Source organism: Macrotis lagotis, chromosome 1 (genome assembly GCF_037893015.1).
Source record: "Macrotis lagotis isolate mMagLag1 chromosome 1, bilby.v1.9.chrom.fasta, whole genome shotgun sequence".
NCBI lineage: Eukaryota > Metazoa > Chordata > Mammalia > Peramelemorphia > Peramelidae > Macrotis > Macrotis lagotis.
Genome location: NC_133658.1, coordinates 448,848,168 through 449,136,525, shown reverse-complemented (window position 1 = coordinate 449,136,525; position 288,358 = coordinate 448,848,168). Strand labels below are relative to the sequence as shown.

The 288,358-nt window shown below is 36.1% G+C and overlaps 3 protein-coding genes, 1 non-coding gene and 1 pseudogene across 5 annotated transcripts; 3 read left to right on the top strand and 2 right to left on the bottom strand.

Moving 5' to 3' along the window:
- Positions 1-22,521: 22,521 nt before the first annotated feature.
- Positions 22,522-22,733, bottom strand: LOC141519156 (large ribosomal subunit protein eL39-like). Its single transcript, XM_074231560.1, has one exon. It carries the CDS (start codon positions 22,708-22,710, stop codon positions 22,555-22,557), a length of 156 nt encoding a protein of 51 aa, XP_074087661.1. The 5' UTR covers positions 22,711-22,733; the 3' UTR covers positions 22,522-22,554.
- Positions 22,734-54,066: 31,333 nt separating this feature from the next.
- On the bottom strand, positions 54,067-61,737 carry LOC141504530 (tetraspanin-17 pseudogene; annotated as a pseudogene).
- A 3,576-nt stretch (positions 61,738-65,313) lies between these two features.
- SOS2 (SOS Ras/Rho guanine nucleotide exchange factor 2) lies at positions 65,314-183,716 on the top strand. Its single transcript, XM_074213438.1, has 23 exons — positions 65,314-65,430; positions 95,864-95,989; positions 98,915-99,046; positions 100,973-101,137; positions 112,386-112,589; positions 115,278-115,421; positions 117,711-117,821; positions 123,604-123,702; positions 126,800-126,927; positions 127,695-128,344; positions 134,868-134,949; positions 143,551-143,673; positions 146,361-146,464; positions 147,462-147,684; positions 153,425-153,544; positions 153,657-153,819; positions 155,611-155,728; positions 157,870-158,042; positions 162,841-162,957; positions 172,738-172,999; positions 177,083-177,124; positions 178,367-178,476; positions 181,985-183,716. Exons 1-23 carry the CDS (start codon positions 65,344-65,346, stop codon positions 182,486-182,488), a joined length of 3,987 nt encoding a protein of 1,328 aa, XP_074069539.1. The 5' UTR covers positions 65,314-65,343; the 3' UTR covers positions 182,489-183,716.
- A 20,473-nt stretch (positions 183,717-204,189) lies between these two features.
- VCPKMT (valosin containing protein lysine methyltransferase) lies at positions 204,190-216,167 on the top strand. Of its 2 annotated transcripts, XM_074213440.1 has the most exons (6): positions 204,190-204,485; positions 204,774-204,884; positions 205,040-205,112; positions 206,098-206,217; positions 210,278-210,381; positions 212,365-216,167. In XM_074213440.1, coding segments are annotated over exons 1-6 (678 nt in total). In that variant the 5' UTR covers positions 204,190-204,216; the 3' UTR covers positions 212,366-216,167. The 2 variants fall into 2 exon arrangements, with proteins under 2 accessions (XP_074069541.1, XP_074069540.1); XM_074213439.1 differs by lacking the exon at positions 212,365-216,167 and having other exon boundaries at positions 210,278-212,356.
- Positions 216,168-230,100: 13,933 nt separating this feature from the next.
- Positions 230,101-230,207, top strand: LOC141510352 (U6 spliceosomal RNA). The gene has a single exon (XR_012474849.1). It is a non-coding gene; the product is annotated as a U6 spliceosomal RNA (small nuclear RNA).
- Positions 230,208-288,358: the final 58,151 nt, after the last annotated feature.

Genomic DNA, 288,358 nt, shown 5'->3' with positions numbered 1-288,358 from the left:
TTGGGGGGGTGCAGGACAAATGGGGCTGGGTGACCTGCCTGGGGCCGCATAGCAGGGTGATTGTTGGATGTCTGAGGCCAGATTTGGACCCCGATACTCCTGGCTCAAGGGCCAATGCTCTGTCCTCCACCCAGCCACCCCTACTATTATTATTATTTTATTTTATTTTGGGTCTTTTTTTTTTTTTTTTTTTTTGCTTTTTGCAGGGCAGTGGGGTTCGGGTTGCTTGCATGTCACACGGCTGGGTGATTGTTGGGTGTACGGGGCCGGATGTGGGCTCGGGTGCTCATGGCTCCAGGTGCTTTGTCCATTGCGCCACCTGGCCATACCTATAATTATTACTATTTTTTTTTAATTTTAATTTTTTTCCTCTCCCCTTTACTTTATCGCTCAAGCAAGTCTATATTTATGGGGGGAGGGGGTATTTCATTTACTCTTAAACAAGAATATTTTATTAATGTAAAAAAATTATTTGTACAAAATGAGAATAAATATTAAATAAAAAAAGTAAATTAAAATTAAAAAATGATAGATGTAGTAGGATAAAGCACCGGCCCTGAAGTCAGTAGTACCTGGGTTCAAATCCGGTCTCAGACACTTAATAATTACCTAGCTGTGTGGCTTTGGGCAAGCCACTTAACCCCGTTTGCCTTGCAAAAACCTAAGAAAAAAAAAAGAATGATAGATGTATTTTTAAACAAGTAAAGGGGAGAGCAAGGAGGGAGGAGAGGATAGAGAGAGAGAAGGTGGATTTTTGTTAATTGAAAAAAAACTAAATCAAAAACAAATAAAAATTTCTGATTTGCTTAGTCAATGACACATGGATATTTTTTTTAAAAGTTCATTTTCCCTAATGATCTTATTTGTTCATATTTATAGTGTTAATCACTACTCATAGGGCCTTGTACCTGTTACAGAGTTATATAAGACTTTCAAGGTGCCTATATTCTCCTCTGAAAGAATATTCTTATATTTTGGAAGAATATATTCTTTCTCCCTACATCCTACAAATATGCCCTGTTCTCCCCTACCCTTAAAAAACCTTAGCTTAACCCTACCATGCATTCCCTCAAGCAGTCATTCTATATTTTTTCTTCCTTTTATATCCAATTTCCTTGAAAAAACATTTTGTTGTTTCCTTGTTATCTGACTTCTTGCCCTAACATGACTAAAATTGCTCTCTCCAAGGTCACCTTATTTTTTTTTTTACTACTATACACCTGACAGGATTGACCTCTCTTTTTCCAGACAATCTTTCCTCTCTAAATTTTCATGGCACTACTCTCTCCTGGGTTTCCTCCTACTTGTTTGACCAGTCCTCACATGCTTTTTCAGAATTATTCAATTCAATTGAACAAATATTTATTAAACATCTAATGGCAAGATACTTTGATTGATGCTGGCATTGCAAAAGACAAAACTGTCTCCACCCTCTATGAACTTAGATTTTCCTGGGAAGATAAAATATTTACATAAATAGGTAAAAACAAAGTATATATAAATAATTTAGAGAAAGAGAGAATGACAGATAAAAAAACAGAGACAGAGAGCATTCCTAAAACAGGAGATCAGAAAAGACCTGTGTAGGAAATGGTACTTGTGCTTTCAAGAAACCTGGATGAGGTACAGAGACTAGGCACAAAGAAAGAAAGAAAGAATGAATGAAAAATAAGATAATTTCAAATCTCATTAGGTTGTAGTTGAACTCTATAAAATGTAAATCATGAAAAGAAAGATAATTATTTGATGAAATAAAAACACACGATCCTTTACTTTTAAATTTAATAGTTGATAGAAAATAGTTTCACCCATTTTGACATATTAACTTGATTAATTACTTTCTCTTAATGAAACTTGAATAAAGAGGGACTAAAAAAAGAAATTAAAATGCTTAAAATAGGACACTTCAATAAATATTATCTTTATGTCCCCAAACTGCCAGAGTCATCCTGCAAGTGGTGATAAAACTGAGTTAGTGAAATGCAACAATGTCATTTTTATCTCCACTTACACTGATGACCAAAATCCCTGAAAGACTGTAGAATCTGAAACCACCCTCACAAGATTGCTAGTTGACTCATAGTTCCTATGATTGGTCATTTATTGACAGGCTGCTGTGAAAGGACTTCTGATGCCTTCTATTGGGTTGTTGTAGCGGGATGGAGCACTACCCATTGAGTTTTTTTTTTCTTTTTTAGGTTTTTGCAAGGCAAATGGGGTTAAGTGGCTTGCCCAAGGCCACACAGCTAGGTAATTATTAAGTGTCTGAGACTGGATTTGAACCCAGGTACTCCTGACTCCAAGGCCGGTGCTTTATCCACTACTCCACCTAGCTGCCCCACCCTCCATTGAGTTTTGCTAGGAGAAATGAACAAGTGCAAGTGGGGGTCCAACTCATTTCTTTTTTTGACTGACCCATTTCTTAAACGAAACCATTGTACCCACTTTTGAAGGGTAGATAGCCAGGCCTAAATATAGACATCCTATTCTCACTTAAGGTTTCTACTTTTAAGTAGATCTGGTTGATCTGACTACAAAATTGTAGTCTGTAGGTAGACCTGTCAAGATGATTGATCTATCAGATATCCAAATTCAAGCTTAATCTCCATTCAATCTAGGCATTGATTGAACTCCAGTCTGCCTTCAATTCAATTGTTAAATTAATGTTTGTAAAGCACTCCATAACAAGTCAATAAATGCCAATGACTTCTTAATTGCCTCCAGGATCAAACTTTTGACTTTCAAAGATCTTTATAATCTGGCCTCTTCCTACCTTTTCCATCTTCTTACACTTTACTTCTCTATATGTTCCCTGCAATCCAGTGACACTGGCCTTTCAGTTGTTCCTTGCACACAACTCTGTCTCTAGAATCTGAGTATTTTTCCTGCCTGGAATTCTCTCCCTCCTCCTTTTCACCTTTTAGTCTAGATTTTCTTCATCTCTACTAAAATTCAGCCATCTACAAGAAGTTTTTACAGTCCTCCTTAATCTTAAACCCTTTACCCTGAGACTTTGCCTAATTTATCCTGCATATAATTTGCTTGTACTTATTTTTTTTTTTTTTGCATATGAGTTCCATTGGACTGCATTTTGTCTTTATATTTTCAGCACTTTGTACATCGTCTGACCAGTGGGAGGCGCATAAATGCTAGTTAACAGACTCGTGTATATTTGAAGTTGATCTAAGTTCTAATGTTCCATATAACAATGATGCGGTACTCTGTGATGGGGGAACTACAGTCCCTTGATATAGTATTTCCTTGTCTCAAATGTGTTTTTGATTTCAAACTTCACTGCTCAGATTATATAATTCTTTCCTTAGTTTGTGGGTGAAGTATGCATAAAATGAAGGTGTCAGACTTGTGATAGGACAGCCCTGCCTGTAATGTTAAATGTGTTCACCATAAAAAACTATTTCTGCTTATCTGGACAAAGTTAGATAGAGAATGAGGTGAGCTGAGACTTAATACTCTTTAAATTTGCCTTCCTCTAAGATCATCTGGAACACCTTGTTTTTCAGCATATCATACAGAATTACTTACAGGGTTAAGAATCTTCAGATAAAATGGCCTTCATACCCTAAAGGCAAGGACTCCCCACAGGAGAATAGCCTCCATATTGAATTGGTTCTTTCAGAGAGATTCCTTATTAGTCTAGTAAGTGTTGCAGGAACTTTATATACTCCTTTTCAGGAGGGCATTTTCCCAATTAACAAATAACTGGGCTGGCATAACAGCAGGGGAATAGCTTGGATTAATTTGGTTTATTAAGCAGAATGATTCTGGGAGCAGTGATATCACTGCAATAAAATAACAAACACTCTCCTACTCCCTTTTAGCTTACTCCAAAATGTCTTGAAATAGTAGAAGGCTTTTATGGTGTTTCATGATCCAATTGGTCTAACTTGACATTCCTACAAATTGTTCCAGCTCTGGAGGATCAATTAATATTAATTACTCTTCTGTACCCAGGCCAGGTGGTATGAAATGCTTTTCACCACTTAAGTCCAAATTGACAAATATTGACAACTAGTTTGTTAGTTCAGGAATCAAGGATAGGAAGGAAAATAAGGAGGAAATAAACAATTATTAAGTGCCTGCTATATGCCAGGCCTATTATCTCCATTTTCCACTTTTATCTCCACTATTTTATCTTCCACTATTATCTCCACTTTACAAAGTAGACCCAGATTAAGTGACCATCCAATCACTTATATACTGGGTTTATATGTACCTATATCTGGTTGGTAATGGTACTCAAAGCTCAAAGTTCAAGATAAAGTTATTTCATTTTTAAGTGATATTTTATGTTGTTTTTCAAATTGCATGTTATGAAAGTTTTTCAACATTTATTCAGGTTGTGTTTCCCTGTCCACCAGGGGATTCATTCAGCTAAGGAGAGGAAAAAAAAAACATGGGTACATTCTCAGGTGGGGGTTTATTGTAAGTATCAAACAGTTCTTATAGCAGAAAACCACAAAAATTAACATACAAGATAAAAACAATGATGTAAATCTCTTTTGGACTGGATATAACCTAGGAGGATATAACTCAAGTCAAGAAGGTCTGGAACAGGGCTATCAACAAATAAGGCCATGAATAAAGCAGTTGTGTTATCAAATCAAAATTCCATGGAAAGCCTTCAGCTTGAGGGTCACCAAAGCTTAAGTCATTTAGTTATAACTGACCTCTGACCCAAACTCACTTCAGTAGCTCTCAACACTTCCTTCTTTTCTGTTTATACAACAAGCTCACAGTTGCCCAGCCTGATATTCAACCTGAGTTATAGATTCTGAATTCTATTGATTTCATATATAGTAGCTTTGGTTACAGAAAAAAAATATTTTGATTAAACTTGGAAAATAGCAAAGTAGAAATATCAAGAGAATCAATATAAGATAGAATTGTATAATACTCTGGGTTCAATGCCTGTAGACGGTAGGATGTTGAAACCATATAATTATCTTATTGGTTGTTTTTTCAGGAATCAAGTCTCGCTGGGAGGCATCTTGGATGCCTTTAGTGAACTTATACAAATCATCAATACCAAAAGATAGTTTTTAAAATGAGAGACAAACAGCAAATGATCAATATCATAATTACAACAAAGCTGAAAACATAAATAATACCATATAACCAGGTACCAATTACAGGTGGAGAAGACAACAAGTCATACAATTTCTTGCTTAAATCTATATATTTTTCCCTAACACAAATTGTTCATTACAGAAGTTTATAATACATTAATCAAATGATAAAGGTTTTCATAAAGTCTTCTTCTGAGCCTTAAATACTTTAGTGACATTTTCTAACAATTCTTGAGTATTTTTTGTTTCTATCTTTTCCTTATTCATCACTTCTTTACATATATACATGCTCAAATAATGCAATTGTAAAAATTAATATTATTCCCCTCTTTATCTCAGTAATGATCATAAATTCCTCTATATGAGATGTGATACTATTTAAGCCAGAAAAATTATATCCTACTTCTCAGCATCTCTTCTTTGATATTTCCAATAGTAACTTTGTTATATCCCAAACAATTTTTAGCTTCACCTATTAAAACAACTTCAGTCATACTTTTCTCTCCAATATATAAGTCCAATATTCAGTTCCTTTTGCAGTCCCCAAATTGTTCATGATTAATAACATAAATAATTATGCTTTCCTTTTTGCATGGTCTGTCCTTCTTTCTCCTCTTATGTTTTATTGATTTCTTTTTTTTTATCATTTATTTATTTATTGATTCTTATTTTGTACAAATAATGTTTTTTTATACATTACTAAAATATTCTTGTTTAAGAGTAAACATAATACCCCCCCAAAAAATATAGACCCTCATGAGCGATGAAGTAAAGGGGAGAGAAAAAATAAAAATAAAATAAAATAATAATAATAATAATAATAATAATAATAATAATAATAATAATAGGTATGGCCAGGTGGCGCAGTGGATAGAGCACCAGCCCTGGAGCCAGGAGCACCCGAGCCCAGATCCAGCCCCAGACACTCAACAATCACCCAGCTGTGTGACCCCCTGCAAGCCACCCCAACCCTGTTGCCCTGCAAAAAATAAAAAAAAGACCCAAAATAAAATGAAATAGTAATAATAATAATAATAATAATAATAATAATAATAATAGGGGCAGCCAGGTTGTTGAGCCAGGAGCACCTGGGTCCAAATCCAGCCTCAGACACCCAACAATCACCCAGCTGTGTGGCCCCAGGCAGGCCACCCAGCCCCATTTGCCTTGCAACCCCCCTCCCAAAATAATAATAATAAAAAATGTGCTTCAGTCTGTGTTCCAACACCACCAGCTCTGTTGCAGGTGGATCATATCCTTTATGATAAGTCCATCACAAAAGTTACTTCCATATTTTTCCACTGTTGCCTTTGCCTATCACAACTCCCTCCATTCATACTTCTCCACTACCATGTACTATATTTTCTCTCCTTTCACTCTGACTCTGCTGTAGGGTAGCTGAGTGGCACAGCAGACAGATCCCCGGCTCTGGGGCCAAGAGGCCCTGAGCCCCCATACCACCCCTTAGGCCCAGCATCTACCTGGCCCTATGGTCCTGGGCAGGCCATACAATCCCAGCCCCTTGCAAGAAGTAAAAAAGGAAAATGTGTTATATCTGACCACTCTCCCCCCATGATCCATCCTCTCCTTCATCAACCACATCCCCCCCTTCCCCCTGTCCCCCTTCTCTCCTTCTTACTCCAGATGTCTATATCCCATTGAGTATATATGCTGTTTCCTCTCCTAGCCACCTCTGATGAGAGCAAAGATTCCCTCATTCCCCCTTGCCTTCCCCCCTTCCATATCATTGCAATAGCTCATTGTAATAAAGAAAAATCTTATTATATGAAATATCTTAGCCTATTCCTCTCCTTTTTATTTCTATTACATTTCCCTTTTATCTATTGACTCCATTTTTACACCACAATATATCTTCAAATTCAGCTTTCTCCTGTGCTTCATCTATAAAAGCTCCTTCTACCTGCTCTATTAAATGAGAAGGTTCATATGAGTATCATCAGTGTCATTTTTCTTTACAGGAATACATGTAGTTCATCATCATTAAGTCCCTCATATTTCCCCCTTCTCTTCCACTCTCTATGCGTCACCTGAGTCCTGAAGATCAGACCTTCTGTTCAGCTCTGGCTATTCTAACAGGAACATTTGAAATTCCCCTGGTTCATTGAAAGTCCATCTTTTTCCCTGGAAGAAGACATTCAGCCTTGCTGGGTAGTTGATTCTCGGCTGCATTCTGAGCTCTTTTGCCTTCCAGAATATTATATTCCAAGCCCTATGAGCTTTTAATGTAGTTGCTGCTAAGTCCTGTGTGATCCTGACGACAGCTCCATGATATATGAATTGTGACCTTCTGGCTGCTTGTAATATTTTCTCTTTGACTTGGGAGTTCTGGAACTTGGCTATCATATTCTTCGGGGTTGTTGTTTTTTTTTTTTTTGGATCTCTTTCTCAGGGAGATCAGTGGATTTCTCTCCATTTCTATTTTGCCCTCTGCTTCTAGGATATCAGGGCAATTCTTTGAAAATGATGTCAAGGCTCTTTTCCTGGTCATGATTTTCAGGTTTTCCAATAATTTTTAAATTATCTTTTCTAAATCTGTTTTCCATATCAGTTGTTTTTTCAATGAGATGTTTCACATTTTCTTCTAATTTTTCATTCTTTTGATTTTGAAGTATTGTGTCCTGATTCCTCGTAAAATCAGCAACCTCCCTCAGTTCCATTCTTTGTCTGAAGGATTTGTTTTCCTCAGAGAGCTTTCTTATCTCCTTTTCCATCTGGCCAATTCTGCTTTTTAAAGCATTCTTCTCCTCAATAACTTTTTGAACTGTTTTATCCATTTGACCTATGCTGGTTTTTAACATGTTATTTTCTTCAGCATTTTTTTGGATCTCCTTGACTAAGCTGCTGACTTCTTTTTCCATGTTTTTCCTGCATCACTCTCATTTCTTTTCCTAATTTTTCTTCTATCTCCCTTACTTGATTTGCAAAGTCTTTTTTGAGCTCTGTCATAGCCTGATCCCAATTTCTGTTTTTCTTGGAGTCTTTAGATACAGGAACTTGTGCTTCCTCATCTTCAGATTGAGTATTTTGATCTTTCTTGGGATCATAGGAAAAGTATTTCTCAATGGTGTTCCTCTTTTTCTCTGCTTACTCATTTCTCCAGTCTGTGCATGGTTTTGGGGTGCTTCCTGAGCTTTTGAGTATTATTGGGATACCCCCATAAGGAACTCTGTGTGTGAGGCTCTGTCTTCCCTCTTGGTCTGTGAATGACCACAAGCACACTCCTCTGCCATGGGGCTGAGGTGGGGGGGCCCTGCTGTTCTGTGGTGGGGCCTAGACTGCAATCAGGGTCTGAATGTGGTCAGAACCCCAGAGTCCTGTTCCAGGGACAGAGGACAGAGCTTGACAGTCTCTCTCTACTCCCCTCCCTAGGCTCAGCACTCATGCCCTGGGGCTCCTGCTTACTTGCTCCACCTGCTTCTGGTTCCTGGATCTGGGCTGCCACAGCTATGCTACTGGCTGAATGCCCTGAGGGCTGGGCTTCACGTGCTGGCTCTGGCAGAGGTCCCCCTGCTGATCCCCCAAGTTGTGCCTGGTGCTCCCCAGGGTGTAAGTCAGGAAACTGCCCCCACTGCTGTGAGCCACAGCTCCCAGCGCCCTGGGGCTGCCTCCTGGAGGCTGAAGTTCCTTTGCTCTGGCGGGCCACCCCTCTGGTGGGCCACCCCCCAACCCATGGAGCTGAACCTTTCCGCTCTTTTCCAGGTTACCTTGGGTTGGAGAACTGCCTTACTGCATCCCTCTGTGGATTCTGTCTCTTGAAAATTTAGAGTCCTTAGCTTATAAGTTTTGAGTGAGAGCACCTAAGAAAGATCCTCTCTTGTTGCCATCTTGGCTCTACTCCCTCGCTTTATTGATTTCTTAAGTGTAAGTTATTCATTTTTTGTTTTACTTGATCATCTAGTCTGCATGGTCTAATGTTTCTTTCTGGCATCCAGACAGTTTCTCCATCTGTGGACAACACAAAAGCATACCCTGGACCCCAGATTAGTAAATGATCAAGTCCTTTCCAATGTCCATCTTTTGAATTCTTCCACAATACTCTATGAATACTATTAAGGGCATTTATTATGTTATCTATGGTAATTTTGTAACCAAAGTGTTTTTCACAGTTTTATTCTTAAAGTCAAATAATTAATGAATACAAAGTTTTATTTAGGCATGCCCAATATCTGCTCCCCTATATTTCCCCTTTTCTGTTTATGTGGTAATATTTTTAATGACCCATTCTTCCTCTCAACTTTAGCTTGACCCAGAAAGAATTGTTTAAATGTCATAGAAATATATCCAGGGGCATTATCTGTTTGTTTTTTTTTTATATAGATTTTGGTATCCCTGCAAAACAATAGAATAAATGATCAATCACATCTTGAGTAGCCTCTGAACTTTATGCTCTTGCCATTGTATATGAACTAAATGTATCTACAATAACATGAATAGATTTCATTTTTCCAAAAGGTGTACAATGAGTCATATCCATCTGCCATCACTCATTAGGAGTCTGGCCTCTAGGATTTTGAAAATAATTTGGAGGGATAGATAAATAACCCTTTGTGGACAGGATTTTACTATATTTCTACCTTGTTCTCTAGTGATTTTAAATTCTTTCTTTAGTAAAGGGGCACTATGTTACTTTCATATACATAGATCCAGGCAATTCAGGGTGGGAATTTATATGTTCAATAAAAAAGGATTTGTATCTATATCTAATAACTTCCAGTAATTCTCTAAAGAGTTGATATAATACTACATTAGTGCTTTGATTAATAGAGGCTGTTACTATGCATCTGAAGACATAATAATCATACTAACTATCTGTAAAGATGTCAAGGGGAATAGCATATAATTTCTTTTCTATTATTACATATATCCTTGGACCTACAGGTTTAGAATAAGGTCCATTACATTGTTCAAAAATTTCAGGGAACCCAGAGGATCATAACTTCTGACATTTTCCCTCATTATCTCTACAAAGCAATCAGTTATTAATTACAGTATTAGATATTTTTTTTTAGGTTTTTACAAGACAAATGGGGTTAAGTGGCTTGGCAAAGGCCACACAGCTAGGTAATTATTAAGTGTCTGAGGCTGGATTTGAACTCAGGTACTCCTGACTCCAGGGCCAGTGGTCTATCCACTGCACCACCTAGCCCCCCTAGGTTTAGATATTATTACAGTAAAATAGCTTATGTAGACAAAACTAGATCACATAACTCTTTCAACATCTTGCTCATCAGCAAGTTATCTAACTATGGTTTACATAATTTTCAATTTCCCAATCATTTTTTTAAGTCCCTCACATATACTCAATATTATTGGAAATAATTGCAGTTAATATATACTTTCCAATCTCTTATACACTCTTTTGAATTTACTATATTACTTCTTTAAAATCGAACATTTAACTCTTAACCTACACGAAACATAAAATCTCCAGGCTGACTTCTCATTGTCTTAAAGCAAAAATAAAACAAGTTCTCTTTAAGTTAACCTTAGACCTGGAGGGTCACACAAATTTCTTTCACATATCTGTATTATAAGCTTATTTTCCTCTTATTCCAAATACACTCCTATTTTCAAAAAGAAAAGAAGATCAGGCTTTATAATTGCTAAAAAAAATGGGGTATAGTTCATGTATTTGAAAAATTTGGGATAACCAAGGAATGACAAACAGTATAGGTGAATAATTACACATTATAGATTTACCCAATGAGAAGAAACAGCTAAAATTTACTTAGCAATTGCTTTCATATCAAACTTTTCACTTTATGGGGATAATTACTTTTCTAATCAATTCACTGCCAGATATTACAAAGGTGGCAGTTTAATGCAATTTACAGGTTATCCCAACCTCATTTAAACACATATAAGTCTATAGACTTATAGCTTTCTGTACTTTCTTCTCTTAATACATAGATTTGTAAAATCACTTTTCAAAGTTCAAAAATCTATCTTTTATTTATACAAAGTCAAACCTCTCATATTTGCTTTCTGCATGCTTAAACCTTTATACCTCACAAATGGTTTAACCCCCTCCCAATAGTCTCTATATACCTTTGCATTTTTCCTTGCGACCCCTTTTTTTAATCCGAATCTTTTCAGAACCCATTATCTAGACTGAACTTCTTACATATTCCCTTAATATACTGTTCTATTATTCTTTTCTACAAACTCTTTTATTGACCAGTCAAGAAAAAAGTAATTTTTAGGGACAATTTCAATTTCTACTAGACCCTTGTAAGTATAATTTGCCAATTCAGTAAGTAAAACTCTTAGTCAGTCAGACCAGAAAACAAGCAATAGGAAATAAGAGAAAATAGTAGAACCCCTTCTTTCCCCAAAACAATACGATTCTTGGGAAAGAGAAAAAAAGAGAAAGGAAAGGGGATTGACCAATCAGAACATAAAGATATCAAAGCAGTCTGACCAGGCAGAGACAGCTAAGAGCTTATCCTTTGCCTGTATTTTAAAAGAAACACATATAAAACACAACAAACAGAATCAGAGTGCTTTGAACCAGAGAGGCCCCAAATTCTGGGTAAAACCCCACCTTGCTCTCACACTAGAGAAAATACAGAGAACTTTCCATTTATCACAATACATTTTTCCATACAAGGGTATTAATATATTTAACACTTCTGGATTTTAACTAGTATAACTTTTGAGAAGTCAAACAGTCACTCAAAAATCTTTCAGTCTAATTGGAATATTATCTCTTCCCATTCTTCAAGTAGAGTAAACCAAATAACTTCTTTTTTAAGTGGACAAATCTTAAGTCTTTCCTGGGAGATGGTAAAATCTTCTGTTCTCAAATCCTCACTTGACCCATAGTTTTCTGTAATAACTAACGTTATCAGAATCTATATTGATAAATTCCTGAAGCAATAATGTTATGATATCATTCTGATAAAAGATTAACTATTTAGTTTCCACTTATTTCTTTTATTTATTTATTTATTTTAGGCATTATTTAGTACCCAAATTATATACTTTAGAATTAACTTGACTCTCTTGTCTTTTTGGAGTATATTTCCCCCAAATCTTTTTCAAATTAAAAATAGCATTTCTTTTTATGATTTCTTTATATAACATGTTTGGTAATAGACACTGTCTTTCCTGATTATTTTAACTCCAGATAAATTTCCTTTTTAACATTTGTTTATCCAAATCTTCATGAAGTAATTCTCTCTCTCTCTGGCTAGTCCTTATTCTAAAAATATTCTTTCTGCTAAACTTCAAGGTCTAAAGATAAGAGCCAGAATTATAAAATGGACAAGCCATGGAACTGGGGGGGGGGGGGAGGGGACATTCTGGCAGAATCACAATGAAGAAGCAGGGAAAAGAAAAATTCAACAGCATTTTATCATATTAATATTCATTTATCTGTTCACACACTGTTCTCTCATCAATGTAGATTCAAAGTACCTTCTAAGTTCAATTCTCCTTTCCTTGGGAACCATGGAGAACATCATAAACAGTTTGTAAAGACTTAACTATTTGTTTTTTAATAATTTCTAAGCCCTTTTCTTTAGTCAGTTTCTTCAAAATACTTACATCCTGCCCTGGCTTCTTTAGTACTATAAAAAGTTTGTTCCTTATTACACCCTTTGTACCTGCTTGGAAAATAAAAATAAAAAGCTGACGTCGCTTATCAGCTCATGTCAAGCTTCTTCCCTTAATCATCCTGGAATTATCACAGCCTTACCAGGAGAAGAAAACCCCTGAAAGATTATCTTGGCCTCTGAACGGCTTCAAGTCCCCTTCTCCTGCCCCATATAAGGGCACCAAATGTTGAGTTCCCCTGTCCAGCCAGGGATTCATTCAGCTCAGGAGAGAAAAAGAAACATAAGTACACTTGGGTGGGGGTACTAGAAGGACAACTAGCAGAGCTGTTTATTGTAAGTATCAAACATTTCTTACAGCAGAAAACCACAAAATTAGCATACAGGATAAAAACAATGATATAACTCTATTTTGGACAGAATGTAACCTAGCAAGATGTAACTCATCTCAAGAAGCTCTGGAACAGGGCTATCAGCAAATGAGGCCACGGATGACTCAATTGTGATGTCAAATCAGAGTTCTGTGGAACACCTTCAGCTTGAGGGTCACCAAAGCTTAGGTCATTTAGTCATTACTGACCTCTGACCCAAACTCACTGGAGTAGCTCTCAACATATCCACATACATATGCATATTTTTAAGTTACATAATTTCCTTCCACCTTCCCTTCCCACACCCCTCCCCTCAGTGATGAACAGTAAGGTGAATACTGTAGATACACATTTGTATTAAACATATTTACAGAAAAGTCATTTTCTGTATAAGGAATCAGGATTAAAGGAAAAGAAAGAAAACCTTGAGATAGGAAGGAAATACCTAAGAAAAAAATTTAAAAAGTAAATGTAGTGTTCATTCAAATTCTGAAGGGTGGTATAATTTTGTTTTTTCTTCCTCTGGATAGGGTTAACATTATCCATAGCTGGTCTCCTAAGATAGTCCTAGCTCTCTGAACTTCTGAGAGGAGGAGCACCCATCAAGGTGGATCAACTCACAATATTGTTGTTAAATTGCATAATGTTCTCTTGGTTCTGCTCCCTTTGAACAGTATCAGATCCTGTAATTCATTCCATGCTTCTCTAGAGTCTGACTATTCTTGGTTTCTTATAGAACAATGGTACTCCATAACATTCATATACATAACTTGTTCAATTTTTCCTCAATTGATGGTCATCCCCTCAATTTGCAATTCTTTGTCAATACAAAAAGAGCTGCTATGAACATTTTGGAGCATGTGGTACTTTTCTCATTTTTTATGATTTCTTCTGGATTTAGGCCTAGTATTGGAATTACTGGGTCAAAGGGTATGAACAGTTTTATTGCTCTTTGGGCATCATCCCATATTGCTCTCCAGAATGGTTAGTTTAGTTCACAACTCTACCAGCAATACACTAATGTCCCAGTCCTCCCACAACCTCTCGCTAATGTTGATCATTTTCCCTTTTTTAGTGATTTGGAGCATTTTTTCATATGATTGAGTATATATAGCTTTAATTTCTTCATTTGAAAACTGCCTGTTCATATTCTTTATCTATCAGTTGGGGAATGACTTGTAATCTTATAAATCTGATGCAATTCTCTGTGTATTTTAGAAATGTGACCTTTATCAGAACCTCGAATTGTGAAAATTATTTCCCAGCTTTCTGTTTTCTTTCTAATTTTGGCAGCATTGGTTTTATCAGGGCAAAACCTTTTTAATTTAATATAGTCAAAATCATCCATTCTGCAATTTATAATGTACTCTATTTCTTGCTTGGTCATAAATTTCTCCCCTTTCTATAGATCTGACAGAGTATTTCATGGTCTGTTAATTAACTTTATGTTTAAATCCTGTATCTATTTTGACCTTATTTTGGAACAGGGTGTGAGAAGTGGATCTATGCCTAGTTTTTGCCATTCTTTTTTTCCAGTTTTCCCAACAATTTTTGTCAAATAATGAGTTCTTATCCCAGAAGCTAATGTCTTTGGGTTTGTCAAACAGAAGATTACTATAGTATTTACTACTGTTTTTTTTTAACCTATCCTAATCCACTGATCTATTACTCTATTAACCAGTACCAAGCAATTTTGATGATTGCCACTTTATAAAATAGTTTTAGATTTGGTATAGCTAGATCACCTTCCTTTACATTGTTCTCAACAGTTCCCTCAATATTCTTGACATTTTGTTGCTCCAGATGAATTTGTTTTTATTTTTTCTAACTCAGTAAAATAATTATGTGGTAGTTTGATTGGTATGGCACTGACCTGATTTTATTTTTAGCAGAAACAATTGGTGTTTCTTTTTGCTCTCTTCCAAAAAAACTCCTATAAGACTTCTTTCTATCCAATCAATAAATAGATTTTTTTTTATCAGACTTGGAGCTGCTAGAACTTATTTGTTTAAATTGAATGACTTACTCAAGAACAACTCCATCTTGGCCATATAAATGCCTCTTGATAGACTTTTACTAGACTTGTGGTTTAGCTGGTGGATTATCCCAGGCTACATTATTTATCTGTTCCAGAAAATGCATCTCCCACTATTGGAAATAGGTTTATCTCCATCATATACATTGTCCCAATTATGTTATTACCCACCAGGAGGCAGTGTGGTGCTGGTGAAATAGCCAGTTGGGAAACCAGTTTTGAATCCCTGACTTTTTGAAACCTACCATTTGTCTAACCTCAGAAAAGTCACTGGGCCTCTGGGAAACTCAAATCTTTTATCTGTAAAATGAGGAGATTAGACTAGAAAAATGAATAAAAATTTTTTTTTACAACTTGGTTCTGTGGCAAACACTGTACTATGCACTGGGTATACAAATGAAAAATGAAACAATCTTTAAGGAGCTTACATTCTAATGGGAGGAAAACCACATATTAAAAAAAATCAGCTCAAGCTGACTTGGAAATCTAAAAGTCCCATGATATAAGTGGTGGGACAGTGTTCTTAGGATTCAATATTGGGTGAGATGAGAGTGCTTAGGGTAGAAGAGTAGGTCACAATGGCAAGGTCTGGAGGTCTTTAGAACACAATGTAAGGCAGATGACTGTCCTTCATCTCCCTGGAAGCTTTGTAGTTCCCAGTCCATGCAATTGGTATGAACAAGTTTGTTACTTTTCCCCACTGTGTTGCACCAAGAGGCCTGGGTACCCAAGACAGGGGAGGAGAGAAAGGAAGGCAAGAAGGAAGAGCACCCCTGTTGGCAGTTATTCTCACTGACATCTAAGGACTCTTCCAACTTTAAAACTGTGAACTATTAGTTCTCCTGCATTATTGGGACGGGGGGGGGGGGTCAGGGAAGAGAGCACCTTGCATTGTTTCTTCATTTGGACATGGTCTCTGAGGTCCAAACCAAAATGTATATCCTTTGGTGATTTTTAACCATACCTGAAGCAGCACTAGATTTGGGGGTTCTTGTTGGGCGGGGAGGTCCAGAATATCCATAGCCTTTTAGTCACAGAATCAGAGCTCTAGAACTGGAAGCCCCCTACCCCAAGAATTAGTACAATTCCCTTACTTTACAAATAACGATACTGAGGCATTGAAAGATTAAATGATTTGACTGTCAGAAGTAAGATTTGAACCCAAGTCCTACAACTCCAGAGGAGGATCCAGGCCATAGTCTACCATAGCCAAGTTTAAATAGATGAACCATAGGACAAGAAGTGAAGAATGATTGATCTGGGTATGGGAGTGGAAGAAAGAATCGCATTGTCTATTTATCTCTAGTGACATTAAACCAGTCCATTGGTGATTTTGCCTGAGTGGACCTTCATGTCTTGGCAAATAGGATCGGGCTAAACTCAGTACTACTCAGACTGCACTGGCAACTCCTCTTGCATATTTTTTAAACTATACCTAGGTTTGGCATACTCTTAGGGAGTGATAAATATTCCAACATCCAATTGCCCTCATATATTAGGTCATGCTATTACTAAGCATACCAAAGATGCAAACATTCAGTAGGAAAAGGGATATAATTAAAACACAAAGAAACATAAATTATCTGGAAAGTGAATCAAGTAAGAAACATTCTTAACACATACACAAAGTGTGGCAAAATCTTCACCTTTAGAGGAGTTATAATGTACTTCCTTAAATTTCCCAGCAAAGAGCTAGAACACAATTGCTTTGCAATCATAAACCTAGAGATGGAGATTTGCATATGTAAATATACATCTGTTGCTTGAGGTCTTTCCATTAGGGGAAAACTGAAGAATATTGGCAGCTTATTTCTCAGTTCTGTTTTCATCCTCATATTCTAGATATGATATTCAGAATACATTTTGATTATGACCATGATCACTGTCCTCCCAGCTTTACCCACATACTCCTATCATTCCTACAGCCTCTTAATTCTTCCACTTACACCACACACACCACTGACTGTACAGCTTTTTCTAATTCACTGTATTTTGTAGAATCTCTTCACCCAGAATGCTTTTCCTGGTGATATCACTATGCTGCAGAATCATCACTTTTTTTTTTTGTTTTGTTTTGTTTTGCAAGGCAAATGGGGTTAAGTGGCTTGCCCAAGGCCACACAGCTAGGTAATTATTAAGTGTCTGAGACCGGATTTGAGCTCAGGTACTCCTGACTCCAGGGCCGGTGCTGTATCCACTATGCCACCTAGCTGCCCCTGAATCATCACTTTTTAATAAGTAAGAAACTTTTCCCCAAAGGCCTCACTTCTGAATATTGTGTGAAATAGAACCCAATATCCTCTACATTGCCTGTGGTGCAGTAGTTCAGGTGGACAGGGAGAGATTTACCACAAGGCCATGAAGGCTAAAAGGGAGCAGGTCACAATCCACCAGGTGATTTCATCTTGACTGTGGGCCAGTAAAAGGTTGACATATTCTGTCACACAGTCCTTTGCTATTCCTGGAAGTAGAGCCAGAAATCTTCTGATTAGCAAACTTGAGTATAAGGGTGGCATTAACAGTTTTCCTGAACTCCCAAAGGAATCTTTATGAACTGTTCATTTTTTGATGTGAGATTCCTTTTCCTGTGAGACTACCTTACAGGTAGTCTTCCCCACTTGTTGGCATTCCACAAAGACTGTCAACTTCGACCATCACTAATCCAGAGAAATTAAGAAATCCAAAATTCAATCAGTTCATCTATTTACCTATATGTAAATAAGAATCTTTCTTACCATTGCCCAAAGTTAAAGATCTCCAACAGAAGGAACCTACTGCCTCTCCTAGGCTATCCAGTCCATTTTGGACAACCTCTGGTTAAGAGATTTTTTCCTCATAATAATCCTGAATCTGCTTCTTTCTGACTTCTACCAGTGGTTTCTAGATCTGCTCTGAGACCAGACAGAACAAGTATGATTCCTGACATTTCATGACACCCAAACAAATATATGAAGCCAGTGAACCTGTCCCTATTTGAGCATCCTCAACCTCAGAGTTCTCATAGGCATATTGTACAGGACCATTCTGTTACCTTCTGCATATAATGATCCAACTTTCTATATGGGGCTCAGAACTGATCACATAAGTTCATAAGCAGTCTAATGAGAGTAAGAACCCTAGACATTAAACCATTTATAAAATAGTTTTAGATTTGATAGAGCTAGGTCACCTTTCTTTACATTGTTTTCAACAGTTCCCTTAATATTCTTGACCTTTTAGGGGCAGCTGGGTGGCACAGTGGATAAAGCACTGGTCCTGGAGTCAGGAGTACCTGGGTTCAAATCTGGTCTCAAACACTTAATAATGACCTAGCTGTGTGGCCTTGGGCAAGTCACTTAACCCCATTTGCCTTGCAAAAAAACCCCCTAAAAACAAAACAAAAAAAAATATTCTTGACCTTTTGTTGCTCCAGATGAATTTTGTTACTATTTTTTCTAGTGCAGTAAAATAATTATTTGGTAGTTTGATTGGTATGGCACTGACCTGATTTTATTTTTAGCAGAAATAATTGGGGTTTCTTTTTGCTCTCTTCCAAAAACTCCTACAAGATTTCTTAGCTTTTTTTGGACTGCCATGTTTATACTTGTTAACTCATGACATGTCCACTAAAAAACTCAGATAATTTTTTCAAAGGAACTGTTATCTAATCGACTTCCCCATCCATTATTTGTGAAATTGGTTATATCTTAATTTGTGTTGTAGATAAAAATTGAACAGTACAGGGTCAATGTTAAATCCAGTAAACATACAATGTTTACAGCAGCTATCCTGTAAGTTCACATTGATCCATTAAGAAATACTTTTGGGGGGCAGCTAGGTTGCACAGTGGATAGAGCATCAGCCCTGGAATCAGGAGGACCTGACTTCAAATCCAGCCTCTGCAGTGACAGCTGCTTTTACTTTGCAAAACTTAAAAAAAAAAAAGAAATACTTTTTGGATCTGTTCATTTAATCAGTTTGAAATTTATTCAATTGAGCTCCCTATTTGATAAAACAAACTGCTTGAAAAACTGGAAAGCCATCTGGCAGAAATTAGTCTTAGACCAATATCTTATATCATATACATGTATATGCATGTGCATTTACATATATTTCATGTTCACATTTAATTTTTTGTTTTAAAGGGTGAAAATTTGATTTATGTTTCACATCTTTCATGATTTACTTATTCATGAATCAGATATTAAAAGAGATATTCATGTTGTTTTATTGTGTATACCTTTAGTAACCCAGATATATCTAAAATAGCTAAATGCAAAAAACACAAATAGTAACCTTATGATATAAAATATAATTTCACTTGGTATGTGTTGTATATTCTTTATTGAAAAGAAAGAAGTTAATGACATATTATGTTCTTCAATTTCATATCATTCCAAATATTTTAGTACTAAATAAATTTGTCCTCTTTAGATTTTTTTCATGAAATTTTTTCAGTAGGGAAACTTCTTCCTTTACATATGCAAATACCAAATTATAGTTTCATAATTTTTTAAAACTATTTCCCACAATAATTGGCATATATGTATACAAGAGAACTACTGAAACTATAGTCCTTAATGTTGGTGTCATGCTGGACACAGATTTTCCTTGGTTATTTTTTTTCTTTTTTAATGAGTTGGAAAAATTATATACCAGAGGAAATTAAGTCAACTTGAAAAAATTTCAAAAATTATCCTGTTGTTTCAATATTCAATAATTCTTCTAAGTGGTTTTTCACTTGATTTATTCTGCTGCAGCCTTCTTTCTTGATCAGGATGAATTTGTATGCTTGCTTTCAAATATACTTTGTCTTCAAATGTTTTGATACTTGTATTATCTTGTTCCACTTCACATAAATAAACATCTGTATGTCCTTTTGTGCCCTTTATATTATTGTTATCTAGTCTTCTTCAGGATTTGTCACTTCCAATCAGGTTTCTTCTAGAGCCTTGATTGCAATAATAGCCTATTCATGGAAAACCTGAATGCTATGGATGTTTTAATAAGTAATATAGGGGCAGCTAGGTGGGATAAAGCATCGGCCCTGGAGTCAGGAGTACCTGGGTTCAAATCTGGTCTCAGACAATAATTACGTAGCTGTGTGGCCTTGGGCAAGCCACTTAACCCCATTTGCCTTGCAAAAACCTAAAAAAAAAATGAGTAATATAAACTAATCTTTCATTTTCTTTGTCATTGGTCAGTTCAAATAACTGCTAAACACAGTCCTCAATTAATTCATTCAAAGTGTTAAAGTTAAATCAGGAAGTTCACCCTGATCTTCTTTAGTTGGGGTCTGCCTCTGTAGGCCACTGAGGTCAATCCTGGACCTTAGAGGGTGTTGGCTACCTGGGATGACTACAAACCCAGGAAGTTATGGAAATTTCAGGCCTATTAATTTATTAATTAAGCTTACTTATGATGCTTAAGGAAAAACAGAAATAGTTATACACATAGTCACATGAGATTTATGACTGAAGTACATGTGATAATGCTTTGTATATAACCACAACATGTTATGTGTTGTATATGACCTATATCATATACATCATTCTTTGCTGTACATGAAAGAATATGTAAATATGTTCATGTTTTTGGTTTTTTCCTATACATGTTAATATGCAATAACAATATCTTACTCCTTGGGGGCATATGTATGCATTATGCATTTCATTAAACTTATGCCTTAATATATTATAAGTGATAGTTATTATTGTCTAACAGTACTATATATGCTGTGTGTGTATATATATATATATATATATATATATATATATTCACTAATATGAATTCTATGTATTAAGCACCTGAATGTACATTGTGCTATTTAGTTGAGTTGATTTTCTTTTTGTAAGATATATGCTAATTTATGATGTTTGTGATGTATATTCATAAATGCTCATGTTCTCTTAGGTGAGTTACAGGAATGGCAAATTATTCACTAGATGGAGATTATAATAATAAATTAATACTAGGTTGGGAGTATGGGCCCATTCCAGAAAGTTTTGGAGTTGGGAAAGGATTAAAAAACAAAACCCAACCCCATAGGATTGGGTGATTTTAAACTGTGGCTAAGTTGAGCATAAAGGAGGATATTGGAAGAATGGTGCCTACACCTTTTTCTTTTCCTGCAGGCTTTTTCTATAGGCACAGAAACTTTTCCTGCAGGCTTTTTCTATAGGCACAGAAACTAAATGAATGTACATGAAAAATGGTAGGAATTGAGGATCTCAAACAGTGGCTGTTGGAATAAGCAATAAGTTGTTGAATGATGAAACTGTGTGCTGCGCAGCTCACACTGCTTTGGAGAGACTTCGTGAAGAGAACTCCATGTTCTTGTATCATACCCACACACTGGACACACTGATGCATTGCAAGATTTTCTCTACAAACAGAAAAGCTCCCTCCGGGAGTAGTCTGTAAAATTGTTTCCAGTTGTGGGTGTGCCTGCTAATGAGGTGGGTTTCTGCCCAGTCTGAGAAGAGTCATGCAGGCTAGACAAAATGCCTGTGATGGGTATATTGATGTTAAATATTTTAGTCATTTCTCAAATCCTGAATAAAGCTTTATATATGTCCATGACTTAAAAATTAAGCCAAGAATTAAGCCAAGATTGACTTTTACATCAGTAAACTAAATTTTGAAGTTCGTCTAAGGTTTTTGTTTTTTTTTTGTAGAAGCCCTTTATTAGCAGAATTGCATCTTCAGAAAATTATGAAGCCATTCACCTGGACCAGGTCTAGTTCCTAACAAAAAGGTTGGGCTTTCCCAAACATACAAATAACTGACAACTTTTAAGAAAGTTGCCAACACTTAATTGACCACCTCCCAACAAGGAACGAAGACGGCTTATTGTGTGAAATAAGCAGGGGGTCAAACAGGCTACTTCTCTGACTGGGAGTTAGAGAAATGACCACAGTCAGCTGCGCGTAATCTGGTTGAGACAGCTCCGGATTAGAAGCACTGGAGGCTTCCACTGAAGGCTTGCAAATCCTAGATCCCCACAACAACCCTGTGAGGTAGGTGCTCTCTTCTAACTCCTTAGAACACAAAACAAAACACAGAGAGGTTATTGTGAAGGCCTGTTTGAGGCAGGGCTTGAGCTTGGTTTTTCTTGACAGGAATAACTTGTTGCGGGTTGATCTCTGCCTCTTAAGCATAACCTCAAACAGACGAATGCCACACACAGATGGAGAGAACAGTAATTGAAACTATATCACAATACACAGTTTACCGAACGAATGGATGCAAGAGATGAAGACATTCAAGGGCAAGACAAGTCGAATACTTTGCTGGGGGTTTTCTTTGTGTACTTTGGCAGACAGGTTTCCAAAATGGGAGGGGCAGCAGTAGTAGTTACTTCTTATTGGGGGCAATGAGGTGATTTAAGTGATGGATGGATGGATGAATGAATGAATGAATGAATGGGTGGATGGATGGATGCAATGGTAAGGGAGGGGGACGTGGTCTTGGTGTAGAATGACTTTCATTTCCCTGGCCATTCTTTATAACCCGAGCTTGGTCCTTCTCCAGTGTCTCCTCTTTGAGTTGTACCTGATCTTATTGCCAGTTTTCATCCAAATCCACTGGGGAATGGGACGATTCTGCTTCTGTTTCTTGGCCAGGAACCTCTTGATTCTGAATGTTTTATGAGAGGACATGATGATGAGATGACAGCCAAGCTTCTACCACGATGGCTGGACAGGCGAAAAAGCTCGCCTAAGTTTTTTGACAGTGATTATTGACTAAAAATAGAGCTAATAATCTGTAATTTTTAAAAATGAGATATAAAAATGTAATCATTACATGGATCTGAATCATCAACATCTGGGAATCTACTTTAAGCCACTTTATCCCCAAATCCTTCAAATGGCCTAGAATTGAGACTCTGTATTTCCTTGTGTAATGTGGATTGAACAGAATATATGCCGATATTCCTGGTCTACTTCTGACTGACCATGACAGAATGTTGGGACTGGATTCTGGTCATGTTTGACTCAGAGCTAAAGGAATCATAATTTGAGATGTCAAAGAATCCCAAGAATGGGCAATGAAGACAGATGTGCTCAAGAGGCCCCTTTGCCTTTCTCTTTCATTCTGACTGATGTGTGTGGATGCTTTAAGCTGTTTCCTAGGGGGAGTGACAATTGCCCTTAAATCCTATTAGAACTCCAGGTGGCTTTGGGCATATGTACTGACCTATAAGCCTGAGCCTGGGTTAGGCTGCCTCTATTGTATTTTGTTTCCTGGGTAGATGAACAAGGAAAAATATCCAAATGAATGTTTCCAGGCTTGGAAATACCTATGAGTTTAGAAGGTCCCAAGAAGGCCATAGCATCAGTGTCCACATGGGAATGGTGGCATTGATGAGAACAGTTCAGGAGGGGTTTGGATTTGCATTGGAATGTTAATTTAGTGCCAAACTGAAATGTAAAATGCCTCATCATTAGTCTTACAAATCTACTTTATCTATTGATGGGACTAAATATTAGCCTCCTAACAGATTGTAACTAGTTGAAAGTTAAGTTAGTGAGTCCTACTTAGTTCATTCTGATAATTTATGTTTCTAAGTTTTCTGACTTTAGCATTTCTTTTTGTTTTTAGGAATAAAGTTTCTTTCCCATACCTGATTCATGGACCACATTTTTTACTTCCTTCTCTTAGACTTGAATCACAATCTAATTTACTATCACTAATTTTAGTTAGTAACTTAATCAGTCAATGATTGTGATAATAAAAGGCCATTTCTAATGGCTCCAGTTCAATATTAGGACTGGATAAAGGATAAGGAGGCATTGTGATGAATCCATATCATTTCAAAATAAATTGTAGAAGCTGTGGGTATTTAGCCTAGAGAAGATAAGACTTAGAGAGCTATGATAGCTTCCTTCAAGCATCTAAAAGACTATCATGTGAAAGGGGGATTGAATTTATTCTGTTTGATCCTCTAGGACAGGATCAGGAATTAAAAGAGGAAGCAGCAAAGAGACAAATATATGCCTGATGTTAAAGAAAAGTTAACAAAAACAGGAGCTATCTGTAAGTAGAATGAACTGCTTCACGAGGTACTGAGTTCTTTCTCCTTGAAGAAAAAAAGTTCATTAGTTATATATGCTGTAGTGGGAATTCTTTTTCTGGTACTGCTTAATTCTGATGATTGCTGAGAACTTTTCACCAAAAAATTCTGTGGCTATAAAGCATATGATTTAGTGAATAAAATAGTGCATTTGAAGTTGGGAAGACTACCATCAATACTCAATAGTTGTTTTTATAACGGGCAAGTCATATCTGAGCTTTAGTTTCCTCAAATATAAAATTGAAATACCTGTAACACACTTCCAAAGTTTGGGGTATGTTTTAAAATTAATTCTTTCAACTTCTTATAAGAGGCTCTTGACTACTCTCTTGCCTGTAACACTACCTTACTTCAGGTAACCCTCCACCTAGCACAGTACCTGCTATATTTTGGCCCTGAAAAAATATTTGTTGGGAGGCAGAGCCAAGATGGCAGCATGAGGGTAGGAATTCTCAGAAATTCTTTACCAAAAAAGGCTCCAAAAGCCATAAAATTATGACTCTAAATTTTAGAGGGGGTATAACCCACAGAAAGACTGAGTAAAATAATTTCCCAGTCCAAGATAGCTTGGTAGATACATGAGAAAGGCCTGTTCCACTGGCACTGGGGGTTGGAAAAAATCTGTACTGGAGCAAACTAGTGCCAGCCTTCCAAGCACAACCTGCAGGGTGTCTGGGGGTTCCTAGGTCCAAGGCGGGATAGTGGTTTCCAGACCTCTTGGCCTGGGGATCCCTGGGGATGACTTAGAGGGTGGGAGAACTCTGATACAAAAGTGAGCAAGGAGCCCAAGTCAGCATAGGCCACAGGGTAGCCACAGGAACCCATGGAGTTACTCATCACTTCTAGAGCACTCAGCCCATAGTTAGTAATGGGGTAGAGAGAGACTACAGTGGTCTCTCAGCTATTCCTGGGGCAGGACTCTGCTGCTTTATACATATTCAGATCCAGGTTGCAGGCTAGGCACCCACTACCATAGAGGAACAGGGACCCTTCTCACAGCTCCAGGGCAGAGGGGAGTACTCCCGGGCATCCATAGACCAGAGCACAGACAAGAGAATAGTCAAGAGCCTCTCATAAGAATTTGAAAGATTTAAGTTTAAAATACCCCCAAAACTTTGGAAGTATGGTAAATCAGGTCATAGGTTGAGGAAATGAGCAAACAACAGAATAAAAAGAATCTGACCATAGAAAATAACTTTGTGGGTGGACTTGGGCAAGCCACTTAACCCCATTGCCTTGAAAAATCTAAAAAACAAAACAAAACAAAAAAAGAAAATAACCTTGGTCCCATGGAGAATCAAAATACACATTCAAAAGATGATGAAGTCAATGCTTCTGTATCCAAAGACTCCAAAGACCAAAGGAATTGATCTCAGGCTATGGATGAGCTCAAAAAAAGACTTTGGAGCAAGTAAGGGAGGTAGAGGAAATATTGGGAAGAGAAATGAGAGCAATGCAAGAAAATCATGAAAACAAAGTCAGTAGCTTGGTAAAGGAATAACAAAAAAATACTGAAGAAAGGAATATCTTAAAAACTGTAAGGGACTGTTGTATGTGGTAGTACTGTAAACTTTCATCACCTGGTGTCCTCGAGCACCAAGCCTTGTTTTACTGGTTGATTGTAGAGTGCCACAGGAGTAGGAGTGGACCAGGGACTGGGGAAGATATTTAAGCACTTGTATTTGGTCTAATAAACAGAGATCTTGGAGATCTTGGAGTTCTTGGAGATCTTGGAGAACTTGTCATCCTTATCTCCCACCCCATCAATGTTTGCCTGGGTAAGGATAGGCTAGCTGGCAAGAACCTAACACTTCCTGAGCTCCTAGTCTAACTGGAACATAACAAAAAACCATTTAGGTCAAATGGAAAAAGCAGAAGGCAAATGAGAAGAATGCCTTAAAAAGCAGAATTGGGGAGCGGCTAGGTAGCGCAGTGAATAGAGCACAGGCCTTGGAGTCAGGAGTACCTGGGTTCAAATCCGACTGCAGACACTTAATAATTACCTAGCCATGTGGCCTTGGGCAAGCCACTTAACCCCATTGCCTTGAAAAATCTTAAAAAAAAAAAAAAAAAGCAGAATTGGCCAGATAGAAAAGGAGATAAAAAAAGCTCTCCGAAGAAAATAATTCCTTCAAATATAAAATGTAGCTAAAGGAAGTTGATGACTTTGTGAGAAATCAAGAAACAATTTTGTTTATGTTTTCATAACCAAATGAATGAAAAACTAGAAGAAAATGTGAAATATTTGATTGAAAAAACAACTGACCTGGAAAACTGATCCTGGGGAGATAATTTAAAAATTATTCAACTACCAAGTCATGACCAGGAAAAGAGACTAGACTTCATTTTTCAAGAAATACTCCAGTAAAATTGTCCTGAAATCCAGAAACAGAGGGTAAACTAGAAATTGAAGAAATATACCCATTACCTCCTGAAAGAGATCCCCCTCCAAAAAACACCCAGGAATATTATAGCCAAATTCCAAACGTCCCAAGTCAAAGAAGCCAGAAAGAAACAATTCAATTTCCGTGGCTCTGTAGTCAGGATTATACAGGATCTGGCAGTGTCTGTATTAAAGGCTATAGGGTTTGGAATATAACATTTTGGAAGGCAAAAGAGCTTGGATTACAACTGAGAATCAACTACCTAGCAAAACTGAACATCTTTCAGGGGAAAAAATGGACTTTCCATAAAACAAGGGACTTTCAAACTTTCCCGTTGAAATGACCAGAGCTGAATGGAAAGTTTGATCTCCAAGTACAGACTCAGGTGAAGTATAGAGAAGGTGATCAGGAAGGACTAATTATAATGATTATAATTATAATTATAATGATATTGAACTGCATGCATTCCTGCAAGGGGAGAAGATACTGATAACTCATATGAATCTTCTCATTTATAAGAGCAATTAGAAGCAGTGTGTGTATAGACAAGTAACAGGAGAGAGCTGAATATAATGATATAGTATAAAAATGGAGTTAATGGGTGATAAAGGAATGTACTGGGAGAAAGGAAAGGAGAGGTAGACTGAGCTAAGATAGAGTCAAGATGAAGCTTTTGCAGTGGAGAGGAAGGGGGGAAGGTGAGGGGGAGTGAATGAGCTTTCATTCTCATCAGAAATGTCTCAGAGAGGAAATTACACACTTGATAGGGTAGAGAAATTTACCTTGCCCTAGAGGAAAAATGAGAGGAAAGGAATGGGAGAAGGGGGGCAGAGAACAAGGGAAGAGGGGATAGGGGGAGTAAATGATAAAAGAGAGAGAAGATTGTGGGAGAGGTTTCTCAGGAGGGACAAGGGTGAAAGGAGAGAGAGAGAATAGAATAAATGGGAATGGGGAGGAACAGAATGGAGGGAAATATAGTTAACAAAATAGCAACTGAGGGGAAAATATTAAAGCAGCTTCTCTGATGGACTTATGATGAAGAATGCAACCCATCCCAGAGAAGAGCTGATGAACACAGACTGAAGTACACTTTTTTCCCCCTCTTATTTCATTTCTCTTGAGGTTTCTCTTTTTTTGGGGCGGGGGAGTGTTTTGTATACTTTCACAATAAGATTATTGTAATAATGTGAAAATAAATAAATCATTAAGATTAAAAATATATATATTTGTTGATCATACATTGTTGTCCTGAGATTCAAATGAAATTATAAATGTGGAGCACTTTGCAAATCTTAAAGTGTTCTATAATTGTCAGTGACAAAGATAAGGAGAAGAAGGAAGAAGGGAGATATATAGTAAATACTCTTTTTACACTGTTTTCCCTCCCAATTTAGAAAATATAAACCTCTTAGAAAAACTTCAAAAGGTTAGTGTATTTGATTCATGGACAGAAGTTACCATGCAGTTCATTTTGTCCAACTCACTAGTTTCTTATGTGAAGAAATTGAAAACATTCTGGTCACCCTCCTCTTTGTTGTTCCAGTTTACCAATGCCCTCCCTCAAATGTGGCATGAAAAACCATACATATGAACTCACCTAGGTAGAATATATCAAGTTTCTCTCATTCTGAATGAAGACTGTAGTCACAATAGCATTTTGGTCTACCGTTATATATTGGACTTATTGACCACTGAAACCCCTAAATGTTTTTCATCTAAGTTACTGTGCTCCCCTTTATTTATTCATTCTAATCCAATACTACCAATTAATGACAAATACTATGAACTAGATTTGACTAGTCCCATGATTCAGTGTAGGACTGGAATGAAACTAGACATGTGTAAACCATCTAAGAGTTTAAAAAAAGTTTAGTTAGTGATAACGTGTAAATGATATTTAATAAAGAAATAGTTGCCATGATGGTGTGCTGGAGTCAAAGAAGGACTTGATTTCTTATATATTGTCTTTTGCCCTTTGATCAACCAGGAAACTTTAGTCCCCTGAAACAATTAAGTCTCAGATTATGTCAATACATTTTTAGGAAAAATTAGCCTAGTCTTCATGAGAGCAGGGACTTAGTAAAAGTTAGTCTAGTCTATGTTGCTGGGATCAGAGAAGAAATTGCTTCTAGCATATCTCATACCTTGGAAAAGTCTTAAAGTCTTTCAGAGCAGTAGTATCAAACTCAAATAGAAAAGGGTGTCACTAATTCATGTCAGTATTCCAGTAGGTCATAGATTGACAGTTTTAAATTGTTTTTTAAATCTATAAATATTTTATTTGTTTTCCAATTATATACAATAGTAGTTTCTACCTATCATTTTTGTAAGGTTTTGAATTTTACAATTTTCCTTCCCCCATTCCCCCACAGAAGGTAATCTGATAATCTTTACATTGTTTCCATGCTATACATTGATCAAAATTGAATGTGTTGAGTGAAAAAAATATCCTTGAGGAAAAAGTAAAATATTAGAGATAGAAAAATTATATAGTACACAAGACAACTTTTTTTAAAAAAAATTGAAGGTAATAAACTTCGGTCTTTGTTTAAACTCTACAATTCTTTCTCTGGATACAGATGGTATTCTCATAGATACCCTAAAATTGTCCCTAATTATTGCACTGATGAAATGAGCAAGTTCATCAAGGTTCATCATCACCCCCATGTTGCTGTTAGGGTGTACAATGTTCTGCTCATCTCACTCAGCATCAGTGCATGCAAATCTTTCCAGGCTTTTCTGAAATCCCAACCCTCCTGTTTTCTAATAGAACAGTAGTGTTCCATAACATACATATACCACAATTTGTTTAGCCATTCCCCAATTTATAGACATCCCCTCAATTTCCAATGTTTGTATTTTTATTTTGTTCAGTACTTTCTAATTAAATTTTAATTTGGTTTGGGTCACACTCAAGAATACTCTGGCTTCATATTGTCCATGGATATATATTTAACACTTTTTTGGGCATGTATCTTCCATTATTACAAAACCTTAAGCAAGGGAGCAAGGAACCAGGAATAGACAGCACTAGAGAAAGCACAAGGAAACCAGAACCGTAATACAAAGCAAACTGTGGAATGATCCCAGAAAGAAGCACTAAATTAGGAAGAATGTGGAAGAGAATGAAAGTCAGACCAGAAATCTTAAACTTCACCTAGTCTCTTCAGAGGAACCAAAAACTGAATTTGCTAGGTGGTGGATGATGTTGGAATAATTCATTATGGAGCTCCCTATGATGATATAAAGTGACAATGATCAATAGGAGTAGCATCAGAAACAGAAAGCCACAGAGCAAATGATAGTTCCATCAGAATCACTAACACTCAATATGAAACTTATCCCAAGGCCAACATCAATACATAGACTTGTTTGCTCCTATCACCTCCTCAACATTCCTAAGCCCTCCATCCAGAACCTCCTTTTTTTCTAAGAGTTCCACAGGAAGAGGGTAATCCCTAATCTTTCCTTTTTAGAGTTCTCTGCTGAGGGGCTGTCCTCTTCTGCCATGGGGGTTAAGCAAAGACCCTCATCTTCATTCACTGATGCAGCATTACCACTAAGTCAGCTATGGGGGGGGGTCCCTTTTCTCCAGGTACAATTGTCATAGTAAAACAGAAATCATTCCACCTTTGTTAGAAAAAAAGGAGCTTCTGTATAATACCACAACTTTGGCCCTTTGATACCTTTCTATGAAGGAATTGTTCAGACTGTCTAGGAGGAAAAAGACTTGTCAACTGCAGAGAACTTGAGCCATTTCATCAGAATGAATGAAGTTTTCTGAGGGGCTGGGGAGCTAAATAGGTGATCCAGGGATGGAATAAATAAGGACTGGAGAGAATTGACCAGAACTAGGTCTAAAAGCAGTCTGTCTCTATTAGGTAAATCTTCCTGGAGTCTGGCTCTAGTCTGAGCTAAGAGTTGGACTAAGAGCTTTACCACACACTTAACTTATGGATAAAGGAGGTGGGGCACAACCCTGGCAGTCATGTTCTAATAAAGAAGCTGGTTTTTTAGATGGGATAAATCTCTTATTATGAAACAGGGGAAAAGGACATTTTGCTAGTTGGAATGGGCTCAGTCAGGATAGGTATTTTAATTTACATTAGGAACCCAGTTGGGAAGACTTAATTCCTTCATCCTTAGTAGGGATAAGAGGTGGTTTCATACCCACAACAATAAAACATCATGTCCTCCATATTCAGAATGATAATGGATTCCATTTTCTGACATTCTCATAATGGCATTGACCTCATTATTTACTTCACCAGAGGGCATATAATATCTTTGAGGACCGGCATACCCCATAAATAGATGAATGGAACTTAGATTGGCAAAATTTCTCCATTTGTCCTACCTACAAAAGTAGTTTTTGATTGTCTAATCCTGTTTCCTTTGGTACCCATAACACTGAGTTAGAGCCATAGTCACCACTCAGGAGGCAATATATAGATCTCATTTAACCAAGTCCCTAAGGCTCCCTCATAATCCAGCAACACATCTTTCTGTTCTGTTCTGTTCTGTTCTGTTCTGTTCTGTTCTGTTTTGTTCTGTTCTGTTCTGTTCTGTTCTGCCCACTGGGGTAACTTGCCAGGACTGTCTTCTTTCAATGTATCCTTGCTACTGGATTAATGTCTGCCAAAGTCTAATTATGCATGTCTCTCTTAAATCAGGTGGAGTTATAGGAGAACCAAGAAAAAAAGAGGACCTCATAATGGGAAACCTCTTAGTCTATCAGAAGACATAATGGTTAGGGTGGCACTCAGCCTCTGGCAGAATTACATCCTGCTTTTGAAAGATGCTAATACCAGATTGATGCATAAAAACAAAATCTTAAATTTATCATTTATTTTGAATGATAGAGGCCCTCTATATCCTATCTTTTTTGGGGGGAACATCTTTCCTCACCCAACTCATAACAGTCAACTTTGGACAAAGAGTAATGAGTAATATTGCCCTATCTCTTCAGTAGCATTTGGGGCCTAATAAAAATGAGCATCTGCTTTTCAAAAATGGTATAGTGAGGGGCTGATTTGTGGCACTGAAAACTCCAGAAGTCTAATAATTGTTGGATAGGATAGTCACTTCTAGGTTTCCACAAACAGATCTACTCAGCCTGGTTTAAATTCAGTCTCCCAAAAGCTTTGACCCTATGAGGTCATCAAGGCCTAGGGGGAAAAGATTGCCAAATGACCTATTTTAGGTCTGTCAGGGCTATAGCCTGTTATTTGCTCTATTGGAAGGAGAGAGACTTTTGGATTATTCAGTAAATGAAAGTCACCAGGATATATAGGTGGACTACATGAGCTCTCCAAAACAAAGACTCCAATTAGTTCATTAGGACTTCCTTTTTTATCAGCTGCCTATCTGTTTTGAACTGTGTCCAGTGTCACCTGGTTTCTTCCTAGCCATTGTTTTTGTTTTTTTTTTTTTACCAATTCTTTACTAAATGGACTAGATTTAGGATTTTATTAGGGTTGATTTCCCAACCATTTGCCCCCCCCCCATAGGCTACTTTATATCTTAAAATCTCTGCTTTATTTAGTCCATTTATCATTATGTTATTATTATAGGAGTTGACATCAATGCTATCTGGAATTGGGGTCTCTTTTGGATCTCTGTCCATTAGATTATGATAGTATGAGGGAGTATTTGAGTAACCTTGGAAAGGGATGTTAAAGCTATTCTGGCTTCTCAGGTGAAAGTGAACTGCTTCTTTTTAGTCTCAATCATAGAATAAAGAAAAAAAGACTTCATATTACTCACCCAGGATCTGAGTTACTTAGTCTACCACATTAAGCATGTAAAGAATGGTCTCAGCCATTGGTGTAATAATTTTGGGCTGTCATCCTTACTGGTCACAGAGTTGTGGTAAGGAGAACTGATATAGCAAAATACTTTAGTCTCTTTCATCTTCATTAGTAGGGAAGAAATAAGTTCCACCCCTTGTAAGACCCAGTATTATTTGTTTTCAGCTACATGGGAAGCTCAGACAACTCCAAAGGTTCCCATTTGACTCTACAATGAATAGCATAAGAGCTAGTGATGTCTCTTTTCTATGATCTGCTCTCCAAAAACTCCCCATGGAATCTGGAGTGCACTGATGTATTCTTTGATGATTTTCTGATAATACCAACCTGACTTCTAGAGTTTAAAATACTAAACCTATATCTTTTAGGAATTTTACTTTGCTTGCAGACCACCATTGGTGAACCAGCTGCAATGGAAATTCTTTTTAAAGTTAACTATATACAACTTTTTATCTTAATCATGTATAAAAAGGCAAACAATGATCCCCTTAAGAGAACTGTAATTGACTTTTATCTGACTTAGCAAAAGTAAATTATGTGAGTCCTTAAACTGATAGAAATCTGCTACAGGGAAGGATTCCAATTGATTCTATCAGACTCCACCCTTAGGAGCCATGGATCCAGTGACTCATCAGGCTGTTTTTTTAAACTGCTCCTACAACTTTCCCAGTTCCTTGGTGGTGAAAGTCTACCTACCCTGGATATGTCCTTCAGTGAAAGTAGTATTAACCCAAGGCTTTCTTACATTCAGGATAGATTTCTAGGTCTCCTACAGTAAAATCTCAGCACTACCTCTTTTTATTTGTGCTATTAAGTTCATCACTTGTTCCTCAGCCTTAGGATTTCTTGTCCTTCAATTTTTGCAGTTGTGTCTTCTTAACCCCATTTGGGGTTCACTTTGACAAAGATCCTACATTGGTTTAACATTTTCCTTTTCCAGCTCATTTTACAGATGAAGAAACTGAGACAAACAGGATTAAGTGACTTGCTAAGGGACACACAGCTACTAAGTGTCTGAGGCTGCATTTAAACTCAGGTCTTCCTGACTTTAGGTCTTCAGCCAGAGGTCACTGACCTTAAAAAACTCAAAATTTCTGTCTCTAGTTATTGAATATATAGAGACAATTTACTTTCACTTTCCTTATTCTAATAATCTGGTTAATGGGAATGCTTACTTCAATTGTACTATCTTTATCTGCCACACCAACCTCCTTTAGCATTCCCTGAGCCAATCCTCTTGTTTCAGTGGTACCACCTCTCTGCTCCACTGAATGGATTTTACCCATGGCAAATGCAGGATGCCTGTGGTGACATTTATTCATCTAAGGCTCTGCTTCCTTTACTTGAGAATCACTTTTTTCTTTTTTTTCCTCAGTTATATGTAAAAACATTTTTTTTAAGGTTTTTGCAAGGCAAATGGGGTTAAGTGTCTTGCCTAAGGCCACACAGCTAGGTAATTATTAAGTGTCTGAGACTGGATTTGAACCCAGGTACTCCTGACTCCAGGGCTGGTGCTTTATTCACTGTGCCACCTAGCCACCCCTGTAAAAAACATTTTTAACACATTTTTAAAAATTGAGTTCCAAATTCTCTCCTTCCATTCCTCCCTCCATTCTTCCTTCCTTGAGAAGGCAAGTAATTTGCTAAAGATTCTTCAGATGCAGCCATGCAGAACATTTCTAGATTAGCCAGATTGCTAAAAGAAAAAACAAGATCCAATAAAAATAAAGTTTAAAAAGTATACTTTGCTCTGCATTCAGATTCTATCAGTTCTTTCTCTGGAGGTGGATAGCATTTTTCATCATAAGTTCTTTGGAATTTTCTTGTATTGTTCTATTGTTCATTATAACTAACTTACTTCTCTTTGCATCAGAACATACAAATCTTCCCAAGTTTTTTAGAAAGAATTCTGTGGCTCACTTAAAATGCAGTAGTATTCTATCCCAATTATATACCACAGCTTGTTTTACTATTCCTCAGTGAATGGGTAATCCTTCAATTTCCAAATCTTTGCTATCACAACAGAGCTGCTATGAACATTTTTGAATATATAGGTCCTTTTCCTTTTCCTTTGGAATAAAGACCTGAGAATCATGATTTGATTCCAATCTAATCCTGCCAACTAATGCTAAATACTAAAGGTCATGCCTAAGGTAGATCTGCTGGTTCAGGTGCAGGACTGGAATGAACTGAGACACTTATAGACCATCTAACAAAGGAAAGTTTACTTGGTCATAATAAGAAAACAGTATTCAGCAAGGATACATCTTTAATTTGGTTTGGAGCAACAAGTATTTATTACTATTTACTAAGTGTTTGATATACATAGAAAGGCAATAGCAGTCCATATACACTCAAGGAACTCACATTCTAATGAGAGAGACAACATGTAAATAATTAGGTATGTGCACGATATATACAAAATAGAAGGAAGCTATCTCGTAATCTTAGAAGGGAAGACTAGAGGTGTAACTATGAAAGGCTTCCTAAAGAAGGTAAGGGTTTGAATCTTGAAGGAAGCCTGGGGAGCTAAAAGCATGAGGTGAATAGGGAAAGCCTGTCCAAAGTCATAATCAGAGATAGGTGGAGTTTTTGTTATGTGTGTGTAGTTCTTGTCCTTCATTCTCAAAGATAAAAAAAATGGCGTTACTATGTTAGAGTCAAATTGTGGTATGTCTGACTGTGGTTGCTCAGACCAATATGAACTCAGAATGCTCTACAACAGGTTTGCCACAAATAGTCTATGTGAACACCTGGGGTAGATTCCCTAAACTTTTACACTTCATATTTCCTTTGTGCTACTTCAGTTCTGCCTTTCTCATAGAGAGCACAGCACCCTCTCTGATGAGGGCACAGCTTTTAAATGAGAAATAAATTCCCCCCACCTTATAAATCTCAACTGGAATAGAATCTGCACCAGGTGCTTTGCCACATGAAAGGAACCTAATGACATTCAAAAAGTGTTCTTCAGTTGGAATGTCAGCTAGGGATGGACTGACTTCAACTTGAGGTAGATAGTCAACGACTGATGGTCTGTTAAGAATACTATGGAAATGTTCAGCTCATCTCTCCAGGATCATGTCCCTATCATTAATCAATGTGGCTCCATCAGCACTGAGTAATTGAGAAGTCTTTGATCCATAAATGAACTTCAGGATCTCATAGAAGCACTTTGGATTGTTACTATATTCATAAATTGGAATTTCATCTGCCTTCTTACTGAGTCAAGAATTATGCATCTCTCTAAGCTTCTCTTGTACTTTACTTTTGATGGAATTAAATGCTGCCTTCTTAGAATTGGATGAACTCTCTTGCTGGTAGACGCTGTAGAGTTCTCAGTTTTCATTTAATAGCTTCTGTATTTCCTTATCTTTTTCATCAATTGATGTCTCTGAGAATTCTGATATTTATGAGCAAATGCTGTGCTATACACCAAATCTCTGAAAGCCTCCCACTCCTTTTTTGCTCCACTGTTGCCATCTGTGTGTTGCTTCAACTTTCCCTCCAAGGTAGCAATATACTTTTCTCACTCAAAGAAGCATTAATCTCTTGATCTTAATTCTTTTGTAGTCATTTTGCTTTTGGGCCACTGCTTTGGTTGAATGTGAATATTTAGCTTGGAGAGTATGAGTCAGTAATCAATCCAGCACTCTGCACTTTCACATCTGAACTGTCTCTTCTCCTTACAATCACATAGTCCAGGGCTGTCCAAAATTCAGCCCCCTGTGGTTTACTAAATGCTTTAGTAAATGAAACTGAGCTACTGCAGAGCTCTCACTAAAATGGCAAATCAAAATATATTGTATATTGTTTCAATAAAAAACTTTTAAAAGTAAGGATGGACAGCCCTGACATAGTTTATTAGATGCCAGTATCTGCTGTGAGGATGTATCTAGGAAGGTTTATTGCATTTAGATAAACAGAAAGTGTTTGTGATGAGGTCATGAGTTTTAACCAATGGCATTGCTGTTTCCAACTCCATTCTTCCCAAGGACTCCCTGCCATGTTTGGTAGTCTGAGTCTACTCTACAATTACAGTCACCCAGAATTATAAGCTTGTTCTCATTTGGTATATTGATGATAAGGGTCTCCATAAAACATTTTTTTGACCTCATCATGGTGGGAGTATAGGCATTAAAATAATGGTGGCATCACATTTTCTTGCAAGTGGCAATCACATTGTCATTCACTCTTGTGGTAGGCATATAAGCTTGTTGACTAGAGTAGTTTTGATTACAAAACTTACCGCAGTTTCACAGCTTAACCTTCATTGTGGTCACATCAGAAAAGACATGTATCTAGGTCCAACCTCAGCTATCTGGTCTTCATTTGACAGCCTTCCACTCAGGTCTGCTATTAGATGTAATCTTGAATTCTCTTGCAACAATAACTGTAGATATTTCAGGTCTTTTGGATTTTGTGTTGTCTATGAGTATATATACATTCTATGTATTAATGCTAAGTAGACTCATCTTTGAAAAAGTTTTTATACAATTTTTTATAATTTGACACAATGGTGGGAGTCCTACCTGTTGCAGTAAAACAGGCCAGGGTGGGTAAGCAGACAATTTTTTAAAGCAACTTTTTTTTGCCCCTTCCTTACACCAGGAGGTGACAAGTATAATCCTTAAAAAGTTGCTTAGACACTCAGGGGGTTACTCAATCCTGCTGCTGCTTCCAGTGAGGAGACAACCCTATGGCCTGGGCCACCATTTTGACTCCCAGTGTATCTGCATCTGCTGCTTCATCACTTGCCTGTTACCACAGGAGACAAAAATGGTAAACGTGGATGATTTTTTTTTTTGATTCAAGTATAAATTGGATTTAAATGAGGCAGAGTTGCATGAAGTTACTGGCCTCATTCTCTCTTACAAAGTCATCACAGTCCAGTGGCAAGACAGAGTCAAGACAATTAGTGATGATTTGAGATACAGTGGATGACCTTGATGTCTTTGAGGTCTAACCAAGCTCTAAGCACTCTATAGCACCTCTTCAGCTGCCTTCATGGCTGTTGGAATAAATTGTTCTCATGTGCTCATTTCATCAGGGGAGGTCTTTACTTGCATGGGTAGACACTCCCCTAACTCTCCAATGAGTTTGAGACCTTAGTTACCTTCAACTTGATTTACCCTGTCTGCTGAAATGGTTTACCAGGGTGGGGCTGCTGTGTATGCTACCTACAGCTTCTTCAGCCACTATGGGGAGTTGGGTGGAACAAGTGGACATCAAAGGTGAAAAAGCAGCCCGGAAAAGGGTTTGGCAGCCCTCCTGCCAGAGGTAGTAGTCTTCTTTGAACACATCCCAAGTCAGAGAACTAGATGTGATGTGGAGGGGAGTAAAGTCCAGGAACATTTGAAAGATAGGGATGTGTCAGGTTACAAAGAGCTTTAAATGTCAATCGCTTTATAATTTATTCTGGAATTAACTGAGTTGTATCACAGGATTAGACCTGTGCTTTTTGCGGGGGGGGGGCAGTTTGCAAGGCAATGGGGTTCAGTGACTTGCCTAAGTCACATAGCTAGGTAAGTATTATATTTGAAGCCATATTTGAACTCAGGTCCTCCTGACTCCAGGGCTAGTGCTCTATCCACTGTGCCACCTAGCTGCCCCCTAGACTGTGGTTTTAAAAATATCACTCTGAGTTAGGTGGAGGATGGATTAGAGTGGGGAAGGGTGATGAAAGTTTGAACCAGGGTGGTGGCTACATGAGAGGAGATAAGGTGAAATGTTCCAAGATGTGAAAACAGAAACAAGATTCATCAATAGATTGAATATGTAGGGTAAATGAATGAGGAGTTGGGGAAGACATTGATATCGTAAGCTGGATGACTGGGAGGATGACAGATTGGAAAATTAAGAAGAGAAAGTTTTTGGAAAAGATGAGTTCTATTTTGAATGTGTTAAATTTGAGATGCCTATGGAGCATCTGATCTAAGATATCCAAAAGGTGTTGGGGGTCTAGACAGAGCTTAGCGGGGAGAGATCAGAGCTAGATATCTGTGAATCATCTACATATATGATAACTGAAGTTTTGGGAGAATATAGAATTACTGAGACATTATAGATAGGAAAGAAAAGGAGTTCCAAGTTAGAACCCTGGGCAACACCCATAGTTAATGATAATGTGATAATGTAATGAAGAACCAGTTGGAGATTGAAAAGGAACAACCAGAAAGAACTAGGAAAGAGCAATGTCTTGAAAAATGAGAGAGATACAGAGAAGGGCAGGGAGGAAGGGAGGCAGAAAGAGAACTTAGGAAAGGGGGCCAACCATTGTTGATTATTTCCAATACCATAGAAAGGTCAAGAAGGATGTGGACTGAGAAAAGACCATTAGATCTGGCAATTAAATGATTATTGATAACTTCAGAGAAAGTGGTTTCAGTTGAATGATAAAGTTTGAAATTAGATTAAGGAAGTTTTAGAAGAGAATAAGAGAAGACATGGAGGTACAACATGTGAATGGATTTTTCAAGGAGTTTACCTGAGAAGGCTAGGAGACATGTATGATACAAGTTAGAATGAATGTTTGGACTGTGCAGTTTTTTAAAGATGAGAAAGACATGAGTAGGTCTGTAGGCAGGAGTTAGGGAAAGAGTTAGTAGATAGGTAGAGACTGAAGGTAAGAAAGACTGGTCTGATCATGGGGACAATCTACCAGAAGAGACAGAAGGTGATGGGATCAAGTTTCATATGACCTTAGTGAGAAGCTCATAGGAACTAAACAGTTGAGAAACTGAAAAATTAAGGTATTTGTGGAGCATCAACATATATGTTGGGTGCTGTTTCTCTCCTGCATTTGCAATGATGGTATAACAATGTCAAAGAAGAAATTTCTGAATGCTTTTATATTGTTCTTAAGCTATTAGAAAGCCATTAAGTCTTCAGGATGATTTTTAATATCTTTTTAAGGAAAAACTAATTTAGCATACATGAATAAGGACTTCAGGAAAAACTAGTCCACCCTATGTCTCAAGGTCTTAGGAAAAACTTGCAAAGCCTATCAGGAACCCTAGGAAAAATTGCTCATAGTAAATGGCCCCAGTTTGCCTTATTGAGGCAACTTGACAGTGAGAGCAGACTCTTATTGTTTCAGGTCATTTGTGGTAGCTCCAGTATTTTGGAACAGGGGACTCCAGCAAGGCTGGGAAGGTAGAAATAGAAAGGTGAGAAATAATAAAATGTGAATTAGTCTCCTACATCTACCAACCCTAGGAATAGTTTTCTGTCTGAGAAGTTCCTTGGTCAGTCCCTTTCTTTTTTTTTTTAAATAGAATCCAAGGAAATCCACTTGCTTCTCTTTCCACTGCCGGCATGTTGATTCCATCCAGTTTTTTCTTTCCCCCTAACTCTTTATAGAACAGAAAACCAAGTCTGCATTCCAAACTTCATGATAGATATTTGTCATCAGTAGTTCTGTATTTTGTTCTCTCCTATCTTAACAACAGAAGAATACTTCGGGTACATCAAGAGTTAATTAGGATTTTGTTGGTTGGCTTGGTAATCTAATCACCATAGATAATAACATTATAACTAGGGGAAAAAGTGTTCCAAATTCCAAACAGTGGATTTATGAAAAATCATTTCTGGATTATAATCTATTTAGAATTTGCAAATTTCTTGTACTTTGAAAGATACCATGAGAAATATTTTTAGCTTTCTGCTCAGTGCCTTGCACAAAGTAGAAATGAATGAATGATTAGAGCTGAAAGGATACTTAGCTATCTATCATTCAGTTCAGTCATCTCATTTTATGGATGCAGGCACTGTGAGATCCAGATATTAACAATGACTTATCCAAGGTCATGCAAAAAGTCAATCTCTGGATTTATAGTCCCTTTCCATTTTCCCACAGTTATGTTTCCCTTTCGAGGTTGTCCCTGATGTTAATTTCAACTAGATTTCATCTATATTGAAATGTTAAAGGGTGAGGAGACTGGCTTAAATAGTGTGATCTGCCTCAGAAGGTATAAATTCTTTCACTTTCAAATTTTGGAACTGACCTTTTATCTCCAGTCCCACTGCCTAGGATTATATTCTTTTTTTAATTTTTTTTTAATTTTACGATTTCTCCCCAATCTCTCTTCCCTCCCCCCACCCCTCACAGAAGGCAGTTTGATAGTCTTTACATTGTTTCCATGCTATATGTTGATCAAAATTCAATGTGTTGAGAGAGAAATCATATCCTTAAGGAAAAAAAAATAAAAGATATAGCAAAATTTCATAAGATAACTTTTTTTTAAAATTAAAGGTAATAGTCTTTGGTCTTTGTTTAAACTCCACAGTTCTTTCTTTAGATACAGATGGTATTCTCCAACACAGATACCCTAACATTGTTTGTGATTATTGCATTGATAAAATGAGCAAGTCCATTAAGGTTGATCATCATCCCCATGTTGCTGCTAGGGTGTTCTTTTGGTTCTGCTCATCTTGCTTAGCATCAGTTCATGCAAATCCTTCCAGGCTTCTCTGAATTCCCATCCCTCCTGGTTTCTAATAGAACAGCAGTGTTCCATAACATACGTATACCACATATACATATATTCACTCAATTTCTAATTCTTTGCTACCACAATGAATTTTTTGTACAAGTGATGTTTTTATCTTTTTTTCATGATCTCTTCAGGGTATAGACCCAGTAGTAGTAGTAGTAGTAGTATTGCTGGATCAAAGAGTATGTACATTTTTATTGCCCTTTGGGCATAATTTCAAATTGCTCTCCAGAAAGGCTAGATGAGTTCACAGCTCCACCAACACTGTATTAGTTCAATTTTGAAGACTTTTAAATAATTTTCTCTATAGGAGTACACTGTGGAACCATTAAAGAAAGCAATTTAGAATTTCACTAAAATGAAAAAAAAGTGACTAAATGACCATACTTTTTGATCCAGATACCCAGAGAAGGTCAAAGACAGAATTATACCCCATTTACCAAAATACCCACCGCAACATGTGGTAGTAAAGAAAGGGAAACAAAATCATTGCTTATCTATTGGAGAATGACAAAAAAAACTGTGGTATGTGAATGTAATGGATTATTAACACATATAAGTAAAACACTCTCTCCAGGTATCTTCCCTAACTCTTGCTCAACTTAGACAGCCAAGTCCTCAAGATCAATATGTTTCTAAGACCTATCATTTCAGTGTTCTTCTGAGTCCCTGCTCTCCCCTGATACTATTGCCTTCTTGATACAGGCTTTCCTTACTTCCCACCAAAACTATTGCAAAGGCCTGTTGGTTGGTCTCCCTGCCATAATTCATTCTTCATTCTGGTTCATCCTTCATTCTGTTACCAAAGTGATTTTCCTAAAGCCCAGGTCTGACTATGTCAGCTCCACCACTCAATAAATTTCAATGGCTCCCTGTTTATTCCAGGATCAAATAGAAAATTCTGTTTGGCATTCAAAGCCCTTCAAAATCAAGCTTGTTGGTATATATCTATTTATATTTTGTCTCCCCCCCCAAAAAATTGTGAGCTCCTTTTTGTATTCCTTAGCATGTAATAGGGGCTTGATAAATTTTTGCTCACTGACTAAACCTAGAAAAAATGAAGCAAGTGATTAAAAATTACAAGAAAAGTAGATTAAGTTGTGAATTTCTGTACTAATACTTTGATTTTTTTTTATATTTTTAAATAAGTTCACTATGGTATTTTCAGAGTTGTTCTTATTGGTTGCATTTTTTTTTTTTATTTTTGCAAGGCAATGGGGTTAAGTCGCTTGTCCAAAGCCACACAACTAGGTGATTATTAAGTATCTGAGGCTGGATTTGAACTCAGGTACTCCTGACTCTAGGGTCAGTGCTCTATCCACTGCACTACCTAGCTGCCCCCATGGTTGCATTTTCTAATGATTTTTTTCCACCTTAAAAATATTTCAAACATTTTCTTTTCTTACTTTTTCTCCCTTCCCATTTTGGTAACTCTAGCCCTGGAATTCCCTTCCTCCTAAAATGAAAGAAAAATAAAAACCTTTGTCAAGTATGCAAACATATCCCTATATTGGCCTCCTCTAAAGATATTTACCTCATTTTATGCCTTGAATTAATCATTTATTTATTAATATTTTATTTTTGCCCTGTTACACATAAAAACAATTTTTAACATTCATTTTTTAAAACTTCTGAGTTCAAATTCTCTCCTTCCTGTTGCTGGGGCATTCTCATCATTGAGAAAGAAAGCAATTTGATAGAGGTTATAATTGTATGGTCATGCAAAACATTTCCATAATAGTCATGTTGTGAAAGAAAACATAGACTCCCCCCAAAAAAAGAAATTTCAAGAAAAATAAGGTAAAAAACTAGTATGCTTCAATCTGTATTCAGAAACCATCAGCTCTTTCTCTGGGAATGGATAGCATTCTTTGTCATAAGTCCTTCACAGTTCACAGTATTGCTGAGAAAAGCTTCGTTATTTGTAGTTGATTATCCTACTTTGCACACAGTACATTTCACTTTACATCGTCTCATGTAAATCTTTTTTTTAATAAATGGAAAATTTATTGAGCACATACAATAGGCATTTAATATGTTAAGCCCTGGTGACAGAAATGGAAAGGAGCTCATATTCTAATTGCTGCCAGAGCTGCTAGGGTGGGGAGATTGGAGAAAGACAGCTGTGGTTTGTTTTGGGCAATGAAATCACCAGTCACTCTAATTCAGAAGGATAAGAAAAGGCTTAAACTTTAATTCATAGGTTACTACAAAAATTTGATAGAGTTACTACAAAGAAACTCACTGGTTAAGTTCTTTAATAATGTACAGAAAGTGAGGTTTTAAGAAGACAATAAGTTTAACCAAAGAAGAGATAGCTACAAGCTGGGCTGGGGGAGAATAGAAAAGAAACAAGGGACAGAAGGGAAACAGCTTCAAAACAGAAGTTGGGCTTAGATCATCATGGATTTAGCTGCATAGAACTGGGACCATATAGGTCCAGTAGCATGGAGTTGGAATCACATGGATCCAGCAGAAAGGAGAAAATTTGGGGGGATCATGCTCCCCAGAACAGGATGCCCTTTAAAGGAAGGAGAGCTATCAAGATATAATCAGTAAAGAAGTGCAGAGGGGCACAGGATCACACTTCCCCAGAGCAGGCTAGCTTCACAGGAAGACAAACAAGCGGAAGGTAAGTAGTAGTGAAGAGCAAAGGGTTGGGAATCATGCTCCTTCAGAATGGGCTGGTTTCACAGAAAGACAAGAACTCATGTAAGTCTTTCCAGAGTTTTCTGAGACCATCCTTATCATCATCATTTTTTTTTTTTTTTTAGATTTTGCAAGGCAATGGGGTTAAGTGGCTTGCCTAAGGCCACAGGGCTACGTAATTATTAAGTGTCTGAGGTCGGATTTGAACCCAGGTACTCCTGACTCCAAGGCCGGTGCTCTATCCACTGTGCCACCTAGACGCCCCTTGATCATCATTTCTTATAACAGAATAGCATAATCACATACCACAATTTTTTCAATCATTTCCCAACTGATGAGCCATCTCCTCAGTTTCCAAGATGTAACCACCAGAGAAGAGCTACTATAGGTATTTTTATACATATAGGTCCTTTTCCTTTTTGTTTTTCATCTCTTTTAAATACAGACCAATACAGGTATTGCTAGGTCAAAAGTTGACATGGTTTTTGTTATCTTATTATGTAATTTTTCTATCTCTTATACTTTATTTTTTTTTTTCCTTAAGGACACGATCTCTCTCATCACATTCAACTTAGATCAATGTATACCATGGAAACAATGTAAAGACTAACAGACTGCCTTCTGTGGGAGGTGGGGGGAGGGCAGTGAGATTAGGGGAAAAATGGTAAAATTCAAATAAATAAATAAATTGTTTAAAAAAGAAAAAAGTTGACATGGTTTTTATAGCTCTTTGGGTATAATTTCAAATTACTCTAGGATGGTTGGATCAGTTAACAATCCACCAACAGTACTTTTATGTCTCATTTGACCTACAACCCCTTCAACATTTGACATTTTCCTTTTCTATTCTTATTAGCCAATAGGTATAAGGTAGTACCTCAGAATTGTTTTAATTTGCATATAGTAGGGGCAGCTTAGGTGGCATAGTGGATAGAGCACTGGCCCTGGAGTCAGGAGTACCTGGGTTCAAATCAGGTCTCAGACACTTAATAATTACCTAGCCATGTGGCCTTGGGCAAGCCATTTAACCCTGTTTGCCTTGAAAAAAAAAACTAAAAAAAATTTGCATATAGTGGTTAGAATTTTTAAAAATATGGCTATAGATAACACTGATAACTTCATATAAAAACTGTTCATTGTCTTTTGATCATTTATCAATTGGGGAATGGCTCTTATTTTTATATAGTTGACTTAGTTCTCTATGTTTGAGAAACTTGCTTCAAAATTTTATTTTTTTCTCTGAGCCAATTCTGATGAGAATAAAATTTACTCACTCTTCCTTATCTCACCTTTCTACCATTCCAGTATAAAACCTTTTTATTTTATGTGAGATAATTTACCCCATTCTACCTCCCCCTTTCCCTTTCTCTCAGAATATTACTTTCTCATACCTTAATTTTATTTTTTTTAGATACTACCCCTTCATATTCAACTTATACCTATGCCCTCTGTCTAATATAATCTTTCTAACTGCCTATGAATGAGAATATCATATGATCTATCTTTCCATATAGGATTATAAACAATTCAACATCATTAAATCCCTTATTACTTCCCTTTCCTTTTCTTGAATATCTTATTTGATGATTAAATTTTTTATTCAGCTCTGATCTTTTCATCAGGAAAGTTTAAAAATCCCTTATTTCACTAAATGTCTATCTTTTCTCTAAATGTATATAAGGAGATAGCATTTAAGGTGCAAATCTGGGAGAGGTATCAGAGAAGAGATGTAAAGGGGGCATTATGGATAGAACCTGACTACATGCTGCATGTTTCTTTTGTGGAACTGCATTACAAAATGGGAGAGGACATGAGACATGAGAGGGGACGATGGGAGCAGTGGGATAAAGAGGAATAATGTTCCAGAATATTCAGATATTACTCTGGATCATATCACTTTGTCAGGATTAATTTGGGAGCACTGGAATTTACAGTCTAAGCTGTTCCTGAAATCCTAGCATAATACAACACTCAAATATTCTAAGAAAATAGCAGGAAGACTAATTTAGACATTTCTTCCAGAAGTCTTTAGAGCCCAGTCCAAACAGAAAGTTAGAAGTCAGAAGGTAGACTGAAAGAATGAACAAAGGCAAAAAGAATTCTACCATAAGAAAAACCCAACTTTGGATTATATAGCATTTATTATGTGTCAGGCATTGTGTTAAACGTTTTACAAATACTGTCTCATTTAATACCCATGATAACCCTTTGAATTGATGCTATTATTAAATCCCCATTTTGCAGTTGAAGAAACTGAGTCAAAGAGAATTTGATTTGCCCAGGATCACATAGCCAGTAAGTGTTTGAGGTCAGATTTGAACTTAGGTCTTCCTGACTCTATCCACTGTGTTGTTTAGCAGCCTCACTTGGGTGCAAATGCAACTAGAATTCCTGAAAGAGATGAAAAAAGAATTAGAATATTTTTTAAAAAGTTTTTACTAAAAATGAGTGCAATGAAGGAAAAAAATTACAAAAGAAATTCAATTATGGAGGAAAAAATAGAAAGGGAATTAATAACTTGGCATAAGAAGTATAAAACCTTGACTGAGCAACAAACTCCTTGAAAACCAGAATGCATCAAATAGAAGACAATGACTTCAAGTGTTCTTCAGAAAAAATTATTCCATTTTCTCTTCTGTTTTCTGGTGGGTGCAATACAGTATTGCATTATTCAGATTTTTTTTTTTTGTATTTGAAGGTCTTTCTCCTGATGGCTTTCAGAACTTGTTTCTGAATTAAATTATTAAACGTAACCATTATGTGTCTTAGAGTTTGAAGCCTTGGATTTGTTTTGTTTTGTACGAAATTTGTGAATTCTTTCCTTTGGAATTTCATTTTCTAAGTTCAAATGTTTTTGGCAGTTCTCTTCTTTTATATTCTTCATTATGATATTAAAGTTTATTGGCTTGTCATGTTCTTCTGGGAGACCTATTACCAATCCTTAGGTTGTCTCTAGGCATCCATATGTTTTGCACACATGGTGAGCATATTTTCTTTGAATGTTTTTGATTATTGCTTTTCTTATCTAAATTGTCCTTCACTTCTGTGTATTTTCATTCTCAGTTTTCTGTTCACTTTTATTTCTTTAGTGAGGCTTGTTGCTGTTCATTTTTTTTTAATAAACTTTATTTATTTATAACTATAACCATTTCTTTTAGGTTTTTTTTTTTTTTTGGTAAGGCAGTGGGGTTAAGTGGCTTGCCCAAGGCCACACAGCTAGATAATTATTAAGTGTCTGAGGCCAGATTTGAACTCAGGTACTCCTGACTCCAGGGCTGTGCTCTATCTACTGCTCCACCTAGCCGCCCCAGTCACTTCTTTTTCATCAGCAATTCTTGCCTCCTGCTGAACCATCTTAGTGGACACAGGAATTCCACTGGTCATTTGCTCTTCAATCCATCTCTTCAATGCCCTCTCTAACTCAGGCCATTTTGGCTGCCTTACCTCTCATGGCCTTCTTATTCTGGGGCATTGTCAGTAGGGTTTCTTTTCCTGTAGCTAGTCTTGGATTGTTTCTCAATTAGAGAAGGACCAAAGTGACCTTCAACAGCACTATTTCTATTCACTTTTGCAAACTAGATCACTTTGAACTTTAATTCAGTATTGTACAAAAATCTTTTCTGAATTATTTCTGGACAGAATTTGACAAAATGTAATCTAATGTACCAGTAACAATTGCAGAAACAATAGGTGCAAAGAAAACAAGTATGAAAAAGCAGGAAATACAAGTAAAAAAATCTACAAGGAGCACAAAAACAAGCAGGAAAAAAGCAGGAAATGCAAATAAAAAGATCCACAACCACTGTATAAGATACTCCCAGGTTTTAGATCCCAAAATTTTTGAAAAAGGGTGCATATTATACATGGGGAAATATGGTATATTCCTGGGAATATTTATTTTAGGAGATGAATGACAGATTCCCTCAATTTGTATTTTACCCTCTGCTTTTAGGTTATCAGGGTCATTTTCCTGAAGAAGTTCTTGAAAAATGAAGTCTAGGCTCTTTTCTTGGTCATGACATTCAGATACTCCAATAATTTTTAAATTATCTCTTCTGGATCTGTTTTCCAGGTCAGTTGTTTTTCCAATGAGATATTTCACATTTTCTTCTAGTTTTTCATTCTTTTGGTTTTGTTTCATTGTTTCTTTTTTTTTTTAGGTTTTTTTTTTGCAAGACAAATGGGGTTAAGTGGCTTGCCCAAGGCCACACAGCTAGGTAATTATTAAGTGTCTGAGATCTGATTTGAACCCAGGTACTCCTGACTCCAGGGCCAGTGCTTTATCCACTACACCACCTAGCAGCCCCTGTTTCATTGTTTCTTGATTTCTCACAAAGTCATGTGCTTCCCTTAGCTTCATTTCTACATTTGAAGTAATTTTTTTTTTAGAATTTTGCAAGGCAAATGGGGTTAAGTGGCTTGCCTAAGGCCACACAGCTAAGTAATTATTAAGTGTCTGAGGCTGGATTTGAACTCAGGTACTCCTGACTCCAGGGCCGGTGCTCTATCTACTATACCACCTAGCCGCCCCTGAAGTAATTATTTTCTTCAAAGAACTTTTTAAATCTCCTTTTTGATCTGCCCAATTCTCCTTTTTAAGGTATTCTTCTCCTTACTGACCTCTTAGACTGCTTTTTCCATTTGAACTAAACTGGTTTTCAAGATAGTCTTTTCTTCAGTATTTTTTATGATTCCTTCACCAAGCTGCTGACTTGGTTTTCATGATTTTCCTGCATCGCTCTCATTTCTCTTCTCAGTTTTTCCTTTATCTCCCTTACTTGATTTTCAAAATCTTTTTGAGCTCTTTCATAGCTGAGACCAATTGCTATTTTTTTTTTTGCTATTCAATAAACATTTATTATATATTATGTGCTAGATACTAAGGACACAAAGGAAAAAAGTCTTTGCCCTCAAGGAGCTTACAATCTATTAAGAGTACAAAATATATCATAAAGTTAGAATATGATAAGCTCATAAGAAAGGCTAAACAACAATAAGAAATTCTAGGTATGTGAGACCACTTCTAGCCTGGGTTTCAGGGAATACTTCATGGAGAATTTATCATCAGAAATCTTGAAAAACAAAGGAAACAAAAATATAATCAATTCTGCTATGGCTAAAACCCCCAAACGACAAAGTCAAAATCATATTTGATTTCAGAATGTTTTAATGTCCACTAGATTTAACTCCCAATCAAATAAAATTAGATTTTTAAGGTTACCCTTGCTGGATTTGGGGATAGGGAGATAAAAGATAAGGATTTGCTGAATATTGGGAAGATGGCAAACTAATATTGGTGATTTGTATTTGGCCACTGAAGATAACTCATATCAATTAGAATAAAAATCACATTGCATTTTTTAACCCTAATACATGATGCTGTTTAGGAATAAAAGCAAATTGCTCAGAACCCAAAATAGCAGATTAGGGAGAATCATATATCCCCAACGATTTCTATTTTTCTTAGAGGCTTTGGATATAGAAGCTTTGATTTTGTTATCTTCTGAGTGTGTATTTTGATCCTCCATGGGACCAAAGTAACTGTCTATGGTCAGATTCTTTGTTTTCTGCTGTTTACTCATTTCCCCAGTCTATGACTTGATTTAAACTCTTTGTCAAAATGAGGCTCTGCTTCCAGGGTAGAGCATGTACTTTCCCAAGCTTTTGAGGGTTTTGGGTACACCCCTTCTCCCACCCCCCCATTCCTTCAAGGACTTCCTTCCTTCAAGATCTTATGAGAGGCTCTGACTGCTCTATTGGCCTGTACTATGGTCCATGAAAGACCACAACCACTCCCCTTTGCCCTGGAACTGTGAGGAGGGTCCCTGTTCCACTGTGACTGTATGGGACCCCAGACTGTGACCTGGATCTGAAAATCAGCAAAGCCACAAAGTCCTGCCCCAGAGATAGTGGAGAGATCTCTGCAGTCTCCCCTTACCTCCTTACCGTCCATGGGCTGAGCACTCTGGAAGTAGCTGCTAGGTGGTGGCTCTGCAGATTCCTGGGACTGGGAGTGTACTAAGTCCTGGGCTGGCTCATTTGGGTGTGACAGAATTTCCCGCTTACCTTCCAAATTGTTCTTGGCAATCCCTAGGCTGAGAGGTTTCTGGGCCCCCACTGTCATGGACCCAGACACCCCATAGGCTGTTCCTGGATAGCTGGAGTTGGTTTTCTCTAGCAGGGCTGGGCTGTACTATAGACATTTCCAGCCCAGGTGGATCTTCTTGTGGATCTTCCAAGTTGTCTTGGGCTGGAAAATTGTTTCATTCAGTTTTGCCACTCAAGAATTTGGTTAGAGTCATAATTTTAAGACATTTGGAATATTCTGGAAGAGAGCTTCTGGGATTTTCTGCTTTTATTCTGCCATCTTTTTTCCATCCCTCTTATTTATCTTTTTAAACACTCCAGAACAACATGTTGTAGTTCTTTATGCTCTTCAATTCCATCAAGTATTAGATCATTTTCCTTTGTTTTGCAATTCATCTATTCAAAGATATCTGAATTCACTTACTAGATCTGGAGACTCATTTTTTTTTCTGTTTCAAAAGTTTTCCCTATTGATATATCTGTCTATGTTCAAGATAAAACTGAAAGCAGTTTTCAACGGAAAGCAGTTTTCCTCTTCCTTAAATCTTTGGTAATTTCAGTTTCTTCCTTCTCCCAACCCTTCAGTCTATCACTCATTTTCTGACTCCCTCCCTTCTGACTGCAGTTTCTTTGGGGGTTGGATCTCAGAGTCTCAGTCTCCTCTGATTTGGGCAATTCAAGATTCATTAGCCCAAACTCTGACCCAACTGCCTTTTGAGTGGTTTGAATTCGTCTCAGCTGGATGCTATGCTTTTTCTACCACATTCATGGTGTTCTAGCCTGGTGACTAGTTACACTCCCTCTTTTCCTTAGTTCTCTGACCTGGTGCTGCCAATTTAGAGCTTTACAGTATTGGTGCTTCTGGGTTATAGTTCTCACAAGCTTTTGCTCATTGAGTCTCAAACAGATAAATCTCTTTGTAACTGCTTCTAGTCATTGGTAGTTTGGAAAAAAGAAATAAATAGATTTTTGTGCCTTAATATAAGGGTCAATTTTTTTTAAAGTTTTTTTTGCAAGGCAATGTGGTTAAGTGGCTTGCCCAAGGCCACACAGCTAGGTAATTATTAAGTGTCTGAGGCTGGATTTGAACTGAAGTACTCCTCACTTCAGGGCTGGTGCTCTATCCACTGCGCCACCTAGCCACCCCAGGGTCAATTTTTTTAAAGGTGATATGCACAGCTAAAAGATATGCATATTATTTTTACATTTCTATATAACAATTTCCAGGGATCAAGCCTTTTGAAGTTTTTTTTAAATATTTGTTCTGGTCTGAAATGGGTACAGTGTCCATTTTATTTAACTTTGCCTATAAGTATTGAAATGCCATGCTATCAGGTGCATATATATATATATATATATATATATATATATATATATATATATATGTATTATATATTGCTAATTCATTGCACACACTGTCCTAAACCTTAATATGTTTTTCTAATATATAATTGTTGCAGTCCCTATTTAATCCCTGTCCCAGTATTAATCAAAGGTTCTTACCCTTTTACTTTGTTTTCTTTTGAATATCTCTATCAAAATTTGTCCCTTTTACTTTTATTTCTTCTCAGGCCCAATTCTCTCCTATTTCCTTACTGAGATGAGTGTAGGTCTACACCAAACTCTTTGGGTGTTCTGTCCATCTTTGTTAAGTTCAGAAGAAACAGGAAGCTCATGTGAAACCTGCTCCTCTTTCCACTTTCTTCATGTTTGTGTAGTTATCTTTTTAATTATGTGAGATAGTATCTTCTGCTAATTTCTTCTCCCTTTTGTCCACAATGTATTTCTTTTAATCCTCCATTTTTTCCTGCTCACTAAAACATTTTTTATAATATAAGTACTTCCAGGTCCTCTGTCTTACATCTCCCTGTGATTCTTGATGGCATTAGTGTTTTATTTCTCTCCTAGCAGAATGTAAATACTTTATCCAGTATAGTTCCTTCAACATGCTCAAATGTACTCACATATTTCTCTTCATATCAAAGTTTCTATTCAGTTTTTGTATTCTCATAGGAAATATCCAAAAGCTCTTTATTTTGCTAAAGATTCATTTTTTTTCATCTGTGGTATTATACTTAATTTTGGTTGGAAAATTATTCTTGATTGTAAACCTTTATCTTTTGTATTTTAAAATATCTCTCCTCTCTAAGCTATCTTCTCCTTTAAAGGTTTGACTACCATGGTTTCTTGATTTTTTTAAAATATTCTTTTAGGATTTTTAAAATTTTTTTATTTGCAAGTCAATGGGGTTAAGTGGCTTGCCCAAGGCCACACAGCTAGGTGATTATTAAATGTCTAAGGTCGGATTTGAACTCAGATACTCCTGACTCCAGGGCCAGTGCTCTTTCCACTGTGCCTCCTAGCCGCCCCTAGTTCCTTGATATTTGAACTTTTTTTTAACAATATTTTTTCTTTTCTTAGAAGTTTTCACTTTTGATTATGATTTTCCTGGAAGTTTTTAATCTGGAACTTCTTTTAGTAGATTCTTTTTATTTTTATTTTGCCCTCTCATTCTAATAGATCTCTTCACTTTTCACTCATTATTTCTTGAAATACAGTATCTAGGAAGTTTTTTTTTATAGTCATGATATTTAGGAAGTACAATGATTCTTAGACTTTTCTTTTTTTTTTAAAACCTGTTTTCCAAGTTAGCTGCTTTTGATCAGAACTTATCTTTGATCTTACTAAATCTTTTCATTTTTCTGATCTTTTCTTCCTTCTTTCATTTTCTCCCTGCTTTCTTCTTTCTTCCTTAAAAAAAATTGAAATAGAATTTTATCAGTAGAGTTTAAAATGACAACACACATAAGCAAAAAGAAACTACCATTCTAGAAGTTTTCACTTTCCCTCTACTGGCAATGCCAAGAAGAAAACATTTGAAGAGAACATACAATCAAAAGCAATGAGAAACTTAAAGATAAGAGATTTGCTACCAAAACAAAACAAATCCCCCAAACAAAATAAACCCAGCCCCAAATCATGACATAATAAAAAAACTTTGAACAGTTTCACTGAGTCAGATTAAGTTACTGCAATTATAATGTTTTCTTTTGCTTCCATTAAGTGAACCATGAGTCCTGCTTGAGGGGGATAAAGATTTAAATAAATGCAGAAAGCATCTTTGGTTTGCTTTCTGGATTGGGGGTTAAAATTGCACAGCTGAACAACAGATTACCACTTGGTGCCAGGAAAAAGATCTTTAACATAACTTACAAAAACTTGTTCAACGGTCCTGTTATTTATTTATTTTTTTCAAATTTCTTTTGTCAGCCCTGAATACTATTCTTAAAATTTAATTAAATAAACAAAACAAAACAAAATTTATTCTGCTTCCTGCTTCTGAGAATTCGTATTGATGACTCCCAGACATTCTATTTGTTGTTCTCTCCATTTACAGACAACTGGTTCTGAATGAAATCGATTCTCTTGGGAAATAGTTGGACAACCACCTAGTTGACCATTACTTTCCTTCTAGCGTTCTCCTTTGATCACTCTGTCAACAGTATCCAGACCCCTTAGAGGTTCCTCTTAGAGACAGTCAGGCATGCTCTTACTTTAAAGTTAGGAAACAACTCATCCTCTTTTAGCCCCTGATCTTATTCTCTGTCTAGACCAGAAAGATTTCAACCAGATCTCCCTTGATGCTATCACTGCTTGAATACAAAACAATCCACTACAGTGGGTATAGACAAGAAAGGGAAGGCTATCAGGGATAGAGATTAGAGGTTAGCTGTGGCCTTTCTGGTATGTTTGATAATGGTGTTATTTTCTATAAAGTCCATTCTAATTTTCAGAAGTTTTTATCACCTAAATGAAATTATTTATTCTCCTCAGTCTTTTCTCTAGACCTTTTGTTTCTTATCTGATTTTTTTAAATTATAGAGTTCTCATTTCTACATGATAGATATTATTTAGATTTTTTTTTCTAGGCAATGGGGTTAAGTGGCTTGCCCAAGGCCACACAGCTAGGCAATTATTAAGTGTCTGAGACTGGATTTGAACCCAGGTAGTCCTGACTCCAAGGTTGGTGCTCTATTCACTGTGCCACCTAGCCACCCCAGGTAGATGGTATATAAAAAAACCTTTTTGCTTCATTTCTTCAAGAAATTCTAATTGATCTTGTGACCTATCTGTGATTTTCTTTAAGATGATGCAAGTATAGGGGATTTGAACCTGGTTCCAATCCAGTCTCAGACATTTAATAATTACCTAGCTGTGTGCCCTTGGACAAGCCACTTAACCCTATTTGCCTTGCAAAAACCTAAAAAAAAAATGATGCAAGTATATCCTGGAGTTATTTTCTTTTTCTGAGTTTGTGTCGTGGGCATTCTTGGATCCATAATATATGTTTTGAGGGTGAGGACAGTTTATTAGTTTATTAGTCTCCACGGGGGTGGAGGGGTAACAACAGAACCCCTCCCCACTCCAACTTTTCCCAGCACATGCCCTCACCCCCTCACCCCAGGGACTGCAGTCTGAGTAGCATCAGAGAATGATACTGTCCCTGTTATCAGGACTCTCAGGAACCAGTGCTCAATTTAGAAACTTTTATTCTGCCCCCCCACCCCTCATTACATGGAGCTGTTTCCATGACAATCAGACATCCAGCAGTCCTTGGCATCATCCCTGGACTTCACAGCTGTGCCCAGGGGAAGAAATAGGCAGTTGTGCCCCTTACATCGCCCCAGCATGGACACATACCCGCCCCCACTCTGTACAGTTCTCTGTAACCTAAATATAAATACCCTCCCTGCAGCCCAACCTGACTGCAATAACTCAGGGGTGCTAGAGCTATTGAGCCTAGTGCTGAGTGGAGGCTCCTCAAGGTGGGCCTGCTAAAGTAACCATTGGAGTTCATCCTCACAGTCAATTGTGACACTGGTCAGTCTGCCCACCCTTTGAGACCTGGATGCTGTTGGTTCAGAATCACCCTCTCCATCTTTACCAATTGTCACTGGCAAAATTCTGGGCCAAACAAATGCCAAAAATCTGGAGCATGGCAATGTCCATGAAGACCCCAGCCACCACAACCAGGTTCTTACAACCACTTTTCAAAATGGTCCACACAGCCTTTCGTATGGATGAAACTCTGTTCCAGTTCCAGTCTGAGCCGGACATCATAACCACATTGAGTATTGAGAACATCCTTCACAGGATCCTTGACACAGCAGGAGACGGGCTGGGGTTCCAGTCAGTGTAGTTAAAATAGATGTTGAGGTTCTAGCTGCTAGGTCCTTGGGCTCCACAGCAAGACCAATATTCCTGAGAAAAGTCAATGAGGTTTTGCAGGTTGATATCATCCCAATAGGCCTTGTCATTGTTGATGATGAAAATATTGAGCTGATCTCTAATCCAGTCCTTGAAGACAAAGGCCAGGATTCCTGTGGCCAGCTCCAGAAAGAAGATAAGGCCAACGAAGCTGAGAAAAACTTGAGTAAAAAAGATGTTCTCCCCAAGAGCCCCAATGCAGCCTACAAAGCACAGCCATGATACCTCCAACCACCATGAAGAACCAGATGGGTTCCAGGCCACTCAGGTGGGTAAATGAGGAGATGTTGGAAAGGACACCCTTCTCTTCCACCCCACTCCCCCAGTCCCACAGGCCTAAGATCAGCAGCACAGCCCCCAACAACCAGAAAACAGCGTTGAAACCGAATACGAAGTATTTTCTGCAGCAGCCAACCTCAGGAAACTGAAAATGCTGCTGCTTGGCCAGTATGGTGAGCAGCTGGGAGCTACTCGCCCTCCATAATATATATTTAAAATAACTGGTGTTTCCTTTCCTTTCCTTTATTTTTTCCTAGTCTTACTTCCTAAATTTGGACTTTGTGTCAGAAAACAGTCACTTCTGTGTTCCATGCTGTATACACAGGGATTGGCACACTGGAAGATTCTGAAACCCTGCTCTAGGTCAAAGAAAAATAGCTACTGGCTCACCCCTGGTCCAGACTTCCTGTACAGTTAAGTCCAAGCATGACCAGAGTTCTTGATGACCTTATTCCATGGTCAAAGGAACATAGGTACAGGCTCACCTTCATTATTCACATGTAAGTGGCTGGTTTACCTCCCTGTTCCATTGTGCAGCTGAAGGACCCAGGCCTGATTTGCATAATGATCCCATTTTTCAAAAGGTCAGGAATAACACAGGAATTTATGGGAAAGAAAATGCAAAGGAAAGTGGTCTAGCCATACCATATCTAAAACTATATTATAAAGCAGCAGTCATCAAAACTATTTGATATTGGCTAAGGTCAATGAAATCTACTGTTTGTTAAACTCAAAGATTCCAGCTTCTGGGATGAGAACTCAATATTTGGTAAAAACTTCTGGGAAAACTGGAAAATAGTATGGTAGACCAACATCTCATGCCCTGTACTAAGATAAGAATTGGGTACATGATTCAGACATATAGGGATGATGCCATAAGTCAATTAAGAAAACCAAGAATGGTTTATCTGTTAGATCAGTGGAAAGGGGAAACATTTATGATCAAATAAGAAATAGGGAACATTATGAAATACAAAATGGATAATTTTGATTACATTAAATTAAAAAGTTTTTGTATAAACAAAACCAATGTGGCCAAGATTAGAAGGAAAGCAGAAAGTTGCATAACAATTTTTATAATGTTTCTGATAAAGACCTAATTTCTAAAATATATGGAGAACTGAGTCAAACCTATTAAATTATAAGGCATTCTCCAATTGAAAGATGGTCAGAGGATATAAACAGGTGGTTTTCCAATGAAGAAATTAAAGATATCAGTAGTCCTGTGAAAAAATGCTCTAAATCACTATTGATAAGAGAAATGCAAATTAAAACAACTCTGAGATATCACCTTACCCCTATCACATAGACTAATATAATAGAGAAGGAAAATGATAAATGTTGGAGGGGATGTGGGACACTAAGACACTATTGGTGGAGATGTAAACTGATCCAACTATTCTGGAAAGCAATTTGAAACTATACCCAAACGACTATAAAACTGTGCACACCCTTTGATCCAGCAATACCACTACTAGGTCTATATCCTTAAAGAGATCATAAAAAAAAGAGAAAAGGATTCATATGTACAAAAATCTTTATAGCAGCTCTTTTTGTGGTGATAAAGAATTGGAAATTGATTGGATGCCCATCAGCTGAGGAATAACTGAACAAGTTGTGGTATATGAATGTAATGTATAATGAAAGTATTGGAATACTATTGAGCTATAAGAAATGATGAGAAGATGGATTTCAGAAACACCTGGAAAGGCTTTCATGAATTGTTGCTGAGTGAAATGAGCAGAGTTAGGAGAACATTGTGCACAGTAACAGTAAAACTGTGTGATGATCAACTGTGACAGACTTAGCTCTTCTCAGCAATGCAATACAAGATAATGCCAAAAGACTTAATGATGGAAAATGTCATCCACATGTGAGAAAGAACTTTGGATATCAAACCACACTATTTTCGTGTTTTAAAATTTTGTTTTTGTGTTTTTCATACTTGTGGTTTTTCCTCTTTTGTTTTGATTCTTTTTTATAATCTGCCTAATATAGAAATATGTTTAACAGGATTGTACATGGATAACCTTTATTAGATTGTTTGCTGTCTTGGGGGGGGAAAGAAAAGGAGAGAGAAAAATTTGGAATTCAAAAACTTACAAAAATGAATGTTGAAAACTGTTTTTATATGTAATTTGGAAAAAATAAAATACCATCATTAAAAAATCCAAAAAGTCTAATAATTCCAGTATGAATTAGAGTTACAGAACTGCTGCTTTACTCCCACTCAAGAAAAATAGCTTCAGATCTCAGCACTAATTTGTGTGCTGATTTTTACTGAATGGATTCTTTCCTTAGTACCTGTTTCCTTCTGAGTATTTCCTTGCATAAACCTAGGTTAAAAAAAGCAGGGTTTATGATTTGTTTCTTTAGATTCTCCTTACATTTCCCAAATATCACTTGGTCTGGTGCTCTTTAAAATTTGCTGGAATAGTTGAGCAAGTATTGCTTCCTTTCACTTTGGGAGCTTTGTTTCTACCCTTTTTATTTATTTTATTTTATTTCTTTTTAGGTTTTTGCAAGGCAAATGGGGTTAAGTGGCTAGCCCAAGGCCACACAGCTAGGTAAATTATTAAGTGTCTGAGACTGGATTTGACCCCACCGTACTCCTGACTCCAGGGCTAGTGCTTTATCCACTTCACCACCTAGCCGCCTGTTTCTACCCTTTTTAAAAGACTATTGAAAATTAGGACCAGAGATGGCATGGACATTTTTGTTTGTAACTGCTTCCAGTCTTTGTAGTTTGAGGCAAAGAGAGGATTCCTGGGGTGATGGTGGGAAGATGTCTTTGGGAGTTTGGGACATTAGATCAAATTGAAGTCCCAGTATCATAACTAATAGATTTCAGGATGATCATGTAGAGGAATCAAGTGGCCAGAGGACCTTTGATGGAGTATCAAAGAGGAAAAGTGCCAGTAGAGTTATTGAAGTGTAGCAGAGCAAGGTTGGATGCTGAGGAGGGATGATAAAGAGCAAAGAAAATGGGTTTCTGTCATTGAACAGATTTATTCTAGCCTACAGAATAGCGTTTTCCATTATCTGATTTCCACAGTTCCTTGGACTAAGGACAAGTTCTATTATCCCTCTTAGTAACTGACTCTTTGGAAGTCTTTTGTCTTAGTTCTATAATTCCTCTGTAACATGTATAGTAGGGAGTACGCACAGGTATTACTACCCGGTTTTCCTGTTCAGCTTTGTGTTTCCATTCTAATTAGATGATCAACATTATTCTTGAAGTTGATGAATCCAGGCCTAAAGATGACCTTGTGAATTTGAGAGATATGCTAGGTGCTAACTGGAAGCAAGGGAAGGTTCTTCATTTGAATACTAACATCAAAGTGAGGAGGGGAATGAGTGTTTGATTAAGGAGTTTTGGTTTTAATTTGCTCCTACAAAATGACATATTCACACCAAGAAAACTAAAAAGCATATTTAATAAAGTGATTATAAAACAGGTAGAAATAAATCAGTTTTACAGCAAAAGTAACCAATAAGTCCCAATTATAATAAAAAGAAGAGCAAAGTCCACATAAACATAAAGAGAAAACACCAAATTGGGGGAGCTTCAACATCTGAATCAACTCCCTGGCTTGGGAATCCTGGGGTACAGCCCCAGAGTCCTGATTGAGAAGGTCCCATTCAGAGCATCCTCTCCATGGGTGAGACTCTGATTAGACTAAGGTCTAATTAGATTTTTTTTTTAGTTTTTTTTTTTTTGCAAGGCAAACGGGGTTAAGTGGCTTGCCCAAGGCCACACAGCTAGGTAATTATTAAGTGTCTGAGACCGGATTTGAACCCACGTACTCCTGATTCCAAGGCCAGTGCTTTATCCACTACGCCACCTAGCCGCCACCTAGCCACCCCCTAATTAGATCTTACACAGCTTGAGAACAAAGAAGACTTCTTGCCAATTTTATGTGGAATAAGACCAAATTTTCCAGGTTGTCCAAGGAGGGAGCCACCCCTCCCTGGACCCCCCAAATTATGGTGTTTACATTCAGGATTGGTTAGTTCCTGAAGTGATAGGCAATGTTAATCAGGTACAGCCTTGAGAGTCTGACTAGGACCAGTCAAGGACGGGCAGCGGTTCTTTTAAATACTTAAGCTGTGGGGCCACAAAGCACTGGCCCTTGAGTCAGGAGTACCTGGGTTCAAATCCAGTCTCAGACATTTAATAATTACCTAGCTGTGTGGCCTTGGGCAAGCCACTTAACCCCGTTTGCCTTGCAAAAAAAAAACCCATAAAAAAATACTCAAGCTGTTTTAAATATATACGTAAGATCAATCCTGCTCATCTCCCCTTCCTATTCATCAGAGTGATTTGGGGGTCAGTAATTCTCTGTACACCAGAGTTAAATGAGGATCAGTAATTCTCTGTAGCTAAACTATAAGGCCTTACCATGGAAAATCTTATATCTTATGTATTAACCATACAATAAGTTACTTTATTGAGAGAGGAAGGAATTTCCTCACTGTATCTTACTTACCAGAAGACATGGACTTTGGGGAAGACATTTCAGAGACTCAGTGAAATGTCACAAAATGACCAATCTGAAGACCCCAAAACAGCTTTAAATTCTCAATAGGTTTGAGTTCCTGAGAGTAATTGTTACTGAATCCCATTTTAATCATTGTGCCAATGTGAATTTGTGAGTCTTTTGTGTTTAAGAAATAAATATTATCAAATATTACATATCTGAGTTACACTGTCCATTGATACCTTTTTACTTACTCATTTGGAATGAATTAGATACAAGCTATAAAGTATAACCATGGCTGGGGGACTTAACAAGTCAAACATGAGAAGTCTAGTTACTCTTTCCACATTTGTGGGTTGCAAGTAGAAGGGTCCCTTAAGAGAGGGAATATGCACAGGGCCCAAGAAGTAGTTTTTTAATATGTCATGAAAATCATGGTTAAGATGTATATACAATACCTATGTTAAGGAGAGATAATGAAAATTTAGAGAGATTTAAGAGATTTAAACTGCTGTTTTGCCAGTGTTGGTTCACTGAGAGCTTATATTAAAAAAGAGAATTTATTATTTACAATTTTGCAGAGCAAAGAGAAAATATATTCATGAAAGCAGAGGATGTTTTGTAGGACTAAAAATGGATCAGTAATCATAGTAGTGTCTCTTTGGCTACAGAGTTGGGTTTGAAAGGAAACTAAGCTTGCAGAAGGGAAGGGGGGGAAAGTGGTTTTGGAAAGACAGGACCCATGGGAGTATGACTGTTCTGTGTTCCTGCTCACCAGCCTACACACTCTTTCTTATAATTGTTATTCTATCTCTATTGCTACTCACTAACTGTTCTTCCCCCAAGAAAAAACCTTCTTTTGAACTAATTAATATAGTCAAGGAAAACAAATCAAGGCACTAGTTGTATCTGAAAATGAACTGTCTGCCAAGAAGCATGCAGTATTACCAATTAGTCTTCTGAAGTCATGATTGTAAACTTTTTTTCCCACTTATTTCATAATGTTATTGTGAGAATCAAAAGAGGAAAAGATGTAAGACATTTTATAAATTAGAAAACATTAAATAAATAAAAGTTCAAGAGTCTAGTGAAGTGCCTTTCATATAGGAGTAACTTTATCAGTGCTTGCTGAATGAATAAAATACCTTTGTTTTCTATAGGGTTCACATGATGGTTTGCCCAGATCTTTAACAGGACAGCTAGACTGAAACAAAGCAAGTACTGAGGATGACAATGAAAAATGAAAAAAAGAATGATTTAACTGTTTTATTTCCTTTGGAGTTGCTTTGGTCTAATATGGACCAGTTTCATTTTTAACTTTGAATAAATTAAATAAATCTGAAGGTGAAGGTGAAGCGGGTCTTTTGTTTCTTTTCAATGAGAGAAACATACCAACATTTACTGAGCACATGGACAGAACTTGAATTTCAATGGAAGCAGTATGTGTGCACAATGCTTAATACAGAGAAATTTGTGAGGAGAAGAAAAGCATCGGTTCAAAATTCCTTAAGCAACATTTAACATTTTATTTATTTATTTATTTAAGGTAATGGAGTTAAGAGTGACTTGCCCAAGATCACACAGCTAGGCAATTTTTAAGTCTTTGGGGTCAGAATTGAATTCAGGTCCTCCTGACTCCAGGGCCAGTGCTCTATTTACTGTTCCACCTAGCTGCCCCCCCTTAGGCAACATTTTAAAGAAATGTGGGTCATCCCCCAATATATTATAATCAGTTCATATTTTCCCAATATCATTTAACCAGCAGTCACTATCCCAATAACAATTACTCAGTTGCTATCTCTTCAGTTTCATTAAGCATCTGATCAAGTGATTTCCTCTCAATGTCAGTTAACCAATTAATATCAAATTGGCTTTTACAAAGACTTCAAAAACTTTCCTCTCATATTTTCCTCTACATATACTCATGATCCCTGAAAGAATAGGCTCAAACTTAAATTGATTACTATAAAGCACTCCTACCCAACCTCACCAAATTTACTTCTGAGTGTGGCATACTTAGTGAATAAGTAGTACTCTTGTTTTTCAGATTTGTCTGGTCTGCTGGTGGATCCAATGTTGGACTGGTTCAAGCAGGTTACATACACATCAAGACTAGACTCCTCATTGATCTTTGGTTTTGGTGGGCAGATAAACTCTGCCATAGACTTCTTTTTCTGGATCTCTTGGTCTCATGATAGCTCGGGCAGGAAGACTGGGCTGCAGTAGCAACTCCTCAACTACATTTCTTTCTCTTCACCTGAAATTCATTAGGGAGAGAATTCTTCCCTTTGAGCCTGCACACTCCCTTCTATCTCAACAATAAATTAACAGGAAATAGAGAATGTCTGCAATGCTCTCAAAAAGCCTCTCTAATATGTATGCAGGTTTAAAAGCCTCAGTACAGGTTACAAGGTAAAGCATATAGTGGGTCATTCTTCAAGGCCTGGGTCTTCACTGGCCAGTGACCCTGTTCAATTAGTATAGATAATAGAATGTTGGACTTGGGAGTCACAAGACTTGGGTCTGGTGGAAGGCCCACCCTAAGGAAAAAACAGGCCGTTGACTTATTAATGTAGAGAGCAATGAACTTGGGAACCAGGAGGCTTGGGTTAGAATCCTGATTTCACTACAGGTTGTATATGGATCACTAGATCACTAGATCATTAGATCCTTAGGAATCCTCTGGTTTACATTTTAGAGACAAAGAAGACAGAGTCTGGAACAGAGTGATTTTAACAATCACATGGTGAACCAATAATTATATAAAAAAGTAGCAAGTTTACTTCACTTTTATAAACTTCTCTACTTCAGAATAATGGGGATAATAAAAGCCATCCTATATTACTGATTTGCTGTGTGGGGTTCAAATAAGACAATACATGTGAAAGTGCTTTTTTTTAGTTTATTTTTTTGAAAGGCAAAATGTGGTTAAGTGGCTTGCCCAAGGCCACACAGCTAGCTAATTATTAAGTGTCCGAGGCCGCATTTGAACTCAGGTACTCCTGACTCCAGGGCTGTATCCACTGCACCACCTAGCCACCCCTTGCACCACCCAGCCACCCTTTGCACCACCTAGCCACCTCTTGCACCACCTAGCTGCTTTTAAAATGAACAGCATTTTATACTGTTACAAGTATATAGTGATATAGTCAGGAAACTTTATTCCCAACTTTAGCATTGTACCTATGTGAAACTCCATTTACAGTTAGTTTCCAGGAAAGGTAACAAAAGTCTTTCCCCTCAATTTAGGTGAGAATGCAATTCCCTTAGAATATTGTATTTGGAGACTTGGGTTTAATCCTACTGTGACTTAATAAATAAAAAACACTTACAAACTATGTGCTGCAACAGCTCTAGATTTCTTAAGTGAAGAAGTTTTTGTCTGGGGAGCTATTGGAATGATGTATATAGTCATATGATTGTTAATTGTCCTATCCTTTCCAGAAGCAATAGTAATACTTATTACTATCCTCCAACCAAAAGACAGAAATGAAGTAAAGAAAGCAGCAGAGGAAAGGGCAAGATAATATAAAGTAAATGAACAGCAGATCAGGTGGATTTGTATTAAAATACCAATTAGAATAGCTCAATTCCAGGGTGGTGAACCAAAATTTGGGAGATTAACTAGCTGGTAGTGAGGATTGAGTTTGTGTGGCTTCTGGTGGCAGTTCCAAATGGAGAATGAACAGCAATAGGCAAGACATTTAGAGGATATATGGTTTGCTCAGGCTGCAACTTGAACTTAGTGTGATCAGCTGGATGCTCTCTTTCTTTACTTTGGTTCCTATTCATGTATATTCACTTTGTTTTATCTTCAAAATTCATAGATCATTCTTATTGGTTTTCATGTGACTCCTGCATTTTCATTTCAAAGTTCCAAGTCAGTTCTGGTATTTTTATCAAGAATTCTTGAAAGTTCTCTATTTCATTAAACATCCCATCCGGCTTAAGCTCAGTTTTACAGGATAAATGTCCTTGGTTAGGAACCTTTATCTTTTCCCTATTGACATATCATATTTTGTTTGTTTGTTTGTTTGCAAGGCAATGGGGTTAAGTGACTTGCCCAAGCTCACACAGCTAGGTAATTAGAAAGTGTATGAGGCCACATTTGAACTCAGGCTGGTGCTCTATGCACTGTGCCCCTGGTGCATCATATTTTAAGATCCCCCCCCCCCATTTATAGTTGCAGCATCGTTTTATGAGGTCTTCACTGGTTCCTTTTTGCTTAAACTCTTTCATTTTGTCTTATTTTAGTAACTTTTCTTGGATGGGTCATTACATTTCTGGGTATTTTGAGTTTGGAGCTTCTCAGGAGGTGAAAGGTGGATTCTTGCTGTTATTCATTTTGCCTTCTGGTTGTAATATGATTTCTTGAAATATGGTTTCCAGGTTTTTTTTGAGGGAGGAGCAGGGGGTAAACATGGATTTCAGGAAGTTCATTAATTCTTTACTACCTTAATTGTTTTCCAGGTCGTTTTTGAAAGCAAGTATCTAATATTTTTCAGTTTATTTTTCTTTTCAAATTTTCACTCTTTTGACTTTGTCCTAATATTTCTGGCTCTTTTGTAGTTATTTAATTCTGAATGCTCTATTCAATTTTTCTATAAGTCTATCGTTTGGATAGTTTTCTATCTTCTGTTCAAAATTAAACTTTTTTTCTTCTAAACCTTTAATTTCTCGTTTTACAGATTAAAAAGTAGTAAAGGGTCCCGGGCAAAGCGCCTCCTCTACTTGGGAGGCTTCCAAAATTGGTTCGAGTAGGTTCATCTTCCTCTTAAGGTAAGCCTTCTGGCTTTGGGTCTCAAAGAATCAAGTTACCCCTTGCAACCTCTGAACCTGGAAGGTTTCTCTGGGCTTCAAGACGGCCCTGGGCAAGAACAGCAGCAAAAAGTCAAGATTCCTCTCCCCAAGGGAGGCTGAAGTACGTGCGCGCATTTTCGGGGCAAGCTCGCCCAGTTGGGAAGCTGGAATCCCGTAGCCGGCGGCCCGCAGGCTCGCGCGCGGCGCCGCCACCCTCCCCCTCCCCCTCCCCCTCCCCGCGGCGCGGCCGCGCGCCGCCGATGCCCGTCCCGGGCGGCGCGCGCGCACAGCCGCCCGCGCCCGCTCCCGCCTCCGCCAGCGCCACCGCCTCTTCCTTCCCAGCTGGTGCGCATGCTCGGTGCCTGGCCTCGCCGGGGCGAGGGGGAATGATGAGAACCCGGGCGAGGGACGGGGGCAGCCTGGGATCCGGAGCAGGCCAGGCCCGTCGCCGCTGCCGGAGGGCCCTCCGGGCCGGGCTCCTGGGAAGCTGAGGCGGCCGCCCGCGGACAGGGCCCGCCCGGGGAGCGTCCCGCGCCGGTCTCGAGTCCCGGCCCCCGCGTCCCGGCCGCGCTCCGCGCCCTCCTCCCGACGGACATGGATCCGGGGCCGCGCCGGGCCGCGCCGCGGGGCGCCGAGCGATGAGGGCAGGCCGGGGCCCGCCGGCTCTGCCGCCGAGTGTCCGCGGCCGCGACCGCGGCGCGTGGGGGCGCTGACGGGTGGGATGCGGGGCTGGGGCCGGGCCAGCGGCACCACCGCCGGGCAGCCGAGCCCCACAAAGGAGGGAGCGCCAGCGGAGCGCCGGGCCGCGGCCCGCGGCGGCTGAGGGCGGGGGCGCACCCCGGCCCGGCCCCACGCGCCCGCGGCCAGCGGGGCCCCTCCCAGCCCGGCCCGCGCCGGGAGCCGCCCGGACTCGGAGCGGAGCGGGGCGCCGCGGCCGCCGCCTCCCGGCCCGGCCCTGCCCTGCTGCCATGCAGCCGCCGCCGCAGCCCTACGACTTCCTAAGCGAGGAGAACCACCCGAAATGGCGGGGACTCTTCGTCCCTGCCCTGCGGAAGGTGAGTGAAGGAGGCGGGCTGGGGTGGCCGCGGCCCGGGGCCGCGCCGGCGCCTCCGGCCGGGACCACGGCCGCAGGGCCCGGGGCCGCCCTCCCGGAATCCGGGCTGCTTTCCCCGCCCCATCTCTCTAGCGACGCTGCCAGCTCCTTAGTTTTTTCCATTTCTAATCCATTGCAAAACTCTACTCGGCCAGTGGCATCCGAAGGAACTTTTCCTGAATTTAGTTTCTTGATTCTGCTAAGATTATTAAAGCTTCAGATTCCAAAATCGTGTCAGCAATCCCGGTGGATTTTCTGTCTGACAACTTCTGTTGTCCAATTCGTTATTCCCAGAAAGTCTTGAGAGTTTTTAGAACATTTCTTAAAAAAAAAAAGCTCATTTATGGGCAAAATGTTACTTTTCACGAAGTTTCCTGAAACTTTTCTCCAGGCCGTTTGCTTCTCCGGAGTATTCGCCTATTCTGTGAACCCATCCTGTTATTGTAAAACACGTATGGCTTTCCTACCGTGTCAGTGTGTCAAGTAAAACTCTCCTTACTCACTTCTCAAAGTAAATTTAGAGCGACTCTTTCCTGCTTTTTCCCTGTAGTCTCACTGTTTATAAGGGAAATCTGTGGTCATGACAGATTTCTCACACAAAATTTGTACACTGACTACTAGGTATGAGTAAAACTTGGAATCATTCTGAGGGGAAGATGAGTATAAGCAGTCTTTGAACACTAGATAACACTTTACCCATGGATGATGACAGGCTGTATCTGTGTTTCTAGGTACTGTCTTAAGAGCCTTCCAAAGATTTCATATTAATGCTTAGGTCAATTCAAGATAATGAAAAATTGAGAAATTTTATGTCTTGCAGTTAAACATTAAAGCAACTCTTATACAAAAAATTAAAACACACTTGAATTACATACACTCTTACTTGATAAATTCATAGAGTTCCAGATTTTCAATGATCTTAATTCCAGTTTAGATAGATTCCCAGTTCAAATTCTGGTCTCACTCCACTTGCTAGATTTTGCCCTTGTCCTGAACCACTCCACTCTGCCTTGGGGATCACAGTACCTTGTTTTCCCCCTTACCGCCTTTCCTTTTCCTTCCCTCTCACCTCTTTCCTCTTTCTCCCCCCCCCCCCCCTGCCCTCTCTGTCTACTCTCCTTCCCTTCCCTCTCTCCTCTGTCTCCTCCATGTCCTTCTCCTTTCCCCTTTTTCTTTTTTCCCCCTCATTCCTTTTTCCTCTCTCCCTCTCTACCCCCTATCCCATTTCCCCTCTCACTCAGCACCTATGATATCAGCAGCTTGGGGATTCCCTCAGGAGGCTGCTACAGTTCATTACTTTCAGTATTCTTGGGGGTACCGGTGGGTCACTGCTCCTTCTGAAATACTGGTTATAATTAAGAATCTAAAATCATTAATGCCCCTTCTTTTCTTCTTGGGTGTAACTGTTGTTGAAATGGCTGGGTTGCTCCATGGAGGAGTTGGATTCATTGCTCAAACGGTACAGTTTCAACTAAATGTGGTAATCTGTTGGGTTGCTTTACTACTAGTCCTTGGCTACATTGGGCTCTTCCTCTGTTGTGCCAGACTTATTTCTACTCTTTGATGGCATTAATAGTACTACCAGCTTTAGGTCCAGGTGATCCCCTCATCTAATGTGTAAGGACAGAGATCCTTAGTTTAGAATTAGCAGAAGTCTATCCAGTTCTACTTTTTTTGACTGGGTTCTAAGATTCTTCTCTATCTCCTTAGCAGCAGATAGTAAGGCAGCACAGTATCTTCTTTCCTCTTACCACCTTCTGACCCCTTGTCTTCTCCCCTCTTCTTGGCCACCTTCTAGGAAGTAGGAAAGTATCTTCACCTTTATCCAGTTCAGAAAGGTTTCTTTCTTTCAGCTTCTTCATTTGTGATTTTGCACAGCTCTGATGTTTCTTTTCAAAAATTCAATTCAGAAAACTACAGGTTGTATATGGATCACTAGATCACTAGATCTGAAATCTATTTTTTAACCCTTTTACTTTGTCCTACTCTGAAATGTATCTTCTCCAGTCATTAAATCTTGAGGGAGACCATTCCAACTTATAAGTAGTCAAATTCTCATCTCTGCTGATTGAACCGTGATCAAGCCAAGTATATTTGTCCAGTAATCATAAAACAGTTTTATGTTTCAGGATTTCCCAATTATTAACTCCAGGCTTTCATATCTATCTAAATACATATATGTCATATCTATCTAAATACATACACGTATTTTTCGCAGATGTTGATTCCATAGTTCCTCACTCTGTCATACACAAATGAGTAGCTTGAAGTGACACTTGAGAAAAGCCTTGCCTTGGGTAAAGACTGTGTTTTCTTGGTTTAATTCAAGTTAACCGGTATTTATTGTCTTTTGTGTAGGAACTATGCTGAGTGTTTTTTTCCTTACCTTGTCTTTTTCTTTTAATCATCAAAATTATCAAAATCTGAAAGAATCATCCCTTTACTTTTGTAAAGTATTATCCTTCCTGACCATTCAGCTTGGCTTCATTCATACAGATTTTGGCTCCAGTTAGGGATCTTAAAAAAAGCATCATGCCAAGTGCTTTGAAAACTCTGAAGTTAAATTGAAGTACCAAAGATAGCTTTCTTGGGAGAGGAGAAAGGTATAGAATTGTAAGGGCAAATTCTTGTTTTTTCCTTGGGTAGACCCTTAAAAAGTGGGGTGCTCTGAGAACTGCCTTTGGCATATTTTTGAGTGTGATCAAATAGTGTGATACGAGACATTTCTGTATTTGCCTGTCTTCTGTCCCCCTTTTCTCTTCTGCCAATGATACACAACTTTGCACATTCCTTTCAAGTTTTGTTTTTGCTATACTTCCCTCCTAATCCACTTTCCCCCCAAACTTCCTCATGTAATCTCCAGAGCAGATTGTGACTTTGTTTTTTTATTTGTCCAATCCACGTGGACTTCTAAATTATTAGATACCCTATTCTTTGTCAACCAATGTGTCAAAGCATTTAAAAAAGTTGATTTCTATTTCTGAATTCTTACATTAAGATTTGTAGATCCTTCAGCATGGTTTATTCAATTGGATTGTAGTCATTTTAAGGATTTTACTGGCATTATCAGGATTTATATGTGAAATGGGAACTCATAATTTTTAGCAGTTCATAAGAATGATTTTAGTTTAGTTTAAAGGCTCATATTTCAAAAGATCTGATTTTATCAGTCCGTATATTACTTTCACTGATGCAAATTGAAACTCTTAGTAAATCATTTTATTAGTTACAATATCAAAATAATTTGTTACCTAATAGCCAAGCCTCTGGTGATGAACTGCTGAGGTTAGCCTCTTGTCAGAACTTTCAGAACTCAGAATCACTTCTTTTTCATGATAAAACATAATAATAATAATAATAATATAATAATAATAATAAATAAAATAATAAATAATAATAAATACAATAGCTAGCATTTATATAGCACTCATTTGATCTTCACAACAATCCTTTAAATAGCTTTTACTATTATCCACTGAGGCAGACAGTGGTTAAATGGTTTTCCAAGGGTTACACAGTAAATATCTAAGGGAGAATTTTTAACTCATGTTAGGAACACTATACACAGCCTTATAGTAGGGCTTTAGTACAATTTAAAGTTAATACAAGTTTGAAAATATGTAATACATGAAGTTAGAGGAAATTTCTGTTAGAATGAAATTATTGCATTTTTATGATTTAAATTTAGGGATTAAAAACATGAATAGAAATGCTGCCCCCCCCCCCCCCCCCCCATCTCTCAGACTGAATTCTGTCTGAAAACACATAATTAGAATACTGGGCTGTTTGGTTCTTATCCTTTTAACCAGTCAGATGCTGTCTGAAAATAATTAGCTATATACTGCTTATAATAATGTTCACTATAAAGAATCAAATTCTCCCTTCCCAATCTTAACCCTAGAGAGAAGCAGTCACTATCTTCTACCTTTGAGTTCCTTGGTTTATTTTTCTTTTCCTTAATAAAGCAATCAAAATTATCACTGATTACCCCAACCATTTACTTTTTCTGCACTCATATGGTATTAGAGATAGTCACCAACTTTCCTGGCCTTGTCTACCATTGCAAAGTTTGCTTTTTCCGAATTGAATCTCTATCCTATTCCTCCTATCAGTTATTCTAATCAACCTCCCATACCACCTCTTTCCCTTTCTAACAAAGTACCTTGCCTTATATATTACTAGAAACTACATCTCACATCATTTTTTTTTACTCTAGCCTTTGCCTTTGTCCTTGTCAAGGGCAACTCTTCTAAGTGTGCCTTTCTTTCTCCTCCAGTAGCTTGCCTTCACAATTGTCCCTTCTCACTTCCAATCTCTCCCTATCTAATCAATCTTTCTCTATTGTATCCATTGTCTCCATTCTTAAACCTTCATCTGACCCTGCCATGTACTCCAGCTATCATTCGATTTCTCTTCTCCCTTTCCCAATCTCAGAAAATTCTATCTACAAAAATAATGTTTCTCCTTTTTTCTCACTCTAGGTGTTGACCTTGCAGTCTTATGTTTTTGTCACTTACCTGAAATTTGCTCTCTTCAAGGTTATCTGTGTTTTCTACTGGATTGCTGGATTCAGTGGTCTTTTCTCAGGACTAGTCTTTCATGACCTCTTTGCAGCTATTGACAGTATTAACCACTTCCTCATCCTAGATACTCTCTTCTCCATGTGTTTTCTTAGCACTTCTTTTTCCTGGTTCTCCTCCTGCCTGTCTGACTACTCCCCAGTCTTCTTTTTTTGGATTGTCAATCATATCCTTCTGTGTGTGGATGTACTAAAGAGTTTTGTCCTGGAATAAATATTTTTTCAACATTCCTTCTTCTGTGACCTTATCAACTCCAATAAGTTCAATTATTAACTGTGTGCATTTAATTCCCAGGTCCATATATTCATTCCTATCCTTGTCCTATTTGCCAATCCCATATCATTATCTACTGGAAATTTCCACGATAGCATATTCAAAACAGAACACAACTTTTTCCCCAAATCTCTTCTCATACTTAATTTTCTATTACTATTTAGGGTACCATTCTTCTTTTGTCATCCAGATTCTTAATCTTGAAGTAATCCTCATGTTTTTGCTCATTCCCTTATGCAATTAATTGCCAAGTTTTTTCACAGTTTCCTTTCTCTATGCTTATTTGGTAGCCACCTTAGTCTAGGATCTTTTCACCTCTTTTTTAAAATTGTTGCAATAGTCTCCTGATTGTTCTCCCTGCCCCAGGTCTTTCTTCTCTCAAATCTACATTCCTTATAGCAACTAAAATGATATTACTAAAGAATGGGTCTGACCATGCCGTTTTTAAGTGGCTCTCATGATCTGACTACAGCTTACCACGTCGGAACAATAGCAAATTACTTCCCTTCTTATATTCTCAGTGACATTGCTCTTTCTTATCCTTCGTGCAGGCTTTCTGTCCCCATGCCCACATTGGGAAAGACAGTTGTTCCTCATCTACCTCTCAAATTGAGTACTACCTCTAACACTGGGCTTATCCTTATCCTTATTCTGTGAAGTTGCTACTCCTCCTCTCAAATTACTTTATAGTTATCTTGTGAAAATATTTTGTATTGTATCCCCAGCACCTGGCATATAGTAAATGCTTATGAGATGCTTATTGAGTGAGTGATCTGAGGGAATTTAGCTAGTGAAATTCCATAAGAGCTTGAGAGCTAGCTCTTAGATGATCTTCTTCAGCCCCTCTCATTTTAAAGCATGAGGAAACCGAGAACCAGAGCCAGAGATGAGAAGTATGCTTGAAGGTAGAAGTGGCAGAGTCAGGATTTGAATTTTTATCTTTAGATCTATAATCCAACATTCTTGACTCTGTACTAGTCATTTTATCAAGTGACATTGCCCTGTTATATTATAGGCCCATGGTAGGGAGCCTGAAGATAGTCTTAAGGAAAAAAAAGGTTCTTGAGAATTTAATTTTAAAAAGTCCAGTAAAATGAACTGGTTATAAAACCAATTTATAATATGACTGTTAGTCTTAGAGAGATAAGTATTTATTGGGCAGCTAGGTGTCACAGTGGATAGAGGACTGGCCTTGGAATCAGGAGTCAAATCTGACCTCAGATACTGAATCTGAGGCAAATCACTTAACCCCACTGTCTTGCAAAAAAACAAACCCAACAAAAAAAGAAATAAATATTCATGAATAAAAACTTAGTATACAGTATTACCTTAATTTTTTTTTGCCGTCCCTAAATTCAAATTATGTGTACATATATTCAGTAAACTGCAATATTGATTATGATATGCTTTTTTAATTTGGGGAAAATAGTTTCACTAATAACCATTGTAGATATAAAAATGTGTTTAATTTTTAAAATTTTCTTTTTATTATGAATTTAACAACCACCAGTAATATGAATATTTCCTCATATACAAATCAGAAAAAAGAGTACTATATATGAAACTATAAATCTCACCACTATTGTAGCTTGTTTTTTAAAAATATATTTTAAATTTAACATATTCTAACACTGTTTTGCATGACTGCTTGTCTCTCTGAACTTACTTTTCTTCTCTTTCATATTTTTTTAAGAGAGATTAAAATTTTTTTTAAGGTAATGGGGTTAAGTGACTTGCCCAAGGTCACACAGCTAGGCAATTTGAATTTGGGTCCTCCTGACTACAGGGCTGGTGCACGATCCACTGTGCCACCTAGTTGCTCCCTCTTTCATACATTTTTTTTTTTAGTTTTTTTGCAAGGCAAATGGGGTTAAGTGGCTTGCTCAAGGCCACACAGCTAGGTAATTATTAAGTGTCTGAGACCGGATTTGAACCCAGGTACTCCTGACTCCAAGACTGGTGCTTTATCCACTACGCCACCTAGACACCCCTCTTTCATACATTTTTAAAAGTGAATCATTTTTTTCTTTTATCACTGTCACTCCTCCCCTTGAACTCTCTATTCCCAACAATTTTGACTTTCTCTCTACTCAAAGTAAAATATTTCTCTCTTAGAATAAGCATAGTCAGAGTAAAACAAATTCACATATTGACCTTGTCTGAAAATATAAGTCTCATTCTATTCTTTATCTTTCTTCAAAAAAGTGAAAATAATGATTCATGTATATTCATGTACAGGGTCATTCATTTCATTTATCATACTTTTTAAATCTTTCACAATTGTTTTCCTTTACATTGTTATAGTCATTGTAAAGATTGTTTCCTTTGTTTGCATTTCACTTCATCTCAGTTCATTCAAATCCTTTCGAATTTTTCAGAAGGGGTTCCTTTTGTCGTCATATAGGGCATTATAAACAATTGATCTCATTAAGTTTTAAGTAAATCATTACACTACTAAGAAATGGTAAACTCTGAATTTCCAAAATAGTTTTTTCAGTTTGTGGTTGAGTTTATTGTTTGTTTATTTTTAGCAATACCTGGCATTAAAATAAGTTAAAACGTAGAGAACAGTGACATTATACATGTCATGCATGGATAATTAACTTTACTGTTAATTATGTATCATTCTTTAAGAGCCAGAAATAAAAGCTTCCTTACCTCTACAATGCTACTATGTAACTATTCTATTTTCTGGGCAATAAAAAGACTAAACCATAGTTCCTGTGTGTGTGAATATGTATATCTGAAACTGTAATTCAGCACCTAACTGTGCGTACCTTTGCCAAAAATGGGTGTAATATATAGATAAATTGTTATCACTTTGGTATTTGAGAATCAAAACTAAACATAATGCAGAGTATTTTAGTCAATGTGCATGTTTCTTTCTTTCTTCTTTTTGCCAGGCAATGGGGTTAAGTGACTTGCCCAAGGCCACACAGCTAGGTAATTATTAAGTTTCTGAGGCCGGATTTGAACTCAGGTACTCTGGACTCCAGGATTGGTGCTCTATCCACTGTGCCACCTAGTCGCCCTAATGTGCATGTTTTTTGCCAAAATTAATGAGGAACTCTTGACATACATAAGTAGCTGGAAAAGAGAAAATTTAGGGGCACATGGTAACAGTCTTTTTTTTTTTTTAATTTAAGGCTGCCTTCAGTGATAATGTATTATTCCACGCTGGAAATCTTCACCATTTGTTGAGAATGTAGAAGTTTGGTTTTTTTTTTCCGTTTTAGGTTAGACTAGATGACCTCTGAGGACCCTTCCAACATTGAAATTTGGTGATCTAAGTACATTAAAGAATTTAGCAAACAATTCAATACAAAAAGAGCAGAAAAGATTAAATATGATTTAGAGAAACTAAGGAGACTTGTATAAATTGATATAGAACGAAGTGAGCAGAACTAGAAGAATAATTTTATAAGGACTGTAAAGAAATAAATAAAAGAAGGCAACTTTGACTTTTAGAACTTGATCATTGTGAGACCAGTTATGAATTATGACGAATTATCATTAGAAGAATGATGATGAATTATCTCTCTCAACTCTTATCACGTCTACAGAAGAGATATATTTTCAGACAAAGTTAATGTTCTGATTTGTTGCTTGACCATACTCATTGCTATAAGAAAGGTCTCAAAGAGATGGGACAATAAGAGGGCTTAATAAATTGTGATCATGAGATCAAAAAAGTTAGAAACTTTTAAAAAAATACTCATGAAACATTACAGTAGAAGAGAAGGAAATTCAAGAAGGGAAACAGATTAGCAGGGCATCTTATAACACTTTCTGTGAAGTTAATACTTTTAATTATTATTTGTATCTTTGTGGTTCAGTAGATAGTGAATTTGGACTCAGAAAAACTCAAGTTCAAATCCTATCTTAGACATTAACTGGGAAACATTGAGTGAATCACATAACCTATCCCAGCCAGTTATCAATTTCATTTTTCTCATCTATAAAACAGAATTAATAGCACCCACTTCACAAAAGTGAGGCTCAAATGAAATAATATATGTAAAGAGCTTTGCAAACTTTAAGGTAAATATGTTTTAATAGTTATTACTGAATTTTTGTATAATCAGTTTTTAATTCAACAAACACTTCCTACCACTTATTGAAATTGTTCTGAGGAAAAGGGCATGATTTTAACTTGTGGATTGAATCTTTCACTAAATCCTACTCTGATGCCTCATCATGATGCGGATTTGACCCTGAATTATCAAATGATCAAACAAGATAGATGTTAAATGCTTTGCAAACGTTAAAGTACTATATGAATACTATTTAAATATTATTATTATTATTTGCAAAGGCCAGGTTACTTTTGCCAACCTGGAATAGCTTTAAATATAGTCTCCATGATGACTCTCTACGTTATTGGAGGATTAGACCAGTTAAATCAGAGTGTTCATTTCCAGGATAATCAACAGGATACAAAGGTTGTGATCTCTCTTTTGCAGGGAGTTCTTAGATTAATCATAAGATCCTTAAAGTATGTAAGACTAGACTAATATTAAAGGAAAGGGATACCTCAATAATAATGAGACATTTGGAGGTTTTTTAGGCATTTTTATATGGAAAGATATAGTTTTACCTGGTAGTCTTGACTTGACCAGTTAAAATTTCTTTAAGGGAGAGGAGTAGTAAAAGGAAATGCTTACTGTTTGAAATATCTGCTTCACTTAGTATACTAATGTGCATATTGTTTTAGCTAGTAAGCATCTCCATTTAAAATAGCTTTTTTAAGAAAGCTATTAAAAAGATCCAAGGGAGAATCTTTTCAGTCCCCCAAATGATGTAAATTATTTTAATCAAATTAATGACATCTAGGTATTCATGTCAGATGGGGACTTTTGTGAGAGGGCAGTGGGTCTTGGTAAGACCCTTTCTTGGTTGCTTGCCTGCTCACTTAACTTAGATGAGTTCAGAGCCACCAGTGGTGCTTCTTGTAAGACAGAGAACCACCAAGTCTTAACTATCTGTGTGGTTTCTACTAACTAGGCCTTTTCATCTGTCCAACCTCTGCATTTAGACTATGAACATCATTATCTGGCTTACTAATTATCCTAAAGACTTTTGGACTTGACATTTGCTTCATATCTGAACTATGATCTCTTCACTATTTAGAACATGAAGAGCACAAAGAATTAAAGGAAGAGCTTACAAAGTGATTTTTTACTCATTCATTCATTCATTCACTGGGAGGTGGAGGAGACTATGTATTATCTCTATTTTTTTAAAGCAGTGGGGTTAAGTGACTTGCCCAAGGTCACACAGCTAGTTAATTATTAAGTATCTGAGGCTGGATTTAAACTCAGGTCCTTTTGAGTCCAATGCCAGTTCTCTATCTACTGTGCCACCTAGCTGCTTCTACCTCTGCTTTTGAGTGAGGAAAAAGCAATGGTGGATCCCAGGCCAAGGATGCATTTAACAGGGCCTTTTTTCTGTGCCTAATATTTTATCATTTTTTAGTCTTGGTCATTCTCAGATGAGGATCTATCATCCAGTCTAGGATCAGCATATGTTATAAATATAATTGGAAAGACATAAAACAAACGTACATTAATAGGATATCACAAAAACTTGGGGGGGTACAAAGTAAAGGAGAAAACAGAAAGATGGATTTAGGGAAAGGTGCTTAAAGGAGAAGAACCTCAGGGCAATTATTGAAGGTAGTAATGGAGATAGATTTGCAGAAAGAATTGTTAGAAAGAGGAAGGAATAACAAGAAGCAATGCAGAGAGGAAGGAAAAAAACAAGATGTTTATTGGCAACTGACCAGGCTGGTCATAGGAGGAATTGTATTGTATTAACAGGATGAGTTGGATCTTTCTTTACTTTCACCACCTTTGTTACCAACAATTTTAGCAAAATTTATCTATGTTCATTGTTTCCACTTCCTCATTCCAACCCATTTAGGCACTCCTTGAAAAACCTATACCACTCAACTAAAATTGTTCTCTTCAAAGTTATCAATAATTTCCTAATTGCTAATTCCTGACTAAAATTTAGTAGCCTTTTCAAAGTCCATTTTTTCATGTTTTTGCTCAAATTATTGATCATTCTCTATCCTTAAACCAGGATTTCTTAACTTTTGATTCATAAACTTTTTAAAATATTTTGATAACTTTATTTCATTTTAATTGATTTACTTTGTAATTTCCTGTATTTTGTTTTATGCTTTTAAAAATTTTATTTTGAGAAGACTTTGCCAGACTGCCAAAGGAGCAGTATCCATGTCAACAAAAAAAGTTAAGAACTCCTGTGTCTTAGATGCTCTCTCTCCTCTCTGGTTTTCATGATAATTATTCTCTCTTGATTCTTCTTCTACCTCTCTACTCAGGTTCCTTTCTTGGATTCTTATTAGTGTCCTATCAGCCTTGCCTAGGGTGTACCCTAGAGATTGATTCTAAACTCTCTTGGTAATCTCATCAGCTCCCATGGATTCTCTACATGCAAGTGATTCCTATATCTGTATATCCAACACCAGTCTTTCTCCTAAGCTCTTAATTATATCACTAACTGCTTTCTGGACATCTTTACTTGGCTATCACATTGGCTTCTTAAACCCAGCATTTTCAAAAAAGAGATCTCCCCCCCCCCCCTTCAAATTCACCCTTTCTCTACATGTGACAGTTTTTATCAGGACACGACCCTATACCCAGTTCACAACTTTGGAAACATCTTCAACTGATTACCCTACTTTATCCTGCCAGTTGCAAATCAGTTGCCAACTCCTGTCAATTCTACCTCAGTAACATCTCTGTCCTCCTCTCCCCACTTCTGTATCCACTCCTCTGGTTCAGGTCCTTATTGTCTTTTTTTTTAAGATTTTTTTTTTTTAGTTTGTGCAAGGCAGTGGGGGTTAAGTGGCTTGGCCAAGGCCACACAGCTAGATGATTTTTAAGTGTCTGATGCCGGATTTGAACTCAGGTCCTCCTGACTCTAGGGCTGGTGCTCTATCCACTGTGCCACCTACCCGCCCCTGTCTTTTTAAAAAATAAAGTATCTTCTTTGGAATATAACCCAGTGCAAACACTCTTAGGTTGGATTCCTTAGAGAACAGTTATAAAAAGTTCAAAGTACTTGGTAGGTTCACAATACTAAAACTGTAGCTCATACTATGCAAAATACAGCAATTTATTGAAATGACCTAATAAGAATAGTGACAGCATTTCTTTGATAAATTTGGGGTGCTCTTCTCCATAAATACACATAGAATCAATGGGAGTAGACATTTAGTGGAGGGGCATAAATATAGGGAGCACCTGTTACTAAAGAATTATTATACTTCTGTTGTTTTTTAGATTTTTCAAGGCAATGTGGTTTAAGTGGCTTGCCCAAGGCCACACAGCTAGGTAATTACTAAGTGTCTGAGGTTGGATTTGAACCTAGGTACTCCTGACTCCAAGGCCGGTGCTCTATCTGTTGCTCTATCTACTGAGCCACCTAGCCGCCCCTATACTTCTGTTGTTATAGGGCTTCCTCTCCTATCCCCTTTTCTTAGCCATGATGACCTTGTATGACTCCTCCCAGGAGCTTCATATCTTCTGGGTTAGTCATTCAGCTGGGCAGCCTGGTTCAATTCCTGGGCTGAGTGTGTGGTTTTAGTATTTGACCATACTCTCTACCACTTCTAGTTTGGGACTTAGATGAAATCTTTACTTGGGTATTGCTGTGTTCTTTTGGAAAGAACCAGAGCTACCCTAGGGCTAGCTGGAATTCACCACTCTGGGGTAAGCCAGGCTCTCTTTCTACCATCACATACTTATACTTGAAGAGACTATTGCTGATTGTGGAAAGGGCATGGGGAGGGTCTGGGGGTGGAAAGAAACTGTTATTCACAAGCCTAATTTAATTTTTTTAAAGAAAAAAATGTGTTTTCTCATCTCTCCTTTGTTATAAGGCATTCAGCATGCCTCTTATCGAATTATTGCATTACCTTTCAAGTTCATCTTTCTCCATTAGTTCTTTGTCTAATTCACCTTTTCCAGAGTTTCCAAAGTGATATTACTAAAATATAAATCTTACTTGTTATATACTTAGCTCAAGAAACTCATATTGCTTCTAGGACTCTTGTCTTTTTATCCTGTTTTTAGCTTATTTTAACAGACTATATTTTGCTTCCTTTCTCATTCCATTTAAACTTTTTCCCCTAAAAATTCCCTTCCACTGTCTTGTGTGTCTCTCTGTACAGGTTTTCCACCAAAGCTGGAAAATATTCCTTCCTTAATTTTATCCCTTGGAATCACTAACTTTTTAAAAAACTTAGTTATCATTTATAGGAAACCTTTTCTGAACCCATTACTTTCTAGGTCTCACACCATCCTGAAATTACTTTTTAATTATTCTATGTCATTTTCATATATATTTATCTACTTGTATGTTTTTGGCCAGAAGAATGGTAATATTTCAAGGACATATGTTGAAATTTAGGTGCTTTGTAAATTCTTATTGAAATGATGAGGGGCGGCTAGGTGGTGTAGTGGATAGAGCACCGGCCCTGGAATCAGGACTACCTGGGTTCAAATCCAGTCTCAGACACTTAATAATTACCTAGCTATGTGGCCTTGGGCAAGCCACTTAGCTCTGTTTGCCTTGCAAAAAAACCTTTAAAAAAAAAGAAAGAAATGATGAGAGAGGGTACTTCCACTGTTCCCTGGGTGGTTTTTTTCAGTGACCACTGTCACATCTTCTGATTTTTTTTCACCTTTATTCCCCTTTATCTTTCTGCTGTTATCAGTGCCTCCTTGAAAGTCTTCTTCCGAGGTGGCTAGGTGGCGCAGTGAATAGAGCAGTGGCCTTGGAGTCAGGAGTACCTGGGTTCAAATCTGACCTCAGACACTTAATAATTACCTAGCCGTGTGGCCTTGGGCAAGCCACTTAGAACCTATTGCCTTGAAAAAAATCTAAAAATAAAAAAAGTGTCTTCTTCCATGTTTTTTGTGATACTGTGCTGTTGTGTATCTCCTCCTCCAGTCACTTTGTCAATTCCTTTTCCCACCTCTTGTTCAGTTGTTCAAAGTTAGTCTTTGTTTCTTTTATTTTTCTCTCTGTACTTTTGAGTTCCATTGTTCTGGAGGTTTCTTTTTTCTCTTTTTTGTATTTTATTTTTTTCCAATTTCATGTAAAGATACTTTTAACATTTATTTTTTGTAAGATTTTGAGTTCTGCATTTTTTTCTCTCCTCTATTCCTCCCTCCCCATGAAGAAAGTAATCTGTTATAGGTTATTAATGTACAATTATATAAAAATATATTTTCATATTTGTCAAGTGGTGAAATAAGAATCAGAACGGGTTAGCTAGGTGGTGCAGTGGATAGAGCACCAGCCCTGGAATCAGGAGTACCTGAGTTCAAATCCAGCCTCAGACACTTAATAATTACCTAGCTATGTGGCCTTGGGCAAGCCATTTAACCCCATTGCCTTGCAAAAAAAAAAAAAAAGAATCAGAACAAAACACAACATGGAAAAAACCATGAGAAAGAAAAAAGAAAAAATCATGAGAAAGAAAAAAACCAAAAAATGTAAAAAAAAAAATGAAAATAGCATGTTTTGGTCTGCATTCAGATTCAATAGTTTTTTTCCTCAGGATCTGGTTGTCATAAGCCTTTTGGAATTGTCTTTGATCACTGTATTATTGAGAAGAGCTAAATCTGTCATGGTTGATCATATAATGTTGCCATACTATGTGCCATTCCTTCTGGTCTGGAAGTTTCATTGGCTGTCTTTATGCAAAGAACTCCCAGATGAGTGGTAAAACCCAAAGACTACAGATTGATTTAGGAAACCACAAATTAACATTATCAATGTTTTTTTTTTTTGTATTTTTATTTATTTTTTTAAACAATTTTCCTTTAGTTTTTAAACTAATGCATTGGGAATTTGACACTTTTGTTTTAGTTCCATAACTGCTGTTACTTTATCAATCTTACTTTTGCATCTGATTAATTTTATTCAAAAAGGTTCCATCTGCATACGATCCCTCACACCTCTCCTCCAAATAGCTTGCAACAAAACAGCAATAAAACTAGTCTCCCCTTATAATTTTTTTTTCTGTCTCTGTCATATCTTTGGGTCACCCTCAATGAAAGAGTCCTCTGACTTTTTTTTCCCATTACAGCATGTTGGTCTTTCCTTTGAAATGTCTCATATGGGAAGGACTCTTTCCATTTAGGCCCTTGTCCTTCTGTACCTGGATAGTTGCCCTGGAACCTAAGCTCTGGCATTACTTTTTTAATATTTATAAGCCTTTTACAGATTACTTTTTGTTAAAATAAAAATAGTCTAATTTGTAGATAGTAGAATTGTAGATTTAGAACTGGAAAAACTCAGAGGGTAGTTTAAAATTTTGAATCTTTGTTGTTGTTAAGATATTTCAGTCATGTCTGACCATGATCTCATTTAGGGTTTTCTTGGCAAAGACAATGGAGTGGTTTGCCATTTCCTTCTTCAACTCATTTTACAGATGAAAAAATGGAGGCAAACAGATCAAGTAACTTGCCACACAGCTAGTAAATGTCTGAGGTCAGCTTTGAACTCAGGAAGATGAGTCTTCTGTTTTCAGGCCTGATACTGTAGTTGCCCACCTAATTGAATTTATGGTCTAGTCTGATCCCCTTATCTCACAGAAGAAGATACTGAGGCCTGGTGAGTTCATTGAATAGCTGATCTAGGATTCTCACCCAGCCCCTCTGATTAACTTTTCTTTCTCCCCTCTAGCACACATTTGGATGCTCCAGAGTTTGTCCCAGTCAGTTCCTTTCCAATTCATTCTGCTGTCTGGTGCCCTGACTCACCTTGGTGGAGAGTGGGAGTTGGGACTAGATTACTAAGGAATAAGCAAGAGTTCCAGGGCATATAATATTTGACTTTTCTATGCTGTTAGATGATGCTGAATTTATTTACAAAGCTAAAATCTAACATAAGAACTTATAGGCCTTCAAAAGAATTAAAATGCAAGTAGAACTTTTTAGCAAAAGTTTATGGTTAGAACTCAGAAATGAAAAACCCTCTCCTGACCATCCTTTTAACTAACTCTTTGTCCTACCTCTAGGTTTTAGCATTGTAGTTCTTAAGAAGAAAGGAAGTTCAACATTTTGTTGCTATTTTAAGACCTTTTTTAAAAAATTATTTTCTTTATTTTTTATTTAATATTCTCATTTTGTACAAATAATTTTTTTACATTAATAAAATATTCTTGTTTAAGAGTAAATGAAATACCCCCTCCCCCCATAAATATAGACTTGCTTGAGCGATAAAGTAAAGGGGAGAGAAAAAAAATTACAACAAAAAAATAATAGTAATAATTGTAGGTATGACCAGGTGGCACAATGGACGGAGCATCAGAGCCCACATCCGGCCCAGTACACCCAACAATCACCTGGCCATGTGACATGTAAGCCACCCCAACCCCACTGCCCTGCAAAAACCAAAAGAAAAAAGAAAAAAGACCCCCCCAAAAATAAAATAGTAATAATAGTAGGGGTGGCTGGGTGGAGGACAGAGCATTGGCCCTTGAGCCAGGAGCACCCGGGTCCAAATCTGGCCTCAGACACCCAACGATCACCCTGCTATGCGGCCCCTGGCAAGGCCACCCAGCCCCATTTGCCCTGCACCCCCCCCCCCCGAAATAATAAAAAATGTGCTTGAGTCTTTGTTCCAACACCACTAGCTCTGATGTGGGTGGATCACATTCTTTATGATAAGTCCATGGCAAAAGTTAGTTACATATTTTTCTACCGTTGCCTTTGCCGATCGCAACTCCCTCCTTTCATATTTCTCCACTACCATGTACTATATTTTCTCTCTCCTTTCATTCTGACTCTGCTGTAGGGTATCTGAGTGGCGCAGCAGACAGATCCCTGGCTCTGGGGCCAAGAGGCCCTGAGCTCCCATACCACTCCTTAGGCCCAGCATCCACCTGCCCCTTGCAAGAAGTAAAAAAGAAAATGTGTTATATGTGATCACTCTCCCCCCATGGTCCCTCCTCTCCTCCTCACATCCCCACCCCTTCCCCTTGCTCCCCCCCCCTTCTTACTCCAGATGCCTATACCCCATTGAGTATATATATGCTGTTTCCTCTCCTAGCCACCTCTGACGAAATTGAAGATTCTGTCATTCGCCTTTGCCCCCCCCCGTCCATATCACTGCAATAGCTCATTGTAATAAAGAAAAAGTTATTATATGAAATATCTTGGCCTATTCCCCCTCTCCTTTTTCTTTCTCCCATTACATTTCCCTTTTTTCTATTGACTCCATTTTTACACCATAGTTTATCTTCAAATTCAGCTTTCTCCTGTGCTTCAACTAAAAAAGCTCCCTCTACCTGCTCTATTAATTGAGAAGGTTCATATGAGTATTATCAGTGTCATTTTTCTATGCAGGAATACATGCAGTTCATCATCATTAAGTCCCTCATATTTTCTCTTTCTCCTCCAGTCTCTATGCTTCATCCGAGTCCTGTATCTGAAGATTAAACCTTCTGTTCAGCTCTGGCCATTCCAACAAGAACATTTGAAATTCCCCTAGTTCATTGAAAGTCCATCTTTTTCCCTGGAAGAGGACATTCAGCCTTGCTGGGTAGTTGATTCTTGGCTGCATTCTAAGCTCTTTTGCCTTCCAGAATATTATATTCCAAGCCCTACGAGCTTCCAATGTAATTGCTGCTAAGTCCTGTGAGATCCTGACTGTAGCTCCATGATATTTGAACTGTGTCCTTCTGGCTGCTTGTAATATTTTCTCTTTGACTTGGGAGTTCTGGAACTTGGCTATAATATTCCTAGGGGTTGGTTTTTTGGGATCTCTTTCTCGGGGGGGGATCGGTGGATTCTCTCTATTTCTATTTTGCCCTCTGCTTCTAGAATATCAGGGCAATTTTCCTGTAGTATTTCTTTGAAAATGATGTCAAGGCTCTTTTCCTGATCATGACTTTCAGGTATTCCAATAATTTTTAAATTATCTTTCCTAAGTCTGTTTTCCATATCAGTTGTTTTTTCAATGAGATATTTCACATTTTCTTCTAATTTTTCATTTTTTTGGTTTTGAAGTATTAATTCCTGATTTCTGTTAAATTCACCAATCTCCCTGAATTCTTTTCTTTGTCTGAAGGATTTGTTCTCCTCAGAGAGTTTTCTTATCTCTTTTTCCATCTGGCCAATTTTGCTTTTTAAAGCATGCTTCTCCTCAATAACTTTTTGAACTGTTTTATCCATTTGACCTAAGCTGGTTTTTTAGCATGCTATTTTTTTTTTGGATTTCCTTGACTAGGCTGCTGACTTCATTTTCATGTTTTTCCTGCATCTCTCTCCTTTATTTTCCCAGTTTTTCTTCCAACTCCCTCATTTGATTTTCAAAGTCTTTTTTGAGCTCTGTCATAACCTGAGCCCAATTTCTGTTTTTCTTGGAGTCTTTAGATGCAGGAGCTTGTGCTTCCTCATCTTCAGACTGAGTATTTTGATGCTTCTTGGGCTTATATGCAAAATATTTCTCAATGGTGTTCCTCTTTTTTCTCTGCTTGCTCATTTTCCCAGCCTAAGCCTGTTTTTGGGGTGCTTCCTGAGCTTTTGGGACACTCCCACAAGGGTCTCAGTGTGTGAGGCTCTGTCCTCCCTCCTCGTCTGTGAATGACCATAAGCGCCCCCCCCTCTGCCACGGGGCTGAGGTGGGGGGGCCCTGCTGTTCTATGGGGGTCCTAGACTGGGATCAGGATCTGAATGTGGTCCGAGTCCCAGAGTCCTGTTCCAGGGGCAGAGGACAGAGCTCGGCAGTCTCTTTCTCTTTACTCCCCTCCCTCAGCTCAATGGGCTCATGCCCTGGGGGCTCCTGCTTACTGGCTCCACCTGCTTCTGTTCCTGGATCTGGAATGCAGTGGTCATGCTGCTCCCTGTGTGCCCTGAGGGTTGGACTCCAAGTGCTGGCTCTGGCAGAGGTCTTACTGCCCCCCTTCCCCCAATTTGTGCCTGGTGCTCAGAGCCGGGCTCCCAGCACCCTGGGGCTGCCTCCAGAGGCGGGCTGCCCCTCCAACACCGGGGAGCAGAGCCTTTCTTCTCTTTTCCAGGTTGCCTTGAATAGGAGAATTGCCTCACTGGGTCCCTCTGTGGGTTCTGTCTCTCGAAAATTTAGTTAGAGTCCTTAGCTTATGAGTTTTATGAGAGAGCACCTAAGACAGGATCCTGTTTTGTCGCCATCTTGCCTCTGCCCCCCAAGACCTTTTTTTAACATTAAGGATTATTATTGGTGGTCTCCTTACAGAAATAATTAACTTAATCTTTGTTTTATGGGTATAATGATACATAGATAAGCTTAATTGTGAACCTGTAATTGTGGTGATGAAATATACTATTTTTAATAAATAAGTTTCTTGAGAGCAAGGACTGGTATTTGCCTTTCTAAGTTCCTGTCATATAGGAGGAACTTAATAAATGTTTATTTGTGGGTTGATTGACCTTTCTTGGCTTTGAATACTAATCATGTTTTTAGATGAGGTCTCCCTTTATGGTTTTCCTTGTGGGTTATAAGTAGACTTAATTCTGGGTCAAAGAAGTGCTTTATAAGGAAATATTTCTGAGCCTTAGTCAATGACTTACCTGTTTTCATTCTTTGTGCTGAGCATTCACATCAAACTAGGTTCTAATAGAAGGAAATTCCTGGCCTCTGGCTATTTGTATTTTAAATGAATCCTTTCAGCTGTCTGAGGAAGTATCTAATTAAGAGCTTTGACAATTAAGTGTGAAGACCTGACAGTGGACATTGTAGGGGTAAATATGCCATTTGCAAAGATTTGTAATTAATTATTGAATTCTCAGGTACATATCCATTGACATAAGTTAAATCTGAAGGTATATTTAAACATTGATTCTAAATTTATAATCAGAATCACAGGATTTATTTTTAGAGTTGTAAGAATCCTCAGCAACCATCTAGTCCAATTCATAACAAGTTTCTCTGACAATAGCTCTCCAAGGAGGGAACAATTCGATAAATAGCCCTTTCCACTTATGGATGTCTCTAAATGCCTCTTTGCAATTTCCAGTCAGTGTTACTGGCATTGTCTTATGTTATAAAACAGAAAAAAAAATTAATCTTTTTTCCTTAGGATAGATATTCATAAGTCCTCTTAAATCTAATACACATGATGATGGAAATGATGATAGCATTAAGAGGGCCTATAGTTGTCAATCAAGCAATAAATCAGACATTTAGCTAGACATTGAGAATTCAAAATGAAAGTTCCTTCCCTCAAGGAGTTTCCAATCTAATGGGGAGTCCAAATGCAAACAGGAATGGACTAGCTATATACAAGTTAAACAGGAAATAATTAAAAGAAGGAAGGCACTGGAATAAAGAAGAGTTGGGGAAGACTTCCTATAAAAGATGAGATTTGAGTTGGGACTTAAAGGAGGCCAGAGTCAGAGCAGAAGGAGAGTGTTCCAGACAGGGGAACAACCAGAGAAAATGCTTAGAGTTGAAAGATAAGAGTGCCATGTTGCAGAACAGTTAGGAAATCAGTATTTCTGAATGGAAGAATATGTGTCAGACAGTAAAGGTATAAGAAGACTGCCTTAACTGTCTTGTGTAAGTGAAAGGAAACACTTTATTGCAGTTTGAAAAAATGGAGGAAAAGTTTACTGTTAAATAACCATTAAAGATTGTAAATTATTTTATTTGTTCTTTTTCTGATCAGTCTTTTAGGAAACTGTTTTAAGTGAGTTTGAACTGGTGAGGTAATGTTTATTTTACCATTTCCTTGGGAGACTGAGATTTAGAATGTTTAGAGAAGTATGGTGTGTTGTTATCTATCCTGTCATCTTGATTTTCTGCTTTAAGTGGTTTATGGGTAGAACTTTAATATTTTTCATTGATTTTTATTGTTGAAATATAGCACTTAAAAATTTAAAATTATTTAAAATCAAATTTATATTATTAATGCAATATTATTAATTAATATAATATAATTAATGTAATATTCACAGCTTTATGAATTATTTACTAAAATAATTTCTCTATTTACAAACCACAATGTTGGCAGTGGAAGGAATCTCACTGGAGCTTAGTTTGCTCATATATTAAAATGGGAGGGTTGAACTAAATTAATTTTTAGTCTCTTCCCTTCCCCAGTTTTAAATTCTGAAAGCTACTTATTTAATTACTCAACAAAGTTGATTGAAAAAGTGAGTTTTGAATAAAATGTATGTAGCTGCATAATAATGCATAATATTTCCATAGTGTCCCACCTATAGCAAGACTTAGGTGATTCTAGTGAAAATTTAAGTAGGTTTTGAATTTTGAACCAGAAGGAACTTTTAGCAGTTATCTTGTTCAGTATCCTTATTTTACAGATGATGGAACCAAGGCCTAGAAAGATTAAATGACTTATTGAAATTCATTCAGGTAAAGACTATTAAAAAGTTGAAGTATTTCATAAATTTTTGTTTAGTCCTATTGCCAAATTTCTTGGACTTGACAGGTATAAATAAACACATTCATCTGTAAAAAGTCTGTTTCGTTTTTGAGGAATTTTAAATGCTTCCATAAACTCAAAAAACTAGTAATTTAGTGCCTTTATATAGTTTTAAAGAAAGTTCATTCTAAGAATTATCAAGATATGCATAGTAAGCTTTATTTTTGTCCTATTTTCAGATTATTTTTTCTTTTTGTTAACATTTTATTTGTTTTCCAATTATGTACAATAGTAGTATCTACCTATCATTTTTGAAAGGTTTTGAATTTTACAATTCCCCCCTTTCCCTCCCCGCCCAGACTGATAGTCTTTACATTGTTTCTATGCTATACGTAGATGTAAACATGTAAACTGAATGTGTTATAAGAGTAAACATAATGCCTCCCCACCCCCCAGAAGATGAGAAACTTCAAGAATAGATAGAAAAAAATGTATTTTAGTTGTGTTCAGATTCCAATGGCTCTGTCTCTGGGGTGTTGCTTTCTATCAGAAGTCCACCAGAGAAGTTGCTTCAATATTTTGCCCACAGTTGCTATTACTGTACCTCCACTCTTATTCTTCCCCACTCTCATTTATTCTATTCTCTTTCTCCTTTCATCCTGGCCCTATCCAAAAGTGTGTTAAATCTCAATCTTCCCTCTCTTCTATCACCTATTCCCCCTTCCCTCCACCATTCCCCCTTATCCCATCCCTTTCTTCTCATTTTACTCTAGGGTAAGATAGATTTACTCACCCTATTAAGTGCATATGTTATTTCCTCTGTGAACCATCTCTGATGTGAATGAAGGCTCATTCATTTCCCCTTGCCTTGCCCCTTTCCACTCCATTGAAAAAGCTTTTTCTTGACTCTTGTGAAATTTCTTAGCTTCTTCTTCATCTCCTTTCCCTTCTTCCCAGTAATTTCCTTTATTACCCATTGACTCCATCTTTTTACTATATTATACCATTATATTCTGCTCCTTCCTATGTCCTGTCTATATATGCTCCTTCTAATAGCTCATATAAATGAGAAAGTTCATATGAATTATCAAGATCTCCTTTCCATGCAGGAATACAAACAGTTCATCATCAAGTTCCTCATAGTTAGTCTCTCTCTTCCACTCTCTCTATGGTTCACCAGAGTCCTGTACTTGGAGATCAAACTTTCTGTTCAGCTCTGATTGTTTGAAGTAGGAAAGTTTGAATGTCCCCTGTTTCATTGAAAGTCAATTTTCATTGAAAGTTCATCTTTTCCCCTGAAAGAGGCTGTTCAGTTTTGCTGGGTAGTTGATTCTCGGTTGTAAACCCAGATCTTTTGCCTTCCGGAATATCATATTCCAGTCCCGATGAGCCCTTAATGTAGATGCTGCCAGATCCTGTGTAATCCTGACTATGGAGCCTCGGTAGTTGAATTGTTTGTTTCTGGTAGCTTTAGAATTTTCTCTTTGATGTGGGAGTTTTGGAATTTGGCTATGATATTCCTGGACATTTTTCTTTTGGGATCTCTTTCAGGAGGTGACCGGTGAATTCTCTCAATTTCTATTTTATCCTCTTCTAGGATCTCTGGGCAATTTTGCTGTATTATTTCTTGAAAAAATGACGTCTAGGCTCTTCTCCTGATCATGGCTTTCAGATAGTCCAGTAATTTTTAAATTATTTCTTCTGGATCTGTTTTCAAGGTCAGTTGTTTTTCCATTGAGATATTTTACATTTTCTTCTAAATTTTTGGCTTTCTTTTTTGGAAGAGTTTTATTTCTTCCTGATATCTTGCAGAGTCTTCAGCTTCCTTTAGTTCCATTTTGCATTTGAAGAAGTTATTTTCTTCAGAGAGCTTTTTTTATCTCCTTTTCCAACTGACCAATTCTGCTTTTTAAGCCATTCTCATTTGCCTTTTTTCCCCATTAGGCCTAAACTGGTTTTTAATATATTATTTTCCTCATTATTTTTGTATATCTTTCACCAAGCTTTTGATTTCATTTTCCTGATTTTTCTGCACTGCTCTCATTTTTCCTCCATCTCCTTTAATTGCTTTTCAAAGTCTTTTTTGAGCTCATCCATAATCTGAGCCCATTTTCTATTTCTCTTGTAGGTTTTGGATATGGAAGTTTTGATTTTGTCATCATCTGAGTATGTATTTTGATCTTCCATGGGACTTAAAATGATAATCTATGGTCAGATTCTTCTTTTTCTGTTGTTTACTCATTTCCTCAGCCCAAGACTAATTGACAGCACTTCCAAGGCTTTGGGTTTTTTTTGGGGGGGGGGCACCCCACTGGGACCTTTATTCCTCCAAGGTCTCATGCTCTCTGGCCTGTGCTTTGATATATAGATGGCCCCAGTACTTCCCTTTATCCTGGAGCTATAAGGAGCCATCCAGCTATCTTAGCATGGAAGCCCAAACTGCAACCTGGAGCTGAGTGTAGGCAAACAGCAGAGTCCTACCCCTGAGGAAGAGCAGAGAAATATCTGCAGACTTCCCATTCTGTTTCTGGGGGGGCAGGCTGCTTTCTCCAGATTTTCACTGCAGATTCTGTGGTTTGTGCTCTTTACTCCACATTCATTCTTGTGTAGCAGAGTTCTCTCCCCTCCCCTTCAAGCTGTTGCTGGTGATCTGGGCTGGGCTGGGCTGGGCTGCACTGTGACTGTGGCTTTGGCCTTTTTTCCAACTTCCAGTCCTGGTGAAACACACTTTTCCCTGGAACTTCTAAGTTATCTTGGACTGGGAAAATGTATCACTCAGTCTTTCTGTGGGTTCTGCCCCTCTAAATTTTGGCTAGAGTCATATTTTTTTTTGGCTTTTTGGAGTTTGAGGGGGAAGAAGCTCCTGGGAAATTCTGCCTTTATGCCACCATCTTGGCTCTGCCCATTTTCAGATTATTTCAGTCATGGTATAGGAATGCTTAGAATTTCCCTGTTCTTCATACAGAAAGAATAGGAGTTTTCTTAAAAGGTAGTTGACTATCAAAAGAAAAATAAAATTTATTTAATCTGTCTATATTACATTAACTACTGAGCCCCAGTGATTTTCTAGTTATAACAGCATTATATTTTAGTATTTACCTAGATAATGGATTGATTCTAAGGATTAATCAGTCCAAGTACTAAATATTTGATTCTTCAAGTTTTCACTAATTTTCTCTGTGCCTAGCACTGTGTTGGTCACATTTCTTCAATGCTTAAGAAGATTTATAAATGTATGCATTCCTGCTATTGAATCAGACTTTGATTTCTCCATATCATAGTAGATAGTTAATTTTATGGTTATTATCATACCTGTTTTATAGATGAAGAAACTAAAGCTGAAAAGAGGTTGTGACTTGTCCATGGACACACTACTAAGTTGTAGAAATAGTGGAAGTAGGATCCAAATCTAGGTCTAGGCTTCCTGACTACAGGTTCAATATTTTGTTTTGTTTTTCTTTCTTTCTTTCTTTTCCAATTACATGTAATGATAGTTTTCAATATTCATTCTTTTGCAGGCTTATAAGTTTAACATATTTCCACCCTCCCTCCTTTACCACCCCTTTCCCCAGGGCTGCATATAGGTTACATCTGTAAAATCATATTTAACTTATTTCTATATTAGTCAAGCTGTGTAAGAAGAAAAATATCTAAGGGGAAAAAAATAAGGAAGAAAGAAAAAACATAAAAAACCACGATTTATATTTGTTATATATTAATATATTCATAATTTATATTATACAATATATATAACATATTACATCATACATTATAAAACATATACCATACATTAATATAATATATACAATATTATATGTACCACATAATTTATATGCCATATGTGCCATGTAATATATGTGCCGTGCAATATATTTTAGGTGCCGTGTAATATATGTGCTATATAATATAAAATTAATTAATATAGGAATATTATAACATAGTAATATGTTATACATTATAATATATTATTTAATTATATAATATATAAATATATATTACATAATATAATTATATACTATCGTTATATTTTATGTAATATTATATGATGTGTTATTATGTTAATATTATAATAACTAATATATTAATACAATTCTGAAAACTCATCAATAAATGAACCTCTCTCTACTATGATAAAACCAATAGCCAGCATTTTATGTTATGGAGAAATCATAAAGCATCCATTATGATCAGTAATGTCCATAATTGCTATTATTATTTAAAACTTCATTAAGACTTTGGAACACCCAACCCACTGTCTACATTGCTTTGGTTCATCCAAGGACTCATTCAAAAGTCTGATTAAATTAGACAGCAAACGTCTGACTGCATTTGTGTAAAATGAGAATTTTACTGTAAACTTTTACTGTAAAGCTATAAACTTCTAGGTGGAGAAAAAGAACTATGCCAGAAGTCTTGTGCATTCTTCTCATTTGAGTAATTTAATCAGGATTTGATAAATATATGCAGGCTAAATAGAGTAAATTGTTTTCAACCTTACCTTTACAATGGACCTTACAAACACCAATAAACTTGAACATTTCAGTATAAATATTAAGAAAAAGCAACAGCAAGGCCCTGTGTTTATGGTTGATGTTGACTTGGATGGAGAGAACAGGCTTCTGGCACTAATTCTTTTTCTTCACCTAGAAATTTATAGCAGTCTTCTCACTTTGCTCAAATGCAGCCAGACATTTGCTGCCTAATTAGTACCCTTTTAAATGCACTTCCAGTTCGAAGTTAGCAGCCAAGAGAGTGTTCTTCACCACAAGGTAAATTGATAGTTATAGAATAACTATATATGCTCTGAAGTGAAAAGAAGGACCCTACCTACTTCAAGCACTTGTAGAAGCAGACTTGCCAAATGATTTGGCAGCAAGTGGAACTCTTAGGACCAGATTCTGATTGAATTAGAATAATATAAAAAATTGAAAATTGTTTATTTTTTAAGAAAGGTCTAATTCCTTTTTTGGAAATCACAGTGTATTTTTGTACCTCTGCTGTGTTATTATTTCTTTAAAATAAATAAATAAAATGCCCCTTTTCCCTAACCCAATTAGAAACCTGTCATTTGCAGGATCAAAATGGAAAGAGACTGATGATAAATTAACATGTAGGCTGTGAAGCTATGAGAGCCCAAATTATTGTATTTGTGGTTGAGAATTTGAGAGCGAAAAAAATGACAGTATTCTGTGACAGATGGAATTGGGAAGGGGTAAAGAAAATTATAGATTTAGAGTGAAAGAAGAATGATGCTATCATTGATTGAAATAGAAAACAAGAATAGATGCTTGTTTGAGGAAATATGAGGAGAGTAATGAATTCTTTCTCCTGAAAAATTGGAAAATGTTTTAAAGATTTTTCATTATCTAATTTCCTTTAAGTATCATGGATCCTTTAGATGCTTTTCCTCATGTATGATTGTGAAAATCATTTCATAAGTTTTAGGTGAAGGAATTAGTTTTTCTTTTCTTTCTTTTCAGTTTTATTAAAGATTTTTATTTATTTTGAGTTTTACAATTTTTCCCCTAATTTTACTTCCCTCCCCTCACTCCCCACAGAAGGCAGTTTGTCAGTCTTTGCATTATTTCCATGGTATATACTGATCCAAATTGAGTGTGATGAGAGAGAAATCATATCCTTAAGGAAGAAACATAAGGTATAAGAGATAGCATGATCAGACAATAAGATATCAGTTTTTTTCCCCTAAATTTAAATAGTCCTTGGTCTTTGTTCAAACTCCACAGTTCTTTATCTGGATACAGATGGTATTCTCCATCGCAGACAGTCCCCAAAGTGTCCCTGATTGTGGCGCTGATGGAATGAGCAAGTCCATCAAGGTTGAACATAACCCCCATGTTGCTGTTAGGGTGTACAGTGTTTTCCTGGTTCTGCTCATCTCACTCAGCATTAGTTCATGCATGTCCCTCCAGGCTTCCCTGAATTCCCATCCCTCCAGGTTTCTAATAGAACAATAATGAGGAATCAGTTTTTCCAAGTCCCTCCAGTCCCTAGTATTTGTGTTTTCATTTGTGATTGAGGGTTTGCTCCTTGGAACAATCCAGCCCCTTTACCTTGTATCTATAACATTGCATATATTAAGCTAAAGGTAGATAGTTAATTTTTAGACATTTTTAGTTTTTTGCTTTTTTTCTGAACATGGCAGACACCAATAAACACGAACATTTTCATATTGTAATGAACAGACTAAGAGGATTGTATATGGAAATTGGCAGTCTTGAATACATGTAGCTTGTTTTTTAAAAAAGAATATACCAAGTTTATACCTTATTTAATTCTTTATTAGTCCTGATTATATGCTGAACCTGCTTTGATTCTCTTTGGAGTATTTAAAAAAATGTTTGCTTTTTCTCATTCTGTATCTCTTTTTCTCTTCATTTCTTTGTGAAGAGGTGGGGAAGCATGCGGGGTAATTTATTTTTGGTTGTAAGCTATCTTTTGGTTTTTAGGACTATTGTGTTCTAATATTTTCCTTATCTTTTTTCCTTTCATCCAAGTCATATGAATGTTGTTCAATTGTACTTCAATTCATTTTGAGTACTTGCAGTGATTTTTCCTTTGACTTGAATATTTTAGGTTTTGGCTGTGATATTCTTGGAAATATTTAATTTTGTAGATTTTTTCCAATACATAACTGGGATATTCATTATCTTTTTTTTTTCTACTTTGTCCTCTGGTAAATCTGTATTTTCACTCATAATATTTTGAAATATGGTGTCAAGGCTTTTAAAACTTGATTATTGTTTTCAGAGAGTTCAGTGATTCTTACATATTCTCTTCCTCTTTTCCAGGTGAGTTTTTTTCTTATATTTTTTCAATCAGTTATTTTCTTTTTTATTTTTACTGTTGTGTCATGGAGTTAATGAATTCTGTTTGTGTTCCCCTAATTTTCAGGGAATCTATGGTATGAGTAATGTGTCCTACCTTCTTTGCTGAATCATTCTTCTTAGTTTTTTTCCAGAGCTCTTATTTTTTAATTTCTCCATTAATTTTATCTACATGTATTTTGTACCAAGCTTTGGTGGGATTTTTGTTTATTTCCTGAGGCTATACTTATGCTTATGGTTTTACTCTCTTTATTTTGGATTTACTTCCTGCAGATCTTTTGACCCATATTTCTTTGTAATGTTTGATGTCATTTTCTGTTTACAAATTTTTAACCTCAATTCCTGATTTGGAAACTTTGTGCCTGGGCCAGGCTATTCCCTTTCCAAACTGCTTCTTGAATGAGATGATTAAACCCTATTTGGTCCTGGGCTCCTGACACTATGTTCTACCTATTCTGTTGTTTTTGTACTTAAAACACAATTTATAACTCCTAACTTTCTTTTTTCTTTTCTTTTTTTTTAAACAAGGCAGTGGGGTTAAGTGACTTGCCCAAGATCACACAGCTAGATAATTTTTAAGTTTCATATTTGTACTCAGGTCCTCCTGACTTCCGGGCTGGTACTCTATCCACTACCACCTAGTTGCTCCTGTAACTCCTAACTTTGATCTTTTATCACTTCACTTCTCTTTTTTTCATGGCTCAAACTGTTTATAATCAGTACCTCTATTTCCTTTCTTCATTATGTCTTTGAATTTTTTTTTACTTTATAAACTTTTTTCATACTCTCTTTGAAACTCTATAATCTGCCATCTGATCTGATCATTCAGTTTGTCTTCAAAGTTACCTATGATCTTTTAATTGCTAAATTTAATTTCTCCTCATCCCCAATATTTATGCTTTGCAGCCTATGTATCATTCTCTTCTACTTGTTACTCTCTTCTCTCTAAGTTTCTGTGTTACTATTCTGTCCTGTTTCTTCTTATCAATCTTCTTTGTTGGATCTTCATCCAGACCACATCAACTAGCCATGGACTTCCCAAAAGTTCTTTACTGGGACCTCTTCTTTTTCTATACTAGGCATTGGCAAACTTCTTGTAAAAACCGAAAATGAAGTCTTACTGCATTTTAAAATGTAAATTAAGTCTTCATTTAAATGAAATCTTACTGCATTTAAAAATGTAAAAAAAGAAAACATTCTTAATTCATAGGATTTGGCGCTCAGGTAGCTTGCTGACCTCTGCATTTCTTTTTTCTTGACCTTTTTTTTTTTTTTTTTGGTAAGGCAATGGGGTTAAGTAGCTTGCCCAAGGCCACACAACTAGGTAATTATTAAGTGTCTGAGGCCGGATTTGAACTCGGGTACTCCTGACTCCAGGGCCGGTGCTCTATACACTGTGCCACCTAGCCACCCCTTTTTTTCTTGATCTTATCAATTTCCATGGTATCAATTATCATTTCTGTGCAAATAATTCTTAGAATATATATTTATTCAACTCTAACTACCTCCCTGTCCTCTTGTCTCACATCACCAACCACTTATTGGACATTTTGAACTAGCTGACCTATCTTAGACATCTTAAACTCATCATGACCAACACTATTCTCTCTTCCCCTTCTCCTCCATCTCTCAACTTCTGAACTTCCCTATTACACTCAAGGCATCAAGGATACTACCATCCTCTCAGTCACCCAGACTTAGAACCCAAGTGTCATCCTCAATTATCTCTTATTCTTCCCCCTCAACATTGAATACCAAAGTCTTATTTATTTGCCTTCATAATATCTAGTGCCTCCTTGTGATTTTTACTATCTATGTAGTAGAAAAGAACTCCATTTGAGTTTCATACCACCAAATTCACTTCCCTTCAAATGAATTTAATTGATTGACATTATTACCTATTTTACAAAAAAAAAGAGAATTTTGCCAGACATAGACTGAAAATAAAGGGTGGTTTATTTCAGAAAGAGTGTTAAAAATTCCCAAATATTTAAAAGCACTTTGAATTGCATCATCTGTTTCCCTGTGATGTGTTTTCTCTCTTGCCTCTTTTCCTGCCTAGTTATCATTTTCTCAGAGCAGTTCTTCTGTTGTAAAATAATGAGCTTTTCCCAACTGATCCTCTCTATGCTAAGAAAAAAGCCTTCAAGGAAAAGTAAGAAGCAGTATATTTTCTGTCTCATTCTTTTCTCTTAATTTTTAAGCAAAGTTTTACAAATTGTATATATTTGTCCTCTTGACTTGCTGAATATCCATTTTTTTTACCAAAAAGTAATAGTTATTTTTTTATAGGTTCAGCATCAAGTTCACCCCAATCTCTCAGCAAAAGAAGATTCTTTATATTATATTGAAGAGTTGATCCTTCAACTGCTAAGTAAATTATGCATTGCACAGCCAAGGACTGTTCAAGATGTAGAGGTAAGAAAAGATAGGTCAGTTTTATTTCAGATGCTACACTGGGCTGATTCACCTTGGAAATCATAGTGGCAAAACATACTCAGATACCATTACACTCAAAAAAATTAGGCTTGTATATATACTCATTCTTCAAAAAGTACTGTAAATTAGATCAGCACTTATTTTAAAATAATTATTTTGGCTATCAATTCAAAGGAATTATCAGAAGTATTTTCTAATATCAGCTTGGCCTTAAAAAGGGAATACTTTGGACTATATTATTTGTTGCTTTTTTATTTGTTCTAAAATTTGGAGGGTGCTTTTAATGAAAAAAGACTACTTGAGTTTTTATTTTTAGGGATTCATAAAATTGAATAATTTATTTGCCAAGTCTATGCAATTAGATTTAAATATTGAATTTGTATAATTGAAAAGAGTTTGAAAAAGGCATAAAAGTTTTTACTTCATATTTTGTTTTCAAGGTATCATTTTTCAGTTTGTTAAAAGTTTAGACTAATGTTTTAAGTTATTTTTATATATCATTAAAATGTAGTTTTTCATATCATAATGTTAATTGAGCAGGCACTATATTTTTCTGTTTTATATGTCTTTCAGAGGTGTGTTTCACTAGCAGCCATCCTAAATCTACCCTTAGAAAAGTCTTAGATTATTATTCTGCCTAATTCCCTCCATCACCCCCTTTATTGAATCTCCATTATTATTATTCCCTAAAGCAAGCAAGAGAATTTTATTTTGTTCCCGTTAAAATGAGTGGAAGCTATTACATTAGAACTCTTACCATAAAATCATCTGATATGTAATTTTATATAATGTGTATACTATCTTTATCCTCTTGTATTTCCATCTTGCTTATTTATGATTATCTATGTTCAAAACTTTCTCTCTTAAAGAAGTTTTTACTCTTGTAATATTTGTCTTAAAATACTTTCCAACAGATGTTATAGTTACTATCTCCAAGAGTACTCTTGAAAAGGAAAGTTTAATATAGTCATTCTATGAGAGAGTCCTGTCATGTTAGTTATTAAAAAAACTGAGAAGAGGGGATAAATAGAAATGGTCTGAAAGAAACTAAGGAGAAGATAGCAGATAAGGAAATTTTTTTCTTGGAAAAATCATTTTAATTGTCAATTTTTAAAGAAACATAGAGCTGATTCCATGAGGAGTGAGCCTCGGATAGATGACTGATGAAATTATGTTCCTGTCATGAATGAAGAAAACAGAAGCTGATGGTTTTCTTTTTTTTTTTAATTATTTTTTCAACTATATGCAACAATAGTTTTTGTAATAATTTTTTTGCAGGGTTTTGAGTTTTACATTTTTCTTCCTCCCTGAGATCTTTCTTTATTAAACTACTGACCCCCCCTTTTTTGTTTTTGTTTTTGCAAGGCAATGGGGTTAAGTGGCTTGCCCAAGGCCACACAACTAGGTAATTATTAAGTGTCTGTTTGAACGCAGGTCCTCCTGACTCCAGGGTCAATGCTCTATCCACTGTGCCACCTAGCTGCCCCTGAAACCCTTTTCTTAAGAAAAGCAAAGACAGTATAGCATAGTGGTAGAGAGCTGACCTTTGAAACTAGACCTGGGTTTAGATTCATCTCTGAAAAGTATTGGCTATAGCAGTGCAAATCACTCTATTACTCAGTGTTCTACATAGCTTTTGGAGGTGCCATCTTGAATTGGTAGTTCCTCCCTTGTTTAGAGAATTAAATGATTCTCTGGTACATTAGTACTGTTTGGGAGCAAACATCCCTTCAAACCAGGGCCTTAAGCGCATATAGGATGTAGGGGCAGGTGGATTCAAGCTTAGAATGTGCTTGAACAAAAGGGATAACTTGAAATCATTCTTCTGGAAATTCTTTTCTACCTTTTGTGGAATCCTTAGGAAGTTTTCCTTATCTAATAGTGTAGCTTTCTGCTGTCCTCCTTGTAGACTCCTGATTTTACCTGTCATTATTTTGTCATTTAGCTCTGGCCTCTGATGCAGCATGGTCACCAGCCATTGCTATTTCTGAGACCCTGGTTAGATATTGATGAGAAGTACAACACCTTCTGATGGGGGCTTGACTGAAATTGCTCTCCTGATTTGCCCCTGGAATCCCAGAATTTGGACCGGTTTGCTACTTTTATATAAGCCCTGTAGGACTTAAACAAATTTCTTTCACTAAGCCAATAACCTTCTTGTGTAATGTCATATCCTTCATTCAGTAGCCTTCACTATTTTCAAATTGATAAAGGATTTTTTTTTTGTACCTACTTAAACCTTTGCTTGATTGATTCAGAAGGATTGTCTAGGCCTCATTCCTACCTAGTAAATGTCTCTGATTCAATCCAGAAATTTAGGACCTCTGTAATTATTAAGGTGGGAATAAAGAACATTTATTATTGAATTAATTGTCAATAAATGTATATTAAATAATTTAAGTGTTTATTTCTAGGAGATGGCTAGCTTGTAATATATAAACAGATATAATTAACTTTATAGGAAAGGAGATTTTCCTCTGTTTATCCAATAAATAATATTTGATGAACTGGAGTGGAGTCTTTGCAATCAAATGTGAGAAGCATTAAAATTTTTGTAATTAATAAAGGTATTGTCTTTAGGGTAGCCTAAAATTTGGGATTATGAAATTAACTATGGAAATGGATAACTAGAAGGCTGAGAAGTTATCTACATATTAAATTAGCATCCTCAGACCTTGATATGCCTGAGAATATAGTCCTTTTTATATTGCTGAACTCATACAAAAAACACAAACCTCTATATTCAAGAAAATCAGTTTTAGGAATGCTCAGGAAATAATGAATTAGTATTTTTTTTGCAAAAGTTAAGGGTAATGTTAAAGTTAAGTTTTGATTTGGTTTTGTGTTTATGAACATCTCTATGAAAACTTCAGAAGTACCAATAAATTTCTGTAATATGACTAGGAACGTGTTCAAAAGACTTTTCCTCATCCAATTGACAAATGGGCTATTGCTGATGCACAGTCTGCCATAGAAAAACGAAAACGAAGGACTCCTCTCTTGTTACCTGTGGATAAAATTCATCCTTTATTGAAGGTACTGAAAATTAAAAGACATGCTTTTATTAAAAATAACCTTTTATTTATATATATGTTATATGTTTATTTTAAAATCATTTCCTATAAACCAAAACATGGAACTATTAAATTGGTAAGACTATTTCCATAAATTTAGATAAAACTCTTTAGTAATATTTGGTAGAGAATTTAATAATTAATTTTTAATAAATGATCTTTCAGTCCTTTTTGTGTTAGGGTGTATGGATGTCCCCAAAGTCTTAATATAGTTTTAACCTATTAAAGCTATTGATTTTGGGGATATCCCTGTATTTGTCAAGCAGTAATAGCAATACATACTATTGAGACATTTTCTGGGAACCATAATTCCTGGTTTTGTTTAATGAAAAGTAGAATATTTGTAGAAAGAAATAAGGTGTTCAGTGGCAGAGGGCAGTTGTAGGTTGTGTGTACCACCACTGTTTGTTATGCTTCAGTTATGGTTTAGTCTATAACAATCAACAAAGTGATTGTTAAGACCTTAAGTGTTTGCCAAATTATTTATCTCTTTTCAAGATTTCTGTCTTCCATTTAGTTTTCCAGACTTCCTTAACTGATTCTTGACATTTATATCTTCTCTGTTTTATAAGTTCCTTAATAACTTGGACTAGATATTTCTTCTTTTTGCTAACTTCTCATGATACTTAATATAATCTTTTCCACATGTAGTAAATGATTCCCCCCCCTTTTTTTTTTTAAAGAATTCTCTATTGCTTCATTACCTCCTGCTTTTAGAGATAGTCCTTAATTTAAGACTTTAGTAATTCTTTAGAGCTGGTGTTGAATTATTAAGCTGTAATTAGGAATGCTCTTTTTTGTTTGATTTGGGATCTTAAAAATATCTTTTGTTTCTCATATATGGATATTTTGAAAACTTCATTAAAATATTTTTTCTAACCATGCCCATTTCATGTTAATGGAAGGAAGAAATAAAAAACTTTTACTTTTTGAAATAACTGTGGCTTCCATTACAAAAAACACCTGCTTTCAAGTCAAAGAATTACTTTCGAGAATTTTCATTGTTTGGGGGCAGCTAGGTGGCAGTGGAGTCAGGAGTACCTGAGTTCAAATACGGCCTCAGGCACTTAATAATTACCTAGCTGTGTGGCCTTGGGCAAGTCATTTAACCCCATTGCCTTGCAAAAACCTAAAAAAAAATTTTCATGGGTATCATATGAAATTATTTTATGTCACATTAGGGTTTCTCAGTCTTCAAGAACATGATTCTTTTTAAAAAGTAATTATGTGAAGGCAAAAGATTTTGCTTTGGCTGTTCATAATCTTACATCACTTGGAAAGATGTTAATGAGTATCTATAATTCTTAAGCAGGTAACACCTATTACTTAAAGCTAACATGATAAATTTATGAATTCGAAATCAGAAGCACCCAGAAAAATCCAATATAGGGCTTTTTCTGTTCAGAGTGGATTGATGGGCTAATTTACCATCAAAGGGTGTTGACATCGGAGTGGTGACTGACTTCTCTGGAACAATGGATAAATGAAAGTCTTTGTCTTGCATTGCATAAGTGTAGATATTATTCTTTCCTTGTTCATCTTATATTGTCACTTATTGTTTAGATTTTTAGAATTAATTTCAGCATACTGAAATTTAAAAACTCATATTATTTTATTTAAGACAGTGGGATCAAGTGACTTCTCCAAGGTCACACAGCTAGGTAATTATTAAGTATCTGAACCCGGGTTTGAACTCAGGTCCTCCTGATTCCAGGGCCATCTAGCTGTCCCAAAACCCATATCATTTTGACTGGTAAATTCATTAAAAAGTTCTTTTTAAGTTGAGCATTTAAATAATGATTTTAATTATTTTGTGATCTAGCAAAATGTTACTTTTTTAAATTAATAATTATTTCTTTTCTTCCTCCTATCATTTTTCCCTATACAGGAAGTTTTAGGATATAAAGTAGACTATCATGTTTCTCTTTATATTGTTGCTGTATTGGAGTATATCTCAGCTGATATTCTGAAATTGGCTGGTAATTATGTTTTTAATATCAGACATTATGAAATATCCCAGCAGGACATTAAAGTATCTATGTGTGCAGATAAGGTAAGATGAATAAACAATTCTTTAAGTTTATTTGTAGCATGTTTATTATTTCTTTTAATATATGATTATAGATTTCACATTTTGATAACAGTTCAAAATATATACCTTCCTTATAATAATCCAATGAGGAAGAAGGTATTCATGCTCTTGTCTTCATTTTACCTCTGAGAAAATTGTGGACCAGAAAGATGAATTGACTTTTACCCAGGGGTAATACAACGTTATATTTAACATTCTGGTTTCCTTTACTTTTACATAATTGATTTTGTAGTTATTCTGGAAATCTTTTTATGTCGATATTAGACTATTGCATGGATTTTGTTGGCTGCTTATATTAAGCTTCCACTCTGTCATATTAGGAAACTTTTTGCTTTTCAGGGGCTCATATAGTTTCATAGATTTTTTTCACTCCAGTGGAGAAGGAGAGGTGACAAGGAAAGAAAATAGATTTTTGTTCATTAGATAAATTTTGTTTGAAAGTATAAAAAAATTAAAGTTTACTCATAATTCTAAAATAACTTAATTCTGTTTCTTTTGTTTTATCGAGAGAATTAATAAATGAAAAGTTCTATTCACTTGTTTTAGAAAAGAAAAGAATAGGGAAAATGAAACTACTTTAAGTATAGTTATATTTTAAAAGCAGGAGAGAGAGAGAGAAATGGAAGAAGGCAAATGGAGAGGGACAGAAGCAGAGAACTAAGGGAGTTAGGGCCTGCCTTCAAGGGAGCCTTTGGAACAGAAGTGAGACCTTGGTGAAAAATACAAGTATACTGTTCTTGTTGAATCTTGCAGTTTAACACTCTTGTGGGAATCACCAAATAAATTTTATTGCCTTTTGGAAAACTAGGACCATAAGATAAAAACTTTAGAGCTGAAAGGGATTTCTGAAAGTAGTCCAACTGTCTAATCTTTTTTTAAAAACATATTTCCATATTAGTCATGTTATGAAAACAGAATCAACAAAGGGGAAAAATATAAAACATATAAAAAATTTTATAAAAATGGAAAATAGTATGCTTTGGTCTGCATTCAGACTATAAACCTTTCTCTGGATGTGGATAGTATTTTCTATCACATGTCTTTTATTTTATTTTATTTTTTTAAATTTCATTTATTTAGAGGCAGCTAGGTGGCACAGTGGAATAGAGCACCAGCCCTGGAGTCAGGAGGCCCCGAGTTCAAATCCAGCTTCATTCATTTAAGGCAGTGGGGTTAAATGACTTGCCTAAGGTCATACAGCCAGGCAGTTATTAAGTGTCTGAGTCAGGTCCTCCTGACTCTAGGGCTGGTGCTCTATCCACTGTGCCACCTAGCTGTCCCTGTCGCATGTCTTTTAGAATTGTCTTTGTATTGTACTGCTAAGAATAGTTACATCTGTCATGTGGATCATCCCAGAGTTGCTGTTAATATGTATAATGATGCTCAACTTTATTCGGCATTAGTTCTTGGAAGTCTTTCCAAGTTTTTCTGAAGTCAGCTTGCTCATAATTTCTTGTAGAACAATAGGCATCCCCTCAATTTCTAATTCTATGCCACTACAAAAAGAGCTGCTGTAAATATTTTGTTCATGTAGTTCTTTTCCCCTTTTGTATGATCTCTTTGGGATACAAATCTAGTAGTGGTATCACTGGATCAAAGGATATGCATAGTTTTATTGCCCTTTGGGCATAATGCCAAATTGTTCAGTTCATAACTTCAAGAGTGCATTCGTGTCCTAGTTTTCACATATCCCCTCCAACACCTACCATTTTCCTTTTTGTCATATTAACTAGTCTGCTAGGTGGTACCTCAGATCAATTTTCTCATTTTATAAATTTATAACAGACTCAAAAATTAAGTGATTTGTTCAAGATATCAAAAGCATGAAGTAGCATGGCCTATGTTATACATATAGAGTGGAAAGGAATCACTTTGAGACCTACCATTTTATAGATGAGGATACTGAATTTAAGGGAAGTTAAGAGACTTGCCTGTGGTCACACAAATCCTGTCAAATTAGAATTTTCTTACAATTTTTATTCCTAATTCCGCACCCTTTCCCTTTTCTTTTTATCCTTCCTTATTTTAAAGTTTGTTTTTCTTTTCAAACTTTAATTTTTAAAAATATATTTTTATTTATATTTTTTCCTATTTATATCATCTAAATTTCACAATGTAGCACTCCTTCCCCTTCAGTAAGGGTCAACAAAGAATAACATAGAGGGAAGAAAGCAGTTCAACAATCTATTGAAACAATACATTGAGAAAGTATGAAATTAGAAGAGTTCCTCATCTCTTCAAAGAGTGAAAGAGAGGTGTACTGACACCAGTGTGCTTTCCAAGATGATTATCATATCTCTTCTTTGGGGTTCAAATTTGTTCATTATAACTTTACAGCATTCAGTTTTGATTACTTTATTGTAGTTATTTCCATTACCATTATTGTAGTTATTCTGTATATTGTTTGTCTGGTTCTGCTTTCTTCAATTTATATCAGTTCATATGGTTTTTTTTGCTTTTCTATATTAATCATATTATTCTAATTAATGTTCCATAAACTATTTGGCCATTCTGTAATTGATGAGCCCCTATTTTGTTCAGTATCTATTTTTAATGACATTTTTTAAAATTAAATTTTACTTTTCCATTTGTTTTTCTTTATCTATGAGGAAACAACCTAGGTTTAAGAAATTTAATTTGAATCCTTTGGTGCAGTATACTAGTAGCCTAAAAGTTCCTTTGAAATGTAAACTTTTCTGATTTCTAATTATCTTTAAAAGTTTAGGATAGCTGCATCCTACAATACTTGAAGATTATACTTGTGTGCTCACTACTTAGACTTAGTGCATGCATGAATAGCACAAGGTTTCTATTTTATGTGTAGTTAATATTAATAAGACTTTGTTTCATAGTTGATCCAGATTCTTGTACTAATTATAATAAAGTTCTGTTCTATAGTTTCAGAAATGATACTCATTTTAAAATACATTTTTGAAGGTATTGGCTCTTGCCCTTTGTTATTGCCATTTTGATCTTTTAAAGGTGTGATTTCATTAACACCTTATTAGCAAATTTTATTTTATCTTATTTTTGTATTTTTATTTTATTTTTCCAGTTACATGCAAAACAAATTTCAACATTCATTTTTAAAACTTTGAGTTCCCAAATTTTCTCCTTTCCTCCCATCCCAATCCCTCTCATTGAGAAACACATTATTCGATATAGGTTAAAAATGTATAGTTGTGAAAAATATTACAAAAGTCATGATGTAAAAGTAAATATAACCCTACCTCCCAAAAAAGAAACCTCAAGAAATATAAAGTAAACAAAAAGTATACTACAGTCTGTATTCAGACACCATCAGCTCTGTCTTTGGTATGGATAGTATTCTTTATTGTAATTCCTTTAGAGTTCTCTTGAGTCACAGCATTGCTGAGAAAAGATAAGTCTTTCACAGCTGATCATCCTACCACATTGCTGTTACTTTGTGTGTGGTATGTTTCCTATTGTAGCTGTTCATGCAGGTTTTTTACTGAGACCATTCTGTAAATTTTTTTTTTACTATTTTATTAATTTTTTTCCAACTACATGCAATGATAGTTTTCAAGGATCATTTTTTTGCAGGGTTTTGAGTTTTACATTTTTTTCCCTCCCTTTCTTCCTCCATTCTCCTGACAGAAAGCAATCTAATATATAGGCTATGCATGTATAACTATACTAAACATAGATCCATATTAATCATGTTGTAAAAAAAAGAATCAAATACAAATGGAAGGAAAAAACTAATTAGAGAGAAAAAAGATATTATAAGGTAACTTTTAAAAATTGAAAATAGTAAACTTTGATCTGCATTTTAACTCCACAGTTCCTTCTCTGGATACGGGTGGTATTTTCCATCATAGTCTTTTAGAATCTTCTTTGATTATTATACTACTGAAATATGCTGTTCATCATTTCTTATAACAGAATAGAATTTCATCTTAATCATATATCACAATTTGTTCAGCCATTCCCCAACTAATGGGCATCCTCTCAATTTACAATTCCTTATTACCAGAAAGTGGCATTGCTAGGTCAAAGGGATAGTCCTTTGGGCAGAGTTCCAAATTACTCTACAGAATTGTTGAATCCTTTTACAACTCCTCTATCAGTGTATTGATGTCTCATTTTTCCTACATCCCCTCCTACATTTGTCATTTTCTCTTTGTGTCCTATTAACCAATCCTTTAGATATAAGAAAGTACCTCAGAATTGTTCCAACCCACATTTCTCCCTTCAATAGTGAGTTAGAGGGGTGGCTAGGTGGCACAGTAGATAGAACACTGGCCCTGGAGTCATGAGTACCTGAGTTCAAATCTGGCCTCAGACATGTAATAATCACCTAACTGTGTGGCCTTGCGCAAGCCACTTTATCCCATCATCTTGCAAAAACTAAAAATAAAATAATAATAAAATAGTGAGTTAGGATATTTTTAAACGATTTAAATAGACAACATAGATAACTAATCTGAAAACTATTTGTTTCCTTTGATCATTTATCAATTGGCGAATGGCTCTTATTTTTTATAAATTTGACTCAGTTCTCTTATGTTTGAGAAATGAGGACTTTATTAGAAAAACTTATTTCAGTAGTTTCCCTTCACAACTTGCTATTGCTAACTGCATTTCCCTCCATCCTATTCCCCCAACTCCTCTTTATTCTACCTCTCCCTTTCTCCTTTCATCCATTCCTCTTCAAAATTGTTTTGCATTTGATTTCTCCCTCTCATAGTCCTCCCTCCCTTCTATCACTTATTGCCTCTTCCCTGTCTTGCATTCCTTTCCTTTCCTTTTTTCCTCTAGGGTAAAATAGATTTCTATACACAATTGCATGTGTATGTTATTACTTCTCTGAGCAAATATCAATGAGAATAAGCCTCACTCACTCTCACCTCCCTCTTCTTCTATTTTACTGCAAAAGATTTTTCTTGCATTTTTATGTGAAATAACTTAACTCAGTCTTCCTCCTCTAACTCCCAGTACATTTGTCTCTCATTCATTTACTCCATCTTTTAAATATATTATCCCTTCATATTTAGCTCCCATTTGCTTGTATATATATGTGTATATCTATCTATATATATATATATATATATATATATATATATATGTTCCTCCTAACTGCCCTAATAAATGAGAAAGTTCATTTGCATTGTCAGTTTCATCATCAACATATAAGCATATAATGATGTTGACATCATTAAATCCTTTATGATTTACCTTTTCTGTTTACATTTTTATGCTTCTTTTGAGTCTTGTATTTGAAGATCACATTTTCTGTTCACTTCTGGTCTTTTCATCAGGAGAAGTTGAAAGTCCCTTATTTCACTGAATTTCCATCTTTTCCCCTGAAAGAGTATGTTCAGTTTTGCTGGATAGTTGTTTCTTGGTGGTAATTCAAATTCTTTTACCTTCTGGAATATCATATGTCAAGTCCTAAAAATCCCTTAATGTAGAAGCTGATAAATCTTGTGTTATTATACTTACTGTGGTTCCTTGATAAATTGAAATTTCTTTCTGTCTGTTTGCAATATTTTCTCTGACTAGAGAGCTCTGAAATTTGGCCATAATATTCCTGACAGTTTTTATTTGGGGATCTTTTTCAAGAGGTGATGGGTGGATTCTTTCTATTTTTTTCCCCTCTGCTTCTAGAATACCAGGACAGTTTTTCTTGATAATTTTTTTGAAAAATGATGACTAAGTCTTGTTTTGGCCATAGCTTTCAGGTAGTCCAATAATTTTTAAATTATCTCTCCTGGATCTGTTTTCCAGATTGATTATTTTTCCAGTGAAATATTTCTTGTTGTTTTCAATTTTTTTTGTTACTTTGGTTTTCATTTTTTGATTTCTCACAAAGACATCAACTTCCCTTTGCTCCATTCTATATTTTAAGGAATTATTTTCTTCAGTGAGCTTTTGCATTTCCTTTCCATTTGTCCAGTTCTGCTTTTTAAGTCATTGTCCTCATGAGTTTTTTTGGACCTTTTTTCCATTTGGCCAGTTTGATTTTTCAAGATGTTATTTTCTTGTGTGTTTTTTTGTATCTCTTTCACCAAACTGCTGATTCAGTTTTCTTGATTTTCCCACATTCCTCTTTCAAATTTTTCCTCTACCTCCCTTAATTGATTTTTAAAATCCTTTTTGAGCTCTTCCATGGCCTGAGACCAATTCATGTTTTTTTTTGGAGGTTTTGAATATGGAAGTTTTGACTTTGTTATCTTCTTCTGAGTGTATATTTTGATCTTCCATATATAACCATAGTAACTCTATAAAAATTGAATTTTTTTTTCTTCTGTGGCCTATTCATTTCCCCAGCCTTTGACTTGGTTTTAACTCCTTGTTTAAATAGGGCTTTGCTTCCAGAGTGGAGGGCATACTATCTGAGGCTTTTGAGAGTTTTTCAGCTGTTTTTAGAGATACTTCGAGGAATCTGAAAACTTCTATGAATGAACACAAGCCCTCCTTTCTGCTCTGGAGCTGTGGGGAGGGTCCCTGCTCTGCTATGGCAGCAAGCTCTATTGTGCTTCTGCTCCTCTTCCTGGGACTAAAGCCCCAGGACATGGGCAAACACTTGATAGCAAAAAAGACTCCTGTAATCTCCTTCTGTGACCCCCTTACTGTCCTTGGGTTGAGAGCTCCAGAAGCAGCAGTTGCTGCTTATTCAGTGGTTCCTAAGGCCTGCTGGGACTGCATCTGCACTACTGAGGCCCTCACTGGACTGTGCTTCAATCTCACTGCAGTGCAGCAGACTTTTCCTGCTAATCTTCCAAGTTGTCCTTAGCAATCCCTGGGCTGAGAGGTATGGAAGCTGCCATCACTGCCACTGATCCAGGCACCCCACAGTCTATTGCTGAGGCCAGTTTGCTCTGGTGCATTGCCCTGCACTCCTCCCTCGCTCTGGGGCAGCAATCCCTTCCTACCAATCTTCCAAGTTGTCTTGGGCTGGAAAATTGTTTTACACAGTCTTTTTGTGGTTTCTGCCACTCTAGAATTTGGTTAGAGTCATTTTTAAAGCTATGTGCAATGGTTTGGGGGAGAACTTGGGTGAATCTCTGTCTTTATTCTGCCATCTTGGCTCTGTCTCCCTCCTTTTATGTCTGTTAGCAGATTTTAAAAGTGAGTCTTATATTCATTGATATGAAAAAAATATTGACTTTGAAATCATTAAACCTTGGTTCAAATCCCACCTCTGTCATTTATTCCCTTTGTGACCTAAAATGTGGGGGAGCTATACTAAATGACTTCTGAGGTCTCTTTCAGTTCTAATTGTGTGATTCCATTTCAACACGAGTTCCAGGCTTACTCTCCCAAAACCCATTCATGGTGACTGCCTGGGTCTTAGAGCTTAGACTCTGCATCTGTGCTCAAGTTTTAGAGAACCCAAAGGGGCAGGAGCATGGCTTCTAGTACTACAATTTGTGTTAACACTGCTATTTTCAAGTCTGATTGTCAGTTGATTTCAATTAGTTAATTAGTATTTGGAAACATTTAATATGATAGTATATTTGTTGAAAAACATTCCCTAAAGCAACATACTTTCCCATCAATATATTATAGAAACCAGGGGGAATTAGTCTCAAATTTAAAGTACAAGTGGCAGAATAACTTACAGCTTGTGGAATTCCTCTTTTCTCCTTATGGGGAGACCCCTTTATGGAATCTTCAAGATATGCCCCTTAGGGATAGTGTAGCTTTTCTGCAGCACTCCTTATAGAATCTTGAATCTGCTTTTCCACAGTGTAACAAGTTTGTTTTTGGCTCTTTATACTGATATTGCTACCAGTCCTTATACTCTCCCAGGGACACTGTTAGAAGTTCAGTGAAAAGAGTCAATTGTTTACCTTTTCTTCCCCATGAGAATCCCTTCTTAGGAACTTTTCTGAAAAGTTCTACTGATAAAGCTAATTTTCTGCATTATGAATAATAATTCTGGGTTATAAACAACCTATAGGACATGACCAAAATTCCTCAAGTAGTCTAAACACTGTAAAGGGAGTTTCTCTAGTGGCTTTTAAAAACATCTGCATTAACCAAGAACTTTACCTGTGCTTTTTCTCAATTCTATGATTTATTGATTCAAGGAGATATTCAGACTTTGTTCACACGTAGCATCTAAACACTGACTCAATTAAGACCATGTTCTTGGGGCTGCTAGGTGTTGCAGTGGATAGAGCACCATAGAGCAGTGGCCCTAGAGTCAGGAGTACCTGAGTTCAAATCCAGCCTCAGGCACTTAATAATTACCTAGCTCTGTGGCTTATTTAACCCCATTGCCTTGCAAAAACCTAAAAAAAAAAAGATGTTCTCATCTGAAAAAGGCTTCAGTATGGGGTGATTGATTGATTTCAGTCTTCCCCGAAATTTTTATTATATCTAAATTAGAGGTTCTTACCTGTATCCGTGAACTTTTAAAGAAATATATTTTGGTAACTCCATTTTAGTACAATTGACTTCTTTTATAATCCTATGTATTTTAGTTTATGTATTTAAGAACATTATTTTGAGAAGGGCTTTACTAGACCTTGGTTTTTACCAGACTATCAAAGAATAGTTGGCGCAAAAAATTAAGTTGCCTTGATCTGAATCCATTTTTACTAGATAAATTGGAGGGAAAACTGAAAAATGGCTCCTTTTCTCGTTTCTACATTCCTAAATAATATAAAGCAGGGAAGAACAATTAGCAAAATGATCAATTATGTTTCTAGGCTTTTCTCAAAGGTAATTACTTATTCAGTATGAAAGCAGGTAAGTTTGGAATACATTTTAGAAAGATTTCCATAAAATAAAAGTATGACATTTTCCCTCAATCATTGTCCTTATTAATGATTTGTTGATTGTTCTTTCTTACTTTGAATTTGAACTCATATCACAAATGTTATATATACATAAATGTAAAGGAATAAGTGTGAATTTAGGCAGATCACTTGACTCTCAAGGCTTCAGATACAATGCCAATTAAAAGGAAGAGTCTCATAAAGTCTGTGGTCCTTTATCATTCTAAATTTCTGATCATGTTAAATGAAAGTCAGTGATCAAAGCTTTATTTCTTAAATTCCCCTAGTTTTGTACTTTTGAAAGCCCAGTCAAATTGGCTGATTAAAATTGATTCTGTAGTTAATTATTTTGCTACAGTTAAAAATGACTTAGATCTTTGTATCTTTTCACATATATCAAGACAAACTCTAAGTGGGTGCATGATTTAGATATAAAGGGTAATATCATAAATTATAGATGCACAGAAAAATATTTACCTGCCATGGGGAAGAATTCATGACCAAGAGCTAGAAAAAATACTTAGAGGTAAAATGAACAATTTTGATTGCATAAAATTAAAAACTTTTACCCAAATGCAAATCAAATTAGAAGAGAAACAGAATTTGGGAAAAATATTTTTTTAATAAAAATTTCATTTCTAAGATATATATATATATATCCATTTATATATACATATACATACATATATATATATATATATATATATATATATATAGAGAGAGAGAGAGAGAGAGAGAGAGAGAGAGAAATTAGTTAATTTTATTTTATTTAAAAATATACCCCCCCAATTGATAAGTGGTCAAATTATGAGTAGGCAGTTTTTAGGGGGGAAAAATCCAAGCTGTTAATAGCCATATGAAAATATGCTCTAAATCACTAATACTTAGAGAAATGCAAATGAAAACAACTCTGGTATCTCACACTTATGAAACTGGTAAAGTTGACAAAAAGGGAAATGGGGGGGAAAAAGCCAGAAGGACTATATGAAGCTAGGTATCATTAATATCTTGTTGGTGTAGCAGTGAACTGGTCGGAAAGCCGTTTGTAACTATGTTCGAAAAGCTATTAAACTTTTCATACCCTTTGCCTTAATGATCTTGCGAATGAGTCTGTAACCCGAAGAAATCAAAAGAAGAGGAAAAGAATTTATATTTGTAAATTAGTAGTAATTCTTTTCGTGGTGTCAGAGAATTGAAAATTGAGGGAGTGCCCATCAATTAGGGAATTGACTGAACAAGTTGAAAATAGTTTACAAATGTAATGGAATAACATTGTTTTGTAAGAAATGTTGAAAGAGATGGTTTCAGAGAAACTTGAGAATATTTGTCTGACCTGATACAGAATAAAGTGAACAGAACCAGGGGAACAATTTATATAATGACAATATATAAAGACAAATAACTTTTAAAGACTTAGGAACTCTTAGAGTGAGCAGCTTGGATTCTAGAGAACTCATAATGAACCCTGCCCTCAAATTTCTGTTTAGACTGAGGTATTTATTTTTTTGAACATGGTTATTGTGGTAATTTATTTTGCTTTACTATACGGGTTTATAGAGATTTATTTTTCTTGCTTTTTCAATGGGTGAGGATGAGGGAAGCAAGATGGAGGGAATCTGAACTAGAAATAAATTTAAAAAAACAAAAAAAGAGATAAATTAGTAAGTATTTAATAAATGTTGGTGTAATAGATGTTGGTTTCCCATATACTGTAAATGTCCTTATACTTTTTAGATTATCTCATTTCCTTCAAGACTTAATTCAAATCCTTCTTTTAGGAGGCGCCTCCCACCCACCCCCACTCCTTTCTTAGAGTACCTTCTATCTATTCTATGTTTGTCTTGACTACATTAAAATGAGGTCAAGGGGTGTGTTTTTGCCTTTTTTTGCTTCCCTGGTATTTAGGACAATGTCTGACACATAATAAGTGCTTAATAAATGCTTATAGTTGACATGTATGCACTTGACAGACAACAGGGAACCATAGAAGATTTTTGAGCAGAGGACTGACTTTTATTGGAAAGATTATTTTGTCAGCAGTATTTAAGAAATAGATTGAAGGAGGGGAGAGAGCATATAATTTATTGGCACAGAATAAATATTTAATAACTCTTTTTAGTTTTTGCAAGGCAAATGGGGTTCAGTGACTTGCCCAAGGCCACACGGCTAGGTAATTATTAAGTGTCTGAGGTCGGATTTGAACTCAGGTACTCCTGACTCCACTGTGCCTCCTAGCCTCCCCTTAATAACTCTTGAATTGAGAGATCAGAGACAGGGAGGGAGATTTGGAAAGAGAATATTGTAATAGTTTTGGTTTATGACCTAACGTTTAACTCTGTTTTCTCATAACAGCACCTTCTTATTGCTTATTCATGTGATGATTATGAAGAACAATTGAGTTAATTTAAACCAAATTGGTGATAGGCATTTATAAAATGCTTCCTCATATTTCTCAGGTTTTAATGGACATGTTTGATCAGGATGATATTGGTTTGGTTTTGCTGTGTGAAGATGAACCCTTTTCTTCAGGTGAACTAAATTACTATGACCTAGTCAGAACTGAAATTGCAGAAGAAAGACAATATCTACGAGAATTAAATCTGATAATAAAAGTATTTCGCGAAGCTTTTCTTTCAAACAAAAAGTTGTTTGCATCTTCTGTAAGTACCATTTTTGTGTTTGGGATATTCTGTTTCTCAAAATATGTTATAAAATTTAGAATTATTAAATATCTTCAAAATCCTTGTGTATAGAACACAATTTTTTAAAGTAGTCTTAGTTTGATTTTTTAAATAGTTGATTTGTTTCACCAGCATGTTGAAATGTCACATAAGATTAGTGAGGAAATTAAAAAGACTGAAAATTCTGATAGCTTATATTTAAAATAATCTGGGTAATTCTCTAGGAGCCTATGAGAAAAGAAAATATATATTATGTTAAAGGAATTCCTCAAATGTGAGTTGTAGGGTAAAGAATCTCATGAATTGAGATCTTTTTCTGGAAAGAATAGGTTGTAATAGACTTTGCCTCAGAATAAATGTTAAAATAGAAAGATTCATTTTTTTCCTTTATTTCCTGGCACCCATTATCTTTTTCTTTTAAAATTCTTTTTCCTTTCTTGTTTTCACTGTCATCCATTGCTTTCTTTGCTACTCTACATATTTATTGTTTCTTTCAAAATATGTATTTACTGTGTAAGAAGGGTGTGGTACTTAGATAGTTTTGGTTAAATAAACATTAAAGAGGAAAACAGATTTTTCTCAGTCTTTTTCTTAAGTTCTAAAATCAAGCAGATGTATTCTAAAGTGTTTTGGTAGACCTTATTTTTTTTCTGTAATAAATCTGCTTAGTTTAAAATTTTTTTATAACTCCCCTCCAGATCATTATTATTATGCTATTTTGTATGTCAGGTTAAAGAATATGACAAGCAAAGACAACACAAATTTAAAATATAAATTCATTTGTAAAAACTGAGGATAATGAGTGATTGTCTCATAAAACAAAGAGAAGTACTGGAGTATAAAGCCAGTTTAAAGAAAGCTTAGCAAACTAAGCAAACATCCTGCAGAAATTTAAGATGATATCGCAAGAAGAAAAATTTGGCAAAAGATGAAAGATTTTAAAACATTTTTATAACGTTCATTTTACTATCAAGGACATGGAACTATTACACTTGAATTCTATCTTTACAACCTCAGCTCTACTAATAAAGAAATGGAAATGTTTCTGAAAAAAAAACAGAAAAAAACAACTGAACTTGACTAATTACTAGAATAATTTTGTGCTGGTGGTAAGAAAATGGCAAATGCATTGAAGGATTGATTCTCACTATTTCCAAAGCAGAGGAAAGCATTAAAGGAAAGAATCTTGAATTTTGAGAATAATGTATATCAAGGTTATACAAGTAAACAGGCAACCTTTTTCAAGCTATAGACAACATTTTATTATCATACATTTGACTGAATAATGTAAAAAATTTCAAATTCCACTATTTATTGCTTTTTTTTTTATTTCATCAGTATAGAAAGTTTCCAGTTCAGAAACTGTCTCTCCACTGGGACAGATTGACCTCTGATCCACAATTTATAATCTCAGATTTCCTTGGGGTCACTGAGAGGCTAAGTGATTTGCTCTTAGTCTGTTTTGGTTTCCAAACAGTGAAAAATAAGTATCACCTATAAAGTGATATAGAGGTGCATGGTGGATATGAACAGATTGCAATACATTCATTACTAACAGTTCTCTCACAAATGAATACTAGAGAAAAAGTTGTCACCAGAAAAAAAAATGAACAAAAACAGTGATGAACTGGTTTTGTGGCAAGAGCACAGGAAAATTGATGGACAATATATATCTTCCACTGTTATTCTCTTAATGTCAAGTGAAATTGAGGAAAGTTGTCAGAACAAGAGTTACCCAGGTTATACAGCTTGCAGGAATTCTACAATATTGTAGAAATGTCCACAACTGTGAAATCACATAATTGAGTATTGGATATTATGTATTTTCAAAATTTCAAAGTACTTATAGCTGTCATTTGATATGATTTACATAGGGCTGGTAGACAAAGAACAAGAGACAAAGAAATTATGATTTCAAGTCATTGCCAGAGCTTGGACTAGAATCCAGGCCTCTGAACCAAAAATTTATTGTACTTTTTATTTATTTATACAAAATGCAATGATTGCGTGTACAATGGTATCTAGGAAAGAAAGCATATAATTTCAGTTGCTTGGGTAATGAGCTTTAATCTCTTTTTACTATTAGAGTCTATAAAGTACTTGATTTTTTTTCCTGTAGGTGATAACATTGATTTGTCATATAAAGGGATTGAAATTCTGATCAAAACTGTTCCCAATTTGCCATTTTGAAGGTCCTAATTTACCTGGATAAATTTGCTATACGTACGTTTATCTATTACCTTAGTGGTTAGGTAAATCTTATTTTGTTGTAGATGAGGCTTGAGATTGAAAATTTATTTATTCCTTATGAAAGCCAGACATCAACTCACAAATAAAATTTCTATAGTACAGCATATATTTAAGATGAACTACTTTCTCTTTTTCTAACTCTTACTGATTGACTTCAGTTTTGTGGGTTTTTTTTACCCATCTCCCCAATATACACTTTTCTTCTTTTTCATGTTTTTTTTTGTAGGATGCTTTAATACAGCCTCTTTTATGTAGAATTTCAAGGTTTATCTTGTGGGAGCTTTGTTTCTTATAAAATACTAAGATGACTTTTTAGTTGTAGATTCTTTCCCATCTTTAGCTTTTATGTGAGTATTTTTATTCATTAATTTATTGGCATATTTTTTTCTTCAGATGCTTTCATTTTTATTTTTTTAGGATATTGAAGGAATATTCAGCAACATTTTAGATATTCATGAATTGACTGTAAAACTTTTAGGCTTAATTGAGGACACAGTTGAAATGACTGATGAAAGCAGTCCTCATCCCTTAGCTGGCAGCTGTTTTGAAGATCTAGCAGAGGTAAGTTTATAAAACTATACTATATTCTTATTAAAATGTTTAAATTGCTTGTTATATTATTGTGTCAAAATGAGAAGACATTTTCTACAATAAAGATTTATTTAGTTTTCTTTCAGTCAGTAAGTTGAGATCATCATGTATTTTACTCATTGTACTTTCTGCTTGAAAATTTATTTCAGATTGCTTCAAATTAATTTTATGTGAATGGCTTTTTAAGTGAAATATGTTCTTTGCAGCTATATAAGTGTGCTAATAAAGATATTGGACTTCACTTCTGAAATCTATAAAGTATGATATACTTAATAAAAGTATAATGACATTTCTCAGGTATCTACCTTCATTCAATATTACACTGACAAAATGGATTACCTCACTTTTTAAGGGATCTGATGCTGTTAATGGTTTGCTAGCTGTCTGAAATTCTCAGTCCTATTCTTATTAGGGTATTTACTTGTCTTGAACTCCAGATTGTAGTTTTTCAGAGAAAATAATGTAAACTTAAAGTGGTCCAAATAACCATTTTAGATGATGAAACTACAAATTCATTAAAAACCATTCTTGAGGGGTAACTTAGTGGCACAGTGGATAGGGCACTAGCTCTCGAATCAGGGAAGAGCTGAGTTCAAATGTGTCCTCAGACAATTAATAATTGCCTGTGTGACCCTGGGCAAGTCACTCCTCCCCATTGCCTTAAATAAATAAAATATTTCAAAAAACCAGTCTTCAATTTTTAAAAGAATAAGGTTTACAAGGCAATGGGGTTAAGTGACTTGCCCAAGGTCACACAGCTAAATAATTATTAAGTGTCTGAGGCTAAATTTGAACTAAGGTCCTCCTGACTCCAGGGCCAGTGTTCTATCCACTGTGCCACTTAGCCATCCCCAAGATGTTTTTAGGGAATAAAACTTCGGTTATGTTCTTTTTTGATTTGAACGTGGATTGTCTTTGTAAACTATCTTATTAATGCTTATTCATATCTACTTGTCTCAATATCTTTGAAAAGTATGCCATGGATAAAGCACTAATATATTGTATAGCTTCTTACAAAATCTCTCTCTCTCTCTCTCTCTCTCTCTCTCTCTCTCTCTCTCTCTCTCTCTCTCTCTCTCTCTCTCACACACACACACACACACACACACACACACACACACTGGGAGTTAAATGACTTGACCAGGGTCACACAAATGTATGAGATCAGATTTGAACTCAGTTCTTACTGACTCCAGGACAGGTGCTTTTTCCAATGTGCCACCTTAACTGTCCCTAAAGAAAATTTGCACATAAGGTTAAAATTCAATTTGAAATACAGTGCTTTTTGCTTTGATTTGTTTTTATATCTTCAGACCAAAGATTCAAAAGTTACTTCCCTTTTGATTATGGGCTCTCCTTTTCATTTGACTCTCCATCCAAAATAGTTTTTTATATGTGTATTTGTATGTATATACATTTATGCATATATATCCAAACATTTATACATATGGTAGGTATACAGGGTACAAGTTAGAGCACCTGGCCTACAATTGGAAAGACCTCAGTTCAAATTTGGCCTCAGACTAGTTGTGTGACCCTGGGCAAGTTACTTTAACTCTGTTTGCCTCAGTTTCCTCATCCTAAAAATGAGCCACAAAAGGAAATAATAAACCACTCCAGTATCTTTGCTAAGAAAACTCCATTGGTGTCATAAAGAGTTGGGCACATCTGAACACCAACTTTTATAGACGTGTGTGTGTGTGTGTGTGTGTGTGTGTGTGTGTATGTGTGTGTGTTTATGGGTGGGTGGGTGTGTATGTATATACACATACGCATACATATAGATCATAGTTTGCTGCTTGTTGCCCCAGTATTACTGATTTATTTTGAGATGATAGGAATCAAAACAATATGAATTTCATGACGTAAAGGCACTGTATAAATTCCTTTGGAAATATACACTTACAGCTACAGGTGAATTATATTTGATATTTACCCTTACAATTTGGAGGGCAAAAAAAATCAAGTCCTAGTTGAGGAGCTCACTTTATATAGCACCTACTATATATACATATATATTTACAAATATTACAATTATTATCTCATAACAAACCTGGACTATTATCATTCTCCCCATTTTACAGATGAAGAAACTGAGATAAACAGAGGTTAAGTATCTGAGGTTGAATTTGAACTCAGGTCTTCCTGATTCTAGGCCAAGCACCCTTATCTAACAGACCAAGTAGCCTTAGGAGCAAACCAATGTTATACTGAAAATGTAAGTTAAATTTATTTTCTGAAAACTTTTTTTTTTTTAAGGAACAAGCATTTGATCCATATGAAACCTTGTCACAGGATATTCTCTCACCACAATTTCATGAGCGTTTCAATACTTTGATGGCCAAACCTGCTGTTTCTCTGCATTTTCAGGTAAATTTAAATAATAGATAAATACATCTGTCTAGTGTTCCCGTAACAAGAGCTACTCTGGATTGAAAGAATATCTGGAAGAAAGGAAAAGGCAGTCTGTTCTTGGTAGAGAAATCTTTGATAGAAGAACTCTTTTTATCTAGGTTCATCAGTCAGTCACAAACTGCTTTAAATATAGGAGAGGTACTCTAGAAATGCTTTTAAATATTTATAGAGAAACTAGAAAAGTTAAACATTTTGGGAAGGCATTCCTATTTATAATCCAACTTGTTGATTTCTTAAAGTGGGATTTGATACACTGCACTGAGGATAGAGAAAGAACACATCATTCTTCCTTGCTCAGTGACATAACTGGCCTCCCAAAATCATTTGGTAAGGTTAAAATGAATATGGTACACAGTATTCCTATTCTAGAAATAGGCACATGTAAAAGAGAAAAAAGTTCTGTAGTAGTAATCTTGATCTTTTTAAAGTGGTTTTCTTGACTTTTTAATCTGTAGAATAGTTTTTTAGCCATCTTACTTGTTACAGTCAAGTAACTTACTTGTTATGGTCAAGTAATTTTTTTTACAACATTTATTTATGTGTTTTAGTATTTTTGAAAATTGTATCACTTTAACTCAGCAAATTTATGCTTTCTTATATTCATTTTTCTTTCTGTAGCACATCTTTTTTAAAAAAAATCCTGTCACTTTATCACTTACTTGTATTGTTGTGTCGGTTGACTTCACTTTATGTAAAGTGAAAATAAATATATTTTAATTTAAATCATCAGATTTCATTCTCGTGGCAAACATGGATATTCACAAAAAATAAATTCATATAATTTATTTCAGTGAGAACTCTGCCTTCATCAGTGAATATTCATGAAAAAAGTCAGATGGACAATATATTGTCATGATTTTGACAGTTGTTAGGCAAAAAGATGGTGACAATCACAGTTTCTCTTTTGATTAGAAATTTTCAACTTTTTTATTTAGCATATTTGAAACCTTTTCTCTGATGATACTATTGATTTAGTAAAATTTAGTAACTAGAAGATATTTCTATCCAAAAAAGGAGCTGTCTTTCCCCAAAACCCATCCCTCCTCTTAAACTTCCCTATTTTTGTCTTGGACACCACCATTATTTTGGTTCCCAACCTTGGAATTATCCTGACTTTTTCACTTTCCCTAACTTCCTATAATTCTTTAGTTACCAAGTTCTTTTAACTCTACTTCCTTAACATATCTCCCTTTCACTCTACTCACATGACCACTACCCTAGTGTAGGCCTGTATCACCTACCATCCAGACCGTTACATCACCCAGACTGTTAAACTAACTTTTTATTTGTTTTCCCTGTATCTATCCTTTCCCTTCTCTAATCCTAATCTTTCATAAAACTGCCAAATTCATATTCCTAAAGCATTTTTCTTCCTTGCTCAAAAAGAATCAGTGGCACCCTATTATTTCTAGAATAAAGTACATACTCCTCTTTTAGGTAGTTAGGGTATATGATCATCTATCTCTAGCCAGTCTTTCCCATGTACTTTATGATTCAAGTCAACTGGACTACTTTGTGTTCTCCATTCATGCTGTTCCATCTTCTATGTCCTTATCTTTGTATGAGTTATTTCTCATGCTTGGGGAATAGCCCTTTTAATGCTTTCTTTCCTCATCTCTAGCTTTGGAAGCTTTTTAACATCTTTTACTGATAACTAAAGTGCTATCTTCTTCCAAAGACCTTTCCTGATTTCCTTAGTTCTTAGTAATTCCTCCCTTCTGTTAACTTTATGTTTATTTTGTATTTCCACTTTTAGTAGAGTCCTTTCTGAGGACAGGGGCCTTTTCTTCCTTTCTCCTTTCCTTCCTTCCTTCTTTTCCTTTCTCCCCCTTTTCTTCCTTCTGTGCCTCCCTTCCTTCTTCAAATACACAAAAATAGCTATGGTACACAGCTGAATTTAAGTGTAATTATAAAAGAAATACAAAATACTGTAAGACTTCCAAGGAGGAAAAGATCAAAATCCGACTACCTTTTTAATCTTATTTCATTTTATTCCCTTTTCTGTACTTTCTATTCTAGTCAAATTGAGTTACTAGCTTGTTTCTTTATATAATGTTCCATCTTCTGCTTTTGTGCCTTTGCACCTCTAGAAATCCATACCCCTTTCAGGGTTTCTTTTTTGAAGTCTTAGTTCTTTGAGGGCAAGTACTGTTTCATTTTTCTTTTTATATTCTTGTTAGGTTAATGTCTTGTGTTTATGAGGCTCTTAATGTTTATTGAATTTATTTGAATGGGAAAAGGAAAGGAAAAGTTGTATTTAAGGATTGTGGAGATAGAATCAATAGGAATCGATTAATTGAATTTAGGAGTCCAAGGTGGAGGAATTGAAGATACCTTTATAAGAAAATGATCTTTCTATCTCTCTTATAATCTCCATTAAAACTTGATGAAGAGGAGCAGCTAGGTTGCGCAGTGAATAGAGCACTGGCCTTGGAGTCAGGAGTACCTGGGTTCAAATCCGACCTCAGACACAATAATTACCTAGCTGTGTGGCCTTGGGCAAACCATTTAACCCCATTGCCTTGAAAAATCTGAAAAAAAACCCCCAAAAACCAAAAAACTTGAACAAGTTCAGTATAAATGAATGAGTGGGAGAGTTGGAATAGAAGATTTTTTTTTATCAGATATGGAAATTTGATTTCAGAATATTAAATAGTTTCTAAAATTGGTGACATCTAATCTAATAAACAGCAACACTGATAGATTATATTTGCAAAATGGACATAGAGGTTTAGTGAGTTAAAGAGCCATGAGGGTACATGATGAGCAAAGATATTGATATTTCTTAGGTTTAGAGCATAAATCATCCAATCCACTTTTTTTTTTTCTTTTGGACTTTTTCCTCTTTTTTAATTTTAGAAAGGTTTTATTTATTTGGAGTTTTACAATTTTTCCCCCAGTCTTGCTTACCTTCCCCCACCTCATTGATCTAAGTTGAATGTGATGAGAGAGAAATCATATCCTTAAGTCAGAAACATACAGTATGAGATATAGCAGAATTACATAATAAAGACAACATTTTTTAAAAATTAAAGGCAGTAGTCTTTGGTCTTTGTTCAAACTCCACAATTCTTTCTCAGGATACAGATGGCATTCTCCATCGCAGATATCCCAAAATTGTGCCTGATTGTTACCCTGTTGGTATGAGCAAGTCCATTAAGGTTGATCATCATTCCCATGTTGCTGTTAGGGTATACAGTGTTCTGGTCCTGCTCATCTCGCTCAGCATCAGTTCATGCAAATCCTTTCAGGCTTCCTTGAATTCCCATCCCTCCTGGTTTCTACAGTCCACTTTCTTGATTGTATTCTTGAAAGAATTGAGACTAAGAAATGTTAACTGACTTGCCTAGGGTCATACAGATAAAAATCTATGCTGGGGTTTGACTGAGAGACCGTGACTAAATCCAAAGCTCTTTTAGTAAGCCAGTTGTTGATATAAGTCTTTTTATAAGACTGTTAATGTTCTGGGTGAAAATTCTAAAATATATATATATACATGCAAACACACACATACATATATCTTTAAATTATATCATAACTGTGAACATTATCATGATTATTCTTTGAACAAAACCTGAATATTAAAAAAAACTAGTGATAAGTGACATTTTGATAAAAAAGAATTTTGAGCATTATAATTAGATCGGAATTATGAAATGTTATACTGTAAAATAGTTTGTATTTCTCATTCTTCTTATGTAATTTTTAAAATATAGCAATTGGAGAAGTAATTGGAGGCCCCTAACACTAGAGGAAAAGTAATACTAATAGTTAGATTTTCACTGAATGAAATACTATGTGTGAAATAAAGTAGACTTTTATGGTAAGTCCCTGTGTAATATGCAGTATATGAGAGTCCTAAGCAATATCTCTCTGTCAGAATACTATCAGAAACAAACACACAAAACTCGAGTACTTTAGCCTCCTAATGAGATGATACAATATTAATTCTTTTGGTAAACTTAAAAGCAATCAAGAACTATATTGTAAAATTAGAACATATATCCTTAATTAACTTTGAGTTGCCATCCTTATTTATTAAATAGCAGAGAAATCTTTTTCCAGAGTGTTTTCTCATTGCCAGATTCCATTTTCATATTGTCCTTCATTCTTGAAGAGGACCAAAACAACATCACTATGAGTCAAGTTATAATGTGTTCGACTGTGTTGATCAAACCACTATGAATTTGGAATTCTCTACTATAGGTTGTGCACAAATAGATTTTGTGAACATTTGGAGTAGATTCTCTAAATTTGCTCATCTTGTGTTTTTTTGTGAGTTACTACAATTGTACTTTTCTCATAGAGCACATCACCTTCTCTGATGAGGGCATACTATTCTGGGTAGTACTGTGCCAGTGTCTCCTATGTTGTACCATTATTTACAAAATTGGAAAGACCTAGAGAATGTCCTTGTATTGCTTTTTCTGATCATCGTGCATGTTTGCTATATGCGAGTTCTGCATAAAATAGTCTTTTTGGCAAATGTATGTTTGGTATTATCCAATTCTATTTTCATAGTCTTAGATCAATACTAGTATCAGTGATTATATTATATATTTAACAATTACAAATGCTATAATGTAGAACTAACCAAAATGTATCAATTTAATCTTTCATATACAATGTTACTCTTCCATATTCTGCCTCTTTCTATGGGGAAAAAAAAGTGGCTGGCTTACTCATCATTCCATGGCATTCAATTTTGTTTTTCCCCTCCATTTATATTATTTTCATTGTGTATTTTGTTTTCTTGGTTCTACTTAATTCATTTTATATCAGTTCATATAAATATTCCCAAATCTCTCTCAGTTGGCTGTTTTCTTAGAAATTTTGGTTTCATTTTGCATGCTTGTCATTTTTGTTAGAATCTTAGAAATTTTGGTGCCATCTTGCATGCTTGTCATTTTTGTTGGAAGTAACAATTTATATTTTAAAAACAAATCTAATTCAGAAGTCTCATCAGTTATCACTAAAATATGAATATTCTTTGTACATATTAAAATTGAAATGTGCCTATAAGTCAAGTACCTACTGAAATAAGCAATAGTTCATTTATATAATGCTTTATGGTTTTATAATGCACTTTCCCTTATATCTATGAGATAGGAATTGTATTTTATTATCTACTTTTTATAGAAGAGCCTGAGATTAATGGATTATCTGATTTAGTCAATATGATTATTAAGTGGTGTGACTATGACTTTAACCTAAGTCTTCTAACTTCAAGTCTAGTACCTGTGTATTACATCTTGTTTCTTCCCAAAACAAGTATTAGATTTAAAATTCTCCACTTTTGCAACTTATTTAGAGTTTTATTTTGATCCTATTATGACTTGATCTCAAAATGGCTGTAATGCAGAAAAAGATTAAGTATTATTTCACAGTTTGACTTCAGGTAACAATTTAGTGTGAAACATTTTAATAAATGTTTAATACTGCACTTTCTTTTTTTTGAGAAAATCTATTTTTCTAGCCTTCAAGATTTGATTTTAATATCCCTTATTCTTTCTTTATTATGATTAGAAAATATCAATGTAAGAAACAGTATTTTGAAGATAATAAAAATTAGTGTTTGTAGGTACAGAAGATGATTTTTTCCTCAGGAAAACAAAAATTCATTTTACTTTTTAGATCTTTGTTTTAATTTCTATTTTTTTGATAAGTTTATATTCTATTATAGTCTTGCTGTATGTTTTACACATGGAAATTCAAATAAATTCTTTTTGTCTTCCAGTCCATTGCTGATGGCTTTAAAGAAGCTGTGCAGTATGTTCTTCCACGCCTTATGCTAGTGCCAGTTTACCATTGTTCACACTACTTTGAATTATTAGAGGTAAGAATGAAAACTTAGATAAACATTTTCCTTATTTTTTAAGTTTGAAAAATAGCTTTAAATTATCATGATTATTGTTTGAACAAAAACAAATTGAAAAAAATGTCTTTAGCAAATGATTTCCAGGGAGTTCAGAGCAAATTACAAACTTCTTTTTTTTTTTTCAGTTTACATGATTTCTTTGAAGATAGGTATAGAAAAGATTATTCTGAAAATAATTTTTTTTTGAGTCTCTCCTTATTTTGCTCAGCTTGGACTCAGTGCCACAACTTATTTGCTTGGGAATTTTGGCCAGTTACAGTTAAAATGAGGACTAATTCAGTCCTCCATAAACTAATCAATGATCCCCCCACTCCTGGGGACCTACCTGACTTACCAGATTTAGTTGAAATACTCTGCAGCAGAGTAGTAAATGCTCTTTTAGAGTTGTTATGGCCAAAATTGGGGCAGCAAGATGGTGTAGTAGACTGTCTCTGTAGATATCTTAGGGGATATGCAAAGTGTTGATTTGGTTTGATTTGCCTGACACATATTGCCTTAGATCTCTTCCTCAGGGTGCCTTTAGGCTAAGTGAGCATTTAGAAGGAAAGAAAATGGTATGCAGAGAATTGAGTTTGTGTAAGATATATACAGAGTTTATTGGAGATAATCTCAAAAGGAAAACACTAGCATTAAGTGGTAGCAGGCTGACTGGGAAAAACCTCTTGTAGAAGTGAGCCAAGATTTGAAAGAGGTCAAGAAGTTAAGAAGGGATATCATTCTGGATATGAGAACAATTAAAGAGAATGTACTGGGGGTGGCTAGGTGGCACAGTGGATAGAGCACCGGCCCTGGAGTCAGGAGTACCTGAGTTCAAATCTGGCCTCATACACTTAAATAATTATCTAGCTGTGTGGCCTTGGGTAAGCCACTTAACCCCATTGCCTTGCAAAAACCTTTGAGAGAGAGAGAGAGAGAGAGAGAGAGAGAGAATGTACTGAACTGGTATATGGAGTTTTACGTATGCGGAACAACAAAGAACCAGGTACTTCTGAAATGTAGAGTACATAGAAGAAAAAAAAGTATAAGACTGGAAAGGTAAGAAGGAAGGAGATTAGAAGCCAGACAATGGATCTTAAATTAATTCTGGAGGTGATAGGGAGCTATGGAGAATAATTCAGTAGGAGGGCTTATATGAATTGATCACATCCCCTCTTTAGGAAGCTAACTTAAGCAGCTGAGGGCAGGATGGACTGGACTGAGGAGATACTTGAAACTGCAGGCCAACAGAAGACTTTTGCATAAGTTCAGGTGTGAGGGCCTCTACCTAGGTGGTGGTAGTGCCAGAGAAGAGAAAAGGGACACTTAAAAGAGATGTGGCAAAGACTTAGTCACGGATTGTTATCAGGGTGAGAGAGAATACTTAGTGCTTAGTGGTATATCTTTATAGATTTTTATGGTTACTTTTTCTTTTTATATTACCTAGATTCCCCCTTGAATCCTTCCCTATTTCTAGAGTCAATATATGCTCATATCTATGACCTCATACCCCCAGCTTTAAATGAAATAGGTGGAGATATCTTTTCATTTCTCATCTTTAGGATCAAATTTGAGCTTTATGATTTTATTGTATTCAGTTTTGATTATTTTGGTTGTTCTTTCCATTAACATTATAGGAGTTATATATATTGTTTTCTTACTCTGCTTACTTCATTTTGCTTCTTTATATTTACTACATTCATCATTTCTTTTCAAACATTCATTGCATTACTATTGTTTACCACAATTAGTCTATTCATTCCGCAATCTCAGTCTCTAGCTATTTACTAACACAATAATGCTTATTATGATGGTGCTTAATATGGATTTTATGATGTTGCTTATCAAAGATACTAGAACTGACATACAGTCATCTGCAGAAAGATGTTTCAGTTTGTTATGAAATGTAGAACTAAATAGATTTCTTGTTGGTGTACTTTGTCTCTTGATTTGATAGTTAACTAGTAGAAATGATTTACTTTTTTATTTTTTGTTTATTATTTATTATGTATTATTTATATTGTATTTTATGGCACCTTACAAGACAGATTTGTTCTTATGGAAAGTAATATGAAATCTTTCCTATAGTTAGTCTTTTCTCCTGATTAAAGATGGAATATATTATATCTGTAGTAGTTGGGTTCAATAAAGAGGATCTGTATAAAAGGTGTATTGTCATAAACATATTCGTATACATTTTTCCTCTGAAAAAGAGACTGACATTTATATTAGAAATGAGAATATAAATGACTAACTGGGACTTGAAACCCTAAATAAATAAGGAGGTAGTAAAGAGTAGCACTTAGTAGCACTTGATGATCCTAAAAGAACAGGTATATATGATTGCTGAGCCATTGTCAGTGATATTTGAAAGTTCATGGAAAAATAGAGATATCAGATTGAAGAAGAACAAATGTCCCAATTTTCCAAAAAAAAAAAAAGTCTGCAAACTACAGCTTAGTGAACCTGAGTGATTCTTAGGAAGGTTCTAATTAATCATCATCTAGAAAGGGAAACAATAATTACAAAGAGCTAGCGTGGCTTTATAAGAACAGGTCATGCCAGACTAACTTAATTTCAATTTTTTGACAAGAGTATTCAGATGAAGGCAAACAGGTTGATGAATGACCTTGATTCTGTGTCATATAAGAATCAATTAAAGGAACCAGCTATATTTAGTCTGAAGAAGAGAAACTCAGGGGAATAGCACAGTCATCTTCAGTTATTAAAATTCTATATTAACATTTCTGTAGAAGAGAGACCAGATTTGTTCCATTTGGTCCCAGAGAAAGAATTAGGAGAAGGGATCGGAAGTTGCATAACTACAAATTTAGACTTGCTAATGATTAGGTTAGAGCTGTCCCAAGGTGGAATGGTTTACCTTTGAGAAAGGATGGATTCCTCTCCTTGGAAGTCTTTAAAGTGAAGACTGAATGACTTATTGTCAGATTTGTTACTGGTTTCCTTTTTTTAAATTCCTTTAGTTTGTTGGCAGTTTTTTCTTTTCTTTTTTATGTTTTTGCTATTCTTAAGCAAAACAAAATACAAATTTTATTTTGGATTTTCCAATTTTTCTTAGCAATTGCAAGAATGCAGTGAAGAGCAAGAAGACAGAGAATGTTTGAAGCAAGCTATTACTGCTCTTCTGAATTTCCGATGTAGCATGGAACGAATTTGCAACAAGCATTCACCTAGACGGCGACCTGCGTGAGTTCAGTTTATAAAAAGCATGAGGGATGCACAAATTATACTTGGATTTAATTTCTAGATTCCTGACCAAGCTTGATTAGTAGTAATAATTTTTTGTTTCAATTCTAATACTAAACATATATCATTTCCTCAGATGGTGTTACACATATCCAGCAATTTTAAAAATCAGACTTTCATTGTTAAGAATTAAATGCATTGGGGCAGCTAGGTGTGTAGTGGATAGAGCCCTGGAGTCAGGAGGACCTGAGTTCAAATATAGCCTTAGACACTTAATAATTATCTAGTCCCATTGCCTCAAATAAATTTTTTTTAAAAAAGAATTAAATACATTGGCATGGTTTATGTTTTTAAACTGACTTTGCATATCTTTTCCAGATACTGAAAATGATTTAAATATTTCCCTTTAAATTGTACTAGGGAATCTATTATCATTGCTTTATATGACATATTTTATAGTTTGCTTCACCTGATGTGTAAAAAGCTCACTATTTTTTACATCTTCAATTATGGCATTAGATATGTAATGCATAATAGATAATTTTTCTCATTTTACAAGTAAGGAACTGAGGCATAGTGGAATTAACTTGTTGTTTACTTAAGAGTCAGTGAAATAATTGAAAGATTTTGTTTTGTAAATTGAATTAATATGAATTAATAATATGTCTCTAACTTGGTATGAATTTCTGTTATTCATTTTTGTATATGTTTTAATTATGATTTAACAGTAACTGGAAAACCTTTTTCTTAATTGTGTTTTTTTCTAGGGATCCTGTTTGTCGATTTTATAATCGTCAATTACGGAGCAAGCACCTGGCCATAAAAAAAATGAATGAAATTCAAAAAAATATTGATGGATGGGAAGGCAAAGATATTGGACAATGTTGTAATGAATTTATAATGGAAGGCCCATTGATGAGAATAGGAGCTAAGCATGAGCGTCATATTTTTCTTTTTGATGGTTTAATGATTAGCTGTAAAACTAATCATGGACAATCCCGGATTCCAGGCTATAGCAATGCAGAATACAGATTGAAAGAAAAATTTGTCATGAGGAAAATACAAATCTGTGATAAAGATGACACTTCTGAATACAAGCATGCCTTTGAGTTGATTTCCAAAGATGAAAACAGCATTATATTTGCTGCTAAGTCCACTGAAGAAAAAAATAATTGGATGGCAGCCTTAATTTCTCTTCAGTATCGTAGTACACTAGATCGAATGTTAGATTCAGTATTATTAAAAGAAGAAAATGAGCAACCCCTGAGGTTGCCAAGTCCAGAAGTTTATCGCTTTGTTGTGAAAGACTCAGAAGAAAACATTGTTTTTGAAGACAATTTGCAAAGTGGAATCCCTATCATTAAAGGAGGAACTGTGGTGAAATTAATTGAAAGGCTAACCTACCACATGTATGCAGGTATGTATCTTTAGGTGGAAGGAGGAGGGCACTGTAATTAAACTGTTTAGCTGGAGCAGCTACGTGATGCTGTGGATATAGTGCCAGACATGAAGACTCATGTTTTCTGATTTTAAATCCAACTTCAGACATTTACAAGCTGTGAGACCCTGGGCAGGTCATTTAACCCTGTTGGCCTTAGTTCCTCATCTGTAAAATGAGCTGGAGAAGAAAATGGCAAACCACTCTAGTATCTTTGCTAAGACAACCCCAAATGGGGTCATGAAGAGTTGGCTACAACTGGCAACAACAACAACAACAACAAAGGAAATATTGGATTCAGTTGTAAAGAGCTTTAAATGCCAAATAAAGGATTTTGCATCTTGTATTTAGCTATGCGAATTTAGAGAAAAAGATAAGGTTTTATTGAACAAGACAGGTCAGGCATACTTTAGATTGGAATTGGAAAGGAGAAAGACTTGAAACAAGAAGACCAATTAGGAGCTATTACAATAGTGTATAGGAAAGAGGTGACAAAGGCCTAAGCTAGGATGGGAGCCATATGAGCATAAGTTATATATCTCTCTTTTCTTGGTCAAACTCCTAGAAAAAGCCATCTTCACTCACTGCCTCCACTTCCTCTCCTCTCACTCCTTAACCCTTTATAGTGTGGCTTCTGATTCTGATTTCATCACTACTGAAATTACCCTTTAGAGAATTACCAATTATTTTTTAGTTTCCATGGTGGTCTTTTCTCAGGCTTCATTCTTCTCGATACATCTGCTCCATTTACCACTCCTGATAATTCTCTTCCTGAATACTATCTCCTATCTGGATTTTCATGACACCGTTTTTCTCCTGGGTTTCTTTCTACTTGCTCCTTGCCCCCTCACTGTGGGTATTCCCCAAGTTTTTGTTCTAGACTCCTTATTCTTCTCTTTAAATTCTTTTTTAGTTTCATTACCCTCTCTATGCCAGACTCTAGGATTTGTATATATCTAACCTCAGTCTTCCCTCTCAGCTTTATTCCCACTTCACCAACTGCCTATTGGACATTTCATACTAGGTGTTCATACTAGAGGTATTCAAACTCAGTTGATCCTTGTTTTTATCAAAACTTTCCAATTTCTGTAAAAGGAACTGCTAGACTTCTTGTTTCTCAAATAAGTTGCCAGAGTAATTTTGCTTAGGCACAGATTGTACTGTGTAATTTCCCTATTTGATAAAACCCAAATTTCCATTTGCCTCCACAATCAATATAAACATCTTTTTAGTTTGTAAAGCCCTTCAGAGACTGACCCCAACTTATCTTTCCAGCTTCACTATACACTATTCCCCTTCCCATACTCTGCAATCCAGCTAAATTGGCCTTTTCTCTATTTTCTACATGTTTCTCTTGCTGACATGTCTTAGCACTATTGTCCTCCATTTCTGTAAATGTACTAGTTCTTATCTCTGCTTCTAAGACTCTCATTTCAATATCTAGTTGATGTAGCACCTTCTATATAAATCCTTATCTAACCCCTTAAATATCTAGTGCTCTATTAGATTATGTTGTATTTAACTACTTTTTATTCTCTTTATATAAATTATTCTGTTCATTCTTAAATATATCTTTATTGTCTCTCCCATTATAATGTAAGTTTCTTGAGAGTAGGGATTGTTTCATTCATTTTGGTTTTTTTTCCCTAGTATAGTTCCTGGTTCATAATATGTGCTTTATTGAGTGATTGGAGAGAGGATACTGGTCAGAAATACTATGGAGGCAAAATTCTATGAGACTTGGAGTGAAGGTTAATATATTCTCTTTTGTACACATTGAATTTCAAATTTCAGTTTGTGTTAAAATTGTATCTTGGTACAATGGATAGAGCACCAGCACTGGATTCAGGAGGACCTGAGTTTTGATTTAGCTTCAGACAACTGGCCCATACTAGCTATTGGGGCAAATCACTTAACCCCAATTTTCGTGGGAAAAAAAAAGAAAAGAAAAGCAAGGTAATAAAAAACCAAAATATATTGATTAAAAATTATATCTTGTGTAATATAATAAAATTATATAATATATAATTTTATAATATATATAACAGACATTGTACATATTATAATATATATATTATAGCTTGACTATCCTCCTCCCTTTCTAGTCGAAGGTAGCAATAACAGGATGTGAGATTGCAAAGGGACATCTAGAAGATCAGAAGTGCATAATTTATCAATTATACCGTAAATTAACCAAGAATCACATCCTAGTAATAAATACTGAATCAAGAGTAACCATTCTAACTTTGTTGTCAAGGACCTTTTGATCCTATGATGTGTAAATCTCAGATAAGTTCTAGACATCCACAGTAAGACCAGCTGAACACCAGTTGTTACTTTTTACTTTAAGATGATGTGGATATGTTCAAAGTTTTGCTAACAACTTCTGAGATAACCTGAATATGTTAGTAGACTAATCCCAAGGTAGCACAGATGAAAGTTAATTTGTTGTATAAAAATGAGACCTATTCTTCTCCTCCTCCTTACTTCCCCCTCTTATCCCCACCCCAACATTCTTCAGTATCTTTTGGGTCCATACTGCTGAGTGCTCTTTACTCTAATCCACGGTTACGTAAGTGATACTTTATGCCTCTCCCTTTCCCCATCCTGTTCCCCATACTGCCAGCCTTTCTTCCCATTCCATGCCATCTACTTCTGTTTCTTTTTTTTTTTGCCACTTGTCTCTTTACATACTGGGCTATTTGCCCACTCTGTGATTAGAGTGTGATTACATCTCTATTTTTTGCTACTATCATGATCTTTCCTGTGATCCAAAGAAGCAGGCATACTTCATAAATTAATAATCAATTCATAGTTGATGACTAGAGACAGGAACTCAGGAGGGGTGGCCAGTACTAGATATCTATGTTGTTGAAAGAACTGGGAATATTTAGCCTAGAGAAGAAGACTTAGGTCTGACATGATAATTGTCTTGGGAATAATGGATATGTTATAAAAAGGAAAAAATATATGTTATATAAGGAAAAACTTTAACCTTAGAACTTAATGCTTTAAGGGAAGCTTCAACTAGAGGCCATCCAATAAGCCATGTTGTGTCACCATGAAATTTAACATGTATAAAGTTCTGGGCCTAAATGTTTTAGAGAAATTGAAGAGTCTACCAGCATACATCTGTGACATGACATGTACAGTTACCATCAGTTGATGGATGATCTTGCTAATACGGACACTCATAGAGAAAGAGCCTTAGTGAAGTACTAGGTAAGAGCACTGGACTTGAAACCAGGAAGACCTGAGTTCAAATCCTGCCTCAGCTCTTATTAGTTCTGTGAACCTGGACCAGTCACATAATCTTTCTCAGCTTCAGTTTCTTTATCTGTAAAATGGAGATTGTTATAACACATCTTACAGGATTATTGTGAGGATCAAATAAGATAAAATATACAGTGCTTTGCAAACTGAAAATACTGTATAAATGGAAGCTATTATTACTATTATTATAGTATTTTAAGATAATAAATTTAGAGCTAGGTGAATTTTAGAAATAGAGTACAGTCTCCTTATTTCAAAAATGAGGAAATGGTTACATAACTATTGCATGGAATTGATATTCCATAGGGTTATAGCACTTAGCTCACCTTCTAGAAGGGGAAGGTGTGGTTATTCTGATGGTTTTGGGACATCTACCATCTACCAAGTCTAAAGGGTTTCACCTTCTCACTCACAAGTCTTTTTGTTGTCTTAAGACCTAGGAAGCCTTGTCATCGTGGCCATTAGGAAGTCAAGGTAAACCTTAGCTCCCTGGCCCGTTCAAATCTTGCAGATAGCTTTCTTGCATTGTAACTCATGATGGGGGAGAAGTAAAAGCCTAACAGTGATCCTATCATATCTCTTTCTGACTCTCAAATTCAGTGCTTTCTTTCCTTCATCATGTTGCCTTTTCTTTGTAGTACATATAAGTATAAAACTCCACTGTGACTTTTGTTAGTATATATATTTCCCCATGGATAAACTACACTACTTAATTTGGGGGCCTGAAATTTGGGGAAAAAATATATTACATAAAGTTATTGAACTCAGGTTTTATTCATCATAAAAATCATACAACTCCTAATCACTGTCAAAACTCTATCCATGAGTTCATCCTCATCTGTGTTTGATGAGGAATTCCTATCTTAGGAGAGTCTCTGATTGCTCTCCTGCCTGTGCTTTGGTCTGTAGGTGATCATAAGCACTTCCTGTGCAAGTCTGGTGTGGGGATGCATGCTTAGTCCATTCTGTTTCATGAACCTGAAGCACCAGTTGTGTCCTCCTTTGAAATCTGTCACTTTTTTTTCATCAGCAATTCTTCTTGCTTCCTGCTGACCCATCTTTGTGGACACAGGAATACCACTGGCCCTTTGCTCTTCAATCTATCTCTTCACTTCCCTCTCTAACTCAGGCCATTTGGCTGACTGGCCTCTCATGGCTTTCTGCTGTGGAGTTTTCAGTTGGGTTTCTTCTTCCCAGAGCCTGTCTCGGATTATTTTCTCAGTTGGAGGAGGACCAAACTGAAGTTCAGCAGCACGATTTCCATTCACTTTTGCACACTGGATCACTTTGAACTTCAATTCAGCACTGTATGAAAATCTTTTATGAGCCATCTCTAGACAGAACATGGCAAAATGTAACCTAATATACTAATAATGAATGCAAACAATGAGTGCAAAGACAAAAAGCATGAAATGAAAGTAAAAATATCTACAGCCACTGTATAAGATACTCCTAGTTTTAGATCCCAAATTTTTCAGAAAAGAGTGCATCTTCCACATGAGGAAATATGGTAGCAATCATATATTTCAGATTGGGAGACAACCCCATCTTTTGACTGCTGATGTTATATTTGCCCTCATCAGGATTCTTAAATAATCAGTTCAAAAGTGGGTCACTTCTAAATTTAGATTTCCCTTCTATTTTTTTTTAAGGTTTTTTTGTAAGGCAAATGGGGTTAAGTAGCTTGCCCGAGGCCACACAGCTAGGTAATTATTAAGTATCTGAGACAGGATTTGAACTCGGGTACTCCTGACTCCAGGGCCAGTGCTCTCCTCTGTGCCACCTAGCTGCCCTTACTCCTTTCTTAAAAGGGAAAAAAACATGTACTGAAAACACTCAGATTATTTCATTACAAATAAATTTGTTCAGTATTTTTACATTTCTTTCAAATACTTAACTGTCATGATGAATCCTTTGATGTTGGTACATATTACAATTCATCTATGTCTGCCCAGTCTTGGCCATCTCTTCCAAAAAATCCTTCACAAGGGGTCCATTATTGTGCTGGGGAGGTAAAGGGGACTTTCTCTAAAGCTTTTGACATGATTTGGATATCAATCTATGGACATTTCCTCAACTGTCTCTTGTTCTTCCTATCTGACCAGCCTCTTTTCACAGTCTAGCTCTATTCCACCTTCCTAGTCATAGTAATATTTTCATTCATTGTATTTGTATCCCTAGTACCTGGCAAAGTACCTGGCAACATAGTAGGTGAATGATAAACACATCACAAGATCCAGCCAAAATCATCTTATTACTTACTATTCCTCAGATATTCCATTCCATCTGTCATCTCTCTATTTTCAGGTGCCACCAATTGCTGACTATTATGGAATGGATTTCAGATTTATTTTTCTTCTAATCTCTTGGCTTTCATAATAATGAGATTTTATTATGTTTAATGAACATGGCCCTACATCAGTGTTAAACTGAAGATTATCATATTAGTGAACAAATTGGCTTTAAAACTATATTTCTGAATGAGGAAGAATTGAAGATGTAAATGGGACTATTGGAGTAAAGAAATTAAAATTTCATAAATAATCATTACAAGTTTCTATAGAATAAACATCAACAACCTAAATTCTTCAAAGAATTAAAAAATAAAAATTATATGCTTTTGTCTAAAGTTCCTCTACTTTTTTTTTTTAGGTTTTTTGGGGTTTTTTGCAAGGCAAATGGGGTTAAGTGGCTTGCCCAAGGCCACACAGCTAGGTAATTATTAAGTGTCTGAGGCCGGATTTGAACTCAGGTACTCCTGACTCCAGGGCCAGTGCTCTATTCACTGTGACACCTAGCCACCCCTTGTACCTTTGTTTTAAGATAGGCTAAAAACATTTTTTTTAAAGTTGGTAGGCAGATGGGAGAGGGAGGGAAGGAAGGGCAAGGAAAGAAGTATTTGCATAGTGTCACTACATGCCAAGAACTATACTAAATGTTTTACAAATATCTCATTTGTTTCTCACAATAACTCTGTGAAGCAGCTAGTGTTATCTCCATTTTTACAGTAGGGGAAACTAAGGCTAACAGGATAAGTGACTTGCCCAGTGTCACATGACTAATAAGTGTCACAGTCTGGATTTGAACTTGGGTCTTCCTGACCCCAGACCCAGCACTCTATTCACTATGCCACCTAGCTTCCTCTAGGGGAGACATCACTGTATTGTCTTATTAATTTAATTAGACTGAAGAAAATTTATAAATAATTTTTATTAATTTTCCTTTACAGATCCCAATTTTGTGCGTACTTTTCTTACAACCTATCGTTCATTTTGTAAACCACAGGAGTTGTTGAAGTTATTGATTGAACGGTAAGAAAAATATATAAACTTCATTTATAGCAACTTCTAAAAAAAAGTTAATTTCCACTATGCAGATTTTCAAATCTATATTTCCTAAAATCTTAGATTTAGAAGGGACTTCTTTCTTTTATCTTTTTCAATTCCTCAAATTTTATAGTATTTTACTTGTGTTATGTATTTGATATGAAATAATCAGTTAAATAATAAACAGTTCATTTAAAAGGGTAGAACTTGGCAAAATTTATAGTCTGCAACTTTTTTAAAAACATAAAACAAATCATATCTCAATAGAAGGATTATCAAAACATATAAACAGTTCTCAAAAGAATTGTAAACCATTAAGAGCCATACAAAAGAATGCTCTTACTAATAATAAGAAAAATGCAAATCATGTCAGCTCAAAGGTTTAATATCACATCAGAAAATTGGCAAAAAAATTAATAATAGTTAATACTGGAAAGATTGGAGAAAGACGTTATTGAATTGTTGATCGAGCTGTGAATTGATACAAACACTTTGAAAAGCAATTTAGAATTAGATAAAGACTAAAATTCCCATACCCTTTGATCTTGAAATCCCAATATTAGCTATTTACCTCAAGGAGGACACAGATAAGAAGACAGGTTTCATGAACACTAAAATGACATAGCAACCATTTTTGTAGATAAAGCCTAGAATAAAAGTAGATGATCATCATTTGGAGAATGGATGAACAAATTGTGGCATATAAATATAATATCACTGGGATATAAAGAATAAAATGATAAATGCAGAAGAGCAGTAAAAAGACATAAATTTATGCAAAATGAATTTAAGGCAAGAATGACTCCCAATATTGGTCTTTTAGTCATTAAACATTTAATGAGTATCACTAGAATTTATTTAGCCAAAGAAGTGGCATGACACTTGTTTTTTTATGAAATATTACTTTGACAGGTATATGAAGGATAGACTGATAAGGGCTGAATCTTTAGTGAGGAGACCAATTAGGAGACTATTGAAATAGTGCAGGGGAGAGAGACTTTTTCGAGGACCTGGTCCATAGTGGTGGCCATGTAAGTGGAGAAAAGGAAATGGATGCAAGATGTAGAAGTAACAAAATTTGATAACTGATCAGATATGTTGAATGGGGAATAGTGAAGAAGTTTACAAGTTTACAAATTTGATTGCAAAATGTTAGTATCCTTAGAGGAAATTTGGAAAAGAGATGAGTCTTTTGGAAAAATAAATTCTGTGTGGGACATGGTATGTTTAGGAAACTTTTGAAATATCCAATAGGTGTTTGATAAAACAGTATTGTAGCCTGAGAGGGCTAGATATATAGAACTGAATCAACTGTGTCAATATGCTCATTGAACCTATGGGAACTGATGAAGTTAGGCCGAGGGAAAAGAGCCCAGGACAGACTTTTGCAGCATACTGGGGTAAGGGGACTCACTGAAAATAATAATTATTATAATACAAGAATGATAACTTTTAAGAATATTTCCTTAAGTAGAACATGGTATAAACCTAGACATATAGACAGGGAAAGAGATCAGTGGATGGTGACCAAAAAGTTAAGAGCTTGAGGTACTTGGAAGATAGTATTTGGGCAACAAAACAGTTTGTTAGAACATTCTTCTTTACATTGAGGCAAAATCTGCTACTTTGTAAGTTCTGCCAGTTCTGCCTAATTTTTCCCTCTAAAGGTAGTGAGTGTAATCCTTCTTTTACATTCTGATATCCTTGAGATATTTTAAACAAATATTCCTGTTGTACATCACAATTCACTCTTCCAAGCTAAATATTTCTTTGGTAATTTCTACACCTTTCCATTCTTGTTCTCTGTATGTATTCCAGTTTGTCAGTATTCCTCTTAAAATGTAATGCTTATGTTATGCCTAAAAATGGTACTCCAGATTTCTGACATAGCTTATAGTTGTACTATTTCCTTTTTCTTAATATTATATTTCTATTAATGTAGCCTAAGGTTTTGTACCCCTTTTCCCCCAGAATTGTCACACCATTATATCTTTCTGAGCTTAAAATCAACTAAAGTCATGGCACAGTGAATAAGACATCCCACTTCAGATACTTATTCTTAGCTGTGGGATTATGAGCAAATCATTTGACTTCTCTATGCCTTAGTCTTTTTTTTTTTTTGCAAGGCAATGGGGTTAAGTGGCTTGCCCAAGGCCTCATGGCTAGGTAATTATTAAGTGTTTGAGGCCGGATTTGAACTCAGGTACTCCTGACTCCAGGGCTGGTGCTCTATCCACTGCGCCACCTAGCTGCCCCCATATGCCTTAGTCTTCTGATCTATAAAATAAAGATATTAGACTTGAAAAAAATAGAATATTTCCTTAAAGGTTTAAAAGAGATCAAGGGAACAAGAAACCAGAGAGGAGAGAGTATCTAGGAGGAGACGATGGTAACTTGAAAGTGGTAACTTTGAAGAGAGCACTTTCAGTTGAGTTATGTGATGAGATTGGAAGCCAGTTTAAGGGATAGGAATTATAGACAGTTTTTTTTTAGGAGTTGATGAAAAGGAGGAATTATTTAGGACAACCACTTGAAAGGAGATAGTAGGATCAAATCAGGGACAGAGGAGATCTGGACCCAGCAGAGAATGAACCAAAGAAGAAAAATTTGAAATTGGTAGGAAATGATTTTGAGGACATTCTGACAATGGAGATAGAAGAGGATATGGGATCAAGGATACAAGTAGAGGAATTGACTTTGGTTTGGAAAAAGATCTCTTATCCGAGACTATAGAGTAAAAACATAGGGATAAGGTCAAGCACTTTTAATATTCAGAATAATGGTGGTTATGTGACTTCTAGAACGAGAAGGTGGATGGTGGGGGGTAATTCAGGGTTGGGATTTGGGCAGGGCATGAGTGGACAGGGTAAGGAAGGAATTCAAGAGTGGAAGACAACATGAAATTGAACTGGTTCTTTGAAAATTACTATGACCAAAAAAATTCTTTACTCTGAGATCTGGCTAGTAAAGAGAACCCCACACTTAACCAGCCTGATTTTTAGACAACAAAAAAATGTAATCTGTTATCTCCATGTTATAATGAGATGGAGTGGAGTGGAGAAATGTATTTAAAACCAAAACAAAGCATTTTTTTTTCTAATAAGGGAAAATAACTGGGGCAGCTAGGTGGCAAAGTGGATAGAGCACTGGTCCTGCAGTCAGGAAGGACCAGAATTCAAATGCAGCCTCAGATACTTAAATAATAATCACCTAGTTGTGTGACCTTGGACATTGTCTTGAGAGAGAGAGAATAATTTCCTTTACTTAGAATTTCCCAAAATGAGAAAGTATTTAGCCACATAACATCAAAAATGGAAGGAAGGAAAAAAAAAAGATGTGATGGAAAATGCATATCCAGAAAAAAGAACTGTGAAGTATAAATAAATGCTAATCAAAGCTCTAATTTTACTTTTTAAATTTTGTTTTTTATTGTTTTACTTCTTGTAATTTTTCCCTTTCGTTCTAAATCTTCTTCCATAACATGACTAATATGGAAACATATTTAACATAAGCATACTTGTATAACCTGTATCAAATTACTTACTATCCTGGGGAAGGGAAGGGAAAATAGGGAGAAGAAAATTTCAGAACTCAAAATTTTACAAAAATGAATATTGAAAACTATCTTTATATGTAATTAAAAATGCTATTAAGTAAAAAAAATGGAAAGGAAAGTGATCAATAGGAAAAACACCTAGAGAATAATTGATTAATGGATTAAAATGATTTTTTGCATCCAAATTTAGCTGTAGAGAAATTGCCTTTGAATTCTAGGTGGAGAGGAATAATGACCATTCAGTGAAACAATCACTTCCAGAGAATTCCAGAGAATGTGATAACTTAGACATTAAAAAAAATTAAGAAAAACTTTTCTGAAAAAAAAATTGTATATACCTCTTTGAGAAGGAAAAATTATTGGTACTGTTGTCACTTTCCTTTATTGGAAAATTTATTATCAGAACTTTATCATTTCCCTATTCTCTCTCTTTTTTTAATTGATACTTTTTTTGCATTTTACATGTTATTTCCGTTTAAGTGTCCCCTCCTCCATAAAACACCTCTCTTATACCTAAGAAGTGCAGTGGAGTAAGATAGATCAACACAGTAGCCATAATTGGAAATCTGTAGTGCTTCATTCCACATCTGTCATACTTTAATTCTCTGAAGCCACAATTGATTATTTTTATTTTTAGATTTTTTTTTTTTTTTTGCAAGGCAGTGGGGTTAAGTGGCTTGCCCAAGGCCACACAGCTAGGTAATTATTAAGTGTCTGGAGGTCAGATTTGAATTTAGGTACTCCTGACTCCAGGGCTGGTGCTCTGTCCACTGCACCACCTAGCCACTCCCACAATTGATTATTATATTGATCAGAACTCTGATTTTTTTCTTCTTTAGCTTTTAAAATTCTTTATTATTGTTCTTTTTTCATTTCATTGCCCACCAATCTACCTGTCCTCACCCTTATGCATTCCTTATATCAGATATATATATATATATATATAATTAGACAAGACAAATCAAGATGTTGTCCTCATCTGAAAATACATACTTTTTTCTGTAGTAGCTCTAGTCCTATATGTATATATGTTTTATCATCAGTCTTTTGAAGTCATGATAGGTCACTGCTTTATTCAAAATTTTGACTTCTTTCAGAATTTTCTCCCTTTATATTATTATTATTTTTTTAGCAACTTTTTAATTTTTTTATCTCATTTTGTACAAATTTTTTTTTACATTAATAAAATATTCTTCTTTACAAGTAAACAAAATACCTCTCCTTCTCCCCCATGAATATAGATAGACTTGTTTGGGTGAAAAAAGTAAAGGGGAGAGGAAAAAAATTAAACTAAAAAAATAATAATAGTAATAATTGTAGGTATGGCCAAGTGGCACAATGGACGAAGCAACAGCCCTGGAGCCACGAGCACCCAAATCCACATCCAGCCTCGTAAACCCAACAATCACCCAGCCGTGTGACATGCAAGCCACCTGATCCCCACTGCCCTGCAAAAACCAAAAAAAAAAAAAAAGAAAGAAAAACGACCCAAAATAAAATAAAATAGTAATAATAGTAGGGGTGGCTGGGTGGCAGACAGAGCATTGGACCTTGAGCCAGGAACACCTGGGTCCGAATCCGGCCCCAGACACCCAATGATCACCCTGCTATGTGGCCCCAGGCAGGCCATCCAGCCCTACTTGCCCTGCACCCTCCCCCAAATAATCATAACAAAAAATGTGCTTGAGTCTTTGTGCCAACACCAACAACTCTGTCATGGGTGGATCTCATTCTTTATGATAAGTCCATCACAAAAGTTGTTTCCATATTTTTCCACCATTGCCATTGCTGATCGCAACTCCCTCCTGTCTTATTTCTCCACTACCATGTACTATATTTTCTCTCTCCTTTCACTCTGACTCTGCTGTAGGGTCACTGAGTGGCACAGCAGACAGATCCCTAGTCCTGGGGCCAAGAAGCCCTGAGCCCCCATACCACCCCTTAGGCCCAGAATCCACCTGGCCCTGTGGTCCTGGGCAGGCCTTCCATTCCCAGCCCCTTGCAAGAAGTAAGAAAGAAAATGTGTTATATCTGGCCACTCTCCTCCCATGGTCCATCCGCTCCTCCTTTATTCACATCCCCACCCCTTCCCCCTGCTCCCCCCCTCCTTCTTACTCCAGATGTCTATACCCCATTGAGTATATATGCTGTTTCCTCTCCTAGCCACCTCTGATGAGAGCAAAGTTTCCCTCATTCCCCCTTGCCTCCCCCCTTCCATATCATTGCAATAGCTCATTGTAATAAAAAAAAAAGCTTATGTGAAATATCTTGGACTATTCCCTCTCTCCTTTTTCTTTCTCCCATTCCATTTCCCTTTTTTTTCTATTGACTCCATTTTTACACCATATTTTATCTTTGAATTCAGCTTTCTCCTGTGCTTCAACTATAAAAGCTCCCTCTACCTGCTCTATCAACTGAGATGGTTCATATGAATATTATCAGTGTCATTTTTCTATACAGGAATACATGCAGTTCATCATCATTAAGTCCCTCATATTTCCCCCCTCTCCTCCAATCTCCATGCTTCACTTGAGTCCTGTATCTGAAGATCAAACCTTCTGTTCAGCTCTGGCCATTCCAAAATGAACCTTTGAAATTCCCCTGGTTCATTGAAAGTCCATCTTTTTCCCTGGAAGAGGACATTCAGCCTTGCTGGGTAGTTCATTCTTGGCTGCATTCTAAGCTCTCTTGCCTTCTGGTATATTGTATTCCAAGCCCTATGAGCTTCCAGTGTAGCTGCTGCTAAGTCCTGTGTGATCCTGACTGCAGCTCCAGGATATTTGAACTGTGTCCTTCTGGCTGCTTGTAATATTTTCTCTTTGACTTGGGAGTTCTGGAACTTGGCTATAATATTCCTAGGGGTTGGTTTTTTGGGATCTCTTTCTCGGGGGGGATCAGTGGATTCTCTCCATTTCTATTTTGCCCTCTGCTTCTAGAATATCAGGGCAATTTTCCTGTAGTAATTCTTTGAAAATGGTGTCAAGGCTCTTTTCCTGATCATGACTTTCAGGTATTCCAATAATTTTCAAATTATCTTTCCTAAGTCTGTTTTCCATATCAGTTGTTTTTTCAATGAGATATTTCACATTTTCTTCTAATTTTTCATTTTTTTAGTTTTGAAGTATTGATACCTGATTTCTGGTAAATTCATCAATCTCCCTGAATTCTATTCTTTGTCTGAAGGATTTGTTCTCCTCAGAGAGTTTTCTTATCTCTTTTTCCATCTGGCCAATTTTGCTTTTTAAAGCATTCTTCTCCTCAATAACTTTTTGAACTGTTCTGTCCATTTGACCTAAGCTGGTTTTTAGCATGCTATTTTCTTCAGCATTTTTTTGGATTTCCTTGACTGAGCTGCTGACTTCATTTTCATGTTTTTCCTGCATCTCTCTCCTTTCTTTTCCCAGTTTTTCTTCCAACTCCCTCATTTGATTTTCAAAGTCTTTTTTGAGCTCTGTCATAGCCTGAGCCCAATTTGTTTTTCTTGGAGTCTTTAGATGCAGGAGCTTGTGCTTCCTCATCTTCAGACTGAGCATTTTGGTCCTTCTTGGGCTCATTGCAAAATATTTCTCAATAGTCTTCTTTTTGTTTCTCTGTTGCTCATTTTCCAAGCCTGGGCCTGGTTTGGGGTGTTTCTTGAGCTTTTGGGACACTCCCACAAGGGTCTCAGTGTGTGAGGTTCTGTCCTCCCTCCTGGTCTGTGAATGACCATAAGCGCCCCCCTCTGCCAAGGGGCTGATGTGGGGGGGGGGCTGGCTGCTGTTCTATGGGGGGGGCCTAGACTGTGGTCAGGATCTGAATGTGGTCAGAGCCCCAGATTCCTGTTCCAGGGGCAGAGGACAGAGCTCTGCAGTCTCTCTCTCTTCACTCCACTCCCTCAGCTCAATGGGCTTATGCCCTGGGGGCTCCTGGTTACTGGCTCTGCCTGCTTCTGTTTCCTGGATCAGGGCTGGGGAAAGAGGATGCTGCTTGCTGTGTGCCCTGAGGGCTGGGCTCCAAGTGCTCGCTCTGGCAGAGGTCCCCGCTGTTCCCCCACTTTGTGCCCAGTGCTCCCTGGGGTGCAGCTCAGGAGACTGCCCCGCTGCTGTGAGCTGAGACCCCCAGCACCCTGGGGCTGCCTCGGGGAGGCTGAGGGTTTTTGGTTCTGGTGGGCCACCCCTCTGGCAGGTCGCCTCTCCGACCCCGGGGTGCAGAGCCTTTACGCTCTTTTCCAGGTTACCTTGAGTAGGAGAACTGCCTCACTGGGTCCCTTTTTGGGTTCTGTCTCTCGAAAGTTTAGTTAGAGTCCTTAGCTGATGAATTTTATCAGAGAGCTCCTAAGACTCAATCCCTTCTTGTCACCATCTTGGCTCCGCCCTATATTATTATTTTTAATGAAAAAAATGTTTACCTGATTCTAGTCACTTTATTCTGTTTCATTTTATATAAATTTTTCTATAGTTCTTTTGTCCTAGAATATTCTTCATCTTTTATGGCACTACAAAATTCCATTGCATTCCACTATTTGTTCAGACATTTTCCGATTAAATGGATATCTGTTTTGTTTCCAGTTCTTTGCTTTCATTATTATATTGCTGAAGAGCAGTCTGTAAACTTTAGCATAGTTTTTTTAATTATCAGTAGTTATTTTATTGGTTTTAATATGTTTTCATTAAATTTACCAAATGGAAAAGGGTGGAGGATAAGTCATATCTAGTTTCCTAGATTTTTCTTTCTAGCAGTCTTTGGAGCACAGGTGCATTTTTTTAGATCATGATGTAGACACTACACTTCATTTGTCTTCTAAGAGGAAAAAGACCCTTTTGGCTACAGTGTTGAATTAGTCAAATTATTATCTAACTGCTTACTCTAAATTGTTTGATATTTCTTTATATTTCTTTGGTTTTTTTTTTAAGTTAATTTTTTTTTTGATTGGGGGGAGAGGACAATGAGACCATGCTTGGCAAATCAGAGAGTATTTACCTGAACTTTTCCCATTCATTCTTACCTACATAAATAGCTAATATTTATCTTTAGTTTTGCTCTATTCCTAGGTTTGAAATTCCTGAACCAGAACCTACTGAAGCAGATAAATTGGCAATGGAGAAAGGAGAGCAACCAATCAGTGCAGATCTGAAACGGTTTCGCAAGGAATATGTCCAACCAGTACAACTTAGGTTTGAGCCCTGTATTAATATTTCTCATATTCCACGCAGTTTTCCTTCTCCATACAACACAAAACTTCAAACACACACACACCACACACACACACACACACACACACACACACACACACACACACACACACACTCTCTCTCTCTCTCTCTCTCTCTCTCTCTCTCTCTCACCATATCAAATGCAGGTGTTGCTATCATCTTTGTGTTTGCTTTATGCACAAATATATTCTCAAATGCAATGAGGTTTCAGGTGACAAAGTGTGCTCTGGTCATTTACAATTATATGATATATACCTTACAGATGGCTTCTTATTCCTATAATCTAGTGTCCTACTATTTATTTTCAAGTATAATTAAGCTTTGTAAAATTAAATTTAGATATAATAGATCTCTTTATCAAGAGATATATCTATACCTACATCTATATTATATATTTATATTTATACACATGCATATACATATCTATTTCTATATCTATCTCTATATCTCTATCTCTATATCTATATCTATATATTAAAACCTTCTTAAGAGCATAGTGAATAGAGAGCAGGTCTTTGACCCCCTCCCCCAACAAGTCACTTATTTACTTAAATTCCGCAGACAACTTTCTAAGATTATGTTGCAGAGGAACTTTCTAAGTTCCATCTTGACAAATTTAGGCAAATACAATTTTTTTAGTTCTTTGTAACTCAAAAGTTATTTTTTTAACTAAATTTTTAAAAGCCACTCTTGGTTATTGATAAATCTGATTGTTGTGATTTTGGAAGTGATAACTCCTAGTCATGGAATCACTGTGAATAAGCTTGTTTTTAGAAAATTTATCTTCCTTACTAACAGTCTTTAGATTTTCATGTTTGGAAATGTCATAGCACATAAACTACAGCTAACCAACATTGCATTGAATATAGGACCACAGATTTACTGAAAGAAACTGCAGTACAGCTTTGTTTAGAGATATAAATGATTTGCCCAACATAACATAGCTACTAAGTGTTAGAAGTATCTATTGAAATGAGCTCAACTCTAATGGGCTTTGGAATTGATTGTGCAATATGGGAGACACTAGCATAGGAATGCCCATATGGTTTTCCCTCATCAGAGAAGGTGCTGTGCTTTGTAAGCAAAGCCAAATTGAAGTAACTCAAAAGAAACGTGAGATGTGCAAATTTAGAGAATCCACCCCAAATGTTCACATGGACTATTTGTGCATAGTATGATATGCAGGTAGAGTCTTCTGAGTTTGTATTGGTCTGATCACCCACAGTTAGACATACTGCAACATGATTCCAACATAGTTTTGTCATTTTTGTCCTCTTTGAGGACAAAGGACAACAATAACAACACCATTACCATTATTTTGCCTCTTAACACCAGACTTGGGTAATAAATTTAGGGCTTATTGGTCACCTCAGCATTGACTTTTCTCATAATCATTGAGGCCCAATATACTACCTAGTATATAAAAGGAGCATCTACTGAGGCAGAAGTAAAAAAAAAAAATGAGTTGATATGTAATTCTTTTCTCTTTCCTTGTGATGCTTGTAGACATTATCCCACAATCCCACTTCCTAAAAGGACTCTATCCAGACTCCTACTATCACCCCATACCACATGTGTAAGTTTTAAGGTTTCTATAGTATGTTTATTGGATTCTAAAATATCCTTTTCCATTTCACAATTTAAAAGTAGTTTTTCTACTCTTCATAGATTAAAAATTTAAACTTCTAATAAATAGTTTTTTTAAACCAAAAAAGGGGAAAAAATCAGTACAACTAATGAATACATTGAAAAAGTCTGAAAATTTGTTTTCTGTTTAGCCCCTTTGGATCTCTTACCTTCATGAAGGGATGATTTGAGGATATCTTTTCATGTTTTCTTTTGTATCCATTTGCTCCATTTATTAAATTCATTTTTGATTTTTTTGTATGTGTAGCTATTCTTTCTAATTACATTATTGGAATCATCATGTTTATCATTTTCTTGCCTCTGCTTACTTCCTTTTTTATCAATTCATGTAGATTTTCTTAGTGTCTTTATTCATTAGCAACATCATTTCTTACTACACAGTATTATTCTATAATGTTCACATATCACAATTTATTTAACCATTTTTCAATTGGTGGGTATATACTTGGTTTCCAGTTCTTTATTATTAGTGAAAGTAATTTAAAATCCTGATTTAATCACTAATAAGGAAATTGAAATTTAAAGTTTTAGTCTTTTTATTTACCCATGTTCTGTTGAGTTTCACTCTCCCAAGAACAATTGAGAAATAGAATTGAAATCTAATTCTTCTTTCACTAAATTCATATTGATAAGGAAAATTTTCTTAAGATAACTAAATAATAATGTTTGTCCTTCATTTCTGAAGACCATGACATCAGAGAGGTTATGCCATGACAACCACATGAATTTAGATTTGAGAGAGTAGGTGTCATGTTAAGTCACCAGCCTCACTTTTTTAAAAACATTAATTTCTCTGAGGTTTGTTTTTTGTTTTTGCCTTGATACTGTCAAAATTCTAAAGATGTCATATAAATACTCAATCAGAGTAGTAGTTTTTCCCCTTAAATTTGTATTGATCATTTCACTTAGGACTGTCACCATGCTACTAGAGAATTATAACAAACAATTTGAGTGCTTGGGTTACACTAAAGTGTTTTCTTCATTTCTTTCCATTTTATTAGGATACTAAATGTTTTTCGGCACTGGGTAGAACATCATTTTTATGATTTTGAGAGAGATCTGGAGTTACTTGAAAAATTAGAATCCTTTATTTCAAGTGTAAAAGGTATGTCATTTCAAAGTCTGATTATAACTTAAATTTGAGTTTTCAAATCTTTCAAAATCTGATTTCTAAAAAAAAATTTTTTATTGCCTTGCCTAAACATCTAATTTTAAAATACATTGAACATTTGGAACAATATAGGTTGCCAGTCTTTGTCAGTTCACTCACCTTAGAATCACCTGAAGTCATTTCAAAATTACTTAAAACTTGTTATTTATACTTCTGAGTTCTTGTGATCATTTTATATTTAAAGGAGTTGAGGGACTTGTCCAGACAATCCTATTTACATGTTTAATCTATTACACTTCTAGCATGAAGAAAATATGTAGAAAATAATCTGTAATATTCATTCCCTAGGTTATTATAATTGAATGATTTGCAGTTTGCCTATAATATTTTTCTTCCTTCTGTGATAACCAGAAAATGTACTTCTAGGCATATTAAGATGAGAGGAAAATAGCAATAGAATTAGAGTAGAATATTACATCATCAAATGGATAATGGCTTTGATAAAACACATGAAGTCTAAGGCTGGTTTAATTTTCTTCTCCTTTGTTCCTAGAAGAGTTTGATCTAAAGTAGCCATTTTGAAATGCTTGTTCCACTTTTTTTTTTATGTTTTTTGCAAGGCAATGGGGTTAAGTGACTTGCCCAAGGTCCTCCAGCTAGGTTTATTAAGTGTCTGAGGCTGGATTTGAACTCAGGTCCTCCTGACTACAGGGCTGGTGCTCTATTCACTGTGCCACCTAGCTGCCCCTGTTTGTTCCATTTTTAAAACATGCCATTTACAATTTTTTTTTACTTTCATGAGAAGAGATTACTATAAAATCTAAATCTAGTTTTTTATTTCTATATGTGCTATCATCTAGAATGCTATATATATTCTATTATCTGAGTTGCTTCTAAAATAGCATAAAGTAAATGTTTAGCAAAAAATTATTTGACCAACATTAACATACTTGCAAATGAGGTCTTCCTATAGATCTTTTTTATTTTTCAGGAAAAACCATGAAGAAGTGGGTAGAGTCGATTGTTAAAATCATCAAGAGGAAAAAACAAGCTCAGGCAAATGGAATTAGCCATAATATTACTTTTGAAAGTCCACCACCACCAATAGAGTGGCATATTAGCAGACCAGGACAGTATGAAACATTTGATCTCATGACCCTTCATCCAATAGAAATTGCGCGTCAACTAACACTTCTGGAATCTGATCTCTACAGGTAATTCGATACTGCCACAAGTAGAGAATTTAAAATAATCCATTACTCAGTTTTTAGGGTCTGTAGGCACATATTTTATCTGTTCTACAAATCTTATTTTAAGTTATTTGTGCTTATTAATATAAGCACAAATAGTGATAATTCAAATTTATATCTCACTTTAAGGTTAATAAGGTTCTTTCCTTTAAAAAAAATTTTTAAAAGCAGATTGTCTCAATTTTATAGATTAGGAAACTATAGTGACAAGACTCCATAGTCATGTAACTTATAAATATCAGAGCTGAACTCAGAATCTTTAAACTATAGAGTTTGACTATTACAAGTAAAATTTCTTATGTCTTACCATATAGACTCACAGAATTGTCTCCATAGATATTTATTAAAATGAAATTATGTTACCAAATTATACTTGAGCTAGAAAGAAAGCAAAGCTGACATAGCCTCCTTCAGTGAAGTAGCAGTTTTGTTCATTTCAATAATCATTTATGTCAAGTTCCTTTTATTTTCAGAACATTCTAGGTGATAAGAGAGAAAAAGCTAAGTAAAAAGAGAACTTTAAACTTTCTTCCATGAACTGAAAGGCATAAGTATTAGCAAGCTACTCATGTGTAGGTCACCCTTTCTTCTACTTTTACCATATCCCACCTCATCTCCTCAAATCCCCCCCTCACCCCCCCAGTAACAACTAAAACTCTTTCAAAGAAAGCCAACTTGTGAGTAGAATATTTGAAAATATTTATTGATTTTATGGTTTTGTTGGCATATAGTTGGGCAGAATTAGATATTTCATATTAATTCCCAAGTTCCTAGTTCATTCCTAATTTGATCTTGGTGTCCAGGGTTTAAATTGATTCTGTCTTCTACTATAGCTTCACAAATTCATTGCTGTGTCCTCTTTTCAGTAACTTCTCAAAACTTGTTCTGTCTCTACTTCTGTTATGCCAGGCTGGGGCTGGGATCTGACTTCAGATGCTTGGTTATTGGTGATGACACTCCCTTACTGTGACCTGACTTGCTTCAGGTCCATCTGAGCTAGTTCTCCCCAGTTTCCTCTCCCTACCCAGGTCATTATGTGTCAGAGGTAGGACTTTTAACAAGGCGAACTATCTGCTGTGCTAAACTGCTTTTTACATTTTTGTTAATACTATGAAAATGTTGCTACTACTGCTATTTTATTTTCTTTAAAAAAGATGAATTGGTATAATTTTCCTCTTAAAGTTAAGAAAAAAGTGAATGAAAATTATATGACAGAACTAGATAGACTGTCCAAAATCTGATACTCAGTCTTTTGAATCTTTGCACACACACACACACACACACACACACGCAGCCATACCCTAATTCACTTAACCAGTAGGCATTTATTAAAAGTCTACTGTATAACAGGCATTGTTCTAAACACTAGGTATACAAAAACAAAAGTGAAATAAGCATTATATTCTAATTCTGCTTATTGTTTTCTCTACCCCGTCTAGTTGTGACACCTTGTTCATTGGTGTCCTTGTTTTCCATTCTCCATTCTGTTTTCTTGAGAATTGCTAAAATATTCTTTCCATGACATAACTCTGTCCCTGATGTTCCCCTGATCCTGACTTCTCATTACTTAGATAAAGTACAAACTCCTTTATGAACTTTCTCCATCTGACTCTTTGTAGACTTATCTCATGCTCTGCTTCATGAGCTCTATGTTCCAGTCAGATTGGAATTTGACTCTTCTTCTCCAGCTATTCACTCACCCAGGCCATCCCCCATTCCCAAACTGTACTGTTCCTTCACTGCATCTTAGAATCCTTACCTTCTTTAAAGACTTAAATTTGATACTAAACCTTCCCTGATTTACCAGCTGGTTCACTCTCATAGTTTATCTGGTATTATTATATTTTTGTATGTACACGTAGAATCTGATAAGCAAACATAAGCTGATTAAAGACAATATCTTTTAATTTTTGCCTTTATATCTTGTGTGTACCAGGTATATGTTAAATGTTTTTTTAATTGAATTGGAAATACATGATGGCATCAGATTGTGGAGATTCTTAAATGCCAAGAGTTGATAGTTTTGTAGTCTTGTGAAAATATGGCCAATGCAGATAGTAAGCAATACAATGAATTATGTCATTAAGGGCACTTGTTTGATATAAATGCCATAGAAGAAAGCAAAATCAATTCATATTGAAAGAGGAAAACTTCATGGACAAGGTGTATTTGGACATTAACTAACTGGTATATGGATAGGTAGCAAAGAGAAAGTATAACCATATCATTTTTAAAAATGGATTTTAGAATGTGTTAAATAAAAATCTTCATTTAGTAGAGGATGTCTCCATGGAGATGGGGCAAAGGTAGGATAAATTAAGTAGCTAGGCAATGGATCAACAGTACTTCATGTTGGAGGAAGAGCTTTGAAGAAAGCTATGGATTTTTGAAGGTTGAAGTAAAAAAGCATTACATTCTAGACATGGCAGAGTGATGGTTAGAGGAAATACCATGCAAAGTCATGGTGGTAAATTTTGGAATGAATGTCTTTGAATGTCTTATATGAGAAATAGCTAATAAGCCAAGGTGAATGTCATTTTATTAGTAAGCATATATTATATACTGAGTTCTGGGAATTAAAAAAAAAAGATAAAAAACTCCCTGTCCTCAAGGATCTTACAATATAATGAAGAATATAACTCATGTACAAGCAAGAATAAATTGAAGGTAATCAATAGAGGTAAGTTAGTAATATTGAGGATTGGGAAATGCTTCTCATGGAAAGGTGGAATTTTAATTAGGACTTATAGGAATCCAGGGGAGCCAGGACCTAGACGTGAGACGTAAGAGAATTAGGGACCATAAATAAAAATGCATGGAGTCAGGACATAGAATGTCTTATGTGAGGATCAGCAATGAGGTCATTGTGACTAGATTCACAACCAGGTTGTGAATACCACACACAGTGAATTTTATAGTTGATCTCAGAAGTATTAGAGAGTCACTGGTATTTGTTGATTAGAGAGGTGACTTTAGGATGATCAGTTTTATAGCTGAATGGAGGGACCAGAGTAGGGAGAGACTTGAGACAGGGAGACCAACCACAAATTCTCTAAATAGTTGAGTCAAGAGGTGATTGAAAGTATCTACTGGGATATCATCATCTACAGTGATGACTAAAGAAGAGGGAATATATCCAAGAGCTGTTAGGAAGATAAAATTGATGGCACTTAGCAACAGATTGGATATGAAGTGAGACAGTGTGAAGAGCTGAAGATGATACCTAGGTGTGAGCTGGGTGACCAGACGGATGGTGGTATCCTTAACAGTAACAGGGAATTTCAGAAAGGTAATAGATTTGGGGGAAAGATAATGGTTTCATTTTGATGTTGAATATAAGCTATCTACTGGAATTGAAGTTGAGATGTCTGAGAAGCAATTGGAGATATGAAACTAGAGATTGGAAGGACAGCAATACTGAACAGACATGGATGAAAAAGTGTGATCAGGTATGGAGGAAGAGAACCACAAGAAAGCAGGAAGAAAAGCACAGTGTCACAATAACCTAGAGAGATAGTATCAGAGGCTGCAGAGCAGTCATGGAGAATGAGGTTTAAGGAAAAGTCATTGAATTTGACAATTCAGAGGTCATTACAGGGGCAGCTAGGTGGCACAGTGAATAAAGCACCCGTCCTGGAGTTAGGAGTACCTGGGTTCAAATCCAGTCTCAGACAATAATTAACCTAGCTGTGTGGCCTTGGGCAAGCCACTTAACCCCATTTGCCTTGTGAAAACCTAAAAAACAAAACAAAACAAACAAAAAAAAAAACCCAGCGGTCATTACAAATGTTGTAGAGAGAGAGGTTTTGATTGACTGATAAGATCAGAAGCCAAAATACAGAAAGCTAAGAAGAGAGTAAAGAAAAGAAATTGGAGGCACCTGTGGCAGAAAAGGTAGGAAAGATTTAAGAAAATAAGTTAACTGAGATGGATGTGTCAAGTGAAAATTTTATGAAAATTAGAGAGAAATGGGTATATTTTTGGATAGTAGAGAAGCAGCTAGACAGGAGAGATTGAAAATAAATGAGAGTACAGATAATAAAAGGGACAGAGAAGATGGGATAGAATGGAATCATAGAGGAATTTTCCTTGGCAAGGAGAATGGTGAGATAGAATTAAGGAGAAAATGGTGGCAGAAGCTATCTAATGTGTCATGAGGAAAAGGGAAGAAAAGGGAGCTCTCTGTGAATGACCTCAGTTTTTTTGCACTGAGATAGGAGTCAAGGTGAGGGGTGAGGATGCTCAGAAGTTGAGAGAAAAGGAAATCAATTGGGGTCTGAGGAGGGATGAAAAAGTTTGGTGATGAGTCAGAGAGGTATGTTTACCTTGCTGCAGTGAGGGTCTAGTTCAGATGGTTGTGTGATTTTTTTTTTTCCTCCAGCTTTGTTCAGTAACACATGAGTAGGAGCAAAGCAGTAGATGATAGGAGTAAAAATCCAAGACTGAGGCTTTATAAGGGAAGGATTGGGGAAAGCATAAAAGGGCAAGGAAATTAAGAGAGCAGTTGAAATGTTTATTCAAGGGGTCAAGTTGGGGAAAAGAGGAGAATACAAGGGTGATGGCCTATTAAAATGCCAAGGGGTCAAAAAAAGGAAGAAGAACAGTGTTTGGAGTTGCAAGACAGAGGGAGGGTGAGGTAGAGTGGTAGATTGTGATTAGAATAGTGAATTTCTGAACATGAAAAGTGGAATATTTGTGGATTCTGGCAAGATCAACGGTATAACCATCTTTCTAGTGAGGTGTGTGGGGGCAGCAAGGTGGTGTAGTGGATTGATTTCTGAGCCTAGAGCCAGGAGAACTCTTTCTGAGTTCAAATCTAGCCCCAGACACACTCACTAGTTGTGTGACCCTGGTCAAGTCACTTAACCCTGTTGATCTCAGTTTCCTCATTTGTAAAATGAGCTAGAGAAGGCAATGGCAAGCCACTTCAATTTCTCTGTCAAGGAATAGGTCATGGAAAACAAGTGAGTTGAGGAATTAGGAAGTTACAGTGTTTAATGGAATATCAGTATGTATGTTGGAATCCTCCAGAATAAAGGTAAGGTATGGGTAGGGGAGAGGAAGGGGAGGGAGGGGAGGAGAAAAACTGAGTTGGAATGGAGAGGACATGGAGGAGGGGACTGAAAAGACAGACTAGAAAGGTAGCTAGAAGATATATTATAGAGGACTCTAAGGGTTAGGCTGAAAATTTTGTTTTATCTTAGAGGAGTAGGAGAGGAATAAGGGCCAATCTGTATTTTAGGAATATAATTTTGGTAGCTATATAACAGTGCCTTAGTGAGAAAGTGAAAAGTCTATTGCAATAGTCCATACAAAAAATGCTGAGGGTATAATAGAGACTGTGTAATTGGAGTAAAGTGGTTAGATAATATATTGTTATGGTAGAACTGACCAAGACTTGGTAACTGATTCAGTGTAGAAACAAATATCTACTGAAATTCTTATTCTTGTTGCCTTTGGGTATGCTTCACCAGCTTCTTTATTTGCCTTTTCAGAGAAAACCTCTGAACCTTCTTTCTGTTTATTCTAGATGTGGTCACTTGAGAATAATTTCCTATGGAACCAAAAGACCTGAGGGATTAATAATACTATTAGCTACTGTGTGTGTTATTTTTTAAATGCCCAGTTCAGAATTTACTGACTACTTTGATTATAAATAGTAATTTAATCTTTTCTTCCTTCTCATTTATCTTTGGCTTAACAGAGCAGTTCAACCTTCTGAACTTGTGGGAAGTGTGTGGACTAAAGAAGATAAGGAAATAAATTCCCCAAATTTATTGAAAATGATTCGGCATACTACAAATCTTACTCTCTGGTTTGAAAAGTAAGTACGTATATGGTAGAGTTCTAATATCAAAATTGAAGTTAAATAATTTTAAAAAATTTTAAACCCATGCAAATTTTCCAAGCAATAATTTCTTTCTCTTTTTGACCAGATGCATAGTAGAAGCAGAAAACTTTGATGAACGAGTGGCAGTATTAAGTAGGATTATAGAAATTCTGCAAGTTTTTCAAGACTTGAACAATTTCAATGGTGTATTAGAAATAGTTAGTGCAGTAAATTCAGTGCCTGTGTACAGATTGGACCACACATTTGAAGTAAGTCTTAGACCATAAATAATTTCATTCTTTTGGAGGAAGAAACAGTGCGTGTGTGTATGTCTGTGTGTGTGTGTAAATCTACATGTGTGTGTATGTATATTTATATATGTATATTATATGCATGCATTAAGCATAGTATTGATGGAAAATCAGACTCAAGAAGACTTGTATTCAACTACCACCTCCTAAATAGAAACTTTGAGATCCTGAGAAAATCTCTCAGTATTGTAGGCAATCCTTCATTTAGTAAACATTTTTTTAGTATATATTATGACTAAGCACTGTGTTGAATGTTAAGAATAAATAGAAGGGGGCAGCTAGGTGGTGCAGTGGATAGAGCACTGGCCCTGGAGTCAGGAGTCTCTGAGTTCAAATTCAACCTCAGGCACTTAATAATTACCTATCTGTGTGGCCTTGGGCAAGCCACTTAACCCCATTTGCCTTGCAAAAGCCTGAATGAATGAATGAACGAATAAATAGAAGAAAAAAGAAAAACAGGTCCCTGCCCCCCCAATCAGAGTGACAGGGTATAGTGATAAGGGAGAATTCCAGAGCTGATGAGATCTTAAAGGATTCTGATGCTATACCCATAATAAACTTCTCAGGCATGGTGGAAAAGTTAGTCACAGAAGTCCCTAAGTAATAAATCCAGATGCAAAAACAGCTTGAGGAAACAGTGTCAACCTGCCTTGTGACAATGAGTGTCTTCATGTAAGAGTTTTCTATACCTGTGAAGTAACAGGTCAAGTTATATATGCATAATATGTTACATAAAATGTATAATAACATTTTTAGAAAGTCTCTTAGTATGATAGGTATTATTACAGATAAAAATAGAAAATTAGTTCTAGACCATTTAAAGTAGTGATATATTGTATATAAGATTTATGGTTTTTTCCCTAGTATGCCTTAGTATAACAAATATGCCTTAGTAAAACAAGTGAATCTTTGTTGCTGTGCCATTTGTAACCATCTTAATTGACCATAGAAACTGATTGACCATAGATTTGCTAATTTTTTACTTTGCTTGAGAATATAGTTGAAGAAATAATATAGGGAAATTTGATTGTTATTTTCTGGACAATGAAAACATTGATTTTAAAAAAATTCAGTCTAGTATCTTTTCAAAATTTTACATTTGCTTTAAAAAAATTATTTAAGGATTGGTTTGAAAAAAAAACAGATTTGCACCAGCACAGGAAATGTGTGTAAAAAGTACTTGATCTGCTGACTTAGAACCAATAGATTTTTGAGACATTAGGTTGTCTCAGTATATCAATAGATGTAATAAAAAATTTAATTTCATAAAACGTTAAACATATATAGGAGCAAGGTGACCTGACACAATAAAACTTGAAAAATGACAGAGCTTAAAAAACAGTACAATCTTTAGGTTTTGTCTTTTATCATTTAAAAAATGTTGAGGAAAAGATGGTCTGTGTGTGTGTGTGTGTGTGTGTGTGTGTGTGTGTGTGTGTGTGTGTGTGTGTGTGTAATATATTTGGACCTTGTTTTCATTTCTTATTTTTTGAATTAGATGGTTCTGAAAAGTTGTTTGTAAATCAAATTCTTACATATCATATAGAATATATTAATGGAATCTCTTTGATAAGTGAAAAATCTTTTTTGGTACTGTCATTGGCTTTTCAGAAAAGGAGGCAAATTAGGAATTTTAAAAATATGTAGATAACATTGGCATGAGATTAATCAAATTTGATTCATGTATAGCTATAAGATTAAAAGAGAATGGCAATCTGCAGCTTTGACAGAATTTATACTTGTTTTAAGGCATTACAGGAAAGAAAACGGAAGATTTTAGATGAAGCTGTAGAACTAAGCCAAGATCACTTTAAAAAATACCTAGCAAAACTTAAATCAATCAACCCACCTTGTGTGCCTTTTTTTGGTAAGTCAGATACTAAGTTTGATTGTCCATATATATATATATTTTTTTTTCTTCTTTTCTTTCAACATACTGCTTTTTGTGTCTGTTAGGTAGAGTTGTTAGCTTATGAAAAAACTTTTTAGAATGGTCTTGCATTTCCCTCTATTAGGTGTTTTTCTTCAATTTTTCAATCAATGATTCACATAAACTATATATTTAAGCAGCTACAGAATGATAATGCACACCTTCATGGAGACAAAGAAGAGTAATTTGTTTTGACATCTGAATTTATATAGGTTTTGAGAGAAAAGTTCAAATAAATTGTAATCTGGTAAATTTATTAGTTCCATAAAAACTCAACATCAAGCAAAATAATTTATAGGAGCAGTTATATATTGGGTAATTATCCAATATTATTATGGTAGGGTTTAGTTGATGATAAGCTCTACCTAAATTAGATGATTTGCCATGCCCCATAGTTTCCTTACCTCTGAGCTAAGCAAATGCAACCACCTCCCCAGGAGTCTTTTCCCAATTCCCACCAATCAGTATTGACTGTTTTTCCTCTTGAATATCATGTGGGACTTTATATTTCTCAAGCATTTGTCATGGGGTTTTGTTGTTATTGTTAGGATTGTTAGTATATTTATCATATTCCCAAGGGTTGTTGTACTGGTAAATAAATATTTACTGATAATAACTGATTCTCTATGGGGGAGAGGAGAAGGTAGACACAGCACACTTTTAAGTTTAATCTGCTTTATTAACATTTTTCCATCACTTCCTTAAGTGTCCAGAAAACAAATTACTACATGATATGCAGTGTTTGCTGATTTCTAGGGTGTAAAATCTCACTATTAATATTTAACAATAATCTCTTGTAAGCCAGTTTTCAGAGGCTCTGATACATCTCTTCATGTCATCCTATTCCACTCTTAAGTTCTCAAATCTGCCTTTCTACCTGTGCCTAACAAAATAGTGCTTAATAAAAATTTGTTGGATTGAATGAGTTTGAAGTGTGACCAAATGGAAATAATATTGAATTTGAAGGGAATACACCTGGCAGTGAATCCCTCTTCTAATTTGGGCAAGTCACTAAACTTTCCTGGACTTTAAATATGTCATATATAAAAAATTCCATGACAGCTAGCTAGTGCAGTGCATAGAACACTGGCCCTTGAGTCAAGAGAACCTGAGTTCAATTCTTGACTTCCAACACTTGACACTTACTAGCTGTGTGACTTGGGCAAGTGTGACAGGGCAACCTTGATTGCCTCCCATCCTGAGCCATTTCCAGTCATCCTGATTCATATCTGGCTAATGGACCCAGATGATTCTGGAGAAGTAAGTGAGGCATCCCCTTACTCAAATCCAATTTTTGTGCATGTCATGGCATCATCTCCCTAATGTCATGATCTTCTTCAAGAATAAAGGACAAACAACAGCTATGTAAAAATTAGTGTATTGAACTAGATGATTCTTATTAATTCTAAAGTAAAAAATCCTTTATATGAATTATTACATAACTATTGGTTTGGATTGGGAAAAAATAAATATCTTAATCTAGAATATAAAATTTTAGATTCTCCTATTTTCTTGTCTTTTTTAAATAAAGTTTAAAAAGTTAAAAACATTTATTTTTAAAATCTTTTTTAGTGTTATCTTCACCTCTAAACAATTTAGTTTTTAACCTGTTAAATTTCCAACTATACACACACACACACACACACACACACACACACACACGTATCTAAAACATTGCTTTCAGATGCTTTCATATATATTAAATAATTTGAATGTGCCCTTTCAAGGCTAAAATATGTAATAACATTTAACACAGGGAGGCATGGCGTAGTAGGTAGAGGGTCAGCTTAAGAGTCAACTGAGAAGACTTGGGTTATTTTGCCTTTGACATGCTGGTTATGTTTCCCTGGGCAAATCATTTATCCTATCCTAGGAATCTGAGGAACTCTCTTAAAGACTATAAATTGCAGAGTGCTAACTTAACACTGGTAGAGGAGGGTTTCTTACCAAGGAATTCCCTATATCAGTTAAATTACAGATCTAGTCCTAGGCCCTATCCTTACCTCCTAATAACATTGTCTACAAAGTGAGATGAGAATGGAATAATGAAATTTTTCCTTTTTTTTCCCTCCTCATAGGAATATATTTAACAAATATTCTGAAGACTGAAGAAGGGAATAATGATTTCCTTAAAAAACAAGGGAAAGAATTAATCAACTTTAGTAAAAGAAGGAAAGTAGCGGAAATTACTGGAGAGATTCAGCAGTATCAGAATCAGCCATATTGTTTACGGATAGAATCAGAAATAAGGGTAAAATTTTTCTTTTCCTAAATTTTAAGGAAAATGTTTCAAATATTGATATATTGATATATATAATTATAATAATATTGATTTTGCCATAATATTATTTTGAGAAGTCTTATAGAGAACTAGCCTTGTTCAAGTCCTGCCTCTGATACATGCTAGCTATATGACTCTGGACAAATAATTTCTCATTGCTTCAGAAAATTCTCTAAATTATAGATTATCTGCATTACCCAAGGAGTTTACAAATTGATCACTGATGAATCATAGGTATAAATCTCTTCTGCCAAAAAAGTAACATTTTATGTGTGATCATAAAAACCAATGCTTAACAGTCCTTAGCATTATAGAATCTTAAGAATATAGCTGGAAGAGACCCTGGAGAAGTCATGTAATCCAACCTCCTCTTTTTACAGATGAGGAAACTGAGACCTACAAAGAGGAGGCTGATTTGCCCAGGGTAACATGGCATAGAAAATAGCTGGAGTTAGGGTATGGTAGATGTGTGTTCAAATTTCAACTCTTCACAATGCTTAGAGTGACTCTGGACAAGTCATTTAACTTATGTGCCTTGAGCAATTCTACTAGTGATGTGCTTTGGGATTTCCCATAATGGGAGTCTATTATCCTGTTTAAAATCAGATATCCTTTGCATATTTACACACAATAGTTTAAAGCAGTATTATAATTTTTAATATTAATAATCTACAGATATGTAAGGTAAAGATACATTTCCCATTAGACAAATAATCAAAAGATATGAAGAAAAAGTTCTCGAAAGGATTGAAATTCTTTATAAAATATATATGAAAGACTGTTCCAAATTGCTAATGAGAAAAATGCAAATGAAAACAACTCTAAAGTTTAACCTTAAATTCCAAAAAAAAAAAAAAGACATCAAAAGAAGAAATAATTTCATATTGGAAGCTCTGTAAAAAGATAGGTACAAGGGGCGGCTAGGTGGCGTAGTGGATAAAGCACCGGCCTTGGAGTCAGGAGTACCCGGGTTCAAATCCGGTCTCAGACACTTAATAATTACCTAGCTGCCTTGGGCAAGCCACTTAACCCTATTTGCCTTGCAAAAAAAAAAAAAACCTAAAAAAAAGGTACAAGACACTATTGGTAGAACTATAAATTGATCCAACCATCCCAGAAAGTAATTTGGAATTCTGCTTTAAAAAAAAGATCTAGGAAAATAAAGACAATATGCTTCTAGGGAGGAGTATATTTTTACTGATCTTTTTTATATGCTTCCTGATCATATTCATAATGCTAACCATTTTGGATGCTTTACATTATATAAATATATTTTTTGTGGTGTGTGTGTGTGTGTGTGTGTATATACATATGTGGGGAGAGAGAGAAAGTGACAGATATACATATAATAAATGGAGTTGTAGAATGGAAGCAATATTGAAACTGGAGTTAGAAGATTTGAGTTCAACTCTACTTGGTATGACCAAAGAGGAATTCCTCATCTATAAAAATAAAGATAATTCTTGCTCTACATAACTCATTGGGTTGTTCTCTATGAAGGCATTTTGCAAAACTTAAGGCATTGTATAAATGAATTATTATACTTGTTAATTTGCTTATTTTTAATAGGTATAAAATTTTGTGTCTATATATATATATTTAGTACTTATATAAATCTATATATAGATATATTACCTTCCCATAGTTATATAAATACATATATTTTTATAAATATATATTTTTACCCAGTAAATATTGATTTATTTAGAATTCTGTCAGTTAGAACTTTTAACTAGTACTTCTCTAATGTGTGATGATAATTGATTTTGATAATTATCCTAAAGATATAAAATTATTTGAATCAGAATTTAAATATATTATTTTATTTAAGTAGATTTTATTGTATTCTAATTTTTAATAGTAACATATATAGCAGATGTGTTAACTTTCCACTAGCCAAAATGCCTGTATTCCTACTCATTCATACCAGAAACACCATAAGTTATAGTTTTAGAGATAAGAGGAATTCAGAAATCACTTAGTTTAACCATGTCATTTTTCAAGTGAGTAAATTGAGGCCTAAAGAGGTTAATTGATGTGACCCAGGTTACAAAGTAAGTGTCAGAGATGCTTTCTCTTTCTGCTGTACCATATTGCCTCCATTTTAGTGAGCCTGGTTAGTCGAGTACATACAGTTAGTTTGACTGTAGATTATTTACATGTATAAAGGGAATTCTCTTCTGTAAAAGTTCCTACTGAGTTCATAAGCTCTTGGTAATGATTAACCTAGATACTTAGCTTCTTTTTTGCAAAATTATCATTATTGATACCTAGAATATGTACCTTGCTGTATCACCAGAATCAATTCTTCATGGATTGTAGTTTGACATTTTTCAGTCATGTCTTACTCTTCATGACCTCATTTGGGGTTTTCCTAGAAAAATAACTGATGTAGTTTGCTATTTCCTTCTTCAGCTCATTTTATAGATATGGAAACTGAGACAAACAGGACTAAATGACTTGCCCATCAGTCACATAGCTAATAAGATCAGAGGCTGAATTTGAATTCATGAAGTTGAGTCTTCTTGATTCCAAATCCAGTGCTCTATTCACTGTACCATCCAGCTGCCCCTTCTTCATAGAAGAATGGACTTTAAGGCCCATCTATTTTGATCCCCCTCTCTTTTTCTTAACCTTTTATCTCAAGATTCCCTCAGCAGAATCTTCAGCTTTGTCTTCTTTTGCTTCAGTATCTAAGAAGTGGCTTTTCTTACCAAGGCCAGCCCTAGAGAGACCTTTGTGCCCTTGATCCTATTCTCTACCCCAAAATTTTAAATCTAATGACCATTACTCTATCTAGATCTCCCCATCATTAAAAAAAACTTTCACTTGACTTTGTCATTCCTTCAGACTGTCCCCATATTTCCTTTCTTTTAAAATTAAAATCCTCTAGGCTTCATAAACTGCTCCTTTCCTTCTAACTCTTGGAATCCTTTAAATCCTTTCAAGTTTTAGTTCAGTTGCCACCTCCTTCAAGAGACTTTTCTTCATTTCCATTTTCTCCCTTCATATGCCACCCTCTCCCCAAACCCCTAGAAATTTCTTTTATATTAACTTACCTGTGTACATATTTTGTCCTCCCAGTAGAATATAAGCTTTTTTGAGGTGTGGGACTTCATAAATTCTTTTTTTTTTATTAAATAGTTAATTTATTTATTTTATGATCTACATGCAGTAGTAGTTTTCCATAGTCATTTTTTTGGCAAGATTTTGAATTTTACATTTTTCTCCCTCCTCTGACAGAAAACAATCAAATATAACCTATACATGAATAACCATGCTAAACACAGATCAATATTAATCAGACTTCATAAATTCTTATTGATTAGGTTAGATTCTTGATTACCTTCTCATTGTATTGGCATGAAGTGCTTTTATTTTCCCATAGAAACAATGTTAAGTTGTGGTTAAAAAATATATGATTACTAATTTTAAAATATATTTTGGTTCAAGTAGGTATTCATGAAGTAGTCTGGAAACTTAACTGTCATTTATAATATTTTTTCCTATCAGCATGTACATTGTTAATTATAAATGATGATGCAAAAAAAAGTGTAGGACACAAAATACCTCAAACTCTGAAAAACAAGAAAACTTAGGTTTATACAAGTTACATAATGTCCTTGGACCTCAATATAATGAATATTTGGCCTTGATATTGACTAAGATCTCTTCTAAATCTAAAACTATGATCCTGTGTCCCTAATTTATTGCTAATTTACTAATAGGTTTAAGCTATAGTATCAGTTTTACTTATTAGAAATAATAACAGTTTTGCCCCCTAACTTTGTGATCTTGAACAAGTCATAGTTTCTATTAGACTCAATGCCAAATGGAAAAAAAAATCTAACTTTTTGATAGGGTCATCATAAAGATCAAATGTGAGTAATGCATATTAAAGAACTTTGGGAACTATAACACTATAAAGTGTTATACTATAAAATATATATGTATACTCACATATAAACACATGTGTTAATGTACAATATAGTATGTTTCTTAGTCTAATACACACAAATATGTGCATTCATATCTACATGCACACATGCACATATTTAGTATAGTACCTGGAATATGATGAATATTTATATAAATATAACATAATTATATACCTGGGTGGGGGTGTTGCAGTGGGGTTAAATGACTTTGCCCAAGATCACACAGCTAGGTTGTTATTAATGTCTGAGGTCAGGTTTGAATTCAGGTCCTCCTGATTCCAAAGCTCTCCACTGTGCCACCTAGCTGCCCCATGTATATAAACTCTTAATGCCTTCCATTGAATAGTTTTTAATCTGGTTGATACAATGACTTGTTTATAAGATATAGCTAACAAAATAATAAGACAAGTTTTTATTTTATAGAGTATAAAACTAGTCAAGATTTTTATAATCATAACTTATAGAGCATTGAGAAGTATGGCAGCTATCTTTATCATGGATTATGACCTTTGGAAAATGATATTTGTTGAACATAGCAAAATGATCTTTAATCTTGAGTCATCAAAGCTCTTTTTGGTCATTAAGGCTGTTTGTTCAACCAGATACTTGTTTGTTTTTAATTATCTCTTTTGCTTGAGAGTTAAGCAAAGAATAAATAAATAAAAATAAAGAAGAAAAAAGAAAGGAAAAGGAAAACAAATGAACAAATAAACAAGAAAGTTCTGGGTATGGCTTCATTTTGAGATTTTTCTTGAAAGATCAAATGAAATTTGAACTCATTTGAAATTTGAACTTAAAAGTCACTCACTCATATTTAAATTTTATTTCAGAGGTTCTTTGAAAATCTCAACCCTATGGGAAATGCATCAGATAAAGAATTTGCAGACTATTTATTCAATAAGTCACACGAAATTGAACCCCGAAACTGTAGACAACCACCTCGATTTGTAAGTATTTTTACTTCTGTCCTACAACTGATAAAATAGTATGCTAGTCAGCATTTTAAAAAGTGGAGGATATTTGGAAGAGAAGAAAAGGAATTTTTCATTTCCAAAAATATTAATCTCTTCTTACAGTAGTTTGTAGCTTAGGACAAATTAAAATAATTTAATATGTTCACTTATATACTTAATTCTTCAAATTTTTACATCTTTAAAATATTTTTAATATGTAATTACTTGCTACAATTACTTGATGTGATTTAGCATTGAGTTCACAAGGTGAGTTCTTTAACATTGAGTTCTTTAGTTTTTCTAGTTCTTTTAAATTGACATTAATATTTTAGTTCATTATGAAACCACACTTTTATCATATTGGATGTTAAGTATACTTTTTGAAAAATAAACCATTTTTCTTAGTCTAGCTTATGATAATAAAGTATAAATTTTCAATAAAGTTTAAATCAGGTTAAGTTCCCAGATTACTAAAGTTTGCTTTTCTCTACATTCAGATCATGTAATAGTATTTTATCTTCATTTTGAAATATATATACTTTTGGAACAGTTTTGCTTTTTAGCATATTAATATATTTATCGAAGGTTATCATATTTTCAATGGGGTTGAGATTTCCTACTGGAAGTTTAAAAATCCCCTAAATATTTTTGTGGGAGAGACATTTTACCCATTTGATGAAGAAACTTCAGATGTTATAGGCTCTCTTGAATTTCTTTTGTTAATAGTTTTGGTATAGTTTTGAGAAAGTGATTTTATCAGTAAAAATTTCTTTTTCCAATATTTAGTATTCCAGGCTTTTTTATTGATTTGCCTATAACACAAGTAGGTTTTCGTCAAAGCAATGATTATCAGCTATTTTTATTTTTGATGGTGTGGTAATACTTTTTAAAACTTGATCTTCTCACTGTTTTTCAAATGTCCCACTATAGAGGAAACAAAAACAAGGTCTCTTCTAGACCTTCCCTTGTAAGATCTATGACTACAATGTGAAAATTAATTAGGCTCTCTCAGTAATAACTTCTCAGTCCTTGGTTTTATATTTCATTGTTAATTATATTTTTCTTTTGCTTTTATGCAAATATCTTGTTTCATTGTGAGCTTAAATGATCCTAGAAATGCTTGATGTCTCCACAACAATTGATGCACTATCTGTAACAGTCATTAAAGTGTGCTCTTCAAGAGCTACAACTTTTACATATTTCTTTGGAAGTTTAGTATCCATTCTTTTAAAAATTTGAGAATTATAAAATACAATAGAATAGTGTAATAAAAGCATATTTGTATGGCACAAAATCAACTTAAAGCTAATAGAAAACTAAAGTTAGGTTGAGAAACCAGGTTATAGGGGATTAGTATAGTGAAAATGAGACATTCTGAGTCAGCCATGACTCAGGTCATGAGTAAATGTCAAAGCTGCATGACCATTGCCATTATAAAAAATATTGCTTATCATAAGTACTTAAAGCACCATGTATTATCATGTTCATTTTTTTACATTAAGACAAAACTTTTTATTTCTAGGACCTTCATTAGTTAACTAAGTTCAGCTAGCTCAGCATTAAATATTAATTAGACTCTTAAATAATTGTTTAAATTACCATCTTCAATGTCCTGCAAAACTACAATACTGTAGTTACAAAACTGTTTCTGAATCAGTAGGAGAAAAATAAAACTCTCCATCCTTGTGATAAAATCCAGTTTATACAACCATATTATTCAATTCAACAAACTTTTAAGTGCCTATTTTGGGCAAGATACTTTATTAGATAGGGAAAATGTAAAGTTGAAATAAAAAATAGGAAGGAAATTGGGCAGCCAGGTGGCGGCACAGTAGATAGAGTACTGGCCCTGGAGTCAGGAGGACCTGAGTTCAAATGTGGCCTCAGACACTTAATAATTGCCTAACTATGTGACCTTGGACAGGTCACTTAATCCCATTGCCTTAAATTTAAAAAAAAAAATTTTAAGACTAAGAAGGAGGGGTGGCTAGGTGGTGCAGTGGATAAAGCACTGGCCCTGGAGTCAGGAGTACCTGGGTTCAAATCGGGTCTCAGACACTTAATACTTACCTAGCTGTGTGGCCTTGGGCAAGCCACTTAACCCAATTTGCCTTGCAAAAACCTTTAAAAAAAAAGGAAATGGGACACAAATGATGCAACAGATAAAACAGATTGAAACTAGGAAGATAAGCAGTAATAAAATAGAATAGAATGAATAGAATTGCAATTATTCCAGAGGTTCTGTTTCCCCTTATCTTCTGCTGAAATAGGCTTAGGGACTTTAGGATGCCATCATCCCATAAATTATTTGGTTTTTTGATCATTAATCTCATTTACAGTATTCCTGACAAGTGGCTGTATTGCATCTATTCAAAGATCTTCAATGATGAAGAATCCAATATTCCTTTAAATTCCTAATCCTGGGTTCAAATATTGCCTCTGAAGTGATGACTGTGTAACTGAGACAAGTCATATAATGATTCTAGGCAATCTGTAAGATTATAAATTAAAGAGAAGATAGCAACCTGCATTGTTAGAAGTTGTTTTCTTTCCCACAGTTCTATATATCAATGAAATCACAAACTGGTCCCTACCACCATAAAATATTAGGAAAATTCCTTATATTGAAGCTAAATAATTTTCTCTGTAATTTTCTCCCATTGTCTCTAAACAGAACATGACTACCCTTGAGTTTGTTGGAAGTTGCTTTTTTCCTTACATTTTATCAGTTTATAAGCATCCTTACTTACTGTAGCCACTCATGTGGCATGCTTTCTAGGTCCTTCATCATCCTGATCACTTTTCTCAGGACACTCACAACAAAGGCATCACTACAATAGGGTAATATGACAAAACAAAACAAAAAACTGTTATATAACATAGGTCAGTGTGAAATAGATCCACTGTTCTGGAAAACAATTTGGAATTGTGTGGTAAGTCATTAAAATACTCCTCCTTTAATCCAGCAGCACCAGTACTGGCCACATACCTAAAAATTGACAAAGATAGAGAAAAAGGTCACAGATTCTAAGATATTCATAGAAATATTTTTGAGGGTAGCATAAAACTGCACATAATTTCAGTACTCTTTGATTAGCTAATGCTGAACATATGAATGTAATGGAAGGTTTTGGTACTATAAAGTAGCAGCCAGTTTTAGGAATTCACAGAAACTTGGGGGGACTTTTATGAATTAATGTAGAAGAAGAAAAAAATATACAAAATGACTTGAGAAAAATAAAAAAAACTGACTAAAATGGTTTAAAGTAAAACAATATTAAAAGATGCCAGAATTAAGATTATTGCAATTTAGCTTAATTTTGATGATTTGTTTGATAAAAAACAATAGACTAAGTGTATAAAATGCTGTTTACTCTGTCAGACATAGTTGATATGCTAGTTTATTTTAATAGTTTCTCTTTTCAATAAGGTAAGAGAGATATTACAGGATAAAATAATTTCTTAATTAGAAGATGTGGAAGTCAAGTTTGAAGCCAAATGCTATGACTAGTCAGAAACCTAATATGTTTCAAATGTCTTTTTCATAAAGAGAAGACTGTTAAAATAGTCAAAACTAAAATAACAGACTGGGCAGGTAGGTTGCGCAGTGGATAGAGTGCTGGCCCTGGAGTCAGGAGTACCTGAGTTCAAATGCAGTCTCAAACACTTAATAATTACCTAGCTGTGTGGCCTTGGGCAAGCCACTTAACCACATTTGCCTTGCAAAAAAACCTTTAAAAGGGGGGGAGACCTAAATAACAGAAGAAAAATGAAATTGACAATTCTAAGAAAGTAGAAATGCCTGCATGTTCTCAGACCATTGATTTATTAAAAGCAAAGGTGAATTTGAATTAGAATAAAAATATTAGAATAAACGATAGATACACAGTTGTAAGAACTTCACCCTGAATTATATTCAAATAAGCTCTTGATGCCACCGAATTAAAAATGGGAAAGAATGATATTGACCTTAATTATCACTACTTCCTAATAAGCAGTAGTAATTGTCATAAGGAAGACAACAAATTTAGCCAGCAAACACTTAATCTCCTTGCCATTCAGAAAAAGGAAATGCCATTAGTTATATAGACTCATTTCAAAATATGATAGAGGAGGATAGTTTACTAAACCCCATTTCAGAATACTCAAATGAGGGCTCACTTTTTAGTTCTGTAAAGTCATACATATTGTAATCCATCTATATCCCTCTTTGATATGCAAATCTTGTCCATATTCTCTTTAAAATTTTCTACAAGAGCTCCATGCAACATGCTGATATCCTTGCTTTTGTGCAACATCCAAAGTACCAATGGAGCACTTGGCTTGGCTACTAGTCATCTCTTACTCTTGCCATGTTATCAGTCCATTTTTTCTTCCTTTCCTGTAATTCCTTGAGGATGTCTTTGTTGCCTTTTCTTTGAAATTTCTCAGTTATGTGTTCAGCATTTCAGTGACATATAGTGACACTGGCAAAATGTTAGAGTTGAAAAGATGGGCTTTTGTTTTCATGGAGAGTTCTAGCTTAGTAAAAGAGATAAGAAACTGCCCTGTCTTCTAATTAAGAAGATATTTTCCTAAAATTTGTCCAGCTCACTCTCTTTCAGCTTGGAGCCTTTCTCATTCACATAAGCTCTATATTTGATAGGGTGTCTGTCAAATTCTTGTTGAAATCTTTGTTAATTTAGCCCTTCCTGTATGGATGGATAAACTAAATTCCTTTGAATAATTGTAGATCTCTTCCAGGAGGCTCTGCAGTATTTTGGGACTTGATGAAGTCAATACAATGTCATCTGCAAACAGGAGCATTTGAAGCATCTTGATCTATAGGGAAACTCTCCTCAACTTTAATTCTACATTGGATTTCCTCTATTATAGTGGCAAATACTTTTGATTAGCAAATCTCTCCCTTTGGTTTGCTTAAGGCAAGGTCTTGAATAGAGTTATGTCTTCCAAGGAATCTGGAATGATCTTGATGTATGGATGGGAGACACCTTACTATAAAACATTCTATAAGGCAGTATGTTTTTCTACTGAATGAAATGACTTTTTTTTTCAATCAACAAATAATAAATGCAATGGTAACATTATGGTCCATTGTTCAATATAACTTTCAAGTCTATTGCCTACTGCCTCCCTCACCAATGTTGCCCTCAATTCATTTACACATAGATGGTCTTAGAAGATTTTGCATAGTTAGGAGAGTAGGACTGGTAATTATTATTGTTTCCTCAGTTACCGTTTTTGTCAATAAGATCTGAGAATGTGCCATTAATATCTCCCTAACTTTCAAAAACTTCATATGTTGGTCTTTCAGTATTCTCATAGTGATAGACCTTCAATAGAGATTTTTTCTACATATGTTTCATCCAACTTCTTTTCCTGTCTTTGTTCTCTAGCACCTTGATGTTAGGATCCAGGTGTGATGATTACACTCTCTTTATGGAGAAAAAAAAATCTAATTGGAATGCTTTTTGCAACTCTCTTTGTTTATTGTTTATAGTTCTTTTCCCATTTTCATTATGGAATGTCTTTGGGATAAATTTGCTTAGATATTTTGCTCAGGTTTCTTTAAAATTAGTTTTTCCAGATACTAGTAAACAGAAGCATTGCATCCAAGTATTCTCCTACAAGTATTCCAACAGTGATCAAAGATAGAGTGAGGGGCGGCTAGGTGGCACAGTGGATAAAGCACCGGCCCTGGAGTCAGGAGTACCTGGGTTCAAATCTGGTCTCAGACACTTAATAATTACCTATCCGTGTGGCCTTGGGCAAGCCACTTAACCCCCATTTGCCTTGCAAAAACCTTAAAAAAAAAAAAAGAAGAGTGTTCAGGTGCCAGCTCATACCAGCCCTGAAAGCCCTATAGTCAAATTTCTAGTGTAAACATTCACACCTTAAAAATTGACAGATCGGGGCTTGATTTATTGTTTTGTGGATTGTCTAGATTGAAGAGAATAATGAAGAGAATGAAGATTGAACTTAAAAGTTTGTTGTGCAAACATTTCTTTTTCTGAGAGATAAATGTTAAATTCTACTAGCATACTTCTGGACAGAGGTTACCTCACAGAATTAGGATGTTCAAGAAGATGACAATGCAGACAAGGAGGAAGGAGGGGAAATGTGTGTTATTTGTTATTTTCATGTAAAAGATGATAAAATACACACACACTAATATACACACAAAGAGTTTAATATAGAAATACGTTCAACTCAGTTGAATGTATCAGAAGAAAAATCAGAAGAAATTGGGGAAAGGGAGAGAGGAACAAGGAAAGAATATAGATTCAGGGAGGAGAAAAATATCTCCGAAGAAATAATAAATCTGAGTTATGAAAAGGATTTAAAAAGAAAGAGTAAGAATCTGTGGTTCATGTCTGGACAAGGGGAAGAAAAGAAGAGAGGGGAGTAAAAATAAATTGCATCAAGAATACAACTAGTGGGGCAGCTAGGTGATGCAGTGGATAGAGCACCAGCTCTGGAGTCAGAAGTTACCGGAGTTCAAATCTGGCTTCAGACACTTAGTAATTGCCTAGCTGTGTGACTTCGGTCAAGTCACTTAACCCCATTGCCTTAAGTAAATAAAATTCAAAAAAAAGAATAGAACTAGTGCTGTGCATACTCCTTTGTCACTACCCTCTTTATAGAAAGGGAGAAGGGAGGCAAAAAGAGGAAAATATATAAGAGAAGAGAATGGAAGGAAATAAACAATAATTATTTTGTGACAGCAATGAATGTCCCCATAAAATAGAAATGGAGCAAAATGAATTAGGAAAGCATAATTGAATTATTTATTGTTTAGAAGAAACACGCTTAAAACATAAAGATACACCCAGAGTTAAAACGAGGTTGAAGTAAAATCTAAAAAATCATGGGTAGCAAACAAGATTTCAGGCAAGACAAAAGCAAAAATAGGCTTGGTTAAATAGATAAATGGGAAAATTACATTATGCTGTAAAACACTTTAGAAAATTAATTCATATCAATACTTATAGGTACCAATTTATTCTTAATTTATTTATTTAATTTATATTAGTAATTTAATTTAATTTATTAATTTAATTTATATTATTTTATATTATTAATTTAATTTAATTAATTTACTAAAGGAAAAGTTAGATTAATGCTAGAATGATATAGTAAAACTAAAATAGTTGGGAACCTCTATATGCCCTTTCATTCTTATATTAACCTAACAAAAATAAAATAAGAATGAAATTAAAAACTTGAATAAAATTTTAGAAAAGTTAGATATGATAGATATCTGGTGATTGATTATTGAATAAAAATAAAGGAGTTATATATTTTAGTGGTTCATGACCTTTTCTTTATCCATGTATGGAAACTTCACAAAAACATGCAGAAATGCTGAACTGTTAAACTCAATCACAATTCAGTTTTTTTTTTTCAGTAAAAGATTGGAGAAAGGAGTTAAAAACTAATTGGAGGCTTAAGTTGATCCTGAAAACTGATTATGTAGAAATGAAATAATTTCATCAAAGGATAACATAAAACTGAATCTCAGAGGCCATTGAGCCTGGATCTTTTGCTTCTGGAGTCAATGTTCTTTCCTCTGTATTCCAGCTATTTCTTAGGAAATTGAGGGAATAAGCATAAGGCAAAGAAAAAAGGAATGTAGCATTTTCAGAGATGATAACTGGGAGGATTTAACTAAAAAGTTATTAAAATAATATTGTTGATAAAGGAGCAGCAGGTAAAATAAATCTATATAAACCTTTGTGCTACCAACAATTTCAGAAGGAAGAGAGAAAAAGGAGATAACTTTCAAATAACAGGAATTATACCCCAAAAAGCACATACAGGAAGTAAATATGAGTACAGTTCCACAAAAATAAATACAAATAATTGGAAGAGTTTTCGGTAAAATAAAAAAATTGCATATTGTAATAAAATTATTTAAATAAATAATAAAAATTTTAAAATAATTAATGAAATAAAGTTACAAAGCTACCTTCATTAATTTATAGCCAGTATCCTAACTTTCAAAATACCAAGGGATAATTTCATGGAACTAGACTAAATGATAACAAAATTCATCTGGAAGAAAGATCAAGAATCTCAGGGGGAAAAAAAGTGAGAATAAAGAGGACCAGGTTCTTCACTGGGGAGAAATAATAATCCAAGCTACATGATACTGGTTTAAAATATAGACAAATTGGTCAGTGCAACTAGGGGCAGAGGTAACTGAATATAGTACACAATTATAAAACCAGGGATTTGAACTACTTAATTAAGGACTATAATTTAAGAAAAACTGCTTGGAAAACTAGAAAGCAATTCAACAGAAATTTGGTTTAGACCACTAACTCACCACATACTACAATAAATGGATGTATGACCTAGATAAAGTCATGCCATAAAACAAATGAGAAGAGTAGCAGAGGAAATAAATTTTTACAGTTTTATATAGAAAAATTTAGACCAATAAAGAATTAGAAAATTACAGGAGATAAAATAGATAATTTTGATTACATAAGATTGAAAAATTTAAAAATAATCAATGTGGTTAGAAGGGAAACAGTTAAATAGGGAAAATGTTTGCACCAAATTTTTTCTGATAAAGATCTATGATCCAAAATATCCTGGATATGAGGAATTGAGATAAACTTTTGAAAACATGAATCAATAACCAGTAAATAAATAGATATAGGATATGTACAGGTAGTTCTCAACTATAAGAAGTAACAATTCAAATCAGTAATAATAACATATGCAGATTAAAACGATTTTGAGTTTCTGCCTTAAAGGCATCAAACTGAAAAGGATAGCCAAAAAAAAGGAAAGTGGCAATTAATGGATGACCTATGAGAGGAAAGGTACACTTAATAAATACACTGCTAGTGGAGCTATGAATTGGTCCAATTTCTGGAAAGCAATATGGTACAAAGTTTGCCAACTTTTTGACCTAGCAACACTGTCCCTGATTACTCCCAAAGAGATCCTTCCAAAAAAATGAAAAGACTCATTTGTTTTTTTCAAAATTTATAGCAACAGATTTTTTTCCCCCTTCTCTATACAAAGACAGCCACTATCCTAGTTCAACCAGTTAAGTGGGTAATATGTAACTGGCTGAATAAATAATGATGATATAATAATAGAATATAATTAAAATAGCTAATTTTCACATAGCACTTTAAGATTTACAAAGTTCTTTACAAATATCCCATTTGACTCTCACAATAAATACCCTTTTCATTCTGCCACTTCTTTATTAGCTGTAATATTTCTTATAATGAATCAATAAGCATTCCATCTGACTTTGTATTCTAGCCAACCCCTTAATATCTGCTGATATAAATATATATACATATATATGCATCTTATTGCCCCATCTCTCTTGCTTTCCACTTCTCATTCTGGGAATATTCAGTGCTTCTGGAAAGGGCACATCAATGAATTTAATCCCCTGGCCTTTAAATATATTGTCTCCCTTAACTAAAATGTAAATTCTTTTGAGTGTCTCTTCCATCTTAAACTTGGGCATTTTGATGAGGTTAAGAAGAAATTTAGGTTCAAGAGCTAATAATGTCAGTGTAATTTTGATCATAAAACGAATGAATTTTACTTAAGTGGTATGAAAAGTGATGGTAGTCTTATAATCAATCTCATATCAAATTTGAACTAAAGGCATTAAGAAAAACTTCAAATATACATTGTCTTCAAGTTAGGATGGTAGTATTTTCTTAACTCATTTTTAATGCTGTTTTATTTTTTTTTAAAGTGCTTAGTAATGTTAATTATATTTGCTTTTCCTAGCCTAGGAAAACAACTTTCTCCTTAAAATCTCCTGGTATAAGGCCACATGCTGGCAGACATGGCTCTACTTCAGGCACTTTACGAGGTCACCCAACACCATTAGAAAGAGAACCGTGTAAAATAAGCTTCAGTAGGATAAATGAAGCAGAGCATGAAACAGCAGCATCAGCACCAACCTCTCCAAATACACCATCTACTCCACCAGTCTCTGCTTCTTCAGACCTTAGCGTGTTTTTAGATATAGATCTTAACAGTTCTTATGGTAAGTATTGATAACAGACACTTGTAAAAAAAAAAGATTCTTTTACCAAAAATTTGATATATTCCATTTTATTTAGAAAATAAAAGATTAATTTTGGAAAGTAGAATCAGAATGTTAATGATTATTATTAAGAGTAGAAAACTTGCTTTTGTAATTAAATTTATTAGTTTTTGAAAATTTAAATTGAGGAAATTATTGTTTTGGAAAAATTGAAATACTTTGATTTTGAGCTAATTTTAAAATTTAGAACATCATTGTCTCTTTTACATAAATTATATATGGGTGTATAGTATGAAACTGAAGTCTACTCCTTAACTATACTTATATTCCAGAGCTCTGTCTTGGGTCCTGTTCTCTTCTCCATTTGATAAACTTTAATGAGTTGAGTTATCATCACCTTATCCTTTCCTATAGTCTCTCCTTGATGCTAACCCTACATCACCAATTGCTTAGTGAATATTATGAACTGGATGTACCCTAAGCATCTCAAACTCAGCAAGTCCAAAACAATTCATTGTCTCTCCCCAATTAAACCCAACCCACTGCTGAACTTCCCTACTATTGTTGAAGGACTAACTTCATGACAGTTATGCAGGTTGACAACTGTATTGTCATATAGGACTCCCAACACTTACTCATCCCACATAACCAAATTTTGCTACTTAGTACCTTCACACAATCTCTTGGGTATTTTCCTTTTTCTTTATGTCTACTGTTCTTAGTTCAGTCAGTTGGTTAACAGTTTATTTAGCAATTACTATGCAAGGCACTGTGCAAAATGTTAGGGATACAAACAAAAATCAAAAATACCAACAAGAAATTAAAATTACATTAAAATTGTAAAGAGAACATATATATATATATACACACACACACATGTATACATATACATATATGAAATACCCACATAGAAGATGGAAGGTAACCTTGAGTGAGAGGTACTCTGAATCTCCTGTGAAGATTGCATTTTAGCTGAGTCTTAAAGGAAGCTGTGGTGAATTGAGAATAGCATACATTCTAGGCCTGAGGGATGGAAGGTCATTCATGTGCAAAGAACCACAAGGGGGAGAATATGGCTAGTAGAGTGTGTGAACAGGAATAATACATGAGGACCATAAAGATAGGAAAGGTGATGAAGGGCTTTAAAAGCAAAACATAGGATTTTATATGTGATTCTGGGAGTAATAGGGAAACACTGAAGTTTATAAGGTAGGGAGTAGCCTGATGAGATCTGGGCTTTAGGAAAATTATTATGACACCTTTGTGGTAGATGGATCAGAGTGGAGAGAGAATTGAGAAAGGAGATCAGTTAGAAGCTAATTGCAATATGTTGATTTAAAAGTAAAAAAATTTGAACTAAGTGTTGTGGTTGTGTGAGTGGAGAGAATAAGGCATATATAAGAAATATGGGGAAAGTAGTAACAAGATTTGGCATCTGATTGAATGTGTGGGATAAGTGAAAGTGAAAAGTCAAAGACACTGAGATGGTGAACCTAGGAAATTAAGAGCATGATGGTTCCCTAAATTGTAAAACAGAAGGGTGTTTTTGGAGGGGTAAGGATAGAAAGAGGATCATCATAGTTGTGTTTCTCAGTGATATTGAGATTGAAATGCCTACAAGACATCCAGTTTGTAATAATGTCAGTGATTTTTTTTTTAAGAAAACTCAGTTTTAGAAATGAGTGGTTTAGGGGCGACTAGGTGGCGCAGTGGATAAAGCACCGGTCCTGGAGTCAGGGAGTACCTGGGTTCAAATCCTGTCTTAGACACTTAATAATTACCTAGCTCTGTGGCCTTGGGCAAGCCACTTAACCCCTTGGAAAAAAACCTAAAAAAAAATGAGCGGTTTATTGTGATATATAGTAAAAACATTTGGTACAAACATAACCAAAGTGAAGACATATCCTCTTCACAAGTATAGACAAAACTACAGGGGGAAGTGATCTCAAACTTAGAGATATATAAAAGGGGGAAGCTCACAGCACCTATAAGTCCTTTTCTTTCTTTAATGGGGCCCTCCTGTTGTTTTCTTTGGGTATGGTATAGACATAGAGAATGCAAAGAGAGGAAGTAGAGACAACGAATACAAACAAATATGTGTGTGTGTGTATATGAAATGTAAGGAGCAGAGATGAATCAGTGAATAGAAGATTAGAGAGTGAAGATGATGATAGAATCAGTGTGCTAAAGGAAGGGAAGAAATCAAAGATACATATGGGGAATTGGTCTTGGCCAGGGGAAGAACCACTTCATCAGAGTGAAGCATGAATTAACTGGGCATTCATTATTAGAGCAAATGTTCTTAACTTTTTTGTGTGTCATGATCCCTTTTGGCACTCTTTTGAGGCCTATGGATCCTTTCTCATATTAAGATTTTAAAATGCATAAAATAAAATATGTAGCAATTATGTTCTGGCTCACTCTCCCAGAGTAATGCAGTTCACATCTGCCCTTTTAGGATTCTAAGGCACCCTGGGTACTTCCTAGGAAGAGGGGTGCTACTTTCTGCAATACTATTGACTCAAGTCCTCATTGACTGCATTATTAGGTAACAATGAGTAACATGTCTGGTTCTCTTTAACCATCAATTAACTTTTACAAAGGGGTATTTATTTTGAAGATATAATGAGAATAAGTTTCCTTCTAGCACCTCAGGGATGTATTCTCCTCTGTATCACCTTAGTCTCTGGAAAGAGCAGGCTTATTTTTAACACAGTTCCTCTATAACTTTGGTTCCATCAAGTTCATGTGCAACCAGAAGTTGAGTCCTTATCTCAGTCCCCTAGGGACTGGATCTCTCTATGCTCTTTGGAACACCAATAATGTACTAGCTGCAAATCAAAACTGGAGTGTTTTCCTGTGCTTTCAAAAGATCAGAAACTCTAGTCCCTTTGCCTAAAATGGAAAGAACTAACCCAGAGGCTGAGGACTAAGGCTTTTTCACAAGACTATATGGCCTCAGAAAGAAGAAAGCCTTTACAGCATTGCCTTTCATTGAATTCTCCAAGAATGCAGTTGAAAAGAATAGTGAGAAAAGGTCACAGAAGGCACTAAAATCCTTTGAATGCCTCTAAATCTAATCAGAGTTTCCTATTCACCACACAGCCAAGCAGAAGTAGTTCTGGCCAGCTACTACCTTACACATCTTCTTGCCTCTCCCACAAACAGACTCTCACTTCTTGATTTGGAGAGGCCATGTAAGATGCCCAGTTCCTCTACCAAGTCCTCATTACAAATAAATAGAACTACAAAGGAAATCAATTATAGTGAAATATAGTTATCAAAACACTTGAAAACAAATTCTCAACTTGCAAGATAAGAACCTTTTTACTAGAGGGGTGTAAAATGAAGATGAGAAAAGAAGAGGGAACTAGCAATGAATGACCCTCAGCTTCTAAACTGAGAGGGCAGGAATAAGGATTGCCCTTGAATGTTTGAGGAAAGAAGAATTTTAACAGTTACTAGAGAGTGGGATAGTTGTTGCCCTTCTTACCTCTCGCCTGGATTATTGAAATAGTATCCTAATTAATTGATTTCTCTGTATCAGGTCTTTCCACACTCTTGAGTTACCCTCCACAAGTTATTTTCCTAAGTTATAGGTTTGACCATGTCTTCCTCAATACAGTAAATTCCTTGCTACCTCTAGATCAAATAGATCTCCTTTTTCATTCAAAGACTTTTACATAATGCTCATCACTCCCCTTTACACACTCTAAGCTCTGGACAGTCTAGAATTTTTACTGCTGTTCATATACAAACTAGATGCCCAAGATGACTCCCCAACTCTTCTCATCCCTTTTGTTGTTTTCTCTAATTCCAACTAAAGCTCTCCTTTTATTTGATGCCTTTCTTGACCCCCCCCCCAAAGATTACCTTACCTTTATTTTGTGTGTTTATGTAATATATGTATATATGTACAAATACATATGCATTTGATTGTATGGCGTGTCTAGGATATTGTGGGTCCTGAATAAACGCTTTTAGATAAATTAATATTTAATGTTCATTTGATATGTTAAGCTTCCTGGATTTATCTCTCTTTTTTTCTATTTCTTTTCAAATTTTTTTTTCTCATTGCAACAGGAAACAACAGCATTTTTGCCCCAGTGGTTTTACCACATTCAAGTGAGTATATGCATTCCCACATATCATCCTTGAATAATCTAAAGGTTTTCATGTTTTCAATATGGTTTTACATACCCTAAAAGGTTCAATCAGTATGGTTATTAAAATAAATCTATTCATTTGAATAATGTTTGAATTTGAAAGTTTTAAAAAATAAAATGTACATAAAAAATTAAATTGTATGTAGAAAAACTGAAGTAAAAATTATTATAGACCCGTTGCATACTGTACATGATTATTTATTTATAACTGATAGATTTTATGTTCATAGGAAATTTTCCTAGGGTTATACCAATTCTGAGTTGCCTAAAAGTAGATTCAAATATATCCAGGAAATAAAAGATTAGAAAGGAAAATGGATCAGGTAATTAGCCAGTGAGCTAAAAAACAGCCAGAATCCTGTACTGGTACCAATGAAATATATCCTAAAGGTACCACATTGGGTACATACTCTTTGGAACACATATGAGAAAGAACTTGGAAATGAATTTGCAGAATGAGGAGTGGATGGCTTGCATTCTACTCTGCTGAAGGAAATATTAATGTGTATGAGAATTGTCAAAGTACCAACATATACCTAATTTGTAAATACTTTTCATTTTTAAGTCGGTTGTTTTGGAACTCAGGATACATTTACCCACAGCAAAAACATTATTTTAAATGATGGTTAAATCTTATCCTCTTTTTCTACAAGTGCTTATTTAACTTGGATCATATAATTGGTGCTGCAATTAAGTAATAAATTACAATTTATAATGTCATCACCATTTATGATATTGTTCCTATAGGGAACTCTCTTCTGAGACCTGCTTGGTGCATTTGAAAAACTCACTGTATTCTAAACAATTTTTGGATACTTGTGCACTGCCCCTACCTCCTGCCCCATGGTAGTGACTGACAAGCAAAACAAGAAAGAAAAATAAGAAACCTGGAAATAATACTCATTCTCTGGGAAGAGTCTGATGTCCTTGTAGTAGAAGGGCTTTTGGGGTATAATTTATTAGGAGAAAATGATAAACTCTTAAATTTATATTCAGTGTTACATGGCATTATTTTGAATTGTGTAAATATATGCTTTTTAGATCGTGATTTAAAACTTTTGATATATCTTCCTTAACAAATAACAGTCATATAATTAAACAGTATTGCAAGCTTTTTTTATATTTAAAATTGATGTTTTAAGAAAACAATTTTCTTCTCTTAATATTTGTGGCTAAGTTGATATTTTCCTTTTTTTTTTAGAACCTTTCTTCAGTTCATGTGGTAGTTTACATAAATTAACTGAAGAACCACTGGTTCCTCCTCCTCTTCCTCCTCGTAAAAAGTTTGATCAAGATGTTTCAACTTCTAAGGTATTCAATAACATTGTGATTTTCAACACACTGCTAATACAGAGTCTACTGTACAGAGCTTCTAGATCTTTTCTCTTCACAACCCTTCCGTACCATTCTTTCTCCCTCCCTTTCAGAAAATAGAAACTATTTGCCATGAATTCCTTCCATCTTCTCAGCATCTTATAATCCCTTGATTTCAACCCTCATTGTAGTTAGTCTCTGTTTTGAAAGGTGAATCTTCTCCCCACTAAGACTAACATTGCCTTATCTTCTCTCATCTTCTTGAATAGATTGCTCCCACAATAGTCATTCTCTTTTCTCTCTCTCTCTCTCTCTCTCTCTCTCTCTCTCTCTCTCTCCCCCCATAGTTACATATACAAATACATACATAATTCATATATACATGTAATTATAAATTATGTATGCATGTATATATGTATACATGTATATGAATGTGTATCTCTAGTCTCTCCTTAACACCATTTCCTCTCTCCCATACATACATTTATATATACATACATATGTATACGTATGTATGTATTTAGTTGAATGTGTATCGCTAATCTCTCTATATGCTGTTTTTTTTTCCCCCAATGCCTTTTACAGACATGCCTGATTCTCTTGAATTTCCTCCGGGAAAACAACATAAATCTAAACTAGACTATACCATGCCCTAAAGCTACCCTCTTCTCTCTCAGAGACAGAATGCCAGAAAAAACTGTCTATACCTGTTGTTTTTCACTTCCTCTCCTCTCCCCTCACTTTTCAACTCTTTGCAATCCGACTTCTTTCTTCATTACTCAACTAAAAACTTTTCCCTCCAAAGTTACAAGTGGTTTCTTTCTTGCCAAATCTGATGACATTTTTTCAATTCTAATCCTTTTTGATAACTGCAACATTTGTTACAGTTGACTACTTCTTCCTCTCTGGCTCCCTTTTTTATATATATAAACTTGTTTTATTTTTGGTCTCAGCTCTTTTACTGGTCCACCATCAATTTCATGTCCCCAAACTGAGGGTATAATCCCAGACTCTGTCCTGGACTCTGTTGTGTTCTTTCTCTATATTCTTTTGAAATACAACTTTTATATACCAGCTTGGTGGTATGGTATGGGAAAGGGAATATTATACAAAGCTGAAAAAGATAGTTTGGGCTAGGTTATTAAAGGCTTTAGAAGTGTTAAGTCTATATTTGATGGCAGTTGGTACCATCGACTCCTGGATTCAGTTATCATCTGCATGAAAATGACTCTGAAATCTTTAAATCCAGCCTTTGCCTATCTCCTGAGCTTCAGTCTTATATCTCCAATTGATCATTGGATATTTCAAACTGGATATACCAAGAGAAGACAGGCCCAGCAGCACCAGTAATCTTCAACTCAGCAAGTCCAAATTGGAATCTTTATCTTTCTCTTCAAATCTACTCCACTTCCAAGCTTTCCCATTTCTTTTAAGGTACCATCATTTAACTTCAAAATCAGAATGATTTTCAGTCACCCCTATATTCATCCAGTTGTCAAATCTGGTTGGTACTTCATCCACAATATCTCTTGCATCTTTCTCCTTCCTACTAACATGGCCATGACAGTGGCCATGCTATTGAACTCCCGGGCTATTGCAATAACTTCCTTGTCATTCTCCCTGCCTAAGATGTCTTATCCCTCCTGTAGCACTCCTTTCCATAAATTTCAGAAATAATCAAATATAGGCTTATCACTTTAGCTTCCAAAGCCTTTTGTAACATAGCCCCACCTGACCTTTACAACTCACTGGACAGCTAAGCTAGGCTTCTGGCTACTTTCCTTCAGGTGTCTCCTTTTCCAAGCTCTGGGTCTTTGCATGGGCTGTCCCCTCATTCCTAGATTACATCTCCACCTCATCTCCACCTCTCTTTTCTTCAAAACTTTGCTCAGTTATCCTCTCTATCAGAGGTGGCCCATGAGCCATGGGCCACATATAGCCTATAGTACTCCCTAATGCAGCATGAACACAATAAATAAAAATACAGCAAAACATATAGATAGCATTACATTTCAAAGCCATCAACATGTGGCCACAGGAATGCTTATGAATGGTTAAATTAGTGGCACTCATTTTTATTTGAGTTTGACTCCACTGCTCTACTGTTCTCTGATTCCTTCAGGTATTATAAGAGATCTGCTTCAGAAATATGTTTTTTATATTTTGTGTATATATTTATGTATGTTATTTTCTTCAATAAGGCATAAACTCCTCAAAATTTCATTTTGTCTTTCTACCTTTATTCTTTCTCTCCCTCAGCCCTAGCATGCTCTCTCATCTTGTCTCTGACTACCTTTGAGACTGAGCCTTGTCCTCTCCCTTCCCCAGACAAGTGCCTTCCTTTTGAAACTATCTATTTATATCTTTTAAGTACATAATTATTTTCATGTTTTTCCACTATTAGAATATAAGCTCCTGGGGCGGCTAGGTGGTGCAGTGGATAAAGCACTGGCCCTGGAGTCAGGAGTACCTGGGTTCAAATCCAGTCTCAGACACTTAATAGTTACCTAGCTGTGTGGCCTTGGGCAAGCCACTTAACCCCATTTGCCTTGCAAAAAAAAAAAAAGAATATAAGCTCCTTGAGGGAAGGGCCATGTTTTTGCCTTGTATTCCCAGTATTTCCTTGTATTCCTTGTATCCCTTAGCACAGTACCTCATATATAGTAAGCTATAAGTGTCTGTTGACTAACTGCCTGAATTAGTTGTACATTGTGAGTTATAGTTTTGAATTTTTTAATTAACCCTTAGGATCTATTGGTTGTAATCCTAAATAAAGCCTTTGAGTAGTTCTTAGGTGCCCCTCCTAACCCTATACCAGAACATGCCAACCACAATCCAGCCCACTTCCCAGCCATATCTGAAGACTTAATCACTTCTGCAGAATTAATTGGCCACAACTTGATGGTCCCAGCTGATGAACTCCTGATTCCCATAAAGTTATTTTTTTCAGAAATAAAGTGGGCTTGAATCATAAATTAAAAAATATCAAAATCATTACTCACAATAATAGGAGATCCTAGTTTCAGGACCCTGGATTTTGTCATTTCTTTAGACCTTTTCCTTTTCTTGAATTCTGTATTCATGTGCTGGCTGGTCCTGTGATAATAATTAAATTCATGTCAGTTAATAATTAGATTCTCATCAATTCAGTCTTCATACATGAGTCAAGATAGTTATACATAAAGTTATGTATTCTAAGACTTGTAATGTCAATTAGGAAAATCTGTTCGGTTTTTTTTTTTATATCCTGAAAGGTACTCACTAATCTGGTGTTTTAAACTGTATTTTGGGATAGGGGAAGGAAGGCTGGGAACGAACTAGAAGTCCAGACTTGTGATTTCATTGAATAAAACCACATTCTATCACATTTTAATTTTTTGAGACATAAAACATATTATCTTTTGAAGTTTTCTATATAATAAAGATATTATAAATATTCTGGCCAACAAACATTATGACTTTACAAATGATTGATTTAGTTTAATTACTTTTTTTCACTTTTAAGGGAAATTTGAAATATGATGAGGATCCTCCTGCTATTCCACCAAGGCAACCACCACCTCCAAAGATAAGGCCTCGAGTTCCTGCTTACAGTGGTCCATTTGAAGGGCCTTTACCTAGTCCACCACCACCACCACCTCCACGAGACCCTCTTCCTGAGACTCCTCCACCAGTACCACTTCGGCCTCTTGAACAGTTCATGAACTATCCATCTAATAATCTTCAGCCACCAACAACTCTCAGAGATCCGGATTGGTTCCGAGAAGCCAGTACATGTCCAAACTCACCAAATACTCCTCCAAGCACACCCTCTCCTAGAGTGCCACGTCGCTGTGTGCTTAGTTCCAGTCAAAATAATCTTTCTCATTCTCAAGCACCTCCTATCCCACCAAGACAGAATTCAAGCCCTCACTTACCAAAACTGCCACCAAAGACTTACAAAAGAGATCTTTGTCAACCTCCTATATACAGATTTTCATTGTTAGAACCTGCAGAAACTCCTCAGTGACCTTAGCCATATTTAGTCATTGACACTGGAATAGTATTTGTAAAGTTCCTTTTTTTATTTATTCAAAACAAGGCAAGATATTTTATTAGTTTTGCAAATGATTCTCTTATATAAATGCTTACTGATGAAATAAGCTTTTAAAAATTGGGAAAATAAAAATTATTTTAAAGCACACAAATCCTTGAGCATTGCCCTCAGGTGTTTTAGTAACATTACTGTATCTTGGATCCTCAGTGCTGCCAGTGATTAGGCCAGTATAAAAAATTTGTATTTTACAATGTATTTACATTAAATTAGTTTAACCATTGTTTGCACTTGAGAGAAAGAGAGAGTGCATTTCTGGAATTTTTCAATTTTGACTTCTAGAGGCCTTTTTAAGAAAATAAATTTACATAGGGATGTAGTTTACTCCTTTTTAAACTTTTTGGCTATTCACTTTCTTGTTTTATCTATATCTAAGGTCATGAATAACAACCTTGAATGTCATGTCTTAAATGCCATTTTTGCTGTTGATGACTAAAAGGAAAAATGGAATGAAAATCAAAACAAAAATATCAGAATGCACTGTTTTTATCATTTTTTGACAGAATGTTAATGAAGATTACCCAGCCCATTGTGGGGGGGTGGGAAGGGAGGGTACAAAGCCCATATATCTTTAGCATGAATCTTTTTCAGATGTGCCTTTTTTGTTTTGTCAGGCAAATGTCTTTAGCTAATGAATTGCCTGCTGTTTTAGAGAACAAAGCTAATATGCTATGTATGTACAATTTTGTTTATATTGTATATTTACAGACAATGATAATAACCTATATAAATTTAAGTGACTCAAGGCCTATAATGCAGTCTGCTACTTGGCAAATTTATACCATCCAAAGGAAAGTTTTCAATGGAATAGCAATCATGTCTTGCTTTCAGAACTTAATGACCTACTCTCTGAATCTCATTGCATTTATTGTAATTTTTAAAAATCTTTTTTTTGAAGATCAGTAGGATTTAAGTCACCTTTAATAAACTTTTTAAACAGAAAAGTGAATAAAACTTTTCTTTTACTGTTTTGACTACCTTGCTCAAATTGGTAAATGAATCTGTTTTAATGGTAATATTACTGTAGCAGTACTTGTAAAGTGGCCAAAAAGCCACATTTTATTTACTGATCTGTGGTCTTTTACTGTGCTTTGTATCAGAGTTCTTAACAAGATTAATAAATCACCTCAGTCTTAATTTTTCAGAGATTTTTAAAATGTCTTTTTTTATAAGGATGGATGGAGACAAAAGGGAGAATAGTTATATGAGTATTATAAAATGTATAACAAGTTGATCAGCAGAAATTTTGTTTTCAAATTACATAAAATTGATGAAATTATTGATAATTTGGCAAAGTCTTTTTCTTCAAAATGGAAAGTTCCAACATCCAGGTTTATTTTTGCATTAGCTAGCAAAATCAAATACTCTATTTGTCAAAGTATAAACAAAAGGGTATGATTATAAATTTCCTTTCATAGGACATTGATGGTAATGTAGATGATTTAGATTAGGAGTCAGAACTTCAGTTCAATTTAGTTTTCCCCATCTTATAATCTTCATCACTTAATTTTGCTTTGGCCTCAGTTTCCTCACCTGTTAATTATATACAAAAGAAAAGCATAAATACAAGGTAATTTTTGGAAGTAGAGATTACTAGAAATTGGGATCAGAAAAGGCTTATGTACAAAGTGAGCTGAACTTAGAAGGAAATTAGGCTTTCTAGGAAGCAGAGGTGAGGAGGAGATGGCAAATGTGAATAGTAGCAAGAATACCAGTTTGAATAAATTGTAGGATATGGGAAAGTGAGGTGTGTACAAGAAGACTATAAAAAACATAGATTGAAGTGGGGGTGCGAAAGGCACCTGTCAGGATCAATTAGGAGGCTATTGGAATAGTTTGGGAGAAAGGTGATGAGGTTCTGAACTAAAATAGTTACCGTGAAAGTAAAAAAGAAAGGAACAGATAAAAGGGATGTTGTGGAGATAGAAAAGACAAAATTTACTAAGTAGAAATGCTCAACAAAAATCTTATCAAATTCAAGCTAAGTAAATATTAGCTTTTTATTATATCCTTACCTCCAGGCTGTGATCCCATTTTTTAAATGACATAAGTATATGGTTCCTGGTTCTCCTCTTTCCATCCTATAGTCTGTCATTTTAGGAGATTTCAGTTGGCATGTTGATGACCTGACTTCAAAATTCTGAAACTTTGTAACTCCAATGACATCTTTTTTCATTACACATTAGCTATATATTTCCATGATCATACTGTGTTTTTTTTATCATGACTTTAAAGTATACAATAATTCTTTTTAAAGATTTTATTTAGAGTTTTAAAATATTTATTCCCCCCAATCTTAATTTTCCCCCCCTTCCCTCCACAGAAAGCAATTTGTCAGTCTTTACATTGTTTCCATGTTGTACATTGATCCAAACTGAGTAGGATGAGAGAAATCATATCCTTAAAGAACCATAAAGTATAAGAGATAACAAGATCAGACAATAAGATATCAGTGGATTTTTTTTTCTAAATTACAGGGAATGTAGTCCTTGAACTTTGTTCAAACTCCACAGTTCTTTATCTGGATACAGATGGTATTCTCCATTGCAGACAGCCCACAACTGTCCCTGATTGTTGCACTCATGGAATGAGCAAGTCCATCAAGGTTGATCATCACCCCCATGTTGCTGTTAGAATGTACAGTGTTTTCCTGGTTCTGCTCATCTCACTCAGCATCAGGTCAGGCAAATCCCTCCAGGCTTCCCTGAATTCCCATCCCTCCTGGTTTCTAATAGAACAATAGTGTTCCATGACATCTATCTGTGTGTTTGTGTGTGTGTGTGTGTGTGTGTCTGAGAGGTGTGAGGTGGTATCTCAGAGAAGCTTTAATTTGCATTTCTCTAATAAGTAATGAGAGAAATTTTTCATATGACTATGGATTGCTTTGATCTCCTCATCTGTAAATTGCCTTTGCATATCCTTTGACCATTTGTCAACTGTGGAATGGCTTTTTTTTAAAAAAAAATATGACTTAGTTCTCTGTATATTTTAGAAATGAGTCCTTTGTCTGAAACATTAGTCATAAAGATTGTTTCCCAGTTTACTACATTTCTTTTGATCTTCATTACAGTAGTTTTATCTGTGCAAAAGCTTTTAAATTTAATGTAATTGAAATCATCTAGTTTGTTTTTAGTGATGTTCTCCATCTCTTCCTTAGTCTTAAACTGCTCCCCTTTCCATAGATCTCATAGATAAACTAGGCCTTGAATCTTCTAATTTGCTTACAGTATTATTTTTTTTATGTCTAAATCCTGTATCCATTTGGATCTTATTTTGGTAAAAGGTGTGAGGTGTTGGTCTACTCTAAGTTTCTTCCATACTAACTTCCAATTTTCCCAGCAGTTTTTATCAAAGAGGGAGTTTTTATCCCAATAGCTGAATTCTTTGGGTTTATCAAACAGCAGATTATTATAATCGTCTCCTGCTTTTGCACCTAGTCTATTACACTGGTTCACAACTCTCTTTCTTAGCCAATACCAAACAGTTTTGATGACTGATGCATTATAATATAATTTTAGATCAGGTAGGGCTAAGCCACCTTCTTTTGCACTTTTTTCATTAAACTCCTGGAAATTCTTGACTTTTTATTTCTCCATATGAATTTACTTATAATTTTTTCTAAATCATTAATTTTTTGGAATTTTGATTGGTAGGGTACTAAAGAAGTAGTTTAGTTTTGGCAGAATTCTCATTTTTATTATATTAGCTCTACCTATCCATGAGCAGTTGACATTTTCCCAGTTATTTAAATCTGATTTAATTTGTGTGAGAAGTGTTTTATAATTTTTCTCAAAAAGTTTCTGAGTCTGTCTTGGCAAATAGACTCCCAGGTATTTTATATTGTCTGAGGTTACTTTGAATGGGATTTCTCTTTCTAGCTCTTCCTGCTGTTTCTTGCTAGACATATATAGAAAAGTTGAGGATTTATGAGGGTTTATTTTATAACCTGCAACTTTGCTAAAATTGCTAATTGTTTCCAATAGTTTTTTTGGATGATTTCTTGGGATTCTCTAGGTAGACCTTCATGTTATCTGCAAAGAGTGAGAATTTTGTCTCTTCCTTCCCAATTCTAATTCCTTAAATTTCTTTTTCTTCTCTAATTGCTGAAGCTAATATTTCTAATACAATATCAAATAATAGTGGTGATCTTATTGGGAATTCCTCTGGCCTCTCCCCATTGAATATAATGCTTGTTGATGGTTTCAGATAGATACTGCTAATTATTCTAAGGAACATTCCATTTATTCTTACACTCTCTAGTGTAGGAATTTTAATAGGAATGGGTGCTGTATTTTATCAAAAGCTTTTTCAGCAATTGATATGATCATATAATTTCTGATAGGTTTGTTGTTGATATAATTGATTATACTAACAGTTTTCCTAATATTGAACCAACCTTGTATTCCTGGGATAAATCCTACCTGATCATAATGGTACTATCCCATTGATAACTTGTTGTAATTATTTTGCTAAGATTTTATTCAAGATTTTTGCATCTATATTCATCAGGGAGATAGGTCTATAATTTTCTTTCTCTGCTTTACCTCTTCCTGGTTTAGGTATCAACACCATATTGGTTTCATAGAAAGAGTTACGCAGAGTTCCATCTTCCCCTATTTTTCCAAAGAGTTTATATAGAATTGGAACCAATTGTTCCTTAAATGTTTGGTAGAATTCACTTGTGAATCCATCAGGCCCTGGAGATTTTTTCTTAGGGAGTTCAATAATGGCTTGTTGAATTTCTTTTTCTGAGACAGGGATGTTTAGCTATTTAATCTCCTCTTCATTTAACCTGGGCAACTTATATTTTTGTAAATATTCATCCATTTCACTTAGATTGTCAAATTTATTGGCATAGAGTTGGGCAAAATAATTTCAAATTATTACTTTAACTTCCTTCTCCTTGGTGATGAGTTCACCTTTTTCATGATACTAGCAATTTATTTTCTTTCTTTTTTTAATCAAATTAACCAGAGGTTTATCAATTTTACTGTTTTTTTTTTCATAAAACCAACTTTTGGTTTTATTTATTAATTCAATTTTTTTTTGCTTTTGATTTTATGAATTTATCCATTAATTTTTGGAATTTCTAATTTGGTATTTAATTGGGAATTTTTTATTTGTTCTTTCTCCAATTTCTTTAGTTGCACATTTAGTTCAGATTTCTTCTTTCTCTAATTTATTCATGTAAGCATTTAAAGATATATCACCTGAGAGCCACTTTGAGTGAATTCCATAGGTTTTGGTATGTTGTTTCATTATTGTCATTATCTAGGATAAACTGATTAATTTTTTTCTATAATTTGTTTTTTGATAAACTCATTCTTTAAAATGAAGCTATTCAAATTTCCAATTGGGTCTGGGTGTATATCTCCCTGGCCCAGTATTGAATATGACTTTTATTGCATTGTGATCTGAGAAAGGTGTGTATTAAGTGCTATGGACTGCAGAGGAAAAGGTATTTTCCTTTTTATCCCCATTCAATTTCCTCCATAAGTCTACCATATCTAGTTTTTCTAACAAATCTATTTACCTTCTTAACTTCTTTCTTGTTTATTTTATGATTCGATTTATCTAGATCTGAGAGTGGGGGGTTGAGATCTCCCACTAGCAGAGTTTTACTGTCTATGTCTTGCTGTGTTCTTTCATCTTCTATAAGAATTTGAATACTATCCCATTGAGTGCATATATATTCAGTATTGAAATCACTTTGCTGTCTTTGGTACCTTTTAGGAGAATATAGTTTCCTTCCTTATCTCTTTTAATGCTATTTTTGCTGCTGCTTTGTCTGAGCTAAGGATTGTTACCCCTGCTTTTTTCACTTCAGCTGAAGGAAAGTATATTTTGCTCCAACCTTTTACCTTTGCTTTGTAGCTCTCTGCTTCAAATGAGTTTCTTGTAAGCAGCAAATTGTAAGATTCTGGTTTTTAATCCACTCTGCTATTTGCTTACATTTTAAGGGAGAGTTCATCCCCTTCACATTCAAAGTTATGATAACTAATTCTTTATTGCCCTCCATGCTATCTTCCCTTTGTTTGTATTTTCCCCTTTCCCCCCTTATCCATATTCCCCAGTATTTTGTTTCTGAATACCACCCCCTTCAGTGTGTTTGCCCTCCTATATCCACCCCCTCCCCTTTCTTTCCCCATTCCTTTTCCCCTTCCCTTCCTTTTGTTAGTTCTCCTTTTTTTCCTTTCCCTCCCTTTCTCCATTTGCCCCCCTTCTCTATTCCCCCCTCCCTTTTCCCCTTTTAATACTTGAAAAGTTAGATGTTTTTTAAGTCAACTGAGTATGTGTGTAAGTTAACTTTATGCCAAGTCTGAAGAGAAGGTCCAAGTGTTTCTCAACTCCCTCTATTACCATAGGTATTTTGTACCTCTTAGTGTAATGAGATTTACCCCATTCAATCCCCTCCCTCCTCCCATCTCCTTCCTGTCCCCCTTTTTAAGGAGGTAATGTTTTTTAGATCAGTCTGAGTCATAGAAAATTCTGAGTATCTGTCACTTCTAGCCAAGTACATTCTGTCTAATAGAGTTAAAATTCTTGAGAGTTATTAGAGTCTTTCTCCCAAGTGGGGTTAAAGCCAGTTACATCCCATTGGATAGCAGTCTCATGGATAGGTCATGAATGTCCATCACCTCTGGCTACGTATATTCTCTCTGTTAGAGTTACAATTCTTAAGATTTATGAGAATGTTTTCCCCCATGCTGGAATATAGCCAGTTACAATTTATTGGATAGCAGTTTTTTTTCTTTTACTGCCCCCTTTTTTTTAACCTTTTCATGTGTCTCTTGAACCTCCTGTTTGATGTCCAAGTATCCTATTTAGCTCTGGTCTTTTCATCAGGAATTTTTTCCCTAGAAGAGAAGGCTCAGCTTTGTGGGATAGTGGATTCTTGGCTGCATTCCAAGCTCCCTTGCTCTTCAAAATATCTCATTCCAGGCCCTTTGATCCCTTAATGTTGATGCAAACAGTTCCTAGTAATCCTTACTGTGGCTCCTTGATATTTAAATTGTTTCTTTTTGGCTGTTTGCAGGATTTTCTCTTTTATCTGATAGTTCTGGAATTTGGCCACAACATTCCTTGGTGTTTTCATTTTAGGATCTTTTTCTGGAGGGGGATCAATGTATTCTTTCAATGACTGCTTTGCCCTCTGGTTCCATGATATCAGGGCAGTTTTCCATCACTAGACCCTGTAATATTAAGTCCAGTCTTTTTTTTCTCTTCAATGTTTTCAAAAAGTCTAGTAATTTTCAGGTTGCCCCTCCTCCACCTATTCTCGAGGTCAGTGGTTTTGTTGATGAGGTATTTTACGTTTTCTTCTATTTTTTTTCTATTTTTTGATTTTGTTTAACTGGCTCTTTGCTGTCTCATGGAGTCATAAGTTTCTGCAGGCTCCATTTTTTTTTTTTAGAGAGGAGTTTTCTTCATTAACCTTTTACAACTCCTTTTCCAATTGGTCAATTCTACTTTTGAAAGAACTTTCCATTTGACCAATTGAGATTTTGAGAGAATTATTTTCTTTTTGCATTTGCCCAATTGAGGATCTGAGAAATTGTCTCATTTTGTAATTGACCAATTGTATTTTCCAATGAGTTGTTTTCTTGTTGCAAGGTATTGTCTCTCCCAAATTTTCCAGTTGATTTTTAAATTCCTTCCTTATTTCTTCAAGGTAGTCTTTCTGTGCTGGAGACCAGATCATATTCTCTTCAGAAGTTCTAGGTCTCTCTGAGTTAGGGTCTTTTCCTTCCAAGAATTGTTCTATGGATCCACCTTTCTGCTGACTTTTCTTCATTTTTCTAAGACCTTGAGTTGGGGAGGGGCTGGTTCACAGAGGTTTGGTGTTGGGATCCTTAAAGGCTTTTTGCACTGCAATTTCTCCAGCTGGCCAGTAGGAGGTGCTGCTTGCTTTCTCTGGAGTGTCTGTGACCTTGATTGAAGCCTGAAAGGAGTGACTGAAGTTGTTAAATACTTTTGCCTTCAGTCACTGGGGGGCTCTAGCCTGGGATGAGGTCATCCCTCTCCCTATTGTCAGTTGGGCTGGTTCTTCTGCTCATATACCTGTGCCTGGGGCAGAAGGTCTGTAATTGTGTTTGTTCTGGGAAGAGGCCTCAGCTGCAATGGAGGCATGGAGTTCCTCAGACCAGAGGAGCCCAGGGATGGTGTCTGCAGCTCTCCTGCTCCAGAACTCTCCCCCCCCCCCCCCTGCCCTGTCGGGAAGCTCCAGAGGGTGAGTGCCACCACCAATGCCTCTGCTCCCTAGTAGACCCAAGCCCCCATGGTCTAGCCCTGCTGTTGACCAAGCAGGTCTGGCACTTGGGGCCCTCAGGCTGCTGGGGCTCCCGCCACTAATCACGCTAATCCATGCCTGATCTGCAGAAGATAAATCCTGAGGTAGATGTTCTTTCTCCTAGCTTTTCTTTCTGGGTTTTGTGGATTGGATTTCTGTTAAGAGGTTTGTTTCATATCATAGATGGGGTAAGATCAGGAGACTTTAGAACTGTGCCTGTCTTCTCTCTACCATCTTGACTGGAAGTCCCAGTAATTCTTAAATTATCTCTCTTTGATTTATTTTCTAGGTTAGTTGCTTTTCTGAGGAGATATTTTACATTCTTTTTTATTCTTTTGATTTTGTTTTATTATTTCTTGATGTCTTATGGAATCATTAGCTTCCACTTGACCAGCTCTAATTTTTAAAGAATTGTTTTCATCAAAGATTTTGTACTTCTTTTTCCATTTGACTATTTCTGCCTTTTAGGGAGTTATTCAGTATTTTACCAAGCTATTCTTTTTTCATAATTTTATTGTACATTTTCCATTTTCCCCAATTTTTTCTCGTTCTTGACTTTTAAAATCTTTTTAATTTTAACTTTTAAAAATCTTTCTTTAGTTCTTCCAAGAATTCTTTTGGGGCTTTGGTTCAATTTGTATTTTTCTTTGAGGCTTTTTTTATCATTACTGTCTTCTTCTGATTTTATTTGAGTGTCCCTGTCTTTTTACACTCAGATTCTCTTTTGTTGTTGCTGTTTGCTCATTTTTTTCAGATTGTTTCTTTGAATTTTATGTTAAAGTTGGGGGTCTTCTCATCTCTGAGATGGGGAGGATCATTTTCTCAAGCTTCAAGCCTTTTCATCCTTCTGTTTTTAAAGCTAGTTCTGGGAGTCTGTAAATTTTTAGTGCTTCTAAGATAGTGTGATTTGAAGAAAGAGGTGGTCACTATTCTCCTGATTTGTGTTATGCTTCTCACCTAGGAAGGGCCCCTGCACACTTTTGACCACAAACAATTGGCACTCCTAGAAATGCTACTATAAACTAGGGCCCATGCTTTATGTGCCCTGAAACCAGGTAAGGGACAATGGAGTTGCCAAGCAACACCTAGTTTTATGCCCAGTCCTCACTTAAGAAGTCCCCATAATTTCTTTCCAACCAGTTGTCTAATTCCCTTACCATCTCTGGAAAAAACTTCTAGAACTGTTGCTGTTTCTGTTTCTTGTTATCATCACATCCTCCAAGGCCCATGGTTGACGTTGCTGTGTTCTGTGCTAGCCCTAAATCAGTATTACTTCAATTCTTCTGACCTAAATTGTCTTGGGCTGGAAAATTGTTTTACCCTGACCTTTTGGTGGTTATGCTGCTCCTGAAGTTAATTTGACATGTTATTTTAAAATTGCTTGGAGGGTAATATTGGAAGAGTTTGGCTGGAATGTTTCCTCTACTTTGCTATCACGGTTCCTACACTTACAATATTGTACAACTTCCAAAATCATAATTTTAAAACTCTACTCTCTAACCACCACAAACTTTCTCTTAGTCACATTTAACATACTTCTTTCTCTCACCATGATATTCAATCCCTTGACCCATATCTAATCTATTATACCTCCCTTCACTTGTTTCTCAAGCCTTTTAAAAATAAAATTTAAATTTTTTTTGTAATTCTCAATTTAGTAAAATAGTAAATATGGGCACTTCCATATGCAAAATTAAGAACTATTCCTCCTTAATAATTACTAGATGTCTCACATCTTAACTTTTCCAACATTCTATTCAGGTCCTTAACTTCTTGTTTATATGAATCTGTATGAATAGATATCTATAATATAGTGTTAATTTATTGCACGTGCTACCTTTCTTGCAATCAAGTCTATATTTACACTTTGTCTATTGCTACCTCTCTTCTTTTGAATTCACATGAAACAAAGTAGATTTTACTCCAGCCCCTTATTTTAATTCTGTGTGAATTTCTGTTTCAGGTGTTCTTCATAAATAACATCTAATTGGTTTCTTCTTCCTAATCCATTCTTCTGTAAGGGTTGTTAGTTGATGAAGTGGACAGAGCACTGGCCATGTAGTCAGGACAGGAGTTCAAATCCAGCTTCAGACACTTGATACTACCCATGTGACCTTGGGCAATTCACTTAACCCTGATTATCTCCTATTCAGTGCCATTTCCAGTTGTCTTGATTCATATCTGGCCACTGGACCCAGATGACTTTGGAGGAGAAAGTGAGGCTGGTGAATTAGCACAACCCCCACTCAAATCCAATTCATGTGCTTGTCATGGTATGCCTCCATGATATTGTAGTCTTTGAAAATGAAGGATAAACATTATCATCATTTCTTCTGTCCTCTTCTGTTTTGTGAGTTCATCCCATTCATATTCAGTTATGATCATTAATTATATATATATATTACATATATATATCCTTTTATTTTATTCTCTTATGTTTTTCCTATCCTTACTACTTGCCCAAGTTTTCCAAAGAAAAAAGTAGAGAATAACTGTACAAAACCAGTGCTCTTCTCTTCCCCTCACCCAAACCCACCCATAAATTATTTTTTCCTTTTATATTTCTCTTCACAATCTTCTATTTCAATTGTTTTTGCTTATAAGTAATTCCCCTATGATTCTACCTTTCCTTTTGACTAACCTCTCTTTCCATTCTTTCTTGTTCATGTGAAAGTGAGTTCAAATGATGCCAACTCCTCTCACTAGTGGATAGAGCACTGGCATTTGAGTCAAACAGGAATTTAAATTAGGTCTCAGACACTTTAACTATTACTAGCTGTGTGCCTTGGACAAGTCACTTAATCTTGATTACCTCACATCCAGGGCCATCTCCAGTTGTCTCAATTCATATATGGCCACTTGGACCCAGATGGCTCTGGAGGAGAAAATGAGACTGGTGACTTAGCACAGCATCCCCTCACTCAAATCCAGTTCACATGCTTGTCATAGCATCACCTCCCTGATGTCATGATCTTCTTCAAAAATGAAGGACAAACATTATTATTATTATTATTATTATTACTCTTCTCACTTCTTTCATTTTATTTATAGTCTTCTGCTTGTCCACCTTGATTACATACAATAAAAAGTTCCCCACCCTTACTCAGCCTTTCTTTCCTAGTGTATTATTTTTTTCCCCTCTCTTACCATAATGCCATTTTTGAAGGCTTTGCTTTATAGATGTATTGGAACTACTATTGTTCTTTTCTAGATTTAGATCTTTCACCTTTTTGATTCCAAAGCAGCTCTTAATCATGGAAGTCTTTAAAAACAACAACCAAAAAACACCTCATTCTTCTAGTCTGTACTTCCCAAATTGGGACTTTGTTTTAGAATGAAGCTCTGTGTACTGCTGGAGAGAATGCTGGACTTTGTGTGGCCCTGGTCTGTATTTTCTGGAGTCTTACTACTTCGTTCTCTTGTAGTGAGTATTGTATTCTTCAAGGATCACAGGGGCAGTTCATGCCAGAGAGCAGCAAAATTTCAGTAGGCCTTAAGGTCTGATCTAAGGCCTGATCTTACTGCTTTCCTCCTGGACTTTTTAGGTTTCAGGCTTAGAGTAACTGAGCTTCAAGTTAAATCTTTGTCTCACAGCATCTTCTTTGGTCCTTCACCCCTGGGCCAAACTCTTGTCTGGGATAAGAGAAATAGTGCTCCTGGTCCACTCTTTATCAGTCTCCAGGTTGGATCCACTCTGAGATTGGCAGGACATTATGCTGGTCTACCTCTACTCTGCAGTTCCTTTCTTGGTCACTCGGAACAAATCTCCTTAGGTTTCCCCATCACTCCTTGGTCTAGCACTCTTCTTAGATCTTTGTTGGGTTGGTTGTGAATAGAACTGAACTGAACTGGACAGTTTCCTCCCATTCTGCTTTCTCTGCTGTTCCTCTGCATTGTTAGAGAAGACAGTTTCAGTTGAATAATGAGGTCTTACTACTTCTCCCGTTCCAGTCCCTCTACTACTTTTATACCATTCTCTGAAAGATCTCTCCTATTACAGATTACAGAAAAATGACTCTCCATTTATGGACAAGGGGAGGGGGTTATTTTTCATGCTCTCTTAGTGCCTTTCTCCCTGTTCATAATCTTCCCACTGTATTGTCCTTCCCACAAAAGATGTTGACTCCCTTTCAAGGGAATTTAGTACAGGGACAATTAATTCAGCTCTTCTTTCTTTTGATTCTTTAAATTCCTGATAAATCTTTGGTGTGTCTTTTTTTATTTCTTGATGATCCCTCTTTGATCTTTTACTTTTCAGTTAAGCTTATTACTTTACTTTTTTTAAAAAATTTAATTTATTTAAGGCAATGGGGTTAAAGTGATTTGCCCAAGGTCACACAACTGAGCAAAGTTAAATGACAGCCAGGGCAGCCAGGTGGCACCATGCATATAGTGCCAGTCCTGGAGTCAGGAAGACTCATTTGGCCTCAGACATCTAATTGGCTGTGTGACCCTGGGCAAATCACTTAACCCTATTTGTATCTGTTTTTCATCTATAAAATGAGCTAAAGAAGGAAATGGAAAACTACGCCAGCATCTTTGCCAAGAAAATCTCAAATGGAATCACAAAAAATCAGACACAACTGAAAAATGACAACATAGTGGAAAAATATTTATAGTTTAGAGCATATAATAGTAAACTTTAACCAAGAATTGAACTCCCTGAAATTTAGGATGGAAAAAAATAAACATCAAAACCCACATGAGATAACATAAAATAGTAAAGCAAAATTTCTTTAAAATTTTCTCACAAAAGAAGAAATAGAACTAAAAAAATCAAGAAATCATGCTATGGGTCAACTCCAAATTTATTTTACATAATCTAAATTGGGTCTTCACTGCAAGAAGACAATACTTTTATACTTCCCTAATCAATTCACAGTTTTAATCACTACAGTGATTAACTAAAACTTTTTATCCATCCATTGCATCATTTCCCCAGACTCTCAGCAAAGGACTTACCTCACACTTCAGTGAAAAAAACAGGTCATTGGCCAAGAGTTCCCTCTTCTCCATGCTATTTGACTCAAGATGCTTTCTTCCACAATCTCCTTCACCCATATCACATGAAGAGGTGGCCCTTCCTCCCTCCTTGATAATGTAGACCCCTCTACATCTACAAGCAATCCCATTATATCTTTTCTCCAGCAGATTGTCATTTATATAATTCCCCACTCTCACTAATCTTCAATCTCTCCCTATCTATAGGTTCCTTTTTTTGCCTACAAATACTTCTGTGTCTTCCTCTTATCTTTAAAGCCCCCATTTTGTCCAACCATTCTCTCTAGTTATTGTCTTATAGCTCTCCTCCCTTGCAAGGTCAAACTTCCAGTCATCTACAATTGGTGCTTCCACTCCCTGTCCTCTCACTCTCCTGCAAAATGTCTGCAGCCTGACTTCCAACATCAACATTCAATTGCAACTATACCTCCTCTCTCCTACTGTTGTTTTAATTGCTGAATCTAATGTTCTTTTTTTCATTTCTCAACCTTCTTGGCCTTCCTACAGTTTTCGATATTATCATCCTCTTTTCCTCTGGTTTTGGTGACACTGCTTTCTCCCAATTTATCTCCTAATTATTCCTCAGCATCTTTTACTGGATTTTCTATTCTGCTATCAATAAATATAGGTTCTCTTCTATTCTCCCTCTATATCGTCTTCATTTGATGATCTCATCAGCTCCCAGAGGTTCCATTATTACAGGTTATCACCTCTATTCAGCATTAACCTCTCTCCTGACTCACATTACTAATTGTTCAGTGGACATCTTGTACTAATGTTGCTGGCTGGTAAACCAGGCTATTCTGTCCTTGTGCTGGAGGATAGGAGGGAAGTGGGGAATTCCCTCATCTCTTATTCTTCCTTCAGGGGCAGAACTTCCTTTTTAACACCCTACTACACATAATGGCACCAGTGTTTGAGGAAAAGATTACCCAAATTTTACCCTTTTGAAATCCTAGGTTTCTTATTAACTCACATCTAGAAGTCTGATCTTTCCCCCCTTTTAATATACTGTAATTCATCAAAAATGCAACTTAACCTCATCCCTCCTTCCCCCCCACAGCCATTTTGCAATGACAAAACCAAATTTTATGAATTTTTAAATCTTGTTCAAATCTGGTTCTAGTGTTCAATGCCTTCTTGATTTTTGCAAGACTTGCCCAAGGTCACAGAGCTAAGTATGTATTGTGTGTGACCAACTCTGGATCTGAACTCAGGTTACTTACTCCAGGGTTAGTGCTCTAGCCACTGCACCACCTAGCAGCCCTGTTCTATGCCTTCTTATGTAAAGGAGGATAACAAAATGCTCAGTCCTATTAATAGCCTTGCATGAGGAGCTCAGGCAAAGTGAAATGAATCATAGTACACAGTAACAGCAATACTGCACAATGATCAATTGTGAAAGACTTCGCTACTCTCATCAATGATTCAAGACAATCCCTAACGGAAAAAAAATGTCATTTATCTCCAGAGAGAGAATGATGAACTCTGAATGCAGATTGAAGCATATTTTTTTTTTTTTATTTTTTAGGTTTTTGCAAGGCAATGGCATTAAATGATTTGTCCAAAGTCACACAACTAGGTAATTATTAAGTGTCTGAGACCAAATTTGAACTCAAGTCCTCCAGACTCCTGGGCCCGTTCTCTATTCACTGTGCCACTTAGCTGCTCCAGAAGCATACTTTTTAATTTTATTTTTCTTGAGGCTTTTTCTGTGTGTGTGTGTGTGTGTGTGTGTGTGTGTGTGTGTGTGTGTGTATAAAATATAGCTAATATGGAAATGTTTTTGTAAAACTTTGCATGTATAAACGATATCAGATTGCTTGCCTTCTCAAGGAAGAGAAGGATGGAGTATTTGGACCACAAAATTAAATTTTTACATAGAATTTGTAAATATTAATGAAACAAAACTATATTGAATAAAATAAAAGCCATAGCACATCAGGGGGAAGTGAATTCAGCTAAATAGGGAATCTAACCCTGTATCACTTTTGATTGGGAGCTTACAGTAGCTCAAGTAGCTAAACGTGGGAGAAAGAAACCAGGCACCCCAGGTAAGGAGACCCAGTGCTTTCATTTCATCATCTTCCTGAATTATTGGACTCAGTATGTATTATTAAGTTCATATTATATTTAAAGGTTTATTTTTGCTGGTCTTTATTTCTCCTATTTATAAACTTGGGCTAGGGACTAATTTAAATGCTGGATGTTTCCCATTACTCTGAACCTCAGGAAGTAGGGAAATATCTCTATGGAAACTTTTTCCCCCAAACCAGATTAAGGACCCAGAACAATAGAACACTGATAACTATAGAGAGTTCACATTGTCAAAATACAAGAATTGTTTTCTTCCTCCATATGGTGAATGCCCCTACTTTTCTCAAATAATATACTTATTCCTCATATTTTTTGTTTGTTTTCAAGGCTGGCAAGCCAGAAATGCAGAGGCTTCTCAGATTGTTGGCTTGGAAACTTCGACCTGCTCCTTTCTGACTTCATCTGGCTTTTCCAAGGCAATGCTGGGACCAGTTCAGATAGACTCAGGAGAGAAAATTGTAAAATTTTTAGTGTGAGCATTTCCACCTCAACTATACAAAAGGGTTTGATTTGTTTTGTTGATTATTTAGAGTAAAGATAATGATAGAGAAAATGTTAATAAATGCAGATTAAACTTAAAACTCTTTCACGAGAACTGTTTCCCCTAGGATATCTGGCTCTTAAACAGCAAATCCCTGGGTTTATCCCTCATTAGAAGCTTCCCCTCTTTCTTCCCCTGCCCCCACTTGGCCACTCTGAGGGCTCACCAGAGTGATACTTAATTTAGTGCAGATACCCAGTTGGTTTTATCCCAGGACAGGTCAGAATTCCTGATCTTAAGTGATCCATCAGCCTTGATCTACCCTTAGCAGGCATGTTGGACCATGCCTAGTCAAAATATATCTCTGACTCTTTGAACCAATTCTAATAATCTACAAACATTATACACATATTTTCTAGCATTTTCCCCAAACATCTGGTTCTAGACATGTTGGGAATCTGAGTCTCCCTAGACAGAGACTATTCAGCATAATTGGCATAGATTTAAAAGGCTGGCTAGGGTTTTGTCACATGCATAAGCAATGGAGACTAGCCTGCCTGTTCTGTGGAAAGGCTTGGTAAGCCAGCTTCCTGAGTCCTGTGACAGAGATGCAACCCTTCCAGAGCACAGTCAGATATTTGCAGACTAATTTACTCTTCAATGATGTAAAATCTTTTTAATTGGTTGCTGAGTTGATATGGTGTGCAAACAAAAGGCAAGAACATATGATCTCTCTCTCCTTTTGCTTAAAGAGAAAGAAATCCTGTTGACCCTTGGTTATGGAAATAATCCATATCATATTTCTATTACATTTGGAAAAGGCAATGGGTGCCTTAGTGCTCTATCTGAGTTGCCATGTGGCCAGGAACACACAGCTGCTTCCATTTTTATTTGTTTCTTCTGTACCTGTTGTCTTTATTCTTTTTTGATCTTAAGTGAATAAATTTCATAGACTTTGTGAATTTCAAAAGGTTGAAGGGCCACAAAAGATCTTAGAATGGGAGTGCATAGCAGAATCTACTGGTAGTCACAGTCTGATGTGAATATGTCTTGGTACAAGGGAATGTTTTTTATTCTCTTTATTCTATTCTCTTTCTCAGTAAATATCCTTTTGTTAAAGCTAATTGGTGGATTAATTGATACTGAGGATGGGACTAATCAGTTAAAGTTGTATTAGGATTAAATCACTGGTTAAATTATATTAAAGAGATGGTAATTGGCAATCAACATTGAGAGAATAAATTAAAAAAGCAATAATATCAACCAATACCCCAATCTTATAGGGTTTCCTAGAATTTTAAGGGGAGCAATAGCCTTGATTGAATGACTTGCTTTCCTAGTCAGATTGTGAGTTGGGAGAATAGAGCCAAAGCCTATATGCAAAGAAAATACTTAAAACAATATAGTTTTAAAAAATAGTTTTAAGATAACTAAAGTAAAAGTAACTATAGTCAACAGCTCTAAGATAGGTATGGGTAGAAGAAGCAGCATAACTGGATTCCTCTAAAACCAGTTTCCAATTAGGGAAGAGATAAAGCAAGAGATTAAAAAGGACAGATAACCAAAAAATGATCTCAATACCCCCTGCTACACCCCATTCTTACTCTTCCCTCCCCACATACACATACACACACTACAAAGCACTGGGGAAGTTTCCAGTACTGTCTCACTAATGACCCATTCTGGCATCTTACATTGTTGAGTCAATAAGCATTGATTAAATGCTTACCAAAGCAGGGGCACTATAGCACTGAAAATATATAGAAAGGCAAAATCATTCTCCCTGCTCTCGAGCTTACTTTCTAATATAACATAATCACTGGCATTACAAGTGATTGGAAAAAAATCCCTTGGGTTTGAGCTGAGATTTAAAGGAAGATGGGGGAATCTCTGAGATGGAGATGAGGAATAAAAATGTTTCAGGTGTAGGGGATGGATAGTGACATGGAGCTAGGAGATGTAGTATTACTAGATTATAGAATAAATGGAGGGGAGAAAAGAGAAAGAAAACTGGAAAAATTGGAAGAGGTCAGGTTGTGAAGGGCATTAAAAGACAAACACAGGATTTTATCTTTTATTTTGAAGGTAATAGGGAACCTGAGTAGGTGAGTAGCATGATCCTATGAAGATCACTTTGGCAGCTGGGGGAAAATGACCCTAACTGGGGAGGGATCTGAGGCAAAGTATGAGATGATGGCAAGGGTCTGCTCTATGGTGGCTATGTCAGAGGAGGGAAGAGAGAAAACAAGGGAAATAATCTGAAGGTAAAATCAGCCTAGATGTCTGTGGCTTATCCCTGTCATTAGAGAACACTGAACAAGGTGGTCATCAGCTCAATCCAAAATGGAAAAATTTCCTATAAGCTTATAGATTTCTGCTGGGGTACTGCCCTGGCTCCTTAGGTCACAGCCTCTGCTACTCCCAAGTCACTTCTGCACATCTTTAACCTTTGCTCACTTCTGTACGTCCTACCCCTAAGTCCTCTCTTCAAGGTCATTGGCACTCTGAGTAGTTTGGGACAAACTTCAAGTTTAGGGAACACTAATGTTTTAAGGGGGTGCTGTTATATTACTGCCTGTGTTAATCGTGTTTGTCCCTGTGGGTCTGTATAAAAATGACTCCCTTGGGAGGCAAGATGAGGCATCTCAAGAACCTCCTCCCACTACTCTTCTCTAAGGAAGATTTTGATTCCTGCCTGGAAAAAAAGCAGGAGGTTGGGGTCAGAAGCTCTCCTCTCCTCAGAGGGAGGGGATATTTAGCTAGAATAATAACTTCACTGATCCCTTTTAAATCAGGGCTGTGCAGAATGCAATCACAGGCCACATGCATCCTGCAGTACTGCGATTTTATGTAGCTGTCTGTGGGTTTACTAAAGGCTTTAGTAAACAAAGCTGGGCTACCACAAAGTTCTCACTAAAATGGCAAATCAAAATATATTGTCTCTTGTTTCAATAAAAACTTTTAAAAGTAAGGTTGGGGGATGACTAGGTGGTTCAGTGGATAGAGCAACAGCCCTGGAGTCAGGAGTACTTGAGTTCAAATTTGGCCTCAGACACTTAATAATTGCCTACCTGTGTGCCCTTGGGCAAGTCACTTAACCCCATGGCCTTGCAAAAAAAAACAACCCAAAAATGAATATAAAAGAATGTGACAGTATTATAAAAAACTATGAATATGAGAAAGAGGAACAAAAGAAAAAAATCTCATTGGAGTATATTTTGGGCAGAAAGAAGAAAAAGATTGAGAATTCTAGAAAGAAATCCCAAGCTTAATATAAAGGCAGGCTATAGTAAGTAAGGAAATAAGTATCAAAGGAGGACTTGTTATCTAGGCATCTACTGAAGGTCTCTCCCTGCCAAAAGCAGATCATCTAATAAAGTCCTAACTTGTTTTAATGATAATTTCACAATAAGAGTTTATACTCTGGAACTGACTCTCACCAATAGAAAGAACCTGGTTACTGGCATGAAAATGATGGGAACTTTAGGAAGAAGTGACCACTCTGTGTGGGATGAATGTAATCCCTTAAATAAAATTTGGAGATTTCTCAAGGTATGAAGAGAAAAAGGTTTGTTTGTTTCTCGAGAAACAGGTCTCACCGGTGAATGAGGCAAAGAGACAATGACCCATATATCCTAACATGATCCCCCCCCCCATGACCCATCCTCATTAATGAGGAATGGTCTTCACAATCTAAGCACATACACTAATCTAAAGAAAAAGTATATAATTCAAACAGAGACACCCCCCCCCCACACACACAAACCTTCTTCAGCCTTAAGAGATATATGGACATCTATCTACCTGAACTTCAGAGAGATAAGGCAGGGTCAGTTTACTCTTTACATTTAGTCATAGTAACATTTCACTGACATCCCAGAGGTTGCTTGTCAGGGGAGGAGGGACAAAAGAGACCTAACACACAGTTCAACTATTTCTAATCTATAATATTCTGCTGAAAAAATAACAGACTTTATCCCACTCAACTCCAAAATAGTTTGGGATAGAAAGGAAATCTGGACATAGTCTGATGTGCAGATTAAATTTTAGGAGAACACATTTTTAGAAAGTTCAGGAGGCTAGATAGGATCTGCTAAACTAAGATTCTGAAGAAGTTAGCTGGGGAGGGATGGGAAACTTAGGAATCAAATTCTGATGACCCAGAAGGAAATGATAAGGACAAGTGGCAGTTATCTGAAAAGGCCATTATGTATACAGAGAATTAACCTATCACCTTTGATTTTTAAATGGTACATAGAAAATTTGGGGAGCAAGAGCAAGTAAAAGAATGAATATGTGTTTAGAATAGTGTTAGGAGTGCTAAACTTCAGAATGAGCTAAAGCTATTGAAAACAGATTAGAACAACAAAAAAAGTTTTGTTGTTTTAGTTACACTGAAGGAAGGAGGACCAAGGTGAATGGGAAGATGAAAAGAGAAAAAACAAATGACTTGATCATTTTCTTTTTTTCCTTATCAAGAAGAATGATCTTTGAACTGGAAAATTCTGAACTCAAATGTCAAACAGTTGATACCCAAAATAATTAAGGTCATCAAAAAGCACTAATCAAAATAGGCACTGGGAATACAAAAACAAAAGTAAAAGATTTGCTGCTTTTAATCTTGTGGGAAACAACATATACATATGTAGGTATGCACAAAATACACAGAATATAATGGTAGGGTAGACACTGCAGACTGGAGGATCATGAAGGAAGGGGGAAGAATGAGGGAGTACATTTCAGTAACTGCGCTATGCAAGGCCAGAGACAGGAGACAGAACAATTGAGAAACAGTAAAGTGTTAGGGTAGACTGTATGAGTTGCAACAAATAATTTACAATGATGGAAAGATAAATGGGGATTACTTTAAATTTGCAAAAATTCTTCATATTTGTTCTTTAAGATAATAGGGAACCCCTGAAGTTTACAAAATAGAAGAGAGATATAGTCAAACCTGCATTTTACTTTGGCAGTGGTGAAGAAGATGGACTGGGAAGAGACTTAGGGCAGTGAGGCCATTTAAGAAGACATTACAGTAGTCCAGGCAGAAGAAGGGGAAATAGGCCTAAGAAAAAGGGAAAAGAAGATTGTGCGAGCAGCTTCCCTGTGCCTAGCTGTAGTTAGTGATGTTAGGGTGTATATACTTAAATATAGACATTTGTCATCCATTAGAACGTAAAGCAGGAACTGTTGTCAGTTTGTCTTTGGATACTCAGGGCTTAGCATGTGGCCTAGCACATAGCAGGAAGCCCTCGGCTGCCAGGGGTGTCACAGCCGTCTAGTTCTAATGAATGTTTACTAGGCATTTACTATATACCCCCCCACAAGCAGCCAAGGGCGGTCCCTACCCTCAAGGTGAGGCTCGTGGGCTCCTTCTCCGAACAATCTTAAAGTAAAAAAAGAGAGGTTTACAAAGGAAACCAATTATACCGTCAACAAGCATCCGTTTATGCAGCTGGCTCGCTCAGTGGGCATCCTGGGCCTGCAGTCATTTGACCTCCAACATTGCTAAGGCCCGGAACTCTGCCCACCTGCTTTCCCGGATGGTTGCAAGGGTTAAATTAGGCTTTTGCATTTCCTGGGCACGGGGTAGGCGCCACATGCCACCTATCTTCAGGCCCGCCGTTTGGTGAGACACTAGGAAAAAGTGCGCCTGCGCGAGCGCCACCTCCTCCCGGCGCGCGGCTCGGGGTGCCCGCGGCGCGGCCAGGGAGCGCGTGCGCAGGGGCGGGGCAGTGTCGGCAGCGCGGCGCCCGCAGCCGGGCCTGCAGAGCCATGGCGGCGGCGGCGGCGGCGGCGGAGGGGGCGCTCTGCAGCTTCGTGCGCCCGCTGGAAAAGCGGGACGGCACGGTGCTGCGGCTGCAGCAGTACGGCTCGGGCGGCGTGGGCTGCGTGGTGTGGGACGCCGCCATCGTCCTGGCAAAGTACCTGGAGACGCAGCATTTCTCGGGCGCCGCCGTTGGGGCACACGTGCTGCGCCAGAGATCCGTGCTGGAGCTGGGAGCCGGCACCGGCGCCGTGGGGCTCATGGCGGCCACCCTCGGGTACGGGCGTTTCTGCCCGGGGCGGGGGGGGGGGAAGGCGGGCGGGCGGGCGGGAGGCCCGGGCTCCCGCGCCCCGGGGCCGGGAACGTGCGCACGCGCACACGATCGGCGGCCTCCCGCTCCGTGGACAAGCATGCGCCCGTGCGGCGTGGTCGGCACGCGCCACGTTCTGCCGCTGCGTACGTGCGCGCGCCCTTCCGGAAGCGGGCGTGACCGGCGACGCTGCTTCCCCTCCCCCCGCGCCGCCGCCGAGACCCTGACGCGCCGATGTTTCCACTTCCTCCGCAGGGCCCATGTCGTAGTCACGGATCTAGAGGAACTTCAGGACTTGCTTAAGTTGAATATTAAAATGAATGAGCATCTCATCACTGGTTCTGTACAAGCCAAGGTACTGAAATGGTTTGTATACTCTTTTACCTCGAGCTTAAGAACTGTGCAAATGTAGCTCTATTGAAAAAACACAAATTCCCTGAGGAAATTGTCTAGTTTCCTAAACCGTGAACTTTTTAAAAATTGTAGAAATAAAGCTTGATAAACGTATGTTTCTTTTTAAGGGGTGAAGAAAGAAAAGACTATTTCTCTCCACCTGACTACATATTGATGGCTGATTGTATATACTATGAAGAGGTAACTATTTCTTGAGGAATCACTTGAGCTCTTTATCCAATAGCTTTTTTTATTTTAGTAAATTTCAGGTGTGTGCCCTGCATTTAGATATCCTATTCCCAGAAACAAGTATTTATTTAAAATTTTGTTTTATTTTCTTCAATTAACACAAAAATAATTTTTTCAAATTACACTTTTAAATTTGAATTCCAAATTTTCTCCCTTCCACTTCATCTCCCTCGTTGAAAAGGCACGCAGTTTAATATAAGTTACACATGTGGAAGCAAGTATTTATTGTTTCTCTGTTGGGTTCCTCCCCATGTCCTAATGGAGTCAGTAGACTTATTGGGGAAACAAAACCATTTGTTCAGTACAAACTATATAAAAGTTTAGGAAAAGCAAAGATCACTGGACTATTTAAGATCCAAAAATACATAGCTGTGTATCTACATTTAATAAGTATCAAAAATCTGTTTCAAACATTAACTGAATTATTCAGAATTTTTAAAATGGCATTCAAAAAGCTAAATGTCTATGGAAACATAAATTACCAGTTATGCATTGTTTTTATGTAAATGGTAGTTTAAGGTTTTGTGAGGATACTTAGCCTCAACTTACCCTCTAAACAGAGCTGACTTGTGACTAAAGTTAAGGACATGTATAAACTTGGTATTTTTTTAAGGATGAATGTCAAGAGAAACTTGAGCAAATGAAGTTGTTTTGTTTTTTAATCTTTTGCTTCTTCCAATATAGAGAACAACTTTCTTTAATTTTTCCTTCTTTCCATTTTGAACCCCTAATGAGAGTCATGTAGACTTCCATGTTAAAATCAGTGAAACTGAAGCCATTTCTTTGATTAGTGAAGTTTGGAACTTTAATAAAAATTTGAGTGTATACTATCTGCAAAACATGATACTAGGTGGTTTGGAGAACACAAAGAAGACATTTCAGATATAATTATTTTCAATTGTAACTGATGATGAGAATATTATTTCCTTTTAAATAGTCTTTGGAGCCATTGTTAAAGACTTTAAAGGATCTCAGTGGGCCTAAGACCTGCATCATTTGTTGTTATGAACAACGAACTATGGGGAAAAATCCAGAAATAGAGAGAAAGTATTTTGAGGTAAGTATCTCATTATAGTCTGAAAAAAGTAATATAGAAATAGTTTTTCAAAGGAGTTTTACAAAGATTTCTATTCACAGTATTCATAAATAGTTTGAATTAATTAGACTTAGCCATTAGAGCTCTAAACTTGCAATTAATAAGACCTAATTTAAATTGTACTGTTAAACACTTAGTAGTTTGACTCATTCTGGGCAATTGACTTAGCATAAGCTTTTAATTTTCTTATCTATAAAACAGGAATAATAAAAGAACTTGTATATATATTAAGAGGTTGAAATGACATCATTTATGTAAGGCACCTCGCCAATCTTAGAGTGTTATATAAATGTATCATTTTATTATTGTTTTGAATGTCCTTATAATCTTTGTTGTGGATTCTTTAAAAAATAAGTTTACTTTTTTAAAAAAAAAAACCCTAAAAAGGGACAGCTAGGTGGCACAGTGGATAGAACACCAACCCTGGAGTCAGGAGTACCTGAGTTCAAATCTGGCCTCAGACACTTAATAATTACCTAACTGTGTGGCCTTGGGCAAGCCACTTAACCCCATTTGCCTTGCAAAAAAAAAAAACCCTAAAAAATAAGTTTCCTTTTTTCAAAGTAAATGAATTTTTTGAAAAAAATGAATTTTTGATAGCCTATAAATGTAAAAAAAAAGATTATTCAAGTTTGTCCAGTACTTGTTTAGTAATATCTTTAAAATGAACTTAATATCTCCAAAAACAAATTATTGGTAAGACATTGTTTGAATTGTTGCTGAAAATGAAAGGAGAGAGAAAAATCTATTCAAGTAGTCAACTCATTTGTATTTTGTTTCACTTAAGAAACATTATTAAACCTAGATTTAGTTTCATTTGAACAGGAAATATAAAGTTATATAAGGCATATAGTATATTTCTCTTTTTATCCTCTGGGGGGCACATGTGACATGTCTGCTGGCTTTTAAAAGAAGGTTTGAAGGGAACTTTAAACCTCGTATCTGGAACAGGTGTCTGCAGCTGTTTAAATACATTTTTTTTACACTGCTCTAAAAGTAGTACTAATGTATAATGGAGTCTGTATGTATGTATACTGAGCAAACACTCTAGAATTGTTTGATTAGAAAAAATAATTCAGTGATTCAGTAATTCAGGTTTACAAGCTAACATTTGAATTCATCTACCTGTGCCTTCTCCACAAATCATAATCCCCTCAATACCTACCTGGTAATATAGTTTAATGAGTTGCTCTAGCAGAAAAAAAGAAAAATAATTTGGGCCCGATCCTCTATGCTGGGTCTTGGACCAGAGATTTAGAGTCCGTTACCATCCTTCCCAGCTCAATAGGACCTGCCAGAGCTCATAACCATTTTGTGTAGTATTTGAGAGCTCAGATCACCTCCAGGCCACAGTGAAACTAGGGAGCAGTAGTTTTTTTTTAGGTGACCAGAAAATGTCTGATGTTCAGATATGCTTCCTGGCTCTTTGTCTGAGCATACACCCATGGAATCTGTCTTACTAGCTACTACTGTCTTACTAAGAAATAGGAAAATTTGCTCTGTGAATCTCAAGTTTGAGGGACTTCAAAGTTCCATTAACCAATACACAAATTGAGATTTGTGATCACAGTATTTCAGAAGTGTCTGCCTATCTTGTCCTTGTTCTTCGAAAAGTTCACCCTGGTGGGCATATAGCACTGCTGAAATCAGCAACACTAGAGTACCAGTGAAAGTGTTTCATTCCTGTTGCATGATCAGTCCTTTTCTTCCTGTTTTAGTCTTTGATGATGATATTTCCTCCTATTTGCATTGATTATGTGTGTGCTGACACTCTATATTTAGCTGTGTTGTCATCTACATAATTCTCATCTTTATTTTTCCAAGCTAATATTTAGTTTACAAGCTAATACTGACAGAATAATTTAAACAAGCATTTGTATTAACTACTATTATCCTCCCTAGGAAAGTTGAGACTTAAAGCAGAACATGAACCTGTTCAGAATAGGTATTTTACATTTACTCTTGCTTTGTACTTGGGCTTATCCCCTATTTGGTGGGCTACCTTTTCTAAATCATAAATTCCTTTTGCTACCAGTCAGTCTCAACCAGTGAAACTAGGAACTCTGATTCAGGAGGTTGTTTCCAAGGCTAAGCCTGTATGTCTCAGATCACTATTCAGTCATCACTGTTCAGTAATAAGGCAAAGAAATATAAAACAGAAGAGGCAACTTTCTCCAGGTTGGCTATTTGAGTCACTTGTTTACCATGTGGGAATATTTGGCATATTGCCAAAGGCAGGAAAAGGGGATCTTTCCCTATACCACATGAACAGACTTGAAGAGTTTCAATGCTGTCTGCACCCTGGGAGAAAAGAGAGCCACTAAGAATTGATTCCTCCCTTTTAAAGGTGCCATTGACTATTGGCTCTTCATACTCAATAGCCAATAAGGGTAATATTCCATCCTTCCCTAAATGTTTTGTATCCTTAAGTCCTGAATGACATGTGGCTTGTTGGAAGCATTTATATCACTCAAGTGCAGAGCCAGTAAACATGACTGTTTGGAATCAAGTAGAGCAGTTCTACTCTTACTCTGATGGACCATCATTAAAAATGTCCTTGATTTAGTAGAGGATTATAAAGATTCTTTATAGAGGGAAGAGTTAGCATATAGTTTGGTATTGTTATATATGACTTTAACCACTTTTTTCCAGTATTTGTAGGGGCTAAAATTTTTCCCCCCACACCTTCATAAATTTTTCTCCTTCATATACTTTGTTTATCAGACTCCTAGCATCCCCACAGTTATATCATTTTTGCCACAGTTCTGCTTTCTATATACTTGATCTTATCAAGATGCTTTTTCTGACTCTTTATAGTCCAAGTAGGGTAGTTTCATTATTTATTCTTATTGAAGAAAACAGGCTATTTAAAATGGATTAGCAAATCTTACAATTTTCTTCTCTTTGAAAGACTCTTTTTTTTTTCCCCATCCTTTGTGTCTTTGTGATGACTTTGCTTAGTTGGCTATCTCACCAAGCTTTTTTTAAACTGATTTTATCCTCTGGTCTACTAGATGATCCTACTCATAATTGTCTCATTCTTCTTCTTCAAAAGGTTTACAAATGTATCTATATTCTAACTTGGTGTTGCCTTTGGCAACCGTCTCTGCGTTTGGCTTGTAAAGGTGTTTTTTGGATTCTTTTGGTCTCCTTGTTTTGATAGTTCATTTAGGGGGGTGAAAATTTTTATAATAGGTGTTATTTCTATTCATTTCCCATTTTTGATTTTCATTTGCTTTAATAATTCAAGATTAAAACATTTTAGTCTTATATAATATCTTATTCTTATTCTTCTTGCAGTTTAGTAATTCTGATTTTAATTCTGACAAGTTGATCTGAGTATTAACAGACAGCTAATTTCAGTATAATTCCTGCATCAGTAAGAGGTCTTTTCTTGTCTACTGAAATTGGAATTTAATTATCATACCTAGCATTTACTTAGGTCTTTAAAGTTTGCAGAATGCTCTCCTTACCCTTTTTTTACTTTTCATTGAAGTCACCAGTATCATGGATATGTTAATTTAATTTGGAAGGTCTTAACAGCTTCTTCAAAAAAGTTTCTCTACTTCTTTATTTTCAAAAATTGGTGTTGATAAGTTGCAAATATTTTTATGATGATCTTTTTGAAAATATTATGTATTATGATATTAATGGTAAGTAAAACTCCATTGTGCTACATAAATAACAATCCAGCATTGGAGAAAGAGGCCCTTATGACTATTTCCAATAGTTGTTCCATATTTGCTTGGGATTTGGATAAGAGATTCTCTTCTTACATAAACTAAAGGAGTGCATATCCCTCTCCTTTAGTTGTTTAGTATATGAGAATTGAGCACAGTGCAGCAAAGAATTCTTGAGGAATCTTATTTGTTTGTATATAACTAAAGGGTTCTATTTTTGTCCAAGAACAAGTACTTTAGAGGGCCTTAAATTAGAATATATGATAATATTGTTTAATCCTAATATTTTTCTGAAATGTAAAGATAAAAGTTGACTTTTTGAAGTAACTTTTTTATAATAGCTCCTCCAGTTGGATTTTGACTTGGAAAAGATTCCTTTGGAGAAACATGATGAAGAATATCGGAGTGAAGATATTCATATTTTATACATCAGAAAGAAAAAATGGTAACTTTAAAGAATAATTCCTAATTGTTTGCAAGCTCATTTTTTATAGAGAAGTTTTTGTCCTGAGGGAAATATATTTTTGCCACATTTCTGAACTATGCATACGAGATGGTATTGTACTTATTACATGTTTTAAATCAAACCCTATTTGCTTGGTAACTAAAAGAACTATTTTACATAGATTCCTTTGAGAAATTGTTCAACAGCCAACACAAATGTTATAAGGAAAAAAGCATGATAAATAGGATAAACAATAAACGATTGTTACTGCTTTCAAGGTTTAAAAAAAAAATCTATATTTCTATTCTGAGATTCTTGTTCTTTAGTGATAATAGAATTTCCCAGCTAGTATATTCAGAACTACTAGCATATGTTTACAAAATATCTAATGTCAGTTAAATTTTGGTTTTTTTAAACATTATTGAATACTTGCTCTTTGTAAAAAATTATGTGAATTTGGATAGCTTGAAACATTTATAAAATTTCCCCATAAAAATAGTTTCCCATCAAAACCAAATATAAAATGTCAGCCTTTCTCTATAACCTTTTTCCATTTGAAAGTTTGAGGAAGTTCTGATGACAACCACCATCTTTTTCTTTTCCATATTAAGTGATGAATTTAAAGTTAAGCAGCTTACGGTATCAAAGGGAATATCTGGAGTCTACTATTAAAAGGACTTTTTTCTTATTTATTAGGTCATAATGACACTCACTATCAATTTTTCCACTTGTGCTGTTCAAGATAAAATGTTTAGCAATACCTTGTGGGAAAAGAGGGCTAAACCATTTTTTTTATTGGCGTTTTTAAATATAGTCAGCTCTTATCTTCTCCCCTTGAGCTAGTATTGGAAAGTTTTTAATGGACTTACCTCTGTCATTATATGCCTGCTCCATAGCTTTCATTTTTAGTTGATTTGTGGACAATCCAATAGATAAGTACCTACATGGTTAGAGTACTATGTCAATGAATTTAAATTGGCTAATTAAACACTTCTGCCCAAAAATACTTTTCAAAATCAAATATAAAATGTTGTTCAAATTATCTCTTTATTATCTGCAAGTTGTCTGTATAAGGTATAAAACATTTAAAAATTTGGAAGCATCTAGCTGACTCAGTGGATGAAGGAAAACCTTAGTTAAAATCCAATCAAATACTTACTAACTGTGTGACCCAGAGCAAGTCACTTAACCTCTGATTGCCTTATTCCACTGGAGAAGGAAATGGCAAACCATTCCAGTATCTTTGCCAAGAAAATTCCATGGACAGTCTTGGTATGCTAAGGCCCATGGAGTCACAAGATTTGGACAGACATGACTGAACAACAACATGTTGGTCTCTTGTTAATATTGCCATAACTTAATAGTATATCTTCCCTCTGAGCAAGATATAATTTATTAACAGAGATGTTAACAAATAATACTTAGTAAAGAAACAATGGCTTTCCTCAAGTTAGGCCAAAGATCCAGAATTGAGGAAACAACTCACTTTTATAAGCATAGAACAAAGGAAAGAACAAAAGAAATATATAATTAAGCTAGCATTGTGGGGATATGGTATGGGATTTTGATTATGTAATTCAGAAGGCAACACTTATGCCCAAAAATGCTTCTCAAAATCAAAGTTAAATATTGTTCAGATAATCTCTGTTTTATTATCTGCAAGTTGTCTATATAAAGTACAAAACATTTAAAAATGCAGTCTTTATTTGGAAGCATCTAGCTGGCTCAGTGGATGCTGGATCTGCAATCAGGAAGACTTGAATTAAAATCCAGCCAAACACTTATTAGCTGATTGGTTGGAGGTTTGGTAATGTGGAGCTATGTAGCTTAATGCTTTAAAGAGTAAGGTGTGTGGGAAATGCCTGTTGGAAAAAGGTAATGACATTAGTAAATGGGGAGTGGAACAATGTGTTTTTTCAGGCTTTTTTTTTAAGCTAAAGGTTTGAAGCCTAAAGTTTCTTATCTCTTTTTTTTCTCTTACAGAAATTACAGCTTTGAAACCTTTTTTTTGTCCAAGTTTGCAACAGCTAAATAAGCTAATCATGTGAATTGGACTTAAAAGAAAAACATGGAAAGATTTCATCACATATTTTCATGACTTCTCAGAAACAATAGATTTGAACAATAGAAGTAAAAATATGGGTGCTATTTTGAATTCATAGAAGAATTCTACTTGAAAGACAACCAATATGACGTGCCAGCATTCCTGGTGAATTCCCTGTATGTTGGATGAGACTGAAATGTAACCAGTTGTTGTTTGACCAACATGAAATTCTGTTCTAAAGACCATTTTGTGGTGGATCAATCTTGTGTTAAAAAAAAATTACATGCTAAAAGAATAATGTGCTATACTTTCAAGAAACTGAAGGACATTGATTTTACTTCTTGAAGGGACAATTTTTGAACCTCACTCTATGCTTCAAATTGTATTCTATTTAGATAAATGTAAAAGAGAATCTCGAGAGGTTCAGTTTTGTCCCTGATGAAGTCAGCAGTCTTGTTTTACATATATTTTTAATTATGTTTTAAGATAGTTTAATACTTTTTAAATGTCTCTTCGTTCAAAGACAAACTAAGCAAGTTCACATTTGCTTTAAAAAATTGTTTTATTATAAATTTGAGAAATATGAACATTTTGTTTTCCAAAGAAGTACAGTTAGAATGACACTGAATCTTGATAATGTTGAAAGTTATTTAAATATAAAACATGGTAGTTCTAACACTGACCTGTGTCTGCTTCTGAAATTTTTTCTTAATTTGTGTTTTTTCAATCTCGTTAATGCTTTTTTTATATCACTCCTCTCCATCCCTCTTAATTAAATTAAATAAATTCAATATTTCACTGACTCTGCTTACTTTTTAATTGCTATTATTCTTTTCAAAATTAAAGTAATTTAAAAACATTTTAATAAACAATAAAGAAAAACAAATTTCTACACTATGACTAATATATCTCTCATTCTGTGCCTCTAGTTCCTCTACTGAGAGGATAGAAGCATAAGTCTTCTGGATTGGCCATTTTCATTAATAATTCTTAAGTCTTAAGTATTGTAATTGTATATATTGCTTTAATGCTGTTCATTATGCATCAGTTCATACAAGTCCTAGTTTTCTCTGAATCTAAACCTTTAAAAACATTTTATAGCATAATAATTTTTCATTGCATTCATATCTCCTATATAACTGCTCCACTTTTGTTTCTAGTTCTTTGCTATAAGAGAAAGTGCTGCTAAAAATATTTTTATCCTTTTCTTCTTTATTCTCTTTCCAGGTAAATGCTTAATATTAGTAGCACTCAGTTGAAGCATAGGTGTAGTTTAGTGAGTTCTGAGATAGTACCAATTCTTTTTTCCAGAATGGATGGACCACTGGTAGTACATAGTTTTTCTATTTTTCCATAGCCCCCACAACAGTTGTTATTTTTGTTTTGGGTCATCTTTGCCAATCTGCTAAGTGTGAAGTGGAACCTCAGTGGTTTTCTTTGTATTTCTTTTATTGATGTGTTGACATTTTTTTCACATGCTTGCTAAATTGTAATTCTTTTCATGAGAACTACCTGTTCACTTCTGACAGTTTTCTATTAAGTGACTTATTCTTATATATTAGAATCAATTCCCTCTTTATGTGATGCATATCAAATCTTTTTTTTTAGTTTTTTTATTTAAGGCAAGGGGGTTAAGTGACTTGCCCAAGGTCACACAGCTAGGTAACTATTAAGCATCTGGGGTCAGATTTGAACTCAAGTCCTCCTGACTCCAGGGCTTGTTTATCTACTACGCCACCTAGCTACCCTAATAACAAATTTGCCTCAAAGAGATTTCCTAAAATAAGCAATTATCTTCTAATTCTAACTACATTGGTTTTGTTTGTATAAAAAAACTTAAATTTTATGTAGGCATGTCAATTATCTACTGTGAGCTTCCCTTTACAAATGTTGTTTACTCAAGAACTCTTGATCTATATAATTTTAAAAGGTAACTCCTTCCATCCCCGTTGTTTATGATGTATTTTTTATATCTGTTATGTATCCATTTGGAGTTAATTGTGCCATATGATTTGAATCTCTAGATTCTCAAAGATTTGAATCTTTTTTTAAGGTTTTTCCAAGGCAGTGGGGTTAAATAGCTTGGCCAAGACCACACAGCTAAGTAATTATTAAGTGTCTGAGGCTGGATTTGAACTCAGGTTCTCCTGACTGAAACCAGGGCCGGTTCTCTATCCACTGTGCCACCTAGCTGCCCCTCTAACCTAATCCTAAACCTAGTTTCTCAGACTGCTCTTCAGTTTTGCTGAGAGTTATTGAGTACTGAATCCTTATCCCAGTAGTTGGTGTCCTTGGTATTGAACATTGTTACAATGTTCAATTGCTTCTGTTTAATATTTTTTTTCCTTTTCTGCATTTGTTCATAACCTTTTATGGCCAGCATATTATCAACTTTTGTAAATGTGCCATGCACAGTTGAGAAGTATTTATTTACCTTTCTATTTCCATTCAGTTATCCTATTAACTTTCCTAAAATTCTGTTGACTTCAGCTTTTTTCGTGTTTAGATTTTATTTTGAAATGAGCACATTGAATTATTCCAATTTTGACTGCCATCTCTACTTTTTTAAAGTTCACCTGAAGCATAATAAATTCTTCTGTGCCTTATATTAACTCTGTAAATGTTTCTTTTATACATATATATATATATATATATATATAGTGGGGTTGTTTTTCTAATCTATATTACTACCCGCATTTTATGCATGATTCTCGCCCATTCCCATTCATATTTATAAATGTTACTTAAGTATTTCTACCATAACCAATTATAGTTTCCCCCTTCCCCCCCTTTACTCTCCTTTTTGAAAAGGAGCTTTAGCAATAGAAGTAATCTTAGTACTGCTAAATGTGTAATTGAAGGAGTTCATTTGTACTCTTCTGCCCTTTTTTTGTCATGATTTCTGGTTTTTTTTTTTTTAGGTTTTTGCAAGACAAACGGGGTTAAGTGGCTTGCCCAAGGCCACACAGCTAGGTAATTATTAAGTGTCCGAGACCGGATTTGAACCCAGGTACTCCTGACTCCAAGGCCAGTGCTTTATCCACTACGCCACCTAGCTGCCCCGTTCTTATATTTTTTAATCATTTATGACCTACTGTCCAAAATTGATAGTTTGCTTATGGCCATTCCTTCTCCAGATCTATCCATAGATCCCACTCTCCTCTTTCCTGTTCCCAGGTGCTTTGTAGTTGTATATAATATAGTTCTGCACCAAAGTCTATGTATTTGTTTTTTCAGTCCTCTTTTTTTATTTGGTTCAGAGAGGGATGAGTGATCATGAGGTACTTCTCCCTATTCCTTCCTCCATTTGTGAATAATCTCCGGGATCCCAATTATGTAAAATTTCTTCCTTAGTGTAGCATTTTCTTTTACCTTTTTCCTTCTCTTAAACAATAAAAAAGAACAAAAATAATACCATCTGTGAATCTTGTCTCTTCTTCATTTAGCCCCATTTAATTATAAAATATATTGACCTTTCCAGATTTCTCTTGCATGTTTTCATTTCAAAGTTCCCATTGTAGTCTGAACTTTTCATTTGAATTGTTTGAAAGTTCACTATTTCATTAAAAGACTCATTTTCCAGGGCAGCTGGGTGGTACAGTGGATAGAGCACTGGCCCTGGAGTCAGGAGGACCTGAGTTTAAATCTGACGTCAGACACTTAATAATTACGTAGCAGTGTAATCTTGGGCAAGTCACTTAACCCTATTGCCTTGCCAAAAAAAAAAAAAAGACTCATTTTCCCTGCTGTAGGAATTCATCCAGTTTTATATAGCAAGATTTTTTTTTTTGGTTGTAAGTCTGTCATGTTTTCTGAGATAGAATCTACCAAGACTTCTTTTATTGGAGTTGTAGCATAGTTTCACTTTCTTGTTTCTTTGATGTTTGAATTGTATTATTTTTTTCTTTAACTTGAAAGACCTAGAATTTAGCTATGACTTCTGAATGTTTTCGGTTTGGGTTTTTTACTAGATATACAAGTGGTTTATTTCTTGTGATTTCTTGCACTATGACATACAATTTTTTATTTGATTATGTTATTTTGGGAGTTCAACAATACTTCGATTTTTTTCATTAGCAAGTTGTTTTCGAAAATATATACTTTATATATTTTTTTCAGTTTTTGAGTTTTGTTGTAATATTTCTCTTTGCCTTTGAGTTCTGATTACTCCATTCTGTTTTTCTAAGAGATTCGTTTTTTGAATAAGGTTTTCCATCTTTATTTCTAAGTTACTTATGCTATTTTTTTTCCTTCCAGAGTTATTTCAATTTCAATTCCATTTTTTGATTATTTCTTTTAGTGATTCTTATACTCCTTGTAAGTAGTCCAGGTTTTCTCTGAGATTCTAATTATGCTTTTCACAGCTTACTCTTTTTGTTTAGGATTCTTCCTTACACTATATTATTTCATTGCATTCAGTGATTTTCTTTTTTTTCTTTTACTCTTATGTTCTGTGCTTGGCTCTATGCTGTTTAATTTTCTTTTTATCAATGTCATAGATAACATAAATATGGTCTTCACATTTGTAGGTGATACCAAACTAAGTGATAGCTAAAGCAGTAGAGGTAAATTACAGTCAGGATCCAAAAACAGACCTTGGATCAACCTTGATCAATCAACAGGATGAGATTCAGGTACAGCTAGATCACACACAATGGATAGAGCACATTTGAGTTAGGTGGACCAGAGTTCAAATCTGGCCTCAGACACTTGATACTTACTGATGTTAGGCAAGTCACTTAACCACATTGCCCCCACAAAAACCAAAGGAAAAAATTTAAAAATGAGATTTCAATAAGGATAAATTTTAAGTCTATACTTAGATTCAAAAATTCAACTTTATGAGTAGAAGATAGGGGAGGCCTTGATAGTTTTTCTGAAAAAAGATGGGGAGGTTTTAGTGATTTATGCCTTCAGATTGAATGTGGAAGCCAAAAAAAGCTAATTCAGTCTTAGGCTGCATTAATCTCAGGCTGTATTTCCAAATAAGTTATAGTCCCTCTATGCTTTATCCAAGTCAAAATGCTTCTGTAGCATCCTGATCAGTTTTGAATACTGCTTAAGGACATTAATAAACTGGAGAACAGGGGCGGCTAGGTGTCGTAGTGGATAGAGCAACGGCCTTGGAGTCAGGAGTCCCTGGGTTCAAATCCGACCTCAGACACTTAATAATTACCTAGCTGTGTGGCCTTGGGCAAGCCACTTAGCCCCATTGCCTTGCAAAAATCTAAAAAAAAAAAATTAAAAAAAACTGGAGAACGAACAAAATGAAGTAGGGTCTTGAGTCTGTATAATAGTAGATTGGAGGAGATGACAATGGTTTTAGATTTTTAGAAAACTTACAGCGGTCTAATATAATTGTCTTCAAGTATTTCATTGTCTAGTGAAAGGGATTAGACTGTCTTTAGAGAACAAAACATTTTAATATTGATAACTATATTAATAGTTTTATATTGTTATTCATTTACCATATATATATATAATTTTCTTGTTCACATATGTCCTTAGGTATTAAGAATTTTTTAGGATCTCTTATTTTTCAAAACAGTTTATAATTTTTGAAAACTGTAATATTGGAACCAATTATTATTTGAATTTTTATAGAACTCACTTGAAAATTCATCTGATTTTGTGGGATTTTGCTTTGGAAATTCATTTGTTACTTGTTCAATTTCTGGTTCAGATATTGGGATTATGTGATACATTTTGTATTCTGTTAATCTAGGTATATTATTTTTTAAAATAATTTTCATTCAGTTTTGTTGGGCAAAAATTTATTTCATTTTCAATTGTGGCCAATTCTCTTTTTTTCCTTTTTTGATAATAGGCAATTTGGATTTCTTCTTTTTTAAAGTCAGACTTGTTGATTTATCAGTTTGTTTTTTTAAGCACAGCACCTAGTTTTTTCATTTCAGTGTTTTTTCCTTTCAATTTTTAAATTCTTTAATTTTCAGAAGTTCTAATTTGATGTTCAGTTTGGTTTTTTAAGTATTGTTTTTCTGTTTTGGTATTGTTTGCTGAATTCATTAATTTATTTTTTTATGGCAGTGTTTAAAAATAAAAATTTTCTCATGTTATGAATATATCCAAAGTTTTAGAATGTGATTTCATCATATTAGTTGATTAAATTTTCTATTTTTCTAATTTCATCCTTTTTTTGTGCCAATTCCTTAGGATTCAGTTATTTAGTTGCCATTTAATCCTTTCTTCAAAGAACCTTTATTAAATATATTTTTTGTCTTATATCAGTAAAAACTTTTGTATTTCTACTTTTTTGCATTTGTGAGGTTTATGTTTTAGTAGATGGCTAATTTTTATAAAGATATCATACACTATTCAGAAATATGCATATTCCTTTCAGTTTCCATTTAGGAATCAAATCCAGCTTTTTCAAAATTTCTATTCAGGTCTTTAATGTCTTGTTTTTTTTTTATTGAATTTGTCTATTTGAAATTGGTACAATTTTAACTTTAGTCTTGTTCAGAGAAAGATGACAACTTTCAAATGATGCTCATTTCAATATCATATGAAATACTAAATTCCCACCTCTTTCTCTTTCTTTAGTCCTAGCATATTCCATTATTTCTTTCTTAGCCTTTCAAGATCACAAGAACAGATCCTGTTTTTCTTCTTTGACCTTTGAAGATATTAAAGTTTTGAGGTTCATACTTGGGAAGAACAGGGAGGGAATGTAAGATGACTTGAAAAGTAGGAAGGGAATGCTTATGAAGGACTTTAAAAGCCAAATAGAGGATTTTATATTTGGTCCTGGAGGCACTAGGGTGCTGCTGGAATAGATTTAACAGGGATGGAGGAAAAGGGGTAATAATGGGGTAACAAGACTTTCACTTTAGGATTTGATGTTATAGTGAATTGTGATCACAGTGGGCAAAGAAGAAAAAGTCAGGGAGACAAAAGATTAGGCTACTTCAATAGTTGAAATATAACAGGTAGGAAATAATAAGGCTTAGAAACTTACTGAATTTGAATGGTCAGAAAGAGTAAGGAATTGAGGAGTAGATTTCTGTGACTGAAGATAGTGTGACCCTTGACAATATTCTATTTTATGACCATTTTTTTCACATTGAAGATTCTCAGTTTTAGTGGGGCCAAGATGGTGGAGTAAAAGCAAGGACTCTCCTTGAGCTTTCCTCAAACCCCTCCAAATAACATTTACTATAATGACTCTAGGAAAATTGGGAAGAGACATGAGAGAGATGCAGGAAAAACCTGAAAACCAAGTCAGCAGCTTAGTCAAGGAGATCCAAAAAGCTGAAGAAAACAACATATTAAAAGCCAGTTTAGGTTAAATGGGAAAAATCAATCCAAAAAGTTAATGAGAACATCTTAAAAAGAAGAATTGGCCAGATGGAAAAGGAATTAAGAAAGCTCTCTGAAGAAAACAATTTCAAATGTGGAATCAAGGAATTAAAGGAATCAAGAAATGATAAAACCAAAAGAATGAAAAATTAGAAGAAAATGTGAAACATCTCATTGGAAAAAATAACTGATCTGGAAAACAGGACCAGGAGAGACAATTTAAAAATTATTGGGCTACCTGAAAGTCACAATCAGGAAAAGAGCATTGACTTCATTTTAAAAGAATTTGTACAGGAAAGCAGAGGGCAAAATAGAAATTGAGAGAATCCATTGATCTCCTCCTGAAAGAGTTGCAAAAAATAATTCCTAGGAATACTATAGCCAAGTTCCAGAACTCCTAAGTCAAAGAGAAAATATTACAAGCAGCCAGAAATAATTCAAATATCATGGTGCTACAGTCAGAATAACACAGGACTTAGCAGCATCCACATTAAGGGTTTATAGGGCCTGGAATATAGTATTCTGGAAGGCAAACAAGATTGGAATGCCACTGAGAATCAACTCCCCAGCAAAACTGAACATTTTACAGGGGAAAAGATGGACTTTAAATGAAACTGGAATTTCAAATGTTCCTGTTGAAATGACCAGAGCTGAACAGAAAGTTTGTTCTTCAAGTACAGGACTTAGGTGAAGCATAGAAAGAATGGATGAGAAGGGTAAATTATGAGGGATTTAATGATGATGAACTGCATGTATTCCAGAATGGAAAGATGATGCTGATAATACTCATGAACCTCGTTTCTTAAAGCAGTTAGAAGGAGCATATAGAGACAAGGCACTGAAGATCTAATATAAAAATGGAGTCAATGGGTGAAAGGGAAATGTACTGGGAGAAAGGGGTAGAATAGGAAGATATTTTATGTAAAAAAGTCAAGAAATAGCATTTACAATGGTATGGAAGAGGGGAAAGGGGGATTGAGGGAGCCTTCATTCTCATCAGAAATGGCTCAGAGAGGAAACAGCATACATACTCAATGGGGTATAGACATCTAGAAAAAAGAGGAGAGAATGGGGGATGGGGAGGGAGGGGGAGATGTGGGTAATAGAGGAAAGGGTAAATCATAGGAGAGGACAGTCAGATATAACATGTTTTCTTTTTTACTTTTTGTAAGGTGGTGAGACTGAGTGGCCTCTCTGGGACCATGGGGCTAGGTGGTTGCTGGGTCTCTGGGGTGGGATGTAGGCTTGGGTCCCCAGGGCTGGTGCCCTGTCCACTGTGTCACTTGGCCCCACAGCACACTTTTGAAGAGGGACAAAGTTAAAGGAGAGAGAAAATAAAATAAACGGTAGTGGGGAGAAATGGAGAGAATTACGATCAGCAACAGCAACTGTGGAAAAATAGAGAAGTAACTTCTCTGATGGATGGATTATAAAGAATGTGATCTACCCCAGAGACAGAGCTGATGGTATCTGAAAAAAGACTGAAACACATGTTTTTCTTTCTTTCACTTCATTTCTTATGAAATTTCACTTTATTTTGTGGGGGGGAGGGGGATTATGTTTATTCTTACAGTTAAGACTTTTAGTAATGTGTAAATTTAAATTTAAAATTATTTTTTTTAAAAAATAGAATAAAATAATGACTAAGCAAATTCTAGAGTGGCAGAACCCACAAAAAGATAGATTTTCTAACCCAAGACAGCTTAGAAGGTTGACAGGAATCTAAGAACAGGTAGTAAGGGGGCTGAATCAGTGGCAGCAATGGCATATCTCTCTGCCCACAGACACCAAGGATAATTTAGAAGGTCTTTAAAAAAGGTCTGTTGTACCTGAGTGAGAGTGGAGGACAGTCTAGTATAGGCTTTGCCAGCCAGTTACAGCCCTAACAAACGAGGAACAAACCTTGGGAATCATTGAATCAGCAGTGGAGCTCTCAGTAGTACTGGGGGACAGTTTCAGGAAGAAACAAAAAGTATAAGAGATAACAAGATCAGACAATAAGATATGGTTTTTTCCCTAAATTAAAGGGAATAGTCCTTGAACTTTGTTCAAACTCCACAGTTCTTTATCTGGATACAGATGGTATTCGACATTGCGGACAGCCCAAAATTGTCTCTGATCGTTGCACTCATGGAATGAGCAAGTCCATCAAGGTTGAACATCACCCCCATGTTGCTGTTAGGATATACAGTGTTTTACCTGGTTCTGCTCCTCTCACTCAGCATCAGTTCAGGCAAATCCCTCCAGGCTTCCCTGAATTCCCATCCCTCCTGGTTTCTAATAGAACAATAGTGTTCCATGACATACATATACCACAGTTTGCTAAGCCATTCCCTAATTGAAGGAAATTTACTTGATTTCCAATTCTTTGCCACCACAAACAGGGCTGCTATGAATATTTTTGTACAAGTGATGTTTTTACTCTTTTTCATCATCTCTTCAGGGTATAGACCCAATAGTGGTATTGCTGGATCAAAGGGTATACACATTTTTTTTGTCCTTTGGGGGGAGATCCAAATTTCTCTCCAGAAAGGTTGGATGACTTCACAGCTCCACCAACAGTGTAATAATGTCCCAGATTTCCCATAACCCTTCCAGCAGTGATCATTATCCTTGCATTTCTCGTAATAATTAATGATTTAGAGCAATTTTTCACATGACTATGGATTGCTTTGATTTCTTCATCTGTAAATTGCCTTTGCATATCCCTTGACCATAGGTCAACTAGGGAATGGCTTTTTTTTTAAATATGACTCAGTTCTCTGTATATTTTAGAAATGAGTCCTTTGTCAGAATCATTAGTTGTAAAGATTGTTTCCCAGTTTACTACATTTCTTTTGATGTTGGTTACAGTGGTTTTATCTGTGCAAAAGCTTTTTAGTTTAATGTAATTAAAATCATCTAGTTTGTTTTTGGTGATGTTCTCCATCTCTTCCTTAGTCATAAACTGCTCCCCTTTCCATAGATCTGACAGGTAAACTAATCCTTGATCTTCTAATTTGCTTATAGTATTGTTTTTTATGTCTGAATCCTGTAAACATTTGGATCTTATCTTGGCAAAGGGTGTGAGGTGTTGGTCTAATCTAAGTTTCTTCCATACTAACTTCCAATTATCCCAGCAATTTTTATCGAAGAGGGAGTTTTTAGCCCAATGGCTGAACTCTTTGGGTTTATCAAACAGCAGATTACTATAATCGTCTCCTGCTATTGCACCTAGTCTATATTACACTGGTCCACCACTCTATTTCTTAGCCAATATCAAACAGTTTTGATGACTGATGCTTTATAATATAATTTTAGATCTGGTAGGGCTAAGCCCCTTTCTTTTGCACTTTTTTTCATTAAATCCCTGGAAATTCTTGACTTTTTATTTCTCCATATGAATTTACTTACAACTTTTTCTAACTCATTAAAGTAATTTTTGGGAATTTTAATTGATAGGGTATTAAACAGGTAGTTTAGTTTTGGTAGAATTGTCATTTTTATTATATTAGCTCTACCTACCCATGAGCAGTTGATATTTGCCCATTTATTTAAATCTGATTTAATTTGTGTGAGAAGTATTTTATAATTGTTTTCAAAAAGTTTCTCAGTCTTGGCAAATAGACTCCCAGGTATTTTATATTGTCTGAGGTTACTTTGAATGGAATTTCTCTTTCTAGCTCTTCTTGCTGTATCTTGCTAGTCATATACAGAAAAGTTGAGGATTTATGAGGGTTTTTTTATATCCTGCAACTTTGCTAAAATTGCTGATTGTTTCCAGTAGTTTTTTGGATGATTTCTTGGGATTCTCTAGGTAGACCATCATGTCATCTGCAAAGAGTGAGAGTTTTGTCTCTTTCTTCCTAATTCTAATTCCTTCAATTTCTTTTTCTTTTCTAACTGCGAAAGCTAACATTTCTAATATGGTATTGAATAGTAGTGGTGATAATGGGTGCCCTTGTTTCACCCCTGATCTTATTGGGAATGCCTCTAGCCTCTCCCCATTGAATATAATGCTTGTTGACTAGATACTGCTAATTATTCTAAGGAACAGTCCATTTATTCTTACACTCTCTAGTGTAGGCATTTTAATAGGAATAGGTGCTGTATTTTATCAAAAGCTTTTTCAGCATCTATTGATATGATCATATAATTTTTGATAGGTTTGTTGTTGATATAATTGATTATACTAATAGTTTTCCTAATATTGAACCAACCCTGCATTCCTGGGATAAATCCTACTTGATCATAATGTATTATCCCAGTGATAACTTGTAATTGTTTTGCTAAGATTTTATTTAAGATTTTTGCATCTATATTCATCAGGGAGATAGGTCTATAATTTTCTTTCTCTGGTTTAACTCTTCCTGGTTTAGGTACCAACACCATATTGGTTTCATAGAAAGAGTTAGGCAGAGTTCTATCTTCCCCTATTTTTCCAAAGAGTTTTTATAGAATTGGAACCAATTGTTCCTTAAATGTTTGGTAGAATTCACTTGTGAATCCATCAGGCCCTGGAGATTTTTTCTTAGGGAGTTCAATGATGGCTTGTTGAATTTCTTTTTTCTGATATAGGGTTGTTTAGGTATTTAATCTCCTCTTCATTTAACCTGGGCAACTTATATTTTTGTGAATATTCATCCATTTCACTTAAATTATTAAATTTGTTGGCATAGAGTTGGGCAGAATAATTTTGAGTTATTACTTTAATTTCCTCCTCATTGGTGGTGAGTTCACCTTTTTCATTTATGATACTAGCAATTTGGTTTTCTTCTTTCTTTTTTTTTAATCAAATTGACTAGAGGTTTATCGATTTTATTGGTTTTTTCATAAAACCAACTTTTGGTTTTATTTATTAATTCAATAGTTTTTTTGCTTTTGATTTGATTAATTTCTCCTTTAATTTTTAGAATTTCTAATTTGGTATTTAATTGGAGATTTTTAATTTGTTCTTTCTCTCATTTTTTTAGTTGCATATTTAGTTCATTGATTTCCTCTTTTTCTAATTCATTCATGTAAGCATTTAAAGATTATAAATCTTATAAATCTTATAAATTAAAGATTATAATATCTTATAATATCTCCCCTGACAGCTGCTTTGAGTGAATTTCATAGGTTTTGGTATGTTGTTTCAGTATTGTCATTATCTAGGATAAAATGATTAATTCTTTCTATAATTTGTTTTTTGGTCAACTCATTCTTCTTTTTTTTTTTTTTTTTTTTTTTTTTTTTTAGATTTTGGCAAGGCAAATGGGGTTAAGTGGCTTGCCCAAGGCCACACAGCTAGGTAATTATTAAGTGTCTGAGACCGGATTTGAACCCAGGTACTCCTGACTCCAGGGCTGGTGCTTTATCCACTGCACCACCTAGCTGCCCCCTCCCCCCATTCTTTAAAATGAGGTCATTCAGTTTCCAATTGGTTCTGGGTCTATATCTCCTTGGCCCAATATTGCATATGATTTTTACTGCACTGTGATCTAAGATGTATTCACTATTTCTGCCTTTCTGGAGTTGAACATTAGGTTTTTATGTCCTAGTACATGGTCAATTTTTGTATGAGTGCCATGTACTACAGAGAAAAAGGTATATTCCTTTCTATCCCCATTCAATTTCCTCCATAAGTCTACCACATTAGAGGTTAGGATTTAGATGAGATTTAAAGGAAGTAAGAAAATCAAGAAACAGAGTTGGGGAGAGGGAGCATTCAGGCCTGCAGGCAGTCAAAGAAAATACCTGGAGCTGAGAGATGGAGTGTCTTGTTTATGGAGCAACCAAGAGATCAGTGTACCAGATGGAAGAGTATGTGTCCATTAGTAGAGTGTAAGAAGCCTAGAACATTAGGAGAACTAGGAGAGAGTAGTGTCCTGGAAGCCTTAAAGAAGGCTCTTCAAGGAGGAGAGAGTGATTAACAAATTCAAAGGCTGCAGAATTGAGGAAGATGAGGATTGTGAAAAGGCCACTGGATTTGGTAACTAAGTGTTCATTAATAATTTTGGAGAGAGCAATTTTGGTAGAATGAAGAGATATAAAAACCAGACCCTGACTACTTTAGAGAACTTTGGACTTTTGGCTCAGCCTCCTCTTGGCTCTACTTAGGTTTCTATTCTTTCTCAGTCAATTAATCAACAAGCATTAACTGGTCAATATTGTCTTCCAGAAAATGTGTTAAGTCTCTTTCTTCCTTAGTACTAAACCCATAGTTGGCTTTCTCTTGTTGTAACTGTGAGAGATCCCAACCAGATATGCTCATTTGGGCTATACTGCCTAGTTGTTGCCTTTTGCTGTTGCTGTGGTTGGAGCTGTTTTGGTTCTTCACTGGGCATGGCCTTGACTTTCAGTGTGACTCAGGCCAGGATCTGAACTTGGTCTCCTGGCAGTTTGACCCTGTCTTCTCTTGGGGTTCAGGGTGGCTCTAACCTGGGCATTGCTCTGTCTGGTTACTGTTTGGCCCTGATTCATGTCTCATACTGGAGCCAAGACCACCACATGAACCCTCTTCTGGGGTTCACTAGCTCTTTCTGGCCATGGCTCAGGTGGGATGACCTGGTAGTTTGTCAAATGGATGGTATCTGCTTGGGCATTGGGTTAGCCCTCTCCCCTTCTTTGGGTCCAAGTTTTTTGAGTCTGTACCTTCAGCATCCCCTTACTTGTTTATTCCTAGCTTCTACAAGTTTCTGGGAGATTTTTTGTGCAATCCTCAACTGGATAGAGGAGCTTATTGTCATTTCTCTTTGATTTTATCCTTTGTCTCTCATGGATATTTTTAGGGGTATACTGAGATGTTTGGAGGAATCTGAGTTCAACAATGCACTGACATACCACCATTTCAGGCAGAGTTTTCAGGCAAAACTCTGGCTAACAAGAACCACATTTGTGGAGTTTTGCAAGCAGTGAGGTAGCACAGCAGCTAGAGCACTGGACTTGTGTCAGGAAGGTGGTCTTGGAAACTTATTTATGACCCTGAACATGACACTGAACCTCTATTTGCCTCAGTTTTCTTATCTGTGAAAATGGGACTAATAACAGCACAGCACTATATAAATTTTAGCTATTATTATTATCAAAAGGTTGATTCTCTAGAGGCAAAGCCCAAGTATGCAAGCTGAAGTTGGAGAAATAGTCCAGGGGCAGTGCTTTGTGTTTGATGGACCTGGAAGATGATCATCTATCTGAGGGCCAGTGTGACTTTAGGAAGTACCAAGGAACCATCAATATCATATGTACTGCCCAACAACTCCTGGAGAAATGCCAGTAATGGAACACAAGACCTTAATCTATGATACAGTCATTTGCAAGGACTTATAGAAAATTATGTCAAAATTTGTTGTTTGGAGAAGTTCATCAGCATTATGTGTCAATTTTACAACAACATGCTTACCCAGGTTCTGGATAGTAGATAATGCTCTTGAGATTTCCTGGTCACTAATGGAGTGAATCAAGGATGTGTCCTTGCTGCCACACTTTAGCATGATGTTTTCAGCCATGTTATCAAATGCCTTCACTGAGGATGAACATGGCTTCTAGGTCAATTAGTGCACTAATGGCAAATTCTTCAATTTGGAAAAGGCTACAAGCCAAGACTAAACAAGAGGGTGCATGATCTTCTGTTTGCAGATGATTGTTCTCTCAATGCAGCCTCTGAAGCCGAGATGCACCAAAGTATGCATTGAATTCTCTGCTACTTGAGCTAACTTTGGCCTAACAAGTAACACCAAGAAAATGCAGGTACTCTATCAAACAGTTTCACACCATCCAGATGTGTAATCATAGACTATAACAAATGAAGAAGTTTTGAATATTGTGGATGACTTCATTCACCTTGGCAGTAAGTACATCCTTTCAAGGGGTGTACACATTGATAATGAGGTTGATACATGCGTTGCCAGAGCTAGCTCAGTGTTTGGGAGGCTCCAAAGGAAAGTGTGGCAGAGAAAAGGTATTAGACTGATCTGTAGAGCAAACTGAAGGTCCACAGAGCTGCTTTGTTGACCTCATTGTTGTATGCCTGTGAAACCTGGACAGTCTACCAGAACCGGATCAAGAAACTGAATTGCTTTCATTTGAATTGTCTTAAGAACTTTCTGAAGATCAACTGGAAAGAGAAAGTACCAGATATTCAGTTGCTTTCTTGGATTAAACTACCAACCATTCAAACTCTACTATAGAGAATGCAACTCCGCTGCTGACCACATTTTTTGAATGCTAAATGTAAACTTGCCAAAAAGACTGTTTAATGGAGAGTTCACACAGGAAGAGTGCTCATGTGGTGACAGAAAAAGTGATACAATGATACTCTCAAGGTTTCTTGTGTGACCTGGAAGAAACTGCCATGGAGCTGCTCAGATGGCATGCCCTCATCAGAGAAGGTGCTATGCTCTATGAGCAAGGCAGAATTGTGGTAGAAGAAATGTGAGGTGTGCAAATTTAGAGAATCCAACCCCAAATGTTCTCATGGCCTATTTGTGTCCAACCTGTGATAGAGCATTCTGTACGCATATTGGTCTGATCAAGTAGGACATACTACAACTGACTCTAACATAGTGATATGATTTTGGAGCTCTTCAATAATAAACAACCAATCAACATGTACTGTAACTGTAACTCATGGAAATGTATAATATAGTTGATTCTGACTTCACTGAGGCCAACCTGTTACATCTACCCCTCGGGCTTCTTTATCTCGAGGATGGGGTTGAGAAAAATGGGGGGAGGTTAGGCTCACAATTTAATTTAGTTCTTACATAACTTTAGTTCCACCAAGTTCAAATCCAAAGCTGGCATCACTATCAACTTCTACCTGGCCCAAAGGTCACTCCACATCTTTTGATCTAAGTTCCTTGAGGCCTCCATGATCAAGGTTGACTGTATCACCAGCTTAGATTCCTGGATTCCCAGAGACTTGTCCTGGTCTAGACTGGAAATTCTAATTCCTATACTTAGAATGAAAACAGGAGAGGGGAAGAAACAAACCTCTTACTGACTTCCCCTTCAAGTAAGAGTCCTGTAAAAATCCTCAATTCTCATACAAGGCATTTTAAAGATACCAACTTTCTCTAATTATGTAGCCAATGGAAAAAGGTTTCTCCCAAGCAAGTAGTAACAGGATGTTTGATCATCTATACATGAGCCATATCCTCCCCCACTTTAAAATAAAGTATCATTAAAAGGAAGTTAAATTCTGAATAATAAACAGAAACACCTCCCCTCCAAAAAAGCCTCAGAGAAAAGAATGAAATGTACATCTTCTGTGATTGCAGAGATATGGGGGACTGTGTGTACAGAATACTGCATTAGATATAATTTCTATATTCAATGGGGTTTTTATTTGTTTTTCTTTTTTTTTTTTGCAAGGCAATGGGATTAAGTGGCTTGCCCAAGGCCACACAGCTAGGTAATTATTAAGTCTCTGAGGCTGGATTTGAATTCAGGTACTCCTGACTCCAGGGCCAGTGCTCTATCCACCATAGCCCCTGTTTGTTTTTCTTTATCACCAGGGAGACTTCAAGGTAGAGAGGAGTGGAAGAAAATGATTGATGTAATTATAAAAATAATCAAATTTTTGAAAGTCATCATTTCTATTTTTATTATTAATTTAAAATTTTTTCCCTTACTAGATGCTTTTTAAAATAAAATGCCCAAAAAAGAAGAAAAAACAAATCCTCTATAATTAGCTTGCCTAGTCAAGCAAAAAAAAAATTCTACATTTAGCCATACCCCAAAATACATGCCTCTCTTTGCATTTTAAATTCATCACCTCTCCAGAAGGTGACATCTTCAGTCATCTGGATCAATTTATCATTACATTGATCTTGGTTCTACAGTCTCTCAAAGTTGTTTTCTAATGCTATTATTGATAAATTGTTCTAGTTCTGTTCACTTTGCTCTGTTCATAAAGTATATATTTTTGTCATTTCTTATGTCAAGAATATTCCTTCAGATTCATATGCCATAGTTTATTTAGCCATTCCCTAATAGAATATACCCTTAGTTTCCAATTTTGGGCTATTCTGAAAAGAACTACAATAAATATTTTTTCATAGATTCAACAGCTTTTCCTCTTTCTTTGATCTCTGAGGTATAAGCTTAATAATGATTAGTTGGGTTGAAGGGACATACACACGTTTTAGCAATTTGGGGGCCATATTTTCAAATTGCTTTTGAAAAGGAACCAGTTCACAACTCCATCAACAATGCACTAATGTACTGGGTTTTTTCTACAATTCCTCTGTATGTCATTTTCTTCTTTGCTTTGCTAGGGTCTTAGAGCCTCAAAGTTGCTTTAATTTGCTTTTTTTTCTATTAGTGATTTAGAGAATTTTTAAAAATATAGTTGTTAATGGTTTACATTTCTTCCTTTGAAAATTGCCTGCCTTGTGCTCACTTAGGCAGCACATAAAATAAAATTGGAACAATGCAGAGAAGATTAGCATGGCCCCTGTGCAAGGATGACATGCAAATTCGTGAAGTGTTCCATATTTTTTATATTATATAGCATCAGTCATCAAAACTGTTTGGTATTGGCTAAGAAAGAGTGGTAGACCAGTGAAATAGACTAGGTGCAATAGCAGTAAATGGTTATACAAATCTGCTGTTTGATAAACCCAAAGACTCCAGCTATTAGGATAAAAACTCTCTTTGATAAAAACTGCTGGGAAAATTGGAAGTTAGTATGGAAGAAACTTAGATTAGACCAACACCTCACACCCTTTGCCAAGATAACAGCCAAATGTTTACAGGATTCAGACATAAAAAACAATACTATAAGCAAATTAGAAGACCAAGGACTAGTTTACCTGTCAGATCTATGGAAAGCGGAGCAGTTTATGACTAAGGAAGAGATGGAGAACATCACCAAAAACAAGCTAGATGATTTCAATTACATTAAACTAAAAAGCTTTTGCAAAGATAAAACCACTATAACATAACCAAGATCAAAAGAAATGTAGTAAACTGGGAAACAATCTTTACAACTAATGATTCTGACAAAGGACTCATTTCTAAAATATACAGAGAACTGAGTCGTATTTTTAAAACAAAAAGCCATTACTCAATTGACAAAAGGTCAAAGGATATGTAAAGGCAATTTACAGATGAGGAGATCAAAGCAATCCATAGCTATATGAAAAATTTCTCCAAATCATTAATTATTAGAGAAATGCAAATTAAAGCTTCTCTGAGGTACCACCTCACACCTTTCAGACTGGCCAATATGACCAGAAAGGATAATGATCATTGTTGGAAGGGTTGTGGGAAATCTGGAACACTATTTCACTGTTGGTGGAGCTGTGAACTCATCCAACCTTTCTGGAGAGAAATTTGGAACTATGCCCAAAGGGCAGCAAAAATGAGCATTCCTTTTGATACAGCAATACCACTACTGGGTCTATACCCTTAAGAGATGATGAAAAAGGGTAAAAAACATCACTTGTACAAAAATATTCATAGCAGCCCTGTTTGTGGTGGCAAAGTATTGGAAATCAAGTAAATGTCCTTCATTTGGGGAATGGCTTAGCAAATTGTGATATATATATATATATATATATATATATATATATATATATATGTCATGGAACACTATTGTTCTATTAGAAAACAGGAGGGATGGGAATTCAGAGAAGCCTGGAGGGATTTGCCTAAACTGATGCTGAGTGAGAGGAGCAGAACCAGGAAAAACACTGTATACCCTAACAGCAACATGGGGGTGATGTTCAACCTTGATGGACTTGCTCATTCCATGAGTGCAACAATCAGGGACAATTTTGGGCTGTCTGCAATGTCAAATACCATCTGTATCCAGATAAAGAACTGTGGAGTTTGAACAAAGTTCAAGGATTATTCCCTTTAATTTAGAAAAGAAAAACATATCTTATTGTCTGATCTTGTTATCTCTTATACCTTTTGTTTCTTCCTTAAGGATATGATTTCTCTCTCATCACACTCAATTTGGATCAGTGTACAACATGGAAATAATGTAAAGACTGACAGATTGCTTTCTGTGGGGGAGGCAGGGGGAGGGAAGTAAGATGGGGGAAAATTGTAAAACTCAAATAAAATCTTTAATAAAAAAACAAAGAAAAAAAGAAAATTGCCTGCCTTTAACCATTTCTCTAATAGGGAATAGCTGTTAGTTTCCATAAAGCAATTTTTTTTAAATGTTAATTTTTAACCTTAAAAAGGACCTTTTCTACCCTGGGGACAAATACCTTAGCTGAAAACCTAGAGGGAGGCTAGAGAGTGAAGAATTCAAAATTTCTTTTATTTTCTCTGCAACTAGCTGTTTACCCACCCCTAGGAAAGTAGGTAAATGGGAGAATTTAGGAATCATGTACATTGAAGTCAGTTTCAATACTGATAAATCTCTTTTGAGATCTCTGTTTTCCAAGTGCTAAAGGATCATATAAAACTAGAAGCCAAGAGGAAGATGAGACCTGGGCCAAGCTTTCCTGACCAGCTATCAGCCACCAATGAGTCAGTTGGCCAGGCAGCTTCTATGAGGAGGCTCCACAGAAATGGGAAGGTAGTGCTGAGGGCAACAACATGGGATTTGGAACCAGAAAGCCCAACTGCCAGGAAGCCTGAACACTTACCCAAGACAACTCTGATATCGGTAGAAGAGCTGAGATAGACAAATAAAGATGAGGTCTTTATGGTGTCCATGTATCTCTGGTGTGGGCTTCTTTACATCTCTTCTCAGAGCCTGACTAATCTTACTTAGGAGCCTCATTTTGCAAAGGGGAAAACTGAGGCATGGAAACAAAGGGATTTACTAGCTATTATTCTAATGTAAATCTGAGCCAAAACAAGGGCTTCCAAAAGAGTCAAGTATTGAGCAACCTACTCTGTTTCCCTTTCCCGGGATAGGCCAGCAGCTGTTTGTCAGAAACAGAATTCTATTCAATAGCATGGGAAGCCAAAGACAGGCTGGCCTCAACTTTGAATCCTCACTCTGCTACTCCTTGGCCTTGGATTCACCTCCATGGGCCTCATTTTATCTGTAAAATGCAGAGGTTGGATAAATGACTCTGAAGGTTTCTTCCAATTCTTAAATCTCATGAACTATGGACACATCTCCAAAAGTGTTCAAGTGAACTTCATCTCTAGCTTGTTTCCTTCCTTAAGAGCCACCTGGTTGGCTGAGCAGACCTGGGCCAGGCCTGGCTGTGATGAGTCCCACAGGAAACCAGAAGTCCCCTTCCTCCAGGCTTGTTTGCTTTTTGTTTCATTAAGGGTGGGGAGAGTTTGAACTTGAATTTCCACTTGGTAGGGACCTGTCTCAGCACACTGCCTTCCCATTTCTGTGGGGCCTGCTCATAGAAGCTGTAGGCTGACTGACTCACTGATGACTGACAGCTGGGTCACCCAGGAAAGCCCAGACCTGGTCCCACCCTCTTCTCAGCTCCTAGTTTTATGTGATCTCTGAGAGCTTGGAAAAGAGATTTATCAATATTGAAACTGACCTTAATGTCCATGATTCCTGGGTAAACAGCTAGCTACAGAGAAAATAAAAGAAATTTTGAGTGTCTCAGTCTAGCCTCCCTCTAGGTTTTTGCTCAGGGTTGGAGCATTTGTCCTCAGGGCAGAAAAGAAAATGAAGGGATCTCAGGATGTGTATTAACCTCAGATGGTATTCTAAAGCAGGGAGTTCTGTGGGTTGGGCAAAACTTTTTTTCAGGGTGCTTATATAGGTGAGGGGTGCTTTCTCTTTCGTATAACATTTCCTTCCAGTAGTAACAACCTTTCTTTATAGCATGGCCTTTTACTATAATGCTTCTCTCCTAGGGGTCTGGTTTCCTTTTCAAGCCTTGTTGGGGAGTGGAGTAAAGATTTCTATTCTCTAGGTTATGAGTCAACCCCAACAGGTGCAATTTTACCTACCTCCAGACCATTGCTTGTGTTGCTATTCCCCTCCTTCCCACCTCCAAATACCACAAAGAAATTTCCCAGGCGCAAGAATTCCTAAGTATAGATTTGCTCCCACCCTCAGTTCCAAAGATCGCATAAGGTTAGAAATAGTTAAAATGTTCATTTAAAAAGTCCATCAAACAGGAAAAGATATAAAATTCATCTCAATAATTGATTAGTAATGCATGACTTTATGTTACTATGTTTTGAAGTAAATACATGTGTTTTTATTATCTTATTTAATTTAAATGTGTGAAGTCAATGATAATCACTCAATCAACATTTATAAAACCTGTGCTTGCTGGGGGCGGCTAGGTGGCTTAGTGGATAAAACACTGGCCTTGGAGTCAGGAGTACCTGGGTTCACATCCGGTCTCAGACACTTTATAATTACCTAGCCGTGTGGCCTTGGGCAAGCCACTTAACCCCATTTGCCTTGCAAAAAACCTAAAAAAAAAATTTTCTTTCTAATGAAAAAAATTAAATCCTCTTTCTCATTAGTTAGCTTATACTTCCACTCCCATCTTAACAAATATTAAATAAACTGGAAAAAATTATTTTTCCAATAGTAGTCACATATATAATTTATTGACAAAAATAAGTGATAAAACAAAGAAATAGATCATTATTTATAATGTTTACTTCTGAGGAAGAATACAGAGTTATCTCCAATCAGTACTAAAAAGACTCATCCCTTTTCTACATATGTGTCATCAGTCAAGCAATTGCTTCTTAAGGACCTCATTAAAAAGTTAGATTAAGTTCTGGGAATACTAAAAGAGGTGAAAGAGTGTCATGCCTTGGAGGAACTTTTAATCTAATGAAATCAATTTCTTTCCAGATAGCAAGTATTTATTTCTCCCAAATCTTTACAAGTTGAACACAGGTTTCCTCTGGCCCTACCTGACCAGTTACATTCCCCACCCATGGGAGGTCCCGCCTTCTCTCCTACTGGATGTAGAAAGGAAGGAAACTTTTTTAAGTACTGTGCTCAGTGCCTCACAGCAATCCAGGAAGTAAGTGCTATTATTATTAATTCTCATTTTACAATTGAGGAAACTGAGGCACACAGATTAAATGACTTGTCCAGGCTCATGTAACTAACAAGTAAATGAGGCTGGATTTGATCTCAGGTCTTCCTGACTCCAAATGCAGCGCAACCTTAGTTATGTCTCAAGGACAACTAGGTGGCACAGAGGAGAGAGTTTCGGGCCTGGAGAAAGGAAGACTTTTATTCCTGAATTCTAGCTTTGTGACCTGGAGAAGGAAATGAGAAACCACTCCAGTGTCTTTGCCAAGAAAACCCCAAATTGGGTCACAACAAATTAGACAGAACTGAAAATGACTGAGACACAAAAAGTCTTCAGAAAAAGTTTGCCAATACAGAATATTCTACCCATGTGCTGGTTTTAACCTCTCGCACATAAAGACCATTCAACTGGTATATACAGAGGGCAAATCCCAAAAGAAAATCTCTTCATCTCCCTTTTCTTTTTTTCCAGCTATGACAGGGAAACAATCTCATCATTCAAACAAATCATAGATCAAAAAAGTCAAAAATACATTCTCCCTGATTCCAAAGGGAGAAGACTTCATAATAAAATGTTTATTTTTCAACTGTAACTGCCCAATTAACAGGAAAAAACTGCTATTTCTACAACATTCCATTTGGCTCTTAAAGATATCACCTTTATTGTACCTTTGGTACAGGGTAGTGCCCAAGTGTAGTTTTTTTGTTTGTTTGTTTGTTCAGTTTCTTTTTAGGTTTTTGCAAGGCAATGGAGTCAAGTGGTTTGCCCAAGGCCATATAGCTAGGCAATTATTAAGTGTCTGAGGCTGGATTGGAACTCAGGTACTCCTGACTCCAGGGCCAGTGCTCTATCCACTGTGCCACCTAGCTATGCCCCCAAGTGTAGTTTTGAAGGAAACAAGAAATTCCAAGAGAAAGGATATGTTCCAAACATGGAGGACAGTTCATGCAAAGGCACAAAGATGAGTGATAGTATATCATGTCTGAAGAGAAGCAAGAAGGTTGGATGGACTGGGCCACATAATTCAGAATAGTTAGAAAGGTAAATTGGGACCAGGTGGTAAAGAGATTTAAAAGCCAAGAAAGTTTATATTTGATCCTAGTTGAAATATGGAGCCATTGAAAAGAGAGGTAGGTGGCACAGTGACTAGAGTTCACTTGAACTTGAGTTCAAATTCTGCCTCAAACATTTACCAGCAAGTCAGTTTAACTTCTTTAACTTAATTTCCTCATCTGTAAAGTGTATGCATACCTTCTCCCCCTGTTGATATGAGAATAAAATTAAATTTGTAAAGTATTTTGCAAAACTTAAAATACTATGTAAATGTTAGCTTCCTATTTATTAAGACCTGCATTTTAGAAAAATCATTTCAGTAATTGTGTGAAGGATGGATGGAGTGGAGAGAGACAAATTAGGAGGCTATGGAGTAGTGTAGGTGAAAGATGATGAGAAACTGATTCAGGGCAGTAGCAGTGTGAAAAGAAAATAGGGGATGAATGTGAAGTGTTGTAGAAGTAGAAATAACAAAATTTTGAGATTTGTAGACTAAAGAATAGTGAAAAGGTAAGGATAACCAGGTATTAAATCTAGGTGACTGGAAGAATTCAGAACCTCTGACTTTTAAAATGAATAAATGACAAATGAAAACAAATTTTAACAATAGTGCACATAAGGGGAGGAGTTTAAAATGTTCATGAATGTACAAAGCCTGTACCAACTACTTCTATTTAGAGTGAAATTTGGCTCCTTTTGCATTAGGCTTCTTCCACTTTTGAGGAGAAAAGTATGAAGGGGAATGAGGAAGACATTTCATCAATCATCACTCTGAGCTTGTGAGAGGCTCCTGGCCCCAGGAATGACAGGGAAGAACACATACCTAGTATTCTGAAAAGATCAAATAACCCCAAGATTGAAGAGGACTCCAAATTCCAACACTTGATTTACCCAAGTAATAAAAGCTCTGAAAATTAGAATAAACCAAAAAAAAAAAACTTCAGAGGGACAAAAAAGATAAGAAAAAAGTCAAAATATTTAAAAAATAGAAGAAAATGTAAGATACTTGCCATCAAAACAACATATCAAGAAAAGAGATCAAGGAAAGAAACTTTAAGAACCATCATATTACAAAAAAATTCATGATTTTTAAAAAGTCTCAATATTATATTTCAAGAAATCATAAATGAAAATGGACTCTTTACTTGGTTTCTAGACAGGCCTGAGGGCAGAACTAAATGAGGCCCTGATCTGTTTTGGACTCCCACTAATGTCCTCCTCTAGCACTTCTTACCCTTTTCACTATGGCCTCTGGAATTTCTCAGCTATAATTAATAAACCTTTTTAAATTTTAAACCTCTTCTCAATTCTTCTGTCTTTTGGGACTCATGGAGACTTGGTTCGTTCCTGAATATCTTACTTCTCTCAATACCCTTTCCAGTACTCATGAACCTCATTTTCTTACTGATCATGGGAATAGAGTCAGAATATTCCCTTGCTACTTTCAAATTCTTCTTCATCCATTTTACTGCTGTCACTCAGCAAACTCTTCTTTGATGTTCATGATATACAAATTTATCATCCAAACCAGAATCTGACAGCTATTATCCACTGACCCCCAGAATAATTTTCTTTCTCAGTGAGTTCAGTTTTCCTCTCCATTCCAACTTTCTCCTTCCTTCTAAAAGATTTCAAGATATATGAAGATATTCCCGTAATTTCCCTCGTTTCCATATTCTTAATTCGACCTAATTCCTATGATCTATTCCTCCACTCTGCCTCAGCTACCCCCAAATCATACCTTTGATATTCCCTTATGTTCAAGAATTCTGATCGTCCTTGACCTGATTTTAATCTTTTTATTTCTTCCTGTGCCTTACTTGTCCTAAACCTAGTCTATCTTCTCCGTGCCCACCAATCCCTCCATCTATACCTCCAGGCTGAGAATCTAACCTCAGATTTCACCTTTGCTCTGGCTTCCCAATCTTAACCCCTTGGTAAACCAATGCATTCAATTGTACATTATTCTCTAATCTTGTATCCCTTGCTTCCTTAACTATTACTCATCATGCCAAACCCCAACCCTAGACTATTCCCACTATGCACCTTTTTTGCTCCTATTCCTGAACTATTGAACAGAACTCAAAGAAATCATGAAACCATGCTGTCCGAATTATCAACTGAGCCTTAATCCTATAACACTTCTCTAATTGATTTCCTAGATAATTTACACATGAATACTTTAGGATTGTTTCACTTTCAATTAATATTTAATGCTTTCTTCAAAGGCCCTTTATTTGGTATAATTTGCTGTTCTTCATTTGTGTGAGATCTTATTCCTCTTTCTTCCCTGTAAGTCAATTTGTATAAAGATGTCATTCACAGCTAAGAAATATGCCAGTTTTGTTTCTTCCCATTTGCTCATTTGGTTTTACTTTATTATTTCTTATTTTTTCATAATATTACTGATTTTTTTGGATTAAGGCTTGCTATTATCTGTTTTAAGTTATCAAATTCTTCCCTCCCTTAATATCATTTCCTCTAACATTACATTCTGTAACTTTTGCTTCATTTATTCTAAGTATTCTTAGAGCTCTTAGGACCAGGAAGGTCTTTCCTCAGAGGCTGTAGTTTGAATTACTGTTTTCTTTCGGTTTACCTCTTGGACTCCTCTCAGTCCTTTGTATTTCTCTGAGCTCAGCATTTTCTTGTTACTCAGTTTTGTTAACTTTAGTTTTTGGATTAGGATTTTGGATCTGGGTGAGATGCTGCTTTCTCTGTATTCCTGGATTGTGGGGAAAAACCACTGGGATGTGGTGGCTAACTTTACTCTCCTGATGGTTTTATTTTGGTTTTGACCTTGGTCCCATTTCTATCTCCTTTTTGTGCAGTTCCAACCTAGAGTTGGCCCCATTCCTTGCTGAGAGTCTGACAGGTCCAAACAGGTTGGTCACCAAGTATTCATGGAGGACTTGGGATGGGCCAGGTACCGTAATAAGTGTTGGAATACAAAGAAAAGCAAAAACACTGTCCTTTTCCTCAAGAAACTCATATTCCAGTTGGGTTGACAACATACAAAAATTGTACCTACACTGTATTTATAGTGTAAATAGAATAATCTCCATTCTGTCTCCAGGACAGGTTCTAGCATTGAGAATGTGGAGGTATGAAGGAACTGGCTAAGACTTCCTGAAGCAAGCCAGGAGGTGGAGGCAAGGAGGGAGAGTGTGTGTGGGCATCTGGCCAGCCCAGAAAAAGGCTTAGAGTCAGGAGACTGCAAGGAGCAAAGGCCTGTGCTGCCGTGTAAAGGAGGAAGGGTCAGGTTGTGAAGGGCTTTAAATCTTGGAGATTCTATGGACCCCTGGAGTTATTATTTGCATCTCAAGCACTCTCTCTGGTACCTAGCCATCCAGACACCTTCCATGCACAGCCAACCCCTGCATCGTGCCTTCAAATCACATATAATTGCTTAACAACCTAGGAAAATGTGAAACCCCTTGCTCTCCATCATGCCCACCACTCCAGTGATTCTGAACCTCTGATCCCATCCCTTTCAAGCCAACCTCTCCTCTATGATACTCTCTGGAGTGCCTCCAGCATAGATAATCTGTCACACTAACAGCCTTCCCAGCAACCTGAAGGCCAGGTTGTCATAGTCACCTTTTCCCCAGCTCTCCAGTACCCTAAAGGCAGGTTGGAGGTGTTTAGCCTCTCTGCCCATGACTCGGGCTCCTACAATGGTAGAGGTGAATCTTGTTTCATTTAACCACTAACAAGAGGATTCATTTTTACAAGGAAATATTTAGTCAAGGATATTACAAATATGAAAAACTACCCCTCAAAGAGGAGTTCTCTCAGTTCACTCTGGTCTTGCATGTGAGGCTGCCTGACTGCTATCTCGCTTGCAATCCTGGCTCCCTGGCTGTGGCTCAGAGCCCAGGTAAAGGGGAGGAGCAGTGGAAGGAAATCCTCCCCCTCCCCCTCCCTGGTTCAATTCATGGGGTCCTGGGATCACCACAGCAGAAGCAAGGAGTACAAGGTCAGCTGAGAAAGCATGAAAAGAGCAGTGGTTAAAGACACAGGCTGTATTGAAGGAGCTTGGGCATCCAGGGCAACTCCATACTGAGTCAATCAGCAATGTCCAGTCAAGTTGGGCAATAGATAAAAACTGAATTTCTTCTTAAAATGCTTCCTTTCTCTCTCTCATATTCTAACCCTCTGGGTTCCTTTCTGAGACATCACTGGTAACCTCCTGTTTGTCCACTTTCTTGTTTTTGCTTGTCTTTCCCTGTTTACTGCTCGCTTCCTCTGCTGATTCTCTCAACCTTAAGAAACCCTCACTTGATTAATCTATCCCATCCTATATTTCCTTTCTCATTTGTGGCTAAACTCCTTGAGAAGGCCTTCTTTAATCAATGCCTCCACCTCCATTCTTCTTAAATCTTTTAGACTAGATGTCTAGTCTGACATTGCTCTCGCCAAAGTTGCATGATCTCTTTTTTTTTTTTTAAAGGTTTTGGGGCAACTATGTGGCACAGTGCATAGAGCACCGGCCCTGGAGTCAGCAGAACCTGAGCTCAAATCGGGCCTCAGACATTTAATAATTACCTAGCTGTGTGGCCTTGGGCAAGCCACTTAACCCCATTCACCTTGCAAAAACCTAAAAAAAAAAAAAAAAGATTTTCCTGGCCTTCTGTCTCTTCCATAAGCATAGTTATCCCTTGTATCCTTCTCTCTTCCTCTCCCATCTCAAATAACAAATAATATTTTTAATTTTTAATTTTTTAGTTTTTGCAAGGCAATGGGGTTAAGTGGCTTGCCCAAGGCCACACAGCTAGGTAATTATTAAGTGTCTGAGACCGGATTTGAACCCAAGTACTCCTGACTCCAGGGCTGGTGCTCTATCCACTATGCCACAAAGCTGCCCCCCAAATAGTATTTTTTAAAGAGAAAAAAACAATGACTAATTGATACATTATAAAACATGTAGACCCCCCCCCTTCTGTGAAGGGATAAGTCTCTTCATTTGCATTCTACTTGATCCATTATAATTAAGTTATATAAACCTTTGATTTGGGGGTATATGGTTGTTCTTTCCACAGGTGGATGCCTACTTTGCTCACTCCCAAACCCAGGTATGTTTAGAAAGGTGAATCCAACTGTTTTGAAGGAGTGCTCAGAAGAAAAGGCGGGAGAAACTCCAACCCATTAATTTCCTTAAAGTTTTGAGTCATTCTTGTATTTTTGGGTGTGTTTTTCATTTCCTGTTACATTTTTTCCCCTGTATGCTAGAGTGGCTGTGAAATGACTGCATGTGATGACTCAGCTTTATAAATAGAACATGTTGCAGGGAAAATTATAGGAAATTCCCAGTCTCTAACTTAATATGCTGCCTTTTAAGCAATCTAGATTTATTTTAGGTGAACAGTTTATCCTGGGTAATAGTTGTAGAGAAAGTAATGTCATCTCCAGGCCTCAGCCTTGCTGTCCACTTCCTCTCTTACCTTCTGCTAAAGAGAGTTTTGCTTCCTGAGAGGAAATCTTTAAAAAAGCAAACAATCAAACAATTTTATTTCCCCCTCCCCTCCCCCTCACAGAGAATCATCCCCTATCATAAAGAACTTTTTAAAAAAGAAAAAAAACCAGTTCAGTAAAATTAAGCAATGCATCAATCAAGTATGACCTTAAAAATAATATTCTACCTCTAACCTTCCCTCCCACCCATTCATTGACAGGAGGGAGGAGGAAATCTTGACTAGGTTCCAGGTCAAAGGAACTTGTCTTTTTGCCAATGCTCTCTACTGGGCTAGAAGTCAGTCTCTCAAAGCTTCATCTGGCAATGAGGATATAGAAATGAATGAAGAGATAGAAAATGACAGCCCAGAAGACTGTAAGCTGATCAATCATTGGCAGAAGGAGGGGGAAGCACTATGGGCCTTTTGCTTTACTGTACCTTTTTTTTATGGTAGAGAAACATTATTTTTTTCTCTGCCTGTTTATCTACTACTGCTAGCAATCAGATACATAAGAGGAAGTATGGTACAGTGGAAAGAGCATTCACTGTTCTCGGGAGTCAGAAGAACTATGTTCATATTATGCCTTTGGCAACTATGGGCAAGTCACTTACCATCAACTTCCTCATCTGTTAAATGAAAGGATTAAACTAGGTGACTTCTGAGCCCTTAAGATTAATGAGTAGCAAATGGACAGCCCTCTACAGTTGGACTTTTGGATCTGTTACAGATTTAGGAGCAAAAGAATACTCATTCACATTTTCTGACATTCTCATTATGTTCTGGAGTAGAAAACCTAAATGGCCCTCTCTCTCTCTTTAAAAATGAAGGGAAATTCCCAAGGTTAGTTATTTGATGCTGCCTCTTAGACATATTGTTCTTATTTTTATTGTATATCTTACTTAGTTTAAAAAATATGAAGAAAGTAAGGCTATTTCCAACTTTTAGCACTTGCTCTCCACTTTAAGCATCTCCCAAATGGCTCCAATTTTTGCTTTTCTGTGAAATAATTAGTCATGGTCATTCTCAGTTCCTATATATGCTAGGAAGGGGATGTGATAGTACCGCTATCTTCCCATTCTCTTTCTATTTATTATTTAAAGATTTTACTGTGAACTTAAGAAAAAACAATATACTTGGGCATTTTACCCCTCCCTTAAGTGTTCTCTAGTAACCTTGGAGAGGAATACCAGAGATAATAATCCCTTAAGTGTAGGTGAGATATTCACTTTTGATCAGATGAGCTTTTTAGAAGGAATATTTTGTCAAAAGCATAATCACAAATATAACTCCTTTTTTTTTGTTTCAAGGCACTGGGATTAAGTGACTTCCCCAGGGATACACAGTTAAGTAAGCCTTAAGTGTCTGAGGTCAAATTTGAACTCAGGTCCTTGTGACTCCAGGGCAGGTGCTCTATCCATTGCACCATCTAGTGCCCCAGTATAACTTCTTAATGTGTGGGAGGCATAATACCACTCTCCCTTCAGTCTCTGGGGTAAGATGAAAAGGGATTTTAAATTAATAGTTTAACTCAGTTCTTACATAACACAGACCCAGTTCTAAGTTATTTGGTTGTTGTCCTCCATGCTCAAACAGGACCAAAATGACATCACTATGTTAGAATCAAGTTTCATTGTATCTGACTGTGACTGATCCGACCATTAAAAGCTTGGAATACCCTTCCATAGGTTGAGTATAAATAGTTCATTTGAACATTTGGGATGGATTCTCAAAATTTATGTATCCCACATTTCTTTTGAGCTACTTCATTTCTGCACAATGCCTTTTTTGATGTGGTATGCCATGTAGGGTGGTCCTTTGCCAGTGTCTTCCATATCAGGTAATCAATTTGAAAGTTCTTGAGAGAGATCTTGGGAGTCCTTGTATTGCTTTTTTCTGACTACCATGTGAGCAAGTATTGCCTTTTGTGAGTTCTCCATAAAATAATCTTTTAGGCAAGGATATATACGATATTGGAACAATGTAGCCAACCCATCAGAGTAACCCTTTCTGTAATAGAATTTGAATGCTTGGCAATTCAGTTTGAAAAAGAACCTCAGTGTTTGGTTCTTTAAACTGCCAGGTGATCTTCACAATCTTCGTAAGAAGATTAAGGTTGGAAGATGGTCTGAGAAGCAGTGTGACTTCAGAAAGGGCCAAAGAACAAATGTAGTAACTCCAGAATTGCAGGGAACAGAACAGAGGTCTGTATACAACGTTCATAGAGCTGACCAAGGCCTTTGATACTGTCAGTTATGACAGCTTATGAAAAATTTGACTTATCAAAATTTGGATGCTTTGGATAATTTCTTCAGAGTGGTATTTCAGTTTCATGACTTTGTGATTGTCTAGGTTCTGGATAATGGAAGACACTCTGGCTCTTTCCCAGTCATCAGTGGAGTGAAGTAAGACTGTGTGCTTGCTCCCAGCCTTTTCAGCAAGATATTTTAGCTCTATGTACAAAAACCTTCTTGGGCACCAGTTCAGGCCCCTTGGCTTCTCAGGGTTGGCAGGCTACAATATTTCACCTAGTAATTTTGACTCAAAGGACACAATAACTACATGACCCAGGTCCAGTGAGGATTACTACTTTCATCTGAAATGAATAAAATTAAAGGACACACAACTGAAATAAACCCAAGATCACTCAAAGGCCCATTTAGCCAACGAGTAAGAAGAACAGAAATAAAGTCACTGCCCTCTTGCCAGTTTGGATTGTGGTGTACTTCACGACCTAAATGCAGCAGGAAAGAATATATATGAAAGATCATGTAGGAAAGAGAGAAGCTATTGCAGTCAGTTCCAGACATAACATTGCAGTTATACAGTCAACTGAAGGAGCCTACCTCCAGTAGGGGTAGATAGAGACTAGTAGGAGAGGTAGAGTATCTCTATGTTAGGTAATCTGAGTATGACCTGCAGAAGCCTCCTTATACAAGGTACTAGAATCTGTTCAAATAATTCTATGATTCTTTATTGCTTAGCATATTACATAACATAGCTATGTGAGGATCAACCACTTGTTCCACACCTGATTTGCATGGTGACATTGATCATCAATCTTTGCTGGGGAAAATGCTTAGATTTTGAAATCATAACTTTTTATAATCAGCAACTCTTTAATAACTTTTCCTAGAGTTGGGGTGGAAAGCCACTGAATAAGGGAATTGGGGAACTTATTCCTCTGTGAGGAATCAGAAAACCCATAGAAATGAACCCAGGTCAAACTACCAAGGTATGTAATGGACAGGGATTGGTGTAAGATGCTTATTCCTATGTTCTCACTATTTGGATGTAGTGCTTAACTAAACAGACATAAGTTTTTCTACCTTCATAAGGCAGGATACATTGAGTATGGGATGTTGGAGGAGTCAGACTGGATCTGCTGTATAGGGAAATCTGGTACCACCTTCTAAAATTGACTATATCAATGAGCCTCAGTTTTCAAAAGGGAAATGGTAGTAACCCACTTACTTATCATATTTTTCATTATTTTAATCTTAATTTTTCTTAAAGTGGCAAGGGGTACTAATGATTGTTATGGTTATGAGATGAACTCAGAAGAATTTTGGAACTATATATGACCTTGGAGGCCATCTAATCCTATCATTCCTCTCACCAAACATGCACATGCATATGCACTCATTTTATGGTTGAGGAAAATGAGACCTGAAGAAAGTATTAACTTGTTCTAGTTCACACTGTCAGTGGGAGAATTGAGACAAGAATCTAAGTATTCTGACTTCCAGTTTATTGTTATTTTCATCATACTGCTCTGCTTCCCATTTAGAACATTTATCAAGCATTTCCCATAGTACTGAGAATATTCTAAATTAACTCCTCTCTAATAACCATGGCAAACTCAAGAAAGTAAAAGCCAAGGGACTTATTTTCTCTTTAATACAATACTAGTCTACCAAGCCACACATAAAAAAGGAAGTAGATCTTTAAGAGACAATCCAGTTTTTCCAGCTCATTTTCTCTCTTCCTCCCTGAAACTCCATTCTTTAAAAAAAAATCTGGGAAGGGTTTATATGTCACAAAGGTACCAAATATTTCTATTTTATATTGTTAAAATCATAATCGACTTTAACCATTAAAAGCCTCCATATCAGCTATTTTAATATAAGCCAAAAGAATGTGGATATGAAATTTCATTGCCAGTTTTATGATGACTTTTCACTTTAGGAAAAGGCTTCCACATTTTAAGGGGGGGAAAAATAATCTAAACCCCACTTTTCAAAAGATGCATTTTACTAATCCTTTTTCTTTATCTTCATATTTTCCCCAGTATTCTCCCCCTCCCCTTTCTTACAGAGATCTATCTTATTATAATAAATAAGATTTTTTTAGAGGAAAAAAATAGAAAAGAGAAAGAAGAGGAAAAAAATCAGGAAAACCAATCAACAGATTGCAAAATCTGAAATAACATGCAATTTATTGTACCTGTGAACCTTTATTCTGCAAAAGAGGAGGATAGAATGCCTCTTCATATGTCTGCTTTGGGGCCATTTATCTTTTTTTTTTTTTAAGAAAGATTTTACTTATTTTGAGTTTTACAATTTTTTCCCAATCTTGCTCCCCTCCCCCATCCCCCACAGAAGGCAGTCTGTTAGTCTGTACATTGTTTCCATGGTATACATTGATCTAAGTTGAATGTGATAAGAGAGAAATCATATCCTTAAGGAAAACAATAAAGTATAAGAGATATCAAAATTATATAATAAGATAATGTTGTGTTTTTTAAAAATTAAAGGTAATAGTCTTTGTTCTTTGTTCAAACTCTACAATTCTTTTTCTGGACACAGATGATATTTTCCATCGCAGATACCCCCAAATTGTGCCTGATTGTTGCACTGATGGAATGAGCAAGTCCATTAAGGTTGATCATCTCCCCCATGTTGCTATTAGAGTGGGGCCATTACATCTTTGAGGTTTTTGTGGCCTTCAGCCACATTGTAAATACAACGTACAATATTGTGATCATTGTACATACTGTTTTCTTGTTTCTGCACACTTCAGTCTACATTAGTTGATTTGCTTATCAAATTTCTCTGCATTAATCATAGTCTTTGCTTTTTTATAAAGCACAGTAATATTCCATTGCATTAATGCACTAAAATTTGTTTATCTATTCTTAAATCAGTGACAGATTCTCTGGGTCAGAGTAGGCACATTTTTGTAATTTTATTTGTATAATTCCAAATTACTTTCTAAAATGATTGCACAGATTTGCAGCCCCACCAATAATGTACTAATGTGGAGACAGGCTGGAAGACCTGAGATCAAATCAAGCCCTCAATTAGCTGCATGATCCTGGGCAAATATCGTAAGCTTCAGTTTCCTCATCTGTCACTGTAAGGATAGCAATAGTATCTATCTTGCTATTTTTTCACCTTAATCATTTGATATTTTGCTATATGATTTTTTTCAGTCATGTTCTTTTTAATCATTTTAACTAAAGACATGGTAGCTAGGATTTCATGACCTACTAGTGACAGTGGAGAATGAATGATGAATTGAGATTAGCTGGAATAGAATCTGTGAAGAGGAGAGTAACTCTCTCTAAAATGAATTCAGAAAGGACAGTTTTAAGAGCACTTATCTTTATTCTACTATTTTATAACTGAGCTATAGAGATGTTATGGTCCCATATCTTCCCTCTACTTCAGTCACACCTCTTTCTGTACCTCTGCCTCCCTCCCTCCCTCTCACATAATGAAGCAAAGAATAAGAACCTCAGATCCAGAATAGAACAGATAAATCAAAATAGGTGAGTCCTAACAATGAGGGTCTCAGCTCTGACACCAATGATTAACAGTATGATAACATAAAAAGATATTCAACCTCTTGGCTCCAGTTTTCTACCTATAAAAAGGAATGAGAGACTGAACTAGATTATCTGGGAGGTTCCCTTTCAATTGTACCCAAAACTATGAATGTAAATCATCAGAGGAACTAGTAAAACTAACAAAAATTTTCCATTAGGATATGAGGAACTAGGGGCGGCTTAGGTGGTGCAGTGGATAGAGCACTGGCCCTGGAGTCAGGAGTACCTGAGTTCAAATCCATCCTCAGACACTTAATAATTACCTAGCTTGGGACCTTAGACAAGCCACTTAACCCTATTGCTTTGCAAAAAAAAAAAAAAAAAGATATGAGGAACTGAATAGAAACAGACAAATGGGGAAAATAAATGAGGATTCGGGAGGGGCCAAGAAAGGAAAGTTTGCGTAGTTGTATACTTGATAAGAGCAATGTGATCAGCTGGGTTTTGTTTATCCTGGATAAACTGCTTTAGAGCAGCAATGAATGAAGGAGCTCATTTTTAAAGCCTTTGCTAGAATGGAAGGAAATTGTCCAAATACGTTTTGTTCTCTCTGACATCTTACTTGATTACCATTAAATGTCTCTTAACCTTATCTGTGACATGGACAGCCTTGGCAGTCTGATGAAATAGGCCTCCTTCTCAGAGTCATGTTTTTAAAAATAGGTATTTGTTAATACATATTACCAAAAAAATTATGTTGAAATAAAGTTATCAGAATATGTTTTTTATAATAGCAAATTCATGGACCCCTGGTTAAGAAGTTTTGCTCTGGGGGCAGCTAGTGGATAGAGCAGGGCCCTGGAGTCAGGAGGATCTGAGTTCAAATTTGACCTCAGACACTTAATAATTAACCAGCTGTGTGACCTTGGGCAAGTCACTTAACCTTGCAAAAAAAAAGTTTTGCTTTGAGTGTTCAATTAAAAAAAAATCTTTTGCTCTTTTTTAGTCACATCAGTTCTTTAACTTAGTTTAAAAAGCAAACTAAAGATATATTGTCTTCAATCCCAAGAAAATTCTCCTGTTCCATGTTCTACATTTTGCCACAAATTAAAGTAATATAGAATTCCATTTAATGTTATATTAGGGGTGTATGACTTTTAATATCTGTGTTTATATATGGTAGGCTGAGTAGAGGCTATACCACTTGTCTGTGGGAGAGATGGTTAGGTATTCTCTGGCAGGAAAAGATCGATGCTGTTAGATTAGGAAGTTATCCTAACAACTGCAAATGCCCAAGGTCCTCCAAGTTTGATCTAGGACTTTATAAATCTAAAAATAATCATTTATGTAAAATATTTTATATGCTGATCAAAAGTTTAACTTATTAATTTTGCCCCAGCTAGAGTTTCTTTCCAGAAAATCTCTAAAATAGCTAAGGTTAAAATTGTCTCATTTTCTTTGAAGATTCTTTTCTCTTGTCCTAATCCACATGACTCCAAAGGAAGCATACTTATATTATTAATAATATAGCTTTATTTCATGAAACAGGAAAATAATTGAACACAGTATTCATACTTTCTAAGCACTCGCACACCACTCAGGTGAAAGAGTCAACTTGGTAGTAACTTTGGTGTTAGATTCCATTAAGAGCTCAAGTCATAAATTTACTCTTCCCAAAGGCAGATGTAGAGAAACTAGCAGAGAAGAGATCCTGTTTATTCCTCTTAAATATCATAATCATAGCCTGTATCACTGAATCTTCCATGAGGCTCATAAGCAGTTCATCAGAAGATTCAGGACCAGGAATCCACAAGTGACACTGCCTGGCAAATGGCTATTCTGTCTCTGTTCTTCCTATGGTTGTACTCTAGCAAATCTTTGCCCCTCATTCTTATCTTGCATCTTGAAAAGATCTGTCTTTTAACTTCCAAATGCGAGAGTGTTCCTCTACCAAGCAAGGTAAACCTTTCCAGTGGTCTTTCTGTCATAGTATAGCCATGTCTAAGGGGTATTATGTTGCCAAACAATTGTCTATATAATGCTTAGCACAACCCTAATTACTTGCTCTCAGTCCTCTGAATCTATGAAAACGTGGAATGTGCAGGTCCAGGGAAAAGTGGAACTCATGTAAACATGAGCTATATTAGCTACTGGATTTCAGTGCATTTCTCAAGGAGACTTTGATACAGTACTAAAGACCCAGATTTCCTCAGGAGGGCATTCTAGACTTTCATGTGAATGCCAAAGGGATTTCCTTATTGCAGAGAGTGAGTAAGCACAACACACTCATAAAAATTCCAGTCAAAAGGCAGCCTTTCAACCCTGGGGTTTTGTTCATGTCTTTTTTGCTTGTTTATTGGACTGATGGCCTCCACGAGGTAGGAAATTGTATGTCTGTGTATTATATATGTGTGCATTTCAGAAAGAATATAATATTTCAATATTTAGGCTTTTGTATAATGCATAAACATTGTTATATTGGTGTCTGCTGACAGATATAAAGTCCTCAACTTCTATCTATGAGAGCTCTTACACAGGGGCCCTGACTATGCCTAAAAACCATTCTTTTCCTCCTAAAGGGGGAGGTAACTGAAATTTCATGAAAGGGGTTGTAAAGCCCAGAAAGTGTGTTGCTAACACAAGAAAAGAAGACTGAAGCCTCAGAAGTGGGTGACAGAGGAAAGGGGACTGCTCTCAACTCTCCACATCCCCCACCCAATAACGGCCTTTGTGGTTATCAACTTCATGACTCAACTGAGAGATAGGAAGAGCTCCCAGAACCGGGCTATTGCTAATGTTTTCACTGCCAAGGCCACCAAACTGAGTTGAGAGATAGGACCTCCTATGTACAATGTTCAGCATTCCCAGGGCTGTAGCTGTACTCATTTTCTGGGAATTGCAAATGGTGAAATTCCCCTCTCCTGAACCCCTGACTCCTCACCTGGTAATAAAAGTATATTCCTTCCAAAGCTTATCTCTGTTTCTTTAAAGTTCATATTTTACACTCTTGTTCAACTACTCTTTTTTTAAAATTTATTTTTATTCTCATTTTGTACAAATGTTTTTTCTTTACATTAATAAAATATACTTGTTTACAAGTAAACAAAATACCCCTCCCCCTATGAATATAGATAGACTTGCTTGGGCAAAAAAGTAAAGGGGGAGAAAAAAATTAAAATTAAAAAAATAATAGTAATAATTGTAGGTATGGCCAGGTGGTGCAATGGACGAAGCACCAGCCCTGGAGCCACGAGCACCCGAGTCCATATCCAGCCTTGTAAACCCAATAATCACCCAGCCATGTGACATGCAAGCCACCTGATCCCCACTGCCCTGCAAAAGCCAAAAAGAAGAAAAAAAAGAAAAAGACCCAAAATAAAATAAAATAGTAATAATAGTAGGGGTGGCTGGGTGGCACACAGAGCATTGGCTCTTGAGCCAGGAGCACCTGGGTCCGAATCCGGCCCCAGACACCCAATGATCACCCTGCTATGTGGCCCCAGGCAGGCCACCCAGCCCCATTTGCCCTGCACCCTCCCCCAAATAATAATAACAAAAAATGTGTTTCAGTCTTTGTTCCAACACCATCAACTCTGTCAGGAGTGGGCAACTCCCTCCTTTCTTATTTCTCCACTACCATGTACTATATTTTCTCTCTCCTTTCACTCTGACTCTGCTGTAGGGTCGCTGAGTGGTGCAGCAGACAGATCCCTGGTCCTGGGGCCAAGAAGCCCTGAGCCCCCATACCACCCCTTAGGCCCAGAATCCACCTGGCCCTATGGTCCTGGGCAGGCCTTCCAATCCCAGCCCCTTGCAAGAAGTAAAAAAAGAAAATGTGTTATATCTGACCACTGTCCCCCCATGGTCCATCCTCTCCTCCTTTATTCACATCCCCACCCCTTCCTTCTTACTCCAGTTGTCTATACCCCATTGAGTATACCTGCTGTTTCCTCTCCTAGCCACCTCCAATGAGAGCAAAGGTTCCCTCATTCCCCCTTGCCTCCCCCCCTCCATATCATTGCAATAGCTCATTGTAATAAAAAAAAATCTTATTATGTTAAATAGCTTGGACTATTCCCCCTCTCCTTTTTCTTTCTCCCATTCCATTTCCCTTTTTTCTTATTGAATCCATTTTTACACCATATTTTATCTTCGAATTCAGCTTTCTCCTGTGCTTCAATTATAAAAGCTCCCTCTGCCTGCTCTATTAACTGAGATGGTTCATATGAATATTATCAATATCATTTTTCTATACATGCAGTTCAATCCTCATTAAGTCCCTCATATTTCCCCCCTCTCCTCCAATCTCCATGCTTCACCTGAGTCCTGTATCTGAAGATCAAACCTTCTGTTCAGCTCTGGCCATTCCAAAAGGAACCTTTGAAATTCTCCTGGTTCATTGAAAGTCCATCTTTTTCCCTTGAAGAGGACATTCAGCCTTGCTGGGTAGTTCATTCTTGGCTGCATTCTAAGCTCTTTTGCCTTCCGGTATATTGTATTCCAAGCCCTATGAGCTTCCAATGTAGCTGCTGCTAAGTCCTGTGTGATCCTGACTGCAGCTCCACGATATTTGAACTGTGTCCTTCTGGCTGCTTGTAATATTTTCTCTTTGACTTGGGAGTTCTGGAACTTGGCTATAATATGCTTGGGGGTTGGTTTTTTGGGATCTCTTTCTCGGGGGGATCGGTGGATTCTCTCCATTTCTATTTTGCCCTCTGCTTCTAGAATATCAGGGCAATTTTCCTGTAGTAATTCTTTGAAAATGATGTCAAGGCTCTTTTCCTGATCATGACTTTCAGGTATTCCAATAATTTTCAAATTATCTTTCCTAAGTCTGTTTTCCATATCAGTTGTTTTTTCAATGAGATATTTCACATTTTCTTCTAATTTTTCATTTTTTTGGTTTTGAAGTATTAATTCCTGATTTCTGTTAAATTCATCAATCTCCCTGAATTCTATTCTTTGTCTGAAGGATTTGTTCTCCTCAGAGAGTTTTCTTATCTCTTTTTCCATCTGGCCAATTTTGCTTTTTAAAGCATTCTTCTCCTCAATAACTTTTTGAACTGTTCTATCCATTTGACCTAAGCTAGTTTTTACCATGCTATTTTCTTCAGCATTTTTTTGGATTTCCTTGACTAAGCTGCTGACTTCATTTTCATGTTTTTCCTGCATCTCTCTCCTTTCTTTTCCCAGTTTTTCTTCTAATTCCCTCATTTGATCTTCAAAGTCTTTTTTGAGCTCTATCATAGCCTGAGCCCAATTTCTGTTTTTCTTGGAGTCTTTAGATGCAGGAGCTTGTGCTTCCTCATCTTCAGACTGAGTATTTTGATCCTTCTTGGGCTCATTTGCAAAATATTTCTCAGTGGTCTTCCTCTTGTTTCTTTGTTCATTTTCCCAGCTTAAGACTGTTTTTTGGGGGTGCTTCCTGAGCTTTTGGGACACTCCCACAAGGGTCTCAGTGTGTGAGGTTCTGTCCTCCCTCCTGGTCTGTGAATGACCATAAGCGCCCCCCCTCTGCCACGGGGCTGAGGTGGGGGGGGGCCTGCTGTTCTATGGGGTGCCTAGACTGTGATCAGGATCTGAATGTGGTCAGAGCCCCAGAGTCCTGTTCCAGGGGCAGAGGACAGAGCTCTGCAGTCTCTCTCTCTTCACTCCTCTCCCTCAGCTCAATGGGCTCATGCCCTGGGGGCTCCTGCTTGCTGGCTCCGCCTGCTTCTGTTTCTGGGTCTAGGCTGTGGAAAGACCAGGCTGCTGGCTGTGTGCCCTGAGGACTGGGCTCCACGGGCTCGCTCTGGCAGAGGTCCCCCGCTGTTCCCCCACTTTGTGCTGGTGCTCCCCGGGGTGCAGCTCAGGAGACTCCCCCGCTGCTGTGAGCCTCGGTTCCCAGTGCCCTGGGTCTGCCTCCAGGAGGCTGAAGTTCTTTGGCTCTGGCGGGCCACCCCTCTGGCGGGCCGCCCCTCCAACCCCAGGGAGCAGAGCCTTTCTGCTCTTTTCCAGGTTACCTTGAGTAGGAGAACTGCCTCACTGGGTCCCTTTGTGGGTTCTGTCTCTCGAAAGTTTAGTTAGAGTCCTTAGTTTATGAGTTTTTATCAGAGAGCTCCTAAGACTGGATCCCTTCATGTCACCATCTTGGCTCCGCCCCTCAGCTACTCTTTAGAAGCTGATATTAGTTAGTACATTGGTGTAATGGGAATTTGGTACCTATCTACAGTGCCTCTACTAGTATCTCCCCAGGCAGAGATGTTGAGGAAATTGCTTCCTGCTTCTGGGACAGTTGTGATGACATGGGATAGAAGTATTTTGAAGAGACTATGAAGAAAGTGGATATTCTAAAATTGGTTCTGGTTAACTGCCCATATGTTAAGAGAAAGCTTTATAATTAGCTACAGGGGCATTTTGTTTCAGTTTCAACCATTTTCTCTTTACCCAGAACTCCTGGGAAAGTTTGGAAACCCCTTCAATTATGGTACATAATCAAGGAAATAGAACCTTTGACCTTGAGAGTTTGAAAACTCCAGAGGACCCTTTTTTTGAGGGGGGGTTTGTTGGGTTTCATGGGGCAATGGGCTTAAATGACTTGTCCAGGATCACATAGCTAGTTCTAGATCATTGCTACTTTGACTGCAAAACCAAATTCTAGAATACCAAGATGCTAAGGTTCCTTCTGAACCCTTCAAACTCTCAAGATCATAGGTCTCCTTCCACCAAGCACTGTGATCACCCAGGTCCTCCTGGTGACTGTTCTCACATGCTCCACAGATTCTCAAAGGCTCTTCCATTCTTGGTCATCATGACTTTTGAAAGTAGGAAGCAGGGTCTCTAGAACTTATACCAGACTGTGCACCAGACTTCCTTTACTCTGGTTTGTATATATTTCATTTGTTTAGGGACAGTTGAGAGAGAGGTTATGGTTGGCTGTAGAGAGAGAAAAGTAACTCCCCAAATTTGAGGCATAGAAAATTCCAGCAACTTTTCTTTCCTATTGTTCCATTTCCCCAGGTTCAGAGAAACTCCTCTGTGTCCTGCTTCTCTTGGTATTAAGCTGAAAGCTTTGACTAGTCATCCATGAAGTTAAGTTTGAGGCAAGAATGACTCCATAAAGGAGTCAGAAGTGTAATAGATGGAGTATCACATTTTCTTCGGACAAATACTTCCATCTCCCACACTGTGAGACTGTTTGACAGTTTTCAAAGTATTTTCACATAATTTTATTTGGTCCTTGCAGATAACCCTGTGAGGTGAGTATATAAGAATACTGAGATTTCATAACATTTAAGTGATTTACCTAATTAGAAAAACAATGGTGTCAGGTCTTCAACCCAGAGCTCATGATGCTTAATTTATTTATTTCATGACACAGAATCTGAGGTACTATACCACCCATATTTTATAACAGGACTCTATGGAATAGACAAATATTCCTCCTAGATGTGTGCTTTAAATACCCGATGGGAACAAAATTTCAAGAATGGAGACATTTGCTTCCAACTTCAACCAGCTATAGGGGCAAATAATGTCAAGGATCATCAATTTAATGGCAGTTGCATGTTTACAATATATTTTCCCCCTTTAAAAACCAGATTTAAATCCCTTATGAAAATCTCTTTTTTTTTTTTTGCTCATTTTCTTAAAATAAATGAGGATTAAAAACTAACCTCTGAAGAAGTGATGGGGCTCATATTTCAATTTATATATTCTGGAGGGCTCAGATCTCCTCTGTCTTGATATCTCATGATTAAATAAAAATACTTATTATACAATTTCTATATGGGATTAAAAGTCTATTACATTCTCTGACCTTAAAATGTTATAATCTTAATAATAAAAAGGCGTACTGCAATATGTGCCAATAAAGCACAGACTGGTTTGGCCCCAGCCTTCCATTTTCAGCCTCTTACTGGAATGATATCCCTGTGGAGAATGTAAATAGATTATCTCTGCTAATTGTTATTTTCCTTCTTCCCTTGGGAATAGCAACAAAAATTATTAAAACAATCTCTGCACTCTTTTACACATAAAACAAAGCTAGGAAAGAGAGAGCTAATATACTGGATGATGGACATTTCCAAGAGTCTCTTAATAGGCTAGTCATGAACTGAAGGTAGTAAGATGAAATGCATTGTGGATCGTAAAATCACCTTCACAAGTACAGGATAGGGGGGGCATAGACCAGTCAGAAGTTTTCCTGAAATAAGTTGCTTGTTTAATGTGACCCAATAGTTGTGAGATGCAACATCCAAGTGGGCTGCACTAAAAGATACAATTTCTAGGATTAGAAATTTCTAGGACCTAGCCATACACTAGGCAAGTCACTTAACTTTCCTCAGCCTGATTTTCCAAATCTGTAAAGGAAGATTAATAGTGGCTCCCAGGATAGGTAAAGATAAAATGAGATACTACTTATAAAGCACTTTTCAAATCTTAAAGCACTTATAAGAAATGATTTGGATATTTGCATAAAAATCTGGAAAGAACTGATGCAAAGTGAAATGAGTAGAACCAGAGAATATTATATACAACAACAAAAATATTGTTTGATGATCAACTGTGGATAACTTAGCTACTCATAGTAATTATAGTGTTCCAAGTCAATTCCAAAGGACTCATGAAAAAATGCTATTAATATCCAGAGAAAGAATTGATGGTGTCTAAAGGAAGATTGAAGCATACTAGATTTCACTTTATTTTTTTTTTGTTATGTTTTCAGTCTGTACTTTCTTTCACAACATGAATGATATGGAAATAATTTTTGTATGATTGCAGGGTGCAGGGAGGGAGAGAATTTTGAACTCAAAATTTAAAAAATGAATTTTAAAAGTTGTCTTTACATGAAATTAGGAAAAACTTATTTAAAGAAATCTGAATGCATCTTAAATCTTAAATTCTAATTAGTTACTAATAACAGTAATAGTAGCAATAGCAGCAGGAGTAGTAGTAGTAGTAGTAGTAGTAGTAGTAGTAGTAGTAGTAGTAGTAGCAGTGGTAGCTGTGGCAGTAACAGCAGCAGTAGTAATATACCATATATGGAGTATTATGTTCAAAATACTTAAAATTTTAAAAAGTCCTCAACTAGAGAGTTTTGAATCTAATGTCTAATTATGATCACTTGAAGAAATTAGGAATATTTAGATTAGAGAAGAGAAGTCTTAAAGGGGACATTATAGCTCTTTCAAGTGTTTGAAATTCTATAATGTGTAAGAAGAATTAAATTTCTTCCCTTTGGTTCAAGAAGGTAAAATCAGTGATAATGAATGAAAGATGAAAAAAGGCAAATTTAGGTTTGTGATACCAGAAAAACATTCCTAATAAATAGAGCTGCTCCCTCTAAATTTAATTTATTGCTTTGGGAGTTGTTGGATTTTCCATCATTGGAGATCTTTAAGCAAAAACTAGATGTTCTTTTAGGTATGAGTTTGACTAAATGGATTTTGAGATCCCTTACAATTATAATTTTTTGGACTTTGTGAAAAAACAATAAAATTTAAAAAACCCATACATTTATTAAGTATATAGTATGCACCAGCCCTTATCCTAAATATTGGGGGGGGGGAGTAGCAGAGTCTTTACCTTCAAGGAACTTACATTCTAATAGGAGAAGATAATACATAAAAGGAAACAGTGCCTAGCATGAATTTTTTAAGTTTATTATTTTTTCTTTTTCTTGTTATTTTCTTTGAATTTTGAGTGGAACCATTAGATTCACTGACATGCCTTTTTCAGGTATGCATTAAATTGTATTATACCAGTTTCTCCACTTGAGTTGTAGAAAAGAAAGGCATTGGTTGACATTATCAGGGAAGAATTTGTGAAGGGAATTTAACTGATTTAAAATAAGACTCATAAGACAGGTGGAAAGAAAAAAAGAAGAAAGATATTACTATAGATTCTTTTAAAAATAAATTTTATGTCAAGTTTTGATCAACTATAATTTTTCAATGTCTCTTTCTAGCTCTGCCAGTTCAAGATCCATCATTTATGAACATTTTTTTAAGAGCAGAAAAAGTTCAGCAACAATATATCATAATGTGTATATTCCATATTCTCAGTTCCCCATCTCTACAAAGAATTCACTAAGGTTCTTTTTCATATGGTTTTGGAGGTCAAGTTTCATGGCATTCACTTTTAATTGTTATTTTTTCCATTTATGTTGTTCCTTGTTTTTGTTTATTTCATTTTCCACTAGTTCCTATCAATCTTCCCATGCTTCTCTGTGTTTACCACATTCATAACTTTTTACAACACAATAATACTCCATTATGGGAAGTTAGGTGACATAGTGATTATAATGCAGGGTCTGGAGTCAAAAAGACTCATCTTCCTGAGTTCAAATTTAACATTAGCTGCTTTCTAGCTGTGGTGATCCTGGACAAATCACTTAAATCAGTTTGCTTCAGTTTCCTCATCTGTAAAATGAGCAAGAGGAGGAGATGGCAAATCATTCCAGTATCTTCACCAAGAAAACTCCAAATTTGATCATGAAGACTCAGATACAACAACAATAACCACATTACTTTTATGTAGCACAATTTGATTATTTAGTCAATGGCATCTACTTTGTTCCATGTTATTTGCTAACATAAATTTATAACACTATTTTGCTAAAAAAAATTTTGATCCATATGATACCTTTCTTTCATCTTTGACATCCTTGGCATAAATACTTCATAGAGAGAGATCCAATATTACTTACTGTAATTTCAAATTGCTTTTCAAAATAATTGGACCACTTCACGATCCACCAAAAAAGCACTGGTATGACAAACCTCCCACATTAATTATTCTCAATTTACTGAATATGAGGTGAAACTCAGAGTTGTTTTGATTCGCATTTCTCTTATTAGTGTTTGAAACATTTTTTCATATGGATGCTAATAGTTTACAACTTTTCTTTTGAATTCATATCATTTGATTACTTTTTTTATTATGAAATAGCTTTTGGTTTTATATATTTCTTGAATTTCAGATTCTCATCAGGGCTATTTTAAAAATATACTTTTCTTTAGTTGACTTCTTACCTTTTCTTAATTACATTATCTTTTTTTGTTGCTTATAAAACCTTTTCAATGTCATGTAATTAAAATGATCAGTTTTTATCTTTGTAATTTCTGCTATTTCACGTTGAGTGAAGAATTCATGGGACATGTAAGTGGCAAATGGGGTAGCTAAGTGGCACAGTGGATAGAGTACCAGACCTGGAGTCAGGAGGACTTGGGTCTTTGACACTTAATACTTACTTAACTATGTGATCTTGGGCAAGTCACTTAACCTCAGTACCTTGCAGAAATAAAGAATTCAGCCTGAACTTTTATCTTTGAAAGTTTTGTGATCTGTTTCTTTTCTATGACTTGTGATATAATCTTTATTATCAGCTCATGTATACATTTTGAATTTATTATGACATAAGGCAATGTGGACCTAAATAGAATTTCTGCCAAACTGCTTTTTAGTTACCCCAGCAATTCTTGTGAAATAGGGAGATCTGATTACAAGTGATTTTTTTTCCAGGAATATTTAATCCTAGATTGAGTTCAATTTTAAAAAAATTCTTTCTTGCTTTATCTGTCCCATTATTTCACCTTTCTGTTTTTTTAACCAGTATCATATGATCTTGTTGACTACTGATTCATGATACAGGAAGCATGACATGCAATTCCCACTTTAATTCTATGATTTTTTTAATATTTATTTTTATATTTTATTTAATATTGATATTCAAATTGTTTGCTATAATTTTGTCTGATCTTGTAAAATATACATTATTAACCACTATAGCTATAAATTAACTTGGTAGTATTGTTATTTTGTACATGATCCAACCATGTACACTGAGTTTCAGACCAGTTAATTTAAATTATTCTTAATTTCTTTAACTTTTTGTAATTGCATTTTTTATTAATAAATCAATATTAATACAGGCATTCAGTGTGATTTGATAGAATGAAACAAATATTTTGTAGATGTAGTTGTTTTGAATATCTTCACTTTCTATTATTGATCCCTGGATTTGGTTACTGCTATAAGGAAATGGCATTACTTTTCAAGAAAAGTTTATAGTTTGCTAATATATTGAAAGGACAGTTAGTGGTATAGTGGTTAGAGCACTGAGCTTGTAGTCAGGAAGATATGGGTTCAAATTTGACCTCAGATACATACTAGATGACCTTGGACAAATCACTTAACCCTTATTTGCAAACCATTCTACTATCTTTGCTAAGAAAGCCACATGGACAGAAGTCTGTGATATCATGTAGAGTTGTACAGGACTGAACAATAAAACTTACTAAACTATTGTTTCAATTTATTTGATGATTCTCTAGGATTTTCTAAGTAAACCAATATATATGTGTGTGTGTGTGTGTGTGTGTGTGTGTGTGTGTGTGTGTGTGTGTGTTCTCTTTGCCTAACTTTAGAACATTCATGCTTTTCCCCTATCATTGCTTATGTGAGTACTTCTAAAATTGTGTCAAATAATACAGGGAAAGAAGGCATCCTTATTTTGTTCCTGTTTTTATAGGAAAAGTTTCTAGTTTTTTCCATTGCTTAAAATGGTAGATTTTGGTTTTTAGATAGATAGATACTTTTTTTTATCATATTAAAATTATACAGGTACATTTTATTATATTCTATGCTTTAGTCTATTCATTATATTCTAATGCTCTTATGTAATCAGTGTTGTACTTTGTCAAAGATTTTTTCTGCATACTTTGATGTGATTATATAGTTTTAGGTGTTTTTGTTTTTAAAATATGGTTAGTCATGCAATTTTTACAACTAATGGTTCTGACAAAGGACTCATTTCTAAAATATAGAGAGAACTGAGTCAAATTAAAAAAAAAACCAAGCCATTCCCCAACTGACAAATGGTCAAAGGATATGCAAAGGCAATTTACAGATGAGGAGATCAAAGCAATCCATAGTCATATGAAAAATTTCTCTAAATCATTACTTATTAGAGAAATGCAAATTAAAGCTTCTCTGAGGTACCACCTCACACTTCTCAGAGTGGCCAATATGACCAGAAAGGATAATGATCATTGTTGGAAAGGTTGTGGGAAATCTGGGACACTAATAAATTGTTGGTGGAGCTGTGAACTCATTCAACCTTTCTGGAGAGAAATTTGGAACTACACCCAAAGGGCAACAAAAATGTGCATACCCTTTGATCCAGCAATCACTACTGGGTCTATACCCTGAAGAGATGATGAAAAAGGGTAAAAGCATCACTTGTACACAAATATTCATAGCAGCCCTGTTTGTGGTGGCAAAGAATTGGAAATCAAGTAAATGTCCTTCAATTGAGGAATGGCTTAACAAACTGTGGTATATGTATGTCATGGAACACTATTGTTCTATTAGAAACCAGGAGGGATGGGAATTCAGGGAAGCCTGGAGGGATTTGCATGAACTGATGCTGAGTGAGATGAGAAGAACCAGAAAAACACTATACACCCTAACAGCAAGATGGGGAGGTGATCAACCTTGATGGACTTGCTCATTCCAGCAGTGCAACAATCGGGGACAACTTGGGGCTCTCTGCCATGGAGAATATCATCTGTATCCAGAGAAAGAACTGTGGAGTTTGAACAAAGACTATTACCTTTAATTTAGGGGAAAAAACCCTGATATCTTATTGTCTGATCTTGCTCTCTTATACTTTATGTTTCTTCCTTTAGGATATGATTTCTCTCTCATCACATTCAATTTGGATCATTGTATACCATGGAAACAATGTAAAGACTGGCAAATTGCCTTCTGTGGGGGGTGCGGGGGGAGAAATAAGATCAGGGGAAAAAATTGTGAAACTCAAAATAAATAAAATCTTTAAAAAATATATGTTTTATGTTTTCTTAATTTTGAGCCATCCTTGTACCCCTGGTATAAATCCAGCTTAATTAGAGGGAATGATTTTTATAATTGAAGAAGTTGTAACATATGATTGTGATGGGAATACTCCTGTGTTATAAGAAATAAGAAAGCCATAGATAAACTTGCACAAAAAAATGAATAGCAAAATGACAGAACCAAGAGAAAGTTGTACACAGTTATACAATAGTGCTTTAAGAATCAATTTAAAGCCAATAAATCATTTTGAATATTATAAATATCCAGTTACTATAAAAGACATGAACTATTAAGAAGTACCTTTAGAATGGTTTTATATGCACACACACATACACACATACATATTTGCGTCTAATTTTTATCTAATAATTTTCTCTAGGATGGGGTGAGAAAGGAAGAAAAAAGAAATTTTCATATTTATTATATATTTAAAAGGAGTAACAAGTTGTACATAATGGATCTGTAGTTTCATGTAAAATCTTTCTTATTTTACTATGTTATAGAAATGCAAATTTAATTTATTCTATAAGTTAAAAAAATAAAATTTAAAAATTGCTATAACTTTTTTATCCAAAATTTTTCATAAAATTTTTGAACCAATCTTAATGTTTTTAGTCTATTTCTTTTTTCTGTTTTTCTTTCCCTGGTTTAGTTATTAGGATTATATTCAGTTCATAAAAGGAGTTGAATAGGGTATTTGCTTTCTTAGTTTTTGAGATTAATTTATGCAATGCAAGTATTAACTATTTTTAAGAAGTCTGATAGCATTCTCCTGTAAATCTATTTGGGCCTTTTTTTCTCCCCAATGCTGTTCCTGGTGGTTTCTTTATAGCTAGTGTCATTTTATTTTCTAAGATTAAATTACCTAAGATTCTTATTTAATATTTTCTTAATTTGACTATTTTTTGTTTTTTGTTTGTTTTTTGTTTTTGCAAGGCAATGGGGTTAAGTGTAATTATTAAGTAATTAAGTAATTATTAAATGTCTGAGACCAGATTTGAACCCAGGTACTCCTGACTCCAGGGTCAGTGCTTTATCCAATACGCCACCTAGCCGCCCCAATTTGACTATTTTTTTTACAGATAATCTTTTATTTTAAATTCTCATGTTTTCTGGAACATGACTATGTAAAGTAGATTCTGATAATTATTTTTGTTAATTTTATGATGTGTTATATACCTCGATCATTTAAAATTTTATTTATCTGCTTTTCCTCCTTTTTAATCAAGTTAGTTTAAAGTTTACTTTTTAGTCTTTTGAAAGATTCAGCTTTAAGTTTTATCATCTCATAGTCTTTTTGTTTTCTAAATAATTATTTTCCTCTAATTGTTAATATTTCTATTTTTGGTACCTTTTGGACATTTGTTTATTTTGTGTATTTTTAAATTTTTTTGAATTCAATATTCAGTTAATTAACCTTCCCTTGCTTGAGCTTAACAGAGGATTCCCTTCCCTCTGAAGACTGCTACATTTAAAATACTACCTCATCATTATTCTTGTTTCTCATTTGTTATTTCTGTGACTTGTTTTTGATCTACTCATTTTTATTTTTTGAAATGAATTTTACTCATATTTTATTGAATTCAGTATTGAGTTAGTTAATCCCCTCATGTTTTATTTTATTAAATAAGAATTTCATTTTTCTTGGAGGAAAAATCCTAGAAGTTTTGACCTATTGTCTCATCATTATCATTACCTTTCGTAGTTATTTGTTGTTTGGTGACTTCTTCTTTGACCTCATTGAGCATATCATTATTAAGTTTCCATCTAGTCCCATATGTTTTCAAATAATGGATTTATGAGTTTTGGGGGATTTTTAACATTTATTTATAATTTCTCTCTGCCCAAATACATGGATGATTTGTCATAAAGGCTTCATGTTTTGCTAAAAAAAAAAAAGTCTATTCCTAACGTTTCCATTCAGAAAATGCCATAACTTTAAATTCTCCTACAACTTTTTGTTTATGTTTTCTCTTCTATTTCTCTTTCCTTTATATTAAACCAACTCTGAAGGAGGAAAAGTCAAGTTTCCTACTTTTCTTAAGAGACTCTTTCTACCTTTTTACAAACCTATTGATTTTCTTTTATTCATTTAGCTCTTGTGCTTATACCGCATATTAGTCAGAGGGTGTGGCAGATTGGGAGAAGAAAGAACAGTAGAGAGCAACCTATCTACCCATTTCCTCTATGAACTTCTTCCCTTGCAGATCCTCACTGGAGAACAAATTCTACTGCAATTAGAATTCCTTTTTAAGAAACCAGGTATGCACAACCTCCTGATTTTTAGCCTTCTAAAAAAAAAGGAGAGATAACAATATCCACGTAGAGTAGCTTAGATCCAGCTGACTCTGCAAAAGCACACCTTCAGACTGCTCCCCGAGGCCATGGAAGCCTGAAGTGGAGGGAGGCTTTGCATTAGACCACACCCTCCACTGCCACAGTGACTCATCAGTGAATCATCTTGTTTGAACTTCTCCCCATTTTCTTGGTGAGGTTGAAAACTAGTCCACCTCTGTTGTCTAAGTGGAGCAAATCACCCTCTGGGACTTAGTAATAAGATAAGCTGGAGTATTCTTCCAACAGTGAGGGTTCTCAAGTTTCCTCCTCATTCTTCCAAATCTCATGTCTCCTGTATCCTGTCTCTGATCTCATCTCCATCTCTCAAAACCTCTGATTTGGAGATCATATTTCTTTTTGGCACCTTATTTCCATGTCTTGTTAGTCCCTACCACCATCATTATTAACTCTTTTATTTATGCTATGGTATCTCCTTAAGCTATCTAGCTTTGGATAGACCTGAGTTGCAAAATGCACTTGTGATTTCTCCTTAGATATCCTGATTATTTTCTGGTTTTTAATTTTTTTTTTCCTTTCTGGAAAAGAGTTGGGGCAATCATTTTATTTCTGTCTTTTTTTTTCATCATCTTTCATTTCTAAAGAGAAAGAGAAAAGCCAAACAACTAACTCCGAAAATATTTGTATGTGTGGCCTAATTCTGCACTTTGGAGAGTGTCAAGACAGGTCTGGGGCCATTAACCTGTTAGTTCAGATTTGATGTTGGCATGAAATGAGTCTTTTATGAATAAGTTATTGAACCATTAACAAAAGGAGATTTTCTTTGTCTTAACATAGCAAGGATATACACAAGAATATAATGGCACTGACCTATAAATGCTTCTCTCAATGTGGAAGTGAATCTGAGGAAGGGGGTTGTGACTTGTATGATCTTCAGATGTAGCTTCTGGCTACTTGGGTTCTATTCTGCCTATGAAGACTGGGAAAGCATGGGTGGAAATAAAACAAAAATTTATTAAAAAGGTTACAAGAGGGGCAGCTAGGTGGCATAGTGGATAAAGCACCGGCCCTGGAGTCAGGAGTACCTGGGTTCAAATCCGGTCTCAGACACTTAATAATTACCTAGCTGTGTGGCCTTGGGCAAGCCACTTAACCCTGTTTGCCTTGCAAAAACCTGAAAAAAAAAAAGGTTACAAGACATTGGAAGGGCTAGGGGAAGAGAGAGAGAGAGAGAGAGAGAGAGAGAGAGAGAGATAAAAGAACAACCAAGGAGCCTTGGCTGGGCCATGGTCAGAGAAGACTGAGCCTGCCCTGAACCAGGGTCCAACCCAGGTTTTTAAGTCTTGCCTTTCATCCAGAGGGCAAAAAGTGAACTCCCTTCTCCTATACTAGACCCAGAATTAGGTAGAGGGTAAAGCCCAAGGAGCTCAGGATACAAACTTTACATTAAACAATGAATCAATGGTACCTTAGGAATGGGGAGGGTCTTCACCCCAAGCAGTTTTTAAGATTCATAATTCACTACTTCAAGTCAATTTACTTCTCCACTCAAATTCTTTCTGTTACATTCAAATTCTCTTCATCTTCCCCTGCATCATTCCCCCCAAATTATTATTCAGGACCAGATTCTTCTGGGCCTTTCAAAGTCCATTTGGAGATGAATGTATTACAGGGCTTCATTGAGGCAGGGTCCAGGGAATGATTGGCTGGCATATCTGCAGAGGTTGGTCTTGGAGCTATACAGCTAAGGGAAACAAAAACTTAAGAGAAAAAAATTGAACAAGCAAAAACCAGAGATATTATAACAGAGAAGGCTATTTAACAGAGGTCTAATAATTAGGGAAAAACTAGAAGGTCTAAAAAGGCAAGAATTATACTTTAATGATCTTAAGCCAGTATCAAAAGATCTTTTTATAAGAACATATATATAACAGATTCATTGATGGATGCCACACAAGTTGAAAACAAAAGTTCTGAAAAAGCATTTTAAAACTGCACATGTCCAAAATTTTCTTTTAGCTTTGGCCATGATTAGAATGAACAAAATTTCTAGTTGAGGAATGGCTCTCTCCTTTAAAGTCATTAAATATGCCAATAGGCATTATCCTGATCCATTGGCTCACTTTCCAACTTAATTATGATGTACCTGAAATGATCATGGCAATTTGCTATTACAGAGCAGAGAGGGACACGAGGACATGTTCCCTTATGAAGTCATATAGATAATATTCTTCAATGGGCCACATGACGGAACTTTTAAAAGAATCCTACTCTAGTGGAGGCTAGGGTCATTCTTTCAAAGGTCACTTACTACATCTGCAGCATTTAACAAACGCCATAGAGCTAAATGGCTTCATTGGCATATTGTCTTTCTACTTTATCATACCTGATGTCAGGCAGATCAATGCATTGCATATAGCAATCACCTATAACCAGAGCTTCAGGTGGCTTGAGTACTAAGGAGAACCGAGAATGTTCCAGGCTGTAATTTGGTATAAGAGAGCCAGGGGAAAAATTCATAACTCAATTGTTGCTCATGTAGCTAAGGACAGTGCTGTAAATGAAATGCAATAAACAGATCTTCAGATGTGAAAACAATAATCCTAATTCATATATATATATACACATATTTAATAAAATCAACTTTTTTGCAATGAACCCATTTGGTTATTAATGATATTTAAAAGAACTAAACATCGCTTTCTGAGTAGGAGGTTGCCCATCACCTCCTTACTTCTCACATAACAATTGACTAGAGATTGCCACAGAGAAAATCTCAATAATCATTATTACTTTATCTTCCTCATATTACATAGGTGCTTTTCTCTCAAAGCAAACAACAACAGTTTAGTCCCAGTTTACATATATAACTAGCATATATAGCTAGATATTTCTATAAACTTTTAACTACTAGCCATCTCAGAATACAAATTACTTTCAGAATTCTTTTTTTGTCTTTACATTTAAATTTTTATTTCTTTATTTTTATTTTGTACAAATAATGTTTTTTTAATATATATTACTAAAATATTCTTGTTTAAGAGTAAACATACCGGTCTCAGACACTTAATAATTACCTAGTTGTGTGGCCTTGGGCAAGCCACTTAACCCTGTTTGCCTTGCAAAAACCAAAAAAAAAAATGAGTAAACATAATATCCCCTCCCCCTGAAAAAATATAGACCTGCATGAGCGATAAAGTAAAAGGGAGAGAAAAAATTTAAAATTAAAATTTTAATAACAACAACAACAACAACAACAATAATAATAATAATAATAATAAGTATGGCCAGGTGGCGCAATGGATAAAGCACTGGCCCTGGAGCCAGGAGCACCCAAGCCCAAATCTGGCCTCAGATACCCAACAATCACCAAGCTGTGTGACCCTGTGCAAGCCACCCCAACCCCATTGTCCTGCAAAAACAAACCAAAAAAAAGACCCAAAATAAAAATAAAATAAAATAAAATAATAATAATAGTAGGGGTGGCTGGGTTGCCAGGAGCACCTGGGTCCAAATCCGGCCTCAGACATCCAACAATCACTCAACTGTGCAGCCCTAGGCAGGCCATCCAGCCCCATTTACCCTGCAACCCCCCACCCCCAAATAATAATAATAAAAAATGTGCTTCAGTCTGTGTTCCAACACCACCAGCTCTGTCATGGGTGGATCACATTCTTTATGATAAGTCCATCACAAAAGTTACTTCTATATTTTTCCACCATTGCCTTTGCTGATCACAACTCCTTCTATTTGTTCTTCTCTACTACAATGTACTATATTTTCTCTCTCCTTTTACTCTGTCCCTCTTCTTAAATGTACTGTAGGGTAGCTGAGTGGCACAGCAGATAGATCCCCAGCCCTGGGGCCAAGAAGCCCTGAGCCCACATACCACCCCTTGGGCCCAGCATCCACCCAGCCCTATGATCCTGAACAGGCCATCCAATTGCAGCCCTTTGCAAGAAGTAAAAAAGAAAATGTGTTATATCTGACCACTCTCCTCCCATGGTCCATCCTCTCCTCCATCACTCACATCCCTCCCCCTTCCCCCTGTTCCCCCCCCCTCCTTCTTACTCCAGATGTCTATACCCCATTGAGTATATATGCTGTTTCCTCTCCTAGACAGCTCTGATGAGAGCAAAGATACCCTCATTCCCCCTTGCATTGCAATAGCTCATTGTAATAAAAAAATATTATTATATGAAATACCTTAGCCTATTCTTCCTCTCTTTTTTCTTTCTCCCATTACATTTCCCCTTTTTTCTATTGACTCCATTTTTGCACCATAATATATCTTCAAATTCAGTTTTCTCCTGTGCTTCATCTACAAAAGCTCCTTCTACCAGCTCTATTAAATGAGAAGGTTCATATGAGTATTATCAGTATCATTTTTCTATACAGGAATACAAGTAGTTCATCATCATCAAGTCCCTCATATTTTCCCCTTCTCCTCCACTCTCTATGCTTTCCCCTGAGTCCTGTATTTGAAGATCAGCCCTTCTGTTCAGCTCTGGCCATTCCAGCAGGAACATTTGAAATTCCCCTGGTTCATTGAAAGTCCATCTTTTTCCTTGGATGAGGATGTTCAGTTTTGCTGGGTAGTTGATCCTCGGTTGCATTCTAAGCTCTTTTGCCTTCTGGAATATTAATTCCAAGCCCTACAAACTTTTAATGTAGTTGCTGCTAAGTCCTGTGTGATCCTGACTGCAGCTCCATGATATTTGAATTGTGTCCTTCTTGGCTGCTTGTAATATTTTCTATTTGACTTGGGAGTTCTGGAACTTGGCTATAATATTCTTGGGGGTTGTTTTTTTTTTTGGATCTATTTCTCAGGGAGATGGGTGGATTCTCTCTATTTCTATTTTGCCATCTGCTTCTAGGATATTAGGGCAATGTTCCTGTAGGAATTCTTTGAAAATGATATCAAGGCTCTTTTCCTGGTCATGACTTTCAGGTATTCCAATAATTTTAAAATTATCTTTCCTAAATCTGTTTTCCATATCTGTTGTTTTTTCAGTGAGATGTTTCACATTTTCTTCTAATTTTTCATTCTTTTGGCTTTGAAGTATTGTGTCCTGATTTCTTGTAAAATCAGCAACTTCCCTCAGTTCTATTCTTTGTCTGAAGGATTTGTTTTCCTCAGACAGCTTTCTACTTTCAGAATTCTTTAAAACCATTGAACCACCCCTTCAAAACAATCACATGTTAATTCCAGGCTTTAACATTTGTGTATTCAAATAGCTTACATGTTCACAAGAGAACCAAACACTATTAGTATTTCTTTGAAGTTGCCAAAGAATGTCACAAAACTGATAAATACATATACATATATTCCCTTCTATAAATATATGATGATAAATAATGAGACAAAGATTGCAACTTTCTTCCTTTACCAGCGAAAGACCCTGTGAGATTGTTGACAATATATATCAGTTTAGCATCAAAGCAAATCAGATTACAAAATTTAGTACAATATCTCTTCCCTAAAAGAAATCTGTGGAATATATATATATATATATAATTCAATATTCCCAAATTCCTTGAAATACAATTTATCCCAATTATATTTTCCTTCTTAATACATACAAATTCTCAAGACTTGTTACAAAACTTAGGTGTCTAAATTACTCACATTTAGCTCTCAGTTTCTTTTTAAACACAAGGTGGTGACCTTTCCCTTTATCAAAGGCCTTCCCACACTTTTTTTATTTAGATTTTTTTTTCAAGGCAATGGGGTTAAGTGGCTTGCCCAAGGCCACACGGCTAGGTAATTATTAAGTGTCTGAGGTCAGATTTGAGCCCAGGTACTCCTGACTCCAAGGCCGGTGCTCTATTCACTGTGCCACCTAGCTGCCCCTCCTGCACTCTTTTCAAAGCTTCTTGAGGACAGGGAGTTAGCTCACAGATGAGATCATTTCACAAACTTTGCCACTTACAAACTTTTAAATGGTATAAGCAGATAGACTCAGATCCTAACTTTATTAATTACTTAATTTTAAATGAAATCTTTTTAAGCAATTAAATTCAAAACCCAAACAAAAAAGGAGTAACATTTAATTCAGGTAACTGTAACTATTTCAGATCTGAATTACATACACACATTGACACAGGAGTTTAGACACAGACACAACTCTTTTATATCAAATTTACCAAGCTGAGATTGATAACCTGGCCAGTACCAGATCTCCAGGCCAGTAGAGAGATGTAAAAATGTCCCACTGATGTTTATATACACATGAACACACACATATACACACACATATTTATATTAAATTTTTTGAATGTATCAATTAAGACCAGTAAAAAAATAAATTTTTAGAATCAATCAGAATTTCCTGAGGAACCTCAATTAAGCACAGGCTTGATTAAAATATGAAATTTGAATTTCCTAGTCACAGAAAAAGTTATCTTCCCCTTTTCTTTAACTAATTGACAATCAATCTGCCTATTTCCCTTCCCCCTCCCAAGGATGGGGCTTTCTCAGCCAAGCTAAATGGGGCTTGGAATTGATAAACACCTGTAGCCTAAGAAAAAGTGGTTATTGCTCAACCCTCCTCCCCAAACCAGGAAGGCATGGGGGTCCCCTGTTTTCTAAAACAAGTTTTGGGAGGGTCTTACCCTTCCTGCAGTGAAACATGCATTCCATCTGAGACAGGTTTGAGTTTCAAAGTTCTAAAAAGGAAGATTTCCCTTCTCCCTCCCCCCCTCCGCCCCCTGCAGAGGGTAGGGACAGTAGAGAATGAGAGAGCATTTCAAAGTGAAAGAGAGAAAAAGAGATAATTTCCAGGAGCTCAGATGTTTTGCTTTCGTCAAATCTAATTCCTTCCAAAGAGCAAGCACATTGCTAAGGGGAGGAGTATTGGTACTGTATTTCCCCCTATATTTTAATTCTCTTATCAATTTATAGGTAGACAACCATGTCAATTGGACATATGCCCAACATCCTTCCTTAACAACCCTAACTCAAGTGGGATGTAAAATAAACATACCTCAGAACTGCCATTCCTCTGGTCAGTCTGAACAGGGTAGGTCCATACCAGGGCTACTGCCAAATACCACGTGGGTTCAGCTTTGCTCACAACCCACACTCAACTTTTTTTCCATTTTCCAGAAAAAAGGTAACACAGAAGGAGGACTAGAGGTCCATTAATTTTCTTACTTTTCTAAAAATCTAGGATCTAAAAAAAGGGGGGGGTGTTGCTTCTCACCTATGGAGCTCGATCCAATTTCCCAGTCTAGGCAAGAGGGAATCCCTTCATTGGTCACCAAAATGTAGCTGCTATCTACTTTGGGTTTGGTTCTGCCTATGAGGAATCATTATTCAGACTTGGGAAAGCATGGGTGGAAATAAAACAAAAAAAAATATTAAAAAAGGTTACCAGACATAGGAAGGGCTAGGGAGAGAGAGAGAGAGATAGAGATAAAAGAACAGCCAAGGGGCCTTGGCTGGGTCATGGTCAGAGAAGACTGCTGACCTCGAGCTTCTGTCCAGCCCAGGTTTTTATGTCTTGCCTTTCATCCAGAGGGCAAAAAGTGAACTCCCTTCCCCCTACACTGGATCCAGAATTAAGTAGAGGGTAAAGCCCAAGGAGATTAGGATACAAATTTTACATTAAACAGTGAATCAATGGTACCTTAAGAATGGGGAGGGACTCCACCCCAAGCAGCCTTTAAGATTCATAATTCTCTACTTCGAGTCAATTTACATCTCCCTTTCTCTTAGTAGACCAAGAATTAGGTAGGGGGTAAAGGTTAAGGAGATCAGCATACAAATTTTACATTAAACAATGGTACTTTAAGAATGGGAAGGGTCCTCCCAAGATTATAATTATTTCTGTTACAATCATAATTTTTTGCTTCAAGTCAATTTACATCTCAAGAGTCAACTTACATCTCCACCCAAATTCTTTCATTCGAATTCTCTTCATCTCCCCCCTCCCCAATCACAGGCATCTATTATATTAGTGGGAACTTAACTCCAAATGGGTGAAACCATTTATGCGTATAAGTGACCAATAATCTACATCAATAAACTTGAGTTCATCAAGTCTTGCCAGTGCCTCTTGTTTGAAAGTGTGTGGGATCATAATCTTGCATTGCAACATTGATTCTCCTTAAACAGAATAATCAGAAGACCTCGAGAACAAAAAGGGGTATATTTGCTCCTCTTGAGAAGAGGCCAACACCTCCATAACATGAGTTACAGCTCTATAAGGAGTGCAAAGTGCAGAGGCAGTCTTTTATCCTAATCCCTAAAGCAGTCCCAACCCTCTAGCCCACTACCTATTGGCTAGATAGCTAGACTCACAAGCTTTCCATGAATATCTAACCAATCAGTGCAAAGCATTTTTAAGCTCTATTTGTATAATTATTCAGATTCAGTTTTACCCTATCAAAGAGAGATAATTTATTTTATCCTATTAGAGAGAGATAATTCTGTATACATGGGGTCAAGCAGCACAGTGCTGTATAATCTTTGTTACCACCTGACCTTGGGGAAGTAGAAACTTTGCAACTCTTGCTGATAGTGGCTTTGGGGAAAAGGAACACTCATTGAAACCATGAGGGAGGATTCACTCAGTTATAGTACCACTCATAGGGTTGGAGTGGAGGATGAATCTTGTTAGATACTGGTTTTATCAGACTGAGCACAGTTTGAAAGATAGACATAAGTTAAATTTATGCAATTCTTCACTTAAAAGTATCCATAATTACACAATTTTATATACTGAAATATATATATGTATGTATGTATGTATAAATGTTTGCTTCTCTCCTAGTATAGTAACTGAGAAAAAGTACTAGCTATAGATTCTAGATAGGCACAGTCCCTTGGTGTACCTAGCAAAGATTATATCTTAGAAGAATTTAGTTGGAAGACACAAAGAGGAATGCCACTGGGAGGAGTTGTGAGTTCTTTTGCCACAGTGTTTTCTATACTTGTACTCTAAATTTGAGATCACTCTTCCAATTGATACTATGTATTTGTGGGAAAATACACCCCTGGTCTTTTGGGGGAATGTTTTATACCAACTATTCTTGTTAAAATACCTTTTTTTCTTTCAAAGATTTTATTTGAGTTTTGAGTTCCACAATTTCTCTCCCAATCCGCAAGTTGTTTTCAGAAGGGAATTCAGTGTCCAGTACTTTATCCTGCCAGATTATCTTTAGAATATATATATTTAGGTTTTTGCAAGGCAAATGGGGTTAAGTGGCTTGCCCAAGGCTAGGTAAACATTAAGTGTCTGAGACCACATCTGAACCCAGGTACTCCCGACTCCAGGGCAGGTGCTTTATCCACTGCACCACCTAGCCGCCCCACTTTAGAATATTCTTAAGACAATTCAAATGGAAGTGATTCAGTTTCCTGTCATGGCACTGGTAGAATGTCCAGGTTTTCAGGTTTTAAAGGCATTACAGAATTGAAGTTAGCACAACAACTGGTAGTCCATTTAAGCCTTTTCTTATGTTCTTGCCAATCTTTTGTTTTTGTTTTTAATATTTTTGTTTTCATATTTATCATTGTTTTCTATTTGACCCATTGTCTTTTCTATGGAATTCAACTCTTGACTAAGATTTTTCCATTATTTTTTCCCTAAGTGATCAATACTCCTTGCTGTTCTGTCCTCTATTGATTCCATTATGTTTCTCTTATTTCATCTCTCCCAAGTACCATTATAATCCATCTGGTCAGGACACATCCCACTGAGACTTATTGTGTTTATTTGTTAGAGATTCTTTTTCTTCCTTGGGGTTACCTGGTGGGCCTCTCTAAGTTCAAGGTTTTTCCTTATAGTATTTGATGGGGGAGGGGAGGGTCTAGGGTACTTTGCTCATGTCAGCAGCTTCAATGGCTAGATTGCAGAGAAGGTGGGACTGAGCTGCTGTCAAACTTCATTCCAGGGGTCTAAAATTCATGCACAGTCCTTACTAGATCCTGAGTGTGGCCAAGATGAGGCCCTTCCTTCAGGACATTCAGGGCTATTTCTGTGGGGGCCTCTGTCTACAGAAACCTTATGCCATAGGGATCTAAGACTCACCCCATTTGCCTTGCAAAAACCTAAAAAACAAACAGAAAAAAAATTAAAGGGAAGAGTCCTTGAACTTTGTTCAAACTCCACAGCTCTTTATCTGGATACAGATGCTATTCTTCATTGCAGATAGCCCCAAATTGTCCCTGATTGTTGCACTGATGGAATGAGCAAGTGCATCAGGGTTGATCATCACCCCTATGTTGCTGTTAGGGTATACAGTGTTTTCTGGTTCTGCTCATCTCACTCAACATCAGTTCATGCAAATCCCTCCAGGCTTCTCTGAATTCCCATCCCTCCTGGTTTCTAACAGAACAATAGTGTTCCATGACATACATATACCACAGTTTGCTAAGCCATTCCCCAATTGAAGGACATTTCATTTACTTGATTTCCAATTCTTTGCCACCACAAACAGAGCTGCCATGAATATTTTTGTACAAGTGATGTTTTTACCCTTTTTCATCATCTCTTCAGGCTATAGACCCAGTAGTGGTATTGCTAGATCAAAGGGTATGGTCATCTTTGTTGCCCTTTGGGTATAGTTCCAAATTTATCTCCAGAAAGGTTGGATGAGTTCACAGCTCCACCAACAGTGTAATAGTGTTCCAGATTTCCCACAACCCTTCCAACAATGATCATTATCCTTTCTGGTCATATTGGCCAGTCTGAGAGGTGTGAAGTGGTACCTCAGAGAAGCTTTGATTTGCATTTCTCTAATAATTAATGATTTAGAGCACTTTTTCATATGACTATGGATTGCTTTGATCTCATTTGTAAATTGCCTTTGCATATCCTTTGACCATTTGTCAATTGGGGAATGGCTTTTTTTTAAAAATATGACTCAGTTCTCTGTATATTTTAGAAATGAGTCCTTTGTCAGAATCATTAGTTGTAAAGATTGTTTCCCAATTTACTACATTTCTTTTGATCTTGGTTACAGTGGTTTTATCTGTGCAAAAGCTTTTTAATTTAATATAATTGAAATCATATAGTTTGTTTTTATGTCTAAATCCTGTAAACATTTGGATGTTATCTTGGTAAAGGGTGTTAGGTGTTGGTCTAATCTAAGTTTCTTTCATACTAACTTCCAATTTTCCCAGCAGTTTTCTTCAAAGAGAGAGTTTTTATCCCAATAGCTGGACTCTTTGGGTTTATCCAACAGCAGATTACTATAATCATCTCCTGCTTTTGCACTTAGTCTATTCCACTGGTCCACCACTCTATTTCTTAGCCAATACCAAACAGTTTTGATGACTGATGCTTTATAATATAATTTTAGATCAGGTAGGGCTAAGCCCCCTTCTTTTGCACTTTTTTTTTCCATTAAATTCCTGGAAATTCTTGACTTTTTATTTCTCCATATGAATCTACCTACAACCCTTTCTAATTCATTAAAGTAATTTTTTGGAATTTGATTGGTAGGGCACTAAATAGGTAGTTTAGTTTTGGTAGAATTGTCATTTTTATTATATTAGCTCTTCCTATCCATGAACAGTTGATATTTGCCCAGTTATTTAAATCTGATTTAATTTGTGTGAGAAGTGCTTTATAATTGTTTTCAAAGAGATTCTGAGTCTGTTTTGGCAAATAGACTCCCAGGTATTTTATATTGTCTGAGGTTACTTTGAATGGGATTTCTCTTTCCAGCTCTTCCTGCTGTATCCTGCTAGACATATATAGAAAAGCTGAGGATTTATGAGGGTTTATTTTATAACCTGCAACTTTGCTAAAATTGCCAGTTGTTTCCAGTAGTTTTTTGGATGATCTCCTGGGATTCTCTAGGTAGATCATCATGTCATCTGCAAAGAGTGAGAGTTTTGTCTCCCCCCACCCAATTCTAATTCCTTCAATTTCTTTTTGCTTCTCTAATTGCTGAAGTTAACATTTTTAATACAATATTGAATAGTAGTGGTGATAATGGGCACCCTTGTTTCACCCCTGATCTTATTGGGAATGCCTCTAGCCTCTCCCCATTGAATACAATACTTGTTGATGGTTTCAGTTAGATACTGTTAATTATTCTAAGGAACAGTTCATTTATTCCTACACTGTCTAGTGTTTTTGGTAGAAATGGATGCTGTAGTTTGTCAAAAGCTTCTTCAGCATCTATTGATATGATCATATAATTTTTAATAGGTTTGTTGTTGATATAATTGAGTATACTAACAGTTTTCCTAATATTGAACCAACCCTGCATTCCTGGGATAAATCTTACTTGATCATAATGTATTATCCTAGTAATAACTTGTAATTGTTTTGCTAAGATTTTATTTAAGTTTTTTGCATCTATATTCATCAGGGAGATAGGTCTATAATTTTCTTTCTCTGTTTTAACTCTTCCTGGTTTAGGTAACAACACCATATTGTTTGGTTTTTTGTTTTTGTTTTTGTTTTTTTTAGGTTTTTGCAAGGCAAACGGGGTTAAGTGGCTTGCCCAAGGCCACACAGCTAGGTAATTATTAAGTGTCTGAGACTGGATTTGAACCCAGGTACTCCTGACTCCAGGGCCGGTGCTTTATCCACTATACCACCTAGCCGCCCCACCATATTGGTTTCATAGAAAGAGTTAGGCAGAGTTCCATCTTTCCCTATTTTTCCAAAGAATTTATATGGATTTGGAGCCAATTGTTCCTTAAATGTTTGCATCAGGCCCTGGGGATTTTTTCTTAGGAAGTTCAATGATGGCTTGTTGAATTTCTTTTTCTGAGATAGGGTTGTTTAGGTATTTAATCTCCTCTTCATTTAACCTGGGCAATTTATATTTTTGTAAATATTCATCTATTTCACTTAAATTATCAAATTTATTGGCATAGAGTTAGACAAAATAATTTCAAATTATTACTTTAATTTCCTCCTCATTGGCAGTGAGTCCACCTTTTTCATTTATGATACTAGTAATATGATTTTCTTCTTTCTTTTTTTTAATCAAATTGACTAGAGGTTTATCAATTTTATTGGTTTTTTCATAATCCTAACTTTTGGTTTTATTTGTTAATGCAATAGGGTTTTTTGCTTTCAATTTTTATTAATTTCTCCTTTAATTTTTAGAATTTCTAATTTGTTATTTAATTGGGGATTTTTAATTGTTCTTTCTCTATTTTTTTTTAGTTGCATGTTTAGTTCATTGATTTCCTCTTTCTCAAATTTATTCATGTAAGCATTTAAAGCTATAGTATAATCCCCTGAGAGCCGCTATGAGTGAATCCCATAGGTTTTGGTATGTTGTTTCATTATTGTCATTATCTAGGATAAAATGGTTAATTCTGTTATAATTTATTTTTTCATCCATTCATTCTTTAAAATGAGGTTATTCAGTTTCCAATTGGCTCTGGGTCTACATCTCCTTGGCCCAATATTGCATATGACTTTTATTACTTTGTGATCTGAGAAAGATGTATTCACTATTTCTGCCTTTCTGCAGTTGATCATTAGGTTTTTATGTCCTAGTACATGGTCTATTTTTGTATAAGTTCCATGTACTACAGAGAAAAAGGTATATTCCTTTCTATCTCCACTCAATTTCCACCATAATTCTACCATATCTAGTTTTTCCTAACAATCTATTTACCTCCTTAACTTCTTTCTTGTTTATTTTATGTTTCGATTTATCTAGATCTGAGAGTGGGAGGTTGAGGTCTCCCACTAGTAGAGTTTTGCTGTCTATATCTTCCTGTAGTTCTTTCAGCTTCTCCTCTAAGAATTTGGATGCTGTCCCATTCAGTGCATATGTTTCCTTCCTTATCTCTTTTTTGGGAGGGATGTCAACTTTTATTATTATATGAAAAAAGAAGAAGAGTCTGAGGGATAGAATATAAATTTTTATCTAAGGCCTTCCAGATACAGAGAATAGGTGAAACTGGCCCAAACAGAATGCATTACAAGGAATAAAGGCAATCTAAGCTGCATCTCGGAGGAGAACCAAAGCCTACTTGCGATGAGGAGCACCAAAAGGCTCAAAGGTGGAGGAATAAGCCTGAGGAATCTGAGATCCTGAGAAGAGGATGCTGGGGTTGATCATTTGTGGGAGAAAGGGCCCAGGGTGCAGTGTGGCTTCTGCTTGGTTGGCCAGCAGCAGGCAGAGCTGTTACATGTTGTGATTCAGGAGGTGGATGCCAGGGATCAGCTGCGCCTGCTGGCACTGGAGACTTTGGCGATGTACATGTTGACCACAGATATCTCCTGTTGTGTTCAGGACAGGTTTCTCAATTCCTCCAGCATGGCCTCTGCAATCTGCTGAGATCTAAGGTCACAGGGGACCTTGGGTTTCTCTTGCTGAATAACTGTTTCCTCTCCTGGCTGTCTTCCTAAAGTTGGCTGATTTACTGTATTTTCATCCACTACTTCTGTCACATTACATGCTTCACTGTCTTTGGACTGAGACTCCCTGATGGAAGTCACTGCCTGGGGAGGCTGCAACCAGGTTCCAGGTTATTCTTCTTGCCTGTCTGGATCAGGATCATAAGAACGCTTCACAGGGAGCTGATCAGGAATTTCCTCTTTCTTGTTCTGCTCCTGGAGTTCCTGGGTTAGCTTCCCTTTGCTAGAGCATTTTGGCTGTTTTGGGGGCCCAGCCTTTGGTGAGCCCCTGGCTGCTGTGTTCCAGAGGGTGCTCATTTTCTCATAGACGTGGGGCAGAGGGTCTGAGTGGGTTCCTGTGGTCAGATAACGGGCCTGTTCAAAGTGAAACTGGCTCTTGAGGTGCTTCCACTTGGTGTAGCACTGCTCGGCGGTGTAGCTGGCATGGCACTGGGCTAGAGGTTCAGCGATCTCTCTCTCCAGAGCTTGCTCTTCCTCTGGCAGGTTCCTGAGATGATCTGAGGGGCTTTGCCTGTCTTGAAGATGGCCTCTAGCAGGAGATTGGTGTCATGTCGGCCCCAGTTGGCTCTCCAAGAGCCTGTGGGAGGTTTCTTTAAAACATTTTGTGTCCTTAAGTCACTGTGGGCACTGCTCCTCTCCATGCCTCTGCTCAGGGGAGCCCTCCTTCAAGGTCAAGCCCCGTGAGCTTGCCTCTTTCTCTCTTTTAACGCTATGTATTTTTGCTGTTGCTTTGTCTGAGATAAGGATTGCTACCCCTGCTTTTTTTACTTCAGCTGAAGGAAAATATATTTTGCTCCAACCTTTTACCTTTTCTATATGTATCTCTCGGCTTCAAATGAGTTTCTTGTAAGCAGCATATTGTAGGATTCTGGTTTTTAATCCACTCTGCTATTGGCTTATATTTTAAGGGAGAGTTCATCCCATTTACATTCAAAGTAATGATTACTAATTCTTCATTGCCCTCCATGCTTTCTTCCCTCTGTTTGTATTCCGCCCCCCTTATCCATATTCCCCAGTATTTTGTTTCTGAATACCACCCCCTTCAGTGTGTTTGCCCTCCTATATCACCCCCTCCCCTTTCTTTCCCCTTTCCCTTTTCCCTTCCCTTCCTTTTGTTAGTTCCCCCTCCCTTTTTTTAGGTTGTTTTTTTTTTTTGCAAGGCAAATGGGGTTAAGTGGCTTGCCCAAGGCCACACACCTAGGTAATTATTAAGTGTCTGAGACTGGATTTGAACTCAGGTACTCCTGACTCTAGGGCTGGTGCTTTATCCACTGCATCACCTAGCCGCCCCACTTAGTTCCCCTTTTTTCCCTACTCCCCCCTCCCTTTCTCTGTCCCCCCTCCCCTTTTCCCCTTTTAATACTTGAAAGGTTAGATGTTTTTTAAATTAACTAAGTATGTGTAAATTGACTTTAAGCCAAGTCTGATCAGAAGAAGATTCAGGTGTTTCTCATCTCCTCCCTTCTTCTCCTCTATTACCACAGTTATTTTATACCTCTTAGTGTAATGAGATTTACCCCATTCAATCCCCTCCCTCCTCCTGTCTCCTTCCTGTCCCCCTTTTTAAGGAGGTAATGTTTTTTAGCTCATTCTATCTGAGTCATAGAAAATTCTGAGTATCTGTCTCTTCTAGCTAACTACATTCTATCTAGAGTTAAAATTCTTGAGAGTTATTAGAGTCTTTCTCCCAAGTGGGATTAAAGCCAGTTACATCCCATTGGATAGCAGTCTCATGGATAGGTCATGAATGTACATCACTTCTGGCTAGGTATATTCTCTCTGTTAGAGTTACAATTCTCAAGATTTATGAGAATTTTTTCCCCCATGATGGAATATAGCCAGTTACAACTTATTGGATAGCATTTTTTTTTCTTTTACTGCCCCCCTCTTTTTTTTTTAACCTTTTCATGTGTCTCTTGAACCTCCTGTTTGATGTCCAAATTTTCTATTTAGCTCTGGTCTTTTCATCAGGAATTTTTGGAATTCTTCCATTTCATTAAATGTCCATCTTTTTCCCTGGAAGAGAAGGCTCAGCTTTGTGGGATAGTGGATTCTTGGCTGCATTCCAAGCTCCCTTGCTCTTCAAAATATCTCATTCCAGGCCCTTTGATCCCTTAATGTTGATGCAGCCAGGTCCTAGTAATCCTTACTGTGACTCCTTGATATTTAAATTGTTTCTTTCTGTCTGTTTACAGGATTTTCTCTTTTTATTTGATAGTTCTGGAATTTGGCCACAACATTTCTTGGTGTTTTCATTTTAGGATCTTTTTCTGGAGGGAATCAATGTATTCTTTCAATGACTGCTTTGCCCTCTGGTTCCATGATATCAGGGCAATTTTCCATCATTAGATCCTGTAATGTTAAGTCCTGGCTTTTTTTCATTTCAATGTTTTCAAGAAGTCCAATAATTCTCAGGTTGCCCCTCCTCGACCTATTCTCGAAGTCAGTGGTTTTCCTGATGAGATATTTTACATTTTCTTCTATTTTTTTCTATTTTTTAATTTTTTTTAACAGACTCTTGCTGTCTCATGAAGTCATTAGTTTCTGCAGACTCCATTCTTTTTTTTTTTTTAGGGAGGAGTTTTCTTCATTAACTTTTTGCAACTCCTTTTTCAATTGGTCAATTCTACTTTTGAAAGAGCTTTCCATTTGACCAATTGAGGATCTGAGAGAATTATTTTCATTTTGTTTTTGTCCAATTGATGATCTGAGAGATTTATTCTCATTTTGTATTTGTTCAATTTTATTTTCTAAGGATTTGTTTTCTTGTTGCAAGATATTAATTCTCTCTCCCAAATTTTCCAGTTGATTTTTAAACTCCTCCCTTATTTCTTCAAGGAAGTCTTTCTGTGCTGAAGAGAAGATCATTTTTCTCCTCAGAGGTTCTAAGTCTCTCTGAGTTAGGGTCCTTTCCTTCCAAGAATTTTTCTATGGATCAACCTTTCCGCTGACCCTTCTTCATTTTACTAAGACCTTGAGTTGGGGAGGCGCTGGTTCACAGGGGTTTGGTGTTGGGATTGCTAGAGGCTTTACTCAACAAGTGAAATTTCTCTAGCTGGCCAGGAAGAGGTGCTGGTTGCTTTCTCTGGAGTGTCCGTGACCTTGATTGAGGCCTTTTCCCTTAGCTTGAAGGGAGGGGTTGAAGCTATTGAATCCTTTTGCCTTCAGTCAATGGTGGGCTTTACCCTAGGGTGAGGTCATTCCTCTTCCCTATTGTCAGCTGGGCTGGTTCTTCTGCTCACACACCTGTGCCTGAGGCAGTAGTCTGCAATTGTTTGTTCTGGGAAGAGGCCTCAGCCACAATGGAGGCATGGGCTCAGAGTTCCTCAGACCAGAGGAGCCTAGATATGGTGTCCACAGCTCTCATACACCGGAACTCTCTCCCCAGCCCTGTTGGCAAGCTCCAGAGTGTCAGTACTAACACTGATGCCTCTGCTCCCTAGTTGACTCAAGCCCCCACTGTCTAGCCCCACCACTGATCCAGCAGATCCGTCTCTCTGGCCCTCAGACTCCCCAGCTCCAATTCAGCTGTTAATCTGGCTAATCCAGGGCTGATCCACCCTCTGTGCCCAGACTCACCGGCCCGAATTCACCCAGGGCTGCTGCAGGAGACAAATCCTGAGGTAGATGTTATTTCTCCTGGCTTTTCTTTCTGGGTTTTGTGGATTGGATTTCTGTTAAGATGTTTGCTTCATATGATAGATGGGGAAAGATCAGGAGAGTTTAGAACTGTGCCTGTCTTTTCTCTGCCATCTTGGCTGGAAGCACTAATACCTTCTTAATAAATGCTTTTTCTAAAAGTTAAGTGAGGGAACCAACTGATTAATGGGAAGGAACAACATCGGGACTCATAAGTGATAGTGACTGAAGTATAGAATCTAACAAGGATGACTTCTAGAAATCTACTTATAAGGATCTAACCAACAAATGCAAATGCAGAAGTGATTTGGGGTAAATGGGAGAAGGTAGGGAGGAAATATGTGTCACATTAAAAAGAAATGGAGTGAACAAATCACACAATTTGTTTTTGTCAGAGCTAATAAACTTTGAACAATATTTTTTATGGCATCCCTTGGATCAGCTAACATGTCCTATAGCGACAGCTTTTTGAAATAATCCAGGATTAGAAAAATAGAAATATTATAGCCCTATGGCCTAGTGGCTCCCTGAGGAAATCCTGATAAAATTAAGATCAATAGTTCCTTCCTTTCTTAAAGTTTTAGGGAATTGGGGTGGAGTAGGAGTGAAATTGAAGGCCTGTGTACTTACAGGGAGCAGGAGAGCTCATTCTACTCCTGAGCAATTACTTTGTCTGGTAGTAAAGATAAATTTGATTTTAAACCTTGTCAGCTATGAAAGCACCTGACCAAGGGTGGGTCTCTGAACTTTGTTTCTTTTAAATATAATATTGTATAACGTTGATAGAGCAAGGCCAGCATTAATCTTTCGAAATGAAAGAGGAAACTTGATTATAATGAAAACAGTGCAAAGTTTGACATCAAAGGAGGGAGGGAGGTTTGAATTTCAGTTCTCCTACTTACTAATTTAGGCGATTCACAAATTCTCTGGGCCTTAATTGCTTATCTGCTATATTAGGGGTTGTTGTTTAGTTGTTTTCAGTTCTATCTGTCTTCACGACCCCTTTCAGGGTTTTCATGGCAGAGATAATGGAGTAGTTGGCCATTTCCTTTGCTAGCTTATTTTTTGCAGATGAGGAAACTGAGGCAAACTGGGTTAAGTGACTTGCCCAGGGTCACATAGATAGTAAGGGTCTGAATTCAAAATTTAACTCAGATCTTCCTGAATCCAAATCAAATGCTCTATACACTGTGCCACCTACCTGCCCAAATTGAGGGGGGGGGTGGACTAGATGATCTTGCATAACTCCAAAGAAGGGGTCTCTGGAGAGTACTGAGTTCTGGAGAGTTCATTTCTAGAGAGAAATGACTATGATAAAGTCTTTATTTATCCTGATTATATTAATCCTGATTTATTTATCATCCTGTAACTTTTTAAATTGAATACCTTTGGATTCAATTATGGTCATATTAGAGGGCTAGGACTATTTATTCAATTTCTGTCAAAGGCACCTCTATTCTTATTGTCACCTAAATTTATAACCATCACATATCCTTGCCTCCTCAGTCTTACTCACTCTACACATTCAGTCAGTTACCATTTCTTATTTTTACTTCTAAAACATCTAACATCCTCACTATCATATAGTCACTATTCTACTTTAGACTTTTGGCACTTTTCATTTGATCTCCCTGTCTCAGGTTTTCCCTATTCCAATTCATATGTCACATAGCCACCAAATGGAAAGGAAGTAGCCTGAGGAAGAGGTATAGGTGTCCTTGGAAGAGAGGGAATAACCAGTCTCTATTCCCTATCCTCCCTCATCTTATGAAAAAAATATGTCAGGTCTTATTATCTGTTGCTGCTCTGAGGGGCTACATCCAGTGTAGAGATTCTACAAATGTTCCTCTCATGATGAGAGTTGTGTCTACATTAAAAGGTAAAGAAAGACTGATTCGGAAGAACAGGTTCTTTCATCATTGAAAAAAATCATCCTTTAATTTTTGTCACAAATTCTCTCTTTTACCATTAAGCTTCCTACAGGGAATGACCAGAACCTGAGGCCCCTTTTGATAGGAAGTAGGCACTCAAATAATATACATTCAATCAATAAACATTTATTAAACATCTACTTTGTGCTAAGCAGTGTTCTAAGTGCTGAGATTACAAAAGAGGCAAAAGACAATCCCTGACTTCAAGGAGTTTACTAAAATGTGAATAAATGAACTACATAAGACCCCCAACTTGGGAAGTGTTGTTCTAGGAACTAGAGCCCTCTGACTAAGTAGTTAGGGGACCTGAGTTCAATTCAGCCAGGGACCTTGGCATGCCTCAATTTCATCATCTGTTTATTTGCTTCATAATATAAGAGAATTCTATACAAATGTTAGGTCAGTTATCAATTTAGTGAAAATAATTTAACATCCCAATAACTCAACAAGTGCCCTTGCTGAGGCCACCACTCTCATCAGTGGGGTATTTTTTCCACTAGAACCTCCTTGAAGTTTTTGCTTTTTTAACTATCCCCAGCACTTAGTATCGTTCTTGGCATGTCTTAATCTTTGTCTTTCACTCATTCATTTTACTTTGACCTTTTGTGACTCTAAAACAGAGATAACCTTAGAACTTGTGTTGTGGTTTTGACATGCTTTCACAGCGGTCAGTTTTAGAGTTTTTCTCCTCTCCCCAAATCTGTGACATATTCTTTCACATGGAACATTAAGAGGGAAATGGGTTTAAGCTTACTGGACACATAGCAAAAAAGTAACTCTACTGCTGGAAGTCATTTTTGCTTAAATCTTCATGATGTTCCTTTTCTGTGGAGTTCTTTGAAAAGCCTTGAACCTGTCCTTCCGAATCAGTCTTTCTTTATCTTTTGATGTAGACACAGCTCTCATCATCCTGGGGATGAAGTTTCTTCTAGACAAGGTGGGGGGAATAAGGTGTGAGTACAGCATTCTTTTCTGCTTCCTTGCCGCCCCCCCTCCCCCAAGTGATTCCTTCTCAGGAGTTTGATAGGAAGACCACCTTAAAGTTCCATTCCCTAGATTCCTCACTGGATCATTATTTTATAGTTGATTTTAGAACCATACAAAGCTTCTTCAATCAATCTGAACCATGGCTAATTATGCAATAGAGAAATGTTCTCATCTCATTAAGTATCAGGGTCTAGCATCTTGTTTCTTAAAATGTGAACTAGTCAACAAATCTCCCAATCCCCTTACATTATGAATTCAGTTTGATTTGTTGATTTGGAAGAAAGCAAATTTTTGTTTATAGTTGCTCACATTTAGTTTAGAATTGAATTTATTCTATGAAGAGTTTCTTTCTCTTCCTAATTTCATTCCCAAAATAAGAAGCAGCCTGCTCATACAATATCCATGTACTTTATTTCCTGAAGAACACTGTTACTGCACCCTTAAATGTTAGATATAAGACTGATATCATACCTATTGTCTGCATGGCTATTTGGGTCAGGAGCCAGGTGAATTGTTTCTTACACCACACCACAATTAGAATATGATCTCTTTATACAAGACGAAAACAAAAAACCCAAAGGAAGAACAGGAAGCAGGGGAGGGGCCAGCTAGGTGGTACAATGGTTTGAGTACCACCTTGGAGTCAGGAGGACCTGAGTTCAAATCCATCCTCAGACACATAATAATTACCTGTGTGACCTTGGGCAAGTCACTTTAAACTCATTCCCTTGTAAAACACAAAAACAAGGGGCAGCTAGGTGGCGTAGTGGATAAAGCACTGGCCCTGGAGTCAGGAGTACCTGGGTTCAAATATGGTCTCAGACACTTAATAATTACCTAGCTGTGTGGCCTTGGGCAAGGCACTTAACCCTATTTGCCTTGCAAAAAAAAAACAACCCTAAAAAAACCACACAAAAACAAAATAAGAAACGATTTGGAAAACTTTGAAACAGTGGAAAATTTCATAATAGTGGCTTGAGTTTAAAAAGTTGTTGTCTTAGTACACAACTCAGGGGTCATTTTGGAAGATTTGTCAATGAGAAAATCTGAAATGATACATATATATATATATATATACATATATATATATATATATATATATGTATGTATATATATATATATATATGCTACATAGCCAGCCATTTTCCTTCAAAACTTTTTTTTTTTCCAAACTCCATTTCCCAACTGAAAGGAATAAATCTTCATATCGATACAAAATGCCCAAGTTAACAAAGAGTTAACAATGGTTCTCCCTTTTCAGTCAAAGGGAGAAGCTTCTATATAATACCTTTATTATTAGAAAAATAAAGAATAAGGATAGAGAATTAGTATCTGACCTCCCTAAAAAAGCTTTTCTCAGTCCAAAAGAAATGTGTCTTCATTTCACAGTTCTCAGTTTGCAAATCTTACAGTTTTGTCCATAACAACTGCAGAGGTTAAAGAATATTAGAGGGATGTTGGCTAGTGGATTTTGCTTTCCATTTGTTAAAATTTTTAGCCATTTTATAGGAATTCAAGAGTCATCTTGGGTTCTCAGATTGCATTGGTTGGACTCCCACACAAATTTGTTCTTGGTTTTAGTTTTAAATCTGAACAGCTGGAAGCTGATCTGCTTCTGTTCTTTAATCCTAACAGGATTCAGGGGACCCATGAGATAGAAAAAAATCACAAATTTGGAAGTGGCTGAATGCTCTTTTTGCATGTGATGTAATCAGTTCACATGACTCTCCCTTTTTTTAGGACCCACTAACTATGTTACCAGAAGGAAGGAAGATGACCTATTTCTTCTCCCAGAACATTAGGAAGTCACTTTAATTTTCAGACCTAAACTTTACATAAACTTTTCCTTAAGAGGCATTTTTCTTTTGACTTTAACTTGATTTCTGCAAGTGATCCAATTAATGAAGTCCTTTAAAGAAAGTCCTTGGCTGCTAGGTATTACATCCATATTTCAGGAACTCAACTATTTGCTAATAGTCTTAAATTCCTGGCAAGAGTAAGCATTTCCCTGGATGTTTCTAGTTTCTTCTCTATTTGATGAGAACAGTTGCTCCAGTCCTCAGAAACAAATGAGAGAAATCCTTTTAGAGATGTAAGTATAGTCATAAAGCACAATCAGTATAAAAGTAAGGTCACTCATTTGTATAGCTGTGGGAGAGGGAAAGAGAGAAGAGGTCTTCTTTATAATATCTTATAAAGGAAAACAGGTAGGAAATTCTCTAGCATCAGGAATATTTTCTTCAATAGGATAGGTTTGGCGGTAGTGATAATCATTATTGCTTTATCAACATATATTCTAGCTCTTTTAAGAGTTAAATAATGTATCTGTATAGTCAAGTATGCTATCTATTTTTCTTCTCCTTTTTCTTTCTCTTGGTTTTCCCTTTCCTCCCTCAGTTTCCCCTTTCCATTTCTTTGTTTTCTCTCTCCTCTCTTATTCCCTGCTTTTCCCCTCTTGCCTATTTCTCCTTTCTCTTTGTTTCCCTCCTTTCTTTTCTCCTGTCTCACTTATTTCTCTTCTTTCCCTTTCCTCTCCTTTTCTTTGTATCCTCATGTAAGTCAAAACTGGAACTTAACCTCAGTGTATACTTTTATCTTCAATATTAATTTTAGGTCACAGGTCTCCTCACTCTTTCTTCTTATTAGTTCATGGTAAGAACTTTGGTTATCAGGAAGCTGATTAAAATAAGTTGAAGATGTGTCTCTGTCTCTTTACCTTTTACCCAAGAAAAAGTTGTGAAAAAGAATAAGTAACCAGGCAAAATATATACCCATTTTTGAGAACCATTATAGGGATATTAAGTCCTTTATTGAATTTTCTAAGCTGTGTATAGATTTTTTTTTTGTTTCCATGTTGTACTTTGATCCAAATTGGGTGTGATGAGAGAGAAATCATATCCTTAAAGAGAAGAGAAGTCTAAGAGGTAACAAGATCAGACAATAAGATATGTTTTTTTTTCTAAATTAAGGGGAATAGTCCTTGCACTTTGTTCAAACTCCACAGCTCCTTATCTGGATACAGATGGCACTCTCCTTTGCAGACAGCCCAAAATTGTTCCTGATTGTTGCACTGATGGAATGAGCAAGTCTTTCAAGGTTGAACATCACTCCCAAGTTGCTGTTAGAGTGTACAGTGTTTTTCTGGTTCTGCTCATCTCACTCAGGCAAATCCCTCCAGGCTTCCTTGAAATCCCGTCCCTCCTGGTTTCTAATAGAACAATAGTGTTCCATGACATACATATACCACAGTTTGCTAAGCCATTCCCCAATTGAAGGACATTTACTGGATTTCCAATTCTTTGCCACCACAAACAGGGCTGCTATAAATATTTTTGTACAAGTAATGTTTTTACCCTTTTCCCTCATCTCTTCAGGGTATAGACCCAGCAGTAGTATTGCTGGGTCAAAGGGTATGCACATTTTTGTTGCCCTTTGGGCATAGTTCCAAATAGCTCTACAGAAGGGTTGGATGAGTTCACAAAAGCTGTGTATAGATTGATTGGTTTGCTTTTTCATTTTCGGGCTAAAAGGCCAGAAAGGGGTATGACAAGGAGAGCATACCACTAATTAGCATATCACTAATAAAAGCACAAAAAACAAGTAGAATGAAGGTTGTCCAGATCTTAGAAAGATAGATAGTAATTCTGATAGAAGTATTTGGTGAGGTCGAATCAATAAGCATTTATTTAGCACCCAGTAAAATGTGTGTTTAGCTCTAGTGATACAAAGAAAGACAAAAGATAGTACCTACTCTCAAGGAGCTCACATTCTAATGGGAGATTACAAACAAACAACTTTATATATATATATATATATATGGGTGTTTTGTAGTAGGTGGGACTTTAGCTTTCAGAGAAGCCAGAAATAAGGCGAAATCCTATCTACTAGGATGAGAACAATCAGTGAAAATGTCAATAATTATGAGATGGAGTGCGTTTTGTTCCAGGAACAGAAAAGACTCCAGCTTCATTGCATCATAGAGTATGTGGAAGGAGAGTAAAATGTCAGAAGACTGGAACAGTAGGAAGGGACTTGGCTATGAAAGCCCTTAAACACTAAATAGAGGATTTCATATCTATTCTTGAAATAATAGGGAGCCACTGCAGTGTATTGAGTAGTAGTTGATATAATCAGACCTACACTTAAATAAAATTAATTTGACAACTGAGTTGAAGACTGACTGCAATGGGAGTGACTTAAGGGAGACCAACCAGAAAACCAAACTTCAAGAACTCTCTCATGGCAATTTTAGTAGTTCCAAAAGTAGGGTAGAACTTCTTCTCCATTGGGCCTTGGGCCCAAGGCAAATGGAAACTGAGTGATACAAGTGACTGGTAGAGGAGCAAATGGCTATGACCCCTTGACTCCAAAAGCCATGTG

What these genes read in the sequence shown, in the direction of transcription:
- LOC141519156 (XM_074231560.1), bottom strand. Translation starts at nt 22,710, where the DNA reads ATGTCCTCTCATAAAACATTCAGAATCAAGAGGTTCCTGGCCAAGAAA.
- SOS2 (XM_074213438.1), top strand. Translation starts at nt 65,344, where the DNA reads ATGCAGCCGCCGCCGCAGCCCTACGACTTCCTAAGCGAGGAGAACCAC. An exon ending in GGACTGTTCAAGATGTAGAG is followed by an intron (nt 95,990 to 98,914) that starts GTAAGAAAAGAT and finishes TAATATGACTAG; the next exon opens with GAACGTGTTCAAAAGACTTT. An exon ending in TCACCTAGACGGCGACCTGC is followed by an intron (nt 126,928 to 127,694) that starts GTGAGTTCAGTT and finishes GTTTTTTTCTAG; the next exon opens with GGATCCTGTTTGTCGATTTT.
- VCPKMT (XM_074213439.1), top strand. Translation starts at nt 204,217, where the DNA reads ATGGCGGCGGCGGCGGCGGCGGCGGAGGGGGCGCTCTGCAGCTTCGTG. An exon ending in ATTGTATATACTATGAAGAG is followed by an intron (nt 205,113 to 206,097) that starts GTAACTATTTCT and finishes CCTTTTAAATAG; the next exon opens with TCTTTGGAGCCATTGTTAAA. An exon ending in TAGAGAGAAAGTATTTTGAG is followed by an intron (nt 206,218 to 210,277) that starts GTAAGTATCTCA and finishes TTTTTATAATAG; the next exon opens with CTCCTCCAGTTGGATTTTGA.